General features: G+C 40.1%; 1 protein-coding gene, 1 non-coding gene and 1 pseudogene across 5 annotated transcripts; 2 read left to right on the top strand and 1 right to left on the bottom strand.

Annotated features, from left to right (window-relative positions):
• Nucleotides 1-41,221: 41,221 nt before the first annotated feature.
• Nucleotides 41,222-41,327, top strand: LOC120094401 (U6 spliceosomal RNA). The gene has a single exon (XR_005488727.1). It is a non-coding gene; the product is annotated as a U6 spliceosomal RNA (small nuclear RNA).
• Nucleotides 41,328-68,900: 27,573 nt separating this feature from the next.
• On the top strand, nt 68,901-69,635 carry Rps3a-ps10 (ribosomal protein S3a, pseudogene 10; annotated as a pseudogene).
• Nucleotides 69,636-103,473: 33,838 nt separating this feature from the next.
• Nucleotides 103,474-221,526, bottom strand: Col12a1 (collagen type XII alpha 1 chain). 4 transcript variants are annotated; one of them, XM_039082533.2, is made up of 66 exons: nt 221,133-221,526; nt 218,097-218,205; nt 210,514-210,630; nt 208,983-209,126; nt 208,339-208,398; nt 206,410-206,673; nt 206,077-206,241; nt 204,898-205,071; nt 202,744-203,034; nt 201,720-202,322; nt 199,540-199,812; nt 196,101-196,373; nt 195,342-195,614; nt 185,960-186,232; nt 182,677-182,943; nt 181,933-182,125; nt 180,884-181,005; nt 179,022-179,171; nt 178,821-178,940; nt 178,557-178,721; nt 177,696-177,842; nt 175,228-175,367; nt 174,600-174,729; nt 173,944-174,086; nt 173,510-173,639; nt 165,402-165,538; nt 163,829-163,958; nt 160,411-160,550; nt 159,672-159,804; nt 159,539-159,565; nt 158,365-158,507; nt 156,395-156,524; nt 155,055-155,191; nt 154,497-154,626; nt 153,355-153,497; nt 152,105-152,234; nt 151,160-151,302; nt 149,015-149,144; nt 147,221-147,340; nt 144,795-144,941; nt 143,422-143,538; nt 143,127-143,273; nt 142,437-142,511; nt 140,317-140,456; nt 138,799-138,922; nt 138,512-138,655; nt 136,670-136,834; nt 135,906-135,944; nt 135,669-135,807; nt 133,478-133,620; nt 132,173-132,282; nt 125,656-125,805; nt 124,125-124,202; nt 122,558-122,644; nt 120,961-121,014; nt 120,369-120,464; nt 119,541-119,594; nt 118,979-119,032; nt 115,495-115,548; nt 114,029-114,100; nt 111,083-111,118; nt 110,924-110,990; nt 110,034-110,222; nt 109,051-109,119; nt 106,691-106,861; nt 103,474-104,457 (listed from the first exon to the last, which is right to left on the bottom strand). In XM_039082533.2, the coding sequence occupies exons 2-66, from the start codon at nt 218,167-218,169 to the stop codon at nt 104,282-104,284; spliced, it is 9,360 nt and encodes a 3,119-aa protein (XP_038938461.1). In that variant the 5' UTR covers nt 218,170-218,205; nt 221,133-221,526; the 3' UTR covers nt 103,474-104,281. The 4 variants fall into 4 exon arrangements, with proteins under 4 accessions (XP_038938461.1, NP_037274.1, XP_038938462.1 ...); NM_013142.1 differs by having other exon boundaries at nt 103,474-105,656; nt 221,133-221,351; XM_039082534.2 differs by lacking the exons at nt 180,884-181,005; nt 181,933-182,125; nt 182,677-182,943; ... (10 more) ...; nt 208,983-209,126; nt 210,514-210,630 and having other exon boundaries at nt 221,133-221,507.
• Between the last annotated feature and the right edge of the window lie 23,525 nt (nt 221,527-245,051).

Below are 245,051 nucleotides of genomic sequence, written 5' to 3' on the forward strand. Positions count from 1 at the left end.
GTCAGTCCCATTAAAATTTATAGAGAACTGATGGGATTTTATATTTGTTGGATGTGATTTTCAAATAAATTCGGTAATTATATCCTGAAACCCGTTTACACAAAGCCTGTCCTGTGAGCATTGCTGAAATCCAAGTGACTTCTAAGAACTTTTAATAACGTGCTAGTTTCCCCATCAATGACGTAATTCAGATTTTGCCAAATTCCCGTCTTGATATTTATAGCCTAGATCTACTGTTAACTAAAAGCTGATTTAAAATGAGAAAGTTAGATTAGGGTCCATTCCCACTCAATTTTAACCCAGTGAGGACAGGATTTATGAAGAGAGGATGCACGATGGAACCGGCATGGGATGATCTTATGCCTTGACTGCTTTTCAGGGTAGCTTCGACAGCAAATGTTAAGAGCTGCCATCACACAAAACCCTTCAAAATATATGCTAGTTTTAGCTCCAAAACTATGATCCATGTTCCTCTGTGCTATCATTTCCACAGCTTAGAATCAAACACACCGAGATGCACCTCCCATATTGGGTTTGACTCCACTATCCTTGATGTGACCAGTCTTTATAGGTTTGACTTATGAATACAGGCCTAACCTTTTCTTGGGGGAGGTCCTTTCAAAAGGAGAGAAACAGGACATGTAAGCATGCTGAACAAATCTGCATCAGGAGAAGCAGCATTTCAGAATGCAAAGGAAGGTAAGAGAAGGCTCAAATAAACAAACTTTAAAATCACAGAATTTCCCTTGATTTGGCCCAGCCTTCAGTGGCTTTTTACAACTCGATTATATTCAGAGTTTGATTCTACAAACTCTGCATATCAACAGCTGCTAAAAGGAGAATATCAAACAGTTTTTCTTCTTTCCCTAAACATAAGAAAATTATAAAATTTTGTGGTGATCTAATAGCAAACTGATTTTGGGGGGAAAGGTATTTTTCACCTCTTGAATCTATCCCAAATCCCATCCTGGTATTAGGGACCCTCACTGAGGCCAACTTCCACAGACTATCTCTCAATATTTGTATACCAGCATAGAAACCTCTAAGGGCCACCAGTTAGGAGGCCCTGTTTGTATTGAGAACCAATTAGGAGAGAATAGACTTTCTGAGTTAGAAACAAGGTAGTCCTTGCAACTTGCAGGTCTAGGGACCTGAATCAAGAAGTAAACCATCTATAAAAGGAAGAGACCAGAAGACTCACTACCTTGTCCAATCTGTATCCCTTCTATGCATGCTCAAGCAGAGGTTAGAAATTCCTGAGCGACTATTGAACACTAGAGAGATTACAAAATCCCCATTGGCAAAGAATCTGCATGGAAGACAGTAGATGAGAGTTTGCCTTGAGGCAAGGATTGGCCCTCAGAAAGCATTCTCCAGCCAGAGACACTTCACAACCATGAAGCAGTCCCTGAATGTACATGAACACAAGAGGAGTGTGCTGTTCCCAGCCATGAGAATTCCAATGAAGCGTCTGGTCTTGCATTCGCACCTTTCCTCAGTGGAACTGCAAAAAAATCATGATGCAAAGGGGAAACATTATTACAATGATAAGTGGTCATGGTGTTAAGAAAATAGGAAGCCAGGAAACTGCAAACTAAGCAAGCCAGTGACTTAGAAAGGAGTTTCAGCCAGCTAAGCAAGAGAAGTATACAGAATGCTACAAATGAACTTAACCAGACTGGTGCATTAAGTCAGTCCAGTTACTGTCTGCCTTTCACAGAAATGGTTGTGGTCTGACCAAGGGCAGGAATGACTGAGTCTGACAAAGCTACACAGACTCGGAATCGGAGAGGAAGAATATGCGGCGTTTTACACTGCATTCTCTCAAAGAACCGAGTTTTCACTGGGTAGATGTTGGCATGAGCCATTTTAGACCTCTCAAAATAAGGAATTCCTGGAAGCAGAGAAAGAGGTTTGTAATGAAAGAGGTAGAAGAATTTTATTAGCCAAGAGAAAAAGGCTCTCTGCTACTTGGCGCTTCCTTCAGGTTAAGTTCCTGTGCCAACAATGTGTGTATGCCAAAAGCTTTTCAAAGAAGTTTGTAAGTGAAATAAAAACACCTGTCATGGATGTGGGTGAACCCTCTGGACAATTTGGCAGAAGGGAATCCTACTTCTCTGTGGCGAAGAGTGTGACCAGTTTACACTATAACTGTTGAGTAAGCTGTTGGGTAGAAGGCATAGAGCATATTCTTCTTTCAAAAGACTGAGACCAGCCTGGCACCTGCATTTAATGTCTCATTAAATGCTGGAGTCTTGGGCCCTTCTGTGTCTTTAAGACACAGAAGAGCATGAAAACACTTGTCTTTGTCCAACCTAGTTGGGAAGGCTAACTGCTGGTGCCTAGCCATTCCTCTGCCTTCCCACCCTTAGACACAAAGGGAAGGTCCCCCAATGAAGCCTGCACAATACCACAGTGGACTTTTTATAACACACTAGCAAGCTTTCTCTGTGAAAACTCAAAAGTTTACGAAAAGTAATCTCTTTCTACTTCTAATGTAGCATAAAAGTTGTCTCAGTCACTCACAGAGAAAGTATAGCAGCCAAGGGACCCAGGTCACATTCGTTATTTGAGGACATACCCTGCTTCTTCCCCTAAAATCATTATAAAGCTCACAGCAGGTCAGAGCCTGAGTGTGCCTCAGTAGTAGATTGCTTGCCAAGTTTGTGAGATGCTGAATTAGAAGGTAGATCCCAAGCACCATGTGCAATTAATTAATTAATTAAAAACAAAACCCAAAAACCTGCTGGCTGCAAGTCTGTGAGAACAGTGCCAGCCTCCTGATCTTGGATAGTCTCATCTTTAAAACCATGGATTGATTTCCTACTTCTATACTCTATATAAACATTTCTTGCTTTTTTAAAAAAAATGGTTCTGTGGACAGTCAGTAGCTCAGTAGGTTAAGATGCTGTGATCAAGCCTGATGACCTGAATTTAGTCCTCCTGTCCCTTAAAATAGAAGGAGAGAACAGGCAAGACATCTGATGTCCACACAGGAGCCATACCGTTCACACATGGAGAGACACACATTTAAAAGTAGAATTAATTTTTCAAAGGTTTATGGTCCCTCTCAAGTGAGGCTTAATAATCACAAGCCATAGAAACTTATTCAGCAAAAGACTTTTAAGGAATGTATTATTTTTAGGATGACTGAGAATTTAGAAACAGCAGACAACTATGTAGAAACTCTACCCAATACAGCACAGAACAATTCTGATGATGGCACCTGTCTCTGTCTCTCTGTCCCTCTGTCTCTCTGTCTCCCCTCCCCCTCTCTCTATGTGTGCATGCATGTGTGCATGTGTGTTGATGCCTGGCTATGCTCGCTGTTATTTGTTTCCATCTGCTGCAGGAGGAGGCTTTCTGGATAATGTCTGAGCAAGACACTGACCTGTGAGCATAGCAGGATGCCATTAGGTGACACTTTATTGCTGTGACTCTTTTGTAGATTATTAGTATTCAGATCTAACCTAAGTCCCTGGACTATATAGTCTCAGGTTCTTGGTCACCCAAGCAGTGTTAGCTATGGGTTCCATCTCACACAGTGGACCTTAACTCAAATGAGATATTGATTGCTTACTTCCACAAGCTTTGTGCTACCACTGCATCAGCTAGCCTAGCTTTCAGAGTAGACGCCATTGTAGATCAAAGGACTGGACTGGTATTTACATTTTTCCTTGGTTGACTTGCAGAGTACCTTCCTGTAACAAGAACACTAGTATGGGTCAAGGCTCTAGGTAAGCACCAGCTATGCTCAGTGAATTATGTGGGTGTTATTTTCAGCTATAGGGACTTGCCTTCGGTTTGGGAAGAGCAACAAATAGTCTTTGAATCAGCCTAGGTTGTCTGGGGCTTCCCTTGGGACCCCTTGGGCCAACAACTCAATTAGATTTAACCCATTCCCAGCCCTCAGTCTTCAATTGGTGATGAGAGATGTCTTACACTCAAGTTTAATTATGTGAGAACACAAGGAAGAAAGAAAGAAAGAAAGAAAGAAAGAAAGAAAGAAAGAAAGAAAGAAAGAAAGAAAGGGAGAGAGAGAGAGAGAAAGGAAGGAAGGAAGGAAGAAAGAAAGAAAGGAAGGAAGGAAAAGAGAGAGGGAGGGAGGGAGGAAGGAAGAAAGGGAAGAAAGAAAGAAAGAAAGGAAGGAAGGAAGGAAGGAAGGAAGGAAGGAAGGAAGGAAACCAGTAGCCTGTAACTTAGAACAGAGTCTGCACACAAACTGCTCTGTTCTGGTACCCTGATTCCAGACTTTTTCTGCTGTGAGAACTATGAGAAATAAATGTATTTTCTAATGAGTCTACCGCAAACCAAATAAATGCTATTTTAAGATTTATTTTATAGACATTTAAACTACATATTAGAAAGGCAAAATTATATGTACAAGGTACCCAAACTAACAAATTAGAACTCTGGTTATGAATATTTTTTTTACCTGTGGGGGAGAGAAATGTTCATTGGCCAACAATGGAATATTTTTAGTTGGAACTGGATAAAACAAGTCAGCCTGGAGGGGAGGGGCCGCAAGAATTTGGAGGAAAGCTGTGATGTCTATCGTGAACAGATGAGGAATTTTATATCAGTGGCCAACCTCCGGTCTTAGCTCCATCATTATCAATGAGACTCACGAATGAAGATTTCAGACAGTGTTCTTCTGGACCTCCCTTTGGATGCTCTACAAAATTCACTAGAAATATGCTGCATTTTGAGGATGAAAGACATAAAGAAAAATCAAAGTGCAATACATCTAAGCTACAGTGAATCTTTAAAGCTCGCTAAGAAGGAAGAAACATTGACATTTTTACCAAAAGGGAAAGTAAGAAACTTAACAGGAAATATTCCTTTACCCCTTGTCAACTAACAATTTCTGCTCCAGACTGAAATGAGTCTATTTAATCCTTAGGGAAGACAGCTAGGGGGTTTCAGTTACTAAGCTCCAGAGATCTAGGTGGGGGTGGTCACCACTTTCCAATTTCTTTCTGGCCCTTTCCTTCACTTCTCAAGTTAGCAGCATGACAAGGGCTCCCATTTGCAGAAGAAAGAGGGAAGACTAAAAGAAACAGGAAAGCGTCTGGAGGTAGAGGAATCCCAGGCTGGGTTAGGTATTCACATCAGCAGTAAAAGATGCTGACGCTGTGATTTTCATTGAAAATAAAGCTTTATTGGCACACAATATAAATATCATAAAACCCATTTCATCATTTATCATCAGTAAATCTGTAGCGTCTTAGAATACCACCATCATTCCCACTAAATTCCTGCTTCCCTCCCTACCCCAGGGACCCACTGCTTGAAATCTGTCTTTATAAATTTGTGCTTTCTAGAAAGGTAATTTAAGTAGACTCGTAAAATATGTGGTCTTTCTTGGCTGGCTAAACATATTTTTTGAAGAGAATCCCATGCCACACAGACATCAGATAGTTTGTTCTTACTTATCCGTGATGATATTTTTCAAGTTTATCTGTGTGTTTACTAGCAGATAGTCTTTTAGATTCCTCCTCCCAGTTATAGGCCTCAGAGAATAAGACCATTGTGAGGAACATCTATCTGCTGGGCCTTTTCAGGGTCATGTATTTTCTTTTCTCTTGGGTGGAATTAGGTATAATTGTTGTCATATGATTCTATAATACAAATCTAAATTTAAAGGTGACCACAGGAAAGATGTTTTGGGAACATGGAATCAAATATAAAACATAGCCAGGGCCTTGTCTCAAATGTCACGCTCACTTCAGAGAATGGGTTTGCTTATTTTTGCATTTTCATCTGACCAGCCGAGCAGAACTCATGTACACTGTATTGCGGAGTCCTTTGTTTTTTCCTGAGTGGCCTTTCTGCGCTGCTTAGAAAACAAAGAGAAGCAAGAAAGCCAAGCCTGTCATTTCCATCTTCGCTTCCCTGACACTTTCCCAGGAGACCATGGAATTGAAGCTTAAGCAAGAAAGAGACTGGCAAGCCCTTTATGAATTTGAAGGGACATAAAATTGCACAAAATGTTCTCTGGCAGTTCTTTCTGGCTCATTAGCAGCGCCATCTCTTAGGTGTCATTTTGTGGGGAATGCATCCATCCCCTGGCCTCTCTTCCAGCTTCCTACATTATCATTTACCTTTCTTCCCACCATGTGCCATCCAGGGTTTTAATCCCTGCTCACTCATGTGCCTGAGTTGTGCCTTTATGATTCCCCTTCTCAATCTCCTGTCAGGAATCCATGTTAACATAAGATTTCCATAATCTTATAGAATTTGAGAATTTCATATATGAAATAAATGAGTACACTGTGTTTTATTATTTCCACTACTCTGTCTCAGCTCTCAACTTCCATATCCATGTCTTTTTATGCAATTTCATGAACTGTCTTCTAATTATTACTGTTACATATATGTGTACACACACACACACACACACACACACAGTGCCTATTGAGTGTACTTACTGTTACTCATACCTTATACTACATGTGTTTAGGGTTGATCATGTAAAGGGAGGTTCTGTCACTAAGGTCTTGTTCCTCAGTTGGTTCTTGACTTGTCAATAAAGAAGGCAGGCAGGGGTGCAATTGCTGATTGGGAGGTATAGCTGGGATAGCAGAAGGAAAAGGAGACACAGGGAAAGATAAAAGGCCTTTTCTGTCATGCTTTGGAATGAGAAGAAAACAGCAGTCATGTAAGATCTCCCCGAGGAGCTAAGGTCTGCAGCCTCTGCTAAGGAGGGCGGAGGGTTCCAAAGATGTTGGTGGGGGCTAGCTAATGCAAAGCACTAAGTTTAGGGCAGAGGGAGAGATGGAAATAATAAATTAATAAGGGCATGCAAGCAGTGTGTGTGTTTTCTATCTGCTGATTCAAAGTCTCTGGTGGAGCAAAGGCAGGTAGAAAAGGTTAGAAAAGGAAGCCAGGAGTAGGCTATTGCAACTGATCCTGAGGAAAAGCCTGGTGGAACAAAGGGACCAGGCAGGAAAGGACCAGAGCACGGGCAGCAGCTCTCAAAGGTGGTATCGTGTTTTTAAAATTACATGCAATATGACCACTTAGTATTAGATAAAAACTGACTATTCTTCTCCCTTGTCAGTTTGCATGTTAGCACCTTCTAATACTATAAGATATCTAGGAGGAAGTTCCGAACAAGTGCCAGCTTGATTCCTCTAAGTCCTGTATCCAAAGAGTTTGGTATCAGATGTAGGGTCTTATCTTCAAGTCCTGGGATGCAACCAAGAACAATGTCAATAGCCTACATTATTTTGGGGGGAGCTCTTGAACACACCACACACATGGCCTACAACTTAAAGCAAGGTTTCTCTAGTTCTGGACTTCTTTTCCTTTTCTTTATTTGTTTACATGCCAAACACTGCTCCCCCTCCCAGGCCCTCCCTCACACAGTCCCTCCCTTGATGCTCCTCCCCGTCTCCTCTAAAAGAGTGGGAGCACCCTGGATATCCTCAACCTTAGCACATCAAGTCTCTGCCAGATTACATGCATTCTCTCCCACTGAGGCCAGACAGGGCAACCACGAAGACTGAGTGGCCTGTACATATGCCTGTCTGCTACATATGCAGCGCTGGATTTCTGATAGTCTATGGCTCCTGGAAAGGAATATCCTTCCTCATAGTATTGTATTGATGTTTTATATTGCATCATGTTTGATTATTATAATAAAATATATGAATCTGAGTACTTATGAAGAACAGAAGTCTCTTTAGTCTATAGTTTTGAGGAGTGAAAATTCAAGATACAGTATCATTATTTAGCCTCTGGTAGATGACATCATGATAGAAATATCAACAAGGGTGAGCTTACAGTGCCAAGCAGGAAGCCAGAAAGAGTGATCTGAGGCCAGGTTTATTCCTTTATTATAATTTTTGAGATTATAATATTTCCCATTTCCTATCCTCCCTCTAACATCTCCCATGTAATCCCCCTTGCTTTTTTTCATGTTCATGACTTCTTTTCTTGGTGGTGGTGGTGGTGGTGATAACACATGTGGGCTTGCATGAGCACATACATGTCTGCATGTATTCCTTAACTTACAACCTGCTCGAGTCATATAATGTTACTTATATGTGTGTTTCCCGGGCTGATCATTTGGATGGTACTGTGTTCTTCCTGTATAAGACTGTTTTCCCTGCATAGCTGGCTGTATATTTTGTCTAGGGTTGAATCTCTATGAGTATTCCCACTTCTATATTAGTATGTCATTGGTTTTACACTTGGAAGAGGGAGATGGAAATATTGTCCAAAGCCAAAGGAACAGAAATGGTGCTATGAGATGGTGTCTCCTGGAAATGTCAGAGCCAACACCCATGCGTATCAGCAACATGGCTGCTAAACAGCCTTGCTTTTGTACAATTTGTTCTCATGAAAACTAACTTGAGATTCCATACATGACATAATTTTTCTAAGGACATGCCCCAGTGAACTAAGAATCCTTCACTAGATCCTCTTTTTTAGCATCCCTACACAGAGATCCAAACTTCCAACACATGAAACAAGCGGTTTGACCACCAACACTCTCATTTCTTAAGCTATCATTCTGGATAATGCGCTATTTACATAAAATAAAAGTGCAACATTCCACACATGGTGTATTTAACCATACACACACACACACACACACACACACACACACACACACACACACATATATATATTACATATCATATCTGCCTTCTCTACAAAAACAATTATTATGTTATGTGTTAGTTTTTGCAGTTGTCCTGCTCCTTCTCACATCAGGATTCAGTTTTTAAGGGCAGGGATAGTGTTACAGTTGAGAATTAAGAGCACAGGTTCCTAGATTTGAATCTTGATTCTTTTACTGTTTCCATGACCTAAGGCTGTGATTTAAACTCTGTGCCTAAATTTCCTCATTGACAAAATGGAATATTTTTAATAGCTTCCTTATAATGTTAAGTCATAAATTTAGTTAAGGCACTCAAATCTTTGTGATCATCAGTGCCACCGCCACCATCATTGTCGTCACCATCATCGTTGTCTTCTATATGTATCCAGTTCCCAAAAACCTACAGAGAACATGATGTTGTTTGTGAAAGGAATTAGTAAGCTATCAGACTTTGTGTTCAGTGTGACATAAAATAAGAGTATAATTTTGCCAATGCTATTCCCCAAGTCTACAAGGTCAGCAGTTCGCAGAACCAATGAAATCTTCAAAAGATCTCATGAGTACCGAAGGTGACACAGTGACCCTGGAGCACAGGAAGAGGCTTTAAAACGTGAAGAGGTCAGTGAGTGGTCCATTGAATTTAGTCTCTGGGTGTTCTCCAGGGATAATACCCTTTCAAGAACTAGGAAGGACAGTAGTCACTCTGCTCAGGAAAGGATGCAGAAACCCAGAGCCAGGCTGGGTGGACAGCAGTTCTTCAAGAGACTGAACCGTGACCAGTGAGCAAGCACATGAAAGTAGAGAAGGAAGGCAAAGAATGTTCCAGGGTTGCTCTTCCTGGTCACACTGTCTTCCTTTTGTGGAGATAGTTGCCTTTGACCGAGACAATGAATGTTGGCCAATTTGGGCCAGCTTCTCTGTTTGCTAACCAGTGTCTTGCCAAGACAAAAAAAGAAGGTGTCAACATGCCCTGAGGAATGTCTACTTTTTTTTTTTTGAGAAATCATTGTTCGGAAATGCTTGCCACATCTTAAAGATGGGGAGACAGACACACAGGAGAAAATAAGGAATGCCACCAACCCAACTTGCTAACACTTGTAAAGAATGCACTGAGTCAAAGATACCCCGTCAATGTTAGTCAGTTTTTCATAGCTCATCATGAGGCATTAAAATTCCATTTCATTACTCATGAAAGTACGGAATGTTAATTTTAAGTGACGCTATGTTTTCTAATGTAAAATGACAAAAACTTCACTTCATGTAGAAATTATTTTTAAAAAATTGTTAAGTGTATCAGATGTGAAGGTACATGCCTGCCATCCAGGCACTTTAAGATACAAATTATGAATTCTAGGCCCGCTGAAGCTACATTGAGACACCTTTCTCAAGTAACAGCAACAACAGTTCTGTATTCTAAATGTCCAGAAAAATTACTGTGACTTTAACATACTCAAAAAGCTTCTTCCCATGTATGTGGATACACACACACACACACACACACACACACACACACACACACACTTTAGCAAATTGATATCATACTCTACATGAACTTTCTGTCCCTGCTAGTCACACTGTGTCATACCATAAGACATTTTCCATGTCCTTGAGCATTCCATGAAAATACAGTTCCTAACCATCACATAATTTATTTATCTTATTTGACTATGTAAATTTTGTTGGACATTTGTTATAGTTTGTTTATGTCTGGCCCAGGGAGTGGCACTGTTAGAAGGTGTGGACTTGTTGGAATAGGTATGCCACTGTGAGTGTTTAAGACTCTCATCCTAAAAAACAATGACTTTATGAAATTCGTAGGCAAATGGTTGGAACTGGAAAGTATCATCCTGAGTGAGCTAACCCAATCACAGAAGGACATACATGGGATGCACTCATTGATAAGTGGCTATTAGCCTAAATGCTTGAATTACCCTAGATGCCTAGAACAAATGAAACTCAAGACGGATGATCAAAATGTGAATGCTTCACTCCTTCTTTAAAAGGGGAACAAGAGGGGTTGGGGATTTAGCTCAGTGGTAGAGCGCTTGCCTAGGAAGCACAAGGCCCTGGGTTCGGTCCCCAGCTCCGAAAAAAAGAACAAAAAAAAAAAAAAAAAGCTTGAAAAAGGGGAACAAGAATACCCTTGGCAGGGAAGAGAGAGGCAAAGATTAAAACAGAGACTGAAGGAACACCCATTCACAGCCTGCCCCACATGTGGCCCATACATATACAGCCACCCAATTAGACAAGATGGATGAAGCAAACAAGTGCAGACTGACAGGAGCCGGATGTAGATCACTCCTAAGAGACACAGCCAGAATACAGCAAATACAGAGGTGAATGCCAGCAGCAAACCACTGAACTGAGAATAGGACCCCCGTTGAAGGAATCAGAGAAAGAACTGGAAGAGCTTGAAGGGGCTCGAGACCCCATATGTACAACAATGTCAAGCAACCAGAGCTTCCAGGGACTAAGCCACTACCTAAAGACTATACATGGACTGACCCTGGACTCTGACCTCATAGGCAGCAATGAATATCCTAGTAAGAGCACCAGTGGAAAGGGAAGCCCTGGGTCCTGCTAAGACTGAACCCCCAGTGAACTAGATTGTTGGGGGGAGGGCAGCAATGGGGGAGGGTGGGGAGGGGAACACCCATAAGGAAGGGGAGGGGGGAGGGGGATGTTTGCCCGGAAACCGGGAAAGGGAATAACACTCGAAATGTATATAAGAAATACTCAAGTTAATAAAAAAAAAAAAAAAAAGACTCTCATCCTAACTGCCTGGTAGTCAGAATTCTGCCAGCTGCCTTCAGATGAAGATGTAGAACACTCAGCTCTTCCTGTACCATGCATGCCTAGATGCTGTCATGTTACCTCCTCGATGATTATGAATTGAACCTTTGAATCTGTAAGCCAGCCCCAATTAAATGTCCTTCTAAGAGTTGCTTTGGTCATGGTGTCTGTCCATAGTAGTAAAGCACTAAGACAGAAGTTGGTACCAGGGACTGGGGTATTGCTGTGATAGGCCTGACCATTCTTTCGTTTAAAAAATGTGGATTTGGGGACTTTGGATTTGGAAAGTGATGGAATGCTTTAAATGGGGCTTAATGGGATATCCTAGTAGGACTATGGAATACTTTGTTACTGAGAGTGATTTGAATTGTGCAGACCTGGTCCAAGTGGTTTCAGTGGAGAATTTCAATGTGGCCTAGAGACTGTTTTTTGTGATATTTTAGTGAAGAATGTGGTTATCTTTTGCCCTTGTCTGAAGAGTTTGTCTGAGACTAAGGTGAAGAGACTCAGATTAATTGCATTGTCAAAGTAAGTCTCAAAAGCGCCCATCATAGACTTTGTTTTCTGGATAAGTCTTATGAAGAGCATTTTAAACAAGCATAGCAAGCTAAGAAAGGAAAAATATAAATATATGGTTCGAGTAGTAAAAGGGCACCAGCAAGTGAAATGTAGCCTAATTCTGTGTTCTAGGAGGTAGCAGATTAAGGGAGTGGGACTTTGGGCCAAGATCCTATCCAGCTAAATTTAAATCCATGCATAGCAGTACACACCTTTAATCCCAGGAGATAAAGTTAGGCAGATCTCTGAGTTCAAAGTCAGTCTACAGAGCAAGTTCCTAGTTAGTTAAGCTTAGGCAGTGAAAGAGTTTGAAAACAGAAAGCTGGTGATAATATAATATAACGAGGGAACCAAGTTCCAGCCCCAAGAAGTAGCAGAACTCAGCAGCTTTGATCCTTTGACCCTGGCTTTATAGTCAAGAGGAGAACGAGACTACTGGGACAATTGATGCGGTTGGCTTGGGCTAAGAAATTAGTGGTGATTAAGAAAAGACCAGTATCAAAAAAAAAAGAAAAAAAAAAGAAAGGAAGGAAGGAGGGAAGGAAGGAAGGAAGGAAGGAAGGAAGGAAGGAAGGAAGGAAGGAAGCTAAGGTTGACCTCGTGTTGCAGCTGTACTTGGTAATATGTAAGAATCACCCATGGTACTGGTTTTGAAGACCTGAAGGAATCTTGAAGGGCAGCTGAGGCTTAGCACTATGAGAGGCCATGGAAAGCCATTGGTGAAGAAGGTACAACCTCAGTTGCAGTTGACTGCCCAGGATTAAAGGAGTCATGCAAAGGATTTGAGGCTTGGCACCATGAAGAGAGTCTATGAGAGGCTATTGGTGAAGCCTAGTAGCAGCAGAAGACCACAGGGCATTGGAGATGTCAGTACCATGGAGTGATCACCAAGAACAGCAGCAACAGTGGAGTGGATCAACCTGAGCTTAGAGTGCTACAGAGGGCAGAGCTAAAGAAGTGACGCCAACCCTTTGGTGGAGCCCAGAAGATCATGTATGGATCCCAGACATTGAAACAAGAAGCGGTAATGCAGAAGTTGCCTTGGAGACCCCAAAATGTTTGAGATGCCAGAGCCATGAGATATATGCTGAGGAAAGCTGCTAACAGGGAGTGGAACCAGCCCAGGTGAAAGTTTGTTGCAGACAACAAAGATGAAAAAGGAGTTGGAGATCTGAAGATGGCTTTGACATCAGACAAGCAGATGCAGAGTCTGGAGTTTGCCCAGCTGATTGTCTGTCTTGATACGAAGATTACAGTTAAGTGATTGAATGGATCTCAGAAGAGACTTTGAACTTTGGACTTTCAACATTGTTAAGACTGCTATAGACTATGGAGACTTTTGAAGTTGAACTAAATGTATTTTGTGTTATGCTATGTTTAGGTATGGTTCCCATAGGCTCATATGTCTGAATAAGCCTATGGGGACCAGGGAGTGGAATATTACAGTTTACATATGCTCGGCCCAAGGAGTGGCACTATTAGAAGGAGTGGCCCTGTTGGAGTAGATGTGGCTTTGTTGGAATAGGTATGCCACTGTGAATGTGGGCTTTATGATTCTCGTGCCAGCTGCCTGGAAGTCAGAATTCTGCTAGTATCTGTCAGATGAAGATGTAGAACTCTCAGCTTTTCCTGCACCGTGCCTGCCTGGATGCTGTTGTGTTACCTCCTTGATAATTATGGACTGAACCTCTGAACCTGTAAGCCAGCCGCAACTAAATGTCCTTATAAGAGTTCCTTTGACCATGGTGTCTGTTCACAGCAGTAAAACACTCACTAAGGCAACATTTTAGAAATTTTGCTGCAAATTTGCCACTCTATATCTACAATAACCTTCTTTTCTGTTTGTCTCTAATAACAGCCATTTCTGTTCTCAGGTGATTGTAGTAAAAAAAATACTGTTCATCATCATGGATCATAAAGTGATGTTGTCTAGAAATTAAAAGCAATTGACACTTCCACAAGCAATATAATGTGTAGGAAGGAGGACCTGTCTCCCTGACTGTTCCCTCTGTTATATAATATGTGTTTCAGGTATTTGCCTGTTGCTGCAATAAATACATGGCCAAAAGCAACCTGATGAGTCAGTGTTTATTGGGCTTATGAGTTACAGTCCATCAGTGAGAGAATCCAGGACAGGGTCTTAAGACAGAAACCGGTGATGGAAACCAAAACAAAGAAGATGGAGGAACCCTGCTAACAAATTTGCTCACCCTGGCTTGCTCAGCTAATCTTATATACCCCAGGCTCAGCTCTCCAGGAGTAGCCCTACCCACAGTGGGCTAGACCTTTTTATACCAGTCATTTATTATCTAGTGTTTATCTTTCTAGGTCTGATTTACCTTATCTGTAATGATTATTTTAAGTTTCATCCATTTACCTGTGAATTGCATAATTTCATTTATCTTTACAGTTGAAAAAATATTCCTTTACATATATATACTACTTTTTTCATCAACTAATGAATATCGAGGCTGCTTGCATCCCCTGGATATTGTGAATAAAGAAACAATCAACATATAGATAAGCAAGTAGTCTGGAAGAACTCTAGTCAGCTCACAAACATAGCTCTAGCAGGTCTTGCCCTTCTCCTGATTCCCTTTACCTTGCTAAAACCATTAAGTTACATTTTTAAAATTAGCCACCAAGGTCTATTCTCACTTTCTCCTCCTGAGGCTCACTAGGAAGACCAGTTATAAAGGTATTGAAGTCTAGCAATCAAAAATCACCCTTTGGCTCACTTAATTAACATGCCCAGTTAAAATTATATACCTTACCCTAACACTGGGTTTTCACCCTTTGCCTTTATAAACCACCATTTTTCTATGGACCATGTGTCTCTCCTCTGAATCAGAGACAGTCCTTTGGCAGACCTCCCCACAAGGAACAAATACCCCTTCCCCTTCTCTCTTGCCCCTTTCCTCCCCTCTCCTTTATTCCCTTCCCTTTCCCCTTGTCCTCTGTCTCCTGTCTTTGTCCCTCTGGGCAAACTAATCCCCTTTGTGCTGAGAACTTGGTCATGGGATATCTTGAGCAGATTCAGATTCCAATATTCCCCACAGAGTCCTTTGAGAGTTTGCCCGGGAATGGTATAGCCAACTCATATGATCTTTTCTGCAGACTCTGTACACTGCGTCTTGCCAGTCAAGCTATGCCTACAAAAGCAATAGTTTTGAGGCGCCTCCACACTGCTTCCATAGTGGTGTACAAGTTTACATTTCTACCAACAGCAAATAAGGGTCCCCCTTTGTTCCATGTTACTTTTTATTGGAGTAAGAGGATTGTACCCCTATTTGCATATAGCAAATATGCAAAAAATGTAGCTTATAAACATTTTCATCCAAGTAACAGAATACAAAATTAATACACAAAAAAATCTGTAGTCTTCCCATATACCAATGACAAAGGTACCAAGAAGTAAGTCAGTCAAGGACTCCCATTCCCAGTACCCTCAAAAAAAATCCTGTAATAAATCTAACTAACTAAGTAAAAACCGTGTACAATAAAAACTTTAAGAAGTTATCATAAAATGGAAAGACCTCCCATGCTCAAAGATTAGTAGTATTAATATTATGAAAATAGACAGCCCTCCAAATGCAATCTACAGATTCAAAGCCATACCCACCAAAGTCCAATGCAGTTGTTCACAAAGGAGATTGCATTTCTTAAATCCTGACATAGCTCTAACAACTGCCTTTCTAGATAGCAGGAAGCCACAGATCCCAAGTCGGTCCCTCAGCTTCATTGCCCAGTGCTTTAACAATTATCTTCCCTTAAATTAATCCAGTCTAAACATATCATTGACTAACCATGTGTTTCCATCACAGTGTCGGCATTCTCCAGTGAATTACAAAAGTGCTTTCTTATAAGGAAAACTTAAGAACTCATATTCCATTGAGATTGTTTTCATTCAAAAGCATTCATACAACTTGACCTTGAAATCAACTCTGCTTGCTAGATGAAAGCTGAGATTTGTATCTTTATTGGGGGGCTTAGGAGCCCTCTATTCATAAATGGACTTGAATCCCATAAATTAAAATATAAAAACATAAAGGTTTTGTTTATATCCAGTGAGCTTCTTCTCATTTCATTTACAAAAGAATTGGCAACACCGTTTGTCTACTAGGGGAGGAAAGCCATCCATGGTCTTTCTCAGCTGTGGACACTGCATACTGCAGTTCTGGCCTGTCAAACAAGATGTGCTTCCCAATAGTGGCAAGAATGTCTTACCCAAACACTTCTCAGTTGGGCTTGAAGCCGGCTCCGTGGGAGGCAATACATTCCTGCTTAGAAGCCCGCAGCTGTAGTGATTTCAGGCCCTAGGAGAGGATGAATTAGTGATGTTTTGCTAAATGGACATGAAACCACACCCTCTCCTAAATATGTGTGTTTACCTATCAACTAGTTCTACCCTCAAACTGTCAGAGAAATTTCCATTTTTTCTTTCTTTTGCTTTCCTTTTATTAGATATTTTCTTTATTTACATTTCAAATGTCATCCCCTTTCCCAGTTTTCCCTCCTGAAACCCCCTATCCCGTACCCCTCTCCCCGCTTCTATGAGGGTGCTCCCACACCCACCCACCCACTCCCTCCCACCTCCCTGCCCTGACATTCCCCTACACTGGGACACGGAGCCTTCACAGGACCAAGGGCCTCTCCTCCCGTTGATGTCCTTACAAGGCCATCCTCTGCTGCATATGTGGCTGGAGCCAGGGGCTGCTCCATTTACTCTTTGGTTGGTGGTTTAGTCCTTGGGAGCTCTGGGAGGTCTGCTTGGTTGATATTGTTGTTCTTCCTATGGGGTTACAAACCCCTTCAGTTCCCTCAGATCTTTCTCTAACTCTTCCAATCGGGACCCCATTCTCAGTCCATTGGTGGTGGTATTGCAAGCTGATACAACTACTCTGAAAATCAGACTAGAAGTTCCTCAGAAAATTGGATATTGTACTATCTGAGGACCCAGCTATACCATGCCTGGGTATATACCCAAAAATGCTCCAACATATCACAAAGACACATGCTCCACTATGTTCATAGCAGTTTTATTTATTATAGCCAGAAACTGAAAAGAACCCAGCTACCCTTCAACACAGGAATGGATACAGAAAATGTGATACATTCACACAATGGAATACTACTCAGCTATTAAAAATAATGAAATTCTTAGGCAATTGGATAGAACTACAAAATGTCCTGAGTGAGGTAACCCAATCACAAAAGAACACACATAGTATGCACTCATGATAAGTGGATATTAGCCCAAAAGCTTGGAATACCCAAGATACAATTCACAGAAACGTGAAACTCAAGAACAAGGAAGACCAAAGTGTGGATGCTTCGGTCCTTCTTAGAAGGGGAAACAAAGTGTTCACAGGAGACAAAAAAGGAGACAACATGTGGAGTAGAGACTGAAGGAAAAGCCGTCCATAGAATACCACACCTGGGGATCCATCCCATATACAGTCAGCAAACCCAGACACTATTACAGATGCCAAGAAGTGCATGCTGACAGGAGCCTGGTATAGCTGTCTCCTGAGAGGTTTTGCCAGAGGCTGACAAATACTGAGACAGATGCTTGCAACCAACCATTGAACTGAGAAGTTTCTTTTTGCAGACTGTGACTTTAATTGTAGAGGTTCACAAATGGTTGGCATGAGAAGAGGTGACTGTTGAATGTTCAGCCCTCAGAGAAAGAGCTATATCACTACCTCCAAGACCTGAGTACTGTCAGGACTTAAGCCTCTCCTCTGTGAAGAACTGCATTGGAATTTTGATGAAGATTTCACTGAATCTATAGGTTGTTTTTGGCAGGATGGGCATTTCACAATGGTAATATTTCCAGTTAACGAGTCTTCAATACTAAGCGAGACATCTTTGTCACTACCTCCAAGACCTGAAGGCATGATAGAGGAGGAAGTTAAAAGACAGACATCAAAGGATGAAGAGAGATGCTATGCAACTCTGCCTTCTGGAATACTGTGGTCACGAACACACAGCAACTGTGGCTACTTACACAAGGCCTGCAATAAAACAAAAATTAATTAAGGATGGGAAGGAAACTGGTTGTAAATTAGGCGGTCACCAGCATGAGAAGGGAGTCACTATTAGCACAGATAATCCTGTACATTGTCAAAGAAGAAAAGTAGTCGCTTCATTTCTATAAAGATAAGGTTATGAATACAAAATCCCTTCTCAGTCTTATCGTTGTAACACAAGAGATCTTGAAACCATATCTAGCAATTCTTTGTGTTTGTAATTGGTCTCAGAAATTATTTTTCCTGTAGATTCTTCTCAAGAAACATAGTAGTTGGTTCACACAAGCATAAGGTAGTCAGTGACCTGAAAATGCAAACATTGGGTAGAAGGAACCAATTGTCATGTGCTGACCACAACTGAATGACCACAATGTGCTGACTAGAGAAATTAAGTAAATGGAGACATGGTCCCCAAACCCCAGAATAACAAGAAAGCAGGCAGCAAGGCACAGGGGAAAGGGAAAGGGAGCAAAAGGAGAGATTAATCAATAATTTTAAGAACTAGTAAATACTCATAAATACGTAATAAAAAGAAATGTTATAAGGAATTGCACTGAGTTTTTGTTTGATTGGTTTGGCATCTGACCTTACAATAATTCTGAAAATTAAACACTGCTGTTCTTAAAACAAGCACCTCTACTGCCTAATTTACTAACCAAGTCCTGCTCACACCTGCTCCATGAGATGATGGTTGGTACAAAGCATCTCACCGAATGATGTTATATCCAAGTCCTAAGCACTCTGTGGTATAACATGAGAATAGGTGGTAATATCAAGTGACCCAATCAAACATTGTATTGACTTTTGGACAACCATATACAGTGCAATAAAATCTTAAAAGACCTGTTTTCTAGTGGTATATGGTAAAACCTGCTCTCCTGTAAACAAATGGTTAATATTTTTTTTCATTCTACTTCTTTTTTTTTTCATCTTTATTAACTTGGGTATTTCTTATTTACATTTCGATTGTTGTTCCCCTTCCTGGTTTCTGGGCCATCATCCCCCTAACTTCTCCCCCGCCCCTTCTTTATGGTTGTTCCCCACCCCATCCTCCCCCCATTACCGTCCTCCCCCAACAATCACATTCACTGGGTGTTCAGTCTTAGCAGGACCCAGGGCTTCCCCTTCCACTGGTGCTCTTACTAGGATATTCATTGCTACCTGTGAGGTCAGAGTCCAGGGTCAGTCCATGTATAGTCTTTAGGTAGTGGCTTAGTCCCTGGAAGCTCTGGTTGGTTGGCATTGTTGTTCATATGGGGTCTCAAGCCCCTTCAAGCTCTTTCAGTCCTTTCTCTGATTCCTTCAACGGGGGGTCCCGTTCTCAGTTCAGTGGTTTAATGATGGCATTCGCCTATATATTTACTGTATTCTGGCTGTGTCTCTCAGTAGAGATCTACATCCAGTTCCAGTCAGCCTGCACTTCTTTGCTTCATCCATCTTATCTAGTTTGGTGGTCTATGTATGGACCACATGTGGGGCAGACTCTGAATGGGTGTTCCTTCTGCTGTGTTCTAAACTTTGCCTCCCTATTCCCTGCCAAGGGTATTCTTGTTCCCCTTTTAGAGAAGGAGTGAACCATTCGCATTTTGGCCATCATTCTTGAGTTTCATGTGTTCTGTACATCTAGGGTAGTTCAAGCATTTGGGCTAATAGCCACTTATCAATGAGTGCATACCATGTATGTTTTTCTGTGATTGGGTTACCTTACTCAGGATGATATTTTCCAGTACCATACATATGCCTATGAATTTCATAAAGTCATTATTTTTGATAGCTAAGTAATATTCCATTGTGTAGATGTACCACATTTTCTGTATCTATCCCTCTGTTGAAGGGCATCTGGGTTCTTTCCAGCTTCTGTCTATTATAGATAAGGCTGCTATGGACATAATGGAGCATGTGTCTTTGTTATATGTTGGGGCATCTTTTGGGTATATGCCCAAAAGTGGTATAGCTGGGTCCTCAGGTAGTTCAATGTCCAATTTTCTGAGGAACCTCCAGACTGATTTCCACAATGGTTGTACCAGTCTGCAATCCCACCAACAATGGAGGAGTGTTTCTCTTTCTCCACATCCTCCCCAGCATCTGCTGTCACCTGAGTTTTTAATCTTGGCCATTCTCGCTTGTGTGAGGTGAAATCGCAGGGTTATTTTGATTTACATTTCCCTTATGACTGAAGATGTTGAACATTTCCTCGGCCATTCAGCATTCCTCAGCTGTGAATTCTTTCTTTAGCTCTGAACTCCATTTTTTAATAGGGTTATTTGTCTCCCTGCAGTCTAACTTCTTGAGTTCTTTGTATATTTTGGATATAAGCCCTCTATCTGTTGTAGGATTGGTAAAGATCTTTTCCCAATCTGTTGGTTGCTGTTTTGTCCTAACGACAGTGTCCTTTGCCTTACAGAAGCTTTGCAGTTTTATTAGATTACCATTTGTCGATTCTTGATCTTAGAGCATAAGTCATTTGTGTTTTGTTCATGAAATTTTCTCCAGTGCCCATGTGTTCGAGATTCTTCCCCACTTTTTTTTCTATTAGTGTGAGTGTATCTGGTTTGATGTGGAGGTCCTTGATCTACTTGGACTTAAGCTTTGTACAGGGTGATAAGCACGGATCGATCTGCATTCTTCTACATGGTGACCTCCAGTTGAACCAGCACCATTTGCTGAAAATGCTATCTTTTTTCCATTGGATGGTTTTGGCTCCTTTGTCAAAAATCAAGTGCCCATAGGTGCATGGGTTCATTTCTGGGTCTTCAATCCTATTCCATTGGTCTGTCTGTCTGTCTCTGTACCAATACCATGCAGTTTTTATCACTATTGTTCTCTAATACTGCTTGAGTTCAGTGATTCCCCCAGAAGTCCTTTTATTGTTGAGGATAGTTTTAGCTATCCTGGGCTTTTTGTTATTTTAGATGAATTTGCAAATTGTTCTATCTAACTCTCTGAAGAATTGGGTTGGTATTTTGATGGGGATTACATTAAATCTGTAGATTGCTTTTGGTACAATGGCCATTTTTACTATATTAATCCTGCCAATCCATGAGCATGGGAGATCTTTCCATCTTCTGAGATCTTCTTCAATTTCTTTCTTCAGAGGCTTGAAGTTCTTCTTATCATACAGATCTTTCACTTGCTTAGTTAAAGTTACGCCGAGGTATTTTATATTATTTGGAACTATTATGAAAGGTGTCATTTCCCTAATTTCTTTCTCAGCTTGTTTCTCTTTTGTGTAGAGGAAGACTACTGATTTATTTGAGTTAATTTTATACCCAGACACTTTGCTGAAGGTGTTCATCAGGTTTAGTAGTTCTCTGGTGGAACTTTTGGGATCACTTAAATATACTATCATATCATCTGCAAATAGTGATATTTTGACTTCTTCTTTTCCAATCTGTATTCCTTTGATCTCCTTTTGTTGTCTGATTGCTCTGGCTAGGACTTCAAGAACTATATTGAATAAGTAGGGAAAGAGTGGGCAGCCTTGTTTAGTCCCTGATTTTAGTGGGGTTGCTTCAAGTTTCTCTCCATTTAGTTTAACGTTAGCGACTGGTTTGCTGTATATGGCATTTACTATGTTTAGGTATGGGCCTTGAATTCCTATTCTTTCCAAGACTTTTATCATGAAGGGGTGTTGAATTTTGTAAAATGCTTTCTCAGCATCTAATGAAATGATCATGTGGTTTTGTTCTTTCAGTTTGTTTATATAGTGGATTACGTTGATGGTTTTCCATATATTAAACCATCCCTGCATGCCTGGGATGAAGTCTATTTGATCATGATGGATGATTGTTTTGATGTGCTCTTGGATTCAGTTTGCAATTTCTTAAATATGCTAGTATGTGCCTAGTGGTTCATGATCCAGAAAGCATAATCAGAAATAAAGGTGAGCTATCCTTACTCTACCTGCTAGAAAATTGAATGTTTGTTTAAACAGCTGTACTATTAGTATCTTACTTTTAATAATAAAGTATTAGTCCTCCCAAATTGATCAGAATATAAATACATTAAAGCATATCCACAATTGGTTGAAATTTTAGACAGGAATTTTTAAATAATTGTAATTCACATTTTTAAGAAAATAGATAATCAGCACAGGAGTTTAGACCTCCCAAAGCTCCCAGGGACTAAACCACCAAACAAAGAATATGCAAGGGTTGGTGAGACCCATGGCTCCAGCTGCTATGTAGCAGAGGTGTGCTGTATCTGGCATCAGTGGGAGGAGAGGCCCATGGTCCAGTGGAGACTTGAAGCCCTAACATACGGGAACACTGGGACAGTGAGATGGAATTGGGTGGGTAAGTGGGGGAGCACCTCATAGAGGCAGGGGCCCGGGGTAGGGGATGTGGAGCTTGTGGAGGGGAAGCTTGGAAGGGGGATAACATTTAAAATGTAAATAAATAAAATAACCAATTAAAAATGAAAAAAAGAAAATAGATGATAAGGTAAAACTACAACCTAGAAAATGTAACTTATAAGGAAACCGAAAAATAAAATGCAAAATAATAAATGAGTTTATCCTTCAAAATAGCTAGATAGAAAAAAATTAATGAATAAGTTGTCAGATTAATTTGAAAACTTTCTAAACTGGGACACAAGAGATGACAGTTAAGAGTACTTGTTCTTCTAAAGGACCCAGGCTTAATTCCCAGCATCCACATACCAGCTCACAAACTTCTGTAACTCCAGTTCCAATGGATCTGATACCCTCTTCTGACTTCCACAGTTAGCAGACATACATGTGGCACATATGCCTACATACACTCACACATATGTACATATATGAAACACATACACAAAATAAAAAAAATAATTTTAGATCAATCCATAAACTAAAATAGTGGAGAAAAAAGAAAGAAAATCCAGAATGGAATGTTAATCATATAGTACAGTACTGATATAGATTACATGAGTACGTGTGTAAATACGTGTGTGTGTGTGTGTGTGTGTGTGAGAGAGAGAGAGAGAGAGAGAGAGAGAGAGAGAGAGAGATTTGAGCCATAGAAAATAAGGAAGAGAAGCCACAACAGAAATATTATATAAGTAAAAGCATTTATCTAGAATTTTCATGATAAAAAGAGAGAATTGAATTATTAAAATTGAGAATTAAAGAAGATATTCTTATAAACTACCAGGAAACAGGAGAGGATTATATGGAAATATAGACAACTGTATAGTGAAAAGTTTAGGTAAATCAAATAGACAAATTAATAGAATGGAATAATCAGAATTGAAGAAATAGAAAATAATAACAATAATAGGACATAAAATTAGGAGAAAAATACGTTAGAGAGTTTTGGGGGGAAATTGCAGGAGTAGAGGTAGACATGATCGAGATATGGTGTATGTATGCTATGTAATTTTCAAAGATAAATAAAAATATTACAAAAAAGAAGGGGAAATTAAACGTATGTTGTATTTTCCAATTTCTAAATTCAAAATTAAAGTGGACTAAATAAACAATCCCTATTGCACTGATCATAAGATGAGTAGAAACTTAACATCTTAAGCAACTTATTAGGAGATGAATGAAATTTTTCTGAAATTATGAAAAGTTCAAGACACAAAAATACCAAAGAAAGACAAATATAAAAATATATATTCACGGGGTTGGGGATTTGGCTCAGTGGTAGAGCACTTGCCTAGCAAGCGCAAGGCCCTGGGTTCGGTCCCCAGCTCTGGTAATACATATATATATATATATATATATATATATATATATATATATATATATATATATATACATATATATATATTCATATACATTTTCTAGCTTAAAACCATAAAAAAATTTCTTATAAGTACCACAAAGAGGCATGTTATATTTAATGGGGCAGTATTAATATTGACAGTTGTTTTAGTTTAGGTTTCTATTGCTGTGAATGACCCCAACAACTCTTATAAAGAAAAACATTTAATAGGGGGTAGCTTACAGTTTCAGAGGTTCAGTCCACTATCATCATGACGTGAGGCATGAAGACATGCTGGCAGACATATTGCTGGAAGAGCTGAAAGTTCCACATCTAGGTCCATAGACAGCAGGAAAAGAATGCCATACTAGTCCTAGTTTGAGCATCTGAGACATCAAAGCCCACCTCCACAGTGATACACTCTGGAGGAAGTCCTCCAACAAGGCTACACTGCTAATAGTGCCACTTTCAATGGATCAAGCATTCAAACACATGAGTCTATGGGTCTATTCAAACCAACACAGTATGGAACTGTAAGCCAATGCATTGAGCACTATAAAATGCTAAAAGAAAACACTGCTTAAAATTCTATACCCAGCAAAGATAGCTTTTAAAATCAAGCAGATCCAGATGTTGTTGCCTATGTTTGTAATCCCAGCATTTGGGAGGTAAAAGTAGGAAGATTATCAGTCCTGAAGAATCCAGTGCTAAAAATAAAGACCCTGTCTTAGTAAACAAATAAATTTCAAACAAATAAAAACTATTTGTTAGAAAGCCTAGAGGAATTACGTAAGTGTAATTCTTCAAGCCAAATTAAAGGCTTCTAGATGATGATGCATAGAAATTCAACAAAGACATGACAAAATAGAAAGCAAATGTGTCTCTACCCTTGGGTTACAGTTACCAAAGCGGAACAGAAACATACCTGTGAAACATGAACTCCCCCATAGCTGCAAAGTTTCTTACTAATGCTAATTTAGGAACTGGAGCAATCCCCAGTAGTTAACAGTAAAGAACCAGAGTTCATTCCCGGTCCTGGGACCAGGTTCAGCTACTGTCTGAAATTCCAGCTCCAGAGGGTCTCAGCAGGCACTTGCACTCATACACACATAAAAAATTCAACACACTTTCATTTTAAAAGTCTTGGAGAGATCAGGAATTCAAGACATATACCTAAACATAATAAAAGCAATTCATAGCAAACCAACAACCAACATCATATTAAATGGAGAGAAACTCTAAGCAAGCCAACTAAAAGCAGGGACAAGACAAGGTTGCTCACTCTCTTCCGATTTATTCAATATAGTACTTGAAGTCCTAACTAGAACAATTAGACAACAAAAGGAGGTCAAAGGTATACAAACTGGAAAGGAAAAAGTCAAAGTATCATTATTTGTACATGATAAGATAAAGTATACATAAGCCACTCCAAAAATTCTACCAGAGAACCCCTACAGCTGATAAACAACTTGAGCAAAATGGTTGGATATAAAAGTAACTCAAACAAATCAGTAGCTTTTCATTATACAAAGGATAAACTGGATGAGAAAGAAATTACGGAAACAAAACCCTTCACAATAGTCACAAATAATATAAAATATCTTGGTGAACTCTAACCAAGCAAGTGAACGATCTATATGACAAGAACTTCAAGTCCCTGAAAAAAGAAACAGAAAAAGACCTCAGAAGATGGAAAGATCTCCCTTGCTCAGGGATCAATAAAATTAACATAAAAATATGTCCATCTTACCAAAAGCAATCTACAGATTCAACATAATCCCCGTCAAAATTCCAGCACAATTCTGCACAGAGATGGAAAGAGCAATTCTCAACTTCATATGGAATAATCAAAAAGCCAGAATAGCCAAAACAATTCTCAACATAAAAGAATTTCTGGCGGAATCACCATCCCTGACTTCAAGCTGTACTACAGTGCAATAGTGATTAAAAAAACTCATAGTTTTAGTACATAGACAGACAGGTCGATCGATGTAATAGAATTGAAGACCCAGAAATTAACCCACACATCTATGGACACTTGGTCTTTGACAAAGGATCCAAAACCATACGGTGGAAAAAAGAAAGCATCTTCAATAAATGGTTCTGCTCTAACTGGTGGTCTGTATGTAGAAGAATGAAAATTGATCCATATTTATCACACACATATACATGATTAAAATGTTTTAAATCTTATTTTAAGTAGAAAGAAATGAAATTTAATGTGCATCAAAAATCACATATGAAAAATGCATTGTGGCACTCCTAAGAACAGCAAGATGCTAAAAGCAATCAAACAAAGCTCCCATGTAGATTTTTCTAACCCCTGTGTCATGCTCCCCAGCCTTATAAATAAAGCTGAGAGTCATTTTTAAAAGGTCTTCACCTCTAGTGGGAGTAAACGCCTGAATAAGATCTCCAAACACAGGATTTGGCCCTGCTCGAAGTATTAATATTTCTGCCATCTAAACTGTGATTTTCCTTAAATGTATACTGTAAATTCTTTTCAGTCTTGATTACATCTGATTGTAGAGGATGGGAGGTGAACATGTCTGGTTAGAACTGTAGAAGAGTACTCTCTGCCTATGTAGATTGTCTTGAGAAGGCAATGAGTATCAGTGAGAATTACCAGCATTGATTTCACATAGCCAAAGAAAGCCATTAGTCATTTCCTGTGCTGTCTACAATAGACAGGGTGGTTTCTCAGACCCTGGGCTTTGCACGTGAGTTTAGGCTCCTGTAATCATCTATCATACAAACACGTTATCTGGGCCTTCCACTTCCAATTACATTGCACACACTCAAATTCATACTAGAGAGAGTGAAAGAGAGAGAGAAAAGCAGCGCATGGCTGACAGTATTATCTTCACAGACAAACAGGTGAGCTGCACAGGCAGAAACTAGTGAACATGCCAAAGCCATTTCTTCTGCCTTCAATAATCCCCATCGTTATATGGCTGAATTCGACATATATTGTCTTCAAATTTGTTTGATTTGACTGCCAAAAATAAATTCACACTCCAAGGAAGTAAGCAAAAGGAAAAAGAAAGTCAACCTTTCCAACGTCAGCAGAAAACCTCTTGGTGGCATCCATATGGCATTTTCTGGCTGGGGCTCCATCTAATGGTCTGAGCTATGTAGGCCAAATCAGAGGCTATGTACCTGTCATACACAGGAAAGATCCCTAGCCTGAATATCTTCTGGTCGTCCTCTTGGCCAACCCAAGGTCTTCCTTGTTGTTCTGAAAGGAAGCATCTCTAAATGTCAATTATCTTCATTGTACTAACAGTTTTCTGAGTTTGTACATGTATCAAAACTTATTGAATTGTATCCTTTAAATGTGTACCATGTACAATTACATCAATAACACTTTAAAGATGTCTAAATAAAATGTATCTAGGACTGGAAAATGGTGGAATCTTTAGCAGTACATGTTGCTCTTGCAGAGAACCTAGTTTTGTTTTCCAGTACAAACATGTGGCTCATAACTATCTGTAGGTCCATTTCCAGGAGCTCTAATGCCCTCTTTTGTGGAAATCAGGCACCCATGTGTTACACATTCATAAATGCAATTCATAAATATTCATAAATAGTCCTACACATAAAACATAAATAGATCTTTAAAGTATAGATCTATCCTTTTAAAAACTTGCCCTATCCAGGTCCTGCAGTCATAGGAGAAGCCACAGAAGAGCACCCAGGGCTGGGGAGAAATCTCATCTGGTGTAGTGCTCACCTTGCAAGTATGAGACTGTGAATTTGATCTCCAGGACATCCATAAAAATTTCAGACTTAGTGGCATGCACCAGGGCTGCAGAGGTGGAGACAGGGAGATCCTTAAGCCAGCCTAGCCTACTTGGTAAGTTCCAGGATGGAGGAAGATCCTATCTCACTATAGATGTGAACTGTGCATGAGACATGATACTTGAGGTGGTCTTCTGGCCTGCACATGCATAGGCTCACAAATGTGTGCACGTACACACACACACACACACACACACACACACGCATGCATGCACACGCATACAGACATGCACACGCACATGCACACACATACACGCACACACTATACACACACATGTATACACACACGCACATGCACACATGTACACGCACACACTATACACACATGTATACACACACGCACATGCACACATGTACACGCACACACTATACACACATGTATACACACGCACATGCACACATGTACAAGCACACACTATACACACACATGTATACACGCACACACATGCACAGACACAAAGAGAGAGACAGAGAAAGAGAGAGAGAAGAGAGAGAGAGAGAGATACTATACAATGCACCGTCTCCAGGGGTTCGTAGGAGATTGTTTTACAAACACGAAAAATTCTAGAACCTCAACAAATGAACAGCTAATGAGAGTGGCTATCAAACATTTCACCCAAAAATCTAGATTGGAATAGGAACATAGACTATAAAATAGTATAAATTAATTCTTACATCCAGCCATCCCCGTCGACTGAGGAGAAAATTCATTCTACCATCACGAAGATAAAATAATCAAACTGTGATAGCATTGTGCAGAACGTTACGGCAGAGTTAAAATCCACATAGAGCATGAGGAAGTCAGTAGACAATGTCTAAAAGTGTTAACCAGGGAGAGAGGTCTATAAATAAATGGTTGTCTAGAAGAGAATTTTGCTTCCTTAAAAAGCAACCAAACCTATTAAAGGCAACTAAACTCAGAAATAATTAGGAAGGGCCACTTATTCAATATAACTGATGTCCTTATGGGGATCTCCACGGGAAGGCAAAGAGATGGAGAGAAATACAGGGTGACAATAAATGCCAAAGATTGCCAGAAAACTACCCAAAGCAGAGAAACAGCAAGGGAAAGACTCCCCTGCCTCTTACCAATGGCACCATTTGGGACTGTAGCCACTAGAGCTAAGGTAGTAACTTGCTGACTTTAGCTACTCAGTTTATGATACATTACTAAATTAGTTCCACAGACAATAACAGGGTAAAAAGCATTAAAAAACAGTTTAAAGGAGGATTTCAATTTCTTGGTTTTGTTTTTGTCTTTTAAGATAGAAGTTTAAAGGAGCTGTCCGCACACCCTGTCAGTAAGAGATTTGGAACATGATTTTCCCCAGAGGCACACAGACATTGAAGTGCAGTCAGTAGACTTATGTATGTTTCCTGGAATCTAGAGCCATCAAACAGATTGCTATACGATAGAAGAAAAGACTTAAGGCTTTTAAAAGCAAATGGGTCTAATTATCAGCCTAAGGCATGCATAGCAGGGTACGCTAAAACAAAACAAAAATCTCCTTATTGACAACAGAGGCAAAGATACTGATTGTGTCTTGTGAAAAACAATGTGGAATGAAAAAGACAGCCAACCCAAAGCCACTTTTGAGTCTTGCCAAAATGAATTGCTGGAAAGGCACAAAGGATTCCTTGGGGGGTGGGGAAGAGAACCCAAGAGACCACCAGGAAAACAAGAGTTAAGAGGATAATGACCCATTGGAGGAAATGCATCAGCTCAGACCGAAAGGGGCAGGCACAGGTTCTCAATGGATTCTCAGAACATTCTAGATGTTCAGTAGAGAAAGAATCACTTTGAAATGCTCATAGGATCCCAAGCGAATGAAATCACCATGTTACACTGTCAAGACATGACATGGTTTTTAATCTTTCCTTCCTTCAACCACTTGGATAGTTGTTACAAAAACAAAAACAAAAAAACTGAGGAATTGAGAGCAGAATGGGAAAAGGACCATGATGTTCATACAGGGTCAACTAAAGTGTCAGAACAATTGAGGCAAGAGAAGAGATAGCCACAAAAGTTCAAAGTTAAAATCAGTTTCAAAGAGGGATTCTCTATTGTTCAGCTTTCTAGTGTCAGACTCACCTTCTCAACAGCAACCAGAGTAAATAGACAAGTCTGAGAGAGCCAGGGAGGTGGCTCCATGGTTAAAAACCCGTGCCCCACAAGCTTGATGACCTATGTTCGACCCTCGGAATTCACGTATAAAAACAGGTCAGGTAGCATTTGTGATCTCAGCACTCCTGTGGTAAGATGAAAAGCAGAAACAGGAGAACTTTCTAGAAGTTCTCAGGCTAAGTAGCCTGGAACACACAGCGGCAGCAGAAGTAAGAGAGACCCTAGACAAACAAGGTTGAAGGTGAGAACCAACTCTGGAAAGTGGTCATTTGATTCCACCCTTGAGTTATGGTGCACACACACACACACACACACACACACACACACACACACGTACATGTGCACAAACACACACTGACTTTAAACAAAATACATATTTGAGATCATCTCTAAGATAACACAGTCTCCAAGATTTGGAGTGGCAATGCCATGGGAAACAGAGTACTCAGACAACTCTGATATGCTAACGCGCTTTGTCCCGAACATGCTTACTTTTAAGTAAAATTACTTAAAAATCTGAGAAGTGAAACAGAGCTTCCCACAATCTCGCAATGCTGAGTGGCCAAAACAGTCCAATGCACCACTGAGAAAAAATTTAAATTCAAAATTTCCAAAGAGACAAAAATAGCAGTGCCTGGCGTTCTGCCCTTCCTTTCTCCGCCAGTGAATGCCAGTTCCTAGACGGTGTACAGGAGCCTTTGAAACTCTCCAGAAATTGTATTTAGACTCTTAAAAGACTACAACTTAAGGCTACGCTAACTATAAATACATGAGACCTTAAAAAGGGCAAAACCCAAAATTTAATTGTCTCCATCTGTGTACAAATTTGATCTCCCATTACTCTATCTGGCAGAAGTTAAAATTAATCCACTTAGGAATAATGATCTTCATAACTCCTGTGATTTTACACACGTGCGCGCACACACACACACACACACACACACACACACACACACACACACAGAGAGAGAGAGAATCAGATATAAAATTCTATTTTTAATTAATTATTTAATTTATTTACATCTCAAATGTTGCCCCCCATCCTCCTCCCAGTCTTTCACCCCATCTCCCTCCCCTTCGCCTCTGACTGGGAGCTCCCCACCCCTTTCCTCCTGCCTCAAGACAGTCTTCTGCCATATATGTGCCCAGAGCTTCGGACCAGTCCATGTATGCTCTTTGGTTGGTGGCTTGGTCTCTGGAGCCTTGAGGGGTCTGGGTTAGTTGATGTTGTTCTTCCTTTGGTGCTGCCATCTTCTTCAGCTCCTTCAGTCCTTCCCCTAACTCTTCCATAGCGGTCCCCAACCTCAGTCCAATGGTTGGCTGTGAGCATCTGCATCTATTTCAGTCACCTGCTGGTAAGAGTCTCTCAGAGGGCAGCCATGCTAGGCTCCAGTCTGCACGGGCAATATAGCCTCAGTAATAGGATCACGGTTTAGTGCCCGCACCTGGGCTGGTCACTGCAAGGACTTTCCTTCGAGCTCTGCTCCATTTTTGTCCCTGCATTTCTTTTAGACAAAAACAATTCAGGTTTAAGTTTTTTACCTCATCACTCCCTGGGAGCCCTGTCTATCTACTGGCGGTGGACTATTCAAGCTCCATCTCCCCAATATTGGGCATTTCGGCTAACGTCACCCACACTGACTCCTTGTCTCTCACATCCCAGGTCTCTGGGACTTTCTAGATGTTCCACCCGCCCACCTGCACCTCCGGCAGCCCCATATTTCTACTCACTCTCCTGACCCTCTGAACTTCTCTCCTGTCTCCCCCATACCTGATCCTGTCCACCTTTCCCCACCCTCTTCCCTCTCCCACCCGGATCCCTCTGTCCCTCTGCCTCCCATGATTAGTTTGTTCCCCCTTCTAAGTGGGACTGAAGTACCTCACTTGGGCCTTCCTTCTTGGTAAACTTCTTACTGTCTATGGGTTAGATCATGAGTGTTCTGTACTTTTTGCCAAATATCCACTTAGCAGTGAGTACATACCATGCATGTTCTTTTGGGTCTGGGTTACCTCACTCAGAGTGATATTTTCTAGCTCCACCCATTTACCTGCAAAACTCGTGATGTCCTCATTTTAAACAACTGAATAGTATTCCATTCTGTAAATGAGCCACATTTTCTGTATCCATTCTTGAGTCGAGGAACATCTATCTGGGTTGCTTCCAGGTTCTGTCTATTACAATTAAGGCTGCTATGAACATAGTGAAGCATGAGTCCCTGTGGTGTGGTGGAGAATCTCTTGGGTTTATGCCCAGGAGTGGTATAGCTGGGTTTCAGGAAGAGCGATTTCCAATTTTCTGATGAACATCCAGATTGATTTCCAGAGTGGTTGTACCACTTTGCAATCCCACCAGCTATGGAGGAGTGTTCCTCTTTCTCCACATCCTTGCCCACATATGCAGTCATTTGAGTTTTTGATCTTAGCCATTCTGACATGTGTGAGGTGGAATCTCAGGGTTGTTTTGATTTGCATTTCCCTGATGATTAAAAATGTTGAACATTTCTTTAAGTGTTTCTTGACCACTGAGGTTGCTCTGTTAAGCAGACTACCTGGTCTGATCTCATTGGGAGATGTGCCTAATCCTCAAGAAACTTGAAGCCCAAGGGAATAGCCTGGGTAGGGGGAGATGGGGAGCATACTCTCAGAGGCAAGGGGATGGGAAATGGAGTAAGGAACTGTGGAGGGGGATCAGGATGGGGACAAACAAGTGGAAATAAATAAATAAATCGTATATATATATATACATATATATATATTTATATCATTGCTACTTTTACCACTGTTAATAAAAGACTATCAATGCTCTTAAGTCACAACCCAATGTCATAAAAGGTAGACCACTAAAACTGACTTATCGCCAGTTACATATAAAAGAAATCATATATGTATATATAAATTATACGATTTTTAAAAGTTATAAAAATAAAAAAAATAACAAACACAAAATAATTCTCTGTTTAGCTCTGTAGCCCATTTTTTAAATTGTTATTTGATTTTCTGAAGCTTCTCTTTTGGTTTTCTTGAGTTCTTTGTATATTTTGGATATTAGCCCTCTATCAGATGTAGGGTTGATAAAGATCTTTTCCCAATCTGTAGGCTGCCATTTTGTCCTGTTGACAGTATCATTTGTCTTACAGAAGTTTTTCAGTTTCATGAAGTCCTGTTTATCAGTTGTTGATCTTAGAGCCTGAGCCATTGGTGTTCTGTTCAGGAAATTTTCCCTATGCTCTTTCCTACTTTCTCTTCCTTTAGATTCAATATATCCTGTTTTATGTTGAGGTCCTTGATCCACTTGGAGTTGAGCTTTGTGCTAGGTGATAATTATGGATCACTTTGCATTTTTCTATATGCAGCCTGCCGGTTACATCAGCACCATTTGTCAATGATGCTTTCTTTTTTCCACTGTATGGTCTTGGCTTCTTTGTCAAAGATCAAGTGTACATAGGTGTGATGTTTATTTTTGGGTCTTCCACTCTATTCCATTGATCATTCATTCTGTCTGTCTCTGTATCGTTACCATGAGGTTTTTATCACTTGTTGTTCTGTAGCAGTTTGAAGTCAGGGATGGTGATTTCCCCAGGCTCTTTTATTGTCTAGAACTGTTTTAGCTATCCTGCTTTTTATTTGGGGGAGGAAGTTATTCCATATAAAGTTGAGAATTGCTCTTTCCATCTCTGTGAAGAATTGTGTTGGAATTTTGATGAGGATTGCATTGAATGTGTAGATTGCTATTGAAAAGATGGCCATTTTCACTGTTAATTCTATCGATCCATGAGCATGGGAGATCTGTCCATCTTCTGAAGTTTTCTTCTATTTCTTTCTTCAGGGACTTGAAGTTCTTGTCATTCAGATCTTTCACATGCTTGGTTAGAGTTACACAAAGATATTTTATATTATTTGTGACTATTGTGAAGGGTGTCATTTCCCTAATTTCTTCCTCAGCTCAACTGTCTTTTGTATAATGGAAGGCTACTGATTTGTTTGAGTTAATTTAGTATCCAGCCACTTTGCTGAAGTTGTTTATCAGACTTAGTAGTTCTCTGGTAGAATTTTGGGGGTCACTTAAGTATACTATCATATCATCTGCAAATAGTGATATTTTGACTTCTTCCTTTCCAATTTGTATCTTTTTGGCTGTCTTTTTTGTCTGAATTCTCTGGCTAGGACTTCAAGTACTATATTGAATAAATAGGGAGAGAGTGGGCAGCCTTGTCTAGTCCTTTATTTTAGTGTGATTGCCTCAAGGTTCTGTCCATTTAATTTTATATTGACTGTTGGTTTGCTGTATGTTAAGTATAATATGTTTAGGTGTGTGTCAGTCATGAATTTCTGATCTCTTCAAGACTTTTAACATAAAGGGGTATTGGATATTGTCAAATGCATTTTCAGCATCTAGTAAAATGATCATGTGATCATTTTCCTTTGTTTTTTCCTTTGTTTTTTTTTTGTTTCTGTTTTTTTTTTTTGTTTTGTTTCTGTTTCCTTTTGTTTGTTTCTGTTTATATAGTGGATTACACTGATGGATTTTCATATATTGAACCATCCCTACATCCCTGGAATGAAGCCTACTGGATTGTGGTGAATGTTTTTTTTTCTTTTGATGTAGTCTTAAATTTGGTTTGTGAGAATTTTATTGAGTATTTTTGCATTGACCTTCACAAGTAAAACTGGTCTGAAGTTCTCTTTTTTTGGTTGGGATTTTGTGTGGTTTAGGTATTTAACTAAGTATGGTTTTATAGAATGAATTAGGAAGAATTCCTTCTGTTTCTATTTTGTGGAATAGTTTGAGGAGTATTGGTATTACCTTTTCTTCAAAAGTCTGATAGAATTCTGCACTAAAACCACCTGCCCTGGGTTTTTTTGTTTGTTTCTTTATTTTGTTTTTTTGGTTTTTATTACTTTTTTATTTCTTGGTTGGGAGGTTTTTAATGACTAACTCTCTATTGGTTCTATTTCTTTGGGGGTTATGGGAATGTTTAAATAGTTTACCTCATCTTGATTTAACTTTGGTATGTTGTATCCGTGTAGATAATCAAACATTTTATTTAAATTTTCCAGTTTTGCTGGGTATAGGCTTTTTTAGTGAAATATGATGATTTTTTTAAATTTCCTCAATTTCTGTTATTATGTCTCCCTTTTCATTTCTGATTTTATTAATTTGGATATGTTTTCTGTGCCTTTCAGTTAGTTTGGCTAAAGGTTTCTCTAACTTGTTGATTTTCTCACAGAACCAGCTCTGATTTTTATTGATTCTTTGCATTGTTCTCTTTGTTTCTAAGTGATTGGCTTCAGCCTTGAGTTTGACCATTTGCTGCTTATTCCTCTTAGGTGTGTTTGCTTCTTTTGTTCTAGAACTTTCAGGTGTGCTGTTAAGTTACTAGTATAGGGTCTCTCCAATTTCTTTATGAAGGCACTTAGTGCTATGAATTTTCCTCTTAACTCTGATTTCATTGTGTCCCATAAGTTTGGGTATGCTGTATCTTCATTTCCACTGAATCCCACTGAATTCCACTGAATTTTATCTTTTTCTTTATTTCTTCCCTGAACAAGTTATCATTGAGTAGAGAGTTGTTCGGTTTTCATGAGGATGTGGGCTTTCTTTTGTTTTTGTTATTATTGAAGTCCACCCTTAGTCTGTGGTGACCTGCTAGAATGCGTGGGATTATTTTCAATCTTCTTTCATCTGTTGGAGCTTGTTTGGGGTCTGATTATATGGTCAGTTTTGGAGAAGGTTCCACAAGGTGCTGAGAAGAAGGTATATTCATTTTTCTTGTGTTGAAATGTTCTGTAGATATCTGTTAAATCCATTTGGTTCATAATTTTTCTTAGCTTCACTGTGTCTCTTTTTAGTTTCTGTTTCAATGACCTGCCCATTGGCGAGAGTGCGGTGTTGATGTCTCCCATTATGAATGTGTGAGGTTCAATGTGTGTTTTGAGGTTTAGTAAAGTTTCTTTTACAAGTGTGGATGCCCTTGCCTTTGGGGCACAGATGTTCTGAATTGAGACTATATCTTGGTGGATTTTTCCTTCAATGAGTGTAAAGTGTCCTTCCCCATATCTTTTGATTATTTTTGATTAAAAGTCTATTTTATTGAATACTAGAATGACTACCCCAGCTTGTTTCTTGGGGCCATTTGCTTGGAAAACGTTTTTCATCCCTTTTCCCTGAGGTAGTGTCTTTCTTTGTTGCTGAAGTATGTTTATTATATGAAGCAAACTGATGGCTCCTGTTTACATAGCCAATCTGTTTGCCTTTGACTTTTTATTGTGGAATTGAGCCCATTGATGTTGAGAGATATTAAAGACCAATGATTGTTAGTTCCTGTTATATTTGATGTTGGAGGTAGTATTATATATGTATGTGATTATCTTCTTCTAGGTTTGTTGTTTCCTCCTTGTGTTGGAGTTTTCCTTCTAGTGTCCTCTGTAGGGTAGGATTAGTAGATATATTTTATATATATAAAATATGTATAAATATATAGTAGATATAATATACTATAATAGGTGTTATATATAATAATGTAATATAATATTAATATAATAATTCTATAATTAATATATATTAATATAAGATATAATACTATACTATAGTAGATATATTGTTTAAATTTGGTTTTGTCATGGAATATCTTGGTTTCTCCATGTTTGGTGCTTGAGAGTTCTGCTGGGTATAGTAGTTTCAGCTGGCATCTGTGCAAAACATCTGTCCAGGATCTTTGGCCTCTTAGAGTCTCCGTTGAGAAGTTCTGTGTAATTCTGTTAGGTCTGCCTTTATATATTACTTGGCGTTTTCCCCTTACATCTTTTGATATTCTTTCTTTGTTCTGTATATTGCAATTGCTATTTTGAGGTTTTGAAGTCCTTGTCTTGTGCTTCAGCAAAATTGCTTTTCTGTGGGCATTTTACAATATGTGTGTGAGTTCTTGGAGGAGGCACTGCAATGTAGGCTTGTGCTGGTGTGTGTGTGAGTGTGTGTGTGTGTATGTGTGTGTGAGTGTGTGAGTGTGAGTGTGAGTGTGTGTGTGTGTGGTCTCACCTGTATTGCATGGGTGTTCAGTTGCTGTTGCACAAACATGATAGACTGTGGACCAGAAGAATGGTGGTTGGTTTTCAGTGCTAGGGTCATTCGGATTTTAGGGCTCATTTTCTGACTAAGTCCAGATTTGAAGTTCTTATCTCTCACCAGGCTGCCTTATATCAGATACTTTCTTCTGAAAAATACACAATGTAGCTTAAATGAATACAATTTATTCATTTCCCATGATTTGAATGAAAAATATTAAACATATAACTCATGTACTTGGAGAGTTGGTGATGCTGTTTGTGGGAGATTATGTAACGTTTATGTTGTGGAGCCTTGGAGGCAGTACATCACTGTGGGGTACAGGCTTTGAAAGTTTATAGCCCTACCACAATTCCAGTTTGTTCTCTCTGCTTTGTATTTTCAGCCACATGTCATACTGCCTTGCCCCAGTAGAATATCCCTGTGGAATCATAAGCCAAAATAAATTTTATTCCTTCTCTAAGTTGTTCTTGGTCATAATGTTGTGTCAAAACAGTAGGAAAATGATCATAAAATATACTGCCTTACAAGAACGAACAGGACACTGACAAACTCACATAAAATGTACAGCCTTACAAGAATGAACAGTACACTTACAAACTCACATTGGAAAATGTTTAATTTTCAGTGAGTTTCCAGGTAGCCTTTTTTCAGCTTCCATTCACTGCGTGAGCTGAGTTGCCACAGCCCTTGCTCACCCTGGCTTGTCACGAAGGGTCCACACAGTTCAGAGCCATCAGGCACCATTTTCCTTTCTCCTCCTTCTCCCTGTAATGAGCTTTGTTCTATTGAGTGTGGTCTGTTCCATGCCACAGAAGTAACTTTTTCCTAGAAAGTTGTGAACACCCATGGGCAATGTGTCAGTAACAGTCCTCCACAGGATTTAGCCCACCACTTTCTAGTCAAGACAATTCTGAGGAATTTAGTTAGACCGAGTTCAAAAACTGAAAATAAAAACTGAGTTAGAAGTTCCCTGAACTCTTCAATCCTTTCTTAGATGAGATTGAGTGGAGATGTTGAGATATGAAGTTACAAACCTTCACAGTAACTTGGCAAAGTGATGTCCTTATTAATAGGTAGATAGATAGATAGATAGATAGATAGATAGATAGATAGATAGATAGATAGATAGATAGATGATAGATTGTCCCGCGCTATCGTCTCGCCAGCAAGAACACGCACGGACACCAGGATCCTTCTGCAGCAAAGCGTTTATTACATCTTGAAGAGGAGAGACAGGGGCCCAGAAAGATGCTGCTTATAAAACCCTAGCACGGCGCGTCCACGCCTGATTGGTCGCTTACCCATGATCTCACTGGCACGCCCCGGGGTGGGCAAAGACTTGGCGCGAACACACTCTTGCACATGTGCACACAGCTAGTTTCCTGAAAGGAAGTCGGGCTGGCGCAGCGGAAGCCAGCACCATCTTGTGATGGTGAATGTTATTGTGGCTTTCCACAATAGATAGATAGATAGATAGATAGATAGATAGATAGATAGATAGATAGATAGATAAGATAGATAGATAGATAGATAGATAGATAGATAGATAGATAGATAGATAGATAGATAGAGATATAGATACAGAGATAGATAGATAGATATAGATGCGTGTGTGTGTGTGTATGTGTGTGTAAATCCATTTTAACTGTGTGATTTACATTAAATTTGGGTTCACTTAATTTTGGGTTTTGTTCTTTGATGTTTGTATTTCAGAAAATCATGGGACGACAGAAGTAAGAAGAGGAATCTAGTCCTATTCTACCAACATTGATAAACTTTGATCCAGAAACAAGGAAATGACTTTGAAAATCACATTTTCTTCCTTCCTTCCTCAATCATCCCCAGTTAAAGTTCCCTTTCCTTGTTTTTTTCCTGTTTCTTGCTCCCTACCATCTGTATCCTGCTAGTCCTCTATCTACCAATCCAAACATCACAACATAATAAAATATTCACTGAGAATCCATCAGTTTCTCTCTGAAGCTAACTGGACAGAAACATTTATGCACTCTGGAATGCTTAACAGAAAGTGGGGTGTGAAAGGAAATTAGTTCCTTTCTATATTGTCCTTTCTCCCTTTGCACTTTAAGCTGTTTATGGTCTGTATAGAGCCTTGGACAGTTCAGTTGTAAGGGGTAATATTAAAGACCATGGTGTTTGTGGGGAAACGATAAATTATTACGATACAATTTTATAAATAATATCCAGTGGTGTCTTTAATAGAAACTATAACTCAGGCAGGTAGAAAAAACAGTCTGCAGAAACACAAGCCAGAAATACTTGTCAGAATATTCCATTACTCCTTCTTAAAGACAAGAAAAAAAAAAGTACCACCCAAAAATAATCAAGGAAATTCCTTTAGAGCTGTGTACTAAAAACAATTCTGGGGAATTTTAACTGAGAATTAAGTGTCACTTAAAACTTAAAAATGAAAGCCAAATAGTTGTCTATTGTTAGAGAAATAAACAAAAAAAAAATAACCAAAGAAAACTTTAGGAGATCACAAGGTAGGTAATTTCAGCATCAAAAAAAAAATGAAATTTAGATAGCTAATGATTCATTTTTTTAAAATTACTCTTCTGTTTGTCTTTTTGAGAAATAATTTCACTCTTAACTGAAACTGGCCAGGACCTTTCTTTTGTAACACAGCTTGGCTTCAAACTCTTGGAGAGCCTCCTGCCTCATCCTCCCACGTATTTGAATTACAGGCATGAGCTACCATACCAGTTATTTAACTTTCACATTCTTAAGTGCCTTGTGCTCTTTATTAGCACAAAGCCACTTTGTGTGCACGAATGCTATGTGAGAATCTCTCCCAGCAAATTCCATGTATCATCTGCTGAGCTACATGAGATAAGAACAAAAAGAGAGGAAGTGAAAAAGAGAGGCCAAATACAGGCAACCCATGTGCACAGTGGCCACATTTTTATAAGACCATGGATGTTAGGAAGGCAGTAACAATATTAAGAGTGGTTAATAAGATTTCGCAGTAGGAACTTGAAAGGAGTGAGATAAAGATACAAAGAAAAGGAATTGAAGCAACATAGTACTTTTGGGTACTTTGTGGGTTATTTTCCCGACTACCCTTCTCCACCCTCATCCCTTCCAATCCCGCAACAGTAGATGGGAGAGAGAGAAGGTTGCAGAAGAAAAGGGGCATCTATATTGTTAGACTACTTCCTGATGATTAGTGTCATCGAGATCCTTGGGGCAAGTCCAATCTTTGTCATCAGGATGTCTCCAACCAGCAAACAACAAACAACAACCAGCAATAGCAGCAACCAGCAACACGCAGCAGCGGGAGAAGCCACTACAGTAGCAGCAATAGGAGGAGCAGCAGCTGCCACGGCCTCCTCGGGCTCTGGCAGTTTTATGCCCAAGAATCCCCAGAATCCCAAATGTAAACTATCTTCAGCTGCCAAAATCACACTTCTGTCAAAACTCAAGACAAATGAGAGTCAGCTGCTGTGAACAACCGGAAGCAGCCCCATATCCCACACCTGGGACTGAAACAAAAAACATAGGCACACATTTCTGTGTTTAAAAGAATCTCACTACAAAGCAACTTGTGTAACATTCTACGCCCTGGTATTTGGCTCTGTCACTGTGAACATGCGCAATCCTAACTTCCCGCGAGTCTGGTGGAGTGGAGCCACATCACTATTTGACCTTTCTGTGTAGCAGTAAGAACTTCACTGTGGTCCAGACCCTCCTGCAACACGTTTCTTCCCACTGCTAGAATGTCTGTGAAGGTTCGGTGGACACAGAGCTCCCATCTTGAGGTTTCAGGATGACTGCAGAATGGTGGACCTCGGAGATCCATGAAATTCATGCTGGTTCATGTGTATGTAAGGAATAATGCATTTGTATTATGCTGACTAGAATTCTAGCCAGTACAAGTAACAAGATTACAAGTGACAATATTTTCATTTTTTAAGTTTTTCATACGAATACAGAGTTTAAAAAATTCCAACGGTAGAAAGCTTTAAAAGCGTCTCTCTTCAGTCGTCGGTGATGACTGCTTGTCTGAATTGGCACACCATAAAAACGCCTTCTGAATAGCTGTAATGTATCTCAACAGATAAAAGTCTACTTTTGCTCTTTAACAAAGAAGTTTCTTCTTGCCATGAATGAAGATAAAGGTAAATATGCATGCATACACAAAATGCTGAGGATAAAAAAAAAATAGTTCAGAGCTCAGGCCTAAATATGATGAGACAGGGCTGCAAAATATCGTTTTCTAAACAAGTCATGGACATGGGAACCACAAACTCACAGCAGCTGTGCACACGGGCACTTGTGGTCTATGGAAGTTGGATTCTTATAACAGTCTGCTACGGAGGCAGAAGGGACTCAGAGGGCCTGACTATATTGCTGTTCTGTTAACATCAGACAGATCGGGGGTGGTGGGCTTTGGTATCAAGTTGTGTGCAATCAGACTCTGATGATCTTCACACAGTTGGCCTTGATTAAACTTCACTAGACATAAACAAAACTAATGAATACAGGAAAGAGACTAGGAAAGCACTTGGGGTTAAGAAGGAAACAGTAGTGCTCGCTTCGGCAGCACATATACTAAAATTGGAATGACACAGAGAAGAATAGCATGTCCCGTGCGCAAGGATGACACACAAATTCATGAAGCTTCCATATTTTCGGATTGGCAGGACTAAGGTAGTAAAAATGGCCATTTTGCCAAAAGCAATATACAGATTCAATGCAATCCCCATCAAAATTCTAGCTCAATTCTTCATAGAGTAAGAAAGAGCAATTTGTAAATTCATTTGGAATAAAAAAAAAAAACCCAGGATAATGAAGACTATTATCAACAATAAAAGAACTTATGGGGGAATCATCATTCCCTGACTTCAAGCTGGATTACAAAGCAATAGTGATTAAAAAAAAAGAAAAAATACTGTATGGTATTGGTACAGAGGCAGGCAGGTAGAACAATGGAATAGAATTGAAGACTCAGGATGAACCCACACACCACACACCTATGGGCACTTGATCTTTGACAAAGGAGCTAAAACCATCCAATGGAAGAAAGATAGCATTTTCAACAAATGGTGCTGGTTCAACTGGAGATTAGCATGTAGAAGAATGCAGATCAACCCATTCTTATTACCCTGTACAAAGCAGCAAATGGGACCTCATAAAACTGCAAAGCATCTGTAAGGCAAAGGACACTGTCATTAGGACAAAATGGCAACCAACAGATTGGGAAAAGATCTTTACCAATCCTACATCCGATAGAGGGCTAATATCCAGTATATGCAAAGAACTCAAGAAGTTAGACTCCAGAGAGCCAAATAACATTATTGAAAAATGGGGTACAGAGCTAAAGAATTCTCAGCTGAGAAATATCGAATGACTGAGAAGTACCAAAAGAAATGTTCAAAATCCTTAGTCATCAGGGAAATGCAAATCAAAACAACTCTGAGATTCCACTTCACACCAGTCAGAATGGCTAAGATCAAAACCTCAGATGACAGAAGGAGCAGTCCTTCATTGTTGGTGGGATTGCAAGCTGGTACAACCACTCTGGAAATCAGTCTAATGGTTCCTTAGAAAATTGGACATTGTACTATCTGAGGATCCACCTATAACACTCCTGGGCATATACCCAAAAGATTCTCCAACATACAACAAAGACACATGTTCCACTATGTTCACAGCAGCCTTATTTATAGTAGCCAGAGGCTAGAAAGAACTGAGATGCCCTTCAACAGAGGAATGAATACAGAAAAGGTGTACATCTACACAATGGAGTACTACTCAGCTATCAAAAACAATGACTTCATGAAGTTCATAGGCAAGTGGATTGAACTAGAAAATATCATCCTGACTGAGGTAACCCAATAGCAAAAAAAAAAAAAAAAAAAACACATGGAATGCATTCACTGATAAGTAGATATTAGTCTAAAAGCTTGAATTACCCAAGATACAATCCACAGACCACATGAAGCTCAAGAAGGATGATCATAGTGCACATGTTTCAGTCCTTTTTAAAAGAGGGAACAAAAATATTTACAGGAGGAGATATGGAGAAAAAGTTTGGAGCAGAGACTCAAGAAATGGCCATTCAGAGACTGCCCCACCTGGGGATCAAGCCTATATATATATACAGCCACCAAAACTAGAAAATATTGATGAAGCCAAGAAGTGCATGCTGACAGGAGCCTGATATAGCTGTCTCCTGAGAGACTCAGCCTAAACATGACAAATACAGAGGTGAATGCTAGCAGCAAACCATTGAACTGAGAACAGGATCCCCATTTGAGGAGTTAGAGAAATTATTGAAGCAGCTGAAGGGGCTCTCAACCCCATAAGAACAACAATGCCAACCAACCAGAGTTCCCAGGGACTAAACCTCTACCCAAAGACTACACATAGACAGACCCATGGCTCCAGCTGCATAGGGAGCAGAGGATGGCCTTATTGGGCACCAATGGGAGGAGAAGCCCTTGGTTCCACCAAGACTGGACGCCCCCCCCCAGTGTAGGGAAATGTCAGGGCAGGAAGATGGGAAGGGGGGTGGCTAGGGAGGGGGAACACCCTTATAGATGAAGGGGGAGGGGAATGGGATAGGGGGCTTTTGGACAGGAAACTGGGAAATGGAATAACATTGGAAATGTAAATAAAAAACATCCAAAAACAAACAAACAAAAAAAGAGAACAGCAAAGCTGAGGGAGAGGGACCAGAATATATAGTGTACATGTATATAGCTGTGAAAACAAAATACAGAGTTTACAGGTTGAAAAGATAACATAGAAACAGACAATAGGTGTCTAAAAATGTAAAAACAATGAATCTTGCTTCAGTGTGGCAAAACTAGTTCCATTCCCGAAGGCAGATAATTTCATGCTTCTAGCAAATTTTATGGAACTCAAGCATGTAACAGTAAATAATGGGCCTGTAGTTCTGCCCTTCCATTGATCAGTTTAAAGCACCACTTCTATTAGGGCAGGTCAGGAAGACTCTCTCAAGCCCCAATACCACCTCAGAACCATCAACAATAACAGCCACTCAGTCACTGTTCCTCATCCTCCCGATTAAATTTCACTAAAATTTTGGTTAAAATAGCCAGTCACTGTTACATCTTTATGCGTATGTAAATCACTGTCCACAGACATGACTGCTAACCCCAGACATTCCCTAACTCGGAAGCCTCTGCCTCTGGATCCCATGCTCCTATATTTTGCATCCACCCACAGTTCTTTGAGAGAGGGATGGTCATTTTGCAAAAACTCACTCAAGTAGTACTATAATTCCCAAGAAGGAAATACTTTTTCTTTTTAATTGAAAAAAATCTCCCTTTTCTTTTTTCTCATTCACAGTGTTTAGAGCAATCAATGCCCCTTTTATCCCAATGTTTTTTTTTTCCAATTTGGGTATTATCAAAATTGTTCTTCTTGTTTCTTAATAAATCTTGGTGTGAGTATTTTCTCCTCTCTGGACATTCAGCAAAACTTTTTATCTGCAAATACAGGTTTTGATATTGATTGGTTTTGTCCATTTTTCTGCTTTTCTGAAAGTTCTCTTTCCAAGGACCTCCTAAACTGAGTTTCCTACCATTACTTCTCTTTTCCTTTCAGGGAGGAGCTGTGACTGTTTTGACATTTTATCAACACTGCCTTGTGGCACATCTCTCTAATGTTAATTAGGAGTACATTTATAACCCTGGAACTCTTTCCTCATGTATTCTGCCTTATCCTTTTGAGTATATTAACTCATTCTAAATATATTTGTAGGTTTACTTCTAGTTATCCATTGTATTTATTTCCCCTTTACCTTTATCTAATATTTTGTATTCATTGAAAGGATGGTTCCGTGCCTTCCACACAGGGGTGATGAATTGAGGGAGTCCTGCCAATTGAAATATATCACCATAGGGTGACTGGAAAGCAAGACCCTGCTTTAGACAAAAAACAAACAAACAAACAAAAAACAAAAACAACAACAAAAAAAAACAACAACAAAAACCTTCTTGACCAGGCTGACATCACCTTCACAATTCTTCTGGTTAGCAAATTCCACCACACTTGGTAAGACCCAGTTTGACTTGTTTCCATGCATCAGAAAGCTGTTTGTTTGCTTTCTCATTTGCTCCAAAGAAGGATGTTCTTACCTTCTTTAGGGAAGAGTGTTATTCTGTAGCAATCATAGTATGTCTCTTTTACTAGGCTTGTGCTTTGCCATCTACTTTAGAGCATCTGACACACTACTGACATCTCTTACTGCCTCCCCTCCATCACCTGACATCAAACAGATATCATTTATAACTGTTTTATTCCCTTGCTATTTTAGCAGAACTTCCAAAAGCAGATGCAAACACGCCTACTACTTTTCCACTTTATCTACAATACAAAAAAGAAGCTAAATAAACTTACTGAAAAGAAGATTCTAAGCACTCAAAAGAGAAGAATACACTGTAGCTGGCCTTAAGCATCCTCTTTGGCAACAACAGACACCTGCTACTTGGGAGAGCATCTTCATGCTGACAGCTTACAGGATGAATGTTGTTAGCATCTGGAAGCCTCGGTTTCTCAGTTGCTGAGGTGGGGCCTCTTCTGAGGGCACTTACAGTAAATTTGACCATAGCCTTCCACTCATTCTTCTATTTGTTTTTATGTAGGATAAAAAAAGGAACATTTTGTTTAGTCTTTTTCTTCTACAGATGTGTGTACGGGTGGGAAATGGAAAAGGAGTTTGGTTTCCATTATTCACGTGGGTGTAAAAGGCTTGGTAACCCGTGCATGTGCTCTGCCAGACCCACAGCATGCAACCCACATGGCACAACACTGCCTTCCCTCGTGCACCAGGGACCAAATGAGTACATGACGCAGTGAAGACGGTGAAGACAACTGCACTACAGGACAGCAGTGGAAAGAGAAGATGTGCTGTTTGTCCCAGTCACCACAACACTGGCTTCTTCACAAACAGAGCCTGCAACTCAACAGATGGAGGGATGTGGTTTTGAGATTACTGAGTGAATTGTACTTTCCTCTGCTCATGGACCCCAGATTTGGATATCAAAGATGCCTGAAGTTTTCATGTAAACAAACAACCCAACTACTGCTGGAGAAGCGTATCTGAGTGATGTCTAAGAAACAGATCGCTCCACTCTATGCCAGTTTCACCACAAAGATTCTTTAGATAGGATTCTCTTCTTTGAGTAATTGCAATTCTTCCTGAGTTTAACTTATTATAAAATGAGAATCTATATTATATAATTTTCATTCAAGATTTAGTAAGTAGATTTTTTAATTACAACAAAATTCAATTACAGGAACATTCTTGGACTTGTAATTAAAATTCCAAAGAACCCACAAATTTAGTTCTGTTTTTTTTTTACAGAGCTCTACTTCCTGCCCATTCTATCATTACAAATATCACCATGGAGTAGTAAGCAAAAGGAGAAAAATGTCAGATCTTTTTCTATGCTCTCATTTAACTAGTTACATTTTCTTTATAATAACCTTAAAAGATGTGGAGAGTAAGCAATCAATGTCTAGACATATTCATATTAATTTGGAAGAACCAGTATCATCCACCTGTAGAATTCTTGTATCTTTACCAAATGAAAGTTTACACACACACACACACACACACACATTCTTCTGCTGCTCTATAGCCAAAGACAGATAACTGAAATGATAGATATATTGATAGATAGATAGATAGATAGATAGATAGATAGATAGATAGATAGATGATAAATAATAGACAGGTAGATATTGATAGATCAATGGATGGATGGATAGTTAGACAGACAGATAGATGGATTATAGATTGATGGATGGATGAATGGATGGATAGACAGATGATAAATAATAGACAGGTAGATATAGATAGATGATAGATCAATGGGTGGATGGATAGGCAGATTATAGATAGATGATAGATTGATGGATGGATGGGTAGATAGATGATAGATTATTTTCCTTAGATCAAAAGATGGATGGATAGATAGATAATAGACCATTTTCCTAAGTTTACCTAAAAGTGAACTCTGGGGGAGAAAATTTCTACTCATAAAACTTTTATTAACTCCAGTACAATGGAGAAGAAGGATATGCCATTTTTTAGCATCTACTTTGCTCCAGAATGCTACTATTTTCCTCACAGATTCATTTCTTTTCTTCACAGATAATAAAACTGGGGCATGATTTATGAGACATTGTGTGGCTTGTCCTAGGGAGATACAAACAAACATGTGCTTACTCCTGGTACAGCACTAGGAGTAGATCAGAGAAATGATACCATCTGAGCCTCTCTTAGTGAACCTGGTGAGTTTATCGTAGTTAATTATAGGAGTATGGACACAGAGTGTTTACAAGAGCGTATACTACTCAAAAGCAAGTTTCGTTTGCTTCCTGAGTATAATGGGCCTTTCTCCAGGATAGAACGTTACATTGTAGAGGATTTTGTTACCAAATACAGCATTAGACAATAAAAGATAGAGCTAGGATTTGAACCTGATATCTTTTAGCTTGAAATACAGAGAGAGCATGGACCGTTCTTACGATAACTCATCAGGCAAACAGTGCAAAGAATCCTTCCTCTCTCCTCCCTCTTTTTGACTGCCTCCTGAAATGCCCAGCCGCATAGGGATGAAAACTAACCTAAAATGGGAGTTGTTTTGATGAAAGAGGCTATTAGGAAAGGTGGAGGGGTTTCCACAATGGTGGAAAAGGAAAGACTACTCTTCAAAGCTGGGCTTTGACTGTCTTCTACTCCCATAGTGCTATTCTCACAATCTGTGTAGCTCTCTGGAGTCACCCAAGAATCTATGCGAAGCAAGTACCTGGGTGTTACTTTAAACTGTCTGTTCAAACATCTTTCTGGCCCAAGGATCCACTGACAATCTTTTTTTACCAACAAGTGTTAAGTGCATGAATCTGGAGACACAAGAAGCTGTAACAGTGTTCTGCCTTCTCATGTCCATTGGCAAAAATCAAAATAGCAGCTGTCAGTTATCTAGGTTACACGAGTAATCAATCTTTGTATCTCATTTACATTAACACCATCCAAAGCGGTAATTTGAAAGAAAGACTTGGGCATTGTTCCCCTTCTTTAATAATAAAACAATTATACTTCAAGAAAAAACAATTACTATTTTTTTAGAAAAAACTAATAAATAACAAAATAAAATTTCATATTCATGAGTTTCCAAGTCTCAAACCCATGTCTTTGTGTTACAATTGACTATAGAAACTACCACCTTTAGGGATCTCTAAGAGAGATATGCTTCCTTCAGAGCACATAAGTTGACAACATAAATATGAGACTTTCTTTGTATTTGGCTGGTTTTCTCCATAGTCAAAAAATAAAAGTGAAGTGATTCAAGAAGAAGTGATAAAGTAAAGTGGTGGCACAGAAAGAGACCACACAGCCGCGGGTCCTCTACAAGCATATAGAACACAGGGTTCAAAATTAAAAATAAAACAACCAAAATTGGAAATAAAATTACAAAACCAGAGCCACTAACTGGAATTGTTGGTGAAGAGTTCATGGAATTCTCGGCAAGTACTCTCCAGAGAGAAGGGCACTGCACCAGAATCCAACCCACACATTGTTTACATGTCCATGAATATAAGGATGAACAGAAGCTCATCCTCTCTCCAGGGCCACTCTGTGTGAGTCTCTCTGTTCTGGCTTCTAGGTCTAGTCAGATTATATTTGTTACCTACTTTGAAACCATGGTAAAGAAAAACATATCCAGCATACTGGCTGGAAAGACAACATATTTTCCTAAATGTAGACAATTACTTAGTAAAGCCATAAGATAAGAACGACTAACTTAAAACATTCTGCCTCAAATAAAACATTCACTTTCCCAAATGTTCATCTATTTTTATATTTATGATTAATAACAATGTCTCCATTACTGAACACTTATAGCTACTATCCTAGAATCCTTTATGAAATCATTTTATTTGTTCTTAAATGATTTCTTTATGAAGTGTGTACTTCTCTCTGCTTTAAAGAAAGACAAGCTGAAACAAAAGGACAGAGCTGGTGATGAATCTGAAATTTTAACTTGAATTTGGACCTGAACAACATTTAATGGCTCAGGGATCTGTGTGGTGGGAGAGTTGATGGAAATAACAAATTTGCTAAGGAGGCTTTTGAGATATCCATGTTCTTTAAATTTATCTAATTTAGAAGGAAAAATTATCTTCTCATTTCAGCTAAAAATCATGCAGAAGTGTCTTAATATTAATTAACACATAGTGGATATGTTTAAGAAAAACTATCAATGGAAAATACTTTCACAAAATCCTTGTAAAGCAGGCAAAATAATCATCTTTTCTCTGGATAAAAGCAGAGTTATTTATCTTTAAAAGGAAATTATTAAGTTCTTTAGAAATGCTATTTAATTTTTTAAAAGCTAAGCCTCATTAGTTGCTAATCCATCTAGAACAATACTTCTCAACCTGTGAGTTGTAAACCCTTTGGGAGTCAAACAATCCTTTCATGGGGGTCACCTAAGACCATTGGAAAACACAGATATCTATATTCCATTTCATAACAACAGCAAATTACAGTTACGAAGTATCAACAAAACTAATGTTATGGTTGGTGGTCACCATGACATGAGGATTACAAGACAAAGACTTATGGCATTATTTGGAAGTTAACTCGTTCTCCACCTAATGAAAACAACTTTATTCTATGTGAACTGTTCATGCTTTACATTTCTTTTCTGTTATTATAGGAAGATTTTTATGGTTTTTAGCATCAGTTTTTTGTATTTCATCTACTTTGTTTTTTTTCCATCTTTATTAACTTGAGTATTTCTTACTTACATTTCAATTGTTATTCCCCTTCCTGGTTTCAAGGCCAACATCCCCCTAACCCCTCCCCCTCCCCTTCTGTATGGGTGTTCCCCTCCCCATCCTCCCCCCTTTACCACCCTCCCCCCCAATAATCACGTTCACTGGGGGCTCAGTCTTAGCAGGACCAAGGGCTTCCCCTTCCACTGGTGCTCTTACAAGGATATTCATTGCTACCTATGAGGTTGGAGCCCAGGGTCAGTCCATGTATAGTCTTTGGGTAGTGGCTTAGTCCCTGGAAGCTCTGGTTGCTTGGCATTGTTGTTCATATGGGGTCTTGAGCCCCTTCAAGCTCTTTCAGTCCTTTCTAAGATTCCTTCAACGGGGGTCCCGTTCTCAGTTCAGTGGTTTGCTGCTGGCATTCGCCTATATATTTGCTGTGTTCTGGCTGTGTCTCTCAGGAGAGATCCAGTTCCTGTCGGCCTGCACTTCTTTGCTTCATCCATCTTACCTAATTGGGTGGCTGTATATGTATGGGTCACATGTGGGGCAGGCTCTGAATGGGTGTTCCTTCTGCCTCTGTTCTAAACTTTGCCTCCCTATTCCCTCCCAAGGGTATTCTTGTTCTCCTTTTAAAGAAGGAGTGAATCATTCGCATTTTGGTCATCCTTCTTGAGTTTCATGTGTTCTGTGCATCTAGGGCAATTCAAGCATTTGGGCTAATAGCCAATATCAATGAATGCATACCATGTGTGTTTTTCTGTCATTGGGTCACCTCACTCAGGATGATATTTTCCAGTTCCATCCACTTGCCTATGAATTTCATAAAGTCATTGTTTTTGATAGCTGAGTAATATTCCATTGTGTAGCTGTACCACATTTTCTGTATCCATTCCTCTGTTGAAGGGCATCTGGGTTCTTTCCAGCTTCTGGCTATTATAAATAAGCTGCCATGAACATAGTGGAGCACGTGTCTTTGTTATATGTTGGGGCATCTTTTGGGTATATGCCCAAGAGAGGTATAGCTGGGTCCTCAGGTAGTTCAATAACCAATTTTCTGAGGAACCTCCAGACTGTAGCATCTTAATGTATCTAGAACAATGAGTAAATGTCTTAAGGAGCACTTTTCTTAGTTTTCATTACTTGTATCAGTAAATGTGCTAAACGATAGGTTTCCTTATCATACGTTTCTGAATGGCTATCACTGTAACTGATACATAGTCCCAATTACTCCTTTGATACACCTTTCTGTTGACCTCCATGCTCCCGACAAAATGTTCCCCTAATACTTTCATGTCTCCACATGTGAATGTACATGTGTCACATGTGTACATCTGTGGGCTGTGGTTTGTGCTTATACAAGGACTCTTCTGTTTCTAAAAGCTGAGTTATCACACAGCCCAAGCTCTCAAAATAAATCTGACTTGGATAGAAAGCATCCCTCTGACATAACATTGTCACAAGGAGTGGGTACAGGAGAGAGAGCTAGCGAGAGACAGGCCTTTCCTCCTGAAGCTTTGCTCTAATAGACATCTGAAAAGTATTACTAGGACCAAACCCATAAATGAGTCCACACAAAACTGACATTTAGATCTATTTCTGTACACATCATGTTTCTTAAAATAGTAACCTAAAGAAAGCTGTACACCAGAGGGAACCTCATGCTCTCCTGAAGCAATATACTCCAGACGCTTAGAGACACACTTTCCAGAATCATTGCTTACCTACAGGACCTGGGAAGAGCCCCAGAAAGCCTGTTGTGTCAAGTTTCCATTATCATATCGTTAGAAACTTTGAAATTATCACTGAAGTCATTAGGTACTAAGCGACTTAATCTAGAGCTTAGCATATGTTAAATGCTTCCTATAAATGTATATGACAGCTTATGGTAATATTTGGTCAATGTTTCACAATGTTCAATGAAATTTTTTCAGTGAAAATTATGTCATTCTTCATCCAGAAATATATCCAGTTGGTCTCACCCACTGAGATAGTGAAGGAGTGGGTAATGAGTCTGTAACTTGCCCTGTCTTCTTTGATTGTGTATGTTTAAGGGTCAAGAATAGTGAGATCTAATAAAATATACATATCTGTTGTTTGCTATCATGATTTAGTCTAGAATGGAATGATGGTATCATATAAAATTAAATGGTACAGACTGATAAAAGTGAAAAGGGTTTAAAGTAGACTGAAAAATGAAAAAGAAAGAAAATTTTGTCACAATTCCTATGTTTTTGGTGCCAATAACAGAAAAAATGTAGATCTATGATTTCCAGCTAACAGTTGAGACTTGTGTCTGCAAGTGCCTGTGTAGATCTTGTTACTGTTAGTGCTGGGCCTGCAGAGCAAGCTGACCTGCTACACGGTGTACACTCCAGCATTCACGTCAGCATGGGATGTAAGATCTGGGCCTCACAGAGTACAGTGTGTACTGAATGACCCATAGACTTTATCCAAGGAGCACTGCAGAGGCACCACATGTAAGGCACCAAGGCAAGTTATGCACAAACATAGAACGATTTATTGACCACCTACTAAATTCAAAATAGTTTATTCTAAAGTATTTGTATTGGAAGACAATAAGATGCTTATCAATAATGTTGTTCAGAATACAATCAAACTAAAGATCAGTTCTATAAAAGAACTATCAAGCCTGCATATCTAGAACAAATCAGCACTGGGGCACACATCCCAGCTTTTGAACCTGATGCCAGTGTTCTCATGGTGTGTGCCAATAGCGTGCCTTCGGCTTGAGATTATCAAGCCATCCAAAATGCAAGACATACAATAATGTAAGCACAAACCCTTGACAGTAGCAATTTAGTATTGTCTATCTAAATTTTATTTTCTATCTGAGATTTAACTTTTTAATCTAAGAATCTCAGTGAGTTTATTAAACAATCTATTTTAAATGACATGAAGCAAATATTTGCACTAGTGATAGTAAAGAGACGTCAGTAAGATGGCAGAAAAAAAAGTTCTTATCTCACTTCTTCATCTTTTGACACATCAACTCAACAACAAAAGAACAAGTTTCCTTTGTGAATAAGAGGAAATACTCAAAAGCCTCCAGAATGCAGGATAAGAGTGAAATTATTCACACCAAAGTTGATTGATAAGGGAAACAGGAACTTCTGGGCAGCACCATATGACTAGAGAAAGTTCCCATTCCTACTTTCTTCCTGGAAAGGAAAACAATTAAAATCATATGCGACACTTTAATTTCCCCTGAAGCTCTCCATTAGGATTGCATCTACCTAACTTTTTTGGGACACTCACATGTCCTCTCTTAATCTAACTACCTATAGTCAGTAGAGTTAGAAGTACCAATGTAGTCAGTCCGTTACCACACACCCGTATCTCCTCCCCAGGCTCAATACAGAACAACTAAATGAAAAACCTCAGTCACCCATGTATCTCCTCTGTGGGGGAAGATATGTATGATGCCCCAGCTTTTCTGGGGATTGGACATAGAATAAGCATAAATCTAGACCATTTTGTAGTTCTGAAAAACAACCCAGCAAATCTTACTTATCTGTGGGAAGTTAGAACAAAATATTGGTATGGACAGGAATCAGGAGTCCCATTGTACTTCAGCTTGATTCAGTATAGAGGGGAAAGGAAGAAGTGAACCAGGCATCTACTGCCCTAAAATGTCCGAATGATACCTAGAGGACTGGTTTTCATTCACTCCATCTTAGGGTATTCATGAGAGCAAGAGTCATCTTTAGGTTTGAGTATATACCCTCAAACAACTGCAGAATCCAGGAAGGATGAGAGAGAGAGAGAGAGAGAGAGAGAGAGAGAGAGAGAGAGAGAGAGAGGAAGAAGGAGCTCTAAACGGGACATACTAGAACACAGGTGCTATGAAGGGAGAAATGGGGAAATGGGAGTGCTTAAATGGGTGAGGGAAGGTAACACAGGAGGAGAGGGAGGAAGAAGAGATGGATAGCACTAAGGATATTTGGGAAATCCACCAGGAAACATTATTTTATGTTTACTTTAAATATACATATAGAGGAGGGGAGACAGCACTTGGGATGTAAAGTAAAAGAACAAACCAATCCAAACCAAACCAAAGAAACAAGAAATCATATTCAGGGGAGGGAGAGCTAAACCTTCAGAGAGGCAGACACGCCTGGGAAACCAGAAGAGACTGCACTCTGCACACATTACTGATTCCAGAGGAAAACACCAAACACCATCTGGAACCCTGGTGCACGGAAGTTCCCAGAAAGGACGGCGCAGATCTTCCTGGTTGCAGCTGCCGCGGAGAGCTCATAAGCAACACCCCACGAGCAAACTTGAGCATCGGGACAACAGGTAAGTCCAACTTTTCTGCTGCAAGCGTCCTGCCTGCTGAACTCAAGACACAGGCCCACAGGAACAGCTGAAGACCTGTAGATAGGAAAAACTACACGCCCGAAAGCAGAACGCTCTGTCCCCATAACTGGCTGAAAGAAAACAGGAAAACAGGTCTACAGCACTCCTGAAACACAGGCTTATAGGACAGTCTAGCCACTGTCAGAAATAGCAGAACAAAGTAACACTAGAGATAATCTGATGGCGAGAGGCAAGCGCAGGAACCCAAGCAACAGAAACCAAGACTACATGGCATCATCGGAGCCCAATTCTCCCACCAAAGCAAACACGGAATATCCAAACACACCAGAAAAGCAAAATCTAGTTTCAAAATCATATTTGATCATGATGCTGGAGGACTTCAAGAAAGACATGAAGAACTCCCTTAGAGAAACACAGGAAAACATTAATAAACAAGTAGAAGCCTACAGAGAGGAATCACAAAAATCCCTGAAAGAATTCCAGGAAAACATACATAAACAAGTAGAAGCCCATAGAGAGGAGTCACAAAAATCCCTGAAAGAATTCCAGGAAAACACAATCAAACAGTTGAAGGAATTAAAAATGAAAATAGAAGCAATCAAGAAAGAACACATGGAAACAACACTGGATATAGAAAACCAAAAGAAGAGACAAGGAGCTGTAGATACGAGCTTCACCAACAGAATACAAGAGATGGAAGAGAGAATCTCAGGTGCAGAAGATTCCATAGAAATCATCAACTCAACTGTCAAAGATAATGTAAAGCAGAAAAAGCTACTGGTCCAAAACATACAGGAAATCCAGGACTCAATGAGAAGATCAAACCTAAGGATAATAGGGATAGAAGAGAGGGAAGACTCCCAGCTCAAACGACCAGTAAATATCTTCAACAAAATCATAGAAGAAAACTTAGCTAACCTAAAGAAAGAGATACCCAGAAGCATACAACAAGCCTACAGAACTCCAAATAGATTGGACCAGAAAAGAAACTCCTCCCGTCAAATAATAGTCAAAACACCAAACACACAAAATAAAGAAAGAATATTAAAAGCAGTAAGGGAAAAAGGTCAAGTAACATATAAAGGCAGACCTATCAGAATCACACCAGACTTTTCGCCAGAAACTATGAAAGCCAAAAGATCCTGGACAGATGTCATACAGACCCTAAGAGAACACAAATACCAGCCCAGGTTACTGTATCCTGCAAAACTCTCAATTAACATAGATGGAGAAACCAAGATATTCCATGACAAAACCAAATTTACACAATATCTTTCTACAGATCCAGCACTACAAAGGATAATAAATGGTAAAGCCCAACATAAGGAGGCAAGCTATACCCTAGAAGAAGCAAGAAACTAATCGTCATGGCAACAAAACAAAGAGAAGAAAAGCACACAAACAAAACCTCATATCCAAATATGAATATAACAGGAAGCAATAATCACTATTCCTTAATATCTCTCAACATCAATGGCCTCAACTCCCCAATAAAAAGACATAGATTAACAAACTGGATACGCAACGAGGACCCTGCATTCTGCTGCCTAGAGGAAACACACCTCAGAGACAAAGACAGACACTACCTCAGAGTGAAAGGCTGGAAAACAACTTTCCAAGCAAATGGTCAGAAGAAGCAAGCTGGAGTAGCCATTCTAATATCAAATAAAATCAATTTCCAACTAAAAGTCATCAAAAAAGATAAGGAAGGACACTTCATATTCATCAAAGGAAAAATCCACCAAGATGAACTCTCAATCCTAAATATATATGCCCCAAATACAAGGGCACCTACATACGTAAAAGAAACCTTACTAAAGTTCAAAACACACATTGCACCTCACACAATAATAGTAGGAGATTTCAATACCCCACTCTCATCAATGGACATATCATGGAAACAGAAATTAAACAGAGACATAGACAGACTAAGAGAAGTCATGAGCCAAATGGACTTAACAGATATTTATAGAACATTCTATCCTAAAGCAAAAGGATATACCTTCTTCTCAGCTCCTCATGGTACTTTCTCCAAAATTGATCATATAATTGGTCAAAAAACGGGCCTCAACAGGTACAGAAAGATAGAAATAATCCCATGCGTGCTATGAGACCACCACGGCCTAAAGCTGGTCGTCAATAACAATAAGGGAAGAATGCCCACATAAACGTGGAAATTGAACAACGCTCTACTCAATGATGACCTGATCAAGGAAGAGATAAAGAAAGAAATTAAAGACGTTTTAGAATTTAATGAAAATGAAGGTACAACATACCCAAACTTATGGGACACAATGAAAGCTGTGCTAAGAGGAAAACTCATAGTGCTGAGTCCTGCAGAAAGAAACAGGAAAGAGCATTTGTCACCTGCTTGACAACACACCTAAAAGTTCTAGAAAAAAAGAAGCAAATACACCCAGGAGGAGTAGAAGGCAGGAAATAATCAAACTCAGAGCTGAAATCAACCAAGTAGAAACAAAAAGGACCATAGAAAGAATCAACAGAACCAAAAGTTGGTTCTTTGAGAAAATCAACAAGATAGATAAACCCTTAGCCAGACTAACGAGAGGACACAGAGAGTGTGTCCGAATTAACAAAATCAGAAATGAAAAGGGAGACATAACTACAGATTCAGAGGAAATTCAAAAAATCATCAGATCTTACTATAAAAACCTATATTCAACAAAACTTGAAAATCTTCAGGAAATGGACAATTTCCTAGACAGATACCAGGTATCGAAGTTAAATCAGGAACAGATAAACCAGTTAAACAACCCCATAACTCCTAAGGAAATAGAAGCAGTCATTAAAGGTCTCCCAACCAAAAAGAGCCCAGGTCAGACGGGTTTAGTGCAGAATTCTATCAAACCTTCATAGAAGACCTCATACCAATATTATCCAAACTATTCCACAAAATTGAAACAGATGGAGCCCTACCGAATTCCTTCTATGAAGCCACAATTACTCTTATACCTAAACCACACAAAGACACAACAAAGAAAGAGAACTTCAGACCAATTTCCCTTATGAATATCGACGCAAAAATACTCAATAAAATTCTGGCAAACCGAATTCAAGAGCACATCAAAACAATCATCCACCATGATCAAGTAGGCTTCATCCCAGGCATGCAGGGATGGTTTAATATACGGAAAACCATCAACGTGATCCATTATATAAACAAACTGAAAGAACAGAACCACATGATCATTTCATTAGATGCTGAGAAAGCATTTGACAAAATTCAACACCCCTTCATGATAAAAGTCCTGGAAAGAATAGGAATTCAAGGCCCATACCTAAACATAGTAAAAGCCATATACAGCAAACCAGTTGCTAACATTAAACTAAATGGAGAGAAACTTGAAGCAATCCCACTAAAATCAGGGACTAGACAAGGCTGCCCACTCTCTCCCTACTTATTCAATATAGTTCTTGAAGTTCTAGCCAGAGCAATCAGACAACAAAAGGAGATCAAGGGGATACAGATCGGAAAAGAAGAGGTCAAAATATCACTATTTGCAGATGACATGATAGTATATTTAAGTGATCCCAAAAGTTCCACCAGAGAACTACTAAAGCTGATAAACAACTTCAGCAAAGTGGCTGGGTATAAAATTAACTCAAATAAATCAGTTGCCTTCCTCTATACAAAAGAGAAACAAGCCGAGAAAGAAATTAGGGAAACGACACCCTTCATAATAGACCCAAATAATATAAAGTACCTCGGTGTGACTTTAACCAAGCAAGTAAAAGATCTGTACAATAAGAACTTCAAGACACTGAGGAAAGAAATTGAAGAAGACCTCAGAAGATGGAAAGATCTCCCATGCTCATGGATTGGCAGGATTAATATAGTAAAAATGGCCATTTTACCAAAAGCAATCTACAGATTCAATGCAATCCCCATCAAAATACCAATCCAATTCTTCAAAGAGTTAGACAGAACAATTTGCAAATTCATCTGGAATAACAAAAAACCCAGGATAGCTAAAGCTATCCTCAACAATAAAAGGACTTCAGGGGGAATCACTATCCCTGAACTCAAGCAGTATTACAGAACAATAGTGATAAAAACTGCATGGTATTGGTATAGAGACAGACAGATAGACCAATGAAATAGAATTGAAGACCCAGAAATGAACCCACACACCTATGGTCACTTGATTTTTGACAAAGGAGCCAAAACCATCCAAGGGAAAAAAGATAGCATTTTCAGCAAATGGTGCTGGTTCAACTGGAGGGCAACATGTAGAAGAATGCAGATCGATCCATCCTTATCACACTGTACAAAGCTTAAGTCCAAGTGGATCAAGGACCTCCACATCAAACCAGACACACTCAAACTAATAGAAGAAAAACTAGGGAAGCATCTGGAACACATGGGCACTGGAAAAAATTTCCTGAACAAAACACCAATGGCTTATGCTCTAAGATCAAGAATCGACAAATGGGATCTCATAAAACTGCAAAGCTTCTGTAAGGCAAAGGATACTCTGGTTAGGACAAAACGGCAACCAACAGATTGGGAAAAGATCTTTAAAACAGATAGAGGCCTTATATCCAAAATATACAAAGAACTCAAGAAGTTAGACCGCAGGGAAACAAATAACCCTATTAAAAAATGGGGTTCAGAGCTAAACAAAGAATTCACAGCTGAGGAATGCCGAATGGCTGAGAAACACCTAAAGAAATGTTCAACATCTTTAGTCATAAGGGAAATGCAAATCAAAACAACCCTGAGATTTCACCTCACACCAGTGAGAATGGCTAAGATCAAAAACTCAGATGACAGCAGATGCTGGCGAGGATGTGGAGAAAGAGGAACACTCCTCCATTGTTGGTGGGATTGCAGACTGGTAAAACCATTCTGGAAATCAGTCTGGAGGTTCCTCAGAAAATTGAACATTGAACTGCCTGAGGATCCAGCTATACCTCTCTTGGGCATATACCCAAAAGATGCCTCAACATATAAAAGAGACATGTGCTCCACTATGTTCATCGCAGCCTTATTTATAATAGCCAGAAAATGGAAAGAACCCAGATGCCCTTCAACAGAGGAATGGATACAGAAAATGTTGTACATCTACACAATGGAATATTACTCAGCTATCAAAAGCAACGAGTTTATGAAATTCGTAGGCAAATGGTTGGAACTGGAAAATATCATCCTGAGTGAGCTAACCCAATCACAGAAAGACATACATGGTATGCACTCATTGATAAGTGGCTATTAGCCCAAATGCTTGAATTACCCTAGATCCCTAGAACAAACGAAACTCAAGACGGATGATCAAAATGTGAATGCTTCACTCCTTCTTTAAATGAGGAAAAAGAATACCCTTGGCAGGGAAGGGAGAGGCAAAGATTAAAACAGAGACTGAAGGAACACCCATTCAGAGCCTGCCCCACATGTGGCCCATACATATACAGCCACCCAATTAGACAAGATGGATGAAGCAAAGAAGTGCAGACCGACAGGAGCCGGATGTAGATCGCTCCTGAGAGACACAGCCAGAATACAGCAAATACAGAGGCGAATGCCAGCAGCAAACCACTGAACTGAGAATAGGTCCCCTATTGAAGGAATCAGAGAAAGAACTGGAAGAGCTTGAAGGGGCTCGAGACCCCAAAAGTACAACAATGCCAAGCAACCAGAGCTTCCAGGGACTAAGCCACTACCTAAAGACTATACATGGACTACCCTGGACTCTGACCCCATAGGTAGCAATGAATATCCTAGTAAGAGCACCAGTGTAAGGGGAAGCCCTGGGTCCTGCTAAGACTGAACCCCCAGTGAACTAGTCTATGGGGGGAGGGCGGCAATGGGGGGAGGGTTGGGAGGGGAACACCCATAAGGAAGGGGAGGGGGGAGGGGGATGTTTGCCCGGAAACCGGGAAAGGGAATAACACTCGAAATGTATATAAGAAATACTCAAGTTAATAAAAAAAAAAAAAAAAAACTCAGGTGACAGCAGATGCTAGCGAGGATGCAGAGAAAGAGGAACACTCCTCCATTGTTGGTGGGATTGCAGACTGGTACAACCATTCTGGAAATCAGTCTGGAGGTTCCTCAGAAAATTGGACATTGAACTGCCTGAGGATCCAGCTATACCTCTCTTGGGCATATACCCACAAGATGCCCCAACATATAAAAAAGACATATGCTCCACTATGTTCATAGCAGCCTTATTTATAATAGCCAGAAGCTGGAAAGAACCCAGATGCCCTTCAACAGACGAATGGATACAGAAAATGTGGTACATCTACACAATGGATTATTACTCAGCTGTAAAAAACAATGACTTTATGAAATTCGTAGGCAAATGGTTGGAACTGGAAAATATCATCCTGAGTGAGGTAACCCAATTACAGAAAAACACACGTGGTATGCACTCATTGATAAGTGGCTATTAGCCCAAATGCTTGAATTACCCTAGATGCCTAGAACAAATGAAACTCAAGACGGATGATCAAAATGTGAATGCTTCACTCCTTCTTTAAAAGGGGAACAAGAATACCCTTGGCAGGGAATAGAGAGGAAAAGATTAAAACAGACACAGAAGGAACACCCATTCAGAGCCTGCCCCACATGTAGCCCATACATATACAGCCACCCAATTAGACAAGATGGATGAAGCAAAGAAGGGCAGGCTGACAGGAGCCGGATGTAGATCGCTTCTGAGAGACACAGCCAGAATACAGCAAACACAGAGGCGAATGCCAGCAGCAAACCACTGAACTGAGAATAGTACCCCCGTTGAAGGAATCAGAGAAAGAACTGGAAGAGCTTGAAGGGGCTCGAGACCCCATATGTACAACAATGCCAAGCAACCAGAGCTTCCAGGGACTAAGCCACTACCTAAAGACTATACATGGACTGACCCTGGACTCTGACCTCATAGGTAGCAATGAATATCCTAGTAAGAGCACCAGTGGAAGGGGAAGCCCTGGGTCCTGCTAAGACTGAACCCCCAATGAACATGATTTTTGGGGGGAGGGTGGCAATGGGGGGAGGATGGGGAGGGGAACACCCATAAAGGAGGGGAGGGGGAGGGATTAGGGGGATGTTTGCCCGGAAACCGGGAAAGGGAATAACACTCGAAATGTAAATAAGAAATACTCAAGTTAATAAAAAAAATAAAAATAAAAAAAAGAACAGGATATGAAAATAGCTATTCCTCATTATCTCTTAAGATCAGTGAATTAAATTCCCCAATATAAATGCATAGACTAACAGACTAGATACTTAAACAGCACCCAATATTTTGCTGCACACAGGAAAAACACCTCAGTGACAAAGACAGACACTACCTGAGAGGAAAAGGCTGGGAAACAATTTTCCAAGAAAATGCTCCAAAGAAACAAGCTGGAATAGTCATTCTAATATTGAATAGAATCAACTTTCAACCAAAAGTCATCAAAAAAGATAAGGAAGGACACTTTATATTCATCAAAAAAAATCCACCAAGATGAACTCTCAATGAACTCCGTGAATAATAAAGAGTTAAATAAAGATGTGGAACCAGAAGAATGGAAATAGTGTGCTGACAACCACATTGTAGAGAATGAGCTAAGTGAAAAGAACAGCCGTGCAAACTAATGGAAGCAAAGCCCTTGGGAGGCAGTGTTTTGTTTTGTGTTTTGTTTTGTGTTTTGTTTTGTGTTTTGTTTTGTGTTTTGTTTTGTGTTTTGTTTTGTGTTTTGTTTTGTGTTTTGTTTTGTTTTAATATATCAAAGAATCTGCTTCATATTGACAAGAGGAAGAGCTGAAATTTAAGTCCCAGATTTCATTTAAATCCTCTCACATCTTAAATAGTCTTCAGATCTCACTCCCTAACACTGAATCATATGATGAGGCAAACGCATGTGTTTTGGGCAAATCTATGCCAAGTCAATTTCAAAAGGAAACCCGGAGCCAGCGAGATGCCATGCTCTAAAAACAGAAGGATGGGTGCTTGTGGTCCAGACTTTTCGTGGGAGAAGTTGGGATGCCAGAGCCCAAGGATTCCAGCGCCAGGCCTGACCTTGATAAAGTTCATTCCTCAGCCTTCCACTGGTGTTCCTTCCACCATGACCATCTGAGTTCTGGTGTAGCGGGAAGTGTTCGGAGTGGCAAATTGTAAATGGTTGCTGGCATTGCTCTTGGTCATCTGGAATGGAGACAGGTTTTAGAGAAAAGTAAAGGTACCCAGGCCGTGCAGGCTCCATTAACCTTCTACTGCTCCTGTAAGAAACGATCACAAACTTAGGGGTTTAAAACAATGCGACCTTATCTCACGGCTGCGCAGGTTTGAAGTCCAGTCCACTACAATGGAGGGTGGGGCTGTGAGGGGCTACATTCTTTTCTGTGGTTTCCAGGGATGAACCCACTTTCTTGCCTTTTGCTGTCTCTCTCAGACGGCCTGCAGTCAATCCTTAGCTGCCGATCTTCCATTTTCAGCTCCTCTGCATTACAGTTCACTCACAGCCATAGCTATCTCTTTCTAATCATGACTACGGCACAGAGAGGCACGGTGCTTCTCATGGTTCTGTGATGAAGCTAAAACCAAGGCTAGGGAATCTATGTACAGACACAGTAGAGAATAACTACACTGTAGTTATTTCTTCTCAGAATCATTGATCTCGTCTTCAAATCCTTTTTACAATGTAAGCACATAGAGTATCAGAGATTAGGCGTAAGTAACTTGGGAGTCTTCGCTCTGCCTTTGTGTAGACCCTGGCCACAGTTATGCAGGCCGTGGTGGTTAGAGGACAGCTGTTTGGTTTTTGCTTGTTTGTTTCCTTCTTTATTTCCTTTTCTTTCCCTAATCTTCTGCTTATTTCCCTCAATTCTCTGTTCCCTAGCATCGGGTATCCTGGTAGTTATTTCAACAAAATGTGTTTGAAAAGAATAAAAAAAAGAAAAGAGAGAAAAAGAAGGAAAAAACAAAGAGATAGAAATTTGATGTTCTTCTATCTACATCATAAATTTAGGTCAGGGGTCATTAGAGTTGAGAATCTGTGCAGCAGCGTTGACCATCACTGGTGAAATTTAGGTATAAGAGGTGGGAGTTTCACCTAAAGAAATGTTCAACATCTTTAGTCATAAGGGAAATGCAAATCAAAACAACCCTGAGATTTCACCTCACACCAGTGAGAATGGCTAAGATCAAAAACTCAGGTGACAGCAGATGCTGGCGAGGATGCAGAGAAAGAGGAACACTCCTCCATTGTTGGTGGGATTGCAGACTGGTACAACCATTCTGGAAATCAGTCTGGAGGTTCCTCAGAAAATTGGACATTGAACTGCCTGAGGATCCAGCTATACCTCTCTTGGGCATATACCCACAAGATGCCCCAACATATAAAAAAGACATATGCTCCATTATGTTCATAGCAGCCTTATTTATAATAGCCAGAAGCTGGAAAGAACCCAGATGCCCTTCAACAGAGGAATACATTTCACTTGTTTTGTATTCAGGGTGTATACACATTCAAAATATTATATATAATGTACCATATACATATATACATATATTTCCTTTGTCAATTTAAAAAATATTTTGAATATGGAAATGATTAGTGTTTGGGGGATAGAGGAGGCACAAGAGAACTGTCCAGAGAGAATATTTTTATATCATACTCTGTATCCCACAAGGCAATTTTAGCCAGAGATTACCCCTCCCCCACCCAAACTCTATGCTACCTACCCTGTTTCTTTACAGCTGAAATGTTTATTTTCCACTAACTATTGAATTAGAATGGAAACTCTTCTACCCCACAGGGGGTTCCTGCCCTGTGACAGAAAGCTCACAGGAACCTTCTTTTTCTATCCTAGCCAGTTCCTCTGACAAGGAACCAGAACAGAGAGGAGGATCCGCCTTTAACTCTGATGACCATGCTCTCAGACACCAGGTTCTACATGGACCACGGTCCTTGGAACTTAAATTTAGAAGATCCTACTACTCTCAGGACTCCATTAACCCCAATTGTTTACCTTTCTAATCCTACTCTTTATAACTCCAACAACCAAGTAATTATATCCAATGAAAACAAAGTTGAAATTCAACCAATCTGTAGACTCCAGAAATGTTAGAATATGAGTATTCCTGTATGATACCAATCAATCTTCTTCTTTCATTTTATAAATAATCTCTGAATCTCTGAGGTTTAAAGTCCCTTAAGACATCGCTTGAGCCCAGAACGTAAGTGTCATTTCGGTGTCTGAAGTTATCTTTGGATGGATTGAGTAGAACTAATCCAAAGCCAGTCAGTAGGACCAGCCCTTGGGGCAGTGTCTGGGATGACTTATGGCTAATACAACCCTCAGGTTTAAGCCAACACATAAGATGCCCTGAAAAGATGCACAAGTACACACCCTGTCACAATACGAATGAGTAAAGCTCTTTTGAACTTTCGTGCAGTCAAATAAAGAAAATCATAATTTCTTACTAATCAGAATTGAATGTTCTCTCATCTCACTTTCAAACTAGGAATTTGGTACGTGCACTCATTGTGGGGGCTTGGAGCCAGTCAGCATCTTGTGGGCCATATAAAAGAGCTTAACGTCAGATAGTAAAACAAACCCAGTATCTTGAGAAATAATATCATATCACATATTATTTGGTTTTTGGAATGCCATCTGGCTAGGCCTGACAACTGCACAAAAGGAAAATCCTCTGTCTCTTGGTAAGATGACTTGAAATTATTCCATGAGGCTGGAATAGTTCCTAAAAGGCGGGCACACGTTGGTGAAAAGCCTTTCAGTTTTTCTAGGATACTCTCTGTTGGCCGGACAAACACTGATCACTGATACTTCATCATTTCTGTGAGTTTTACTAAAGAATGAAGTCAACTGGTACCAGCTCTCTGACTTATTCTCATGAATTTTAACACCTTAACACTGCTTAATCTAAGCTCTCCTGTACAGAATGTTAATGGATCGAGCCTTTGAAATCTGAGTACTCTGACCACAGTCAGACCCAAGTACTCTCTTAAATAGTATTTGACAAGTAGCATAAGTGTGATAAATGAAGGTACCTGTCTATGGGGAGTGGGAAGGGAGGGAGAAAGAGGGCCTGACTTGCTATTCTGATTCAAGAGTATCACTAATTATAAGAACACAAACTTAATCTTTCCAGAAGGAAGCGTCTGTCTTCAGTTACCTCTTCCTCACATGAGTGTGAAGAGACCCTCTTAAGGACTCCAGGCAGTGAGCTAGCTTTAAGCTCTCAAACTCATAAAACAACCATTTTAATTAAATACAGAAATTCTTCACCGACTTCAGTCCTCAATTACTTAAGACTTTAAGAAAACAGCATTAAAATGAAATTAACAAAGACGCTGGCAAACCCATGACCACGGAAGCAAAAAATGAGTTTTCAGTGAAAATGGGGGCTATTGTTGCGATTATAACAAGTGAGGTCTTACAACTGGGAAGCCTGAACACTTTCCTCATACGGTTCAAATTAATCCATAAAACTTTTCATATGCCGTTTGTTCCATATCTACCCTAAATCATGTTGCTTAGGCAATGTAAGTCCACACTCCCTTGATAGGAGGCAGACACACCAAGGAATCTTCTGTAGCCACAGGGATCATGCACGATTTAAAATTCATAGCTTGAAATTAAAAGAAACATCATGGACACCTCTCAAAAATTCTAACCACTCCAAAAAGAAAAAATTCTCTCCACAGCTGTTGAAAGCAAGGGAAAGAAGAGAGTCTCTGCAGGGCAATGGCTTTCCCGGGCAGGTTTCATTTCCTGGTTGTAAAAGCGCCCACCACCTTTGAATACTGCAGCAATTGTTGCCGCTTCTGACCACGATGAAAAGAATTTCCAGAAGCCATCACGACGAGTACCATCCCTTTCACTTTTAAACGTAAACTTCAAAATATAGATTTAACTTGTAGAAAATGTCTTTTTTTCCCCAACAAGCAATTAACTGAAAATTAAATAGAACATGCTGCATTTTAATAAATGTACCCAAGATAATTATTTCAGCCAGACAAGGGGAAAAAAACCCTACCGAGAAGGAATTATGTGAAAGATTCCTTCTTCTTCCAACAAACACACATCAAAGGTTGGCATGCCACACCGCACAGGCGAAACTTGCATTCCGCTAAGAAGCAGAGACACAGCATTTTCCAGATACATGAATCCATTTCTGCTGATTTTTTTTCTGAACAGGATTTCAAATTGGTTAAGTGTGTGGCAGCACAGGACGCCACTGTGGATCACCATCTAGGCACATTCTCGGAAATGAGCATACATCCTTTCTACCATTCTTAGCAAATGCCCTCTTTTGGCTTCCACAGGCAACTGCAGATATATAGCACACGGGTGCGTGCGCACGCGCACGCGCACACACACACACACACACACACTAGAGAGAGAGAGAGAGAGAGAGAGAGAGAGAGAGAGAGAGAGAGAGGAGAAAAACACATAAATAAAACTAAATCATTAAAAATAAAAATCCCTATAAAACCATTAGAGTCAACACAATTTTATGAGCATAAAAATAAAGTGCATGGCAGGTTAAATAAAAAGCGCAAAGAAACCTTAATATTCAACAAAACTGACATTTCCACTAGTTTAGTAAATGGAATATTTAATAGTATAGGTACAGCTATGTCTGCATGACAAATATGGTCTCAACACTTACACAGGTAAATTTCAGGCAGCTTAGAAATCTTTTATGTCCAAAGTTCAATATCTCTTCATTATAGACTTCTTGGAGAAGCTAGTATTACAAGAACCATACCTTGAGGCTGAAAGGCTGTACACAACAAACGTGTAGCCAATGCCACACTAAATCATCATAAATTAAGAGCATTTCTTCCAAAATCTGAAGTATGATGCTTGAAGTTTTTGCAAGATCAGTGTGGCAAGAGAAAGAAAGGAAAGGAAACACATGGGAAAGGAAGAAGTCAAATTATCACTGCTAGCACACAAAATAACACTATAATAGACCTACCTGGGAAATCCTACTGTAAAACATACTCTTAGACTCCATAATGCTTTCAGAAAAGTAGGAGAATATTAAAATCAACATGCCAAAGTCAGAAACTTCCCTACACCCCAATAATGAACTTAGAAGATATCATATAGAGAACCCCACTCATGGAAGCTTCAATTAAAGTAAAAATAATGACTCCGTTGGTTAGTTTCCTGTTTCTATGATGATATGCCAGGACCAAAATCAACTTATAGAAGAATTTTCTTCGCATATAGGTTCTAAAGTTTCTGAAAAATCTGAAAACGATCTAAAGGATGTAAAGTTGCTAAAGGACTCTATGGTGACCGGGGAAGCATGGCAGCAGGTGGCAGAAGCAGAAAGCTGGCTGGTCACATGTTATCAGCACACAGGAAACAGAGCAGGAAACAGGAAGTAGGAGAAAGCTATATTATTTATATGAATACGTTGTAACTATCTTCAGACACTGTAGAATAGGTCATCAGATCCCATCATAGATGGTTGTGAGCCACCATGTGGTTGCTAGGAATTGAACTCAGGACCTCTGGAAGAGCAATAAATGCTCTTAACCACTGAGCTACCTCTCAGCAGGATAAAGCAATAAAGCATCACTCAAAGACTTTTCCAGGGATGTACTTCCTCCAGTAGGGCTGTACCTCTCAGAGGTTCAACAACCTCCCCACCGTCAGCAACTGAAAGCAAGTTCTCATATGTGAGCCTGTGAGGACATTCTCCATTCAACCCACCACAATAACCTTGGGAATAAACCTTACCAAGGAAAGGAAAGACATCTGCAATAAAGCCTTATGATGCTGAAAAAAGAAAGACAGTAGAAGATGGGAAAACTTCCCATCCTTGTGGTTGCTATAAATATTGTAAAAAAGAAAAAACAGCCCTATGGTTAAAAAGAAAAGCCATAGATTCCATAGAATTTCCATAAAAATTCCAATAGTACTCATTACAGAACTAGAATAAACCACCAAAAAGTTCGCATGAAAGCAAGAGGATCCCAAATGATCAAAGCAGAGGAGCAGTTCTGGCACAGTACTCAACCTCAGACAAAAATCAGCGTAGTACTATCTCAGAGACAGGCATCCAAACCAATATAATACAACAGAGGACCCAGAAATAAACCCCCACAGCTACCTCATTTCCTAAATATTTTGCAAAATTTTATAGATAAGTACTATTTTTAACAGCATCTTCCTTTTTCTCCTCCTCCTACTCTCATGTCCTTTCAACTCCTTAAATTCATAGCCTCTTATTCTTTAATTATCATTGTGGTTTTATATATGTGTATATGTAAATTAATAAACGTAACCATTGGGGATCGAATATCCCATCAGAGGCTTATCCCTGGAGAAGATGAGTTCTCCCTTTCTTATCAGCCTGTAGTTCTTCAGCTAGTAGTAGAAACTAGTGAGATTTTTCCCCATCCATACTGGTGTCAATTGGTGTTCTTTGTCGGGTGTTCTTTTGGCAAATATGGTCAATACTTCACATGTAGAGGTTCCCTGACATACATAAAAGACACAATCTCACAACAGACATCCTGGTGCTCTGGCTCTTAAAATCATGATAAAACTGTCAAAAACAGGCATTGGAGAAATGGTAAACTCTAAGAAATGGTGTTGCATGGACTAGATTTGCACATGTAGAAAAAACAAATCCAGGTATATAGCTTTCTCAGGATAGATGAAAATCAATTCAAAATGAATCAAAGCTCTTAATGTAAGGTCTTAATCTTTGAAACTACTAGAAGAGAACAGAGAAAATGCTACGATACATGTTGGCATGGATGATGATACTCTGAAACAAGTAATACAGTAGAACAGAGATTAATTTCAATAATTGTCAAATGAGATTACAAAAGAAATTTAGAACTTCTGATGGGGGAAATAATTGCCAGAGGAAGGAAACTGCCTAGAGAATGGGGGAGGGACATCTTAACTATACGTGTGACAGGGGATTTCAGTGTAGGATATACCAAGTACTTCAAAATTTCAACACCAAAACCCAAAATTATCCTGTCGGTCAGTATGTTAATGAACTGACCAGACAGTTCTCAAAGAAATGAAAATGGCCAATAAAATATTTGAATAAGCTTTCAACATTGTTAGCTATTAGAAAACTTTAAATTGCTTATGGCTCCCAGAGCAGCACCATGGTGGTCAACAAGAACAGGAGCCCGAAGAAAGACGGCAAGGAGAGCCAAGAAGAAAGATAGGTATGATGTAAAAGCTCTGACTATGTTCAATGTTAGAAACATTGGGAAAACACAAGTTTTAAGGAAGCAAGAAACCAAAATGGTATCTGTTGGCCTCAATGGTCTTGTGTTTGAAGCAAGCCTTGCTAGTCTGCAAAATGACAAAGTTGTAGTTAGAAAATTCAAGCTAATTACTGAGGATGCTCATGAGGGGAAAAAATGGTCTGACTAATTCCTATGGCATGGATCTTACCTGGGACAAAAGGTGTCGCAAGGTCATAAAGTGGCAGACATGGTTGAAGCTCATGCTGATGTCAAGACAGCTGATTACTATCTGCTCTGTCTGTTCTGTGTTGGTTACACACACTAACATGCACACAAATGTAACAACCAGATATGCAAGACAACTTGTGTGTGCACAGTATCAGCAGGTCCACCAGATCTGGTTGATTACCATACAAATCATGGACCAAGAAGTACAGACTTGAAGGAAGTGCTTAATAAACTGGTTCCGGACAACGTTGGGAAAGATGTAGAAAAGGCCTGCCAGTTCATTTATCCTCTTCATGATGTCTTCGTTAGAAAGGTTAAGATACTACAGAAGCCCAAGTTGGACTTGGGAAAACTTCCAGAGCTCCATGCTCTGGGACTCCATGGGAGCCATAGAAAATGACAGTTGACGACACAGATGTTACATTTGAACTTAGCTGATCGATATGAACCACCAGTCCAAGAAAGTGTTTAAAATCCAGATTTTTAAGTGACAAATAAAAAGTCTTACTTGTAATGATAAAAAAAAATGAAAGAAAAAACTGTAAGCTAAAACTTTCTGAGACTGGATTTTACTCAGGTGAAAATGGACTTCTGTACTGGATGGTTTTGTGTCTCAACTTGACACAAGCTAGAGTTATCACAGAGAAAATGCCTCCATGAGATCCAGCTGTAATGCATTTTCTCAATTAGTGATCAAGGGTGGGAGGCTCCTGGGCTTGTAGTCCTGGGTCCTGTAACAAAGCAAGCTGGGCAAGCCAGGGGAAGCAATCCAGTAAGCAACACCTGTCCCCCCCCCCCATGGCCTCTGCATCAGCTACTGTCTCCAAGTTCCTGCCCTGTGTGAGCTCCTGTCCTGACTTTCTTTGGTGATGAACAGCGATGTGGAAGTGGAAGCTGAATAAACTCTCTACTCCAACTTGCTTCTTGCTCATGATGGTTTGTGCAGGAGGAGTACAAACCCTGACTAAGACACCATTATAAAGAGAACAAATACCAACAAATATTGGGAAGGATGTGGTTAAAGAGGAGTCCATGTGTATTTTTTTTCTGGTGAAAGTATAATTTCATATGACCATACTAGAAGCAGGACCACAAATGGCCCAGCTGTGCCAGCCTTGGGTATATAACAAAAGAACTGTAAGCCAACACAGCGAAAAGGGAATTTATACATCCATATTTAGCACAGAGTTGTTTACAATAGCCAGGAAAGGGAACTAGCCTGCATGTCCATGGATAGATGATAAAATATTTTAAACATGACCTATAAACACAATGGTATTTTATATAGCCATAAAGAAAAATGAAATCATGGCAATTGTGGAAAATGGATGCAACTAGAAAATATTATGTTATGAAATAAATGGTGCATGCTTTCTCTTATCTGCTTAATCTAGATTTAAAAGTGTGTGTGTGTGTGTGTGTGTGTGTGTGTGTGTGTGTGTGTGTTTCTTAAAAGCTAGAAAAGGGGTCATGAGAGGGAGGAAAAGATCTTAAGTAGGGTGAAAGATAGTTAGCGTAAAAATATACATAAAGTTAGAACACAGACTAACTGGAGTAAGGCAGCTGGAGAGGGTGTGGGACCCCTAGGATGGCAGTGGGGAGAAGGGAGCAAATGGCCACAAAATACAATGATATATATGTTGGAAGATGTCATGATGAAACTCCTTACTTTATATGCCAGCTAAAAATTGAATTAAAGTAAAATTTGCCCATTAAAAAGGAAAACCATAATGTCTTTGTTGCCTCCATCTCCTAGCATAGGTCATGAGTCCAAGGAATCTGATAAGCATCCCATGATTCTACTTCAGCGATCCTGGGAAGGCATTAATTGTACACACAGAGGCTTTGTATTTTCTTTCCTTATGATCTCTCAAATGTTTGCAGCATAGCAACTCTCTTGCTCCCTCTACCCACCCCTCTCTATTAGCTTCCTTCCCTTCTTTCCCATGTCTTAGCTTGTTGCAGTTGTTTGCTGAGTCGCTGGTCCATCCTGCCACTTTTGACGACTCAATGGCCTTGTTTCTTCTATACGTGGGTGTCTGCTGGTGGTCTGGCTTGCACTGCTTGATCTGGTGCTGGTTCTAATAGCTTACTGGTCAGGCGACTGAGAACTGAGGAACCATTTTCAGCCGTGTAGTCCCTAAGCAGCTAAGCTAGATTTCTGACTTCAAGCCTCAGCGCAACCTTGACTGGTACAATCCGCACATTCCCTCCCATGCCTCTCATTCAGCTGTCTTCATGCAGTGATTGGTTGATGCGTGCTTCCTGTCTTAAACTGAGCCAATCAGTGTCTGGTTTTGGAAATTTGCTAAAATTACAGGGAAAGACTTTTGACTCCAACAATAGTAGCCTCTTAAGTATAAGTCCAAAGCTAAAGGTAGCGATCTCACTTAGATAGCCTATGAGACAGGGGTCTATTTAGGAGAAAGAAATAGAATGGTAGTAAGATAAAGGAGACATTGTTGCTGGGTGACAGAGAAGAGCTGCTTGGCACTGGGTGCCAAGGCAAAGGCAAGTTTATGCTCAAGGTAGGGTGTTTCAGCTCAAGTGATGAGACTTTTTGGAATATCATTAATTCTATATTCACATAATCTCAATGTTAATAACGTTAACAATGAACTTAAAAAATTCCTAAAGTTTTAACAACTAATTCCAATACATTCTTGTTTCTCCTTGGAATGCTGTGAGGTTTCTTGGCTGAATTAATTAATTAGTATTTTTATAGCTACCAAATGGCAACTTTTATAACTCAATCTACACTTAGTTGTGAGAAGTCTATCCTGAAGAGCAGTGTTGGCTTTTTGTTTGTTTGTTGTTTGCTTGTTTGCCTATTTGTATAGTATTTTTACCTTGGTATGAGCTCACTAATCCCTAAGTAGGAAGCTCTCTAAGTTGGTGCCTGCTACGTTTTTACCCATCTTTGTGATTCTTTTGGACTTTTGGAGTTTTTAGTTTGAGATTTGTTCTTACCTTCAGATTCGGAAAAATACTCTAGGTTCACATATTATCTCCCTGTAAGTAACGGTGGCCCTGCCACCATAGTTTCCTATCTTACCCTCTGCAGGCCATGAGCATCCCTCTGTGCTGCATAATTGCCCTCTGTCCCACTGCTTGGGCTGGTACCCATCTGGCCCTAGGTCTCCTGAGTGAACTCACTGTATAGATTTCAGACTCAGCATTTACCATTTGAATATGGGATTCTATATCTAGGTCAGGAATTAGCAAAGCACTTTAAGAATCACATAGTAAATGTCATGAACTTTCAAACTGTACATTTTCTGTTATATCTGTAGCTGATCAACTCTGCCATCACAAATGGTGGATGTGGCAATATTCTAATAAAACTTCTATTTTTAATTAATGCATTTTATATTAATTTTTCATTCAATATATTTTGATCATATTCTTCCCCTCTCAGTTTCTGCCCAGTGTCTGCCTAACCACAAAATATTGCCTCACATTGAGGTAGAGATGCTCAATTTCTTCATTAAATCGGCCAAAGGGGAACTGTTAGGAGCAGATATGTCTCAACCAAAGATAAATAACTTTACGTCTAATATTTTGTGGATTTCTGACGTTTTTGAAAACCATCTATCTATGTAAGGTAATCTGGACTGTTGTTCGTTAACTATCTTATTATACCTAACTTTATCTTCTTTATCTCTAAAAATGAAAGGAAGAAAGTAAGAAAATCAAAACAAACCAACTAAAAATAATTAGACAAAACACACACACACACACACACACACACACAAACACATAAAAAAAATCAATGAAGTCCATTGTGGGTTGGCCAACTTATTAATTACAGAGTCAATACACATAATTTGATGACCTTTTGTACATGTTCATGATATCTGTGTTTATTTTCTTATAATATATTAGTGAAGATATAATATAATATATCATTTTCTTATAATATCTTGATGAATATAATATTTTATCAGAAAAGCAATTCTGACTTGGTAAAGTAAGTTTAGAAGTATATATTCCCCTTTAATTTCTGAGGAAAATTACACAGAATATTTGGTAGATACTTTCAACCAGTCAACTTTGAACAACTTTTACTCCCTGGATGCCAGAAATCAAATATTTATCTCTTAGTTACCAGAGCAGTCTTGGTAAGACCTCATTATGAAGCCTTCTATAGCCTATTCAGCTTATCTCTGTAACTAACTGCCAAAAAATTTATTACTGCATTAATTTTCCCGAAATATTTCTAGATGGGGATTGGATCCTTTTACTATTACAAAAACCATTCAAATTTAAAGAAAATAATAGAAAAGAAATTAAGAATGTATATATTCTGACATACACTTTGTTACACAGAGTTAATGTTTATGAAACGCTTCGATCATGGGTTAACACCTTGTCATACTCAATTTTACAGTGATGTGTCATTTTATAAACCATCAGGATGAAACCCATGAGTCCCAATATCATTGAGATTATTCTTGAAATGTGACCGTAGAAGCTCCAGGCCTACAGAAGACTGGCAGTTAGTTATAGGCAAGCACGCAGGCATGATCCTTCCTGAAGTTAGCAAGAAATCTCTGGTCCAAATGGATACAAATGCAATCCTCTGACCTGCAGGAAATCTGCCATGAACCTGGGTCATGATAAAAACAAGGTATGTGTAATATACATGCACCCAGCCTGAGGTATCTCTCTTCTAGGCTCTGTCCTTTCCCAGGATATTTCCTTTTCCCATCAGATGCTCTCATGGAGCCAAATGAAAATGGGGTTGGAGGCTCACGCTCCCCCTGAACACTTCTGCTTGTCTCATGCTTGGCTCCTACACACAGATTAGGAGGAGAAAAGTTCAAAATTAATGACTTATTCTTTGAAAAGATACATTCCCTAGCAATGATTAAATCCCCATCCTTTGGCCCTTACTGCCAAAGGCATATTTGTGTTGCTTAATTCACAAAATGAATGAGATACTTATGTTCCATAGACTGTAGTACAGGCTTAGATTAAAAAAAAACTACTTTTAATAAGAGTTCTCAAATGCTTCAACCACCCTTCTAGTCCACTGTCTGAGGGTAGGAGAGAAAAGATGATAAATAGGTTAAGAGGATGTGGACCCATTTAGAAGTAGTTCCTTGGGGCAATTCTTATCTCTGTCAGGATACCAGCAGTTGAGTTCAGGAGTGTCAGGATAGCAAACACAAATCAGCAAGGGTGGCAGGATGTAGCAGAAACCTCCAGGCCTCTGTAAAATCAGCATGAGTCAGTGGCAGCAACCAGGACCAACCGAGATACCAGGAGAAGTTCTCTGCTGTTCCTCTCAATGAATGAAGATCAGCAAGGATGCATTGCAAAGCTAGTGATGCAATCACACCATCACTGTCCATTGAGTCCTATTTATACACTCTCCAAACACCACATGTCCTCCCACGGGTCTTGCCACAGCAAAAAACCATGTGGATCTGTCTTATTAAAACACCACATGAGTCTGTATCTGACATATCCAGAAACTTCAACTTAACTGTAGCAAAAGATATTGTGTTTCCTCATCTTCTGGCCATTATCACTCTACAGGTAGTATATACCTGATGTGTATCAAGGTTGTCCCTTCGGTCACTATCCCTCACTCAACACAGCTTGTGCAAGCAATCTAATATTTACTGATTATGTTGGGTTGATGTGAGTGTGATGAATTCTATGTATTACACTTTTAGTGTCTATGGTAGTTAATATTGATTGTCAACCTGACAAAATCTGGAATTACTTAGTAAACAAACCTCTGGACTTGTCTATGAAAGATATTTTAGACTGAATTAATTAAGACTGAAGACCTGGGGCTAGCAAGATGGAAGACCCAAGTTCAAGTCCCAGCATCCACATGGCAATTCATAACATTTTATAATTCCATTTCCAGGAGATCTGACACCCTCACAGAGACATACATGTAGGCAGTAATAGGTAATGTAAATAAATTTACATTATACATATTTTTAAGTTGAAAAAAAAAACATGTCTAAAGATCCACTCTGTGTATAGGCAACAACATTCCATGGCTATCCTGGATTGAATGGAAAGGAGAAAGCAAGACAAGTCTTTGGCTATGCCTTCTGACTGCCACACCTTGTGATCGATGCCTCTGCCCTTGCCACCATGATTTTTCTCCATTATGGACTATACACTCAAACTGAGAGCCAAAATGAACCCTTTCCCTGATTAAAGTTATTCCGTCAGGTTTTTGTCTTGGCAATGAGAAAAGGAACCAATACAATCCTCATTGCATGGAATTCTGCCCTGATTTGTATTATTTCTCATCATCTACTCTGAAGTTTAGATGGTTCTTGCTTGAGATGTATTATTATTACAGATAATTCTGATTTTTTAATGTAAATATTTGTATAAATTTTTTCTTAGCCACATTCCAAAATTTCTAGTTAGTCGTGCTTTCATTTTTGTTTAATTCTATAAAAGGTTTTACATCCTCTTTGATTTCTTCAGTAACTTACTGGTCATTCAGGAACTATTGTTCAAGACTTCCAGGTAAGATGGGGGGCTAGAAGGCTCACCAGTGAAACAGGGTGAGAGAAAAGACAATACAGAGTAAGTGAACTCTTATCCTGCAAGAGACCGGGTCGGTGAACAAATTAATTCGACCAGGGGAGGTCTCTGCACGGAACCCTGCAGGAATGCTGAGATTCAAATGGAAGTCCTCTCCTCACCAGGGATGGCCTGGGAGCAAGCAGCAGTAACTGCAAAGAAGCAAGGCTCTGCCCACACCTGTAGGACCAGAAGAGCAAAGGGCTTACAACTTCTCTCCTCACATAACGGAACTCCAAATTTACTGAGACAAAAGAGACCAACAGCTATCATTTGTCCCTACCACACACAGCAGCACCAGGAAGTCTCCCCGATCAGAGGAATACAATCCTTTGAACTCAACACACCTGTACCAGCAATTTGCTCCATAGGTAAGTGCCACTGGTCTTTAAGGAGAGAAGCTTCTTTCGAAGTGGGCAGCAGCCAATGCAGGGACTCACCACTGTTCAAAGTCCTGAAAGTAAATGGTTGTTGAGGACTCCAGCCTAACTGGGTTGTCTACATCAACTCCCTAAGGCTCTGGAATATTGCAAAAGGGTTGGAAAGAAACTAAGAGCTGGAGGATGGGGCAGAGGGCTGTGAGCCACTGTCTTCACTGGTGGCTTATCAAAATAAAAGAAAGAAAAATTAAGAAGAGAGTGGGAATCCAAGATATATTGCCTGCATATATGAAATTGTCAACAAACAAATAAAAGATACTTTAAAAATCAGTATTCAATCTCTACATGTTAACAAAGTTACTATAGTCTTTCTGGTTTTATTACATCCTCATCTGATAAAATATAAGACAAAATGTCTTTTCAGTTATTTGTATTTAATAAGACTTACTTTGTATCATTATATGTGGTCAATCTTAGAAAATGTTCCATAGGCTGAGATGTATTTCCTCTTTCTGGTGAATGTAATACTGTCTAGAAATCTGTCAAGTCCTTTAGATCTCTGGTGTAGTTCATATCTGAAGATTCCTTATTTATTTTAGCTGGGATAACCTATTTGAAGATGATATTAAAACATAGACATTTATTTATTTATTATCACTGTATTTATTATCATTGTATCAGGATCTATCTGAACTTCTATGTCCATTGGTAGTGTGTTTGTGTTGGTGCTCCACTGTTTGCTGTCTGCATGGTTGCAACTGTTATGTCTTGATAAATTGTCACATTTGATAATATACAGTGATTTTCTTTATTATCCTTGACTAATTTTGGTTTAACATCTACATCATTAGATTTTTTTAACCTTCATTTCTATATATTTTTCAGGTTGCTTACTATTCCTTGACTCTCAGTCTGTGGGTGTGTTTGGAAAACAAAAAGTAGTTGGCTTCCTCAAAGAATACTCTTATTACAACAGGGCCATTTAATACAGAGATTTATAATTGGTCAAAAGACAAGAGTAAGTGATGGTGGGGTGTTCATCCCTAAATGGGACATCATACACACACACACACACACACACACACACACACACACACACACACACACACAAACACAGAGACAGACAGAGACAGAGAGAAAAAGAAGGGGGTCAAGATCATAGGAGAGGGAAAAGAAAGAATGTAAAAAGTCAGAAGATAAGGAGCTAAAAGAACAAGAAGGCATAGAGAAGAGATGTGAAAGAGTGTCTTCTGAGCATGGCATAATTAATTCACTCATGATCTCACAGTAGCTGCATGCAATGAAGCTTAAGATTGGGCTGATTGACAGTCAATCATGGATCAGGAAGAGGTTCATAGGAAACTACCTCACGCTTTGATTAACTAGTCATAGATTCTGGGGGAAGGGAAACCATCTCCAGTTTTTTATCCACTGATGAGCCCACCATTCTCCAATGGATCACACCACAGACAGCCATAGTTAATCTCAGTATCTCAGCAAACCACACCAACAAAAAGAAAAAGAAAGAGAAAAAAAGAGATAAATGAGGAAGAGTTTTCTTGGTGGGAACTGGAAGTAGCTAAAAGATAGTGACAGAAATCAGAAGGCACTATGTACATGTACAAAATTGTCAAAAAATATAATAACATTAAAAATATCACATTTCCATCAGGATTTACAGGGTTTGAGTTTTTATTTAGTCAGAGCTGGCTAGGAAATTCAAGTCTGTCTTAATGTTGCAAAAGGCACAGATGCACAATGAAGCAAAAGCTATTGTTCTTCTGGTCCATTAATTTTATAGACACAAGTCCATAATAAGGAAGAACAACTCCCTCATTGAACTCAGGAATGTAATTACCATCCCCCAAATAAGAAATAACATCAAAGTAACCTGGTACTCCAAGTCTCATTCTCTCCCCTGTGGTCCAGTTACCTCTGCTTTCTAGCCAGTAACTAAACAGAAAAATTTCAGTGGCCATGAGTCCATCTCTGTCAGTGGAATCCCAGACTACATAAATAAGCATCACACGGCTCCTATTACTGAACCTTCTTCCCATGGTTATCAACATCACCCTCAAATAAACATTTTCTAGCAAGTCAATAAGACCTTTCTCTGTCACTGCCCATCCTGACACCTACTCCCCTTTCCAGTCATATTCTCCTACACATTTTGACACATGGATCATCGGCTAGTGTTAGCTTTCCTTGCAAACACTAGTGTCTCCGAGTTCTATTGCAATATGAAAATTAAAGAAACTAACAAACCCTTCAAAGTTACTGGTCTACATACCTCACTGATATATCCATGAGACCTGCAAAATTGACATATCTCACTCTAAAATTTCTTTTAGTCTTCTGGGGGCATTCACAATAACTATTTTCAGTAACCTTCTTTGATGTGTTATCACTAGTGTCATAAGGAAATTATCTCACCAAAGAAATATTAAGAGGAATTCTATAGCATTGCATATATGGTGGGTATAATATGACTTTCAGCTTTACAAGTGTACTATCTGATGTGCCTGTTTAACGTCACACTGCTTGTTTCCTTTGCTAAGTGATGGCTGAATACTAAAAGGAATGTTAGCGTCAATGGCAGTTATCGAAATTTCTTAACTAAAATTGTGCAAAATTATAATTAATTCTTATAATGTAAAAGCTCATTGGGAACTACAGCTGAAGCTTCTGTGCTAGTTGGGGATTTAAGAAACTTACTTCAGTTCTCATGACTAATTCCATTTCTGCAGAATGAGTTCACCACCAGTATAGCCCGAAAATACTTAGATTCCACCATTGAGTACAACGCATTACTCTTCATTCTTAGGAGAAGGAAATTACTAGTGGCCCCTTCTAATTCGTGGTTACTATCGGGGAAGGAATAATTGTAGTAACTAGGAGTTTGAGAATTGGCCGCCCAGCTTGTATTTTGTATTGCTCGTGTCTACTTCCCCTCCTCGTGCCCAGTGGCTTCGAATTTTAAATCAGGCTCTCTCTTAGTCTTCCTAAGATAATTCCTTGATAATTTTAGAGAAGAAGAATGAAAGGTGGGAGAAAGGCAGCAAGGGAATGCACCTATTGACAAAGCATGTGCCATGTACACTGACAGTGTGTGTCAACATTTCAGAGGTGTCTCTCCATACATCCACACATTCAACCAACAACAGGTATATTTTAAGAGGGAAACTATCTGGGCTGAATACATCTAGACTGACATAACATAACAGAGTATTTACATTGCATTAGGTATTTCAGTAATCTAGAAATGGTTTTACGTGTGAGAAGACTGGATACTGGGCCATTTGCCTCCTGTTCCAATCACTCAGGTAACTGAGGCTAAAAGATTACTTGAGCCTAGAAGTCAGTGTCTTCTTGGACAACATATCAAGACCTCATCTCAAAGCATAACCACAGCAGCCAATCCTAAAGTATAGAAGGATGAGTATGAGCTATATGCACACGCCAGCCATTTCATACAGACTTGAGCAACCGTAGATTTTAGCATCTGTTGGGTCACAGAGCCAAGGACATGGGGGGGGGGGGCAATAGTACATGCCAAAACATGACATAATAGAACGAGTTGTTTGGGTCTTTCTCTGATGTGCTGAATTGGTTCAAGCTGCTCTTAAAATGAGGAATTTTTTTGAGCCTTTGTGTGTGGCTGATCCTGATTTTCAAAAAATAAACCCCAAGTGAAATCAGACATATCTGATAAAGCTGGAAGAATTTGAAAACACCACCTGTACAGCAGTGGCCTTATAGAGTGTGCCTACATCTTGGGCTCAAAATACCCTGGAGAAGCTATTCCGAACAAAGAGATCAGCTAAACAGGCTGCAGTTTCAGCAAGAACATTTCTGCCAGTCCCAATTAAGATCCTGTCTTTTAGTATAATAAAGAGAAAAGTGTGAACAAACTCAAGTACCGATTGTTATTCCATTCATTTGCGTTTTCAAAATTTACTGAAGTTATTTCAGATCATTTTTCATGGGGTTTCTTATAAGTACACCCGCCAATATTTATATGAATATCAAATTTTATTAGTTGTTTGTCTTATTGTTAGGACAAATATCTGGCAAAGGCAACTTGAGGACAAAATGGTTTATTTTCTCTTACACCTTCAAAGAATATACTATCAGGGCAGAGAAGGTTCAAAGGCAGGGGCAGAAAGCAGCTGGCCACAGCCAGAGTCAGGAAACAGACAGTAGTAGATGAGTGCTTGGGCTCAGCTCATTCCCTCCTTCCCATTCAGTCCCAGACTCCATCCCATGGGATGCACATTTAGAGTGAGGCTTTCCACTGTAAGCAGCCCAATCTAGATAACCCCTGATACCTGGTCAGAGATTAGTTTGCCTAATGCCCCTAATACTTCATCAAGGTCATCACTAACCATCACTCCACCTTTAGGATTTGTTTTCTTAGCCTTTGTTTCCAAATCAAATACTAAACAAACGTTTCGGAAATACCACTGGTGTTGTTTTGCTCTCTAGCATATTTACTTAACAAGTTAAAATGAGGTAATGATCGTTCTTCTCCTATTGAGCCAAATTTCTCTCTTTCTTCTCTTGATCAGTTCCCTTTGCTTGCTTTCCCTCCATAATCTCTCATTCGTCCCCATACTTGATGGTTTTATAGTCAGCCTTCTGAAGAAGCCACAGCAGTACATCACAATCTCCATGGAAGCAGAACTCTGTAAATCTAATCAATAAACCTGCCTTTATTAACAGGGTCTCTGTGGTTCTGATGAAGCACAAAGCAGTTTAAGGAATATGCTGGTTAGTTTTTTGTCAAGTTGACACAAGCTTAGATCAACTGAGGAAATGCCTCCATCAGATTGGCCTGTAGACAAATCCGTGACATTTTCTTGATTGGTGATTTATGTGGGAGGTCCCAGCCCATGGGGGGGGGGATCCAAGTTATGGGCTGGTGGTCCTGCAAGGTATATAGAAAGCAGGCTAAGCAGATCATGGAAAACAAGCCAGCAAGTGGGGTTTTGCCATGGTTTCTACTTCAATTCCTGCCTCCAAGTCCTCTTGAGTTCCTGCTTTAGCGTCTCTTAACAGACTGTGGTAACTCAAATGTTTCTCCTTCCAGTTGCCTATAATAATGATATTTATCACAGCAATAGGAAAAAACTAAGACAAGTGTTCAATTTATTTTACTTTTACTTTATGGAACCCGGAGACAGAATAGTAAAATTAATATAAAAAGCCCATATGGAGTGGAAAAAAATAGAATATGACAAAGACTTGGGCCTAAGTGGATAACAAGACTGAGACTGTATTAATTACTTTTCTATTGCTGTAATAAAAATGCTATGGCCAAGGTAATTTCTAAAAGAAAAGGTTTAATTGGGCTTATGTTTGCAGAGGATTAGAGTTCACGGTAGTATAGTGAAGGCAAGGCTGCAGGAAGAACTGATAGCTCATATTACAAACAGCAAAGGAGAGAGAGGTAGCTTGAAATAGTGCCAGATATTTGAAATCTCAGAGTTTACCCTCTAGAGATACACCTCTTCCAAAATGGCCACAGCTATTCTTCAGCCCAACAGTTCCACCAATTAGAGTCCAAATATTCAAACATTTGCTCCTGTGGGGAGCATTCTCAGCCAAACCACCACCGGGCCTGAAAGAGAACGTGGAGCACTAAAGGCACAAATCCACAGGATCTTGAGTTTTCAAGTCCCTCCCTCTTCAGATGTCAATCATGCCTGATCAGATTGGAGGGTGTTGTTTTGTTTTTGTTTTTGCCTCCACCCCCATCTCTTTAATTACAGCATTTGAGAATCAAGAAAACAGATACTTTCTCCCATAAGAACTCTTTCTAATTCCATATCTTTCCAGCATCCTGTGACATTGCATCCATCTATGTTATCTTTGTGGAGAGGAAATCCAGCCTTACACTACACAGGACTTGGGGAATTTCCATAGGTACCCTCTGCTTCTACATCATGAGTTTCTGATACCCACAAAACAAAACAAAAACAAAACCAAGATAGGTAAGGGTAGATAGTTACATACAGAGATGCATAGGTAGATAGATATATAGAGATATACAGATACATACATAGATACATAGATACATACAGAGATGCATAGGTAGATAGATATATAGAGATATACAGATACATACATAGATACATAGATACATACATAATACATACATACATATTACATACACTCATACATACATACATACATACATACATATTTTTAATTCCCCTAAAGCATCTGAGATGGCTTCCAGTTTAACCAGCTTATATCAGTTTGGTCCTTCCAAAAATGACTTTTTATTCCCAAGTCCAACCCGCTACTTTCTCTTGAAGTCATTTATCCCCATTCTGACTTAGAATCAGAAGACAATTTCCTGCCCCTTTTAATCTGAGGTAAATAAAGACTCAACAGTAAAATGATTTCCAGTTTCTATAAAGTAATTAGTGACCAATGCTCTTCCCATTCTAATGCAATGTCCTTTTCTTAAATAGTGGCCCATTCTGTACCATTCAAAGTCCCAGAAGGAGGAGAAAACCTCCCAGAGACTGTGATAAAACTTTAATGGCAGGATGATTTACAGAAGTGTCAGAGAGCTGCATTTGACAAATTCTGGGAAGCATCTAGGCATACAAAGACAGAATTTGGGTTTCTACCCTAAGAATAAAGAACCAGGAAGAGAACATCCTGGGAAGTCCAAACTGACAGAAGAAGAATTCCACCACTAAGTCTCGGAAAGGGTCCAGCATGCCCAGAAAGGAGCTGCTGAAACCTCCTCCAGTTCACCTTAACCCAACCCAACCCAGCCAAATGCCAAGAGATCTATTCCAAAGAAGTCAGTTTTGTGACTCTGAGAGGAGAGAGGAGATGTGAAAAGTATTTGTGAAGGGGGGAGAAGACACAGTCGTTAGCACATTTTATGGAGGTGCATTTGTAATCCTAGTTTTGAAGGTATGGCTCGAGCCTCCGGAAGCACCAATGCCTCCAGTTTAAAAGAGTTAAATCATATAATGTTAGTTATAAAAGGAACATGTGATTCAAATGTTCCTGAAAAACGTAAGACACGTTTGCTGGGCAACTGATTATCTAGCACCAGGAAACTCCTCTCACTGAGCCAAGCACAGAAGTGCAGTGTGAGCATCTGCAGGGAAATTTGCAACATTGTCAGACTATTTTGTGCTCCTGGTCCTGAGAGGCTCCAAGGAAAATGCTGGAGTGGAACCAACACATGCAGTCCGCACCGTCATTCCAACTGTTGAGCTAAGCCTTTTCCCTCCCTCACAGCCCTGGGGGCCTCCTAAATTCTGACTCCAGGACTGCAATCCCTCAGGGCACCCTCCTCTGCCTCCTCCAAGAGGAACTTCCTGCATCCAGATCTCTCCGTTTCTCATCAGCCACGGTACTTCATGGCTGTGTTTTTTTACACTATGAACCCAACTTCTTTTTCTGTCTTCCACAGATTTTCATAAACAAAGGACGTTCAAAGCTCCAATGTATAATTTGTGCTGTTGACCCAGGATAATGTACTTTTTTTTTCCAAATACCTATGAACTGCCATCTCCTAAGGATTGTTTTGGGGTTTTTTTAAAGACGTGAAGTTGTTGGTTTGGTTTGGTTTGTCTGCTTCATCACATTTATTCAATGTATGTATATCAGGGGTAGGCATCAGAAGTCTTGTGGGACTCGGGTCAGGCTTGGTAACCAACACCTCCACTCCCTCAGTGTCATCCGTGGTCTCCATCTCACAAGTTCGGATATGATCCTCATTAACTTTCCAGCAGACTCCTCCCCAGAAAAAGAAAGTCCCCTCAATGACACGATCACTAAAGTCGAGTTCTTGTCTATGTGGTGTCAATCCCGCAATCACTGTAGAAAAACAAGCGAACTCTTGCTTGCTCTGACAGTCCTTTCCTTAGTCTCTTGCAGTTCTGACCACCTCCTTCTTTCCACGATAGCTGGTGCTTTCAAAGAGTCTTCCCTATTTCCTCAATCAAATCTTTTTCAAAAATTCAACTTCTGTAGAAACCAACTGTAGGATTTTAAATTTTTCAAAAAAAATCCATCAGACAGGAAGTAAGTTTAGAATCTGCAGAGACTTAGCCAAATCGGGACCCCCAAAGTGAGGGACAGAGAGAGGGCCAAGTAGATAATGTACTCGCTGAATTCCCAAGAGACCTGAGTTCAGGTCCTCAGCACACATGTAGAACTGCTGGTCTGGTCCATGGGCATCCATGTGCCCGAGGATGGCACAAGAGGCAAGGTATAGACAGGAGGATCCTGGAATGTTGTCGGCCACCCACCCTAACCAAAACAGATCTCCACCCCAGTGGAAGACTGTGTCTCAAATATAAGGTGGAAGGAATTAAGAAATACAGCCCAACAAATAACCTCTAATCCCCATGTGTATCTTTGTGTGCCTACACCCCTACACCACATGTGCATGCACATATATACTCCAAACACACACACACACACACACACACACACACACACACACACCTTAACCCTACACTCACTTTCTCATAAAATTCTTTTAACCCTTTGTGTCTCTACAAGACTAAAGTCCTGCTCCTTTCTTTTTATTTGCCCATTTACATGCCTTTGATAGTAGACTAGTCACATATGCTGTGGTCAAATTAGCTCGCATGCTTCAGAACTAATGTAACCATGTTACTTACATTCAAAGTATGAAGGCTCCCTGTCCTGGTCAACACTTGCTATTGTCTTTTACATGACAGTCATCTTATGGGGATAAGTGTGATACCATTGTGATGCTTTGCTATTGCACTTTCCCTCCTAAAAAATTATGCTGGGCATAATTGTATTTTATTGGCCATTTTTGTGTCTCTGTAGAAATATTATTTGGAACTTGTCCTAGTTTCATTTTTGTTGCTGTGATAAAACACTTTGGCAATAATATAGCAGAAAAATAGTTTGTTTTAGCTAATAATTCCAGGGTCACCATGGCAGAAAAGTCAAAACACAAGAACTCAAAACTGCTAATTGGGGTTTGGGATTTAGCTCAGTGGTAGAGAGCTTGCCTAGCAAGCGCAAGGCCCTGGGTTCGGTCCCCAACTCCGAAAAAAAAAGAAAAAAAGAAAAAAAAACTGCTAATTGCATCACACCTACAGTAAGAGCAAGGAGAAATAAATGCTTGCAGTTAGGGACTCATACCCAGGTATGAGAAAAGAGTAAAAGGAGCCAAGTTGTCTGCTCTATTTGGTTGCACACAATTAAATGCAACTTTTACTCTTGATGTAAAACTTGGCAGAAGGCTATGAAAACAACAATTACTGACCATCTGTACTCTAAAGAAAACCACAGAGCACAGTCTTAGAGAACTTCCAGGAACTAAAAGAATCAACTCTGGCCTGAGAAACTAGCTTTCCATCACCACCGTAGCCTGTATCTGAAAATATGAGAGCTGAGAAACTGTTGAAGCCAGTAATCATTGTCTTAGGGAAGAACTGTGCGTCCACAGCAGGATGATTCAAACCCTCCTCTGAAGTGAATCATGTAAAGGAGAGTCTAGGAAAATTGCTCACAGAGACGGAAGGATGCCTATGTGACAGGCATGATGTTCCACAGTGGTGATTGTTGACAGAGTAGACATGCTGAGCTAATCTACATACATGTGTATTCAGTGGTGAAAAATAAAAGGAACTCCGTGAGGCACTGAACGGCCATTCAAGGAGAATGTTCTTCATTTGACTTGATAAGGAGGTTATATCTCTATGGTCAAATGGACATGTCTTAGGTAGCAAGACTTGTACATACATGCTGTAATCCCTCCTAAAAGGATCTCAGGCCAGGAAGGGCATTAGCCAAAAGCAAAGCTGTGAATTACTCCATGAAAACAAAGTTGAGTGAACTTCAAAAGTCAGTAGGAAGATAAACACTGGAAAGGACTCCTGAAACCTCCCTTGGGAAATATGCCCAGACCCAGGAACTGAAGCAGAGGTCATAAAGGAGTGCTACTTACTGTCCTGCTCATCCATGACCTCTACTTTAGTTCCTACCTCAGGTTCCTGCTCTGACTTCCCTGAGTGATGGACTGCTACCTGAGAGTTGTAAGATGAAAAAACCCTATTCCACCCCAGGTTGATTTGCATCGTGATGTTTTATCACAGCAATAGAAAACTATGGCAGAAATTGGTAAGAAGAGTACAAAATTACTTTAACAGGCCTGACTGTGTATTTCTGCAAGGATTATGATGCCATTTGAACTTTGGGCAGGAAAAGATGTTGAGTGTTCAGAGTTCAGCGGTCTATTCTGTGAGAGCTTGGAAGATAAGAATGTTGAATACAGTACAAACCATGGAGAGCTGGCTCGGCTGTTTGATATTTTGGATTAAGACTCTGACTTCAGTCAGCTATGACTAAAGCATTTATTGTGAATAAGAACCACTGAAGGGTTCCTTTTCATTGCTGGGACAATCAATACTGGGGCTGAAGAATTAAGAAGAGACAATGAGTTAAATGGGTTCAATATAGAATTCTACTAGATCTTCAAGGAACTAATGACAATACTTCTCAAATTATTCCACAAAATAGAAACTAAAAGTACATTTCTTAACATGTTTTATAAAACCATTATTATACAAATATCAAGACTACACAAAAAACCAACAAAAAATAAAATTATAAATCAGTATCTTATGAACATAAATCCAGAAAGCTCAATAAACTACTTGCAAACAAAATTCAAGAAAATATCAAAAAGTTTATCTACCACGATCATGTTGGATTCAGCCCAGAGATGCAGGGATGGTCCAAGGTATGGAAATCAATAACATTCATCACATAAACTAACTAAAAGACAAAACCACATGAACATCTCATTGGGTGAATAAAAGGACTTTAACAAGACCCTACAATCCCTTCATGATAAACATTCTGGAGATACCAGGGATATGAGAGGCGTACCTCAATATAATAAAGGCAATCTACAACAAACCCACAAACAAAGTCAACCTGGAGAGAAGTTTGAAGCATTTCCACTAAAATCAGCAAGAAGACAAGAGTTTCCATTCTCTTTATATCTATTCAATATAGTAGTTGAAGTCTTAGCTAGAACATTTCACATTAGCCTAAAAAAATGAAATGTCTTGGACAAATTCTAACCAAGCAAGTAAAACAATTATATAATAAAAGCTTTAGGGGCTGGGGATTTAGCTCAGTGGTAGAGCGCTTACCTAGGAAGCGCAAGGCCCTGGGTTCGGTCCCCAGCTCCGAAAAAAAAAAAAAAAAAAAGAACCAAAAAAAAAAAAAAATAAAAGCTTTAAAACATTACAATAGAAATAGAAGAAATTAGAAAATGAAAAGATCAGACACACCCGGGAAACCAGAAGAGACTGCACTCTGCACACATTACTGATTCCAGAGGAAAACACCAAACGCCATCTGGAACCCTGCTGCACGGAAGCTCCCAGAAAGGGCGGCACAGATCTTCCTGGTGGCTCCCCCTGCGGAGAACTCATAAGCAACACCCCACGAGCAAACTTGAGCCTCGGGGCCACAGGTAAGACCAACTTTTCTGCTGCAAGCAACCTGCCTGGTGAACTCAAGACACAGGCCCACAGGAACAGCTGAAGACCTGTACAGAGGAAAAACTACACGCCCGAAAGCAGAACACTCTGTCCCCATAACTGGCTGAAAGAAAACAGGAAAACAGGTCTACAGCACTCCTGACACACAGGCTTATAGGACAGTCTAGCCACTGTCAGAAATAGCAGAACAAAGTAACACTAGAGATAATCTGATGGCGAGAAGCAAGCGCAGGAACCCAAGCAACAGAAACCAAGACTACATGGCATCATCGGAGCCCAATTCTCCCACCAAAATAAACATGGAATAGCCAAACACACCAGAAAAGCAAGATCTAGTTTCAAAATCATATTTGATCATGATGCTGGAGGACTTCAAGAAAGACGTGAAGAACTCCCTTAGAGAACAAGTAGAAGCCTACAGAGAGGAATCGCAAAAATCCCTAAAAGAATTCCAGGAAAACATGAATAAACAAGTAGAAGCCCATAGAGACGAGTCACGAAAATCCCTGAAAGAATTCCAGGAAAACACAATCAAACAGTTGAAGGAATTAAAAATAGAAATAGAAGCAATCAAGAAAGAACACATGGAAACAACCGTGGATATAGAAAACCAAAAGCAGAGACAAGGAGCTGTAGATACGAGCTTCACCAACAGAATACAAGAGACAGAAGAGAGAATCTCAGGAGCAGAAGATTCCATAGAAATCATCGACTCAACTGTCAAAGATATGTAAAGCAGAAAAAGCTACTGGTCCAAAACATACAGGAAATCCAGGACTCAATGAGAAGATCAAACCTACGGATAATAGGGATAGAAGAGAGGGAAGACTCCCAGCTCAAAGGACCAGTAAATATCTTCAACAAAATCATAGAAGAAAACTTCCCTAACCTAAAGAAAGAGATACCCATAAGCATACAAGAAGCCTACAGAACTACAAATAGATTGGACCAGAAAAGAAACTCCTCCCGTCACATAAACACCAAACGCACAAAATAAAGAAAGAATATTAAAAGCAGTAAGGGAAAAAGGTCAAGTAACATATAAAGGCAAACCTATCAGAATCACACCAGACTTTTCGCCAGAAACTATGAAAGCCAGAAGATCCTGGACAGATGTCATACAGACCCTAAGAGAACACAAATGCTATCCCAGGTTACTGTATCCTGCAAAACTCTCAATTAACATAGATGGAGAAACCAAGATTGTCCATGACAAAACCAAATTTACACAATATCTTTCTACAAATCCAGCACTACAAAGGATAATAAATGGTAAAGCCCAACATAAGGAGGCAAGCTATACCCTACAAGAAGCAAGAAACTAATCATCATGGCAACAAAACAAAGAGAAGAAAAGCAAACAAACATAACCTCATATCCAAATATGAATATAACAGGAAGCAATAATCACTATTCCTTAGTATCTCTCCACATTAATGGCCTCAAGTCCCCAATAAAAAGACATAGATTAACAAACTGGATACGCAACGAGGACCCTGCATTCTGCTGCCTAGAGGAAACACACCTCAGAGACAAAGACAGACACTACCTCAGAGTGAAAGGCTGGAAAACAACTTTCCAAGCAAATGGTCGGAAGAAGCAAGCTGGAGTAGCCATTCTAATATCAAATAAAATCAATTTTCAACTAAAAGTCATCAAAAAAGATAAGGAAGGACACTTCATATTCATCAAAAGAAAAATGCACCAAGATGAACTCTCAATCCTAAATATCTATGCCCCAAATACAAGGGTACCTACAAGGGTAAAAGCTCAAAACACACATTGCACCTCACACAATACTAGTAGGAGATTTCAACACCCCACTCTCATCAATGGACAGATCATGGAAACAGAAATTAAACAGAGACATAGACAGACTAAGAGAAGTCATGAGCCAAATGGACTTAACCAATATTTATAGAACATTCTATCCTAAAGCAAAAGGATATACCTTCTTCTCAGCTCCTCCAAAATTGACCATATAATTGGTCAAAAACGGGCCTCAACAGGTACAGAAAGATAGAAATAATCCCATGCGTGCTATCAGACCACCACGGCCTAAAGCTGGTCGTCAATAACAATAAGGGAAGAATGCCCACGTATACGTGGAAATTGAACAATGCTCTACTCAATGATAACCTGGTCAAGGAAGAAATAAAGAAAGAAATTAAAGACTTTTTAGAATTTAATGAAAATGAAGGTACAACATACCCAAACTTATGGGACACAATGAAAGCTGTGCTAAGAGGAAAACTCATAGCGCTGAGTGCCTGCAGAAAGAAACAGGAAAGAGCATATGTCACCTGCTTGACAACACACCTAAAAGCTCTAGAACAAAAAGAAGCAAATACACCCAGGAGGAGTAGAAGGCAGGAAATAATCAAACTCAGAGCTGAAATCAACCAAGTAGAAACAAAAAAGACCATAGAAAAAATCAACAGAACCAAAAGTTGGTTCTTTGAGAAAATCAACAAGATAGATAAACCCTTAGCCAGACTAACGAGAGGACAGAGAGAGTGTGTCCAAATTAACAAAATCAGAAAAGAAAAGGGAGACATAACTACAGATTCAGAGGAAATTCAAAAAATCATCAGATCTTACTATAAAAGCCTATATTCAACAAATTTGAAAATCTGCAGGAAATGGACAATTTCCTAGACAGATACCAGGTACCGAAGTTAAATCAGGAACAGATAAACCAGTTAAACAACCCCATAACTCCTAAAGAAATAGAAGCAGTCATTAAAGGTCTTCCAACCAAAAAGAATCCAGGTTCACACGAGTTTAGTGCAGAATTCTATCAGACCTTGATAGAAGACCTCATACCAATATTATCCAAAGTATTCCACAAAATTGAAACAGATGGAGCACTACTGAATTCCTTCTATGAAGCCACAATTACTCTTATACCTAAACCACACAAAGACCCAACAAAGAAAGAGAACTTCAGACCAATTTCCCTTATGAATATCGGCGCAAAAATACTCAATAAAATTTTGGCAAACCGAATCCAAGAGCACATCAAAACAATCATCCACCATGATCAAGTAGGCTTCATCCCAGGCATGCAGGGATGGTTTAATATACGGAAAACCATCAACGTGATCCATTATATAAACAAACTGAAAGAACAAAACCACATGATCATTTCATTAGATGCTGAGAAAGCATTTGACAAAATTCAACACCCCTTCATGATAAAAGTCCTGGAAAGAATAGGAATTCAAGGCCCATACCTAAATATAGTAAAAGCCATATACAGCAAACCAGTTGCTAACATTCAACTAAATGGAGAGAAACTTGAAGCAATCCCACTAAAATCAGGGACTAGACAAGGCTGCCCACTCTCTCCCTACTTATTCAATATAATTCTTGAAGTTCTAGCCAGAGCAATCAGACAACAAAAGGAGGTCAAGGGGATACAGATCGGAAAAGAAGAAGTCAAAATATCACTATTTGCAGATGATATGATAGTATATTTAAGTGATCCCAAAAGTTCCACCAGAGAACTACTAAAGCTGATAAACAACTTCAGCAAAGTGGCTGGATTAATTCAAATAAATCAGTAGCCTTCCTCTACACAAAAGAGAAGCAAGCCGAGAAAGAAATTAGGGAAACGACACCCTTCATTATAGATCCAAATATTTTAAAGTACCTCGGTGTGACTTTAACCAAGCAAGTAGAAGATCTGTACAATAAGAACTTCAAGACTCTGAAGAAAGAAATTGAAGAAGACCTCAGAAGATGGAAAGATCTCCCATGCTCATGGTTTGGCAGGATTAATATAGTAAAAATGGCCATTTTACCAAAAGCAATCTACAGATTCAATGCAATCCCCATCAAAATACCAATCCAATTCTTCAAAGAATTAGACAGAACAATTTGCAAATTCATCTGGAATAACAAAAAACGCAGGATAGCTAAAACTATCCTCAACAATAAAAGGACTTCAGGGGGAATCACTATCCCTGAACACAAGCAGTATTACAGAGCAATAGTAATAAAAACTTCATGGTATTGGTACAGAGACAGACAGATAGACCAATGGAACAGAACTGAAGACCCTGAAATGAACCCACACACCTATGAGCACTTGATTTTTGACAAAGGAGCCAAAACCATCAAATGGAAAGAAGATAACATTTTCAGCAAATGGTGCTGGTTCAACTGGAGGTCAGCATGTAGTAGAATGCAGATCTATCTATTCCTATCACCCTGTACAAAGCTTAAGTCCAAGTGGATCAAGGACCTCCACGTCAAACCAGATACACTCAAACTAACAGAAGAAAAACTAGGGAAGCATCTGGAACACATGGGCACTGGAAAAAATTTCCTGAACAAAACACCAATGGCTTATGCTCTAAGATCAAGAATCGACAAATGGGATCTCATAAAACTGCAAAGCTTCTGTAAGGCAAAGGACACTGTGGTTAGGACAAAACGGCAACCAACAGATTGGGAAAAGATCTTTACCAATCCTACAACAGATAGAGGCCTTATATCCAAAATATACAAAGAACTCAAGAAGTTAGACCGCAGGGAGACAAATAACCCTATTAAAAAATGGGGTTCAGAGCTAAACAAAGAATTCACAGCTGAGGAATGCCGAATGGCTGAGAAACACCTAAAGAAATGTTCAACATCTTTAGTCATAAGGGAAATGCAAATCAAAACAACCCTGAGATTTCACCTCACACCAGTGAGAATGGCTAAGATCAAAAAATCAGGTGACAGCAGATGCTGGCGAGGATGCAGAGAAAGAGGAACACTCCTCCATTGCTGGTGGGATTGCAGACTGGTACAACCATTCTGGAAATCAGTCTGGAGGTTCCTCAGAAAACTGGACATTGAACTGCCTGAGGATCCAGCTATACCTCTCTTGGGCATATACCCAAAAGATGCCCCAACATATAAAAAAGACACATGCTCCACTATGTTCATAGCAGCCTTATTTATAATAGCCAGAAGCTGGAAAGAACCCAGATGCCCTTCAACAGAGGAATGGATACAGAAAATGTGGTACATCTACACAATGGAATATTACTCAGCTATCAAAAACAATGACTTTATGAAATTCATAGGCAAATGGATGGAACTGGAAAATATCATCCTGAGTGAGGTAACCCAATCACAGAAAAACACATATGGTATGCACTCATTGATAAGTGGCTATTAGCCCAAATGCTTGAATTACCCTAGATGCCTAGAACAAATGAAACTCAAGACTGATGATCAAAATGTGAATGCTTCACTCCTTCTTTAAAAGAGGAACAAGAATACCCTTGGCAGGGAATAGAGAGGCAAAGATTAAAACAGACACAGAAGGAACACCCATTCAGAGCCTGCCCCACATGTGACCCATGCATATACAGCCATCCAATTAGACAAGATGGATGAAGCAAAGGAGTGCAGGCTGACAGGAGCTGGATGTAGATTGCTCCTGAGAGACACAGCCAGAATACAGCAAATACAGAGGCGAATGCCAGCAGCAAACCACTGAACTGAGAACGGGACCCCTGTTGAAGGAATCAGAGAAAGAACTAGAAGAGCTTGAAGGGGCTCGAGACCCCATATGTACAACAATGCCAAGCAACCAGAGCTTCCAGGGACTAAGCCACTACCTAAAGACTATACATGGACTGACCCTGGACTCTGACCTCATAGGTAGCAATGAATATTCTTGTAAGATCACCAGTGGAAGGGGAAGCCCTTGGTCCTTCTAAGACTGAACCCCCAGTGAATGTGATTGTTGGGGGGAGGGCAACAATGGGGGGAGGATGGGGAAGGGAACACCCATAAAGAAGGGGAGGGGGAGGGATTAGGGAGATGTTTGCCCGGAAACCGGGAAAAGGAATAACACTCGAAATGTAAATAAGAAACACTCAAGTTAATAAAAAAAAAAAAAGAAAGAAAGAAAGAAAATTAAAAGATCTCCCATGCTTGTGGCTCATTAGGAATATTATTGTGAAAGTAGTTACCCTACCAAAAGCAACCTAGAGAGTCACTCAAGCCTTCATCAAGAGTCTCAAACAATTGTCTATAGTAACTGAATAAAATAACATTCAACTTAATGTGGAAACACATATACATTCATGAATGCATATATGCACAGAAAATAAGAATTAAGCAAATAAATAAGCTAATTAACCAATTATAAAAGCTGAAACAATCTTGAAAAATAAAGTAACTCCTATAAATATCACCACCCAATATTTCAAATTCTCTATGGAGATATAGTAATAAAAGGTTGCATGGGCTGGCCAGGATAAAGGGGAAGGAATCACTCATAACTTGCTGATGGGTGTGCAAACTGTGGAAATCAGTGTGGAAGTCCCTCATAAAGGTTAAAATCACTCTGTCACAATATCCAAATAAACCACTATTGGAAATATAGCCCTTGACCCTTTATTATACTGCTACATAGATCTTCATCCATGTTCATTGCTGTTCTATTCATAGCCAGAATGAGAAGTAGTCTATATGCCCATCAGCTGATCAATGGATAATAAAAATGCAGTGCATTTACACAACAGAATATTATTCAAGTTCTAAAAAATGAAATTTGAAGGTAAATTGGTAGAGCTAGAAGCAAAAAGACAAATATTTCATGTTTTCTCTTGTATGTGGATATTAACTTTTAAGCTTCAGATATGTGTGCTCTGTTCAGAATAACCACAGGACTTGGGTAGCTAGTAAGGGACTAGAGGGGAGAAGATGATGTTCCAAGAGACAAAGGAGAAACCAGAGTGGGAGGTTTAAAAGAGAAGAGGGATAGATGGCAGAATAAAGAAAGAAATATGGAGAAAAACCACTAACACCAAAGACCTTTTGAAAAGCCATGTTGAGGTCTACTGCCATAGAGCTTCTTAAAATATAAACATATTTGAAAGGAAGCATATAATGGGAAGACAATACTCCCACTAGACGTCTTATGCCATCAAGTAAAACCTCCAGTACAAGGAATGGGTTACGCACTGCTGATTCCTGAGCCAAATGGTTCCATAGACTCTCTTTAGAAATATCCCAGGCGATTGCAGAGGCTAACTACTCTTGATAACCTGATGGTGAGACCCCATTGCTGAGGACATAACTTACTCAAGACATCAAACATGAAGAAATTGAACTGTGTCCAACTAGAAAGGCTACCCCAACTGACGAACTTTTATAGCTCTAGTAGGTACTCTGCACACTGCCAAAGGAAAGAAGTAATCAGCAATGTCATCCAGCTCCAAACCCTGTGACCTACGACAGTGACCTGCCTGAAAGATATACTAGTGCAATAGTGGCATGAATGTTACGGGTATAACGAACCACTTTTTAAAGTTAGATTTAAGGCCAATCCTACAAGATGGAACCCTCATATCAGACACTGGTAAAGTGTTCAAGAACCTTAGAATAGATAGGTTATGGGCCATAGGGGAAAACATAGTCTGCTAAAGGAACATAGCAATAAATTAACTTCCTAATGACATTGCTCTAGCCATAGATCAGTACATTGCCCAACCCTAATCAAAGAAGCTTCTTCTTCTTGCAGTAGATGGTAATTTACAGAGACTCATAATCGGACAATGGGCAGAGAATGGGTGACTTTGGAGTGCTCAGACCTTTCTGAGATTGCTTTATCCAACCTCTCAGCTCAGATCTCAGCTATCTATGTAGGAGAGAATGTGGAAAGATTGTAAGAGCCCGAGGTGGTGGATTCCTCCAAGGAAACAATGTCATCCAAAAGTGGAATGATATATACATGAGACACTGTGACAGCAATACAAGACCTGCGTAGGCTCAAAACACACTAAACTCTAACATGGAAAAGGAGTGGACACAAAGACCCAACCTAATCAGGAAGCCATTTGTAGTTGATACTTTCTGGGAAAGGGGAGATCAGTTTTCTACAATAGAGTATCACTAGTTCTATCAACCATGCTTCAGAACAGGCCTCATTCCATAAGTACTTTTTTGGGTTGGTTGGTTGGTTTTGCTTTGTTCATTTTGGTATTTTTGTCTTATTTGGTTTGGGGTTTTGGTTTTAGTTTGTTTTGATTTTTGGTGTGTGTGTGTGTGTGTGTGTGTGTGTGTGTATGCAGGTTTCTGTTTTGTTTTATTTTGCCATTCTTGAGAGAGATTAGAGGAAAGAGAAAGAGCATGAAGTCAGTGGCTAGGGAGGCTAAAAGGACCTGGAAAGAAATGGAAAGAATACAATCAAAATAGATTGTATAAAACATTTTTGAATAAAAAGAATTAATTATTTTAAAAAAACCACATCTTTAAGACAAAATCTCTGGGAAGTGTTTCCTCGGGATCAGTACACAGAAGCTATGATCCAAAAGGGGCCAAGTCTGTACCTTGTGATGGCAACCAGACTTGCTATTAGATGAGACATTTCCAGGTAGTAGTAGTTTTGAAGGCATAAGCAGCAGCTGCGGCTTGGCACTGTGAGAGATCATGGAAAGCCATTGAAGAAGTTACAGAAGCCAGCCACAGAATTGAAATTATCATGTAGAGAAGTTGATGCTTGGCACCATGTAACTGGCTCAGAGTCCCTGAAGAGGAGTCAGGAGAGTCTATTGGTGAAAGTATCACCCATTTACAACAAAGACCACAGAATTTTGGAGATGCCAGAATTATGAGATGACCACTACATGCAGCGACAGCTGTTGAGTGACATTGGCTTGAGCCTAGAAGCAACACTATATGCTTCAGACGGTAGAGCCAGAGAAACAGAGCTGCCAGAGCCTCGTGGAACCCAGGGGTCATGAGTGAGCCCTGAGGGGAAGCACTGAAAGGTTTCCACTGTGGAACTCTGAATGTAAATATGGAGCCCACGGTTGAGAGACATTGGACATTTTGGGTATTTTTTAAATATATTTGTCAAATGGTTTTTAAATTCATTTGTTTTTTTATTGGCACAGAATCATAATTTTGTTAGTCATAGACCATGCCTTAGTTCCTTAGAAATATTTTGATAGGTTTTTATTTTTATTTACTTATTGTCTTTTTATTGAAAATAGACTTTTTCGTACATAATATATCCTGATTATGGCTTCTCATACCTGTATTCCCTCCCCCCACCCAATTCTTCCCAACATTCCCTCCCATTCAGATTCACTTCCTTTCTGTCTCTCATTAGAAAATAAAAAAGCTTCTAGGGATGATGGTAAAATGTAACAAATTAAAATGTAGTAAGATTAAAAAAACTTACCACGTTGGAGTTGGACAAGACAAATAAACAGAAGGAAAGGAGCCCAAGAGAAGGCACAAGAATCAGAGACCCACTCATTCACACACCAAGAATCCCATAAAAACACTAAACTGGAAGTCATAATATTTCTTTTTTTTTATATTTATTTACTTGAGTGTTTCTTATTTACATTTTGAGTGTTATTCCCTTTCCCGGTTTCCGGGCAAACATCCCCCTAATCCCCTTCTTTATGGGTGTTGCCTTCCCCATCCTCCCCCCATTGCCGCCCTCCCCTCAACAGTCTAGTTCACTGGGGGTTCAGTCTTAGCAGGACCCAGGGCTTCCCCTTCCACTGGTGCTCTTACTAGGATATTCATTGCTACCTCTGAGGTCAGAGTCCAGGGTCAGTCCATGTATAGTCTTTAGGTAGTGGCTTAGTCCCTGGAAGCTCTGGTTGCTTGGCATTGTTGTTCATAAGGGGTCTCGAGCCCCTTCCAGCTCTTCTAGTTCTTTCTCTGATTCCTTCAATGGGGTCCTATTCTCAGTTCAGTGGTTTGCTGCTGGCATTCGCCTCTGTATTTGCTGTATTCAGCCATAATATAGACACTTGCAGGCTCTGAGTGATGCCTCTGTCTCTGTGAGTTCACATGGGCTCTGATCATGTTGATTTACAGAACTTTGTTTTCTTGTCCTCCATCCCCTCTTGTTCTTATACTTTCTGCCTCCTCTTCTGAAAGGAATCTCTGCACACTGAGAGGAGGGATTGATAGAGACATCCCATTTAGGAATGAGTGTTCCAAGATCTTTCACTCTCTTTATAATGTCTACCTTTGCATCTCTGTATCTGTTCCTGCCTGCTGCAGAAGGACACTTCTCTGATGATAGTTGAGCAAGGTACTGATCTATGAGTGTAGCAGAATTTTCATTAGGAGTCATTATATTGCTACTACAATATTTAATGAAACTCCATTTTCTGCTAGGCATCCATCTTAGTTCCCACTACCTGTTTATCTCTGATTCCAGACTCTGCAAAATAAATTCCAAACAACCATGACTCAGGAACCACCACCCAGAAATGTTCAGCAATGACTATTTATGATATGAATGATTGCCTTTATTTTATGTCTTCTGCAACTTGCTTACAGATACCCTAAGATTGTTTTGAGTCACTTTAACCACTTAAATGTAGAACAAAAAACCAATTTTTCCTCTTGTTTGCATAGATATTGGAGATCTTCTTGTGGTTTTTGCCTTTAAAGTAGCCTTCCCCAGATCCCTCCTTCATGGAAATCTCAAATTCTGCTCAGAGATTGTCCAGCTAGCAGCTAATCAATACACCTTTTTGTAGCATGTGGTTGTAAAAACTCAATTCATGCTAAGGCAATAGTGGTCTCCCCACCCCCCAGGGAAAGCCCCAAGCAGTGTCTGGGATATTCATATTAATATGAGATATTAGGGATAAGTGAGAAAATAAAGGTTGTAGTTTTGTAGTAATGAATTGATGTGTCAAACACAACAGAGGCAATGTTTTATCCACTTGACTCAAGCTAGAGTCATTTGGAGAGATGGAGCCTCAACAAAGAAAATAGCCACACCAGATTAGCACAAGGGCAAGTGCATGGGGCATTTTATCAATGATGGCTGTAAAGGGGGCCAGTCCACTTTGGACAGTGCTATTCCTGAACACGTTGTCCTGAAATACATAAGAAAGAGCCTGAGCAAGTCATGAGGAGCAAGACACTAAACAGCGTTCCTCCATGGCCTCCGCATGCATTCCTGTCTTCAGGTTCCTGCCCTGATTTCCCTTAGTAGTTGAGTGTAACCTGAGAGTTGTATGATGAAATAAACCCTTTCCTCGCCAAGTTGCTCTTGGTAATGGTGTTTTATCACAGTAATAGAATTATGAGACAGTAATGGTAACTAAGCATAACTAACGACAATGGCCAAACAAAAATGAAATTAGCGTGTCCCTAAGTTAAGGATATACAGTAAATATGGTATGAGACCATAATGCAGACATCAAGCTAGATAAACATCAAATGAAAATAAGGAGGGGCTGAAGGACAAAGGAAACACAGGAGGTTTCTTCATGACAGATGTTAGGACAAACCTGAAGGGTAAGTGTGTTGGGGCATTTAAGCACATAAGCAAGAAGAACCAACAGGGACACAATGTCTCCATTCGTGATCTTAAAGAACTGACAGTGTGTAACAAATTTCTATTACTACCTTGGAAATATTAAGTAGCCAAGCTTGAGGGGAAAATGTTTGAAGATAAGAGATTCAAATAACTGATAATATTGATTTGTAATCCAACATGGATGCTAAAGTCTTCCAGAAGATGCCAGGTTTTCATCAGAGAATAGCAATGAGGACCACTCCCTGGAATGTTGACTGAATCAATAAAGTGACTATCACATATACAGAGTGACAAAACTATTTAGCTTTGGTTGACTTACTGGAGGAAGCAGAAGGCAGTTACAGTGACTCCCTCATTTCTCTCCTGTCTAAGTGGGTAACTGCTGGTGAGAATGAGGGGAAAGGGGCTTAAAAGATACACTCTGATTTGGATTCTGTGTCCAAAAGTAGAGCTTGAGAAGACTTGAGTTGTCATTCACTACCTCTATAGTAACAGAGTCACCATTTTAACTGGCAAATGGCAATTCTAAAAACATGTACTATTCCTTGTTTTCCTTTAGAGATAGATATTACAAAAAGACTACATTCTAGCCGCATATATGCTGTATACATTGTACATGCAGTTTTCAAGAAATGTGCATCAAATAAAGGGTGTTATATTTTTCTCCTCCTCACTCTGGAACATGTAGGTATTATAATTATAGCTCTATTAACTCTCATGCGCCATTAGTTTAATTTGACTATGACAATCAGGAAAGGCAGAACAATAAAATATAAAAGCACAAATCTGCCTTCTTACACACATAAAATAAAGCAGTATTTGGTTGTAATGGCAATGATTGTTTTCTGGGACTAGGGACTGAACCCAGGGCCTCAGCACACTCAGCAACAATTTTACTATTGAATTAGAGACCCAGCAATTTTATTTGATTGTTTTGTTTTGTCTTAAAACGGGAACTCACTGAGTTTCCTGAACTGGTCTTGAACTTGTAGTCATTCTACATCAGCCTCCCAAATACCTGAGATTGGGTGTCTGGGCTTCAAGAAATTTCTCCTTAAAACCACTTACTTTGTATCTTTCTGCTGCAACTAATCCTAATCCTAATACACGTGTTAAATTGCAAGTGCCTGGGAAACTTTTATGCTTTTTTAATTTTTGATAATGTCACACAATGTATTTCGATCATAATATTTCTTCAATTCCCATCAGATCTCAGATCCTCTCCCTACCTATCCAACTTTGTGTATTTCTGTTTTCAAAAATGGTGACCACTACATATGTGCAGGGGTAGCTGAGGTCCAGCCTTTGTATTCTCTTTGGTTAGTGGTTTAGTCTCTGGGAACTTCCAAGGGTCCAGATTAGTTGATTCTGTTGGTCTTCTTATAGGGTCCCTTTCCTCTCTGAGTTTCTCAATCCTTTCCTGCCCCCAACTCTTTGACAAGACTTCCTGAGCTTCATCTAATGTTTGTATCTGTTTCCATTGGCTGCTGGGAGCAGCCTCTCAGAGGACAGTTATACTAGGTTCCTGTCTGCAAGCATAACTATCATTAGCAGTGTCGGGAATTGGTTCTTGCCCATGAGATGGGTCTCGAGTTGGGCCAGTCATTGATTGGCCATTCTCCCAGTCTCCATTCTATCTTTGTCCCTGCACTTCTTGTAGGCAGGACACATTTGGGGTCAAAGGTTTTGTGGATGTATTTGTGTCCTTTTCCCTGCACTGGCAGTCCTGCCTGGCTGCAGGAGTTAGTCACTTTTAGCTTCATATCCCCCCAACTGTTACAAGACTCAGCTAGAGTCACCCTCATAAACTCCCTAGAGATTCCCCAACCCAGCATCCTAAAGATCCCCCGTCCCCGTTTCTGTTCACTCTTCTAGCCCTCTCTCCCTGTTGCAGGTCCCTCAACAACTGGAGTGGGTGCTTATCCTGACTCTGTCCCCCTAACTGAGCTGTCTTGTATGGCCTCAGTGGGAGAGGATATACTGCAGTGGTGTGAAAAGCCATGGGTGGGATAGTACCCAAGGGGGACTCTCCCTTCTCAGAGAAGGAGAGGGGGAGGAGAGGGGGGGTCCCTGTGAGGGAAGAACATGAGGGGGAACTGCACTCAGGATGCAAAGTGAATAAATAAATACATTATTGGGGAAAATGGAAAAGAAAGTAGTAAAAACAAAATAAAGCTATAATAAAAGTTTTTTTAAAAAGGCATCTGATTAGTGATAGACAGCTACTCTTGAACATTGGCATGGAACTGAGCTACTAATTAGGGTTGGAGATAGGGAGTACAGATCCTTCTTTAAAAAAACAAAAACAGGGGTTGGGGATTTAGCTCAGTGGTAGAGCGCTTGCCTAGCAAGCGCAAGGCCCTGGGTTCGGTCCCCAGCTCCGGAAAAAAGAAAGAAAGAAAGAAAAAAAAACAGCAAAAAGGAAAGTCCAGTAATTATGTTCCCAATAGCCTTGAGCACGCTGATCTCAGAAGGCAAAGGTGATGAGTATTTGCTTGGGCAGAGATCCACATTAAATCCTAAGTAACCTTGAAGCCAATATTGCTTTGTCCTTGAAAATAGCAGTAGCCATAATAATTCTTTGCAAAAGTGGCTGGTTTTTATGAAGTACGTCTATAACTGTATGACCATTGATTGACCTTTTCATTGATGAAGAAATTATGATGAAAACAAAGACTAATATTTAAAAAATATCATAAGTTCCTAATCCAGTCCAGTGACTAGAAAGTGTTTATAGAAATTACACTGACTTTATTTGTATAGAAAATAACACGCAAGTATATAGCATGATTCTTTATAGATCATATGCATGCTTGCATGCCCACATATGTAAGAAAATATATGTACAGCCTTCCATTACATTTATAGATTGTTAATTCTATTATACAAAATATTCTATGTGAGATATTCAGGAACTGAGGCTTGTATAAGTGCTGTTTTCCTGCTGTAGACCTCATCAGAAGTGACACCCTGCAGCCACAGTCACCCAGGCTGTCTTCCTGAAATCGGGGCCTCACCTTCAAATATGAACTAGACTACACTGTTCTCATATTGAAAGAATACTGGGACTATCCTTTGAGTTGTACTGTATTGTCTTCTAAGAAAGTGTAAATAAATACACCAGCACTTACATATCTGACTCTTCTGTGATTCTGTCAGTGTTCACATCCAGACTACCTCATCTCTTCCCTCAAAAGCTTTACCGAGTATATGCACAGTTAATAGAAAATTATAAGAAATAATTTACTAAACATAATTAGTAATGACATATATTATGAAAATTAAAACCACATATGTTAGAGTTGTATGAAAATTTATTTTCAATTAAAAAAAAATACATGTATTCTAAATCCTTACTATATCTCTGTTCAGAAATGGCCTGGCCCTCGGTCCTTTCCCCCAGGGCAAAGTAGGAGGTCTCGGTGAACCAATGAATTACAAACACCAGGAGCCAAACCACATCTAGTCAGACATTACTTTGTGCTTCAAATTCATGTGGTTGTGACTCCACTGAGTCCATGACACAGGGACCCATCTTCAGATTCCTAATACAAGGGCTTTTCAAGGAACATCCAAACCACAAATGAATCCAAAGCTATATTGGAGAATTTTTGGGATTCGAAATCCCCTGCCCAGGGAGTGAGCATTCAGGGATTAGAGGGAGGGGCTGGGAAGTATCTGCCTACAAAGAAAGATGGAGCATATGTCCTCTTCTGATACGCAAAGGTGAGTTCTGCTTACGGTGTAGTGAAGGGGGCAGAGGGTGTGTCCTAGTATAACCTCAGTGTTCTCCTCTGGATTTAAATGTTCAAGGAATGTAGAGAGTGAAAGAAAAATGCTAGAGTTAGCAATCTACTTGAAAGTCTTTAACTAATCACCATTAATAGGTCACCTATGCCTTTCAATCCCAAACTCCAAGGAGAATTTGATTCACGTTTTGCCCCACGACAAACTTTGTTCCACTGCCCCTTCCTCTTCCGTTGATTTTTTTCAAACAGACATTTCCATGATATTTAGGATGTTTCGCTGCATTTGTAAGTGGAAAAGAAGGGTTTCCCTAAATTAATATTTTCCATTAAGGAATTTTCCTCTCTACAATTAAATTTGCTATTGGGAAAAGTATAGGAAAGTAATTAAATGCATACGAAATTGTGTAGGCTGTAGATTACTTGGTTGTTTGGGGTCTCCTAGGATACCTCATTATTTTTCCACCAGCCCACACATCCTCTACATTCCTAATAAAACCTTTGGAATCTGGATTTTTTTTTTTTAAGGCTCACACCACTCTCTTCAATGACTTCACCATAGCATTAAAATCTAAAGTTTTTAGCATAATTTAATAGTTTTAATGAGATTTGTAATTGTATCCAAGGATATGAAATTGTTTGTTGTAACAACCACTCACGAAGTCCAAAAGGCCCCGAAGAAAAAGAATACGCCAGGTCAAATTTTCAGTAGTTTTATTGAAAAATGCCTCTTTTGTTTCAGAAATAAATAATATAAGGCAGTGAAATTCACAATCTGCAGTTAAAATATAAAAGCAGCGACTCTATGTTCATAGTCTTGCAAACATTTCCAACTGCTTTGATAACTAAGAAACATGTTCTGCAAAAAAAAAAAAAAGTTCATTCTAAATATACAACACAAACATGCAATTCCATCTCGGCAGAATAATCTGCAATTTGGCATAAATGTTAGTGTGTCAACAAAGACGTCGAAAGCAATATGGAACAGTATCCAGTTGATACAATAACTTCGGCTACGAGGCTTAAGGTCTGTGGTTGTTAAAAAGACTATGCCCTAAAGCATAAGAGGAGGAAGAAAAGATAGGTGACCGGCTACAGTGAGCTGCTGTTCCCCCTTCTTTTTGATTTTAGGAGCGGAATGACTGGAAATGGGGTGCAATTGAACTGCAGATTAGTTCTAAGATAAAGGCCCTTTCTGAAGAGACAGCTGCTCTGGTTTCCAGGGCTTGCAGGGCAACCAAGAAGCTCGGCTGCCCCAGCGCACCCTGGGTGTGTTCTCTCCATGCAGCTTCTGTGAAAAGCTTGTGTTGTGACCATTTGTACTGCAAAGGCAAAGATGTCTACAGACTGTTGCGAGCTAGGCTGCCTCCAGAAACAAGATTCTCTACAGTCAGATAGGAGCACTTGTGGATGAAGCGACGCTGAGAAAACGTCACTGCTGCTCTGTCTGACCTGTGAATGAGAATCCCAACACCTCCCACCTCGGTGAACCCGTGGTCTCAGGTTCATTGCCCAGGGCCTGGGCGTAGGGCTCGCCGCCAACGCCTGTGGTCAGGGTGCTGCTGCTCAGGCTCATCTGCCCCGTAGTCATCCTCGTATTCTGCCGTCCTCTCAGGCTCCACAGGTACGATGAAGGGCTCGCGGTCAGGCAGGTAGGCCCCGCCCTCGGGCACATAAGGCTCTGTCCGATTCAACATTACAGTTATAGCATGACTTGGAAGGTACACACGCACAGCAAAAGTTAAGTCATCACTGGAGGTGACGATACTCCAGTCTTAATCTCACAACCACAAATAGATGTATTGCATTACAGCGATCCGATTATTTCCATGTGCACATGTGCAGGGTGAATTTGGTGATCGAATAAGGAGCGCCAGCGGTGGGGGTAGGGTGGGGGTGGGGGTGGGGGTGTCGCAAATATCCAGCAGTAAACACAATCATTGCACAAAACCTGGGAAGGATCAGAAATTGGGCCAAAGAATTGTAAACACAGTACCTAGGTAGGCTTTTTTTGGCAAATCCCCAGATAACTGTTCATGACTTCAAACTCATCAGGGTTAGCAAATGACTTCGAGAGCTGAGGACATGAAGAGTATTTGGGCCTAGAGATTGATCTCGGGGTGAAAGGAGCTGTCACCAGGTTTTCTACAGTCCACCGTGTCCCCTATGGCTATGTCTCCAGCAGAGTTACAGCCAGTGAGTGGGTGAGGAACACCTGTGACTACAGCCAAACCGGAAGGAACGGTGATTTTTAAACTTTGGTTTGAAAGATTGCAGGTAAGAAACCCAAATAAAAGTACACACCCAGAATGCTGAGAAGTCACATGCCCTGAACTCAGACACACTGCTAACAAGCAAGAAAGGATCAGATCTGTTCGTTATTACTGCAGAGAGCAAACGGCCAGCAGGCTTTAGCGCAGAAGCGGGTTGTTGAGTGGTTAACGAAATTTTAGTACACGGGATCACATACAGATCATGTACAAGCCACAATTAGTTGATTATTTACACGGGGTCTTTCTCTTCAACCCGGTTAATCGTCTGTCTTAACATGGCGTGTCTCTGCTGGTTAGTAGCTTATTAGGGCACCTCCTTCACAGCCAGGGCTCCTCCCAGCTGCATTCGGACTTTTTAAAAGATGGTTTTCTACATTACTGCTGAAAAGCATCAGGCGGACACCACTGCCCGTTGCGTCATTCAAGTTAGTATGGAGTCTCCACCCTCCTGTGTGATGCCGACCCAGTTCGTTAACCATATCTGCCGTGAGATTTCCATACAGACTCATTTTCTAATAAGCACGTGCGCAAACATCTCAGAAACAGGATTCTCATGTATTCAAACTGTAAGCAGCACTGGAGACTTAGAAAGTTTGTTAGCCGGAACCTGAAACAGGTCAAAGATGATAGTTTTTAAAAGTTGAATTACTACGCAAAAATATATACATATACACATCCATCTATGTAAATGTTAAAGTACGTATATTTATATATCCATATATTTTCAGTTCATATATGCCCTAAGGCAGGGATAATTTAAATTTGCTTTACAAAGAATTAAATTATAATCTTATGAATGGATTACAGGAAAGTGTGCATTTGGATTCATTATTACTTTTGATCACATATAGTTATGCACATAAATATATAGATATATAGATATTAATATATCCAACTACTCATGCACTACTTGCTAATAGCAAACCATATCAAACAGCAGTATCATTTTTTAAACTTGCAAGATGCATGAGGGCGCTCTAATGAAAAAGTAACCAGCGATCACAACTTGAGAGTCTTTCTATCCAGACCTTCACCCCCCCTCCCCAAACCTTACATCCCCCCAAGGTGAGGCACAAGATGCTTCTGCAGTCTCCAACAGAGCAGCACTAGAATTTCATTAACAACCCCCCAAAAATATTAGGCTCTGGATTCGATGGGCATCAGTTCTATCCATGGTGCAAGGCAGTGAGTTATTCCACAGGTCTGCACTTTGTTTGCTCTCACATGTAAATGGGACTGCAGAAATAATTTTCATGTATATTTTTCAGCATTCTATAACACTATTTCATTTTTTTTTGGTCTCTCTGTTCCTTTGGGTAAAAAATAAATAAATAAAAAAGAAAGGAAAGAAAAAAAAACAAGAAAACCTCATGAATGGGTAGCATTCGTTTAACTCCTAAGAGAGCTGTAGAGAGGTTAGTGGTGTGGTTTGGTAAATCCAGAAGTAGAGGAGGGGAAAATGGTGACTCAAATCCTAATGGTGGAAAGTGTTTTGTGCTTGAGAAGACAGATACTGTTGCATACTCAATATATAGAACTGAAAATGTTAGCATCTCCACGAGATCCCTGGCTCCACATTCCTTCAATCCTAGGGCTCTTTGTTTCTGGGGAACCGGGGTCCTTACAATGGCATCAACATACCTGGATAGCCTTGCCCGTTGTATGGAATGCTGGCACACTGGGATGAATCACAATATCCAGGAGGACCTGGGGGTCCTCGGATACCTGAGTTTCCTGGACGACCAGGGGGACCAGGAGGGCCTCTTGAACCTGTAGACCCTGGTGGACCTGTTCTGGATTCACCTTGTGGACCTAGTGTGAAGTAATAATAATAATAATAATAATAATAATAATAATAATAATAATAATAAATATTTCCCCTTTTGTCAAAAACACCTGAGGCAGACTCCAATGCCCAACAGACATCTCCCCTACCTTGAGACTAGACTACTATTCACCAGTGCATAAGAAGAAAATAATTCCTTAGGAAATTCCCAATGTGGACCAAAGAACTGTCTCGTGGTTAAATCAATGGCAGCAATTCACTACTGTTCCAATTTCACTTAAAGAAAACTGATTTAGCAGGAATTAAGCCAAGCTAAAATTATCTGTAAATTCTCTCGTTTGCTCCTACTCACACGGGGACAAGGATGCCTGGATCAGGCAGCCAGGTAAGTTTCTGGTCTCTGGTATATGTGGAAAGTAACATTTTTTTCTGGATAAAGTGGCACTTCATATGATTGACATAAATGTAAAGATTTAACCACAGGACTGTCCTTGAGTGCAAAGATACAGAAACTTCAGAAAAAGAAGAAAAATGTGACCAGCAAGGTGGCTTGGTAAGTAAAGGTGCTTGTTTGCTTCCAAGGCTGAGAATCAGAGCTAAATTCCCAGGACCCACATGGTAGAAAAAGAGAACCAACTCCCACAAGTTGTCCTCTGACCTCCACATGCACTCCATGGACACATGTACCACACACACACACACACACACACACACGAACACACAGATGATAGAGATATAGATAGATAGATAGATAGATAGATAGATAGATAGATAGATAGATAGACAGACAGATGAGTGATAGGTAGATAGATAGATAGACAGATAGACAGACAGACAGATAATAGATGATTGATAGGTAGATAGATACATAGATACATAGATAGATACATAGATAGATGGCTGGGTGGGTGGGCAGATGGATGGATGGATAGATAGATAGATAGATAGATAGATAGATAGATAGATAGATGATTGATAGGGAGATGGATGATAGATAGATAGATAGATAGATAGATAGATAGACAGACAGACAGATGATTGATAGGGAGATGGATGATAGATAGATAGATAGATACATAGATACATAGATACATAGATACATAGATACATAGATAGATACATAGATAGATACATAGATACATAGATATATAGATACATAGATAGATGGGTGGGTGGGCGGGCTGATGGATAGATAGATAGATACATAGATACATAGATAGATGGGTGGGTGGGCGGGCTGATGGATAGATAGATACATAGATACATAGATAGATGGCTGGGTGGGCGGGCAGATGGATGGATAGATAGATAGATAGATAGATAGATAGATAGATAGATAGATAGATAGATAGATAGATAGATAGATGGATACATAGATAGATAGATAGATAGATAGATAGATAGATAGATAGATAGATAGATAGATGATAGGGAGATAGATGATAGATAGATAGATAGATACATAGATACATAGATACATAGATACATAGATACATAGATACATAGATAGATACATAGATACATAGATAGATACATAGATATATAGATACATAGATAGATCGGTGGGTGGGCAGGCAGATGGATGGATAGATACATAGATACATACATAGATACATAGTTAGGTGGGTGGGCAGGCAGATGGATGGATGGATGGATGGATGGATGGATGGATGGATGGATAGATAGACACATAGATAGATAGATAGATAGATAGATAGATAGATAGATAGATAGATAGATAGATAGATAAAAGGATTTTTATCTCTTTATATAAAAAAGAGAAGAATCACTTTGAACCGAGTCAAACAATGCATAAAACAACTCAGACAGCTATTGTTTCCTTGCAACTTGGAGAAATACTGTAAATGAAAATCTGCGTCAAGTCTTTAAATTTTTCTCACTCTAATAACCCCATATTGAAGAACACTGGAAAGAAAAACACAATAGCATTTAGAGAGCAAAGCAAAACAAGGGAAACAAAATGCCACAAAGAGAATCCTCCCCGCCCCCAAAAAAATGTAATCCTTCTTTATGTCACCAAGGTCACCTCTTCTTATATTACAGCCCTGAGCAAACACCTGGTAGAGAGGCACTTTAACAAAGGCTACATCCAAACTGAACTTTTTGCTAAAAGACCTACTATGTTGGTGCAAAACTGATACCATGAAGTTGCCTTTTTACATGCTTTTCCAGTCTGATGTCTTAACAAACCTACCTGGGGGCCCTGGAGGTCCTCGGGGTCCTTGCGACCCAATACCCCTTTCACCTTTCTCTCCAGGCAAACCTACGAGAAGCCAAAAATTAAACACATAAATATAATTAAAAAGGAAAGGAAAATAAAAGCATGGGAAAATTTTTATCTGGAAACATGTTTTTACATCTTAAATAATAATTCAAGTAACTCATTTCCTTAGTGAATACAGAATCTAATTTTTCCCAGAAGTTCACTCCTTAAGCCAAATTCTTTCTAGACATTTGTGTAATTCCAGATTCATGGCCAAGAAACAAATCTGGCTGGAAGTCAGAGGGAAATTATTTGAAGGATACAAATATGCCTAATATATTGTCAAATAGTAATTAAAACCAGAGATCTCAGAGAAGGGCCTTCAGGTAGACTTTAGGAGCTGTGTAGGCACAGCGGTCATACCATTAGGTAGTAGGGTTATATAACTCTTAAAGCAAGCATCCTGAAACATCTGGAAGTAGAAAAAAATCCCATTTTTTCTTTTTTTTCCCCCTTTCAATTTCATTTATCTACCATGAAATTAAAGTGAAACAAATATCCAAGAGCCAGTGCCAGGTCCTGAATAAAGGAATAGAAAGAATTTGGACCTAATGCCCTCGGTTGCCGCTCAGCTCTTGCCACAGCCACAGCACTTAGTAAGATTGGTGCTGGATTCCTTTTGCCAAGACACTACTTCCCACCAGAGCCACAAGAAAAATCAATGGCTAGAAGTATCTCTTCTGAGATCTGCTGAAACAGCATCCATTTTCTCACACCCCCACTACTGGGATTATAGACGTCTGTGCACTTCTTGTTCCTGAACAGGAAAAGTGGCTGCCAGACAGCTCTTCTAGACTGTCCACACAACACCCAAGTGCCGTGTCAAATTCTGACTGACAAATGCTTTCAACCTGCCCCAGTCCTCCCACACACAAGCCCTTCTTTTATCACTGCATAAAGTCAGAAAGGCTGACCTCGTTCGCCCTGAGGTCCTTGCATCCCAGGCGTGCCAGGGAATCCTGGTCGTCCCCCCGGCCCTGGTTCTCCTCTGGCTCCAGCACTGCCAGGGGGCCCTGGAGGTCCTGGTGGGCCAGGCTGGTTTCGATTTGAGTGGTAATCGTTTGGAATCTGATTCAGCATCTGGTTGAATCTGCTCATCTGGCCTATGAATAGCAAGACTTGTTAGAAAGAAAGCCAGGAAGGGAGAGGGCATATAGGGGATCTGTTTCCTCTTAGCTCCTAGCCCTCATGTTCTAATTAATAGAGACATTAAAAATAAGACACATCAGCCACCCAGTTCAAAGTGACCCTTGATCGACAGTCATACTAAAGCTGACCTCAAGCCATAAGCTTTATTACAAATAAGAGTTATCAAAGTGAAGTACCTCTTCGAAACACATTGCCTTTCAGTGTGTCGGATAATGTCACTCAAAAGAGAACGCCTTTGAAATCATGGCAGGCAGTGTGCCATTTTTCTAGGTACCTAATGCAACAATGCCCAGGTTTTATTAGTACAACCGGGAACTTCTGTTAAGTGTACATTGAAAAATTTTTTACTTGAGAGACTTTGTTTCCAAGCACAGTGGCTTTAGACCATGATCATGGACCTCTCTTTTCTTACAAACAAACTAAGATAATTTATGGACCATGTTCCTCAGGACCGGGCTGCGATCCTCACGACCATGCTGTGAGAAGCACTGATGAAACTTTGGAGGGTAACCCCGGAGTTCAAGACTAGCCTGCGCCCCGTCTTCAAGCATGAACTGTGTTAGTTTGAAACATTTCCAATCAACTCTGTGACTCAAGTCCTGTGTCTTCCCCGCCATTGCTTTAACAGTCGTTCAAATGGTGAACAGTCAATTACCACTGATCAGTTGTTCACACACTTGTCTTGCAACAGCTCGCATCATGTTCTGGGAAGCAATGTCTCCCTGGTTAATTAAATTTAAAAAAAATCATTAAAATATTATTTCTATAACTTAAACTTGAAAGAAAATGAAGTCAACTTTTAAGAAATACATACCCTATCACCTTTTTCTCCTTTTAACCCAGATTGACCCTGAAACACAGATAATTTATATTTTAGAAACAGGAAGAGATGATCTAAAACAGTTGTTCTTAACCTTCCTAACGCTGCGACCTTTTAATACAGTATCTCGTGTTTTACTGACCCTCCCAACCATAAAAGTATTTTGTTGCTCCTTCATAATTATAATTTTGATAGTGTTATTAACCATAATGTAAATATATGGCCTGCAGTATATCTGATCTTCAACCCCTTCTTTGTCATTTGATGTGCAAGGGGGTCAGGACCCATAGGCTAAGAACCACTGGGGGTCAGGACCCATAGGCTAAGAACCACTGGGGGTCAGGACCCATAGGCTAAGAACCACTGGGGGTCAGGACCCATAGGCTAAGAACCACTGGGGGTCAGGACCCATAGGCTAAGAACCACTGGTCCAAAATGTTGCAAGGACAGCAATGATGATACTGAGGGCAGAGACTGTTGTCTGATAAACCAGTAACCTGCTACATCACACCTAAAGTCACACCACTAACATTTTCCTTTACTGTAAAAATAATCTAATCTCTCATCCAATAGGGCCTTCCAAAGCCTTGCTCCAGCGTGAGTTATAGAACAACGATTACAAGGGCTATATACCATTCACCATATAGATTTACAATTGAAACATGTGCACTTGAACTCCAACTGCACTTTACCACACTTTAAGTTACCATGGTTACTTAGCTCAGTTGCTTATTGTGGAATACACAAAAGCTTAACATCCATTCACTTCCTGGAAGAACCAGTAAAGGACTTTCTGTCGGCTCCCTAGATAAATGTGTATTCTTCCTCCAATTAGTCTTTGTACATTGCTTAGAAAAGGAAACAGAGGTTTTTCTCTCTTAATTGGTCTCACATCCAAACAACCACATACTCTTTATCATACTCAGTCAGAAGCCCATTTCAGTCCAGGAAAGATCCTTAGAGGGCCTGAACTTCCTATCTTTTGGTAAGTATCTTTTCAAATTGCCAACTGCCATCACAGAAGGAACACCCAAGTCATTAACAAATCTGATACTGGGAACCTATTCCAGCCAAACCAACTTTAGCATTTCCATGGAAACCACTTATTTCTAGTCACTGTTTAGTATAACGATTCCGGTATCCTCTTAACTGACCTCCTTACTTCCTGCTTTTGCTCTTGATAGCCTATTCTTGATACGGATGCCAGAATGGGAGTTTTAAAGAAAAAAAATAGATTATCTCACTTGTTTGCCCTGAGACATGAACGGTGTATAGTGAATTACAATTATTGTAAGAAAAACTTGTTCTTGGCTTCCTCACTACAAAAAACCAACAACGTGGTACATCACACTTAAAACCACACCACTAACATTTGCCTTTACTGTAAAAATACTCTAATCTCCCATCAAATAGGGCCTTCCAAAGACCATTTGGAAGCCTATATTCGAAAGAACTATATTTTTGTAGGACTACTAATATTGAATATGGAACTTTATGAAATTACAGCTTTTATTTTTTTATTTCTTGCTCTTTTCTGACTTAATTTTTCAATTTGTTTCTATTCTGAATTGTTTAAGATTTTAGAAAAATTGATATATGGATACTGTATTTATGTCATAACCACCCTTCCACCACACCCCTCAACTCTTCTCATGTATACCACTACTCCTCAATTATTATAGTCTCACACACACACACACACACACACACACACACTCATGAAAACACACACACTCATATACATACACAAAAACACACACATACACACACTCATGAAAACACATACACACACATACACACATGAAAACACATATACATAAACATGAGTTCATTTAATGTTTCTCATATGTGCACATGCTTAGGAGTGACCACTTGACTGCCTATAACCATTGACTGCCTATAGTTCTTCATTTAGGGGTGAGGCCTTGGGAGATCCCCCCAATACATGTTGGCACACCACCTGGTATTGTCATTATGCAGTCTTGTTTAAGTAACAGTTTTGTTAAGAATTCACAGAAATAACTTCCCTGTCATCGTGTCGGTGATCTTGTAGAAGCATTTTCACCACCAGCCACCAGCAATCACATCTCAAATAGAGCAATAGAATGTTTCGGCCTCAGTTTACCTAAATTAGCCTCATCTAATACAAAGTAAAGTATGAGGGGTGTGCACAGCACACATGTGGAAGTCTGAGTGTTCATCCTCAACTTTCATGTTATTTGAGGCATGGTCTCCTTGCTATTTGTCCACTGTGGATGCCAGATCCCTTGCCTAAGAGCTTCCAGGGATCCTCCCAGTGATTCTCTGAAGGAACACTGAGATGGTAGACACTCATGCATACATGTCCAGGACTTGTAAGTGTCCTGGAAATTCAAACTGAGATCCTCGTGCTTGCATGGCTAGCATTTTTACCCTCTTAGCCATCTCCCTAGGCCCCAATAAACACTTTAAAGACTGGTCTGGTGCTCCAGAATCCTCAATTGTGGATCGAGGAAAAAGAATGGTGCCTGTGGGTAGTGCTATCAAAGGGTTAACATTCATCAATGAGGATGAAGGCGCCCTGCACCCTAATCTTGTATTTTTATGTCTTTTATGTCAGCATACCACTTATAAATAAAAAGAAGAATGATTTTGCTGACCCAGCTCTGAAGTTCAGAGTGTTTATACAGTGCAGAAAAATGTGCCTTGGCTCACAATCCCTTCCTCCTTTTAAAGAAACCAAGGACCACAGTTTTCATCCCAGGATATTATAGCAACCCAGCAGGGGGAGGAAAAGCCTTTAGAACCATTCCGGAGTCAAATCCATGGGTTCATCATTGTTTCAGCAGATGCTCCTACATATTTATGGCTGAGATAACCTAAACATGCCCATGCCTTGGAGTTCTCATTTACCCACGTCCACAGGAGAATGAACGTCAGTAGACATGCAAAACTACTTACAGGTCGGCCATGATCTCCAGGTTTTCCCGGTTTCCCACTTGGCCCTGTGACTCCTGGAGAGCCTGGGGTTCCCTACAACCACAGACCAAGAAAGGGAATGTTATGACAAGGAAAAAATCCTGGCCACAGTAACTGAAGAACTGCAGACAGGCTTAAAACCTTTTAAAAGAAGCAGAATATCATTACACAGTAAGGAAGAGGAAAGCCACGTTTTAAGGTAACATGAGGGGAGAGATCTTGGAATTTCTGCCTGAAATGTAACTTGAGATCAATAGGAAAAAATACACGCGTACGTATGACCAGTTTCACAACTTATAGACTACAATCTCAGCACATTTTACTAGTCATATTTACAGAATGAAACCCCTAAATTTTTAGTTTATTTATGAAACAAAAAAAATAGAAGTTCCAAAAGACAAGGGTGGAAACTTGGGCTAGAGGGGAATTAAGAAGGTGGCTGGGTTTATCCTGCTCTAGCCACTCTTCTGGCGACTGTAGCAGAGTCTAGGAATCCTTCCTCCTTGGGGACATTCCCCAGGCTCCAAGGCTCTCCCTCCTATCAGCACTCTTCATCCACCAAAACCACAAGAATTTTTCCCTGTTGCTTTTAAGTCAAATTGCGAGGATTTCTGCTATATATCTACTAGGCTATTTATAAGATAATATCCAATACATCGTGTTCTAAAGCCTACCACTTTCGTTAAATAGAATCATAGATTTTTATAAAAACACTTCTCTAAATGTATGCGAAATTGAGCCTTGTAGTAAGCACATAGGTTTAATATTTATTTAAACTATATCACATGAAAACGCATGTATTAAACATAAATAATAAAATCAAATAGACATATGTTCTGGAATCTTAGAATCCTGCCATACAGACAGGGGACACAGCCAGGGACTCTATCTCATTGTCATATTACCTACAGATAGTTCTTCTTGAACAAGTTTCAGAATCTCTATCCTCAGCTTCTTCTCCATGAAGCCTCAGAGGACCCTTTGTTTAAGATGTCGATAAAACCCACCTCCTCAGAATGCCTTGTAGTTGCTCTTAAACATGCCCACGCCTTGGAGTTCTCATTTACCCACATCCACAGGGAAATGGAAGTCGGTAGATATGCAAAAGTAATTACAGGTCTGCCATGGTTTCCAGTGCTATCCTTAACATCTAAATGTCACAGAGCTCAGATTCAGGCGGTGACCACTGAGGGACTGAGCCTAACATCTCACTAAAGAGGGAAATCAAGAGACCAACCAAACAGTGGCCAAGTCAGTCTGAGATTTTTCTGAGACAGAACATGATAAAGTGTCTGTATTTTGACGCATCTGTCTTCTCTAGCACAATCTGATTTATAAAACAAAAGCAAACAGCTTATCGACATTTCCCACAGCACAGAGGGGGGAAACTCAACATGGGAGAAAAGGAAAAGGAAGCTGGAAGGCGGTGTGACCCATTCAGCTCTTACCGGTGGCCCAGGTGGGCCTCTCGGTCCCATTGCACCATCTTTTCCAGTGAAACCCTGTTGTAAGAATGAAATTATAGGTTAGGAAGGAAACAAACACATGAAATGAGGCTAAATAGATCATTAAGGGCAAAAGGATCATAAGAATGACTGAGTACAATTTGGCATTTGGTAGCTAAGCTTTCAATATGAAGACCAGCTTATCAAAAGAAAGAAACAAACAAAAACCCACCTCATTTCAATTTACAGTATACTTTCACTGAGTAATTAGTTCCTATGCTAGTTCATTTGTATAGCTACAAGCAAAACTAGTACAAACTGCCAAACTAATAGTTTTCAAAGAAAGCAGATTCTAGTTTTTTACCTCTTCAAAAGTGCAGAGGGAGGTAAAGGGAGACTGCCTCTGCCTATTAAAGCCACTCTCTGAAAGGGGCCATCTGTGACAGCTGCCCCACACGCAAAGAGAAAAGGAAGTCTTCCATTCTCTCAGCTGGCGTTAGTTAAAGTTCTCTTGTTCATCACAGGGCCAAGCTATGTCAGTATGAGCAGCAAGGAACGGGCAGGGTGCATCTCCCTGTAGGGCTGCCCTTTGGCTCCTGTGTGCTCTTTCCCTCTGTACAGAGTCAAATGACCTCTGCCTGGAGTGAGTCACCCTGCTACCTAGTTAGCAACAACAGATCTCTGAAACCCAGCCGAGGACTTCTGAGTCAGTTTGCTGTTTATACTTGCTGCATTCCTCTGTCAGAAATGATTTTTGTCCCATTTTCCACAGAAAAAGAATGACCAAGTACTAGGCCACGGTGGCTCCGTGACACTGCAATTCTAGCATTTGGGAGGCTGAGACAGGAGGATTGCTGTGAGGTCTGGGCCAGCTTGGTTTTGAAAAAAACCAAACCATAAAAGAATTATTATTTTGTTCATAATTATTCGGCCTCTGTATTTCTTAGTCTGCTGACTTCACAATAGCAGAAACTTGGGTTTCTTTTACAGGAGTTTTAGAAATACTCCGTATCTCCCAAAACAAATCTTTTCAGAAACTTAAAGGGATAAACTTACAGTCTGCTTTCAGTAGGAGCTAGGCCTGCTTAACAAAAACCAGACTCGGAATCCATCTGATACAAAACCAACATTACTTCTGAGAGCACTTAAGAAACAAAACTCTTCCAGTAGCTCTGCTGGGACGGGTAGAGTGGTGTGTCTTCCATCTAAACGGATCCAACTGCTACCAGTTCTCTCTCTCTCTCTCTCTCTCTCTCTCTCTCTCTCTCTCTCTCTCTCTCTCTCTCTCTCCCTCTCTCCTCTCTCCTCTCTCCTCTCTCTCTCCCCCCCTCTCCCCTCTCCCCTCTCCCCTCTCCTCTCTCTTCTCTCCCCTCTCTCTCTCCTCTCTCCTCTCTCTTCTCTCCTCTCTCTCTCTCTTCTCTCTCTCTCATTCCTTATCAGATTTTTAATAATCTAGTCATGCTGGCCACCTGATTTTTTGAAGGAACATACCTAAATTGGAGTGAGGGGGATTTAATCTGATATCCTTAAGAGGGCTTTCTCAAGCCACCTGCAGACATCATGTTTTAACTCTTAGTGTCACTTCTGACTGCAAGCCTGCAATTGTCACTATGTCCAGGCTCATCATGGTGTCAGAAGAGACTAGTGATCGTTTCATATATATATGCATATTAGACACAGGTACATGGCGTTCTGTGGTTCTTCATTTCAAAATTTTCCACCACAGTCCCAATTCCCACCATATCTACAGAACCCTGCCTCACCATGGTCCTCTGCCTTACCTTCCTCCTGCTTCCCTCTCTCAGTTCCTGATACTTTATTTATTTATTATTTATTTATTTATTTATTTATTTATTTATTTATTATTTGTTGCTGAGATCCCCAGACCTACAGCCTCTCTTACGTGTAAAACTGTTTATGCCCTCCTCCTCCCTCAGTGCACCGCCTCATAGCCTCAGGGGCAGTTTACTAAGCCATAGTCAGATGAGTAGGGCTATGGAAGAAGCATGGGGATGAATTCTTAAATTTTTTCCTCATCTTCATCCCAGAAGACAAGAGTGATGGTATTACACAATGTTGGACGTGGGTTGGAGTTTCAGAGAGGAAATGTACTGGTCTTCCCGACTCCTCACCCTTCCAGGTGCAATGGTGACAGTATAGGCTTCCTGATTGCCTGTTGCTAGGGGCCAACCTCAGGACCCCACCATCTCCATCTGAAGCACACACTGGGATGTGCACAGTGAGCCCTCGGCAGCAAGTCACTTTCTCAGTGGCCATATTCAGTTTTATTTTCTTATGGGAAAGGCTGAGGTATCATTTGTATCCTCATTACAAAGTAAAAATTGAATACTACTGCCCAAATTCAGATTCTCAACAGATGCTGAAGTGTAAATACCTCACCTGAGTCTCTGAGCTCCTCATTGGAGGATCTGGCTAGCTCTTTGACTCGTGTGTTTCTCCCAAATGTCAGAAAAAGCACAAAAGCAACACTCGGGAGCACATCACACTCTCTTCTGAGTTACCTTGGTAACCATTGCTCCTACTGAGGGACACCTCCTTGCCAGTGATTACAGATATTAAGGCTGACCCAGGTTTACTGACAGCAGGTACGGTGCAAGCCCTTTTGGAGAGGATGCTAATTAGAGTTTAGACTGATTGACAGAGAGCAGACAACCCTCACGTTTAAACTATAAAATGCTGAAAAGCTGTAAGGTCCGTGGACTGGGCAATTCTAACATCTCCAAATTCTTACTGAAGCATCTTGGCCTCTTATTGAAACAAATGTTCCCACAGTATTGAACGAAGCATAAATGCCATCCATGGTCACTAACCTGTCCCAGAAAGGAATGGACTTCCTAACTTGTTGTCACCCTGGGTCAAGGGCAAATGTGGGTGCTGCCACAAGCACAGAAAGTCCCTACTAAGTACCAGCCCTTCACACCAGCATCAATCTCAGAAGTGACCCTTGTCTTCTAAAGAGCTAGAGTTCTCCAAAGAAAATGCTATGAAAGCGAAAGCTACTCCCCAAGTTATTTAAAATCTGTCTCATGATAAAGATTTCAATTGTAGGATTGAAAGCAATTGCCTATATCTCTTGTTTTTGTTTTTGTTTGTTTGTTTGTTTGTTTTTCTTTTTTTCGGAGCTGGGGACCGAACCCAGGGCCTTGTGCTTGCTAGGCAAGCGCTCTACCACTGAGCTAAATCCCCAACTCCGCCTATATCTCTTGAATGCCTTTCCGATCAGTTAAAAGCTATTTACTGGGCTCTTCAAAATGTAACTTAAAATTCTCTACATTAAAATTTCAAGTGCTTCCCCCAAAGTCCCATCAATTTCTTTAAGGGAACTTGAGATGAATCTGATGCTGAATGGTCCACTGGTGCTAGTGTTGAAGCTTCCCACAAGATATGTGAATTCCACATCTCCAACCGTTCAAACAGACTGTGAGGGGATTCTGTAATTAAAATGTATTTGCAGCACAAAACTTACTCTGTCTCCTGGTGGCCCCATTGGTCCTGGCGGGCCAGGTAATCCTGGGGTTCCCTACACAGAAGGGAGCAAATAATTAGTGTGCAATAATATACTATTTGTGTAAAAACCTGATTCTTAGTATGCTTCAAAATGTTTTCAAACAAAGTTTGAGTACCCCTTCCCCTCCAAAAAAAAGCCTGAAGACTATGGCCAAACACAGTGCCAGGCAAGAAAGTATCAGAATTAAACATTATACACTTGAAGAGTAAGAACAGAGCACACACGCACACACGCGCACGCGCACACACACACATTCATATAGTCATACATTCATGCACATACAAAGAACAGAGTAGCACACATATGAGCTCACCCTTCACTACTTAATCTTGGTTCACTTCTTTTTAATTAATTAATTTTATATAATATATTCTGATAACGCTTTGTTCTTCTTCCAGTTCCTCCCTGTTCCTCCTCACCCACCAAACTCCACCTCCCCTCTCAAACAAATTTGCAACACTCAAAAGACAACGTTTTAGACAGAGCATTACAGATAAAAAAGGTAATTTGGAGAACTCACTGTCCGGCCTGGAAGCCCTGGCTCTCCTGCATCACCTTTCATTCCCTGGCGACCCTAGAGTGGGCAATGAGAAGACAGTTCTCAGGTATTGTGGAAATTAAGTGTAAAAGGAGGCAGTGGGTCACTTATGAATTTTTATCACTGTATAGGTCTAGTATGGGTACTCAGAGATAAGCACATAGGTCTATTGTAAGGGAAAATAAATGACCCCTCCCCCTTTTATTAAAACTCACTTTCTATCCAGCAAATGTCATTCTATAGTTTCCACTTAATGTTATGATATTGCTATATAATTATGGGACAATATATCTACTTTGAAAGAATGTTTAACAAAAGTGATATGGGCATTACTTTCAAGAAGTTTCTGAAAGACCAAATAAATAGACTTTTTTTTTTAGTTACTGATTGAATGTCTCATTTACACATCTAAAATAATATTCATCAGACGACACCAGCTTCATTCTTCTAGAAAACATTTGCACTTAGAACAATGTAGAAAATATTACACATAAACCAGTCCTAGTGGCTCAGAGCTGTCAACCCAGCTACTCGGGAGACTGAGGCAGGAGAATCACAAGTTCAAGTTCTGCACTGACCACAGTGTGAGCTTAAAACCTTGTCTCAAAATAAGAAGCGTATAGAGGATTGGGAGTGTAGTTCAATAGTAGAGAGCTTGTATCGCATTCATGAGGTTCTAGGTTCAAACCCTGATACCTAAACACTGCTGAGGGGAGCCACAACAAAACGAGGAAGAAAATAAAGACGGTTACATTTCAACACATTGTTAACCCAACATTTTCATTTACTGTAGAAAGCTTTTATGCTTACCTGTTCTCCTGGAATGGAGAGTCCATTGGGTCCCTGAGGGCCTGGAGGACCCTGAGGTCCTGGAGGCCCAGTATCTCCACGAGGACCTGGGGGCCCCTAAAATATATGAGGAAAAGAGAGAGGGAAAGAGGATGACATAATACCCTCTGGTAAGAAACTTCTCATCATAGTCTGAAGGCATGATTGCCTAATCTTCGTAAACATTTTAAAATATCTGCATTTATAAAACTCTGTTGGGGCCACAACATTTCATTCCCTTTATGACACCTTCAAAAAGTGCAATGTGCCCTAAATTGACAAAACTTACGTTTCAATAAAAATGTCCTGTTAAAGGCTGCCTTTTTAAAGTAAAAAAAAAAAAAAGATTATATAAATGTGCTCTATCTATATTGACAGATTCCCATGAGTTCTAATTTCACTATATAGAATCTACACTACTGGTTTATGATGTCTGAAATCAAGAATAGTGATGTAGCTTAATGTATAGTAAACCATCAGTGAGTGGCCCAAGGTCAAATACCACCTCCAAGGGAACTTAACCAACCAGATCTCAACATAGCGGTGGATATTTGGAGTACTAATATGTACTTACAACTGCCCCATTGATGCCTCTTTCACCTCTGGGACCTTTGGCACCAGGTCCTCCCTAAAACACAGAAAAAGAACACATTTTGGTGTGAGCATAAAGGAATACAAAAATTAATACATAAAAATAGTGTTTCAAAAAGGAATACATTCCCTAAATGGTCAATACCTACATAGATATTTGCAAAATAGTAAAGTAAAACTATCATGTCACGGCTGGGATGTAGCTTCGTGGCAAACACTTGCCTTGCATGTACAAAGCCTTGGGTTGAGCCCCAGCATAGCTAAGAAATAAATCTGTACCATCTAGTCACACCGGAAAATAGAATTTGAAAACCGCACATTCTATGTTTCTTGCTATATTCGTAGCACTTAAATAAAAGGAAAAATGTATTTGATAATTATATAAATCATGTTCTTCAAGGAAAATACCCAAATGTCTCAAGACCTCAGAGCATGCACTTACAAACCAAGAATTCAAGGACCAACAAATAAGGCCAAAAAATACCACAGTGACATCAGATAATGGTACCTCGAAACTAGAAAAGAATTCTATCAGATCCAAGCCGTATGCCAGGTGCATCTCAGATTTATGATCCTAATTCCAGGGACATTTTGAATCCATACATAAAAAGTGCTTTGTAATTAACCTAAAATCAAAGTATTTTCTATAACCACCGTTTCTATAACAAAGATTGGTGTTCTCAGTACCTTTGAGAAGCTCCTGTATTAATAAAAATTGTTGATTATAGAATTTTCTTAAAAAGCCAATGAATTTAGAGCAATCACTTGTTTTCCACAGTACGGCTCAAGTCAGGCATTACAAATCAACCCTAATCCAAAGAGTTGCTGCTGATGGACTAGTGTACTCTAGCGTAACTGCTGTCTTCAGTGTTTCCATTCACATTTGCGTGGTCTCTCATCCCATCATACAGTATCGGGTCGTAGTCTCACCACTCAGGTCACCCCACACCCGGGTGCTTGCTCCCAGTGCTTATACCATGAGTTGTCACCTTCACGTGTTATGTTCATGGCATGTCTGCCATGTAAGGTGCATATGTGCTAAGTTCTAAGTAAGTTGTTCTTGGCCAGCTTCCCAAACCGTGTATTTATACAAGAAACTGTAAGGGAATATAATACATTTACAAGTGCTTATATTTACAGACAGAAACCCAAACTTGTGCCTTTAAGAGAGAAAGGCTTGAGTGTCATTATACCTGAGTGGCTAGAGAAATGGTCCAAGCACCAGAATAAAACTCTTATTTTTTTAAAAGTAAAATTGTTATAACATTGATTAATTTATTTATTGGGGGGACACATGTGCATGGCACATGTGTGAAATCCAGAGGACAACTTGCACGAGGTAACGCTTTCGATCTACCTTGTGGGTGTCAGAGGTAAGACACACGTCATTCGGTTTGGCAGTAAGCACCTTTACCCACTCACTCATCTTGCCAGCTCCCGAAACGCTAGCATCGAAACCACAAGTGGATAAAAAGCATTTTATGGCCGCCATACTGACAAACAGGTGATCACGCCAAAGATCCCCCTCCAAAAACAAATTTCAAATCAAAACGATAGGGTGAGAATGTCTGTTTCCTTACCGCAGGGCCTGGAGGACCTGGAGGGCCAACGCTGTCCTGTGTGCATGTGCAAGCATTCGGAAGGGCGGGGCATTTTGCTTCATCTCTCTGAAAATTTGAAAAGATTATTTGCACATGAACTCAGTGAGACTCAGAGGGTGACATCTCACCCACCAGCCCTATTTACACACATGAGAATCTGTTTCCCAACTGGAACAAGTAACTGCTGGTTAATCATAGCTTATAAATGGTCTAAGGTTAGAATTTGCTCCGCTCCCTTGTGCTATGCTTGAGCAAACCATGCATAACAAGGAAATATTAATAAGATTAGCAGGAGCCCTGGTAATTGAGCCCAATTTTCTTTATTCCCTGTTATAGAAAATGCTATATATCTATGGTCTCAACAACTCTCCCTGTCTGTAAACCAGCCTATGTGTCTCACTGTGGGCCATGTTCCTACTTTCACTATGCCCCAGCACTGCCCATCTAGGTCACGTGTCTCAGATAACTAGAGTACACGGTGGCCGTTATAGCTGGAGTGTCATCCACATTGCTTGCTCCCTAGCTTCACTGGGTTCTCTGCTTAACTCTCTTATCACTGAAAGTGGATGGCATCTCCATGCCTTTACCTGTACCTGGTTTCATTCCAGGGCCCCTGCTCTACAACATAACCCAGGTCACACTTAGGTTATCTAAGGAGTATTTGTTCCAGGCCCTCCAGAAAGTGCCAACACCTAAGGAAAGTCACTCGTATAAAATACTGTAGTTTTTGCATGTATCCTACATGCTTCAGATCATGACTAATTACTTAATATGGTATAAGTGCTATAATAGCAATAAAAATGTCTGTGTGAGGTTGACAAATATCCCAGTTAGGAAAGCATTAGAACAAAGATTATGCTTATAAGTTCAATAGATCTTTTCAATATTCCCAGTTTGTATTTGGCTAAGTCCACATAAGAAAGCCAATGCATCTAATTTTTAATTTCTCTCACGGGCTTTCACAGATACTCACTTTTTACTGTTCCAACCCTGTCATATTGAAGAGTCGATGGTTTATAATAAATGTTCACTAAATATTTAATAGTATATATTTATGAGGCAGATGTATGCAGCTGTGCTTGCCAAAAGCTTCATATCACCAACACTGGCCTTTATAATTACATACATACCACATGCATGCATGCATGTATGTATGCATGTATGTATGTATGTATGCATGTATGTATGTATGCATGTATTCCTTCCATCAAAAGACCCTTAGTAATCCAGAAAAGTGATAGTTTATTTAGTAAAAAGCTGCTAAGCAGTGGGAGGTCTGCAGAAGTCAGTTTATCAGACACATTGACTCAGCATGACTTTCCTGGCTGTTGTTGAGAGAATTTCCAGATATGGTCTTGTACATTCCTATCCTTTGCGCAGAAGGTCACGTGAGCCCTGGCATGAACTGTGGTAACTGAAGAGCACACACACATTGCACGTCCCTAGGCTCCAATCTGCAGCTGTTGAGTGCTATTTCCTCTCCCAGACCATTTGTATGAGAAGAGTTCCGTCTTGGGGATTTAAAGCCAGAGCTCGGCTTTCTTACCCGAGAGGGAATATCACAGCATCTGTCTCTACTGGTCCACACTGGGCTGCAGATAATGTCAAAGCTCTGGATTTGGAACTGCAAATAACCAACAGTAACATCAGCTAAGCACACAGGAAGACGGTTGAAACATTTTTTTTATTTATTAATCATCTTTTTCGTTTACACCTCAAAAGTTATCCCCCTTCCCAGTCTCCCTTCCACAAACCTCCCCCATCCCATCCCCCTTCCTTTTGCATGTAAAAGGGTTTAAACATTTCAATCCTGCCTATTTCAGGCAGATTCTCTCAAGAGCTTACACCCTTGAGAGCATTGTGATGCTTCCAATGGTGAGGAAAATCAGTAAAACTGTATGTCTAAAAGAGACAGTAATGGGAACTGCCTCTGACGAGCTCCTTCTCCTGATTCACTTGCTGAAAAGAAATGTTTGATTGAGGTATTTAAAAACATTAGTTTCTTTCTTTAGATTAATTTGAATACTGTCCACATTTAAATCAATCTTTTAAAGCATTTCTTTGTAGAAATGTAACATTAAAGAAACTGCCACCTGATTCTGTGATTGATGATATTTGCTTTAGAAATTATAAATCTAGGAATAAACTAATAAGTTTTAAGGCCCTCAACTGAGCTATTCAGTGAAGCATATGCCTCCATCTTTTTAGAAACACAGCCATTCTTTGAAAATTCTGATGGTCTCTTCCCTCCTGAAGCCAAAAGGTACCATACAGGCTATTGGGGGAGAAAAGACATTGACATCTTACCCTGCTATCACTCTACAAATGACAATACTCTGCTCCACAGAGGGAATTCAAATTGTAAACCCAGTCAAAAATCCATGACTGAGGAGGTCTTAGGCCCTAGGGGTGAGCTTAATATAGACATTTAAGTTATCGTGGTCTTAATCTGCCTTCTAAATATTTATAGACAAATACTATCCCCAGCCTTAATCAGAGAAGTTTCTCTTTGCAACAAATGGCAGTGAATGCAGAGATACACAGCTGCCGAAGGCTCTGAGAAAACATGATGGTGAGTGCTCAGTCCTGAGCGGGACATTTATGCCACACCCACTGGGGCCTCTTTCTATGGCCTCCTCCATGGCCCAGGAAAAATTGCAGAAGAGAGAGTAGAAGGAATGTGATACCTGGAAGACAGGGATAAGAGCTAAGAAAGGTCTTCTGAGTCGTACACAGCCAATGCAGACATTTTACCATGACTATGACTGTTTGCAACTGGCCTGCACATCAGTCAGGGATCAGCAAGATTCACTAGGCCCTGCCTCTCCCCATTTAGCTACTGATAAATTTTCAGGGAACAGAAGACAACTTCTTCAGTTATGTAACCACTGATGAGCCCCCCCAGACACCAGGTGGGCTGAGTATAATTTTCCACACTTTCAAACTGACTAACAAGTGTGACAGCTTATAACTCACTGAGGAATTAAAAAAAGCAAATACTATTCACTGATTTAGAAAACATCATGTCAATCTTACCATAAGGCACTAAACATCAAAACATCACATGCGTTACTTACTGTGGCTGATTTCCTCTCTCCTTTAAGAAGTTTTCCAAGAATTTCATAGCCATCAGTTGTTATATTTCCAGCTTCTTTGATGTCTTTTTCTACAATTTCATAGCAGTCAATATAAATCTTAACACTCTTTGAGGTCACTACAATATGGACCTAAAAAGATAATTAATTTTCATTATAAAATTTCGCTCAGAAAAGTAAGCTGCATTACTCTACACCAATTCTTTATAAATTGTTATAAATTCTTTCTTTTATAGTTATTCTTCTCTCATACAATACATCAAGGCTGCAGTTTCCCCTTCCTCTACTCCTCCCAGTTTCTCCCTAACCTCCCTCCCCACTGCCAAATGCATTCCTATAAATTAGTTCCTAAACCATTTTATCCTAATCCAAGAATCTTGGGTTAAAAAATCCAAGAACCTATGTTTCAAAATCAATGACATCATATGAAACTGTACTAGGCACTCAAGGCATTTCAGAGTCTGTCACCTATGGACATGGGTGTAATTTCATATTTTCCTACTGTGTACTCTCACTGAGACACAGAAGAGATGATGCAGTGTACAACAGAATTTTGAGAAGTGTAAAAGAATGATCTAAACAGACGTTAATAAACCACTAATATATTTCGTTCAATACAAAGGAGGTGTAGAGATCTTCCACAGAGGTCGATTCTGATTCATTCATTCCCGTCCCTTCGCTGTGTATCTTACAGCTCTCTAACATAGTAAGAGCTAGCACATCATCTATAATCAAACCTGGAAATCAATAAAACTCAAGATTCATTTAAGGAAAGGACTACGTGTTAATTGTATTGAATCTACTATTGAAGATAGAGACAATAGGAAATCTATTGGTACAGAAAATTAGCAAAGGACTTGTATTGAAGCAAGGAAGAGAATGACTGCGGGAATGTGTTCACTTCATACTTAGACTCATGGACCCCAGTATCCCAAAACAAACACTTTAGCAAGAATTTGATAATTACTGTGAAAATTTTGACAGATTTTTAAAAAGCTGAAATATTTGTAACTGCTCTGAAGCAGGTAGAATGGGAAAAATTTCTAATGGTTTATTTTAAATCTAAATATTTTTCCTACAAGGAGTCACCACAAAAGGACTGGTTCATAACATCTGTGATAAATAGGAATTACATGTTTTTATATACAAGTGATTCATAGCTTACTAAAAATAAAGTTTCAACATCCGTGAAATAAACAACTAACACTGATCTCAAGAAGATCACATAAGCATTTCTAGGATATTTAGTATCTAATAAATAATAAAAAAAATTATTGGTTCTTATGAACGACCACACAGACAAATGTTCAAAAGAGTTATTTCCAAATCGAAACAAATTTAATTTGTATGTCTTTCACTGTGAACCATAAATCAGCACATCCTAAGAATATATTTCATTCTAATTTCCTCATTCTTCTTACTGCATTTTAAACATATGCAAATTACATTTCAGCATGGATTCTTGATCCTTGAATTCAGGATTATGGTTGTCTGCACTGGGCCTGGAGAAGACTTGGCCTATCATCAGTCAAACATAGATGGAGAGGACTCACAGGACCAGAGCCTACCCTGCTTCAAAGCTACTGGCTACTAGTAGGTTTGGGGATAGGGAAATGATTGTCTTCAATATATACTACATGTGAGTACTTAAAGCCACAGAGGATACATTGAAACTTATGGTCACACAAACAGCTCTGGTTTAACTCAACATCTCCAGACAAAATGCAAAGGCATGAGTATGAGAAAGGTAGACCAATGGGAGTGGGAAGAAGAAAAAAAGAGTAAGAGGTAAGAGTATCCCAAATGCATTCTATACAGATATGAAATTGTCAAAGAAGAAAACTCAGAAAATTTATATGTCAGTCAGCCACATGTCCTTATGGATAAAGTTATATAATTGGGCAGGAAGTGTTACTGAAGAGAGAGCTCAATTATTAAGAATATTTGCTGCTTTTCTGAAGGACCTGATTTCAGTTCCTGGCACCCAAATGATAGCCAACTCCCACCTGTAATTCTAGTTCAATTGGATCCGACACCCTTTTCTGGACTCTTTGAATGCCTTCCATGCATGTAGTACACATACACGCAGGTAAATAATCAGATGCATAAAATAAATAAAATATAATATAATAATATATATTCAGTGGGAAAAAGAAAGAAAATTGAAACAATAAAGTATGAAGAAAATAAAGTTCTATATGGTCTGGTGCAGCCTACCACAGACAAAGACTACTCTGCGACTTAATCAAAAAAGTTTCTCTTTGAAGCGCATGACGGTGAATGTGCACAAGGTGCTGAGAACAAAGGATGGTTGAGGACCCAGAGAACACCATGCAAAGAAGATGCAGAAAGAATGTAAGACCCAGGAGATAAGGGACAGAGCTACAAAAGCTAAAGAGGACATGGTCATGGCAACCCTGCACTCACAACAGCTATGTCCGCTGGTGCTGGGCCCAAAGGTGTAAGGCCCTCCTAACAGTCAACTATGAAGGAGAAAGACGATCACAGCACCTTCACTTACTGTTGATCTACTGGCAAAGTAGATGATGGTTAGTTCTAAACTTAGGGTCTTACAAATGGCCCAAATTAAACCCTGATGAGCACTAAACTAGGCAAAAGTTAGTAAATATGGGAAAGAGGTTGAAAAACAGGGGTGCTCTCAGAAAGACATAAAGGAGGGTGGGGGAAGGTAACCAGAATATATTTTTTCATATATACTAAATTTCATATTATATGTATATATGTGATCTACATAGGTGTGTATATATACATATTATATGCAATATCATATGAAATTTAATATATATAGAATTTTCAAACAAAATATTATCAATAAAAAAAGACAAAAAAGGGTGAACATAGAGAATTTGGAAAAAGAGAGAGCCAGTGTGAAGAAAGAAATATGAAAAATATGAACACTTCTCTGAGAAAACAAACAGTACAGGAAGGTAATGCCAAGAAAAACTTAGCTTCATTTCCAATAATTAATTATTATCAGTAGAGATCTCTCAAAGTACTACTCTTTTGGCTTAAAATGGAGGATTCTATGAAAGTTGAGGATTTTTAAATAGCTACAAAATGTTTACAAGTTGTTCAGATTAGATTCTTAGCATCTTCAGTGACTATGAAAAAAATAAATTCATCCTTCTCAGCTGGCTACTCAAATGTAATTTTAATAGCTTTATCAATGAGCCAAGGTTGTTTCTAAGAACTTTGCCAAAATCAACATGTACTAGATAAGGATGAGTCAAAACCAATTACATTCCCAAACTAGAATTTGCTTTCCCAAGGAGGAGCTTATCTATTGCATTACATCAAAATCTGCAAATTTTTAAGCAAGATATACTCTGCTACAGCACTTGGGAACTTTTTGTTTCCTCTATGGCTGTGTTGTTACTGCTGTCATGTCCATAAGCAAGTCTCTTGTCTCTTTAAGCCAGACTAGGAAAGCCCTTCTCCAACCTCATTAAGCATCTGTAACTCCCGTTTTTATTGTGGATGGATAGAAAAGGGCTAAATGAGACGATTAAATAGAAGCAAAGAAAGGGATGAGGGAGGGAATATGGGGAGAAAAAGCTTAAACAAAGGGACATTTGAAGGCTCATGTGGAAACCTAACACAGTGGAAGCTTCTTATACATACATGAAGTCTATCAAAATGGCACATCAAATAATAAGGAAAATATCTCTTATCACCAAATAAAGTGTCCAGTAGTGGGAATGAGTTATATCTAATCAAATTGTTGGCCAAGGATGTCCCATGGGAACCCCCGAACAAATCAGGCTATTGTCAAGAATATTGGTGATTCTCCACAACTGACAAGGTCATATTGCTGAAGACAACACCTACCTAATTGATTGAACATGAACCAAGCTGGTACCAGCCTAGTGCCTTCACTTCTGTGGAAAAGTTCTTGTGGTACTCTACACACTACCAGAGGAGAAAAGTAAAATCCAACCTAGCTTCAATCCCTAAATAATAATAATGATGTAGCTGGACCTGGTACAAGATAGATTGGTACAATAGTGGCACAACGTTTTTTGAAGTAACCAACCAACATCTCATTGGGTTAAGGCCATTCCATGAGACAGAACCCATACCTAACACTGCTTGGATGACCAAGAACCTAAGACTAGATAGCCCAGGGACCTAAAAGAAAACAAAATACCACTGTTCTGCTAAAGTAATGTAGCAATAAAATGACCCCCAACAACATTCTGCTATACTCATAGATCTGTGCCTTCCTTATCAGAGCAAGCTTCCTCAACAGCAGATGAGAGCACACAGAGACCCACAGTCAGACATTATACTCAGAGTAAGTGACCTTATAACAGTCAACCCTCACAGCAATGTCTCCATCAAATCACTCCCCTCAGGGCTCAAGGAACTCTGTGGAAGAGGAGGCAGAAAGAGTTATAGCCAGAGGGAATACACCAAAGAATCAAGGTCTTCTAGATACAGTAGGGCTCACACGCGTAAGAACTCACAAATAGTGTTGTAGCACGTACACAGTTTGTATCGTTGTGCATTAGAGGGACTCCTAGGGATGAAAGGAAAAGTGAACGCACATAACCATTCCTAACCCAGAAACTATCTCCAAGTGATAGTCACATGAAAAGAAACTCAGTTGTATCCGAGAGTCTTACTAGGGAAACAAACTAGTTGTAAGGGTAACAGCAACAAAAGGGTACCCCAAGCTCAGCAACAGAAAATGAACTCAATGGCATCTTTAGAGGTTCTTTGTCCCATATGTTAAGTAAGAGGTTTGGGGGTTTTGTTTTGTTTCGGTTTTTGGTTTTTGGTTTCGGTTTGTTTTTTTCTACTTTTAGATCCATTGTATATATATTATGGCTTGCAATTTGGGGTTTTTATGAAATCTCTCTCTCTCTCTCTCTCTCTCTGTGTGTGTGTGTGTGTGTGTGTGTGTGTGTGTGTGTGTGTGTGTATACATCTATATGCATTTCTTGTGCTTTTTCTTTGGCTCTTTTGTTTTGTTCTTTTGTCATATTCTAATTTGTTTGGTTTTTATTCTATTTTTCTTAGTATCTCTTAGATGTTTTTTTTTTTGTTATCAACAACAACAACAAAAAAAAGAAAGGGTATTGGTCCAGAGGGGAGGAACTGGGAGGAGTAGGGGAACAAGAAACTGTAATCAGAAAAAAAGTGTATGAGAAAAGTCTATTTTCGTTAAAAAGAAAAGAGAAATTCTCAAAGAACTAGTAATTTTTACATATGGATGGGAAAGAGGAAATCTAACTCATGGACTGGAAAATGCAGGAAAAAGAAATGAAGCTTGCCCAAGAGCATTAAGCAGGGAATAGTCTGCATTGACCTGTGCAACCAAGAGAAAGGCTCTTCAGTGTCACTTGGGGATCAGACTGAACTAGAAAGGTGTATTTTCGTGTGTGTAGCTTGTCTTTTACCAAGCCATACAGAGGAAAATTATATATGATCAATTTAATAATTTGTATTCCTGTTAGCACAATGTACCATGAAAAACAGCATTAAAAAGTGTATTCCTAAACTAGATCCTTGCTTTTGTTTCTATATATCCTGTCACATTACTGTCCTTTGTCAATTGATTGCCCTTGGAAACCTGAAAGTTTCAAAATCCTCTAGACACTGACAAAAACTCAAGATCTCCAAGAATGAGAAACCATCTTAAATATATCTTAGAGCTTCAATATGATTATTTAGAAAACTCTGCATTAAGAGAATGGTATCTTTAGACTTTGTGCTCATGTAATAATCTATTACACATTTACTTTAATTATTTCACCAGTTATTATTCATTTTTGGACTTAAAAATGTTTATTGTACAGTTTGCTTGCATGCCTGTAGCTTTTTAATAGGCAAGGGCATAAAATAAAATGTTTGTTCTCTATAAAATGATAATATGACCAATTAAAATGTAATCTATTAAATTAAGTTTGTTAAAATAAATGACAGAAATGTTTACAATAAAGTAGTAGGCAGAGTGGCTAGAGAGGTGGTTCAAAGGTTAACTGCACTTGCTGCTCTTCCAGGGGACTTTAGTTCCCAGCTTCCAGGTCAGGTAGCACAAAGCTGCCTGTAACTCCTGTTCCAGAGAGATCTAACACCCTTCTCAGGGCTGCATATGCAGCCTCACACACACAGCATAAAGTTACCCAGACAAACACACATACGCATAAACATCAATATATCTTAAATTTGAAAAAATGGCAAGCAGAAAAACAAGCAAGTTTCATTATATATGTAAATCTATAAATACAAATACATGTCTAAGTATTGATTCGAACTTCAAAAGATACGGTGAAAATATATAAAAATGCTAATGGCATTACTGTTTTATTCAAATTTTATCCTTTGGATTAAGCCAATTATTTAAAATAAAAGTGTATTTGTAAAAGACATAGCTAGAATTCTAATTTAGCTTAAACACAATTAAGATTAAGTTTGGGTTTTTAATTCATATTCTTACTCTAAGAATAAGACTCAGATAATCTTACATTTTTACCTTATGAAAGCTTCCATAAAACAAGGTCTTCGCTTCATCTGCATCAAATGTAACAGTCTGTACCTCGCCTCTTGTATCCTTATTAAAGAAAGACAGTGTCTTGCTAGAAGCTGCAATCAAGATAAGATTGTTGTTAAATTATATGCACGGTATACTTTTATTCAAAATATACAAATAGTTCTTGTTGGAGAAATTGAAAAAAACGAAGTTCAGTATCTGCCAGAGATGTGCCCACTGGTACAATGGTGACACAATTACAACATAGGAAAGATCTCAGGCCTGGATCCATATAACTGGTAAGGATCCCAGAGCTGAGGAGGCCATAGGCCAGAGTCAGAGGAGGACCTACTTCTATTCTTTGATAAGTAGACATGCTATCACACAACCTCTGAATACTATGTTCATAGCCACACTTGGTGCTGCATTCGGTCTTTGTCAGAGGAGCTTCTTATGGGTGCAGGCAGAAGTTAACGTTGAGACTCAGAACTAGCTAAAGTACCAAGAATAAGAGATGATGCCGCAGTGTTCAGCCCTCACCAAAACATCTGCATCACTCCTTGCAAGACTCAGGGAACACTGAAGTAGAAGGGCAAAACAACGTAAGAGCAATGGTATAGAGGGATGTGCTACACAAACAAATGTCTTCTAAATATGTCACGACAATTGCACCGTTGCTGTCACTATGGTTGTGTTTGCACACACAGTGACTGCACAAGATTGGGATCCTGAGTCCATTATCATTTCAACGTGAATGGAGGAGAACTCATGAGGCCCTACCTCGCCATGACCAACTCTTAATGCCACCAATTAATGTTTGGTTGAGGAAGAAGGTGTCATTTTCTTCAGTGGTGTAGCCACTAAAAAGTTTCCCAGAGCCAATCAATAACTTCCTACTCATGCTCATGGATGCACCGCCCCCCCCCAATTAAACTCAGTGCTTTGCCAGAAGAGACAAAAAAGTAAGGGGGCTTTGCAGGGAGAACAAGGGTTTCAAGCAGAAAAGAAAAGGGGATGATGGAGGTGAACAGAACAAAGAATCAATGCATACAATTGTCAAAGAATGCATAAGTTAACTTTTAAAACTAAATAAATGGAAAAAGCAATAGAATTATTTCAATTGTAATAAGATGGCATTGGAATATTTGTTGGCATCCTATTCTAATAAGTTTCAACTTAAAACATGTACCAAGTAAACAAACATAAATATATACATATGCATTTATACATACATTCAGAAGATTTCTTAAGATATAAAAAAATCATCAAAGCTATACATATGCCTTTAAATAAAATAAAGTTCCTTACGATCTGCAATCACTCCAACTTGTGGTCTGTAGTCTCTGTCTGTAATTTGCCAAATTGCAAAGGGGTCACTAGGAGTTTCTGGGAGAAGTCTAAACAATAATATAATCGTATATGAAGGGGGGAGTCCATTCGGATGGAGTTCTCTGTTGGATCAAACAAAATAAACAATAAGTGAGATTATTCACCAGAGACTGTTTTGAACTTTTACACAAGAATATCATTGGTAGTGTTAGTACCTAATTATAGTCCATCAAACCTCATAGCAGGAGAAAATCTTATGAAACACATTAAAGAAATAAATACAAATCGATTGCTTGTGATTGGGTCAAGTTACAAGAAAAACTTTCAAATAGTCTTTATCTCCCTATCCATAACTCCTTTTTCTAAATGCATGGAAGGACTAATTTTAAAGGAAGAAACACTATAACTATAGATATAATATAAAGAGATGGGGTCTTACAAAACATACTTAATTTCCAGCGGCAGGGGTATGACAGTGTAAATAAAATGGCTTAAAGTTGTCGTTTCTCTCTTACCTCACAGTACTTCCTACACCTCTAAATTCCTCCCACAAATCAAGTAGAGCACCTCAAGGCTCACATACTCCCCCAAAAGAGGACCATTGTAAATGTTTAGGCCATGTACATATGCAAACAATTAGAGACAAAATAGAGATGTGATTCAACTAGAAGAAAATGAGTTCTGGCTCTAACGCCATGAGACAAATACTTCCGTCACTGGTGTCCCTCTAGCACTGTGTGAACTGCCGTTCTGCGAGGATGTTTGAAGGAGAGTTAATGTGTTTCTGTATGACACTACAGGACACTTTCTCCCTGGAGGTAGGACAAAGGCCTGGAGAGAACTCCTGGGAAAATGGAACAGGACATCTGTGGAGGTCCTGATGCCGTATCTCTAACATGCTCGGTGTGATGCGCCCTTGCTCCCCAGGGCATAAGCTGACTTGATGCCTTTCATGTGGTTACGAGCTGTCTTTTAATGTCCCAAGTTAAAAATACTGGTTTTCTTTTCCTATATCATCCCCATCGCTCTCATTTAGCCTATTTTTCTCCTTCCTCAGTAAAACAACAAAAATCTAATTGCATTTACCCTTCTCTCCTTCTAGTCACAACTTATGACTTCTGTAGAGACAAGAGGCTGCCATCATTTAAAATCTTGAGGTGACTGAAAAATAAATATTTTTTTTTGGTTCTTTCTTTTGGAGCTGGGGACCGAACCCAGGGCCTTGCGCTTCCTAGGTAAGCGCTCTACCACTGAGCTAAATCCCCAGCCCCAAAAATAAATATTGAGTAATGCTGCCCACTGGAAAACCTAGCGTTCTGAACCACTGTAAGTAAGCATAAAAGGTGTAGGAATTTTTAATGGGTCAAACCATACTATGGACTCCTCCTTACAACAAATTAGCTTTGGTTTTAGAATTAACTTTCCATTGGCATTCTCAGCGCATTTCAAATTTCAGACATTATTTTCTGACCCTCTCCTAACTTTCCGGGCAATTTGTTTCTTCTTCTCCTTTCTCCCCTGGAATTGCCAAACACTCATTTTTCAACATAAAAAGTTTTTCATTTTAATGAATAAAAAACATCAATTTTTGTTATCATGCCCAGGTGCAAACTTTCATGAAATAAAATACATCTGGTGCTACCCAACAGACTGCTAAGGTATCAGCCAATAAAAACTACCCTCAGCCTGTCTGACCATGGGCAAGCGTAACTTCTGCAGCCCTTGTTTTCTGAGGTCTGAAACATGAGCTAGAACGTCTGCTCTCATCTCTCACTTACTCCACCCTGCTCTTCGACACCACAGGGGTGAAATGTTCACAATAATAAACTTGCCTTCCTGTGTAAATGGCCTCCCTTAGAAGAAGGAAGTAAACGAAAACCCTAGCCTGCATCTCAATAGTGTGGTAGCCACCATCCACCAGGCCGTGACCAGACTGAGAGACTTGGATGGAGGAAATAGCAAGACATGGATGTCAGTGTTTGACGTTCACACTGCTACGTAATCCTAGGAAGATAATCAAGCTGTGTTTAAGAAAGCAAATTTAGGTTGTACATAAGGAGTCTTATGGCAATTCTTAAGTTCCAAGGTTTAGGCAATCCTCAGCAAGTCTAAGAGCATCTTGTCTACTCTAAGAATAGAGGAGCCCCCTTTTCACACGTGTCACACTTACGCTGTGGGCTGATTGATAAAGGCATTCTTCTGAAGCCTGTAGGCTGAATAGCTGGGGAAAGACCCTGATTCCAAAGAGACTCCTTGGACAGAAGCAAAGTTCTTTTCTGTCAGGTTGTAAGCTTCAAGCATCTTAAAGCCTTGACATCAAAGAAGAAAATATTAAATGAGTACATTACAGTTACGTTGTTGTGAATATCTTGAAATAAATTAGCCAAAGGCTACATAAATATCTTACCTGGTGATGTGTAGCCATCCAGATAGACGAGAGGACAACCTAGAACATGCAATGTTCTTTAAGTATGCATCACCAACATGGCTTACATAGATGCACAGAGAGTAGCAATGCATATGTACAAAGCAGAGGTTTTAATATAGTCTTTAATTGCTGGAAATAATATAATGTCCCCATCATCTGAACCACAAGAACTATTCGTGGTTGAGGGGGAAGACACATTAATTTGGTCTATGTTTAGCATCTGTACTTCAAAGATGAATTTGAAATCTTAACATTAAAGAAAAATCCTAAGCCTAGACTAAGGACACAGGTCAGTGGTAGAGAAGCCTAGCATATGCCAGGTCCTAAGTTTGATCCCTGGCAATACAGAAAAAAGAAAAGCAAACAAATAAAAGTAAAAGGTCAGGCTTCTCATTGTTCTCTTAGGGGACAAACCAACAAGGGACCAGTTGATTACAAATAGGAAACCACCTCACTGAAGTTCTCCCAAATATACAATTCAAATGCTGGATATATTTGGACTGGTAGGAAAGGGGGAGATTAAGATGATTTTCCCATATGGGGTTTATTACATCTTTAATGCTAAAAATGGACTTCTGGCAAGAACTCATTTAGAACGATCTCAAAAGAGCAATGATTCATCGGTTTCAAGAGATTTCCCAGAATCTATTTATGCCCTGGGCGTGATCCCACACAGTATGGATAACTGCCTATAAGCAGTCATTTCTCAATAAGGTCCTGTCTGTGTGCTGAGCGTGACTTACTTGAAGTGGCAGTTTCACAAACAAATGTGATAAGATTGTCCTCGATCTTCTCAAAAGATTCAAAGTCGTCCACAATGAACACGTGCCTCTCACTGGGCTTGCTGGCAATGTTGGCGAGCTCATTGTAGTCCACATCAGCCACACCAACAACGAATACACTGAACCCTGCCGAGACACATTGACAAGGGAATTACATAGCCTCTTTGCATATTTTGTTATTTAAGAAATCCAAAATGAAAGCATCATAAACCATGCTGAATTTGCTCAGCATGGACATCAAGTCCTTTTATTTGACACAAACTCCTCTAGGAGAAGAATGTGTACTCTTTAATGAATAGAAGCCTCTTCACTGTCATCCTATTTTCTGGCTTATAAAATTCAATTCACTGAGTCTTTTCAAATGACACCCCAACAATTAAACATGAAGCTTTTAATAGTAGAAGGACTATTCTGCATACATGGTCTTCCCTGGATCCACAATTCAAATGCACAAAAGTTCAACTGTTCTGTTGATTCCCTTAACAACTTAAACCTGCTTTAAGTTTTAAAGTTGAATTCTTAAAGCTGGTTTGTTTTAATCATCAAACTTGGCCTCAAACACTTTGACCACTTTTAAAATGATAGTACACCTCTTGCTGAGAACAAACATTCTACTCTTTAAGTAAATACGAGTAGTTTTATTCTAAATGATCTATTTGACATCATCACAAACAGGCTATATGAGGACATTTACAGACATAAACATTTGTGTGTGCACCACACTTTTATCAGTTCATCTCTTTCATTAAGTAAGGTAACCAAGGCTCAGAATGCTACCTGGTCTCTCAAAAGCAGATCCTGGTTTCTAATGTGTACACATGTGTACTCATAAGACCTGTGCGTCAACAGATACCAATAATTAGAAAAGCGCCCATTAGAAAAATAAGCTTTAAGGGAAGGCATGAAGAGAGTAACAGAGCATGTGTGAATTAAAGTAGATGGAGAAATACCAGCCATGGAAGGGTACAAACAGGGATGGGGCATGAGGAGAAGGAAGAGAGGAGCAAGTTGGAGAGGGGCAATCAAAATTAACTGTGCATGAGAATTCCATAAGGAAAACTATTATTTTATATAACTTAAAATTAAAGATAAAAGTAAATGAAATGACTTTGACACTCACCATCACTTACAGTTTCAGCCACACAATTACACAGGAGCTGATGTTCCATTTAACAAAGTCATCTACCGTTGAGTACGGCAGATCACACATAGTACAAAATACTTTCCAAACTATTCTCACCCAAGGCCCTGCTTGAGCTAGTGGCAGGAGAGACGATATTCATACCGATCCTAAAGAGGCCTGCTTTCACCTCTAATAAGTCTGAACAATAAGTTGACAGAGCCATGTCACCTAGGGGCTCCTACAATGTCTGGTTAGCAAAATAATCACCATCACCATCTCCCAGAGACTTGCATAATTGTTTGCAGACCGCCTACTGACAACCTTCATTCAGTCTGCATCTGCAAGGATGAGCTATGGCAGAAGGAATGCTATGATGTTCCTTGCACAGGACCTAGAATCAAGACTCATTTGTGCTATAGCAAGAAGCCTGGCCTAGGATTATTCTTTTATCATAGCCTTCTGTCCTCTTCCACCTTCTGTCGGGGAGATTCAGTTGACAGCCCTGAACCGCATCTCTTGAAAAGAGTGTCATTTTTAAGGGATTAGCAACCTATTCCATAATTAAACAGAAATTATAGTTAAAAGGTATACAGTGAAACAAAATTTGGTTCTTTTACTACCATCCTTGCACACTTAAAACTTGACGTCTTATACACCATGAAGTCCATGCTTGCGCTTACCTGACTGCTGGATGATAAAGGCTGCCTTCTTCACCTCATCCTGTGACCGGCCATCTGTGACCACAACTAGCACCTTCGGGACATTCTTCCTCATGCCACTTTCCCAGGTCAAGACCTTCTCCTTGATAAACGTGAGGGCCTTGCCTACAGAGTGTGGTTTGAGCACTTTAGTGTCATTTCAGTGAGACCTACCCACTAACCATGCCCAGGTGACAGAGGGTGTGACCATTAGACTACCTTGCCTACCCCAGGAAGAGGAACCCCATACCAATGCTGCCATAGAGTACCTGTTCTTGTGTTTCCTCCTCTGTACCGAATGTTCTGGAGGGCTCCAAGGGCTAGAGCCTTATCGTTGTATGTGTTCAGCTTGAATTCAGACTTGACCTCATCACTGTACTGCACAAAAGAAACCTGAAAGAAAATAAGTTTAGAGGCAAGTGTCAGTCATCCAGTTGGACCTCAGTCTTTCCAGTAATTCCTCCAGTGGCAAAGCAGGATCTTGGATGTATCAAGATGTTTTAAACTCTTAATGCTTAATAATGTAACCATGAGTGCTGTAGTCTCATTACACTTTCTAATTTCTCATCTCCAATGAAACTGCCATCATTTAAATTACTGCCAAAAATATTCATATGTGCATTTATCTGAAATGTAAAATGAGATGGGTCAACCAGCATAACGATGAGATCCCAGTGTCAGAAACAAGAGTAAAACCATCCTGACTCACGGACAGTTGGCTCTCAACCGCCTTCTCCTTTTCATGGACCTAATTCACTCTTCATAGTAAATAAAAATGTCATAGTATCATCATAATTACTGTCATGACAAAACAGTATGATTTACTTGAAAGCACGATCTAGTGGTATGTAGTCAAGATTCACTGGCTCAGGTCCTAGTTCTGTCTAACTATAGATATGCAACACTGAGCCGTCCCTACTTTTCCGGGTGTTGGTTTTCTTATCAGGATAATTGTATTTACGTCATAGAATTGCTTTAAGGCTTGATAATCATATGATCAAGTGAAGTTAATAAGCTATAATAGCCATTGCTTTTGGAAATTCAAAAAAGTAGCCAATAATCACTTGGATGACATTCTCAAAGGAGTTTGGAACATCACCTAGAAGGCTTTAGAGAACTGTGGAGGGTGGATGTTCATCTTTCCAATAGTATCCTGGGAAGAGTAGAGAAGGCTCTTTGTTTTGTGACAGATTACAATAAAATGATTAATTACTCTTTGATGTTTCTTGTAGAAACATAAACTTCTCTAAGCTCCTACTCGAGTACAAAAGAAAACACACTGGAAGTGATTCCACAGTAATATAATTGGTAATTACCATTCTAGAAAAACAAACTAACTATCCTTCGGGTCACTAATGGACATGCTTCTGGCTGGGATAATGTATGCGATGTAATAACAGAGTAGGCACACACCCTTTCCAACCACTATTCTCATGTTAAGGGCATGACATAACAGCACATTTAATGTGCAGAACTTTGGATGGCCTTTCATAGAATGTGTTTTGTTGGAAGTTTCAAGTAGAACGTTAGAGTTAGAGTCCCCTAAGTTCTCCAACAGGAACATCATCTGGACAAAGAGAAAAGCTAAAGGAATATATATTTTACTATTTGTTTATCCCCAAGCACCAAATTACTTCCCAAAGACAAATGTAATGTACATAGTAAACCATCAAGGTAAAAAGAGAACTTATACTGAAATGACTTTCTACTTTAATAACAAGTGGAAAGAAAACCATAGGAATTACAAATAAAAAAACAGTAGACACTACAAATAATAAAATGTTCACCTGAATCCCAGCAGGGCTGATTTCATCAAAGGCCCCCACAGTATTAAAAATAAATTTTACAACTTTGTTAAAATTGTCATCTCCAATACTCCAAGAGGCATCCGTCAGGAACACAATATCTGCCTTGGCCCCTTTGCATACTGAAAAAAAAAGGAAAATACAAATCTCCTTAATTTTCTCATCATATGACACTGCGTTATTGAAAATCATATAAAACCTTAAAACTCTCAGAATGGCTACACTGGGAACAGCGCCATCTTTGAGCCAGGAAGAAATGTGGCCTCCTCAGCCTAGCCAGGATCATGAACCAGAAATAGTAAGATGACCAGATTTCTCAAATGTACAGGAATGTTGAAAAGGCCTGATCTAAGTGACCCTCAGCTTTAGTTCTGGGAATGCACTGATTAAATTTATTACTCAATGATAGCCTCTTGCCGCATGCAATCCTTCAAGCTGCCTCAAACAATGGATGAAGGGAACCAGCTGAAAAGCATCAATATCAAAATTTAAAAGGTCATCAGCAGGTCAGAGATTTCAAATATAATTATCAAATATTTAGGACAAAAAAGTTTTCTTTGCTTAGAAATTATAGCATCAGAACCATAAGTAAGGAAAGAAAAGAGATAGGTATCTTTTGTTAGTATTTTGTCTAGGCTCTGCCCCACAATTACCTGGCAACAATCCTCTCTCTCTTGCCTTCTTGCTATTGCTCTGTTCTCCAGTCCTTTACCCTCGCTCTCCCCATTCTCCTCCCCCCTCTCCAAGTGTTCATGGCCAGCCTCTTCTCTCTCTCTCTCTCTCTCTCTCTCTCTCTCTCTCTCTCTCTCTCTTCTCTTCTCTTCTCTTCTTTCTCTCTAACACAACATCTTTTTGACTTGACTCATTTTGGACTTGCAACCCAAAAGAACAATTTCTAGGGCAATGTTTAGAAAAACCTGAATTCATCCAAACTTAACATGTACAAATATAACTTCAAGAGCAAACTGGGCTGTGGATCATGATGATAATGTGAATGGAGCCTCAACCACTGCCGTGGCTGCCCCAATCTGGTCATGCGAGTGAGAGTTGGGGATGAGAAGGGTAAGGAGTAGGGTCCATGATTACTGTGTTTTCTGCTTAAGATGTTCTGAACCTGAGACTTCAATAGGAAATAAAGGCTATCTTTTTACAAACCTAGCATGTTTTAAGCCTCAATTCTTTCAACAGTCTAATATGAATAAAGCTCTTATTTTAGTCTCTAAATAATACACTTTAATTTTTTAATTTTAGTTATATAGCACTTTTAATAAGGTTACAACCATCTAAATCCTTATACTATGAAAGAAAAACACTGAAAATTGAAATGTTTTCTAAAAATCAAAGTGTGAAAAAAGAATCAACCAAATCTTTTTGCTTAAAATGGACTTGATGCGACATGAAGTAAAAGAGGAGGAGGAGGAGGAGGTAGAGGAGGAGGAGGGGGGGAGGAGGAGGGGAGGAGGAGAAAGAAGATAAAGAAGAGAAGAGAAGAGAAGGGAAGGGGAGAGGAGAAGAGAAGAGAAGAGAAGAGAAGAGAAGAGAAGAGAAGAGAAGAGAAGAGAAGAGAAGAGGCCCTCAAATTACTGAGACAGCAGCCTTAATAGTTCTGTCTGTTTTTTACCAGTTCACTGCAACTGACAATCGTGTCTCAGATTTTGATGAATGGAAATATTTTTAGCTTTGTGTAATCTGGGTCTCTTCTCAGTTCAGGAGCCAGGAATTCCAAAGTCAATGGCCTAAGTGATTAGATTTCAGATATAGCCAGAAAGGTTCACAGTGTGTGTTGATGCCAGCAATCAGCAGAGCAAAGAGGCAACAGTGTGACTGTGGAGAAGATGGAAGGTCCCTTTAGAGCTTTTGCTGCAAAACTAAGGAAACAGCCCTAGCTAAAGGCCTGGGTTGGATTAGAACTGACATGATTCACCCCAAAATGTGCCTAGAAAAAGAAAAACAAATAACTGTTCATCTTTGTTTCCTCTGCAAAAACCCTTCAGCAGACATAATATCAGAACATTCTGAGTCGGATGTAAATGGCGTGCACGTGGCATGAGTCTAGGATTCCCCACAGCCTGGTTTTATCTTTTTGTGTTAACGTTACTTACCATCACGGGCAGGTGGGATAGTGGGAGGAGGTGAAGGCGTGGGCGGTTCTGTGGGAGCCTCTGTTGGTTTCACAGCTAGTATTTCAAAGCAACAGTTAGAAAAATATAACACGCACATTGCCTAGCCCACAAGGAAATGGGGCTTTAACCCTTAAAAACAAATCAAGACTTAGAAAGCAGAGGTCCAGCCCATTGACAATAACTAAAGGAGATTCCTTCCTAGCTAGACTGTGCACCCTCAGTCAACTCTCAGATCAATTATGGAGCAGACAACAGAAGTTCAGAGGGAGAACCTACGTCAGAACCATCTCATTCTTCTTCGGCCCTATTCTTAGAATACCATAATAGGGGTTGGAGAGATGACTCAGTCATTAGGAGCACCAGTCGCTCTTCTAGAGAATCAGGGTTCAATGCCCTGCACCCACATGGCAGCTTTACCTGACTGTAAATCCAGTTCTAGGAGAGCCAACACTTTCATACAGACATATATGCAGGCAAAATACCAATACACATAAAATAAGAAGAAACACTGAAGCATTTTAAAATACCACCAATAAAGACAAGCACTACAGACAAAGATCCTGACATAGCCACACACCCTGCTCATCCTATTACTGCTACCCCAGGGGAGAAGACTCGGAAGTCGCCCACACTTGGAACATTCTATGCTCCAGATTCCTCAGAACTTACTCGTCTGTTCTTTGATGGGGACACCCGGCCCCTCGAGATTTGGTGTCTGCACAAAAACAGTAACGCCATACTCAGCCTCCGGGGAGAGGCCAGTGAAGCAGTGACTGGTCTCTGATCCTCTCACTGTTATTTCTTGTCCCCTGGTTCCTGATTGTGACCAGAGGAAAAAACAAGTGTTATCATCCACTGTCTGGGAGGGCATGTTTATATAATGGCTTATAAACACAACGAAATGTGCTTGGCTTCCAGTAAAGATGCTGCTACCACAGGCTCAGGTTGTTTCCTTTTCACATACCATCGGCAGGACTCAGCTTTAGCCTGTAAGAGGTCGCTGCCCGGTGAGGTGACCATTTGACACAGAAGGTGTCCCATCCAACCTGGTAAGTTTTCAGATCTGTCACATTTAAGTACACTACAGAGGAAAGAAAAAAATAGATTCACTATGTGTAGTACAGAAGAAATGCATAGCTTTCACCATAACGTGATGTTCAAGCACACACTGTGGATGAAAAATAAAACAAATGCTTGAAATCTTGCACTGTTACGAGAAACTTACATGAAACATGTCTGAAAATGTGGCAGAGACAAAATCATCCTGCTTCTCCGTTGATGATTTTGTTTTCTTTTTTCCTTGAACAGGGTCGCCCTATATAGCTGCTGTGGCTGTCCTGGAATTCACTATACAGACCAGGCTGGCCTCAAACTCATACAGGTCCACCTACCTCTGCCTCCCACGTGCTGGGATTAAAGGTATGAGCCACCATGCCTGGTTTCCATCAGTGATTTTCAAGGAAAAGAAATTATACAGTCCCTCAAAATTATGAATGTCATTTACAGAAAAAAGTAAAAATATCTGATGTACAAGCTGCTGAATCCTATAAAACTTATCAAAAAAACATGAGGACAACAAAATCTAAGAGACAAATTGCTGAGTCAGTATTTCTATTAGACTATATCAATGAATACAGGTGATATATATATTAACATTCAATGTCAAAAAAACTGCAATAGAATTTTACACAGATAACTATGGGTTAAATGACAATGTATAAGTTTAGTATTTTAAAAATCAAAATATAATATTCTATATCAAATAAAAACCACTTCCTCCAGGGGGGGAGGAGGAATGGGATGAGGAATTGTGGGAGGGCAGACCAGGAGGGAAGTAACAACTGGACCATAAAAAAAATAAAACCAATAAAAATAAATAAATAAATAAAATCAGTTCCTCTTCTTATATACGTGTATAAGTCTACTAAGTTACTTAGATATTTATATAGATGTTGTTAACTGGACACTAAATTGTCTATCTGTGTCAGTGGTTTTCAACCTATGGGTCTCAACCCCTTTGAGGTTGAATGACCCTTTCACAGGGGATGCATATCAGATATCCTGCACATCAGACACCCTTCATATCAGATATTTACATTACCACTTATAACAGTAGCAAAAATTACAGTCATGAATTAGCAATGAAGAAATGCTGGTTGGGGGTCAGCAGGACATGAGGAACTGTATTAAAGTGTCTCAGCCTTAGGGAGACCGAGAGCCACGACCCTTTGTGATGTTGCAGAAGACATGTGCACAGGAGAGAGGGTAAGATTGCGAGAGAACAGCCTGGAAAGTTCTACTACGTTTCTTACAACCACAACATGATGCATAACTCACACGTGGTGCCTTGATCTGTGAGGGGAACGCTGAGTCCAGAGTCATACTGTGCATAAACACTGACATCATAGGTAGTGCTGGGATTGAGGTTGTGTAAAGTGTATGACGTCACTTCTCCAACAAAGGCTTCCATGGGCTCATTGGAACCTTTAAAAACAAAAGGAAGGACACAGAAGGACATAATCACTTGTCTTCGTTTTTGTTCAAAATGAAAGCTATTAACTTGAAAAATCAACTATTAGGATGAGCGCATCAAGTCCAGTCGTCCTTCAGGCTCTTTTCTCATGCCACAGTGGGCAGCGACCAGGAATCTGTAAGCACCAGCTTCACTCCCATCCTCAAAGCACAGCACAGCATGGAGATAAAGTCAGAAACTCATTCTCTCATTTTTTAAAGCCCTAATTAGCCAGCATGGTGCCTTCCACAGACTACAGACTCAATTGACATTTGTTTCCACTGTAGTGATGAGGACATCTATCCTGAACTACATTCCATACTTGTTGTTTACCGTGGATCCTCAGTGATTAAAACCCCTGCACGCTGAAGGTCCTCTGAGTCTGGTATAGGTTCACATTTGCTTTCTCCTGCTTTCTCTCCTTTGCATTGTTCACAGATGCCCTAAGAGATTTGACGCTGATAAAACTTATCAAATTGTTTACTCAAGGTGATGCTGATTTAAGTGAAAATGTCACTGAGGAGCTGAAGCAAGCCTGAATAAACTACAATGCATAAAACCCCGACCTCACGTGGAATAACTGTTTAGTGCAATGAGGAAAGTATAGACATTTATAATGGTTTAATATCCATTATTTCATGATCATCATAACATAGATGACGAGAGAATATCAACATCTTCAATCTGTGTACTTTGTGTACGATGCAAAGCTTTTCTTTTATATAATATTTTTATTAATTATTTGAGAATCTCTCCCAACGTGTTTTGGTCATATTCATTTCCACTCTTTCCCCAACTCCTCCTAAATCTATCCTTATTACCCATCCCTCTCCAAATGGTATCCTCTTTTTGGTTTAGTAGTCCATTAAGTACACTTTATGCTGACTAATGCTCTGGGGTGTGAGGACCATCCACTGGAGAATAGCCACAGATCAGCATTTTCAATTGTAAAGTTTAATGAGAGTCTCGTATGCACCCAGAGTGATAATGATATTTTAGGCTGATGACTTAAAGGCTGTTTCTGGAAATAGTACCTCTAGTACAAAAGGACATAATGTATTTATAGGAGAATCCAATAGTAGGAAGTATAGTCTGATACTATCATATGTTGGGGATTGGTCTGGTACTACTATGTATTCAAATGCTAAATACAGCCTCCCAAGATCTGGTTACCCCTGACGAACAGATCCTCACACACACACCAAGTGACGCCAGGTAGACTTTACTCCCCAATTCAAAACTCTCAGTTAAATAAAGCTGTCAACAGCCAATTACTGGAGGAATAGAGAGAGTAGGGTTTGAGTTACTGTGCTGGGGTGGGGGGCACAGATAAGGACAATGAAGAGAAGGAAAAGGAAAGAGGGACATAGAGAAGATGAAGAGAGCAGGAGGTAGGCTTCCATTAGTCACAATAGGCCAGCAGCAGGTGCTGGAGGGAAACGCCTCTCCAAGATGCCAGATTGCTAAAGCAGAAATAATCTAGAAGATTTCAAACAGCAACTTGGGCAGAGCACAGTTGAGGAAGTGGCCAGAATAACTAGAGAATTAGATTGGGGCTAATCACCCAGTAATTGCGCAGAGCCCAAGATAAATCGTAATTTAAGTCTCATTCATTTAAAGCTAGACTGGGCTAAATATAATCCATAATTAATTTACAATCATATGCAAAAGACTTGTTGAAGTTTGGTCTTTTGCTGTGTATTGTAATGCGAAATACTGCTCCAAAAGACCTAGTTGCCTCCCAGATATGAGAGAATCTGCACATACACAAGTGATTCTATGTAACCGTGCCGCAGTTATCCCTCATTGGTGAATAAAGAAACCTACAAGCCTATAGCTGGGCAGAAAAGTGATAGGTGGAGTTTGGTTTCCCAGGCCTGGGGTCTGAGGAGAGACCACAAGGGTGAAGAGGAGAGAAGCTGGAAAGAGGAGAAGACAGAAGAAGTCATGGGTTAGGTAAGTCATAAAAATATGGCCATGAGGGTTGGTCAATTCAAGTTAAAAGCAGCCCAGACAGAACATGGCAAGTTATAACTCGGGGTTATTGGTGAGGAAGTAGACATAGTAGCAGAGAAGATAGATATCTGCCCAGCTTTAGTGCTGATTAAGGCTTATAAATATAAAAGATGTATGTTATTTATCTGGGAACTAAATGATCAAAGGTGGGGTATAAACCTCCCAATTAAGATTAAATATTTGTCACAATAAAACTTTCCAATATATTCCTGTTATGAAAACCGTGGTTCCTTACCCACTGGCTTGTACACAATTTTATATCCAAGGACTGGTGAGGGTGAAGGGTCCCAGGACACTCGGAACCTTGTGTACCATTCGTCAGAGATGTGCATGTTCTGAGGCGGAAGCAGACCCACTGCAAGGAAACATGGGTACACATCACTGACTTGTCAGGACATTCCCTTGAGAGCAGCTTAATTTTTTAATATCCTGAAATTTTCTTATCCAGAAAATAATTAAAGAGCCATTGTCGTGTTCTAAAAAAAACTTAATAGTTTTGAAAATTCAAACAGCAATTCGAATGGACTCTGGAATAGGTGTTTTTCAGAAGATTCAATAGCATGGTTCTGGGCTGGTGTGTGATCAGGACTAAAGATATTAAGAAAGATCTCGGATCTTTAAATATTGTACATTGCACAGTATTAGAACTAGAAGGCACATTGCAGACTATCTGGTCAGCATCTCATTCCATAAATAAGACGTGGTCTTCACAACAGACCAACAAGACAATGTCTGAAGTAATATTCTTTCCCTAACCCTCCCTGTCCTCCACACAGCCTAGAGTCTCAGTCTGTCAGAAGTTTTGCCACAAATGTATATTCTCTCCCAAAATATGTAACTTGCAAAATCCATAGTATTTTGTGTGTGGTACTCTGCATAGCCACAGAGTTATCCATGGCATTGAAGAAATGACTAATCCAACATGAAAACTTACTTCCATGAGGAAAACTAGACATAGCTTTGGCCCTGCCTACAGAAATCAAAGTTTATTTATCATTTTGGTAAGCACAAAATTCTGAAATACTCCACAGTCCCCAAAAAGTTATCAAGATATATTTTAAGCTTGAGAAAGTGGGAAAGTGAGTTGCTCATCAAGAAACACCTAGAGTCACTAGAATGTCAATAAATAGCACAGATTTCCAAGCTGCAGACATGGAGCTGAATCTACTCCAGTCAGCTTTTCTATTACAAGCATCCCAATGTTGCCTTTCTCAAGTTATCTGATGTTTTCAAGAACATGGAAGCCCAGAAAGACTTTCAGAAAGTGAGTGCATAAAGAGACATAAACCTTGTAACCAAGTAGATTTTCTAAATCAAGGAAGAAAACACAGTGTCTGTGTTTACACAACTGGAACCCAGCCTGCCTTGTGGGAACCAGTGGCTCCCAAGCCTTGGCTACTGTATATCAGAAGAGCCACAGGCCGTATCTCAGGCCAAGGGCATTGGCAGCTCTCGACAAGGCTTCGAGGTAAGCATATTTTTAAAGGCTGTCAAGAAAAAAATAGGTTAGAGAATCTTTAAACCAAACAAAATTGCCACCAGTAAAGATCAAAGGGTGGGCCCATACACTGGTTACTCTCTGTAGATTATCTGAGGCAATAATTTTAATCTACACCTTTAGAAAGATGTCATCATTTTGTTTCTCTATTTCTGCATTACGATTCAAGTGTACCAGAGGATGTCTAGCTAATACCACATTGACTTACACCTACAGCCTCACTTGACACCATGCACACTGTAACATTTCACAGAGTGCACTAAAAAGAAAAAGATAATCTCAAGCAACAGAAAATATTCAGATTCCTGTCACCCTTTTGCTCCTCTGCTTGTACCTTTAAGTGGTTAAGAAATAAATTATGTTCTTGTGTCATCATCTTCACAACGTTCAATGTCTAATGTCGAATATGATGTGTTATCAGTGTAGTATCTGACATACACTGGTAAAGGTAGTGGGTCTCAGTTTTAGTGGTATAGTGACATTAAAAACCTGAGCACTTAAAAGAGCAAATAAATATAAGTCAGCACTGACCAGTCCTCCCGTTTCCAGTTAGATGGCCACCATCTCCATCCTCATAAATGGCAATGACAGTAATTTTATATGGAGTGTCAGGTTGCAGGGGCTGCAGTATTACATTGTTTCTCCTGCCTGGAACTGTGGTCTGTAAGGAAAGTTCAAGTTACCATTCACTTTCAACAAGAGGACCCCCAGATCAGAAGCCCAGGCTGTTTTTATACAGCCCCATAATTAAAAACAGATTCTTCATAATTTGTTTCAAAATGCTCGGGGAAAGGCACATTATCTACCCTGCCTCTACACAGCTTGGGAGAAGAGTTGAAGGCCTCACAGATATTGGCTGAAATCCCAGACCAGCCAGATGCAGTCGTAGGGCTGAGCATCTCTGGAGAGTACAAGCTCTAAAGACAGTAACACAAACAACACTCGGAGCCTATCACTGAGTCGCTGTGTCTGAGTATGTTATCATAGCACGTCACATTTCCAAGCAGAGGACATGCTATGGACCAGGTGTCCGTCAGTCAGGGAAAAAATGGACAGGTTTCCACCCTCAAGAGTATTGGTTTAGTTGATACTAATTATGTGTACTTTGAAAAAGAGGAAATGGAAAATGTACTAAACTCCCTTTTCAAAGACAAATGATCTATGCACTTCCCAACCTCCCTTGTCATGTACAAACACTGTGGCTAAGCCTCCTGGCCTGGGCTCCCATAACTACAAACAGTGAACTGCTAAAAGAAACATTCTCAGAAATCATTTTAGGAACATTTTCCCCAGCATGGAAGAAATAATACTAAACATGAGTAGTGACATTGTTTATCTCGTTTTGATTCTTAAAAATTCTAATTGACAATTACCTGTTTCCTCTTAATAAAAGAGGACTTCAATTAGAGATTGTTGTGCCAAAATCAAGAGGTTGGATATTTCTCCACATGAAAAAGCGTGTGGAAGGAGAACGGTTCAAAAAGGATACAGCAGCGACAGGGCTGCAAACCGCACATCTAACTAGCTTACAGTTACCATTTGAGCCAATCTAGGAGCTTGTCACAGAAATCAATCAATAAATGTCAGTGTCTGCAGTTTTCCAACTATAAGGAAATTCCAAGAAACTTGAAGGGTTAAAGACGGTAGCCCCAAAGTGGAGTGTTTGACTAGCATACACACAAGACCCTGGTTAGTCCCCAGTCCCACAAAAAGGAAGAGGTAAAAGAAGAAAAAGAGAAAGGATGGGGGATGGGGGTGGGGGATGGAGGGATGGGGGATGGAGGGGTGGGGGATGGAAGGATGGGGGATGGAGGGGTGGGGGATGGAAGGATGGGGGATGTAGGGATGGGGATGGAGGGGTGGGGGATGGGGGTGGGGGATGGAGAGATGGGGATGGAGGGATGGGGATGGAGGAGTGGGGGATGGAGGGATGGGGGATGGAGGGATGGGGGATGGAGGGATGGGGGATGGAGGGGTGGGGGATGGAGGGGTGGGGGCATGAGGGAAGAGAGATGAATGAACTTGAACTTGTGTCTAGGGGATACAATATTTACACTGCCAACAGTTTAAAGAGATTACCAATGTAAGTCAATGGTAGAGAAATTGTTTCTCATATGCAAAGTCCTGAGTTTCTTAGTGAAAGAATCAAAGAAAGGGATGGGGAAAGGAGGAAGAAATAGAGAAAGTTAACCTATAACCAACTAACAAGAGATTTATACATTCCAAACCAAAAGAGTACAGAAAAAAAGTTCGAGGTTAGAGAAAATGGAGACAAGTACTGAGATACCAAGGGGAGAGCACGCAGAGGAATTGGTCTAGAAGGGTAAGATTGGAATATTCACATCATCAGGACATTAGTTCGGACATTATGGATTAATATGTGGCATATTATAGTAGGACTTTTCAAGTAAGCAAGCAGTTAGAAATGTAGAATAGGACAGTTTTTCCATCAGTCCTTCCAATAGAAACGTCCCCAAGTCACTGCCTCACTATGGAAGTCTCAAGCAGAACTTTCCTGTCGTCCCCACAGCAGAAAAAACTATGTGAGACCTGTCACACAAGATCCAAGAGCTCAGAAGTAACCAATGATGCCTAGTTCTCAGAAAGAAGCTTAATCCCACCCTCCTACCAGGTGAAGTGATTTTTTAAATGCCTATCAATGGGTATTATACGTACATATTCATCAATTGGATCGCCCACGATAGGAGAATAGATGATCCTGTATTGCTGAACTGGCCCGTCAGCATGGTCCCAGGCTACAGAGAGGCTGTTGGTCGTCTCCCCAAAGACTCGTAGATTTCTTGGTCCACTCCGTGGCACTAAATAAAACACAGTTGGTTTTGCTGCTTGCCTGAGAGCATTTTCCAGGTCAGCTTACAAGAAGCAAGCTTACTGGCGCTGAAGTCACATTCATTATGCTTCCTCCCCTGAGGTACGGTCCACTACCTTCTGTGCTTTTCATGTGACAACACAGCATAACATGCTACCTTTCCGAGATACAGTTATGTACTGAACTTTCAACAAAACAGGGCTACATTTGCACTGAAATATGCAGACTGGGAAAGAAGGAGATAGTTTTAACCACTGTAACCACCTCCACTTAAAGGACAGAAGCTAAGCCTTCACATTGCCAAAGTGCCTGTTTGGCAATAAAACCCATTGCATTAAAAAAGAAGGGGGTCCTGCTAAGACTGAACCCCCAGTGAACTAGACTGTTGGGGGGAGGGCGGCAATGGGGGGAGGGTTGGGAGGGGAACACCCATAAAGAAGGGGAGGGGGAGGGGGATGTTTGCCCGGAAACCAGGAAAGGGAATAACACTCGAAATGTATATAAGAAATACTCAAGTTAATAAAAAAAAGGGGGGGCGGAAGAGGAAAGACTTCTTCCATTTAGACCCCAGATTTTTTTTTAACGTTCAAATAAAATTCATTCAGCACAAAAGGTAGTTGTGGACCCACAGCCTGAGCCTGGAGTGAGAATGTGGAAAATCCCGAACAGAATTACATGCAGAGTCTACACTGCCCTGCACAGAGTCCTTGGAGTCCCTCACCTATCACCCACCACCCACCCCTCCTCACTCAATGACAAGAGATAAAGTGGAAACAGGGTGTTTGCCTCACGTGTTCGGCCCTGGCCAGGGCTGGGATTCCCCTCTCCATCTGAGTAGAGAGCCACGATGTTCACAGAGTAGGGTGTGTCAGGAATCAACCTCTCCAGATGCACCGTGCGGGTATTCCCTGGCACCACAATCTGAAGGGGAGAGAACGTGCCAAATGTTGCCTGACAGCTAACGCTTGCCAGGCCCTCGGTTAGTCAGCACAATAGTATTTGTCAGAAAAGGCTGCGCCCAGGCACGTTCGAAGTCAAGCATGCGTCTCTGCAAGGTCTGCCTCCAGCACATTATGAGACACAGCTACTCTCAGAAATCCCCCCTTGTTTGCTTCGATTATCTCCCATTTACCTTCCTCATAAAGACTCAAACGGAATATCTAGGGTGCGTATTTGCTCACGGTATATCCTAAATGTCATGTACACATGAGAGAAGGGAGCCCATGATAGTGGCAGAGATATTCAGTGTTAAGACAGAAATTTTGGATAAGAGTAAAGTCATTAAGAAAGAAATTTTGCCATAAAGCTATATAAAGGAACATGAAAATCAATGCTACTCTCCAGAATACATTCACTTCTTATCATTTTCTTATCTCTGTTCATCGCTCGCGTTTGCAAAGACTTGTCAGTCCATAAACTTCTTTCCCTTTCAGCATTTTGGGGCCATTATTATTCACACCAAATAGCTTCAGGTTTATATGTTGTTGGCCTACTCTCAGAACAGAACCAGAATTTATCAGGAAGATAGCTGTAAGTCTCTGACCAGACCTCCCCAAATAAGCCTGTTTGCATCTGACCTCAGAAGGTAAACAGCCTGGTCAGCACTTGGAAAAAATACTGAAGAATCCTAAAGAGATTCTACAGTTTGTGAGAGCTAATAAATAAAGGGGTGATGAATATATTTTCATAGCAAAGACGTGTGTAGCTTCTCAATATATCCATTATTGAAAGTTCTAGAAACGGTGTGTGTCCCGTAGCTAATTTGCTTTTTCCCCCAAATTCTTTCTTAAGTGAACTTACAATTACCATATCTGTCATAGCTCGCAAACACAGTTATTTAAATATAATATACTAGCATATGGATGGGTTATAAAAGCTCCCTAAATGCGACTCAAACGTGCAACTCTAATAATCACGAAACCTAGTAGTATACATGAGAGGCAGTGACATAGTTATTGTCCCCCAGTCAGCTGCTGTGGCAGAAGCCACAACAGAATTGACAATGTTCTTTTCCGAGCTCTAATACGACAAAATGACTTACAGATTCTGAGGGTCTTGTCCCAGCCACTGGGGAGTACACAATGCGGTACTGCTGCACTGGCCCTGGGGCAGAGTCCCAGCGGACATCGAGGCTGTTGGGCGTAGGGTTATACACTTGGACATTTCTCGCCAGTCCTCTCACCACTGAGGAAAGGAAAGCCAGTGTCCATTTCTCATGTCTGTTTATACATGTCAAGCTTTTCATCACTGTTTCACAAGTTACACTCTCCGTACTGGGATAAAGTCCTATCCACTTCATACTTCTGGTTACACACAAAAGCACATGAAAACTCTCCAAATGCAAATCAGACAAAGTTAGCCTTTCTTTGCCCAGTCAATGTTGTTTTCAATAAAAGACAGTGAGCATGAGCAACAGGACTGGGCTGGCTATACAGGAACACGGGACGAGGAGGAGGAACAGAAGAGTTAGGTTCCCAGTATAACTAATGGAGCCAGAGATTGCTTTTATAGGCTGCCTTCTAACCAACAGAAAGGAATAGATTCAGTCAGCTACTTTCAGTCATTCATTCTCTCACTCATTCATTCCTCCTTATTCAACACTAGCTGTGGAATATCTTCTATGATTAAAAAAGAAAAGATAAATGAAGAGACAAGTCAGTTCTCAATTATCTTCCATCAATAAAATTTAGAAAATTAAATCGGCTTACTAACCCAAAACTCTAGCTTAACCAACAGCATCACTTCTCTAGACCCCTGATTGTACCCTGGAGGAAACTTCCCATGCTTCATCCCCTTCGACCAGCCACAGGTATGCCTTAAAAGTCATAAAGTGCTAAATGTGCACAAGAGACTAAGCAGTATCCAGAGAGGCCGGCTAAAGTATTTAAACTGGTTTGACAACATTGATAGTAGATAAAAGCAAGTAACACCAAACGCATTTCAGCAGCAAACCAGAGAAATGCACGACCAAGTAATAACGCGAACAGGTTTCCGCAACCTACCCTATAAAATCAATGACAAGACACAACAGGTTGAGTTTTGAAAACTGAGCTGTGGGTCATTTTGATATTTTTAATCTTCTCATTCTGACTTTTTTTCTAATAGTCTTCATTGCTCAATGTGCTCTTTAGAGTGGGGATTGATGTCTATGATGGGAAGTCCATTCTCCTGCTTTGTACTCACGTGTCCTTCCAGTATCTGATGTGCGCCCGCCGTCACCTTCTGCATAGACAGGAACCACTGTGACAGTGTATGGAGTATCTGGCTGCAGGTTCCTAAGAATGGCATAGTTGGTATTCCCAGGGATTGGTACCTAAAAGTTTAATAAGACACAGAGCAGAGTATTGAATTTGAAACTAGTAAAGGAGCTAATCCTTCAAATAATAGAATACCAACTAAAAGCATTGCCCAATGAAATTACAAGAAGTTTATGACGTCTCTGCATACATTGTCTCCCTTTATCTCCTGGTCCCACCCAGCACCCAGCCCACTCTTTCCCCACTCCCTAGGCTCCAAAACATCAAGTATGAGTCCTCTACCAAGTCCTTCACATTAATACAAATTCTTCACCTTTAAACAACTTACTTCTTTCTATTTCCATTTTAAACCAATCTCCTGAAGTTTAAACAGGCTAGTATTTTCCATTTAGGAGTGAGTTCAAGGGCTACCTGGTCTACACAGCAAGTTCTAGGACATCCAGAGCTACATAGAAAAACCCTGTCTCAAAAAAATAATAATTACCAGTTCTTCTGGACCACCGGCTGGGGCATAGAAGAGTTTGTACTGGCGAGGATTGCCTTCTGCATGGTCCCAGCGAACACTCAAAGTGCTGGTAGATGGGTCATACACTCTCAAATTCCTCACGGTATTCAGAGGTTCTGGAATTCACAGGAAGTACACTCTTGTGATGCTCTAATAGCAACTATATCTAAAACACGAGTTAAGCAATATCTTCAAGTCACCTAGAACATAGCAGAGTCTCCACAGATGTTTGTTGAAGTAATTATTAAACAAATAAAAGATTTGCACTTCTGTGACACACGTCTCATCTATCTGTAGGACATTATGGGTCCCTGAACTTTTTGTTTTTAATCCTGCTAGATAATGACATCTTTTGCTCACATAAATAAAAACATTACTACAAGCACGGACATTAAAATGAATAGCTACCATCTTAAAAGATTCGTCCTTGGCTCAGGGAACATCATGGAAGAGGAGACAGAAAGACTATAAGAGCCAGAATATTCAGAAGACTTCAGTAAAACAGTCTCTCCTAAAAATAGCTGCATAAACAAGACTAGAACAGTAGCAACACCAATGGTCAAGTTGACAGGGAATGAGGACTTTTTCATGGGGGTCCTACCCTTAGACAAAGAACTACAAGCAATGAACAACTTCTGAGAGGAGCATTAGCCTCTCTCAGGGATAAGCCCCCTTATTGCTTAGTCAATGCAAAGGGGCCAGTCTTGAAACCATAGACACACAAACAACAAAAACAGACTCTGCTGGTTGTATTTATATACATCTACACACACACACACACACACACACACACACACACACACACACACTCAAAGAAAAAGAAGCTATTGCCAGGCATGGTGGTACGTGCTTTTAATCCCAGCACTTAAGAGGAGAGGTATTCAGATAGATATCTGTGAGTTCAAGGCCAGCCTAGTCTACATTATGATTTCAAGGGCAGCCAGGTTTATATAGACAGAATGTTTGAAAAAAAACAAAAAGGAAAAGGAAAGTGAGGAAGAGAGGGAAGAAAGGAAGGAAGGAAGGAAGAAAGGAAGGAAGGAAGGAAGGAAGGAAGGAAGGAAGGAAGGAAGGAAGGAAGAGAAGGAGGGAGGCCTGAAAGTGGAGTAGGGAGTCATAGGAGGAGTTTGAGGCAGGGTAGCTGGTGGGCAGGGCTAGAAGGAAAAAAAGAAAGGGAACAAGAAATGATGTAATTCTATATCAATTAAAAATGTTCTTAATTTTTTTTAATTTAGAAAAGATCTGTAAGACATTGTTTCCTCTGTGATTTGGTTCCATGGTGGTAATTAAGAGGCGGCAGAGACTCTGGTCTCACTTACTAGTTTTGCCCCTTCCAGTCATCCGGCCGCCTTCACCATCAGGATACTGGGATGACACGGTGATGGTGTACGGACTGTCGGGCTTCAGTTTCTGCAGGACCACGCTGTTCTGCCGTCCTCCTACTGTGGTCTTGAGGAAAACACTTCTTGGTAAGCATCAGCCTTATACTTTCCAAGTCACCAATTTATTCTTTCTCTGAGGAAACTATGTGAGACACTTGCCAAGTTCTGGAGCCATGTCCTACAGTGAAGGCTTAAAATATATCTCATAGCAGAATTTTATGTGTAGAGTATGTGTCTCGAGTCATGAAAAGGATTCCAAGCTTTAAACTGGAGCTCAAAAAGATATTTCAACTTGCTAGCCACCAGCGCTGCGAAATTTTATCCAAAACACATTTCATAGAACTCTTCCCAAAAACAAGGCATTAATCATAAGTAAGCTACAAAGGGTCTTTTAAACACCAAAAAAACTGTAATTTTACAGGCTCCACACCATTCAGTATTATTCTTGCTATTTTACAGATGTTTTTTATTTATTTTAGAAACACATTTAAATGGTTGGGCTGAGGATGTAAAGCTCTTGGTGTTTCCCCCAAATACTGCCACTCTTAACAGCATTGGCTATGTGGACCACGTGACCAGATCCCTCGCCAAGCCACACTCGGGCAGGGGTTCCCAGTGATCTCCAAGATACCAGCCTTGAGGTATGAACATCTCAATTTCCTCCAGTTATGGAGTCTGAAGTTTTTAATTCGTTGCTCAAGGCCACCTTGCTATCTTGTTGAAAGAAAATTTGTACGATTTGTTAACAGCCTACTGAATTCAGATGTTTATGCCATAGTAATTAAAGTCACATGAAAATGGCACGCAAATGGTGCACTGTCCATGGGGAGTGCTCATGGAAAGGTCTGGATGAATTACCACTAACAGATGTTTCCAAGTTAGCACCCATTCACTCAAACGATCAGAGTTCCAGGGGCTTGGGGGGGAACCTTCATGGATCATCTTCAGTTTGAATCAACTGAGTTACAATGGCTCATTTTAAACCATCTACTCTCCAAAAGAGCTCAGGATTGGCAAAAGCTATGTTTGGGAAACTTTTGATATGTAACAGGTTGGAAGGGCTTAGTTAGGAGAGACCTAATATTATAAGGAAGGAAATGGGTGTCTACTTATATCTCCCTTCCAACTTTCCAAAGTAAGCACAGAGTGAGTGATTTGGTGCTTTGAGTATTTCAGAGACTGCCATTCCAGGGGGATTGGGGCATTTGTGGTCCAGCTAAGTTCATTTGCCAGGCGAGAGCAGTGGCCTTTTCCTACATGCATTTATCCACTGCCAACCTCAGTTCTGCAAACCTTCGAAACTGGTGAGAGAGATGATCCCCTTGCTTGAGCTCAACACATTTAACATTGAAAATTCAAGCCTTGTCTCTCTGTGAGGTTATAGAAGAAAATAATATAACCCATACCCTGCCCCCTAAAAAGGCCAGCAAAGTTCTAGAGCTCATCAAAAAAGACATTTGACAGTGAATCTGAAAACATAACCCTGTCTGTTTAAAAACTGTGATGCTTCTAGACTTAGGATAAAGTGCACCTCATAAAAGGCTAAGCTGGTGGGATCCCAGATGAGCCACTAAGTTAAACAAGGGGAACATGCAAAGGCTCTATTAAATAAGAGAGGGCTGGGATAGCAAAAGTGACAGTTCAGCTCACAAAGGTTTTAGACACCATCATGCAAATTGGGCACATGACTGATGTGTAGTTACTATGAAGAATAACTATCAGGTCCCACCAGAGCATCCTGTATCTCCATCATGCATTCCAGAGGGGGAGCCGGCTAAATTCAAATGATTCTATCCAATAGAGGGAATCCCACATTCCCTAACAACGTAGATATTGTAAACACTCCAGGGAGTTGAAGAGCAGCAGGCAGAGCATACCCACATTACACATTTTCCAAAACAAATTACCGTTTGCTCATTGCCTTCTCCAGTTGAAGGCTGATAGGTGATTCTGTATTTTTGCACACGACCACTAGCAGGGTCCCACTTAACAGTCAAACTGTTAGATGTGGCATTGTACACCTGCAGGTTCCGTGGACCACTTTTTGGAGCTGAAAGAAGATGGTTGAGAACATATTGAGCACATAGAACAATCCCCCCACCTTCTGCTAAAACACAAGAGCAAACAAACCAACAAAATCTGTGTGATTCCCAGGGACACTGAGAGTGCTATGTACCACTGGGTAACCAATAATAAGGTCATTGAATATTAAATGGTTATTCAGTACTGAATGGATGTGTTACCCCAAGCTTTGTTCTCCTAAATAGTGAAGCCCCGATGCTTGCTTGAACTTGCAAATGGGGCTTTTGAGGTTGATGTCATGAAAGTGGGTCCCTCGAGGGAGATTAGTCCTTATAATTGAAGGTGGGAGAGAGAGCTCACTTTCTCTCTGCCATACACCAGCACAATGAGATGAATACAGATCCCTGCCCCAGAGCAGAACTGGCTGCCTTTATATCTTGATCTTGGACTTACTATTTTCCAGACATTTTCTAGTGGTACCGGAGACTGGAGGTAACGCTTACAGATGCCGGGCCAGTGCTCGTTACTTTATGTGTTACTTTATGTGTTCATTCGATTATTTATGGTGGAACACGCCCCTGCCACATATGTGTGGTGACCAGAGGACCATTTGGAGGAGTCAATTCTCTCCTTCGACTCTGCAGCTTGAACTAAGGCTATCATGGTTGGTGACAAACACCCTGGCCTGCTGACTCATCTTGATCACCCTTTTTTGTTGTTGTTGTTGTTGTTTTTCTATTGTAAATCAGGATCTCACTAAATTGACCAAATTGGCCTTGAACACATGATCCTCCTCAGCTTCCCAAGCGACAGGAATTACAGGCCTGTAGCACCAAGTCTTTGCTGCTTATGCCGTCCCGTGGATTGTTACAGAAGCACAAGCTGACTCGTACACTCTTCTAAAGGTAACAGAAAAAGCAAGTGTCTCTAGAAAGGTGACTTCTGGAAAAGGCAAACCTTGCTATTAAAATGAAGAAGGCCTGTTCGCAATGAATTCGATGGCCTTATTTGTTAATTAAACATTGTTCATTCATACAATCCAACAGGTTAATTTTTTACCTTGTGTCGTTAAGGGTATCAGACGCACTGAAAGAAAACAGAATTAGTAAAACATTAGTGATGCAGCTGCAGCTCCGTGTTTTAACATTTAATTTTGAATAATCGAGATCCTAGTTGAAAGTTTAACACCTACATGTGCGCTCGCTGCCACTCAGGTCCTCGCTTTCAGACTCATCGGGATAAATGGCAGTGATGGAGACATCATACAGAGTGTTGGGGTCCAGATTTTCAAACAGCAAGGTATTTTCATCTCCATTTAAGATGGTCTTAGACAAAGAGGAAAAAAAATCACATGCATACTAAATTAATACCATTCAGATCATGCATACACATGACATTGTGCTGACATCTTCAGGGGACTGTTCCTCTGCACCATTAGAGGAGCATGAGCCCAAAACCACTTGTCAAAGATGACTTATCTGTAATGGTATGTAGTGCTTTGAAAAAGAAATGGCTGCCGTAGACTCGGGCATTTGAATACTCAGTCCTCAGTGGATGGTGCTGTTTGGAGAGGCCAAAGGGAGGTGTGGCCTTGCTAGAGGAAGTACAACCCTGGAGGCGGGCTTTAAGAGCTTACGACCTTGCTCCAATTCTAATTTGCTCCTAGCTTGCAGTTGAGGACATGATTCCCCAACTTCCTGCTCTGGCCGCCACGTCTGCCTGCTACCTGGGTCCCCTCACCATAATGTACTCTTGTCCCTCTGGAACTCTAAGCCCAAATCAGCTCTTCCTTGAGTTGCCTAGACCATGGTGCTTTCTCACAACAGAAAGTCACTGATACACAGAAATAAGCTGTATTTCAGCTGGGCTTTCCTTTAAACAAATGGAGAGAGAATGGGACAGAAGGGAGAGACGGAGAGAGCTAACATTACCTCCAGCTTATCTGGGTTTCCGACAGGTGCCCAGGTTATTCTGTAGAGAGACACATCTGAAGCACCGTGATCCCAGGTTCCCCTAAAACTCTCCGGAGTTACTTCAGTAAACTGTAGGTTGGTTGGGGCTGGAACAGGCCCTATCATAAGGAAAGGCAAAAGTATGTGTTTCAATGGGAACTACAAACTCCATTTAATATAATTAAAATGTTTTATTTTAAAGGATATGGTTAAAAAAACTGCCAAAATACATAGCATTCGAATGAAATATTTTACCAGTTTAGCTCATTTGAAAAGCAACACAGGACAAGCAGTGTAAGGTTATAATGCATAGGTTACTAAAATAAGTAAAATGCATAGGCCTACTAAGATGATGATCTTTTTAAAGTACTGTTTGGTAATACTCTTCCCGAACTTTTTGTATACCAATACTTTAAGGATCTGGTGTAGCAGAAATGTACAAAGTACAAACTGTATATATGCAGCTGGACAGTTCATGGTCCTCACCCAGTCTGTTAGTGACCCCAGAGATTCAAGCATTCCCATTAAGAGGAATAGCATCTTAAAGACAGTACAACAAATACCATTAAAATCCAGTATATTATTGAGACATATTTAAAAAAACGATATTTCTCTAAATGAGAAAACATGGGTGGATTTCTAGATGGATATCACCAACCAAAAATAAACCAGAGCAGATAAGCTTAAACAGACCTATAAACAACAATATTGAAACCACGATTTTAAAAAATAGTAAAACATCCAATTATGTTGGAAGGAGTATTAATACATGGTGGGGCAGGTCCTACAGGAGTTGGAGGGAAGAGATGGAGAGTGGTATGATCGAAATAAATTGTATTCATCTGTGAATGGCTCAAAGAATAAACAAAATATTTTTCTATAAAATATTCCAGTCCGGGCATAATGGCACACACCTTAAATTCCAACACTGGGTAGGCAGAGACAAGCAGATATCTATGAGTTTCAGGACAGTCTGATCTACGTAGGAAGACCCAGTCTCAAAAACAAATTCCAGGCCCAGACCTATTCACTGCTGAAGTTTACCAGAGCAAGAAATAAGAAACCAAACAAAAATCATGAACACCAATGATTTTTTTTAAATGTTCCATAAAAAAGAAGATGAATAAATGCTACCAAACTCTTTTAACAAAGTCGGTATTACCCTGATCACAAAACTAATAAATCACAAAAACAAAATTATATGGAAATCTTCCTGATGAACATAGATGCAAAACTTATCCAAAAAAAGCCACTTAAAAATAAAGAACGCATGAAAAAGATCATTGGCATGATTAACTTGGCTTTATCCCAGGTAGCCAAGGATGTAAACGACCTCTAAAAGGAAAACGTTGAAAGGCTGAAGAAAGAAATAAGACAGTAGAACAGGAAAAGAACTCTCATATTCACGCACTCAAGGACTTAACATTGGGAAAATGGCTCTCTTACCTAAAGTAATCTAAAACTTTGACAGAATCTCAGCCAAACGTCCAGTGACATTCTTCATAGAAGTAGAAAACAATGCCCATAGAACAAAAAACCAAAAGCAAAAGTCCTGAGCACAAAGAACAACACTGGAGGCTGCATCATAGAGGGCCTCAAACTATGTCACAGAGCCATAATAGGAAGAACGGCATGGTGCTGACTCAAAATGCATATTTCAATGGAATAGAGGACCAAGACATAAATATATGCAGCTTCACCAATTTGAATTTTTGACCAAAACATCAAAAATAATATACACGAAGGCAAAGACAATGTACTCAACATAGAGTGCTAAATCACATATAGAAGAATGAAAGTAAATCCCTGTTTCTTACCCTGGAAAAAAATCAACCCAAAACGAATCGAATGCCTTAATGTAAGATCTGAAAGTGTTAAATAAGAGTAGAGAAAACACTTCGAGATATCAGACATAAGTAAGGACTGTCTAAAACAGGATTAGAGTTGCTCTGGAAGGAATGACAATTGACAAAGGAGGCCACCACTCCTGAACTCTCGTCATCAATCTGGTCCCTATGTGCTGGTTCTCAAAACTGACCGTACAAGAGTATACACAGTCATCGGAAGTTTGTTCTAGGATTGGAGCGAAAGCGATCATGGAAATAGAGAGTGGTACCACGTTCACCACACAGCTCAAGACAACAGCTGTTCAGGATGCCGGTCAGATCTACCTAAGATTCGAAAGCACGCATTGAAAGTCTTAATCTCATTACTGGATTATCTGTTTCCTGACATTCCTCTCCTTTCATCTGTTGTATACACAGAGCGGTTGACTCACAGCAGCGTCTTCCTCTCTGTGATTTGTAGCAAATAAGAACTGACAGCAAGGGAACAAACTGGGTACAAGAGGTCCCATCACAGTGAAGTTTAAGAGAGAGAGAAACGCATGAGCCTGAAGTAAGGAATGGGTTGTCATGTGGACAATACCCTGACCAAATACAGACAAGCTGGCACCAACAAAGCAGATGCTGAGTTGGGTCTGGGTTAATAGCCCGCCCTCCTATTATAGCAGAGGCAAAGGTTTTAGACTCTGGCTTCTGCAAACGTTCCAGACCTTGGTGCTGATCCCACCAGTAGATGACACATGAGGTCCAGAAAGCTATTGGGATTCTCTAGACAAGTGCTGTCCTGTGGGAGCCACTAGCCACGTGTGACTATTGAAAAGCTATGTGGCTAATGTACACTAAGATGCATTGTGAATACAAGTGTGATAACTATTTCCAGGAAGACGGAAACACCTTATTATAATTATGCTGAAGTGTTAAAGTGATAAATGTCATCATTTTACCATTTGTGGTTTAAATAAAATCATTTATTAATTTTATGTGTCACTTTATCTTTTTTAAATGCAGATTTTTAATTACATACATCTGAAGCTCCTGTTGTTAGTTTTGGATATCGCTGACTGTCGTCTTTCATTTTTAATCAATATTGTGATCAGGTTATTATAAATTGGGCACTTGATTAGATCACTATACACTCTTGCACTGAGTTAAGTAACTAAATCACGGGAGTAGAGATAACAAAGTAAAATCACTATGAAAGGGACAGCAAGTCTCTGTGTCATGCTGCCCCTGAGGCCACCTCTCCCCTTCTGGGATCTGACTACACATTCTGAGTCCCACTCACCTACTTGGTCTTCCTTTCATGACCTTGGGGCTTTCCATTAACCTTTTATTTTGACAGCTAAGTTGTGAACTGCAGAAGGGAAAGATGCTTATAGGTACTGCTTATCCTGATAGCCTCTTACAAAAGGCAAAACTAAGAGAAAATAATCTACAGACCCTAGCATCATCAATGCTGCCAAAGAACATTGAAAACCAAATGTCTTGGTAAGTAGAGATTTGCAAGCATGTTAAGTATTCCCAACGTATCCATAAAACAGGGAGCAACTCACGGGTTGTCTCATGAGCAGTCGCCGGGGGAGATGTGCCCTCATCATACACTGCGGAAACGCTCACTGTGTACTGGGTTTGAGAGGAGAGGTCTTTGAGGGTAGTGCTGGTCCTTGATCTGTCCACCTCCACCTGCAACAGGAAGGAATCAGTGGGGGCCTCTTAGAAAGGATTTTCTCTGGCCTCTCCTCTGCTGCTTACTAGAGCTCTCAGCAGAAAACCACAAGGAGCATGTCACCCATAGAGCAGGACTTTTCACTTTGCATAAGAATCCAGAAAACGGGCACAACTTAAATGTTTCCAAAGTAGGAACAATGTATGTCCTGGAAACATAATGATCTGATTTTCAGGCAAGCAGTGACTGCCGGTGGCTTCAATCAAACAAACCATTTTTATCGTTGTTTTATTATTCAGAAATGATCTTCTCTACAAATCTCATTTCTTATACTTAAGATCTCTGTGAGACTCATTGACCACTAACTCCGTTTGAAATGAAAGATGTGTTCAGACATATAAAATAACTTTGGTTCGATATATAAATGACAAATATATACAAAATATATATATATGAAAAGTTGGTTTCAAAAAAAATATGCAGGGCTTGGGGATTTAGCTCAGTGGTAGAGCGCTTGCCTAGCAACCACAAGGCCCTGGGTTCGGTCCCCAGCTCCAAAAAAAAAAAAAAAAAAAAAAATGCCTCTGGAATTCTGGCATTAAAATTTCCTCAAGAGCACCCCCCTTTTTTTTTATTTAGTCACTTTATATCCCACTCACTGCCCCCTCCCAGTCACCCCCTCACACGCTCCTTTCTCCCTCCTGCTCCCCCTCCCCTTCTCTGAGCAGGTGGGGGTCCCCCTGGGTAACCCCCTTTACCCTGACACTTCAAGTCTCTGTAAGGCTAGGCTCTTCCTCTCCCACTGAGGCCAGACAAAGGAGCCCACCTAGAAGAACATATCCCATGTACAGATAACAGCTTTTAGGGTACCTCTGGAAGAGCACCCAAATTTTAAACCGATCTTCCTAAAAACCTCCTTCATTTTGTTTCCATTTTCAGTCACACTGAAACATAAAAAGTTGTGTACCCCAATATCACCTCAAAAAGATCAATCTGAAAGGCACAGTCCTCTAACAGCTTGTTCCTCCTTTCTCCCTGACCTGCCCAACTGACCATGTTACCATTATCTAACACATTCCCCTTCCTCTCCCCAACCCCCGAATCTTCTCACTACCTTGTATTTTTAGAACATTTGGCACTTTTAGTCATTTATAGACTAGAGAGTACCATATAAGGCAACTAGATGAGAAGAAAATACCTCATGGATTCTATAACTCTTTATCTACTGAGGGATGATATTTTTGAGATTAAAATCACACAGCAGAACATTTCCAAACTAAATCTAACACAGTCCAAATTATTACTGATTTTCAAAAAATGTTTTGACTGCACAAGTTTTCTGCCTTTCATTAACAAAGTGACAAATAATCAAAACACACTATCATCTACCCTAGATAAGGTTATTTTATTAAGCCTCGCAAGAAAACAACACTTTCCACCCTTTCTCATTTCCAACCTACCTCTTTGAACTCCTCTTCTGGAGTTTTATATCTAACAGTGTATTTGCGAACTTTTCCAAGCACAGGCTCCCAGATGACATTCATGGTACTGTGGGTCACATCTCTGATTTTCACATCCTGGGGTCTGGGTAAGGGCACTAAAGAAGCACAAGACATTAGAACAAGATGTGGGTCACCAGAGTGTCTTCAGTATCTGCACAAGCTTTTTGGGAAGAAAACTTAAAGGTATGTAGCTAAACAATTTTCTTTTGATGTTTTTTGTTTGTTTGAGTTTTGTTTTTTAGAACCAGGGTTTCTTTGTGCAGCCCTGGTTGTCCTAGAACTCACTCTGTAGACCTGTTCTTAAACTCAGGGATTCACTTGCATCTGCCTCCCAAGTGCTGGAATTTATGCATGTGACACCATACCCAATTTGATTTTGAAATGGAAATACCATTTTTTTCCAGACAGAGTTGCTTTATTCTGTAGAAGGCCTTTTAGAGATAGGATATATGCTTTTATTACACTGCTGACTTCTTGTTTACATGATAATCTCCCAGTCCATTTAAACTACTTGTTACTCAGCCATAAATGATGTCTTTAGTAATTTATATGTCTTCAGATATTTAAATAAGTTAATATTGAAAAGGAAGTCTATCAAGGCGTGCTCCCTCAAGAATGTTATAGGAAATCCCTTAATAACTTTTCAGAACTTGACAGTAAGACTCCTGAAGATACCACATACATGAAGAAAGCAAGCTGGTACTGACCTAGAAACTGCATCCCAGTGATTAGTTTCATGGTGGTATAGAGTTATATACACCATCAGAGGGGGAAAGTAATCATCATTCTTACACTACTGTGAACCCTGAGTGGCCTGGCAACATATGCTTACTGATAAAATAGTGGCACACATGTCATGGGAGTAACCAACCACTTTCTGATTTGATTTAAGTCCTGCTCCATAAGATGAAATGTATACTTATCACAATTATCAAAGTCAACAACCTGTGACTGTGGAGGCCAGAAGCCATAGAGGAGGACTTACTATTATTAGTCTAATAAATAAATATTAAATCAATTCCTGAAAACATCATTTTGTCCATAAATTAATGCATCTCTGGACCATCACCAGAGAAGTTTCTTATCACAGTAGATGGTGATTAACATGGAGACTTACAACTGGTCAAGGTGTAAAGAGAAGATTATAAAGGTTCAGCCCTAAATAGAACATCTATATAACAACCCAAAGCTCAGAAATCATTTCAGAAGTACGGGACAAAATATTTTAAGAGCTAGATATGGTAGACAACTACAAGGTCACAGTATTCTCCAAAGTCAACAGAACATTTGCACATGTAAACTCACCAGAATTGGGAAAGCATGCATACAAGCTCAAGCCACACAAAACCTAGCATGGAGATTGGAGGTAGGCATGAAGTCCCATCCCTGCTGAATAGCCGTTGGCAACTGATACCTTCTAGTAAAGAGTGTGTATCAGTTTTTTTAAGTGTGTGGGCCCTGGTGAACTAAGCATGTTTCATTGAATATCCATATGCCCAAGAGTACATGGGCAGCACAAATTGAACTCAATGGGTTTAAAAAGAAAACAGAACACAAAGTTGGGAGAGTATGGAAAAGAGGCAGGTCTTGTGAACATCAGAGGATGGATATGATCAAAATGTTTTACATGAAATTCTCAAAAATTAATTTAAAAGATTATTATAGGGGATGCTCTATGAACATGCTTATGAGAGTGAAAAATAAAAATGGGTCAAGGTTAGGTACCCACTAAACTTGTAAGAACAACTATATTTGCCTAAATGGTTGGAAGAAAATCTAAGTTAAAAAAATTACCAAATCAAAAATAAGATTACCTCTGAATAAAGAAGATAGACTATAGCCTGCGTGCTTCCCACAGAAACCAAAGTCACAAGTGAGAATCTTGCCCAAATACCCACAACCAGCTGGGACAACCAACAAAATCATAAAAGAAAACTTCCCCCAACTAAAGAAAGAGATAGCCATAAATGTACAAAGGCCTACTGAACACCAAATAGATTGAACCAGGAAAGAAAATTCTCTTGTCACATAATAAGCAAAACACTAAATGCACAGTACAAAGACAGAATATTAAAAAATATAAGGGGAAAAGTCCAAGTAACATAAAGGTAGACCTATCAGAATTGTACCAGACTTCTCAACAGAGATTCTAAAAGACAGAAAATCCTGTACAGATATCATCCAGACCCTAAGAGAACACAAATGCCAGCCCAGTATACCTAGCAAAACTCTCAAGCATCTTAAATATAGAAACCAAGATATTCCTTGACAAAACCAAATTTAAACAATATTTTTCTACTAATACAGTCCTACAGAGGATACTGGAATGAAATCTCCAACACAAGGAGGGTAACTGCATCCAAGAAAACAAAAAATTAAACATTTCTCAACTCAGAAGAACAGAATCATACACACACAATACCAGCTCTAGCAACAAAAATAACAAGACCTAATAATCATGTTTTTTATATCTCTCAACATCAATGGACTCAATTCCACAATTAAAAATCACAGTTTAACAGACTGGATCCATAAACAGGATCCAGCATTTTGCTATAAACAAGAAACACACCTCATTGACAAAGATAGATAACTGCCTCAGAGTAAAAGGTTGGAAAAAGTTTTCCAAGCAAATGGCCACAAGTAACAAGCTGAAGTTGCCACTCTAATATCCAATAAAATACACTTTCAACCAAAAGTTATCAAACAAAATGGAGAAGGACACTTGGTATTCATCAAAGGAAAAATCCACCAAGAGGAAGTCTTGATTCTGAACATCTGTGCCCCAAATGTAAGGGCATCCATATTTGTAAAAGAAACTTTACTAAACCTCAAAACACACATTGAACCTCAGATAATAATAGTGGGAGACTTCAACACCCCACTCTCACCAATGTAACTAAACAGACACAGTGAAACTAATCAAAGTTACAAATCAAATGGATTTAACAAATCTCTACTGAGCATTTTACCACAAAACAAAAGAATACACATTCTTCTCAGCACCTCATGTAACCTTCTCCAAAATCGAGCACATAATCAGACATAAAACAAGCCTCAACAGATAAATCAACACAGACAAATGCTAGACTTCATGACAAAAAAAAAAAAAACAGAAAGCCCACATACTCACAGAAACTGAACAACTTTCTAATCAATAACTTTGTCAGGGAAGAAATAAAGAGATAAATGAAATCAAAGACTTGATGGAATTCAATGAAAATGAAGACTCATCATATCCAAATTTATGGGACACAGTGAAGCAGCACTAAGAGGAAAATTCATAGAACTAAAGGCCTTCATAAAGAAATTGGAGAAATCCCATTCAAGCAACTTAAAAGCACACCTGAAGGGTCTAGATAAGAAAGAAGCAAAGAGTAGACAGTAGGCAATAGTCAAACTCAGGGATGGTATTAATCAGTTCGAAAAAAAAAGAGAATAATACAAAAAAATCAACAAAACCAAGAGCTTGTTCTTTAAGAAAACCAACAAGATAGATAAACCCTTAGCCAAACTGAATAAAGGGCACAGAGACAGTATCCAAATTATCAAAAATCAGAAAAGAAAAGGGAGACATAACAACAAAATTGAGGAAATTAAAATCTCATCAGAACCTACTACAAAACCTATAAACTACAAAAATGGAAGATCTAGATGAAATGGATGATTTTCTAGACAAATACCAAAGTTAAATCAAGATCAGGTAACTGGCTAAACAGTCCTATAACCATTAAGAAAATAGAAATAGTCATCAAAAAACCTCCCAAACAAAAACAAAAACAAAACAAACAAACAAACAAACAAAAAACAGCTCATGGCCAGATAACTTTAGTGCAGGATTCTACCAGCCCTTCAAAGAACTAATACAAACATTCTTCAAATTATTCCATGAACTAGAATCAGAGGGAACACTACCTAATTCATTCTATAAAGTCACAACTACTAAAAATAGATCAAAATTGTCATTCCCCATAATCAAGTAGGCTTCATCCCAAGGATGCAGGGATGGTTCAATATACAAAAAAATCCATCAACATAATATACTCATAAACAAACTCACGTCAAAAACCACATGATCATCTCATTAGATGCTGAAAAAGCCTTCCACAAAATACAACTCCTCTTCATGTTCTAAATCCTGGAGAGATCAGGAATTCAAGGACCATACCTAAACATAATAAAAGCAATATACAGCAAACCAACAGCCAGCATCAAATTAAATGGACAGAAACTTGAAGCAATCCCACTAAAATCAGAGATCAGACAAGGCTGCCATTCTCTCCCTGTCTATTCAATATAGTACTCAAAGCTCTAGATAGAGCAATTAGACAACACAAGATCAGCAGATACGAATTAGAAAGGAAAAAGTCAAAGACTCACTATTTGCAGATGATATGGCAGTATACTACAAATTCCACCAGAGAACTACTATAGCTGATAAACAACTTCAGAAAAGTAACAAGATATAAAATTAACTCAAGCGAATCAATAGCCTTCCTTTATACAGATGATATCAGGCTGAGAAGAGATTAGGGAAACAACACCCTTCATAATAGTCACAAATAGTAGGCGTAACTCTTACCAAGCAAGTGAAAGATCTGTACAATGAGAACTTCAAATCCTTGAAAAAAGAAAGAAATCAAAGACCTCTGAAGAAGAAATATCTCCCATGTTCATGAATTGGTAGGTTTACCAAAGTGAAAATGGTCATCTTACAAAAAGCAATCTACAGATTCAAAGCAATCCCCACCAAAATTCCAATACAATTTTTCGCAGACATGGAAAGATGTAAAAAGAATTTGATACAATTCTCAAATTCATATGGAAAAACAAAAAACCCAAGTTAGCCAAAACAATTCTCAGCAGTAACAGAACTTCTGGGGGAATCACCATCCCTGACCTCCAGTGGTACTACAAAGCAATATTGATAAAAACCACATAGTATTGGTATAGACACAGACAGGTCAATCAGTGGAATAGAATTGAAGACCTAGAAATAAACCCATACACATCTGAACACTTGATCGTTGACAGAAAGCCAAAACCATACAGTGGGAAAAAAAAAGAAAGAATCTTCAATAAATGGTGCTGGCCTAACTGGTGTCTTGAATATGGAACAATGAAAAATAAAGCCATAATGATCACCTTGCACAAAGCTCAAATCCAAGTGGATCAAGGACCTCAACATAAAACCAGATCCACTCTGAATTGAATAGAAGAGAAAAGTGGAAAAAAAACCCTTGAACTCATTGGTAGAGGGGAAAATTTCCTGAAAAGAACACCAATGGCTCGGGTTCTAAGATCAAAAATGTTGATAAATGGAACCTCGTGAAACTGAAAAGCTTCTGTAAGCAAGAGATCAATAGAACAAATTGGTAACCTACAGATTGGGAAAAAATCTTCACTAACCCTTCATCCAAAAAAAGGGCTAATATTCAAAATACATAGAATTCAAAAAGTTAACCTCCAAAAAACTAAATAACCCAATTAAAAATGGAGTACAATTCACAACAGAGGAATCTCAAATGGCTGAGAAACACCTAAAAAAATGTTCAACATCCTTAGTCATCATGGAAATGCAAATCAAAACCCTGAGATTCCACCTCAAACCAGTCAGAATGGCTAAGATCAAAAACTCAGGTGACAGCAGATACTAGAGAGGATGTGGAGAAAGAGGAACACTCCTCCATTGTTGGTGAGATTGCTGGAGTGGAAAATGAGCTTAATCCTCAAGAGACTTGAGGTCCCAGGGAAAGGGGAGATCTGGGGGGAGCACCGTCTCTGAGGCAAGGGGGAGAAGGAATGGGATGAGGAACTGTGGGAGAAGGGACCAAGGGAGGACAATGACTGGAATGTAAATAAATAAAATAACTTATTTTTTTTTAAAAAAGGAGAATAGGCAAAAGACATTTTTCTTTTGGGGGGTTGGTTGTTTGCTTGTTTGTTTGTTTGTTTGTTTGTTTGTTTGTTTGTTTGAGACAGGGTCTTTTTACATAGCCCTGGCAGTCCTGAAACTCATTATGAATCCAGAGAAATCTGCCTGACTCTGCTTCTGGAGTGCTGGGATTAAAGTTGTGCACCATCATCCTTGGATCTATTTTTTCCTCTTGCTGTAATAGACACACCTCCTTCTAGCTGCCCACTGGACTGTTTCTCTCCATCTTTCATTTCAACTCTGCAAGTCTCTCTTCCTGAAGCCCTGTTTCTAACACCATCCTTCTGCCCCCTCTGTCTTTTCACTGCTTTTGTTTCTTCGCATCTGCATCTTTCCCTCTTCTTTCCACTACTGGGTCTAGAACCATCCTCAGATGATCCCTTATCCCCTTCATCTGCCTTCTCACTGTGAATCTTGGGTTCTCTATCCCAGCTACCTCTGATCATATGTTTCCAGTCTGAACCAAATCCCACCCTCTCGTGTATCACTACCACAAAACCACAAGCACTGGTTAAGATCTAACACATAAAAATGATAAATCTTTACATGTTGCCAATAAGTTTATACTGGTGGGCTCTCTTTTCTCTTCCACATGATGCTTATGTTTCCTCAATATCCTTTTCACCCTTGAAGTTCCTACTTCAATTTCCTTAGAAAGGTAGGCTAAGGGACACTAAATTTAAGCCATACATCTATCACAGAAATTTCTACTTCTCCAAGCAGAAAATAAGTACACTTCCTAAAGAAGGGAACTTTTTAAATTGTTGGGAAAACAAATCTCATCAGCCCAAGACATCAAACAATACACAGAAGAACTACAGATCAAGAAAACACCCCCAACACACTGCATCATTCAATGGTATATCCTCAACACCAAGCCTGATGACTGGATATCATGTATGAGTATCATGTTGTACGATTGAGTAGACCGATGAATTGACAGACTTGAACTGAGCATTTATAAGTATCAGTTTTACTTCCACAATGTTTGAACTTAACCTTAAATATCCTTCTCAAATTGTAGTCATACAACAGTCTTCACTTCATGTCTTACACAGTGCACTTCATGGATTAAAACGTACTATTGGGCTGGAGAAATGGCTCATCAGCTAACAGCACTGCATGCTCCTCGGGAGGACACCAGTTCAATTCTCAGCATCTATATGACAGCTCAAAACTATCTATAACTACAGTTCCAGGGGATCCTTGGCACCAGACATGCACATAGTGCACATATATCTGTATGCAGGAATAGCTATACATATAAAATAAGCAGATCTTTAAAAAAATAAACTATTGTTTTGTGTCTATTCCTTGATTAACATGTTGCCAAGAGCAACTCAAAAACTCCACTGATTATAGGATGTGTCTGAATATAAAGTTCATTAAACATGAAAAGAAAAATAGATATATATAAAGATGATAGATATAGATAGATGGTAGGTAGATAGATAGATAGATAGATAGATAGATAGATAGATAGATAGATAGATAGATTCATAGATACATAGATTCATAGATACATAGATACATAGATATATAGATACATAGATACATAGATAGATAGACACATAGATAGTTACATAGATACATAGATAGATAGATAGATACATAGATAGATAGATACATAGATACATAGATAGATGATAGATAGATAGATAGATAGATAGATAGATAGATAGATAGATACATAGATAGATAGATACATAGATAGATAGATAGATAGATAGATAGATAGATAGATAGATAGATAGATAGGCATACAGAGAGATGACACATAATAGATAGGTGGGTACATAAGTAGGTAGGTAGGTAGGTAGGTAGGTATGTAGGTAGACTGATTGATTGTTGTTATGTCATGACATGACATAACATAAGATTCAGAAGAGTTCAGAGAAAGAAGGAAGATAGTGAGGGAACAGGGAAGTGGTAAGACAAATTAAGGAGCATATAATCACATAAATACATGGAATGCCAAAATCACGCCCATTTTTTCATAACTAACTAAAAGGGAAAGGTTAATAACTATAATTATGCTCTAAATATCAAACTCTCACTAACGTCCATGCAGAAGTGTTCCAACAAGTGTTAAGTTTACAGCAACGAGAAACAGAAGAAAGCAGCATCTTACATGTGGCTTCCCGAGCTTTGGCAGGTTCACTAGTGAGGTCATGCAAGACTGCCTGGACGGTGACCTCATACTCTGTGTTAGGAAGGAGGCCGGTCAGCTGCACATCATTCACTGTGGGCCCCACACGCATCTACACACAGAAATCCCAGAGGGAAATAAGACATTTCAGTCAAATGCTACCACTTTCTAGGTGATGTGGTACAAGCCTGTCTGTAACCACTGGATTAGAACACAACTTTTACATTCAAATATAGGAACTGGAGTTTTTTTTCTTTTGTATCAATTTTTTAACATGTTACAGGTCACAAACCTCATTTCTATTCGTCAGAGGGTTCTGACATTATAAATTGATTCATAAATATTGAACTATAATACGACTGTAAACCTATAAAGTCTGAGAAAAGTCAAGTGATTAAGAAATAGACGTCTCTCACCTCTTTGGGCTTTGTTCCTTCTGGAGATCTTGTAGGTTGGTATGATACAGTGTAGCCAGTAGCTCCTCCCACAGGCTGCCATTGCACATGCATAGTGGTGGGGCCAATATCATAAATATTCAGGCTAACTACAGGGACTGGCACTAGGAAAGTATGAAAGAGGACATCAGTTGAATCCCTGTGAACTATATATGCTAAATAGAAAATATTTGCTTGAGAAATTAATGAGTTACTATAGCTCCTTCCACCCATAAAAACCTATCAGTGTTCTTTGCACTGAGTTCCCTGGGATACACATTCCAACTACTAAATAAAGGAGAATGCTCAAAATTCAGATTACAAGTGGCATTCCAATGAAGCCATATGAAAGCCAAAATAGATAAACTTGCTGAGACTTTAATCCCTTTTTCTGGAACATCACTAAGCTATTTTTATCCTTTAGTCATAGAACTCCAGACAGAACTTACCAACACATTGTTTCCTTTCATTCTTTTTTTTAAAAAACATACTTAAGATGTTAAGTTTCATACATCAATGACTGGAACACAGTGGATTTGTCAAAAGCTGGCAGAAGTCTTACATGTGCCCTCCCATTTGTCTTAGAAATGGAATAACAGATCTATCAGGTCCCTCTTGCTGTCTCTCATCTGACTTACAGGTTTTCTCTGTGCCCTTCAGAGGCTCACTGTACTCATCTTCAACCACAGAATACACGTTCACCACATACTCAGTCTCGGGCTTCAGATCCTTCAACACTGTGCTAGTTTCTAGTCGACTCACGTAAAACTAGAAGGGAAAATAAAAAGAATAACACTCAGCTCCATTCCTCCTGGCCGATCCCTAAACAGCCACCTGCAGGAAGTTTAGAAGGTATCCCATGAGGCCTTGACCTTTATTTTGAGAAATTACTAGATTACAGAAAGATCTCAGGTGACAACATAATTTATTTTCGCAGCTGTGATATCCATGTCTGGAAAAGTAGTTAAATTTGCCACCTTTAATAAGTTTCCCTTGTCAACTTTATAAGTCTAGTCCAAACTTACAAATCAATTAACTTGTTTGAAAACTTGAACTGATATTCTACAGTAGGTAGAAACCATTAAGAACATTTTTAAAAGCTAGTTCCCTTTAATGAGGTCCGAACAGAAGTGCCTGCCTTGAGAGGAACAGAGAGTACCATTCTTCATTCCTCTCTTGTCTTTCACCCAACGTTTTGCTCTGGGCTCGAATGAGGATCACTCAGTCTCACCGTAGGGAAGAAGTGCTTAAGGGTCACCTGCTCACCTCCTGGCGTTTCCCTCCAGAGACAGGATAGTATTCCACCTTGTATCTGTCCACACTGTCAGAAGGGGGTGTCCAGCTCACTCTAAAAGAACGATGAGTTCTCTCTGAAATAACTAAGTTAGATGGTGCTTCCAAGTCACCTGTGTGTGAAGATAAGAGGTACACACACCTTCATTTCTGTAGCAGAGTGGTGAAAGATGTAGTTAACTTAAAACAGTGCAGATCTACACAGGATCTTTCCCTTGACATGGGAAATGGACGACAAATCTCTACAGAGGTCCATTGCCCATTGGCATCTCTGAATAAATGGCCAAAGGATTCCTTTAGTCTCAGAAGAGTCAAGCTAGAGTGCTTTGTCCTTCTTTAAACATGATCTCCTATTCTATGAAACCACTAGTTAAAATGTCACCTAGACTGGGTTTGGTCCCCAGCTCCGGAAAAAAAAAAAAAAGAAAAAAAATGTCACCTAGACCCAAAACCTCTGAGTCATCTCTGACACCCTGTCCTCTCTCAACCCCTTCTACCTAATTAGTAGAAGATACCTAAATCCAGACCATTCTACTTTTCCATGGTCTCATGAGGTTAGACCATGTTCCCTACCCCATTACCATGTCTACACATGTTGTCTTCTATGAAGATAGCACTATGCCTTGTCTTTGTTGAGTTTCTTTAGAGCACTTACTTCTTATGTGTTTAAGAAGGATGAAAACAAGCAAATATTAATATTTTTAAATGTGGTGATACATATTCTTAAATAGCCCTGTGGTTGTGCTTTCTGTAGGAAGATATGGGTGAAATAATTAATGTGTAACAATAACTAGAAAATAAAAAATTGATGTGATAAATACATTAAGTCCAACAGCAAGATGTTACAAATAATGATTTAAAGAGAAAAGAGTTGTTTCTATGACTCCACGAGCATGACAAATCACTTTCATACAAACTCCTTTGGGTTTCTTTGTAAGCCCAAATTGAGTGAGTATGTCTGCTCTTGGCACTTGTGTCAAAGTCAAGCTTGCAAAATTATCAAGTTGTTTTATGGCCAAGGAAACTTCAATGATTACAACTATTACATAGTTGACAAAAAATAAGGAAAAAATAGATAAAAGATGTTTTCATCCCCACTCAAAGTTCACTCCAACTGAGTAAAAAAAAAAAAAAGACAATTCTCTTAGTTCACCCAAAGCCAGAAGTCTACAAATTCTGACTGCCCAGCTTGTCTGTTTCTGCAGGGGAAAGGTCAGTCTGCTGTTCAAAATTCAAAAAAGAATATCTGCAAAAGTTTGAGGACAGACGTACAAGAAGGAACATGAAACATACAAGTGGATGTAAGCAAGGACACAGACCTTGAGAAGCACTTTGCCACCTCGCATCCCTGAAACCACTGTAAGCTAATGACAGACTGCTTCTACACAGTCCACACGCCTAAGAGAAATGTCCTCGCCATTGAAGGATCATGGACTTACCGTTAACTTTGCAAAACTCTTCAGTGTTGGCGCTTCCATTATCTTGTCCTATGGTTTACGCAGATATTGACCCTCTGCTGTCACTACAAACCCAGTTCTGAAATGGTTTCTAAACTGCAATCCCTTTCCGTGGTTGCATCATTCAAAGCCCCACAACGGCACCTCTAACCATCTGACCCTAACTAGGCAACTTCGCTGGCTCTACGTCTTCTTGTGATTTCATATGGTCTAAGCTTTAAGGCTGTAACTTCTCTTTACATTCAGGGGTTATCAGTGCAGAGCATCAAATCTGACAATCTGCAGCTGAAGAGAGGAAAGCAGACGTAAGATGTCTTTCCCAGTCCTATACATTAGGAAGCTACCAAGCATTACTGAGCAAGCCAAACTCATCAACTTGCAAGTCGCAGCATCTGAGTAAAGTAGGACTGAAGTGAAACTGCGTCTGTCAACTCTTTCCTCTCTTTTTCTTTTTTTAGTCACTTCCCACATTTGTTTGCATTGACCTTGCCATATAATGTAAATAAATCCTTAAATAAGCTAGATGTCATTTCCTAGTTTGGTGCCGCCCCTGCCTCCCTCCAAAAAATCATTTTAAAATGAACTAAAGCACTGACCCTTAACTAGAAAGTTCCTCAAAGCAGACATCCAGTGCCAGTAATGACAATTCTGCAAATATCTGGAACCATTTCTACTATTTCTATGAGGTTAAATTTATTCTGACTTTCCCAGATCCAAGATAAATTAATGGAGGGCAGTTTTACTATAATATTCTTGTATAAAAAGAAAGGAATTTGCACATGTAACAAGAACCAAATTTCATAATTTTCACAAAGCCTTCAACTAGTTACCATGTACCCGATGCAAATACTATAAATTACAGTGTTATATTTAGTCACCACAGGGGACTCCTCAGGGGACTCCACCTCAGGGGAGCCTCTGATGCCACTGAGCACTTCATGAAGAGGTCCCTACCCAGATATGCCAGTATCTGTCCCAGCTTACCAGGGCCCTTGACACTGTTACACAAGTTGATGGTGAGGTCATCCACAATCTTGGACAATGACTCAAAATCTGCCACATTGTATGCGTGAATGTCATCTGGATCAGTGGCAATCATCTTTAACTCAACTTCGTCAGCATTCTTAATACCTTGACAAAAGAGTTAAGTACAAATTGAAAGCACCTTTCAGGAAAAAAAGCAATGGAATGAAGCAAATGCTCCAGGCCTTTTCTCTTTACAAGTGCTCCATCACTGTGCCTCTGTTGGGTAGAATCACATGAGTACAGGTATGCATAGAGCCCTTTGGATACCCTGGTGGTTGTGAGCCACCCGATGTAGGTGCTGGGAATGGGACTCAGGTATTCTGCCAGAGCAGTACTAGCCTTAACTGCTGAGCCATCTCTCCCTTCCCAGTAGTATTTTTAAATATAAAAATCCCTTTATTGTATAATGAACTCAAAAAAGCATGACAGAGCTGTGTTTTCTCTAGGTATATGTAGCACCTTTCTCTCATTCCAGAATTTCTTTTCGTAGGCAAATAAATCCCACTGTATAACTTTATTGCCATCAAGACAAAGTATGTCTTTTTTTTCTTTAGCTTCTGTTTTCTCTAAGCTCTGATTCTTCTCAGGTATCAGATAAGTCTTGTCCATTCCAAAAGAACGAGAGCTGGAATTAGTATTAGTCCCCCCCGCCTTTGTTAATTAATTTCAGTTCCTCTCCACTACACTTCTGTTTGGGAGGGTCAAGAATTCTGCCATTCCTTGTGTGAGTAAGCATGGTAATCCAATAATTTTTAAATACAGAAAATGTCCTCGGTGTTGCTGTCACCTCAGGGCTTCACTACCTTCTCCATTGCTTACCGATAGCAAACAGCTCTACACCTTCATCCTTGAGCTTCTTGGATGGAGCCTCCACATCATCCTGTGATTTTCCATCGGTAATGAGAACTCCAATTTTGCGAGCACGAGGCCGCATGCCAGCTTGAGTCTTGAAGCTCTGTTGGCGAATGAAATTCAAAGCCATGCCTAGTGGGATTTTTAAAAGACAGCCAGTCACATCATCTCTCAGCTACCTGCCTGACCAAAAAGCACATGCCAAAACCTCACCAAAGCATCCTGACTCACCTGTGAGGGTGTTTCCTCCCTTATACGGCAAGTTCGCCACAGCCTGTAACAAACTCTTCTTGTCTCTATGAGCGTTTAGGTGCCACTCTGTTCTGGGGTCTCCACTGTACTGAGCGAGAGCTGAAATGACCGCATAGATGTTACGATGTATAAAAGGTAGCAAGTAAATTGTCAAAGGTCTTCAGCATTGACGAGACCTACCAATTTGTACTCTCTTGGGGCCGATTTCAAAGACTTCCACGATACGAGAGATGAAGCTTCGCACAGTTCTAAAATTTGCGCGGCCAATGCTCCATGACCCATCCACCAGCAACACAATGTCTGCTTCAGCTCTGGTGAGACATTCCATCCCTGGCACGGCAACGGTAAGATAGGACAGTAAGAAGCATATCGTTGGCAGGTCATACCCCTGTGCCACCCAAGTTGTCTATTCAACACTGCAGCTAGGTCTAATAATTTAAAGACACAACTATAATTTCTGAACCTTAAATAACATTCATGAGAATCAGTTTCTCCAAATATTATTTCAGTTGCAAATCTTTTCTTCATCTGTAACTATATTTTCTGATCACAATCACAGAACCTAGAGATTCTAGGTAAACCATGATGGTCAGTTTGAAAGGCTCACCCAACAATCATTACTGAAAATAATGAATGGGAATGCATACCTTTCTAACAATAAATATTAATAATTTGAATAAGATTTGGATGTGCTATAAGATGTTCCATTCTCCTTCCCTATTTAAGACATTAGCAAACAAGCATAGGATGGACTGGTTAAATGGCTAAACTATAAGTGATTCCAGTGAGCCAAAAATATCCTTTATAATAGTTAAGCCACCAGGTTACCATTACGTGTTATGAAAGCTTGGGCACATGATAGTTAAAATCAGACTTCTGTGAAGTAAACACATGTTTTGAAAACTTGAAACACTGTTATATTATTTCGTTGTTAACTATCAACTTTTTCACCTACTGTATATAAAAATTAGGTAAATTCAGACAGCAAAGTTTGCACATTGAAAGAATTGAAGAAGAAGGAAGACCATTTGGAAAAGGATGCAGAGAAACACACAAATTGAGAGCTGTCGAGACAACGAACAAAAACACAGATACAAAGCTAAGGTGCTTTGGGAAGAGAAAATAATCCCAATATCCTCAGTGAGAAGCTACAAAATAAAAATATAAGCCAGTTAATATCATCATAAGAGAAACAATAAAACAATGCAAAATATCAAAATTTGACACTTTCCTTTATCCACCTTAACTGTAAATGCTCTTTTTATTGAAGCTTGCCTCCCAGCTAGAAACTTTCCCATTTATTGCAATGTTTTCAGGTCATAGTTACATCACTTTTCAAATGAACGAGAATCAAGAAATGCTCATCACACTACCAATTACTTTAGTGCCATTTGTGTATGACTCTTCTCATGATGGAAGACTGTCATACATTGTTCTGGAACCTACATCTTTATGGCCTTGACTTCTCTCGTTATGCTAAGAGCTACTGGTTTTAATAAGTGATTATTTTTAAAGTTTAGAAGTAAAGTCTACCTCCTACTCTCACCTTTAATTGCCTTAAATGCTGGCTTGCCTACATCGAAGCTGTGATTACGGCAAAGACAAGCCATCTAAAGGACTGTGCTACTGTTGGCTTCTAAGTCATGAGTGCCCAGTTCCTTATGTATAAAGCCTTCTTTCTCAGTCCAAGGAAGCCATCAAAGTAAAAAATATATAATTATTTTAACAAAAGAAAATCATACCACTAAAAAGAAAAAATAGAAAATTACACTTAATAAAATAAATTTTTTAAATAAAATAACCAATAAGGACTGATTTTTAAATAATCAAGTATTCAATTAATGCAAAATTGAAAATGAAAAGCCAAAAACTGGGCTCAACTGGACATTCGAAGCAGTTTCTACAAACATAAAAAAGTTTGTCAATTATTTAAATAAATCGTAGTGAAAGTCACAGTTGTCATCGTTTAATAGCCTCACACCTCACATGTGCAATAGCATCATACTACTATTTCCCCATGGAAATGCAACTCGGTTTCTTACCGGAAGATAGAAATGGTGTCACAGTTGTGTCAGAAAGGGTTGTCATTTCCTGCCCAACAAGTGGTAAACTTTCTCCTCCATCGAACATCCCAAAAACATTGACTCTATATGTAGTGCCTGCCCTGAAACAGTAACAGGCAGTGTGGGTGTGGACTGTGGTCTCAAAGGACAGTTCTCGTCTTGTTAAAGATACTTATCTTCACTAACAAACTTTCACCCATAGGAACGTAAAATGTTCAGTATTGCAAAAGCACAAAGATAGCTGCCATCACATTCCAGCTTGCTGATGTCACAGGAAACAAGCCACCCAACATTCCAGGGAGCTCTGGGGATTTACTGCACTGTCCCAGGACTTTTCAGAGGCAGCGTTTCCCCCATGTTACCTTTCAGTGTTGGGAAGAATGAGCTGCCTTGCTTAGGCTGCTTCTGAGATGCGGGCTTTAGGGTGATTGAAATGCTCTGTGTCTGCACAATGACCTGAGACACTCAGCACTGGGCCATGTCAAGCAGTGACCTCCTGAATTTCATCCTACCTACTCAAGTGATCAGGAACAACAAGCACTATACAGGTTCCAACATTACTGAATGAATACTTAAGTGAACAAAATTCCCAAGAGGAATGTACAGTAACCCACTGGTGCCACTGGATGAATGTGGAGTGCTGTTCGAATTCACACTCCCTTGTTTTCCAACTCACTGTCTAAAACTAGACCTCTAATCAACCCAAGGCTGTTCTGCCAGCTGGCAGCAAGCACAGACTCTGGCCTTTGAGCTCCAGTATGCTTCACTGCTGGGACATCCACCATGGGGGTGGGGGACGTCTCAGAATGAGTCACTTGGCCACAGATTTTCACATGACTGCAAGTGCAATGAAACTATGTGATACAGACATGTCAAGATCCAAGTATTCTTAATTATCTAAACAATACAAGCCGTTTGTCAAGCTTAATTCTTTGCTGGTCTCTACAAACGTGAGGTAGTTCTTTGTGTAAAACCTACTAGTTCACATAAACGATGCAGTCCTTAGCACAAATACAGTTCATTCCTACCTAAGCTCCTCCAAGACAACTGTGTTGTCATATGGTCCAAGGACCAACTCCCCAAGTCTTCTGTCGTCACCTGTAGGGTGAAAGGTGACTTTGTAACCTTTCACTTCCCCAGGGGCAGGCTCCCAAGTCACTCGGAAACTTGACATTGTTGGGTCAGAAGTTTTGAGGTTTCTCGGCGATTTAAATCGAGAAGCTATAAAAATAAAAGTTTTTAAAAAACAATATTATCAATAAGATAGGCTCAGGCATTTTGCATTTACTCCCACAAAAATATGGAAATATAAGAAAGGTCAAGTCTAATCGTGCAAAATGTCAGGCTCAACAAAAACCCTGAGAAACTGAGTTCTGCAGGGGCAGCATATACAATTCTCACAATTCAGGCAAGTTTTGGATTGATACATTATTAGCAGTAGGATCATTTCTCCAGGAACTAGATTTCCAAAACAAATAATACGCTAATTAGACATCCCATCTGCTAAATATAATTTGAATTTGTAACAAATATAAATATTCGTATATGTGGTACTAGAGCTTAAATCCAAGGACCCATTCCTGTTTGGCAAATACTCTATAACTCAGATACAACCTACAACCCCAGATTCAATTTAAAATGTTTAAAAATGAAATAGATACAAAATCTTTTGAAATGGCCATACTGTCTCCCTTAAAGGCAGCAGCAGCAGCAGCAGCAGCAGCATCATCATCATCATCATCATCATCATCATCATCATCATCATTGTATACCTGTTGTTCCTGATCCTTGTCTAAGCTTTCCTTCTCCTGTCTTATACATTGGGAGAACTGTGATGTCATATGTGGTCTGGGGTTGAAGCCTCTTTAGCACTGTTGAAGTGACCGTGGGTGGAACCTTAGCAACCATCTGTCTCCCACCCCCTTGAGGGCGATACACAACGCGGTAGTTGATGACTTTCCCCGGCGCTGCTTTCCAGGTAACTCTCATTGTGTGTTCTGTTTCTTCATCCACTTTTAAGATTTTGGAGTCTTGAGATACTGTGAAACACAGAATAGTAGTAATAATGTATAGCTTGTTGAAAGAAAACATTTTTGCCTGCCTCTTCCTTCGTGAAAGAAGAAACTCTGGATTCTAAGTGTGGACACAGATGTCGTGCTGACCCTTGCCGTCTTGGTTTCGTGATGGCATATGAACCTCCTCTCAGCATGGCCTCAGTAGAATGTTCTTGCTTTATCCAGTTAATACTAAAATATGAAAGTTCATATTGCAGGGATTTCCTATCTGCATTCTAGAGATTTTGCAAAGAAAAAAATCAATCTCTGAAGATGTGGTTTTAAATTTTTTATTGTGTTTTATCTGTAAAGAATTCCTCTAGTAATAACGCCACAAGGAATACTAGAGATCAAAAACACAGAGTTAGAAATTTTATTCAGGCATTTTCAGAAGCTACAGTCTGTAAGTGCCCGGCCAGAGTTAGTACGATTGGCACCAACCTTCTCATCGCTGTGTGTCTAAGACTATGAACACAAAACAGACAATTCTGACACACAAAAAAAAATCTCAAAAGCTAACAGATGTTAGCATACACATCAAATACTTTAGAAAGTACTATGGGTTAATATCTATCTAATGCATAGATAATATAATTATTAAACTGTTATTAATATTTTATTATTATGAATAAGTCTCCGAAATAGATCACCAAATATCTTCCAACAACATATATCCCCTTTCTTACAATGAATTTATTAGCCGGGTCATTTAATGCAATGCAAGACTCTTAAGACTCAAAGGTTCCTAAGTACTTTTAGAAGGCACTAAAGCTGAAGGAAACAAAATCACCTGTCTTTGCTGATTTTTAATGGAATTTTGATGCTCAAATGGATAAGAATCATAATGAAACGGCTTTGAAATGGAGAGAATAAAAACGTTGTTAAAATAGTTTTTAGACAATGAACATCACTTGTCTAAAAAGTGCCAGTGATGCCTGGGATATTGAGAACAGACTCAGGCTGGCACAATGGTTGGCCATTTTGTTGCTGGAGTGTTTCTAGACACCAACACAGGCCGGTGGGATCCAGAGGGAATCCTGTGGTTTCCTTTAACTGACAAGATGGTGGGAGTCCACATATATTGGGACCCACATGCAGAGCACTGCTGTAGAGATCATGCCACAAACTGAATGCTCTGAAAATATACAGATCTTTGAGTCCTGACCCAATATAAATCAGGGCTATGGATAAGGAAAGTACCACAAACTAGGGAATGCTCCACCAAAAACAAACAGAATCACTCTTGAAGTTCATATGTAGCCAGAAAGGCTCTCCCAGGCAGAAAACCAAACATCAGAATTGTGGTGACACCATGTAGAGTATACAGCAGGTGATCGCTTCAATAACAAAAGAAAAATGCTTCTAAACTAAAATAGGGCTTCGAATTTCAGAAAGATCAAACTATTTCCAAATAACTACAGTCCAGGTAGGAGTGAGGGGCATTTGTAGTAATATGCTGTCCAGGTCCCAACAAGCTAAACTCACAATATCTGGATTCAAAACAAAAATTATAAGGTATACCAAGAAGAACAAGGTAATGATCTAAATTGTTGTCATAATAATTGTGTCCTCCCTAAAACCCATGTTGATGCTTTAACCTCCAACACTGATACTTGCAAGAATGACCTTTGGGAAGACAATTTCAGTTAAATGAGTTTGTGTAGATGCAGTCCTAATCTAATGAGAATAGTGTCCTTAGCAGAGGAAGTGGAGACTAGTTCATGCTAGCTCTCCAACCCTCACCTCTGATGTAAGGAACCTTAATGGGGGTGGTGGTAAGGCATGTGGGCGTTTAAGTGTGTAGGTGTATTTGTAGGTCATGATGTCAGATAAAAAAAGGGACCATGAGAGAGAAGGAAGAGATTTGGGGGGAGATAGAAATAAAGTAATAAAATACTTGTAACTGGGAAGCATGAAAGGGGAAGTAACTAGTGGAAGAAAAGAAAGAAGAGAAAGCCAGAGGGAATAGCTGGTAGCAGTCTGGAAAAACAAACGACCATGTATAATGAAATCTACATCAATGGGGATGCCACAGTGAAACCTATTACTTTATATGCCAGTCTGAAAAATATGTCTTACAGTAAAAGAGAGGAAAAATGAAAAGCCTCATTGGATTATTACTAATGTTCTTAAACACTAATTGGTGAGCATCTGTAGTTTCCTAGAAGGTGCTGAGTGATAATATATTGTACAATCCCTATCTAAGATTTTCTCAGCAGAACAAGTCACCTATATCATACATAAAGTTCTCAAAAGTTTCTTCCACAATTTACAACTGAGAAAAATGGAGAGTTAAAGCTTCTGAGTAATGGCTTTAAAATAGATCTTTCTTCTCAAAAAGAGCACAATCCCAACCTTCCAAGTCTTTATAAACTTAATGTGTTGATAGGATGGTGGCCAAATGCTCCACCTCCCTCACACGGGGACACACTCCGAGGATCTCTATTGCATTCTGCATTTCCATTAACTCTTTACAGTGAAGAAACTGTACTGAGGTGAGGTACATCAAGTCCTACGTCATTTTTAGTGGGAAATTATGTTTTAAGAAGAGAAGAAAGGCTTTGTTGTGTTCTCATAACCAAAAGTCAGTGTTTCTTACATCAGAATGCTACAGACTGCCCTGGCAAGCTTACACGCCATGGGTTTTACAACTCACAGGTACTATCACACACTCGGCATGCCTCTGCTGAGCCAGCCACGGTGAGGAGGGACAATGAGTAGTCTAGTCCCAGTTCATGATTTTCATGGCACCATCATTCAGGTGCCATGTCCTTGACATTCAATTGAATTCAAAAAGTGTCCAAATGTGATATTTTTCAAGCCCAAACCTAATTTGAACTTAAACCACACTCCTTAAGCAGCATGAATGTTCAGTGCTTTTAACCAAGTGAAAAAATAAGAAAATAAAAACCTCAGTGGTTAAACTGCACGTGACTGGAGCTGCCTAGTCATTAGGTAGCACCAACACGCATCCCAACACACCTGGGATGATGTTACCTACATTCAGTTGTGGCATCTCCAGTCACCGGCTCTCCTTCTCCACTGCTGTAAGTTGCAAAAACTGAAATTTTGTACTTGGTCTCTGGCTGCAGATTCTCAATCATAGTGTGAATTGCATCTCCAGGAAGAGTTTTCTCTCCGGCCTCAATATCGTCATAAAGCGACTTCCATGAGACCCTGTACCCTCGAACCATCCCTGGAGCAGATGTCCAATAGGCCCCGATTGATGTGTCTGTGATGTCTTTGGTAACTAGATTTTGAGGTGAACCACGTTCTGGAAGAGAGATTAAAAGAGTATGATTTTTTTTTAAATGTCAACTGGATAATTAAGTATTCCTTCATCCCGGTAGATGTCCTAACTTACTGGACTCAAAGTCACCTATCTAAAATTAATCATTCCTTTTCAGCTTTGGGGCCTGTTTTTAATCAATGGAACAAATTGGTGGAAGAAAATTCCATGGTGCAAGATTCCTAACTATCGGCCTTGCCCAGGTGCCCATTTTTATTGCAGTGACCTCTAGGCCAAGGCTGACATCCCAATTTGAGGAAATACACATTTTAAAATTCTTTCCAAGGGGAATAATATGTCTAAATATCAATATTTTATCACATTCCAATGTGCTTTAGGACGTAGCCCACTGTTCACAATGGTCTCCATGTCTTTCTAACCAGGTTGTTTTTTTCTGTCTGTCTAGTTTCAATAGTCTTGGTTGTGTTATGTGAATTATAGTCAATACAATTGTACACCACTTGCACACCTAAACCCCCACAAGTGCTTTCTGAAGAGACTTTTACTCGCATATTCCACTCAAAAGCACACACGAATACAAACTTTCAACATAGCTTAATCCAATGAAACTAAAAATCACCAACATTCTGGAAAACTTAAAAGTGATTAGTCATCGAAATAGAGCACACCACTTATTCTATCTAACCAAAACTGTCTGCTACTATATATATTATACATATACTATTATGTATATACTAATATATATTATACATATACTATTAAATAAAAATATAGAAACCTCAACTTAATAATAGGCACAGATGGTTTCTAATAAAACCCTCACTTTCCATATTGGAAATGTAATATAAATATGGTCACTTTATATTGGCTGCCTTCACCAGAGTTTATGCCACACCATGATATAAATATAAAACCGTCTGCCTTCTCAGCACACATGATGCCAGTGACTGTTTTACATCGATGGAAGCCATGGTATACATACTAGATTTTTGAAAGCTGTTATTTTCTCAACCGGGAGTGAAAATTAACATTTTAGAAATACTTATGAACAGTTAAGTATGAGCCAAAAGTAAAGATGATCATTGACAACCACAAAGTCAGTGCACACGCTCCTCATGCACGCAAGAAGTCAGAGGGAAAGATAAACAGAGGCGCTGGAATGCACACCAGACCCTAATGGAAACCTCTCTTCCATTATAAATAACTTTGAAAGCAGACAGGACTTCTCATCTCTAGAAGGAAATTAGCTGAATATTTCACTAGAACCAAACACTTATTTTCAAGAACATAGTGACTTTTTTCCCCTCAGCTAAAAAACCCTTTATAGGAGTGTGTGCTGTTTGCGTGGGAATAACCCTGTGTTTTCTTTACTTGCAGAAATGCATATTCAAATCGCCAGCTTCTCGGCTTGGTTTGGCTGTTCATTGTTTTCTATTTGTTTTGGTGACTGATTTCCCACAACTCTGTTAAGTTTCAAGTCTGCAACACACTTTTCCTTTGCTTACTATAGATCATTTTTCCATGTGTGTCTGCTTCTGAACCTCTTAGCCTGTAGTCAAAAGGGCTCCTGGAAAATGAATTCACTTGGTCATCACTTTGTATTTAAATAAGCTAATTAATGCATTAATGATATCCTCCAAACATACAAAAGTAACTTAAAATATGGGAAATTTTCTTCCAAACTAATACCACAGCAATCATCAACTTCTACTTTTCCTAAGGGCTATGCTTCTTAGTCTATTTTTCTCCCCCACTTTCTACAGCACTGAACTGGTAGCATTGTTTGTTCCCATGACAACAGGCATCAATCTCCCAAACACAAGCAAATGATTTCACTATGAGAAAAATAACAGGAAGAGAATTGTGGTTGAGGCAAAAATATATTCACAGAGATGTTTCTGTTACTTGAAACAAAAAAAGATTCCAAATCACTAGACATGTCTTCCCATGGGCTTAAGCAGCTATTTTAACATTCAAAAGACCAGTAAAGCTAGAGCAAAATGCTAGCAAAATCACAGTAAAGACTCTTTCAAATGCATTGATGACATGAAACTAATTTGCAAATAACTCTTTAAGATATAAAGGAAATAGCAGGGGCTGGGGATTTAGCTCAGTGGTAGAGCGCTTGCCTAGGAAGCGCAAGGCCCTGGGTTCGGTCCCCAGCTCCAAAAAAAAAAAAAAAAAAAAAAAAGATATAAAGGAAATAGCAACTAAAAAGTGTTTGAGTTTTCATTAAAAGCACACCAACAATGACTGAAATGGCCTCAGAGAAGATTCCAAGTCTCAAGGAACAGGCTTTAAGTGAGAGTTTCTGACTCAGGTGTATGAACATCATCTGCAGACACACATTCCACACTAAAGAAAGTTCAGACCCCAAAGAGAAAAATGCCTCAGTTCAGAAGCCAAAACTGAAAAGACAAATATTCCAAACACATTTCTTCTATCAGACAGAATGATAAGAGTACTCCTCAATGTTAAGTCTTTCTGTTTCCAGGCATCCTGACCGCTGTTTTGTCTATGAAGTCGGAGGCTGTAGTCTAATGAAATACAAAATACTTTGTAACACATGGATTTTTAAGGAAAAGATAATTCCATGACAAGAAAGTTTTATCAGACCTACAAGCTATAAAGTTTTGTTTGTTTGTTTGTTTGTTTTTATTTTAAATGAAATCTTGGTTTGGCTAATCATCAGATTACCAAAAATTGAAGAAACAGAGGAAACTGAAGTAAAATGGGCAGGATAGGGGCTGGATGCAGCTAGTATTGAAGTTAAGTGTGCAACCAGCTGAGTGTGTCACCAGCAAGCTCTGTCACTTTCTAGTACCTTAGCAATAAAACATCTGGATTGGACATGATAGGCCAAGCCCATCCCTGCTCAAATCAGAAGACATGAGACTGTGTCTAAATACTAACAGTTCGTAAAAGCCTTTTTTCCCCTTTGATTCTTTTTTCCGGAGCTGGGGACCGAACCCAGGGCCTTGCGCTTCCTAGATAAGCGCTCTACCACTGAGCTAAATCCCCAGCCCCTGTAAAAGCCTCTTAAATCTGTCCTGTGACTCCTCCCTGCATGGCTCTTTACTCCTTTACGTCCTCCCTCCACACACACCCGACTCTCCTTCTATTCCCCTCTCCATCCTCCCTAGGTTCTTTCTGCTGCTGCTACAGAGCTGTTTGTTCAGAAGATTCATGTGGCCAGAGAGGCAGAGAACCTCCACTCCAGCTTTTGTCTAGAATAACAGCTCCTTGAAAATGAGGTATTTGTGATTAACGAAACTGGCCACCTGAAGGGGTCATGATGAGGATGTCTGAGACTGTGACGGTCCCTCTATTGTGTGGTTATATCATCATACACAGCAAATCCAAGTCCCTTCAAGACTGGTCCTTGGAGAACTGGGAAGTTGATGTAGCTTATCATCACTCACTTTCCATCTCACAAAATGTGGTTTGGGATGCCCTCTCTCCCTTCTCTCTGCCCTATCCTGTCCCAGAAGAAAATGGCTCTCAACATGTTTGCCTTCAAACCCTCAGTGAAACTCTTACGGAGTTTTAGTCAAAGTGTCATCTAGGCAGGCTTTTGCTTGTTTAATATATGTCTGGGGTTGGGGATTTAGCTCAGTGGTAGAGCGCTTGCCTAGCAACTACAAGGCCCTGGGTTCGGTCCTCAGCTCCAGAAAAAAATATATGTGTGTGTGTGTGTGTGTGTGTGTGTGTGTGTGTGTGTGTGTGTGTATGTGTGTCTACTTTCTGCCTCGAGAAGTCCCAGTTGTCAGTAACTACCAGAAATTAGTTTGGTTAGACTACGCTTGAGGCAGGTGTCCATTTTTAAAATACATAAGAGAAGAGAGAAGAGAGAAAATAAGCAGGAAGTCAGAGTCTGCTCTGCAGGCACAGTGACGGGGGCACTGAGATACCCCAACAGGCTTCATTCCTTCATTGCTCTCTTGCTGAGTTGAGGCTCACAAGCCCTATAGCACTTGCTCCTTCCCTTCTGTGAGCTCCTCAAATGTTTGCATGATGATCCTGAGGCCTGTTCATGGTTTTTCCTGAATGAATGTTTCTCAATAATGCTTAAATCTCACTTTCTTCTGCTCTGACCTGTGTACCTGCACTTTCTATATTCCATTTATCTCTGGAATAGAATCTATTGCATCTGTTTCGAATATATCTTCCTAGCTCCATCGCTTCTCTTCCTTTGATTCCATCTCAGCGGTGTGCCTGCACGCACATTCTTCCTGGTGCCAGCGTAAGTGCCCGGAATAGGAGTATGTCTCTTTCACAGATTTAAAGGTGTAGGACTCAGAGTTTGCAATCTTGGTATTCAGTCAAAGGGCTGAGAATAAGTGACTTTTGAGTAGTTGGTCCTAAATAGTGCATACTAACATCCAAGGCTTACTGAACATTGCAGAAGAGAGGAAAAACGAACGCAAGCACGGAAAGCGGGCAAGGCTGTGGAACGCCATCTTTTGGACATGATATGGCCATTGCAGTCTTGAACTAGCAGCAGCTATGGGTACCTGCTTAGCATGCACAAAGTCAAGCCAGTTGATATTTCAACATGGAAAGGGGAGGGGCCCATGAGGCCCCACCCCTAGCTAAGGAGCCATTGGTTGCTATTGACAACCAATGGAGGCAGATTTCGTGTTTCTTAGGCACTGGCAGATCGTCTATGCTCAGGCCAATAGTCCTGTGCCCAAATGCATTTGAGAAGCACTAATTGGACTCCAGGAGGTTATATTTTTTAATGAAAATATGAAGGTAGGAGGATGATGTGTTCAATGTCGGAGACAGAGTGTCCAGGATCAGTGGGAGGAGAGTTAGGGATAGATTAATTAAGATACATTGTATATATGTATGAAATTATTTAGAAAAACTAATTAAGATTATTCTTAAAAACAGCGTTGGTGTCCTCCACTTCTGTTCAGACTAGAAATCATGGGCGTGCGGGCGTGCGCATGTGTGTGTGGGTGTGTGTGTGGGTGTGTGTGCGTGCATCAAAAAGCATTTTTTTCTCCTGTCTGCTTGCATCGTCTCATTGCTGATGCTGGGGAAGTTAGCAGACAGGTGTATTTCTCATGATCTGAACATCCACAAAGAGTTGAATTATACAATTTTTTCCGCATGCTACGCCAAAGAAGTAACGTCTCATTTAAGTAACTTTCCTATGTTTCCTTAGCACTTTTCCATTCGCCCTCCGAAAAGGAAATGAGCATCCAATTCAAACATAATTAAAATATAAATTAGCCGACGATGATAACTGAGGAATGAATCACCCTGTAACGAAGCTGTGTTTCATCTCATAGGCTGTTCCAGCCAGCCTTCACTGGACTTCACACAGCACTTTCAGAAATAGAGGTCCAATTGAAAATGTAATGTAAATGCTCCTCTGAATCAATTTGTCTTTTCCGTGAGACTCAGCTCAGAAGTCATCCAACTTTCCACAGCAGACGGTAGAAGACCTCCTCCTGGATAACATTCGTGTGGAAACAGAACCAGAGCCACCACTCCAGGGGACAAAGTTCACTGTCGGCAACTCAGTGCAGCTACTTAAGGGAAGAAGCAGTTTGTAAATACCTAACAACCAAATTGAGGTTCAGCCTCAGCACTGCCCGAGTAGACATCTCTCTTCCCTGTGCGCTGCCTCTCCAAGTCTGACTTAGCTTTATTTCTTGGGCGAGCAATTGAGCCACAGAAAAGAACCTAGATTGCCATTCCCTGGCAAAGTGCTTATAACCCACAATGTATGGTTTTCTTTTTTAAATTATGAGACAGCAGTAAATCTAAGGAAACAGAGAGGCCTTGTTTAGTCCACCTTGGAGAAGCCCATGTCACTGTGCAGAAGGCAGAATCCCTGCATGCTGCTGAAAAGCTCACTGTACCAAAATGTCAGCTGAGTCAACTTGGTCTGATCTGTAGGAAGCCATTCATGGGTCAGGCACTAGGAGGTTGCTACAGCAACTGAAACAAAGGAAATCCTGAAAAGGCATGGTTTCCATAGCCAGAAAATACTCAAAATTCAAAAACAGAACTGTATTGTCCCCAAACTGATATTTTCATTCATTTGTGGTGAATCTCTGAATCAAAGATATGTATTATTCATTTAGACTTATCAAAGCAGGTCCCCCTCCCTCTCCAGTCCCAACAGTGACTAGGAAGGCTTATCTTACTCAAAGTACATTTGCACACACAGCATCGGTTTAGTAATTACATTAAGCCTATCTATTCTAATGACAACAATGGGGGTTGGGGACAATATAAATCAAATATTATGGCTTCTGTTCAGATTCCTCTGAAATTTGGGTCTGAAATAGTAATAAACTCTGTCTTTGTGATTCTATCACACAACAGTCCTAAGCCAACCATGAACTTCCCGAGTGCCAATGCTAATAAATCTGTCTTCCAGAGACAGGGGAATTTGCAGATCGTCGTCTGCATTTCAAAAGCAGAAAGTACTAGGAAACAAATTCAAGTTAGAGGCAGTTGCAGACCATGCAAAGTATTCTAAATTTAAATTGAAAGCCACGTGCTCTCAAGGTAAGCTGCAAATTTTTCAACCTACAGAAGCTCTTGCTGGTTGACTCCAGGCCCAGGATAGAAGCCGCATTCCTTCAAGGTCTGCACTTAGCACCATCTCTCCCAGGAGAAAACCAGATTAGAAAACCAGCAGCCCTCAGCAGCCTTTGCCTGGCTCTACTCCGGGTTTTCCACTCCCCACATTCACCATCATATCCTATTCCTGTATATGGTATGTGAATTTGGCTGAGTTGATATAATAAAATGAAATGGAATAAGCAGGGCAAAAAAATATCTATTATTTTAATTTAGCCACAACTACACTTCCACAGACGTCAAGTTTACCATGCACAATGCAATATGTTCATAAAGGCAGGGGGACAGCACTTTTGTAACCTTCAGGATAGGCCGAGGACTCTATTATAAAGAAGCCTTTGATCAACACAATTGGCTTCAGACTCACTATATTTTTAAGTTAGCTCACAAACTATTTTGCTCTCCTCCTTCTCAAGAAATAAGAAACCATGCCTTTTTTTTAGTTTACTTCCTATGCATCTTCCTCAGAAATGATTCCTGGTCATATATGTGTAGACGTGCATGTGCTAAACTCATATACATAAAGATAATTTGGAAATTACCCTATGCCATTTGTATAAAGTTATAAATTTATAAATAACTACACTATCCATTTGACCTAAAAGAAATCACAGGCCAAAAAGAATGTGTTTAAAAAAATACATTTTGCTATGTGAGATTTCTAGGATATTATTCTTGGTGGAAACTAATTTTTAAAATCAAGAAAGATGGGTGATGAAACACCATTTCCTACACTGGATTCAAATTTTGTAAACATCAACAGGCGTTACCTGTACTAGTCCCTCACAAGACTGGCCCCATCAACATCAACCAGGCAAGCGGGAGAGCCTCAGAACTAATGGTTAATGGCAGATTCTGGGAAAGGGGGAAGCCACTGTCTTCAGCTGTGTAGCCACTACTAATCCACAAAGCCCCAACAGATAGCTCCAGATAGTCACGTGAATGCGAGTGGCTCTGGTGAATCCAGTAGATCACAAGACAAAACAAGAAGGATTGAATGTGAGAGAAAGTTATGGGGAGCAGAGAGGGTGAGCAGGGGTAATAAGGAGAAGGAAGAGTTGGTGTGCAAGGCAGATGTCCATACATGAAAGAGTAAAACTAGCAATCAATAAGAACCAAAGTTAGTGAAGAAAGTTTGATGGCAGTGAATGCACTTTCTAAAATCCAGAAGATACAGGTGAGTATCAGAGGTTAAAAGGTCCAGTCACAAGGGGAAGCATTATCTCCAACAATTTCCGTGTATGGAAGAAATCATAACAAATATAATCTACGTCTATTCTGTAAAAAAATAAAATAAAATAAAATTTCGAGGTTTAGCCTATTAAAAAAATATCCTCTGATCAGTCTAGGCTGGAAACTCCTGGAAACCATGTGAAGAAGAGAACATCAAAAGGTTGGAGGAGCACACACTTCTCAAGTACCTTGGATGTTCTTCCAGACGCCAAGACTACATGCTTCTATTGCTTGGAGTTTGTTGCCCTGATAATTTCTGTTTGCCTCATATTTTCAAGCAGTTGATGCAGCCAATCAGTAGCTTTGAACTACTGAGGCTTTACTGTGTAAGCATGAGCTCTAAAGTTACTAAGTTATTTTATAGATAGTATTTTACAGTTCCCTAAGGGTCTCCCCAGCTTTCTCCCATTTGAGCTCCATAGTAACCCTAGGAGGAAGGTAAGAGGAGAACATCCCTCTGTACAGAAGCAGACTGAGACTGGGGGGTTGGGGTCATTTCAAGATCACATAGATAAGGGGCATAGCCAATGTTGTTCTGGTCACCAGTATTTTATATACTGGGATTTGATATTTTATTTAAAACCTCTGCTAAAAATGGATTCTGTTGACTATTGAGATTACACTCTTGACTACTAGCATTTAATCTTTTATTTATTAAACTTATTTATATTTTTAATTCTTGACCAAAAATTTAATTTACAATCCAAACTATCTTTTCACAGGCATTGCCACTGATGGTTAAAGCACCCACAGTCCTCCTCCAAGCTCCTTGATGCAACTAACGTTGGGTCCTTTGCCCAACTCCACTGGTTTCTGCACTCGTGATATACTTCAGATTAACTTTCTCTCACCATTTCTCATAAGCAGTGTAAAATAGAATGATTAAAAATAAAGTAAACCCAAGAGCCTGTGGTGTAGTCTCACATTCCCATAGCAATTGTGAATGTTTTATGAAAAAAGACGACTAAAGTCAGAGAGTGGAGCCCATGTGGACCTGGAGAAGAGACATGCATGACCTGAAGACCTCTGAAGTCTCCTCAAGTTTACATTTCCCAAGATCCATTCACTTGAATGCTGCCCGCTTTATTCGTTGCAGCATCCCATGGCCTTACACCAGTTGCTTGCACTGTATTGCCCTACTGCTGTGTTATAGCATTCATTTTTAATATGCATTCCTTTTAAGAAAAAAAAAGACCACATAGTCCAGATCTCATTCTCTAAAAATGCACGCAGCTTCTTCATGTAAAAATCACACACAGACTTAATAGTCACTAGAACACAAGACATTAATTACCTTCAAGTGTTGTCCCTTTTCCAGAAAGGGCCTCACCAGCCCCAGACGCATACAGTGCTGTCACAGATAAGTCGTACTGTGTCCCTTCCTTCAAGTTCCTCAACACCGTGGTGGTTGTATCCCCTCTCACAGTGACCTCCTGAGTTTCACCTCCTGCTGCTGGGGTGTATGTGACAAGATACTGCTTCACTTTTCCTGGGGCCCCACTCCAAGTCAACTTCAGCGTTGATGTCGTGGCATCAGAAACTCTTAAGTCTCTTGGATTCCCTCTAACTTTATTTAAAAGAAAAGAAAAGATTGTGTCAAAGGGCATTCATTATTTAGTAAAAAAAGACTTGAAAATACCCATTTTTTTTTCATGTGTGTCATATCAAATTGACATCCCATGTACTGACTCTGTGGCAAGGTAAACCATTGCCGAGCTAAAAATGCAAGCACTGCTGAGTAGGCGCCTACATGATAGTGATGAGCAAACATCTAATCACTTTTCTGTGTTTACACCAATTAAAATCTTCCATAGAAGCCAGACATAGCACCACGCTCCTGCCATCCCCCGCTCTAAGAAGGGTAAGATAGAAAAATCCTAAGTGTGAGGAGACCCTGGGATACACATGGGTATTCTGTCTCGAAGGGGGTGAAAATCTTTTGCGCGAAGTCTGGCCTCAGAATCTTCCACATAAAATAGTTTCCGCAAAGCTTCCCTACAACTGGAACAAGGTAGCGCGCTTTGCCTCCATGCGATTGGCATATCGTCTCTACCTTCTTCAGTGGCTGCACTTCCTGTCAGTGGAGAGCCAGGTCCGGATGAATATTCAGCAATTACAGATATTTCATACTTTGTGTCTGGCGTCAGGTTCTCCAGTGTTTTCCTCCTCTGGTTGGCTGGAGTACTGACTTCTTTACTTTCTCCACCAGAAACTGGTCTGTACATAATTCGGTACCTTAAGACTCTCCCTGGAGCTTGAGACCAGGTAATTTTAAAACTGTCCGTCGTCTCATCAGTCACCTTCAGGTTTCGTGGTGCTCCTTTTACTGAAATTTAAAAATACATCATTTTTTTTAGAAAGCGATCTGATTTGATGTGAGTCCAAGAAGTAGTTTTTGAACATTAATTATAAGATTTTGTTTTTCTAACTGAATTCCATGAGCAGTTTTGTTTACAAGCATGCTACTTACAACATTCATTGGCCAGACCTTAAAACATCCTGCAAGTAATTTCCTATTTGTATGGTCATTTGGCATAGAGGAAAACCTAGACTACAGATACAAAGAAGTATATGACAAGCACTTAATGAATGTCAATAACTATAAATCTTGAGGTTGAATTGCAATGTAGATAACACAGACAGACTCTTCAATGAAATTTTCAAGTAAAAGTCCAAATGAGAGCAGCATTGGACTTTATGTTTGGAAAACATGCTCGAGAAGAAAGATTGCCCATATGGAAATAAAGGTGAACTCATTCTCAATTCACTAGAGTGACACTGGAGTGGAATGTGGTTGTATGCAGGTGACAAGCAGAATTAGAAGTTTACTTAAAATTTCAACGCATCACGGAAAGAGAGAGGTGGCTGCATGGTTGAAAGTAGGAGTGCTCTTACAGAAGACCTAGGTTGGTTCCCACCACCCACACTGCAGCTCACAACCAGCTGTCGCTGCCATTTTTAAGGTTATTAGATCTCTTCCAGCCTCTGGGGGCACTGTAAACACATAAAACTAAAATAAATAAACCAAAATTTTAAAAGAAGAAGTCAATACACCAATAGATCACTCCAGATAACAAAGAAAGGAATATAAAATAAATCCAGCAATAAACAAATATTTGGAGAGTGGTGATGTATACCTTAATCACAGCACTGAGGAGGCAGAGGCAGGTAGATCTCTGTTGGCTAAAGGCCGGCCTGGTATACGTAGTCAGTTCCAGGCCAGCCAGGGCTAAATAGTGAGACCCTGACCCTCACCAAAAAAGGAAGGAAGGATGGAAATTAGGAAGAAAAGAATAAGGGAAGGAAGGGAGGAGGGAAAGAAAGAAAAAGAAAGGAAAGAAGAAAGGAGGGAGAGAGAGAGAGAGAAGCAAAAGAAAGAGAAGAAAGTTGTATTTGGCAGCCTGTATCCATGATTCATTAAGTATGTCAAGAGAAAAGACCAAATTAGCCAAAACAAATGAAGCAGAATGACTAATGGCTGTGGATCCTGGCTCTGGAGCTTAATGGATGTATAACTGGAGTCACAGGTTATTCAGCAGTTAAACATGACTACTTATTAGATTATTGAAGTACTTAAATAAGATAATCCATGAGAAATATTTAGTATGACATTTGATACCTAGTAAGCGCTCAAAAAGCACCAGTTAATTAAGATGTTAAAAGTTAAAACTTGACTATTTACAAAAAAGAAATTTAAATGTCACAATTTCATGAAAAACAGTAGGGCTGTCAGTCATCAAGCTCGTCTGTGGTGGCCCAATGTCTAAACAGTAGAGTATTTGTGAACACACTGGCCTCAACTCAAAACTCCCTCCTTCCTTTTCCCCCTTTCTCTCCTCCTCCTCTTCCTCCTTCTCTTCCTCCTCCTCCTCCTCCTCCACTGTTGTTGTGGTGGTGGTAGTTGGTGATGGGGTGATGAGAATGTAGTGTTTATTTCTACAGTTTATTTTTATGAAAAAAAACTGTAATAAAAAGAACTCTCTAAGTAATATTAAAGGGAAAACCAGTTCCCCATAGCCAGACACAAACAATGTCAATATATTTGTAAGCAAAGTAGTTTTTCAGCCAATTAAAAGAATGAAAATAAAACTAAGTACAGAAAATACAACTATAAGAGTTTGGATTGGAAAATGTTCAATCTCAAGGTTAGTGCCCTAACGTGACTAAGAGTATCATTGTCTCCTATGCCTTTTACTTCTTGCTACAGAAAACTTTCTCTCTTCTGTTTCAAGAGAGCTCTGAAATAGAGCTGTCCAGCACCCAGCCCTTCAAACTTTAGTGTTCTGGGAAAATGAAGCAGACAAAACAAACATTGTATCTATTTGTACAAAAGGATATTGGAAGTGAATGGGGGAGTGACAGACTTGTGTTTCTTCTTGTGCTGCAGTCAACAAAAAGGCAGAAATATCTTAAATATGAAGATCTAAGTTATAGAACCATAAGAATAAATGAATTAGGCACTTTAGTTGGCCTGTAGCCAGAACTATACCTATGTCATGTACAAAAAGAAAATACCAATCTTCTTTGAAAAATGTTTTAGAGATGAAGATTCCCTAATTTTATTAATAAGGTATGCAATGTGTGCTGACTCTATCTTTAACTGCTTCTTTATGCATCTTAAATTCTCATGATGCCCCTTTGGGTTTTTTTCCCCTGCACCCAAGCAAAATAAGGAAGAGAATTTACATCTCTTGTAATTTATCACCGTTTCCATATTAAGAGTTCCTGACTTTTTTTTCTTAGCCATATTAAATGCCAAACGAAATTAATTATGCCAAAAGGTATTCAGCTCTACTCAGTAAAGAGGACGCATCTCAAACACTAGTAGGATTATTTCACTAATGTCCCAGCAGTGTTGTTCACAACAGCTAAAAGCGGCAACAACCAGAACAGATGAGTAAACAGAGCATGATGTGTCCATACAATGAGATCCTAGCCATCCTTTGAAAAACGAAATTCTGCCCAGCCACACTCAGGGGTCAAAGGCAGACAGATCTCTGTATGTTCAAAACTAGCCTAGTTTACATAGCAAATTAAGGTCAGACAGACCTACATAGTGAGATTCTGAGTTGATAAATAAATAAACAAACAAACATGTAACATGGATGAGAAATTAGACAAAGTGAAAGAAGTCACACAGAGGAAAGCCATCTCATGATTCCATTGTGTGCAGGCTTAAAAATAATTGAATTCGAAGAGACAGGAGGTAGGATGACAGACAGTCCAGGAGCAGGGCACCTGGGAAGTGGTGAACCGCTCTGGCTACAGGGTTCTGGCTACGCACATTCTACACATGGATGATGGTGATGGCACATGTATGAGATCAATAAACTCCATGCAATTAACTGTGCACCTAAGGATGGCTGAAATAGCTGAAAAGGTTTTTGTTTTTCATTTTCATGCTCTAAAAGCAGGTGGTTTATTCACGTTCTAACATTGCTCTCTAATTAACTGCAAAGTTTTGAAACAACATGGGAGAGCCCCTCCCGTACCTTCAGCCGTGGTCTCCTCCCCAACTACAGGGACGCTGAAGCCATCCTCATACTCTGCCGTCACATTCACCAAGTACAGGGTCTCTGGTTTCAGGTTGCTGAGAACAACACTGGTGCTGGAGGCTGGCTCCACCACTGTGACCTCATCGTCACCAGTAGTGTCCTTGTACGTGATGTGATACGAGAAGACGTTGTCTCCAGCAGGAGACCATTCAGCTTTGAAACTATTAGCAGTTACCTGAGTAAATCTCAGATCCTTTGGCGGCACATAAGCTGTTTAAAAGGAAAAAAGAAAGAATTTAAAATTTTTAAATCTATGAAGGACCTATAAAAATAGACCTCTCGATTTTGTGCTTCTGAAATGGTTGCTATTCATTCAGGAGCAAAGTCATTGAGACCCATGCACACGACCACTGAGAGAAGGCCTCACTCTTAAAATGAAGTCCTGATCATTTTCCTTGACTATTCATAACAGTGATTAAATTGTATAAAGAATGTAATAAATTAAAATGAACTTATTGAACGCTGAGCTTCTCAAGACGAAGCATTAATAAAATAAGCATTTCCCCACAAGTGTATATTTAGATAGTAGTAGATTTTAAATGAACCATAACAATTTTCCCATCCATCCTAGTACTTGAATATTACCCCTTAGTGACAGGTAGACAAATATTTCAGGGTAAAACTAAGGAATTTTCTGGCGGATGAATAATTATAGTAACTGGTAAGGGACCTCTGCTGGGAAAGCATTTGTCATGCAAGTATGAGGAACTGACTTGACCTCCCTGAATTCATAAAAAGCTGCATGCAGTGGAGAGTGGAGTTCTCCTGTAATCCCAGTGCTTCTTCAGCAAGAAAGAGGGGCTGAGAGGCAAGAGCTTAGCCTGAGCTCACAGGAGAAAGCAACAAAAGACTGCCTCAAACAAGGTAGACGTCAAAGACACCAGAGCGCTCTCTCTCTCTCTCTCTCTCTCTCCCTCTCTCTCTCTCTCTCTCTCTCTCTCTCTCTCTCTCTCTCTCTCACACACACACACACATACATACACATACACACACACACACCCCACCGCATGTGTGTGCCCATCATGACACACACATATACAAAAGTATAAATTATTAACAAAAAGAGCTAAATGTGTAGCAGAAGCATCCCATGTGCAGCCACCAAACCCAGTCACTATTGTTGATGACAAGAAGTGCATGCTGACAGGAGCCTGATATGGATGTCTCCCAAAAGGCTCTGCCAGAGCCTTACGGATACAGATGAGGATGCTTGAAGCCAACCATCAGACTGAGCACAGGGACCGCAATGGAGGAGTTAGAGAAAGGACTGAAGGAGCTGAAGAAGGGGTTTGCAGCCCCATAGGAAGAACAACAATATCAACCAGCCACACACCCCAGAGCTCCCGGAGACTAAACTACCAACCAAAGAGGGACCCATGGCTATAGCCACATAAGTAGCAGGGGATGGCATTGTCTGGCATCAATAGGAGGAGAAGCCCTTGGTCCTGTGAAGACTCGTTTCCTCGGTGTAGGGGAATGCCAGGGTATTGAGGTGGGAGTGGATGGTTGGGAGGGGAACATCCTCATAGAAGTGGGGGATGGGGGCGATGGGCGAGGGGGAACCAGGAAAGGGGATACCGTTTGAAAAATGAATATATAAAATATCGAATAAATAAATAAATAAGAGCAAATATACCAGAAAACTTAAGGAGGGATTATAAAACGGGTGATATTTTTAAGTAAGCATTGGAAAGAACAATTTAGACCAATCAAGAAGATAGAGTATTCTGGATGTAAGGTATCATGCCCAAAAATAACCAAGAAAAAGAACACACAAAAGAATTCAAAGTTCCAAGCCTGTTTTAGTTGCTTTGGGTTCAAAGGACCCAGATCTGTATTTACACAGTAGAAACTTGGTAAGTGCCTGTTTAATTGGCTATGGCAAATAGGTATGATGAAGCTGGGTCCTAGACTTGCTTGAGGACCTAAGGGAGGAAATCTAATTTGGGGCAAGCAATTTTTTTTCACCAATAATGGAATGGTATGTGTACCCAGGGGAAAGTTGTGTGTCAGACTACACTAAATCCCATGGTTTCCCACAGCAGTTGGAAGTTTCCTTGTAGCCAGTGAATCAAAGAACCCTACCCATGGCTTTAGAACTCGGAGGCTCTACCAACCTTTCTTCTTTATAGCTGCCAACTCTTGCTCAATTCTAAGACAGATAGACTGTGTGAGTTCAAACGATATCCTCTGAAAGGCATCGAAGTCCTCCACTGTGAACACATGTGTCTCAGCGGGAGGAGAGGCAATGGCTTCCAGTTCTGAGCGCACAGCATCCTTTACACCAACTGCGAAGATCTCCACGTCCGAGTTCCTGAGTTTTATAGCAGGGTCCCTGAAAGCATCTGACGACTTCCCATCTGTGATGAGAATCATCACCTTTGGTACGTTGCTTCTGGAGCCTTTGTTAGGCACAAATATTTTCTCTCTGACGTAAGTCATTGCTTTGCCTGTGTTTGTGGATCCTCCCCTGTACGGGAAGTTATTTATTGCTTTGATTATGTCTTCAACTCTGTTAAACTCCTTCAATGTAAATTCAGTGTGAGGGTCTCTGCTGTACTGGACAAGGCTTATCTGCACCCTGTTTGGAGAAATCTCAAAACTTTTTGCAAGAACTTCCAAAAAGGCTCTAACTTTAACAAAGTTTGCAATGCCGATGCTGTAGGAACCATCAACCAAAAACACGATGTCGGCTTTTATATCCACACCACGTGAACATTCTGTGAAGAGAAAGAAAATCCATTAAACATAAAGAAATAAAATTAAAGATATAATAAAATTACGATATAGATATCTTGCTTTCCCTATAAGTCTACTTCCTTTCAAAAGCTGCTACAAGGCTGGAGAGGCAGCTCAGTGGGTAAAGTGCTTCCTGAGCAAGCATGGAGACCTCGGTTTGGATAGTCAGCACCCACTTGAGAGCCAAGGGCATCTGTTACACTGTGCTGAGGGCATGGAGACAGGCAGATCCTGGGGCTTGCTAGCCAGCCAGTCTAGGCCAGTTCCAGTAAAACGCCATTGTGGGGGGTGGAGGGAGAAATGGAGAAAAAAAACTACTGCAAATTCTATGTTTAAAACAAAGTCTGAACTAGTAGACCCTGATGTGGTACTCCAGCCATAGCAACAAAATGGCTACCTTACCTACTTGAACTTTCATTGGCTGTGTCTTCTCCATGACTGAAACAGGCTCACTGGATGTTAGCCCCTTCATGGCAAAAACGCTGATCTGGTATTCTGTGTCAGCTGAAAGGTCACGAACATTGAGCGTGGTCGTCTGGGGCCCCACACTCAAAGCGTGATGGCGGCTCCCGGCAGCCATTGGTGTGAGGAGGATCTTATAGCCAGTCACAGCGCTGGGAGACGGATCCCATCTCAGCCTAATGAATTTTGATGAGAGATCTGTGACTACCAGATTTGAAGGAGGCTCGATGACTAAAAGGAAAAGAAGAAAAAGAAGCACGTGGTGATTAATAAAAGGGTATAACTCTATTAGGTTTTACATTTGGACCTTCAATTCTTCTTGTTCACATTGATGATGTCTGTATCAAAAAGTGTCAGCTGCTACCCTTTCTCCCTATTTCCATCTGTTGGAAGTACTTACTGCCAGGATTTTAGTTAGTATGCTCAAAAGTTTGATGAGGAGGAGACATTTTTGTGAATAAATGGATGAAATTATGTTTAATGTTTAATCCTTCTCTGAATCCAAACCTTTCATTTTGAATTTGGCATTTTACTCCTTGTCTTTCTTTTCAGGTCCCAGTATAGATGTTTGCTAACTATTCAAGACACTGACAATTTACTCAATACAGGCACTGAAGGAAGATGGTCACAGCTGTGATGTGGTCCTCGCTACCCATACGGGAAAGTTCAAATAGGGGCACAACAAAACTTGGCACTCACACGATTGCATTTCACTTCTAACCTGTTTAAAGTAAAGAGAGATAATCCAAGAAAAGTGAAAGTGGGCATATAGATTTTATGATAATGTAGACTTATGGCGAGCCAAAGTTAGCCATTAGACAATAGAGAAACAGAAAGGATTCAGAGCCTATGAAGCATTGTGAAGTCCTGGGAGAAGTAAAGTCAAGGAATTTATGAAAATATGATTGAAAATGGAGTCATGTGCAAGCTGTGCTCAACCATTTGTCAATTCCCAAAGAGGGGTAAAGATAACCATGGGGAAATCAGGGCTCTCGGGGTTCAAATGGATACTTGTAAAATATCTTTTGGAAATATCTCTTCTCTCCTCCATGTACTTAGAAACAATAACTGGTAGACGTGGGAAAGCTTTTCAGATGGGGGTATCATCCTGACGGATTGTGGAAAGATGTGAACACATGAGTGTTCCTTGTCCTTTGGTGGTGGAGAGAAGCAATGTTGTCATTCATTCATGTTCTAGAATCCTAAAAATAATTGTCTACAACCTGCCAGTGTTTAAGTCCGAGTATAAAATAATTAAATCAACTACCAGAAAAGCCTGATTATGCATAGACAGTATATACCAAAAGATTTTTTTATAAAAGTCTAATCAATGGAGGAGGGGACTCTTATGAGGCCCCTAGACAAAGAACTATAGGCAACTAAAGAATGCTGAGAATGGGAGAAATGGATTTTTCCAGAGTTTAACCAATACCAAGTGGATCCTTGAAATCATATACATAAAAGTAACAATAAGCAGACTCAGCAGGCTGTATTTATATATTTATGCATTTACACACAGGCACACAAATATATATGTAACAATAACAAACAAAAATAATCCATTAACTTAAATGGAAGCAAAGAGGCACATGGAGTGGTTTGGAGTGAAGAAAAGGGGGAGACAACTATGTCATATTTTAGTTTTTTAATTAAAGTTAAAATATTAAATAAACTATATCTAATCAAACTTTCCCCTCCCAACCCAAAAATGTTCAAGACCTTCACGGAAAAATAAGTATTTTGTCAAATCTTCCAATGGAGGGAGAAAATAATACCAAGGTATTAACAAGTAGAGTTACTGGCCAGTCACTCGAAGAAGTGGTTAAGGTATGTCTGTTCTAGAACACCTGCAAAGCAGGAGTCACTGTCAGAAAGGGCTAGCACATATACCCCTCCCCCTCAAGAAACAAGCACTCACCTTCTACTCGTTTCTCCCCGCCCCATGGCCTTGGGCTTGCTAGGCTAGTGCTCTACCACTGAGCTAAATCCCCAACCAAGCACTCACCTTCTACTCATTTCTCCCCCCCCCCCAGGGCCTTGGGCTTGCTAGGCAAGCGCTCTACCACTGAGCTAAATCCCCAACCAAGCACTCACCTTCTTCTCCACTGACCAGCTCACCAAGTTGCTCATCAACTCCTGAACACACCTGGGAGATTATCTCATTCTGAATGTCCACGATTGCATCAAAATTGGCCACATTGAACACGTGGTTCAGGGAAGGTGTGGATGCAATTTGTTTGAGTTCTTTTGCATCTGCAGCTTTAATGCCTTAAAAACAAAAGGGTGGGGATATGATAAAATGCGAGACGTGCCAACTGCAAGAATCATTTTGCAATATTTCTTAGTCTTGTAAAACTGAACATATTCTAACCCTTTTTAATTCAAAATCTAGAGTTGCTTTGGCATAGGCCTTTAATCCTAGCACTTGGGACTCTGAGGCTGGAAGATTTATGTGAGTTTAAGGCCAGACAGACCTACATATTGAGACACTGTCTCAAATAGATGACAGATAGATAGATAGATAGATAGATAGATAGATAGATAGATAGATAGATAGAGAAAATAGATAGGTAGAGAGAAAGAGAGATGATGGTTGATGGATGGATAGAGACAGAAAATAAATAGGTAGGTAGATAGATAGATAGATAGATAGATAGATAGATAGATAGATAGATAGATAGATAGATAGATGGATGGATGGATGGATGGATGGATGGATGGATGGATAGATAGATAGATGGATATGATAATAGATGAAAAGCAAATGTTCAATGACAAAGGATTTTATAATTTCACAAAAAGTGACCAGCCAAAGAGAAAAACAAATGGTTAATGGAGTGAGGCCCCCAATCTAACTATGCCATCACTTGTCTCTGCCATCTGTAAAAATAATATTTTTTATTACAAAGTGTAGAATGAGCTGGAGACCTATGAATATTTCAAGTATTGTGTAATGCAGAAAATGCATAAAATCCACTTAATGATAACACAAGGAGGATCTTTACTAGACTCACTGGCAGAGTGTTCTTTGAAAAGTAGAGACCTGGCAAGGCTTGTGAACATCAGCTCACTTAATCCATATGCTCAGAGAGTTTTATGAGGAAAGAGATAAGCAGAATTTTTACTCAAAGACAACTTGGCATAATGCTTTCCTAGAAAAGGCACTAATCACTTTTGACAGCATCCTTCCCTGAGGAATCAACCTTTTTATCTTCTTAAGCATCAAGTTTATTGAAGGAGATCTAGAAAGGAGGCCAGTCAGACTTCACCTACCCAGAGAGAAAACCTCAACTCCAATATTCCGAAGTTCCCGTGCTGGAATTTCTACTTCATCCTGAGACTTGCCATCCGTGATAATGATCGCCACTTTAGGAAAGCCAGCTCTTGAGCCAGCAGACTCAGTGAAAGTGTTTTTGACTAAGTAGTCAATGGCATCCCCTGAAGGAAAAAAGAAATATTTCCATTTACTCTAGGCACTCATTTTGCCAAAGTTAGAGACTAAGAGATTAATCCCAAGGGTGCTTACTATATAACCAATTTCTTAAATTTCTCTTCAAAATAGACACTTTGTTTATTTTATACAATAATATAATCTCTAAAACGTACCTGTCATTGTGTTGCCACCTTTGTATGGTATTTTTTTAATTGCAGCAAGCAGGTCTTCTCTTCGGTAATACTGATTTAAGTTAAATTCAGTCCTGGTGTCTGAGCTGTACTGAACAACTCCCACCCTTGTCTTCTCCTCCCCAATGTCAAAGGCAGACACAAGAGCAACAATGAAGTCTAAAATGTACTTGAAATTATTTCTTCCCACACTCCAGGAGCCATCCACAAGAAACACTAAGTCGGTCCAGGCGCTGACAGAGCACTCTGAAATATATTGGACATATTTTCAAGTGATTAAATCAGTCCACCTTTTAAAAAAACACAGCCTAGCATTGCAAATGAATTCTATCTTCATTAGAATATATTTGACCCACTATTTTCTGTCTACGCACTTAAAAGAATATACAGTCTCAAAAGCACACTGAAGTAATTTTAGTGCACTTGTCAAGCCCCACGTATGGGATTTAGATGCCTTTACATTGTACTGTACAGTATTCTGTGCAAAGAAATGACTAGACATGTGAAACGCTGCCCAGGATACCTCAGTCAGAGCACATGCAGTGGCAGCCTGCTTTCCTAAACCATATCTTTTGTATGAAGATTACATAAAGCATCCAGGAGACACACAAAAGAAATGTCCACAGAGTCTCCCCCCCCCCGCCTCCTTGTTTATCAACAGATAAATACAATCTGTGCTCCTCAAGCAGATGTGTCTGAGTTGAAAAGAGCAAATGTTTTAATAGTCTGCCATATCTTCCAATATAAACGTCTAAGTTTATAGTCGGGGTAGTCTATGCACGCAGTCATGCAAACTAGCCAAAATATCTATGTCTCTGTTATCTATGTACTCAAATTTGACAACTGAAATCTCCATTACTAAACGAAAAGAGGAAATACGGCTAAGTCAAAAGCCCAAATGTCCATATGGCATCCTTAAGGGATTAAAATGCCATGGACTTTTATGGCCACACATTATCTCTCTTTCTTCCGTGGTCAAGCAGGCAAGTTGGTGTTCATGAAAAATCTGAATTTGCAAGGCAACATTTAGTGGACTTCTGAAGATGTTTTTGTCCTTGAAGTTGGTTGGTAGATAATAAAAAAGTATTTGGCAAAGAGGAGCAGAAAAAGGTCCTGGAAAATTGTGCAAGACAATTATATGCTGTTTAATAGGGCAATTTTAGTCTATTAAAAACCCATATCTGGTGGAATATTTTGACTTAGAATAAATATTGATAGTTTGGAGAAAATATTAATGTAACTGCATAAGAGAAACTTCGTTTTAGATTATTGGACATCTGAGGGAATGACAAACAGTGGTCTAGAGGGAAATTCTCCAGAGAAAGAAGCCTTTGTACTTACAATGTTTTTATGGCCAGTCTGGGTCATAAATCCAACTTACAAAGTGGCAAAATCAGAAGTCCAAGAAACTCCTTGGGAGTTCACTCTAGCAAGCCACACAAAGCAGTATCAGACAAAGGAGGCGAAGAGCCTCACAGCTGAAACTAAATAAAAGTGCTTTTCATCTGGTTATGTGTTCACCAAGTCCTTAGAGATGGGCTGCAGCAAACTCTGGGAAGATCGGGAGAGCTGGCGTCATCAGCCAAGGTAATGGAAATGTCGCAGAGATGAGCTCAGTATGCAAGTAGACAAAGTGTATTCCATAGCACTTGGGTTGCTTCACGCACTAAGACCCCCTCAGTCTTTTCCCATATATCTGTAAGTACCATCTATTGCTATCAATGTGTAGTAGGGGGAAATATTGGCTGAAGGTTATAACTTAAGGCTTATAAGTATTTAGTTATACATTTCTCTCTGTCATTTTTACTCCTTCCAGAGAAAGCCTATAGCCGTTAATAGAGGGAAGACGAGCAAGCTTTGTCTATAATTAGAACACCTACTACAGTGCACGAGTAACTTCTACAAACTCACTTTGTATCTCTGTTTTTCCAGGTTTCTTCTCCCCTGGTTTTGCTGGATCACCTGTTTCAACTGAGTCAAAAGACCATGATTAACAAAAGGAATTATGGGAAAAAGATATATATATATAAAAAACATAACACATACATTGTTTTTTCATATTATGTTTCAAATGCTTGGTCTTGACCAGCTGATCAAAGTGTCAAACAATGATTTCTTTTCAAACAAGTTATTTTAATGAAATGTTAAAGATACTTCAAAAGGATTTTTACATTATTGTGTTACTGCTTGAGACCAAGGTTAAAGGCACAAATGAATTGTCCATAGCCGCTAATAACTAGAATCATAGAAAGTGGTGCTTATATGTTACCTATATAATAGGAGATTAAACCTGAAACTGAAAAAATGTCTGCAAAATACATGTATCTATGTAACAGTAATAATCAAAGAAAAACAGGCTGTCAACTTGAAAGTGAGGAGGACATGGAAGGACATAGAGGGAGGGAATTTCTGGGGGGTGGGGAAGGGTTCTGGAGAGATAAAGGGAAGGAAGTGGTATAATTGTATTTTAATTTAAAATATACAAAAAATATTTCAAACTTAAAAAAGAATAACTGAAAAATAATTAAAGTACTTAAAACTGTATGAGTTCTTACTTGTTAGTTGGCCTATAACCGGCACACTTTCTTCTACTTCATCGTAGGAAGTGATGGTGACCACGTACTGTGTTTCAGGAATAAGGTTTGATAATAGGGTTTCAGTGGTACTAGCTGCAAGGGTAAATTCTTTAGTAGGCCCATCTGAAAACACAAAAAAGAAAAATGTGAATACAACATAAACTTCCCTGAAAATAAGATATTACAAAGAAGCCTAAATGTACTCCAGAACTGAAACTCTTGCCATATGCATTTTCCAGACCTCCAAGAGTTGTTTTTAACAGTCTTCCAAAAATAAGGCCTTGCATTTTTAGAAAACTAAATTTGCAATGGTGTTGCCTTTATCTGACAATCATACTCAACACTTAAAAGACTTGGAATTCTTCTAAATTAAAGATACGTCAGAATATCAAACCAAAAACATATCATCATTTTTATGACATCAGGAAATAATAAAAATTTTATAAATAAGATATGCATTAGAAAGCAATTTAATTTTAAATTATAAATTAGAAGAGAACAGAAAGATAGAAGAAACCACATTCAAATGTGGCCCATATGCTAATTAATACCAATAGTCCTCTGAATTGACTAAATTGGGTATCATATGTTTCAAGATATCATATACTAAGTGTTTACTTACATAATAACAGCATACTTTCTAGATTCTTTTAACTCTCAATTCAATTAGAAAGCACGATAGCTCCTAAAGACTGTATTACTGTTTATATTATATTCATTATATTATATAGAGAGCTATATGTAATATATGATATATATCAATTATATTAAATATTTCACAAGGCATAATTAAGAAAGGTAGCATAAATAGCAAAACGCTGAGAAATGCTCCTGGTTTCTGTGTGGGCCACATACAATAACCGGAGCACTGTGGGACATGAGGATATTGAGTCCTTGTGGTGTTCATTTTGAACATTGAAAGTCAATGTTCCCAGAAGGACCCTCTTTGGGTTGTTTTAGAATATTCTTTAGAAGAAATGAAGCCATTAACCAGATGCACTTAGAGAGAAACAGGAAATGGTGGCATTTTTACTCTTTCTTCAGTCCTTTGACCATACTGTCTTTTTTTTTTTTAATCTCCCTGGAGAGAAAGCATTTTAAACTTCCGGTATTCTAAAAAGCCAAGAGATAAGTAAGCTCTAGTGATTAGCACTATTGGCAATATCCATGTGCACTGACAGCCAGTGAAGACTTCTTATCATTTAGCCAATGCAAACGATTACTTTCCCAACTGTTTTTAGACATTGGTTCTCCACACTTGGGCAGCATGGTTAATTAGCACTGTAAATAATACAATAGAACATCCAAAACAGGTTTTGCTTTGCTTCACCTTGTTTACTAGAAATATCGCTATCATAATCTGTAGCTCTGAGTCCACCAAATACCTGGCAACATCAACCAAATCCTTCTAGCTTGCCCATTCTTGCCCTCCCTGCAGTTAAGTGTGAGGCTTGGCAGACTGTATGATCTTGATGTTTCTGTCCAAAAACCTCAGCACCTTGAAACTCACCTGTTGTAGAGTCCACTGTTATTCTGTAACCCACAATTGGATCAGCTGGTCTCTCCCATGACATATGGACAGTATTTTCATCTATAATTTTAAAATTCAAGTCGGAAGGTGGGTCAACTGCGAAAAGAGAGCTGAGATCAGTTACGTTTGCCAATGTCAGAAAATGGTTAATGTGATTAATGAAGAATTGTGTCGAGCAAAGCTTACTAAAGTTGTCTTTGCATAAATTTGTTTCCAACAAATATAAAAGATATCTTGTTGGATCAGGAAAAAAATTAAAAGCTGACGAGATATGACAAAACATCAGGAAGTGTACAAATTACAGAAGACAGCACGGAACACTTGATACTTGAATTGCTAGGCCATCCAAGAATGGCCAGCAGTATCAAGCAGAGTAGAAACATGTTTGGATACAAGAACAATGAAATCACATATAATAACCACATATGCAAACAATTCACATAACAATTAAGGAAATTCAATGCATGCTGAGTGCACTTTGAACAAGCATGCCAAATCACGACCTGCTTACAACCATAGACGTTAATTTAGAACAGTGACACCACACTCTTTTATAATGTAGAAAGAAAATTGCTGGAGATTGAGGTTCAATCTTTGCATTGCTGCTTTGTTATTGTTGTTTGATACATCTCAGCCTGTGGCAGAAGCTTTCAAAACCTCTTCGAATGGAAAAGAGAAATCAATTATAAAAGTAAATATGTCTCACTAGGAAACATTCATTTAAATGTATATCCGTATTAAAGTAATAAAAGTATTAAAATGAGATGTGAATGATTTATGAGTATATAAACAATGCTGGAGATGTTTATAAAACTTATATTCTGCCTGTTTACACCAATTTGCTCTGTTCCCAAGGTGTAAACCAACATGGTCATCGCCTTCATAGTAGGCACTGGCCATACTAGAAGTAGCATTTTTAAGTTAAAATGCCAGTGTGTCCCTTTAAAAAACAATGGTTAATTATGAAAAGACAACATCCATGTGTAGTTATGGGCAATTATCTACAGAACTTGAAGAGAAATGGAGAAGAAGGGTCAGCAATGGAAGACATGACTTGCATAAAATGTTGGAGGACTCAGTGACAGATATCACTGTAAGGTACAGAGAGGAACAGTTTACATACAGAACTGTACAGCATCATGCAATGTGTCAATGAAATGTTGACTCGTTTTTAGTTTCCCACAATGAACAAAAGCCTCCATGTACAATAGTCATTACACAAAGACATTCCTGAAATATTTTATAATGATATTCTCTACGCAATCTTCATGCCTCCTCATGCAGTATTGTACTGACTCACTGTCAGTGCATGGTCAATGCTTTGAAAATCATTACACTTGAAGCAAGTTCAATACAATAGATGATTTTCAGCCATTTGATTCTTTAAATGTCTTAGCCTTAGTCTACAGATATCACTCATTGTGAGCGAGACGGTTTACCTCTGTTTTAAGAGGTTACCATCTCCTTTTAGAATTTTCTGAAAGTCAATTGACGTGTAGTCATAGCTCTGAGACACACGTCGGAATTTAATGGGGATTAGAGCCATCTTTAACATCCATAGCACATTTTTAAAGAAAACAAAACTCATCAGGCAAACATCTGCTTTAATAAATTGCCCCTTCCAGCTGTGGAAGATGGCTTTGGTTTTATTGGATACACTAGAAGAATGAATGTTACTTTCTTACTATCCATACACAGGCAGTGAGATTAGAACTATTATTAATCTACATGCACAGTTTAATCATTCAGCATTCTCCTGTCGGGAACCAGATTGCAATGTTTAGCTGAAGTCATCACTAGTATACTGTAACAAGCATGCAACAGATGTTAATAGGACAATGGGTATTAAGAATATCATTATAAAATATTGTTCTGATAGAAATGGCTCAGGACAAATTTAATGCAAAGGCAGACACAACCGGCCTGAGCAGCTTTTAAAAAAAATCAGTACATGGAAAAATAGTACCACCAACCTTGGAAATTGACCTGAAGGAGCGGACATTAGGTTAAAACTGCTGAAGGTCAGCAGCGGCCCACCTTGTTGATTGATATCCAAGTGACCAGGATTCCAGATAGACTGAGAAAATGACTGTGGGGGAAAAGTCTTGAACATTTTAGAGGATTGTAAGGTGCTCGTAGAAACTCGGATGTGGTGCATGGGATTGGAAAGTAGGAAGAATGGTCTAGAATGTGCAAAAAGCAGAACCCTCTCCATTGTTTGCACTCTGGTTAATTTTACCAAATATGTAACATTTCAAGACTGTCATTTATTTACATATTTTGTGATTTTTCATGAAAAGAATTATGAAGTAGGTATGAGGGCATGGCCCCATCTATCTAAATCAATGCAAATATATGTTTTTGTTGATTTGGGACATTTTTTACATTAAAATAATTCACAACCACCATTACATTGTCACAGAATCTAGGTGTTCCCTAAAACAACGCTGATGTTGGCATAGTACAAGCACTAACTAGCTACATACAGTTTGTGAACACAAACCACCATAGCCAAGCCAAGGGTAACATAACTAAAATTATACATGACAATCTGATTCATAAAACCTGGGTTTTTATTATGAAGAAACGAAACCTTGAGTATTTATAACTGGTAATTTAATTTTATACTTAGACATAATGTTTTTAGCATCAAAATACTGTGAAAAGAAAGTGGGATTCTGATGAGATTTCTGTTACACAAGCTATAGGATTTAGGACATGGTAGGAATGATCATAGTATGTAAAATGTATTCAATGTCTTTTGTATAATGTGCAGACATTTAGACATTTTACTTGTTATCGACTTTGTCTTTACAATGCCTTGAAATCATTGTGTTATAAGTGAAATTCAAATGAAATCATTACAGTTCATAGATATCAATAATTTTATCTTGCAGTCTGTAGAGCTTTCTGCCACATTAGATTAAATGTAAAGAGAAGAAACATTTCAGTCAAATCTTTAGGATATTTATACTATCTGTTAATATGTACATACATTTTTTCTACTCTCTGAAAAGTCACTATTAAAAGAAATTATACCTGCCCAATAATATATATGTAGCATGCTGACATCTGCAACTCAAATATAGACAGACTTTGGAAGGCAGCTATGCTCACCACTATATCACTAATATAGATTTAGTTAGAATTTGATATATTAACTTCACACACTTGTTCAAACAATTTTAAAATTGGTGTGTCCGTATTAGTTTAAAGAAAAATAACCTTTTTTCAATTAAAGTGCCCAACAAAAGTCTATATCCATGAACGTCAGAAATAAGCAAATAGATGGATGAATTGATGGATCATTGGATGGATGGATCATTGGATGGATGGATGGATGGATGGATGGATGGATGGATGGATGGATCATTGGATGGATGGATCATAGGATGGATGGATCATTGGATGGATGGATCATAGGATGGATGGATCATTGGATGGATGGATGGATGGATGGATGATGGATGGATGGATGGATGGATGGATATAATATAATGTTACAGACAAAACAAATAAAAATACATTAAATATCAACTTGAAAAAGTAGTAGGACCTTTGTTCTAATATTTGAAATAACACTGGAGAGGATATTCTCTCAATGATAGAAGCCTTGGATATGTAAAGTGTGATGCTTGTTATATTCCATAGGCATTAATTTAATTATTAATGCTACCAAAATTCATTTTGTTTGCATTTATAAATACCAAAAATAGAAGCAGAAAATGAACATTTCAGACAAGTAATTAATACTTGGTACACATTATGATATGGTTTTTCCATTAAGTTGACCAAGCTGAACAGTTGCTGAAAAGGAAAATCAGCACTAGCCCACTGGTCCCAGATCCTGTGGGTGCTATGTAGTAACTACACTAAAAAACTTACGAGTAGGTGGGTAGATGGATGAATGGATGATGAGTGCATGGGTGGATGAATAAATGAATGGGTGAGTGGGTGGACAGACGGATCAATCAATGTGTATAATATGCTACAAACAAAGCAAATCTAAAAGCTACAATAAAATATCATCTTGAGGAACTCTCATTTCCTCATCTGGAAAACAAAACAATCAGAATAGATGACATCTAAGTTCTCTGGTTTGAATACTTTGTTGTATATTAGAAACAGCATTATAAAAATACAAGAAGAGATGGTCAGAAGGCCATGACAATGAATGGAAATCTGCAACTGACAGTGGGGCAGAGGGAGGTAGGAAGCATCTCCAGGATGAGACAGAGACATAGAATAAGGGAGGCACCCAAGAATCAATGGGGGTGATCTTAGCTGTGACTCACAAAACTGGAAATATAGAACCTGAAGGAAATACAGGCCCCTCCTGTAGCCAGGCAGGAACCCCTGTCGAGGAACAGGAACACCAACCCACCCATGAAACTTTCAACCCAAAATTTTTCTGAGGGGTAGAACAAAGACTGAGGGAATGGCCAACAATAACCAGTTAACTTGAGACCCATCCCATGGGCAAGCACCAATCCCTGATGCTATTAATGATACTCTGTTATGCTTGCAGACAGGAGTCTAGCATGGCTGTCCTCTGAGAGGCTCCACCCAGCAGCCGACTCAGATACAGACACCCACAGTCAAACAACCCCTTTCATAAGAAGGAGAGGAGAAATGGGGAAAGGATTGTGGGAGGATTCCTTAATCTAGACACAAGGCAATTAAAGGCATGGATTAAGATCACTGAGGAACTGATAATGACTGTTTATTATGTTATAAACTATAAATAATACTAACAAAATTAAAAATGAATTTCACAAATTTCATGTCCATCTTAAATTCTAGATTAATTGAAAAGGTGTCCAGTTCTCAAGGAACAATGACCATTAACTATTTAATGCAAAGCTAATGTTTTTTTAAAAAAGCCTATTAATATATGATACCCAAACCCAGACTGACTCACACAATCTAGACCCACACAGAGCACTAGCAAAGGTTTGACTTTGCTGGTTTATTTAATGTCCACTTAAGGAAGAAAAAAATCACCTTTGCATTTAGATCTATAGGACACAGTAATCTAGCATGGTAATATAATTCATCATACAAGTGGAAACACAGTGGTAATTTTATTATGATTTTTAAAGGCAAAATGTAAATTTTTAAATAATTTAGATTAACACGAAAAACTGTGCTTCCAACATATAAAAGAAAGCAAATAAAAGTTATCCAGGAACCACAGAACTACAAGAGCATATATGAGACACACACATACACACACACACACACACACACACACACACACACACACACACACACACACACATACACACTAAGTAACCTTGGCTACCCTAGCAGAAGACTGTAAGCAAGAGGGCAAGTGGAAATATTGAAATACCCTCACAGAAAGGTTTGGGCAGGGGGATCGATTACATATCCCAACATCCCCAGAAAGACTATGGCCACAAATTTTGTTAGCACTCTACAGGCTCCTGGGGCCATTTAGTTAGCAGTTAACACCAGGGCTTAGGTGCCCAACAAGGAGCAAATGGCCACATGTGGCTGAAGGGCTTGAAGCATGGCCAGTGCATATTGAAATGTGCTGCAAGTGTAAAAAGTACATGACCAGCTTCCAAAACTTAGCACAAATATGCAGGGGGGGGGGGGTCACTGATGTTTTGTCTTTCAATTTGAAACAAAAATATTGTGTTAAAACCTTTCATGTTAAAATCAACTTTTTCTGTTCCCTTTTGTCTATATGACTATAAGAAATGTTTGAGTTATATGTGTGGCTTACATTTTTTTACTCATCTTTCTGGCTGACGCTGCCAAACTAGAAGACAATCCAAAAATGAATTTTATTAAAATATACTGGCCTGAAGGAGGAGGTGACAAGAGCTTAAGAAAGAAAGAAGAAAAACCAACTATACTATATGGAAACTAATATAAAATTAAAAGATAAAATCTGAGCTAATCAGAAAGGCCAATCATATGTCCTTTGTAACTGTATTTTGCTGTCTGGCCAGTACCACTTAAGTGATGTTTTCCACTTAGCATAATCACCAACCTAACCCTATACTTAAGAATTCTCAAAACTTTTATTTTCAAAGAACTATTTTCTTAATGGGCAATAAACAGCCCACTTCAGTGACTTATCTAAAAATATCTTCAGTAGTGCTTCCAGAAGTTTCTCAAATAAAATTCCTTCCTAACTGACATCACAGCAAGGATTACTGAAAGGCCACCTCATCAGAATACTCGTTCAGGAGGCGAGAGAGTAGCCTCATCAAGAAAGCCAGGCCAGCAAGCATCTGGAGATCTTACATGCGCTACACATGTAGGGCCACTACGGTTCCCTAGCGTTAATTCTCTCTACCTGTAGTTGAAATAGAACTTTTTTTAAAAAAACATTAGGATTGTCAAGAAACAGCCCTACATACCCACCCCTTCTAGGAGCAGCACAGTCCACCCTGGAATTTCCAGAGCCTACAGACATCTCCTCCCTAACTTCATTAAAGGCATTTCTTTCATTCAAGAGGGTAAAAAGACTTTTTAAGATTAACCCTTTTATCTTGCGGAACACGATTAGTTTGCAAAGTCCCGAATGATAATTGAAAGAGCTGGTAAGATTATCACGTGGAAGGGACTTCCTCAATAAATACTGAGACATTAAAGCACTAAGTGTACCAAACAAAACGAAATTAGGTTAAAAATCGAACAAAAGTTTTCTAGACGGCAAGGTACAGGAAGCCGTTTCGGAGCCACATCGTGGTGTCCCTGGGCACCTAGTGCCAAGACGCTGAGGTCAGACGCGGCCAGGTCTTCCCAGCCAGGCAAAGGCAAGGGCATGCCAAAGGGGTGCCCGGATCCCAGCCGCCTCCAGGCTGGAAACACTGGCACAGAGCCAAACCGCCCCTCCTCCAAGCTGGGTTGTTCTGGGACGCGCGCGTGCTTTAGAAACCTCTGAACCAAACGCATACAGCAGAGTCCCTAGATTCAGTGAGCACCCCCTAGGGGTCAATTTCTGCTTGTCACTCATCCCCCACCCACCCACCTCCCCAAGCAGTTTGAAGGTTGACTCCTTTGCCTGAAATCTGCCTATCCAATTGAGCTCCCCTAACCTGCTCAAAAAGAAAAGAAAGGAAAACCAGACGCGCGGGGCTGGCAGTGTTGGAGTCTTTTATTTCTTCTTGTCACTAAGGTCACAGTCCTGACCCAGGTGATCAGCTGCTGATCCTGTAAGGATGTCCATATTCTGAGGTTCCTCGTGGCCAGACGTCTGGGATCCTCTTGACAGAGCTGTTGCCCTATTCAGGGAACTGATCCTCAAGGAAGGCAGCAGTGTTGGTGGCAGTGTGGACAGCACACTGCAAAGACAAGTGCAAGGAGACCACACAGCACTGTACAGAATAGGGGGAGCAGAATACAAGAGCTGGACCTGAAAGTTCAGAAACGGACACACCTCAGAAGGCAGGCGTTTCTCTGAAGAAGAGAAAGCACCGGAGGACGTGCAGAGAAAACAGACCAAGCAACAGAAGCAAGAGAGTCTTTTCCTTTCTTGAATTCTGCAGTTTCAATTTGCCATAGGAGAAGTAAAAGCATTTTACCTTCTGCCTCAATAGAAGACAGGAGTAGGGCCACGCCCAGGGCGGCCAGCGCTCGGGGAAGCCCGGTCTGCATGCTTGTGCCTCAAAGCTCACAGCCTCATGAAGGGATCTGAAGGAGGAAGCAGTGATCCATCAAAACCCAGCCTAAGCGGGCCAGGAACGAGGTTAGACTGGAGCCTAAACATAGTCCCGAACCCAGCCTTTAAAACAACAGGGCCCAGCCCAGCACATAATGGACCTATTGTGGGACCATGGAAGCCAAATTCTTCCAATAGGTTTAATCAGGGTACTGGTAGGAAATTCTAATTTAAAGAGGATACTCTTCCCCCAGGGAACTGGTTCTGCCTGGTGCCCTGTAAAGGCCTGACCACACCGCACATGATTTCATACTGCCAAGGTGATGGATAATTTGGAGGTGATTTTATCCCTGACTCAACCAAATGTCTCTTCCAGCTGGGGACTTCATTTGGCTGCTTTTCCCTAACTGCTGAAACTCTTTAGGTAACTGTGCTTTAATGGTCCTGAGGTAATTTGAGAAAAGAAATAATAAACCTCTTTTATTCTATTTTCTTCAGTTTATCCTGACTAAAAATGTGCGAATAAGTTCTTAAGATCTGAAATAGATTGCATAGGGATGCAGAAGGCCCAAATGAACCCCAATTCTTCTGACAACCATGTGATTGTCACATCTGATAAACCCTTTACCAAAGACGAGGGCGGGGGACTCCCTCTAAAATGCTAAATAAATAAATAAATAAATAAATAAATAAGATGAAACCGTAGAAAAAGCAAAGTACCCTTGTCTGTTTTCCAAACATTCTTAAATTTTACAAACCTCAACAGTTCTTCCTTATGATTGCCCGTGTCTTAATGCTAAAAGAATACAACTAGTACAAACCCCAGAGGTGAGAAGGTTCTTAATTTTTCCTGACTTTGCAACTCGATTAATTCTTTAATGGCAAAGAGTCCCACCCGCCTTTTTGTAGTTTCCCAACACACAGTGGCTGTCTCAGCAGCAGAATGGACTGTCCTCATATAGTCTATGATCCGGTCTAGAAACAAAAGTTAGCAGCAATTAGCTGGCCAAACACGGGAACAGAATAAGGAGATTCAGAGGTGCACACATTACTTTAAGCCAACCCCATAGCCCTCTTGACAAATGAGAGGGGGAGGGGTGCTGGTGTTTGGCAATTCAAAAATAAGCGAAAGGTTGGGCTCTCCTTGAGAGAAAAAGAAACTGACAGTCTCCAACCATGCCTTTCCAAATCACTGGCACAAGGGTTGGGGCAGCTCTCATCGGAGTGTAAATTGCATTTTACATGTCTGAGGAGCAGGCAAGCCAAATTGCCCAGAGCTCCTTTTTATGAAGCCAATATTAAAATTTTGGCGCAGCTCTGGGATCTAAGGGATTTGGGTAATGTTTTCCCTCCTAATTAACAACATCCAAACCCTTTCCTACGTTAGTCAAAATTTTTAAAGATTAAAAAAAAAAAAAAAAAGTATTATTGCTCCATTGTTGTCGTCACCCGACCATAAGGCTGATATAATGGTTTAGAATGCAGTTGGCAGCTGTGGTCATGAAAAGTTAAAGGGTGGTAGCCTACCCACAAAAATCTGTGTGCAGTCGAGGGGGGCAGAAGGGGGCTTGTTAATAAGTTGAACAAAAACTTGAGTCTTGGAAGAGTTTATCTTAGTCTAGTGCGCCACCTATCGGCTTCCTGACAAAGCATCAGGAATGAATCACCTCTCTTTGGGGTATCTGATGAAAAACTCAGCCTTCTCAGCCAGCCAAGAATTCCGTATACGTTTTAAAGAAAAGTTTCTCTCCCCTGCTTAGCCAAAACATTTATCGGAGTGCTTAGCAACGCTCCATTGAGCATTCTCAGACCTAGATGTCTGAAAGCGGTAGCCCTTACGTGGCAGTAGGATTTCCCTTACTTCCCCCTCATGAATGAAAATGAATCAACTGCCTGAAATGGGGGCACTATGGGAACTGGTCCCTTTCGGACAACTGGCCCCTCCCCCACCCCTTGTTGGAAGAGGTCAACTCCTTAACTCTCTCAAGTTTTTTTCAGACGCACACACAGGCAAACATGTTTCATGAGCCCATCTAGATTCGAGGCGTCACCTACGTCTTCTATAAAGGCTACCTAGCCAAGGACGAGCTTACTCTTGTTTCTTTCTCCCCCAACCCCCATCCTTCCCCAATATTCCTTAGAAGACTCCAACCTTGGAGGTGAGAGGAGGTATATGCCCAAGATCCGAATTGGTCAGGGGACGGTGGCTGAGGAAGCCAGCTGCAGGTCGCATTTGTCTCTACTCTTAAATGCGCTAACTCCACACACTTCTGATCGCTACACTCAAAGATTGGAGGAGAAACCTCCTCAAAGGTCCCACTGACTGACCCTGGGTAAAACTTAATCCCAATGCATTCAGGAGGAACCAAAAAAGGAAGCCTCGGAGCTCTGAAAGCCAGCCTAACTCTCTAGCCCCTTGAAAGCAGTGGAGGATGAAGCCGGGGCAGCTCCCCCCCCCCACCCCACCCCCGAGCATCTGGAGATGCCACTAGCGCCCAATCTCGCCAAGCTGGAGCGCTTTCCCTCCATGGAATTCTTCGCGGGGCGTACAGAACTTCACTTCGTTTTCCTGCCATGCCTTGTGTCCCTGCTACAAACCCGGCATCCCTGGCAAAGCCACCAGATTATAAAGAGCGACCTACGCAGCCCATGCACTTCCCTGAAAGCGACAGCTGACTATAGAGGACATTCCCCTGCACATGGACACATTGAGTCCTACTTTGCACGCCGGCAAGCCACCTTTCCTTCTCCCTCCAAAACTCCAAAGAAACCGCAAAGTTTCTGTGTCACAGATCTATCTCGGGCACACTAATCAATCGCTTCCAAAGCCAACCAGCCCCTGCTGGGCAGTCTGCCAGCCCCGGGTTAAGGTACAAGCAAGAAGCGACTTTCCCCAGTTATCTTTGGGGAAAGGCCGCGAGGGGTGGGGGATGGGGTGGGCAACAGAAGCCAGACTGACCTGAGCCGGAGGTGACAGAGGGAGCGGGCGTCCAGCAGTCTCCGCGTGGGACCCCCCGGGCCTGTGAGGGCGCTGCGCTCCAGGAGCACCTGACGGCCGCGGGTGTGGAAAAGGCGGCGGGAGCACCCAGGAGCAGCGCCCAAGGCGCGGAGCGGAGGCAGGGGGACTGAATGCAGCTGCCCCGCGGACGCGTCTGCAGCGCCGCCTTTGCTGACTGGGAAGAGACTCCGCGCCGCGGGCTACTTAATAGAGGGCTGTTCCCGGCTCTCAGTTTACTCGGTTACGAAACGCCTGAGAAGGTGGAAGGCTGCCACGGGTGATGTATGCTCCTCGGCGGTGAAGGAGGTCTACTTTTGGGAACGTGTGCATACTTCGAGCATTCCTTCGGCGTGAGGTGGCGATCGCCGTAGTAGCAATGCCCCTCCGGGGGCGGGGAGGAGGGAGGGAGAGAGGGGGACAGCCGCAGCCGGGTTCCCTGCCAAGGGAGGCCGCGGACTCCTCCGCTTGGGGCGGGCTAGGGGGCTCGGGTTTCCCTATCCCAACCAGTTTCTTTAATACGTTTATTTTTCTAAGTTAAGAACAATGGACAAGAGGGAAACGGATCTTAATTTCAGAACGCCGGGATGGGTATCCCCTTGTCCCTCACCGTGCCATCTCCATCCACCACCGTCCCCACCTCCACCTTCCTCCCCCTGTCCTGGGTGCACTTAAAACCGATTTACAGGGTTTCCATTAACTAACTGTCTGTGCACGCGGCGGGCCTCTGTCTTTCCCAGTCTCCAAGCTGCGACTTTGAAAACTCCGACAGCCGCCTGCTCCCGGCTCAGGGAGAGGATGGCTTTCCCAGGCCTGTCTGTCTAACCTAGTTTTTCAGGATAGAGCCGGGAGGCTTCGATTCAGTCTGGAGGGAGGGAAAAGGGAAGCTATTGGAACTCCAGGGTCATCCCAACCGAATACTCAAGAACAAGTTTTATTCGCCGTAGAACTTTTTTGTCAGAGCAAGAGTTGGCCCAACCTGGGGCTTCAGGCAGCTCTTCCCTTAAAAATTCCTAGAGGTGAAAAGGACGAAGAGGAGCTCGAGGGCGCGCGCGCGCACGCGCGTGCTACCGAGATGGCCAAATAGGAGCTGAACACGCCAGCACTCAGGCTTTTTCTGTGTCTCCCCTAATTCCCGGCACTCCACCCCTTGGACGCAGTGGGAGTCTGGCACTTGAAGTTGCCAAATTGTACAAGACGCATGGGAGGAAGCGTCCAGTAGTCACACGACGGTATCCGAAAAGCGCTCGAAGACGGATTCATACATGCATTTGTGAGCTCAGAACTCGCTCCGCGGATTTCCGGCTTCTTGAAGCCCAGAGAGAAGTTGTCTCAGCGGGGTTGGGCTAGTGGGTACTGGAAACTGGAGAAAGCTCAGGACCTGGAGTTAACCGTCCCTTCATAGCAGAAGCTGAGAACGCACCTGATCTAAGCCTTTCCTCCATCCTTGATCTCACCTTTGCAGATTTGCTCTTCCCTCCTCTACGATAGTGTTGGGATTGACCAAAACTCTGCATGCTGTTTCCCAGTCTTCTTGCGTCTTGCCCAGTGCACAGGCTGCCTCTGGCCAGAGCTAACCAGAACAAGAGGGGAGTCTGCAAGAAAAGAAACGAGAAAAATGAGAATGGCCACCTCTGCACATTCTTGGAGCACGCAGGGCCCACTCAATGGCCACTGAGCAACTTGCACAAAGCGCCCACACAGTGCACAGGCTTTTCCCTCATGTCTCCACAGTTCTGGTGTCTGACTAGACCTCCAGCCAGCGTGTGAGCATGTCTGGAGGATGCAATCACCAATGTGTGCGACACAGCTGATGTTTCACATACCTGTAGTGCTTAGAGGTACCCCAGGAGCAGCAGTGAGCCCCTCTTCAAGCCTGAAGGGACCTCAGCTTCCCAGCCTGCTCTTCAGCAGGACACGTACCACCACGTGTAGGGAGCAGACTCCAGTGTGGTCCCCAGACACGTGAAGGAAGGGGGCAGCCAGACTGACCAGACCATCACCTCACTGTGTAGGTGAAGGGCTACACCACCATAGAACACATACAAGTGCGCACATGTGCGCACGCACACACGCGCGCACGCACACAAGCACAATGACACTCCCTATCTAGAAAGGGAGAAGTGCAGGAGTAAGAGTATCTGTCCCTTCTGTCCCCATCCTCCTCTTGCTCAGTCTGCAGCCGGAAGACTGAGTGAAAGAAGCTTCTGGACACACACATCCTCTCAAGCCCAGAGCAGAGAGGGACAGGCTTCCATGCAGGGACTCCTTTTGCTCTAGTCATTCTTAGCCAGAAAGGCTGGGGGAAAAATTGCTAGGTAGGTAAAGTAAGCCAACAGCTGCAAAAGCCCTGCTCACCCTCCGAAAACCAATTCCTGCGCAAAATTTCATGGTTCTAGAGGAAGAAGTGGGGACGACTTGCTGGTGAAGGAGACAGTCACAAACTTATTATCTAAGCACGCTTATTCACAAGGGGCCATGGGGCAATTCAAATCCTCGCAGCCTAAAGTCTCAATTGTTTGGTCTCCTGGGCCCTCTAAACTTGAGTTCAAGTACAGTAAAGGGACAAACAAGATTGAACCCCTCCTACCCAATGCCTTTCAATGGGCATTTACTTCTTAACTCCCCTTAGACTCCGTTAGGTTGCAGTAAAGCGGTGGTTTTTTTTGCTGACTTGAAGCACAGCTGGTTGTATTTATTGAGTCTAGTTGCTTCCTGTGGGTCTCACTCCTCCAGCCATATCCCCGCGATCTGCCCATCCTCTCTCTGCCTCTCTTCTGTCCCCACCTCTTCTCCCTTCGAGTCCTGGGTTCCCGGGGGTTCAGGATTTGCAGATCTCTTGTCACACAGCGCGACCTAGTGGCTGACTAGAAATCTGAATTAAATTATGGAAGTAGAATTGGATTTTGCGAGCTGGGAGCGATTGGAGGATTTGGTGTCGGTTAAGGTGCTCAGTAGAGAAAACCCTGACCCAAAGCTGTGAGGCCCTGCACAGTTTTTGAAAAATAAACAGGGGGGGGGGGGAGATACATTTCAAGATGAAACTGAGACATGGCACCAACACCAGCTTCTAGAAAATTCAAAGTGCATGAAATCAGTTTAACTAAGGTCCCTAGAGATAGGATAAACACTTTCTATTCCCACTGCACATTCTAACTGGACTGCCCCCACAGAAAGGAAGGAGAGACCTGGCCTGACATGGAGGCACTATGGAACGCTGAGGATTCTGTGTGGGCCCAGAAAAGGGTTGTGAGAGTGTGGAGGGTATCGAGGTGCTGGTGTTCCTCCTCCTGGTTGTCGGAGGGATGGTGAACATTTCCCATCCCTGTGGGCAATTCAATATGCATTTAACCAGCACCTTCTGTGTACCATTTGTCTTAATGATTGTTCTACAGCTGTGAAGAGACACCTTGGGCCACAACTCCTAACCCTTCTGGTTGGTTGGTTGGTTTGTTTGTTTGTTTGTTTGTTTGTTTGTTTGTTTGTTTTTCGAGACAGGGCTTTGTGTAGCCCTGGCTCTCCTGGAACTCTGTAGATTAGACTTGCCTCAAACACAGAGAGTTGCCTGCCTCAGCCTTTGTCCCCCAAGTGCTGGGATCAAAGGTATGCACCACCACCACCCGGGCCTTGCCAATCCTTCTAATCCTTTCAAATAGTGCCACTCCCCGGTGCCCAAGCATTCAAGTATAGGAGGCCATGGTTGCCATTCTTATTGAAACCATCACACCACCAAAAGCCAAGTTCTGAGCAGCCAGTGGTAAAACAATAAAGACAAGGCCTTCCTCTCAAAACTCTGTTAAACAACATTTGAGCTGGGCACCTAAGGCAACTTCAAGTAACTGGGCCCCATCGACAACAGGAAAGAAGGGATGCAGTGTATGCCTACCTTTTATCTTCCCAGAATTTCTTCCATGAAGCCAAAGACTTGGAATACTTTACCCACACCTCATTTATGCTAAGGGCACAATCTCCCCGACCAGGGTCCAGGGTGTGGGGAGCTTGGGAGCAAAGAGAAGAAAGAGTCTTCACCATATGTATCTTACTATGCAAGATCTCAGCCCAAAGTTCATAGGTTGCATTGGAAATCATAAAGGTTCTAAAGCACAGCATCCACATGTAAAACCTTGTCACGGTGGACTACTCAGGTTTATTAAGAGCCAAAGTCCGCTGGGAATTTATGTGTAAGTTAGTTCTGACCTCCTTGGGCAAAATGTAAAAGGCAAAAGGAAACAAATTCATTTACAAGAGGAAAAAGCAGCTCTTTGCCTGGTTCTCCCTTCATTCCCTCAGTAGTCGATACTGTCTCTCTGACCAAGACAGGGATGTAGGATCTATTTGTTCATGGCTGTCAGAGTAAGCTAAGGCACAGAGCTCCTAGTCAAGCATCTACTGTGTCTGCAGGCAGTGTGTGAATGCTGACACACATTTTCAGGTTGTAGAACTGAAAAATCACAGGAACTCGTGTTTTAAGATTTGATCTTGCCCAGAAGCAGTGGCACGTGACTTTAATCTGAAGACTCCAGAGGCAGAGGCAGGAGGATCTCTGGGAGTTTGAGGCCAACCTGGTCTACAAAGCCAGGTACAGGAAGGCCAGGGCTATACAGAGAAATCCTTGTCTCGAAAAAAACCAACCAAACAAAGCTTAGATCTTTCTTCTCAACTAAAGTTCAGCTGTAACCAGACAAACATTTCAGTTCCTGATATTTTCTAGTGTATTTTATACACTCACTAACCAATGCTGTGAAGTGTGTTCATCGTTGACCCACAAGTCTCTAAAGCAGACATAGTTTGAAATAATCCTTAAACTTTGGTGACATGCGCCCTCTAGTGGAAAAGATAAGTAATTCCCTGGTCAGGCTTACCTTCATTATTTAATCTGGAGCAATCATTCACAAATGTTTCTCATAGAGCTCACTGAGGCACTCTGGAAAATCTCCAGATTCCCATGTTTAAGGCCATACCAAAAGAAAGCACCTTTTGTACAAAGTGTGAATACATTAACAATGAGCAGAGAATTTGTAAAGATTCAGGGAAGGGCCAAAATAAAAACTAATTTGGAAAAGTATGTAGGATAGAGGATAAAAACTAATTTGGAAAAGTATGTAGGATAGAGGATAAAGAAAACAAAGAAGGAAGGAAGGAACAAACGAAGGAACGAAGGAACGAAGGAGGGAGGGAAGGAAGGAAGGAAGGAAGAGAAATCAGCCCAATCTATCACAATGTCTCAACTTCCCCTCAAATGACAAAAGAAAGATGAAAATAAATTGATATGAGACATATTTTATGCTACAGAAACTAATTAAGAATTATAAACAGGGGCTGGGGATTTAGCTCAGTGGTAGAGCGCTTACCTAGGAAGCACAAGGCCCTGGGTTCGGTCCCCAGCTCTGAAGGGAAAAAAAAAAAAAAAAAGAATTATAAACAATCTATGGTGATTCGAATGAGAATGGACCCCATAGATTCATATATTCAAATGTTTGGCCCCTAATTGGTAGAACTGTTTTTGGAAGGATTAGGAAGTGTGGCTTTGATGGTGTGTCACTGGGGTAGGCTTCAGGTTTCAAATGCCCCACAGCAGACCCAGTCTCTTCTCTCTCTCTCTCTCTCTCTCTCTCTCTCTCTCTCTCTCTCTCTCACACACACACACACACACACACACACACACACACATCCTTGCCTCCTGCCACGCTTCCTGTCATCATAGTTATGAATTCTCCCTCCTGAACTTTAAGTCCCAAATTCACCACTTCCTCTTATGAGTTGCTGGGGTCACAGTGTCTCATCACAGCAATAGAAAAGTTTTTACGGCCAAGGTTAGTACCAGACGTTAGTTGAGGAAGTGGTGCACCGCCGTGTCAGGCCTGACTGTGCTGCTTTTAGAGGGCAAGATGGACTAGGAAATCAGTTGAACACTGTAAACACGGATTAATAGGCAGCCTTAGCAGGAGCGGGGAAGACGATAGAGCTTAGAGCAATGTGGGTTGTGGAGGAAGCCTGTTCAAAGATTTCAGAGGGGAACAATATCACCAACTGGACACGAATTATTCTTGTGATGTTTCGGCAAAGAGTGTGGCTGCTTTCTGCCCCTGTCTTAAAAAGGTCTTCAAAAAGCTAAAATGAAAATTAACTGATTTCATTAGCAGAGGAGATTTCAAGATAGCCTAATATAGATTCTCTTGGGTAGTTATTAGTGATCATTTTCATGCAGATCTACAAAGAAAAAAGAACAAGCATGGGGGGGAGTAGAAAATATACAATTTGTGAGGGAAAGGAGCACCAGAGAATATCATGCTGAAACCAAGTCTCATGCCCAAAGAGATAAGAAGTTTAAAGAAAGGCGTTAAGTGGAATAAAAGGAGTAGTATACTCGAGGTAAGCCCCACACCCAGCTAATTCTGCAATTTGTGGAAAGAAGGGGCCTAAGGAATTATCTGTTCCGAAAGAACAGCAATAAAGAAAAGCTTATGCAAACACAATTCAAGGAAGGGGTATATTCTATGCCCATCCAACAGCATCGGCCGCGTGGCTCTGGCTTTAGAGTTATGAAGAGAACAAGAGTAAAAATGTTGTGGGATCTTCTTTGTTAGTTAAGGAAATCTGCTGAGGTCAGGCATGTCAGGGGTATCCCTGAATGGAAGTCCAGAGAGGCCATTGCGTGAAGCTTGAAAAGGACACCTGGATTTTGTTGGAGACTCTGAGATGCCAGAGCCATAGGATGTGTGCAAGGGAGAACTGCAGAGAGAGTGGAACCAGAGTAAGAGAGAAAATTGTTTCCCTCATTAAAGAATGGATGGGGGATTTCGGGATCTTGTAAGCCCTTTCACATGAGACTTTAACATGGGATTTAGAGTTTGCCCTTCTCATTTTGGTCTTATTTTGACCCAGTATCTCTTCACTGTGGCCCTAGTTTGCCCTTTTGTCATGTATATTCTATGTCATGGTATGTCGGAAGTATTTAATTTGTTTTTTGCTCTTGACTTTACAGGAAGGTTACATTTAAGAAACTGCCTTGGGTCTCAGAAGAGACTTTGGACTTTTGTTTCTTTGGGGGTGGGGGGGTTGTTTGTTTGTTTTTAAGTGTTGAGACTGAAAGATTACAGGGATGTTTGAAGTTAAAATAAATGCATTATGCACCATGGTGTGATTATAATCCTGTGGGGACTAGCAAATGAAGTGTGAGAGTTTGAATGAGAATGGCTTCCACGGGGCTTATATATTGGAATGTCTGATCCCTAGTTGACAGGACTGTTTTGGAAAGGACAAGGAGATATGACCTTGTTGGCGGAGGTATATCTCTGGGGTGGATTTTGAAGGTTTCACAAGAACGTAACAGGCCCACCTGCACTGTTCTCTCTGCCTTGTGCTTGTGGATCAGAAGTAAGCCCTCAGCTACCATTTCAATTCCATGCTTGATTGCCCGCCATGCTCCACACTCTGTTGGACATGGACTCTAACCCTGTGGAGCACTGAGATGGATATTAAGTGTTTTGTTTTAGAAATTGCCTTGGTCATGGTGTCATGAATAGAAATAGCAATAGAAAAGTAGCTAAGCTCTGCTCCCAAACCCCGTGGGAGAGAGACCTCACCGCCTGGTCAGGTGGGCACTCCTGAGGCTGCAGAGCAGAAGAGACCACCAACACTGCCCACCCCTGTCCACATCCCTGGCCCAAGAGGAAACTGTATAAGGCCTCTGGGTTCCCGTAGGGGAGGGCCTAGGAGCGGCAGGACCCCTGCGCCTGAGACACCACCGGAACCTGAAGGAAACAGACCGGATAAACAGTTCTCTGCACCCAAATCCCGTGGGAGGGAGAGCTAAACCTACAGAGAGGCAGACACGCCTGGGAAACCAGAAGAGACTGCACTCTGCAAACACATCTCGGACGCCAGAGGAAAACACCAAACGCCATCTGGAACCCTAGTGCACAGAAGCTCCCGGAAAGGGCGGCGCATATCTTCCTGGTTGCTACCGCCGCAGAGAGCTCGTGGGCAGCACCCCGCGAGCAAACTTGAGCCTCAGGACCACAGGTAAGACCAACTTTTCTGCTGCAAGTGACCTGCCTGGTGAACTCAAGACACAGGCCCACAGGAACAGCTGAAGACCTGTAGATAGGAAAAACTACACGCCCAAAAGCAGAACACTCTGTCCCCATAACTGGCTGAAAGAAAACAGGAAAACAGGTCTACAGCACTCCTGACACACAGGCTTATAGGACAGTCTAGCCACTGTCAGAAATAGCAGAACAAAGTAACACTAGAGATAATCTGATGGCGAGAGGCAAGCGCAGGAACCCAAGCAACAGAAACCAAGACTACATGCCATCATCGGAGCCCAATTCTCCCACCAAAATAAACATGGAATATCCAAACACACCAGAAAAGCAAGATCTAGTTTCAAAATCATATTTGATCATGATGCTGGAGGACTTCAAGAAAGACGTGAAGAACTCCCTTAGAGAACAAATAGAAGCCTACAGAGAAGAATCGCAAAAATGCCTGAAAGAATTCCAGGAAAACATAAATAAACAAGTAGAAACCCATAAAGAGGAGACACAAAAATCCCTGAAAGAATTCCAGGAAAACACAATCAAACAGTTGAAGGAATTAAAAATGGAAATAGAAGCAATCAAGAAAGAACACATGGAAACAACCCTGGATATAGAAAATCAAAAGAAGAGACAAGGAGCTGTAGATACAAGCTTCACCAACAGAATACAAGAGATGGAAGAGAGAATCTTGGGAGCAGAAGATTCCATAGAAATCATTGACTCAACTGTCAAAGATAATGTAAAGCAGAAAAAGCTACTGGTCCAAAACATACAGGAAATCCAGGACTCAATGAGAAGATCAAACCTAAGGATAATAGGGATAGAAGAGAGTGAAGACTCCCAGCTCAAAGGACCAGTAAATATCTTCAACAAAATCATAGAAGAAAACTTCCCTAACCTAAAAAAAGAGATACCCATAGGCATACAAGAAGCCTACAGAACTCCAAATAGATTGGACCAGAAAAGAAACACCTCCCGTCACATAATAGTCAAAACACCAAACGCACAAAATAAAGAAAGAATATTAAAAGCAGTAAGGGAAAAAGGTCAAGTAACATATAAAGGCAGACCTATCAGAATCACACCAGACTTTTCGCCAGAAACTATGAAGGCCAGAAGATCCTGGACAGATGTCATACAGACCCTAAGAGAACACAAATGCCAGCCCAGGTTACTGTATCCTGCAAAACTCTCAATTAACATAGATGGAGGAATCAAGATATTCCATGACAAAACCAAATTTACACAATATCTTTCTACAAATCCAGCACTACAAAGGATACTAAAGGGTAAAGCCCAACATAAGGAGGCAAGCTATACCCTAGAAGAAGCAAGAAACTAATCGTCTTGGCAACAAAACAAAGAGAAGTAAAGCACACAAACATAACCTCACATCCAAATATGAATATAACAGGAAGCAATAATCACTATTCCTTAATATCTCTCAACATCAATGGCCTCAACTCCCCAATAAAAAGACATAGATTAAAAACCTGGATACACAACAAGGACCCTGCATTCTGCTGCCTACAGGAAACACACCTCAGAGACAAAGACAGACACTACCTCAGAGTGAAAGGCTGGAAAACAACTTTCCAAGCAAATGGTCAGAAGAAGCAAGCTGGAGTAGCCATTCTAATATCAAATAAAATCAATTTTCAATTAAAAGTCATCAAAAAAGATAAGGCAGGACACTTCATATTCATCAAAGGAAAAATCCACCAAGATGAACTCTCAATCCTAAATATCTATGCCCCAAATACAAGGGCACCTACATACGTAAAAGAAACCTTACTAAAGCTCAAAACACACATTGCACCTCACACAATAATAGTGGGAGATTTCAACACCCCACTCTCATCAATGGACAGATCATGGAAACAGAAATTAAACAAAGACGTAGACAGACTAAGAGAAGTCACGAGCCAAATGGACTTAACAGATATTTATAGAACATTCTATCCTAAAGCAAAAGGATATACCTTCTTCTCAGCTCCTCATGGTACTTTCTCCAAAATTGACCATATAGTTGGTCAAAAAACGGGCCTCAACAGGTACAGAAAGATAGAAATAATCCCATGTGTGCTATCAGACCACCACGGCCTAAAACCGGTCTTCAATAACAATAAGGGAAGAATGCCCACATATACGTGGAAATTGAACAATGCTCTACTCAATGATAACCTAGTCAAGGAAGAAATAAAGAAAGAAATTAAAAACTTTTTAGAATTTAATGAAAATGAAGGTACAACATATCCAAACTTATGGGACACAATGAAAGCTGTGCTAAGAGGAAAACTCATAGCGCTGTGTGCCTTCAGAAAGAAACAGGAAAGAGCATATGTCAGCAGCTTGACAGCACACCTAAAAGCTCTAGAGCAAAAAGAAGCAAATACACCCAGGAGGAGTAGAAGGCAGGAAATAATCAAACTCAGAGCTGAAATCAACCAAGTAGAAACAAAAAGGACCATAGAAAGAATCAATAGAACCAAAAGTTGGTTCTTTGAGAAAATCAACAAGATAGATAAACCCTTAGCCAGACCAACGAGAGGACCCAGAGAGTGTGTCCAAATTAACAAAATCAGAAATGAAAAGGGAGACATAACTACAGATTCAGAGGAAATTCAAAAAGTCATCAGATCTTACTATAAAAGCCTATATTCAACAAAACTTGAAAATCTACAGGAAATGGACAATTTCCTAGACAGATACCAGGTACTGAAGTTAAATCAGGAACAGATAAACCAGTTAAACAACCCCATAACTCCTAAGGAAATAGAAGCAGTCATTAAAGGTCTCCCAACCAAAAAGAGCCCAGGTCCAGACGGGTTTAGTGCAGAATTCTATCAAACCTTCATAGAAGACCTCATACCAATATTATCCAAATTATTCCACAAAATTGAAACAGATGGATCACTCCCGAATTCCTTCTATGAAGCCACAATTACTCTTATACCTAAACCACACAAAGACCCAACAAAGAAAGAGAACTTCAGACCAATTTCCCTTATGAATATCGACGCAAAAATACTCAATAAAATTCTGGCAAACCGAATCCAAGAGCACATCAAAACAATCATCCACCATGATCAAGTAGGCTTCATCCCAGGCATGCAGGGATGGTTTAATATACGGAAAACCATCAACGTGATCCATTATATAAACAAACTGAAAGAACAAAACCACATGATCATTTCATTAGATGCTGAGAAAGCATTTGACAAAATTCAACACCCCTTCATGATAAAAGTCCTGGAAAGAATAGGAATTCAAGGCCCATACCTAAACATAGTAAAAGCCATATACAGCAAACCAGTCGCTAACATTATACTAAATGGAGAGAAACTTGAAGCAATCCCACTAAAATCAGGGACTAGACAAGGCTGCCCACTCTCTCCCTACTTATTCAATATAGTTCTTGAAGTTCTAGCCAGAGCAATCAGACAACAAAAGGAGGTCAAGGGGATACAGATCAGAAAAGAAGAAGTCAAAATATCACTATTTGCAGATGATATGATAGTTTATTTAAGTGATCCCAAAAGTTCCACCCGAGAACTACTAAAGCTAATAAACAACTTCAGCAAAGTGGCTGGGTATAAAATTAACTCAAATCAGTAGCCTTCCTCTACACAAAAGAGAAACAAGCCGAGAAAGAAATCAGGGAAACGACACCCTTCATAATAGACCCAAATAATATAAAGTACCTCGGTGTGACTTTAACCAAGCAAGTAAAAGATCTGTACAATAAGAACTTCAAGACACTGAAGAAAGAAATTGAAGAAGACCTCAGAAGATGGAAAGATCTCCCATGCTCATGGATTGGCAGGATTAATATAGTAAAAATGGCCATTTTACCAAAAGCGATCCACAGATTCAATGCAATCCCCATCAAAATACCAATCCAATTCTTCAAAGAGTTAGACAGAACAATTTCCAAATTCATCTGGAATAACAAAAAACCCAGGATAGCTAAAACTATCCTCAACAATAAAAGGACTTCAGGGGGAATCACTATCCCTGAACTCAAGCAGTATTACAGAGCAATAGTCATAAAAACTGTGTGGTATTGGCACAGAGACAGACAGATAGACCAATGGAATAGAATTGAAGACCCAGAAATGAACCCACACACCTATGGTCACTTGATTTTTGACAAAGGAGCCAAAACCATCCAATGGAAAAAAGATAGCATTTTCAGCAAATGGTGCTGGTTCAACTGGAGGTCAACATGTAGAAGAATGCAGATTGATCCATGCTTATCACCCTATACAAAGCTTAAGTCTAAGTGGATCAAGGACCTCCACATCAAACCTGATACACTCAAACAATAGAAGAAAAACTAGGGAGGCATCTGGAACACATGAGCACTGGAAAAAATTTCCTGAACAAAACACCAATGGCTTATGCTCTAAGATCAAGAATCGACAAATGGGATCTCATAAAACTGCAAAGCTTCTGTAAGGCAAAGGACACTGTGGTTAGGACAAATCAGCAACCAACAGATTGGGAAAAGATCTTTACCAATCCTACAACAGATAGAGGCCTTATATCCAAAATATACAAAGAACTCAAGAAGTTAGACCGCAGGGAGACAAATAACCCTATTAAAAAATGGGGTTCAGAGCTAAACAAAGAATTCACAGCTGAGGAATGCCGAATGGCTGAGAAACACCTAAAGAAATGTTCAACATCTTTAGTCATAAGGGAAATGCAAATCAAAACAACCCTGAGATTTCACCTCACACCAGTGAGAATGGCTAAGATCAAAAACTCAGCTGACAGCAAATGCTGGCGAGGATGTGGAGAAAGAGGAACATTTCTCCATTGTTGGTGGGATTGCAGACTGATACAACCATTCTGGAAATCAGTCTGGAGGATCCTCAGAAAATTGGACATTGAACTGCCTGAGGATCCAGCTATACCTCTCTTGGGCATATACCCAAAAGATGCCCCAACATATAAAAAAGACACGTGCTCCACTATGTTCATCGCAGCCTTATTTATAATAGCCAGAAGCTGGAAAGAACCCAGATCCCCTTCAACAGAGGAATGGATACAGAAAATGTGGTACATCTACACAATAGAATATTACTCAGCTATCAAAAACAACGGCTTTATGAAATTCGTAGGCAAATGGTTGGAACTGGAAAATATCATCCTGAGTGAGCTAACCCAATCACAGAAAGACATACATGGTATGCACTCACTAATAAGTGGCTATTAGCCCAAATGCTTGAATTACCCTAGATGCCTAGAACAAATGAAACTCAAGACGGATGATCAAAATGTGAATGCTTCACTCCTTCTCTAAAAGGGGAACAAGAATACCCTTGGCAGGGAAGAGAGAGGCAAAGATTAAAACAGAGACTGAAGGAACTCCCATTCAGAGCCTGCCCCACATGTGGCCCATACATATACAGCCACCCAATTAGACAAGATGGATGAAGCAAAGAAGTGCAGACCGACAGGAGCCGGATGTAGATCGCTCCTGAGAGACACAGCCAGAATACAGCAAATACAGAGGCGAATGCCAGCAGCAAACCACTGAACTGAGAATAGGACCCCCGTTGAAGGAATCAGAGAAAGAACTGGAAGAGCTTGAAGGGTCTCGAGACCCCATATGTACAACAATGCCAAGCAACCAGAGCTTCCAGGGACTAAGCCACTACCTAAAGACTATACATGGACTGACCCTGGACTCTGACCTCATAGGTAGCAATGAATATCCTAGTAAGAGCACCAGTGGAAGGGGAAGCCCTGGGTCCTGCTAAGACTGAACCCCCAGTGAACTAGACTGTTGGGGGGAGGGCGGCAATGGGGGGAGGGTTGGGAGGGGAACACCCATAAGGAAGGGGAGGGGGGAGGGGGATGTTTGCCCGGAAACCAAAGAATTATTATTAAGTATTAAATAAATTTAAAAAAAAAAGAAAAGTAGCTAAGACAGGGTCTAATGTTTTTATCCGTGCTATAAGCTAACACGTGATACCTGCAGAGTCTAAGAAGCCAAAGATGTCATTCACAGCATCAGCAGCACTCGCTGGGTAATGCAGCAGGATCTTTGCTCCACAAATGTGCATCAGAGGAACAGCAACTGAGTGCAGAATCTTTACTAAGAGTAGCAAGCTTGTCTGGCTTTTGTCCAGGAGGGACTATGCATCTTAACTGTACTGGACACAGCTGGCCTTTGTTCTGCAGAAAAATGATCTCTATCTTCCAAAAGTTTTCTTATAAAGACACTCTCAAAAAGATCACTTGGAACAAAGAGAGGTTCCTCTGATCCACAGGAATGCAAAAATATGAGAAAACCATGAAAAAAAAAGTCTCCTAAGGATAAAGGTTATTGGAGGCTCATGGGAAAGAGCAAGCACTGTATCCTTTAAGTGATTCCTGAAGAATTTCTGGAAGAGGAAACTATCAGAGGCCTAAAGTCCTTAGTGTTTCCATTATAATAAAAACATATGATTCTTAAACAGGAGTGAAAATGATGTTTAAAAAAAATCTTTTCAAAACAGAATTCCTAGGAAATAGGAGTTAAGAGAGAAAGTACCAGGGTTCAGATAAGAAATGAGGGTTTCATTTGCAAGAGATGGGTCAGTGGGAGAAGTGCTTGCTTCACAAGCATGAAGATCTAAGTTTGGATTCTCTGCAGCCATTTAAAGGGGAGTATGGAGTGCATGTCTGCAAACTCAGCACTGAGAGCAGGGTGCTATGGAGACAGAAGGATACCTGAAGCTTGCTAGCCAGTCAGCCTACCAGAAAACTTCAAACTCCGTGTTCAGTGAGAGATTGCTTCTCAGAGGAATAAGGCAAATAGTAACTGAGGAAGGCACTCAACGTTTTCCTCTGGCCTCTGGAAGTGCACAGATGTTCGTACACACACACACACACACACACACACACACACACACACACACACACACCCCACTGTTCATACTAGCACACAAAGGAATATGACTGGCTTAAAAGGTAAGGAGTGATTATTCGGAAGGAGGGAGCAGAGGTGAGGTTTAAGAGTTCAAGGTGAGTTTTGGACCACCATAATCTTCATGACAAGACCCTGCTGCCAAAGAAGAAGGAGGAGGAGGAGGAGGAGAAAGAAGAGGAGGAGGAGGGGGGAGGAGGAGGAGGAGGAGGAGGAGGAGGAGGAAGAAGAAGGAGGAGGAGGAGGAGGAGAAGGAAGAGGAGGAGGAGGGGGGAGGAGGAGGAGGAGGAGGAGGAAGAAGGAGGAGGAGGAGGAGGAGGAAGAGGAAGAAGAAGAAGAAGAAGAAGAAGAAGAAGAAGAAGAAGAAGAAGAAGAAGAAGAAGAAGAAGAAGAAGAAGAAGAAGAAGAAGAAGAAGAAGAAGAAGAAGAAGAAGAAAGATTGGAAAAATCTTTTTAGGTTAATCTAACACAACCTAGTGACCCAGAATGATTGTGATGCTATGAGGAAATATGGGGAAGTAAACCAGTTAGTGGCACAGTCAATGGCTTTAGAGTTGCTCCAGATATGATCAAAATCCTTGGATTTTCTTCCTAATAAAGAAAGTTGATTGGTGACCTTCCCTTAGAATATTTGCAACTCAGGCTTGAATACAGAAGGTTTTTTTTTCTGTTTTTCTTTTCTTTTTTCTTTCTTTGCAAGTTTGAAAACACGAGACACTACTAAAGACACAAATTTATATACCATGCAACAAGAGTTATTCAAAGGAAAGAGATGGCGTACTCATTTCTTGGATACACAGCATGCCATGTCCACAGATAAATACACAATACAGCATGACGTACAAATAAGCATCGAGGAAAAGTCAAGAGGGTCTCTCCCACCTGTCCATCAAATACCCAAGTTCCTTCATCAAGCTATAGATCCTCAAAAGCTGCATTTATTGTTTAAATTGGGAAAGTTATCTAAAACCCTCACATGCATCTACCTTCTCACATCCCTTTCAAAAGGAAGGGAGTGGTAATTTTATTTACTGAACAGCTTCATATCCTGGATCTGTTTGTTTGTTTGTCTGTTTGTTTTTTCCTAATACATGTAGCTTGGGTACTCCCTCAGTGGGAAGTCCTTGATCACCACAGTTAAGAGCAGGCAGGGAGCATGCATGGTAGAGTAGTACTTAGAAAGGCAAGTGCTGTGCTTTGTGCTGATGTATCTACTCTGTCTTGAGGAAGCTTGACCTTTTACTATTCACTGTTACTCTCGAAGAGGTCAAGTGCTCTTCAGTACTCACTCAGACCTTTCCACAGGAGCTGCAATAGGGGTCTCAGTATGTAAGCACTGCTCTGACCCCAGTGACAAGACAGTCCTCCCACCTGAGTCTTGCTGTGAGACCACTCTGTGACTTGACATGGCCATGGTAGGGCTAAGACAATGGCTGCAGCCCACATTTGCTACTTTGTAGAGTCTTCATTTTCCCAACCTTTATCTGCCCAACTTCACCCCTACCACTAAATAGAAAGGAAGGATAGAGGTGAGAGAAAGATAAGAGATCCCAGAATCTATTTTTCCCTTTGTCTCTTCTTTCAGTACAACTACTAACGAACTGTAACTAACCACCCTGAACAACCGACAACTGACAACCGACAATCAACAACCAACAACCAACAACCGACAACCAACAAACCTTCCTTTCAGGGACTGCAGTGCCCTCTGAAAAGTTCACAGAGTAGAAAGCTCCCAATTGTAGAAACTATCTGTAGCAGGCAAAAATATGCCTCTGTTAGAGCAAGAGACAAATCATAGCCAGCTGCTGTGGACAGTCCAAAATTAAAAGGAAAACACATTCTTATACTATTTAAAGAAACCAAGATGTAAGAACTGAAAACGGGTCTTGATCCAGTCTGCACAGAAGGTTATCTAGGAAGGATAGTCTGGTATCTGAGTTCTACCCTTAGACCAATTAAATTCCATGCCTTGGAAGGCCAGAACATCTGTGGAGTTTTGAAGATAGCCAGGTAATTCTGATGGGCAGTGAGTAGACACACAGGAATCTAAAACATGTTGAGGACCCAGCGGCTCTCCAGAAGATTAAGATAAAGACTAACTGATTCTAGGACTAGTCTCCAAGTCATGGTTCAAGAGTGTATTTAAATGTGGATTTCACATAAGGATTAGGACTAGGAAAGTTACAAGGAAACACAGCTGATTGCCCAGGTTCAGAGAGCTGTTGAGCAGAGAAGCCAGAGTCACAACCCAGGTTCCCTGCTTCCTAAGCCATCCACACGTCCACTCCCATGTGACATCCAGAAGGAATCTGTTCACTGTCACCACTGATTTAAAGTTCAAATCGGGCAAAGGCATGACACAATGCCATTAACCAATGGACATGCTAAGTGATCTTTTATTTTCCCGTTCTTATTAAAGTTCACACTAATACGTATATACCCAAAACATGAAGAAAGGTTGCTTGCTTCTTCTGATAAATACTTTACTGCACCTAGACCTAACAGATTAGAAATATACATATGACAAAATCAGTGACTCAGAGGTCAGCCTGACCTGGTGGTGACAGAGATGCTCACAGCAATGAGGTCTAGAAAACAAGGCTCTTTGATATCCTATAACCAAGTCTTCATCCCACAGCAACAAACCGAGACAAGAAGCTTGATCAACATCTTGTCCCTATCAGCAAGGCCATGACGACACAGGTGCCAGATACCTGAATGACCTTCTTTTTGGTTGATTCTGGTACCCATCTTCTGTGGATTTTGTTAGTTTTACAAACCATGTCAGAATAGAGCAAACAAGTCATGACCTATGCACCTGGATGTCCCTCAACCGCCCAACACTGCCAGACCAGCTAAGACAACTGCAAAGATCAGATGCTGTCTCCTGCTCCAAAGCAGGGAGGTATCTCGGGTCCACATGCTGCACTACCCAGAAATGTTGAGTATACATGCACATGTTTCCAGATGAAAGGACACGTCAAGCTTAGGACAGACAAGATACACGTACTTCTCAAGCCTATGCTTGGAGTCCTTGAGAACACTGCCTTACCTTTCAATACTCCTCTCATAGGGGTCCTAACACCTTACTACTTTGGCAACAAAATGTACTGAGACTCACAGAATGCGTGAGCAGCAGCTCTCAACCTGTGGGCCATGACCCCTTTGGGGGGTCACATATCAGATATCCTGTATATCAGATGTTTACATTATGATCATAACAGTAGCAAAATCATAGTTATGAAACAGCAATAAAATAACCTCATGCATGGAGGTCACCACAGATGAGGAACTATTATATTAAAGGGTCACAGTGTTAGGAAGGGTGGGAACCACTGTTTATGAAGTGAGTCATCCATATGTCCCTGAAGTCCTTGGACATTCAAGTTCTTTCTATAGCACAAGGGAACCCTATATAAGGGTTCTGTTTTAAAATACCCCCTTGTAGTGTTAAATATTATTTAAAAAAGAAGAACCATCTCACACTATGCTGGACACCAGGGAACCATATCCGTCTCACTGCCTCCATGTCTAGCCCCAACAGTAACTGCTCCTCTCACTAAGCTCCCAGAGCAGATTGCTGCCACACTAGCCCCATGCAACGACCGCCCACCGCCAGGTTATTTGTCACAAATCCCTGAAATCTGGCAAATTCAAAGCTCTAAAGGCTTGTAATTTATCAATCAGATTTATATCAGTAAATTCTCACCCCGCACAATAAACTCAGAGCCAATCGATGTTGATATAAACTGCCCACCTAGATAAGACAAATTGTCCTGTTAGAACCCATAGATTATAAGATATTCATAGCTACCTGTGGCTCCTTAAAGTCACACAGATCTGGGTCGTCCTTCTTGTCCTCCATTCCTTCCTTTTCCCCCCTCCTTACTCTCTGTCCCATCTCTAAAATTCTCAGCCCGCCTTTCTTTTTCACCGCCCAGTCACAGGCCTTGCCTTATCTTGTGTCTGCTCTCACCTGCATACAGACATCCACCCACAACCTTTGATGCAGGATGTTCACCTGAACAGTAGACTCGACATACAGATTTCACTGAGGAGAAAGAAGCAGGGGATAGAAGTAACTGAGAGAGAAGCAACTTGCATGGCACTGGTTACCAACTCCTCTCTGAAGGCACTAGTCCTCTTGAGATTCCTGCTTACTTCCCTAAGGTCCCATTCCCAAATGCTATTAGCATGAAGAGTAGACTTTCACCCTGTGTTATTTTATAGAGAGATAAACATTCAATCGTTTCCCAGCAAGTATTTCTCTTTGAGAAAGTCAATGTCTTATGTCTACCTTAATACTATGACAGCAAATCTTTTTCATGGATTCTTTCCTTAGTAAACAGTTACTGGTGACCTATGGACAGTGTACCAGGTACTACGGCCAAGCTCTCAAAGTGTCAATAGTCCTACTGACTAACATGAGATTTACGAAGACTTTGATATTTTGCCTCATCACACTCAATCTGGAGAAACAGCTGACAAGTACAGTTTTCATCATTGCCTCTGGAAATTCCTTAGCTCTTGGCTTTCACCTGTAACATCATTTTGACGACATTGTTCTACTTGAAGTCATGCTTTGAACTAGATGGTCTATGGTGCCCCAGAATGTCCCCAGGAAGCAAAGGAGCATGGAATCCTCATGGATGACATCACTCTTGGGCATGTATCTTCCCTAGCAAGTCATTCATTCCGTTAAAAAAAAAAATTCCTAACAACTCACCTTTGATCTTTCCTATCATAGATGTCACTGAAAAGATTACCTGACATGGTGTTTTTTAAATAAACAAACACCATGCTGGAAAATAGGCAAGGAAAGAAGGCAAAATAAATGGAGCTATAAATAGTAAGGAAATATAGGTTTCCAGGAAAATCTGGGTGTTCTATAAATGGCTGTAATGGAACCACTAGTGTGGACACAGCAGGTACGTCACAGTACTGACACATTCTCAACACCCGCAGGCTCCCTCTAACACTGCAAGCTCACTAGATAAAATTTGAGATTCCCCTCTCTTCACAGAACCTAAGATTGAATAAAGTTATCCTTTATTCACTACTCCGGGACATCCTCCAGCCTATGGCCCTAAGACTCAGATGTCCACATTCTCCCTGTCTATCCCCAACTCTAAGCTGGGCTTCTGGAAAATGGTGCTGATAAGCCTTGGTGAAAGAATCCTATCAAATTTGCTTCCAGGGGATTTATTTTTTACTATTTCAAGAAAATATCACTTTAAAAATCACTTTTCAGCAGAATGATAATTAAGCCTGAAATATGATTTGGGAGAGAAATGTATTTTATTCAACATCATTCTACCAGGACAATCTGAAACAATTAGACAGCATCACTTCTAGCCATTAGTTCTATATAGTTTTAAAACAGTGATATATGAAAGTTAATATAACCAAAGATCAAGTATGGGCATATGTATTGACTTTAAAAGCACTATGGACTGGATCCACCTGTTCTTGCTACAAATTGATACAATAGATTTTAAAACAATTAGCATTTTATTGTAAAGTTATTAAAAAGTTATGTTCTTATTCTCTATACTTGACCTAAAATAATTGAAAACAGAAGATAGAAAGATGGCTCAGCTGGTAAAGTGTGCAAAATCATGAGGCCCTGAGTTCAGATCCCCAGCATGTACTTAGAAGCTTGGTGTGGCAGCACATAGCTATAATCCCAGGCCTAGAAGCAGAGGCAGGAGGATCTATAACACTTTCTACCCAGACAGTCTAGCCAAATTGGTTAGTCCCAGGCTAAGTGAAAGACTGTTATTTGGAAAACAATTGAGGAAGACATGCACGCACACACACACACACACACACACACACACACACACACACACACACACAAATACACACACATACATACACACAAATACACATATAAATACACATTTGTATGTGTTTATACCAGCATTATTCATAGTAGTCAAATTCGAGAAGCTACCGTGTTGTCCCTCAAATAGACACAGACTACACATACAATGAATATCACTTACGTATGAAAGGAGCAAACTGCTGGTAATATGCATCATGGATATGAAAATCAGATTTCAAATGCATAGTCAAGACACAAAGGGATGGATGCTACATATGATTTCATCTTTACCACCTTGACACTAGCAAAATGGCAGAGAAAGTAGTCAAAAGAGGGATGAGAGGAAGCATGACAGTGAATACAACGAAAACTTGGGACATGATGCAAATGTTCCATATCCTAATTATGGGTTAGTTACAAGATTGTGTACATTAACAAACCTCATTTTACGTTCTATTAATTACTCTTAGATAGTGTTAACTTTTACTCTCTTCTGAACCTGGGACATATCCCCTCCCCCACTTGGATATGATGACCCAGGGTTCTTGGGCCTTCGACTGTGGATGAGAATTCCACTGTTGGCTCCTGTGGTTCTAGCACCTTTGAAATTGGGCTGAGCCCAACCACCCATCCTCCTCATTCTCCAGTTTTCAAATGGTCTGTGTAGGATTTAGCTTCTGTGACTGTGAACAAATTCTCCTAACAGGTTCCTCAAAGTAAACTGGAAATAGATCTACCACGTGACCCAGCTATACCACTTCTTGACATAGACCCAAAGACTCAGCACCTCAGCACAGTGATACATACTCAAACATGTCTACTGCTGCTGTCTTCACAACAGCCAAGAACTGAAAAGACCTAGATGTATCTGATGAGTGAATAATAAAAAGTGCATTTACACAGCGGAGTATTTCCTAGTTATTAACAAAGCATGAAATTATGAAATTCTCAGGTAAACAACTTGCCTTTTTAATTTTTATTAACTTTGAAGATTATTCCCAAATACATATATCAATATCTGTTTCTTTAACAACTGGAATCTGTTTCTAAAGATGTGTTTTCTTTTCATTTACATATGCATGTGTGTTCACACAAGGGTACCAGAAAAGGTCAAAAGCTGTCATCTATCCTCTCATACTGCAGCTGCACGTAGGTTGTGAACTACCTGACCTGGGCCTTTGGAACTGAACCTGGTTCGTCTGCGAGAGCAGCAAGCTCTTTTAATTGCTGGGCCTTCTCTGCAAGCCAACAAATTCTTTTATTTTCATGACTGGTCCTTGGAATGCAGCTCTCTCTGTGTCTTTTGCAGTGATCCACAGTTTAAGGAGCACTATAATGAAGCATACACTCTGTGGTGGTTTGAGTTAAAATAGCCCTCACAGGTCCATAAGGAGTGTCAGTATTAGGAAGTATGGCCTTGTTGGAGTAGGTTTGACATTATTGGAGGAAGTGTGTCCCTGGACGTCTCAGAAGCTCAAGCCCGACCAGTATCCCTTTCACTTTTGCTGCCCTTAGATCAAGACTTAGAGCTCTCAGCTCCTGCTCAAGCACCATGACTGCCTGCATGCCACCATGCTTCCCACCATGATGATAACGGACTGAAACCTCTGAAACTGTAAGCCAGCCCCAATTAAATGATTTCCTTTATGAGAGCTGCCATGGCCGTGGTGTCTCTTCACAGCAGTAAAACCCTAAGACACCCTCCATTTTAGTAGATATTTCTTGCTGACCAATTTTACATGGCTGGCCTGAGAAAACTTAGATAAGATTCTTGGTCTATTATTATATTATCATAAAGCACCCCCGATAACTTCACATTGCCAACATTTTCCCAAAGGGAAAAGGGAGTAACCACAGATTTCCACGGCGATTGCCATGTAATAACACACAAATGTACCAAAGAGCGTTCCTACTTTACTTCCTGAAACAGAAACGGTTTTGAGAACTGAATTTAGAACTGGGTCACAAGGGAACAAATTAGTCTCTAAACAACCATAAAAAATGAGGCAATCCAACAGATGATACTCTTCAGGAAAGAGTTGATTTATACATGTGTCTTATACATGTTAGGATGACTGTTATAAAACGTATGAGAGGTTCGTGTCAGTAAAAACGAGGAGAAAGGGGAGACTATGGTGATGTGAAGTAATATGGCTGTTATGGGAAACAATATATTGTCATAGGGACACCTGCCAAGAAAGTCTCTCGAGATGCCTGAAGTCCTATAGAATCTTTACCACCAGTGGGCTGTCCCAGGCAGAACAGTCGGAAGCAACATCTACCTCCAGTTTGATCAAGTTTTAAGAGGCAAAATCTGCAATTGTGACTCATACAGAAAGGCAGCAGCTCTGGACAGCTGCAGTAAGCAAATGTTTACAGAAGCAGAGAGATAGCAGTTAAGGGGCTAGGCAGTTCTCATAACCTTGTACAGGAATTTGTGGCTGGTCCAAGACCAGTTTGCTCTAGGAGTTTATGAATAGTACACATGAGCAGAGATCAATTTGCCCAAGATAGAATTAGCAAATAAAGTATTCTTTTTTTATTGAATAGTTTATGTATTTACATTTCAAATCTTTTTTTAAAAAGTATTCTTAGGAATCATAGGATGGCATAATTATAACTCAGTAGCCTACTATGTGCCCCACTGGGTCTGAGAAAATGAGTCTGGGGCATTTAACTTTAGGACCTCTAGTATCTACAGTGTCTTTTTCTTTTGATTGGCCAGGAGGTAGAGGATGGGGTAGACACTGACATCCACAAATGAGCATTAGGATGCATAAAACAGCAAGACAGAGAAAAATAAACACCCACTTTAACTGAGTAAAAATTGCTAACCATGAAGTAAGTCATTCAATCAGATCCGAGCTGTCTTGAGTAGCCCTTTCTGTTTTATAAATCTCTGATTTTTATCAGGTACTTGTGATACTGGAGGAGCCTGGAGGTTATCATGAGCCTTTGTATGCCGCAGGCACCATAGGTAGCTGCCTGTCCCTTCTGCCAGAGATAAGGGAGGCAAACTTCCTTTGGTAGAGGGGAAGCAGTTAACTTTGGACCTAACATGCCAGCCTTTTGTTAATGATAAAGGG

The sequence above is a fragment of the Rattus norvegicus genome, chromosome 8 (genome assembly GCF_036323735.1).
Source record: "Rattus norvegicus strain BN/NHsdMcwi chromosome 8, GRCr8, whole genome shotgun sequence".
NCBI lineage: Eukaryota > Metazoa > Chordata > Mammalia > Rodentia > Muridae > Rattus > Rattus norvegicus.

Bases quoted from the DNA above. Each gene is read 5' to 3' on its own strand.
- Col12a1 (XM_039082533.2), bottom strand. From the start codon at position 218,169: ATGCAGACCGGGCTTCCCCGAGCGCTGGCCGCCCTGGGCGTGGCCCTA. The intron at 122,645-124,124 runs GTAAGAAAGCCG...TCAAATTTTCAG, and splicing joins GCTGTGATATTCCCTCTCGG to AGAGATGAAGCAAAATGCCC. The intron at 110,991-111,082 runs GTATGTATTTCT...TTAATTAACCAG, and splicing joins AAGGAGAAAAAGGTGATAGG to GGAGACATTGCTTCCCAGAA.